At 59.1% G+C, this 272,863-nt stretch overlaps 10 protein-coding genes across 16 annotated transcripts; 5 read left to right on the top strand and 5 right to left on the bottom strand.

Moving 5' to 3' along the window:
* Positions 1–14,748: 14,748 nt before the first annotated feature.
* On the top strand, positions 14,749–23,550 carry PSMD9 (proteasome 26S subunit, non-ATPase 9). The gene is made up of 6 exons (XM_004611037.2): positions 14,749–14,970; positions 16,558–16,660; positions 19,874–20,085; positions 20,730–20,831; positions 23,005–23,093; positions 23,250–23,550. Exons 1-6 carry the CDS (start codon positions 14,833–14,835, stop codon positions 23,275–23,277), a joined length of 672 nt encoding a protein of 223 aa, XP_004611094.2. The 5' UTR covers positions 14,749–14,832; the 3' UTR covers positions 23,278–23,550.
* A 1,359-nt stretch (positions 23,551–24,909) lies between these two features.
* On the top strand, positions 24,910–55,155 carry CFAP251 (cilia and flagella associated protein 251). The gene is made up of 22 exons (XM_055147196.1): positions 24,910–24,976; positions 25,316–25,778; positions 26,749–27,045; positions 28,683–28,823; positions 30,140–30,249; positions 31,136–31,247; positions 31,624–31,704; positions 33,609–33,686; positions 36,564–36,614; positions 37,910–38,118; positions 40,814–41,008; positions 42,562–42,812; positions 42,957–43,108; positions 44,722–44,895; positions 46,332–46,516; positions 48,225–48,339; positions 49,070–49,233; positions 51,108–51,198; positions 51,271–51,414; positions 53,274–53,502; positions 54,401–54,514; positions 54,883–55,155. Exons 2-22 carry the CDS (start codon positions 25,329–25,331, stop codon positions 54,990–54,992), a joined length of 3,453 nt encoding a protein of 1,150 aa, XP_055003171.1. The 5' UTR covers positions 24,910–24,976; positions 25,316–25,328; the 3' UTR covers positions 54,993–55,155.
* Positions 55,156–66,895: 11,740 nt separating this feature from the next.
* BCL7A (BAF chromatin remodeling complex subunit BCL7A) lies at positions 66,896–81,888 on the top strand. Its single transcript, XM_055147338.1, has 6 exons — positions 66,896–67,219; positions 72,457–72,538; positions 74,372–74,468; positions 76,888–77,055; positions 79,873–79,991; positions 80,575–81,888. The coding sequence occupies exons 1-6, from the start codon at positions 67,128–67,130 to the stop codon at positions 80,644–80,646; spliced, it is 630 nt and encodes a 209-aa protein (XP_055003313.1). The 5' UTR covers positions 66,896–67,127; the 3' UTR covers positions 80,647–81,888.
* LOC129407114 (translation initiation factor IF-2-like) lies at positions 73,884–76,193 on the bottom strand. The gene is made up of 2 exons (XM_055147337.1): positions 74,929–76,193; positions 73,884–74,362 (listed from the first exon to the last, which is right to left on the bottom strand). The coding sequence occupies exons 1-2, from the start codon at positions 75,837–75,839 to the stop codon at positions 74,176–74,178; spliced, it is 1,098 nt and encodes a 365-aa protein (XP_055003312.1). The 5' UTR covers positions 75,840–76,193; the 3' UTR covers positions 73,884–74,175.
* An 11,522-nt stretch (positions 81,889–93,410) lies between the features above and the next one.
* Positions 93,411–120,836, top strand: MLXIP (MLX interacting protein). The gene is made up of 17 exons (XM_055147305.1): positions 93,411–93,780; positions 113,429–113,535; positions 114,023–114,108; positions 114,390–114,479; positions 114,794–114,835; positions 114,928–115,099; positions 115,210–115,299; positions 115,671–115,762; positions 115,984–116,572; positions 116,668–116,789; positions 116,873–117,017; positions 117,518–117,642; positions 117,762–117,863; positions 117,940–118,067; positions 118,156–118,279; positions 118,732–118,861; positions 119,279–120,836. Exons 1-17 carry the CDS (start codon positions 93,416–93,418, stop codon positions 119,398–119,400), a joined length of 2,631 nt encoding a protein of 876 aa, XP_055003280.1. The 5' UTR covers positions 93,411–93,415; the 3' UTR covers positions 119,401–120,836.
* Positions 120,837–131,837: 11,001 nt separating this feature from the next.
* LRRC43 (leucine rich repeat containing 43) lies at positions 131,838–141,117 on the top strand. Its single transcript, XM_012933296.2, has 13 exons — positions 131,838–131,930; positions 132,799–133,029; positions 133,424–133,534; positions 135,738–135,877; positions 136,631–136,869; positions 138,020–138,204; positions 138,714–138,949; positions 139,362–139,503; positions 139,589–139,747; positions 139,821–140,006; positions 140,173–140,206; positions 140,339–140,377; positions 140,973–141,117. Exons 1-13 carry the CDS (start codon positions 131,838–131,840, stop codon positions 141,101–141,103), a joined length of 1,926 nt encoding a protein of 641 aa, XP_012788750.2. The 3' UTR covers positions 141,104–141,117.
* Positions 141,118–142,556: 1,439 nt separating this feature from the next.
* DIABLO (diablo IAP-binding mitochondrial protein) lies at positions 142,557–151,605 on the bottom strand. 3 transcript variants are annotated; one of them, XM_055147026.1, is made up of 6 exons: positions 151,466–151,605; positions 151,271–151,394; positions 146,223–146,354; positions 145,684–145,794; positions 145,421–145,517; positions 142,557–143,286 (listed from the first exon to the last, which is right to left on the bottom strand). In XM_055147026.1, exons 1-6 carry the CDS (start codon positions 151,564–151,566, stop codon positions 143,090–143,092), a joined length of 762 nt encoding a protein of 253 aa, XP_055003001.1. In that variant the 5' UTR covers positions 151,567–151,605; the 3' UTR covers positions 142,557–143,089. The 3 variants fall into 3 exon arrangements, with proteins under 3 accessions (XP_055003001.1, XP_055003003.1, XP_055003002.1); XM_055147028.1 differs by lacking the exon at positions 151,271–151,394 and having other exon boundaries at positions 151,466–151,564; XM_055147027.1 differs by lacking the exon at positions 151,466–151,605 and having other exon boundaries at positions 151,187–151,322.
* A 170-nt stretch (positions 151,606–151,775) lies between these two features.
* LOC129406997 (uncharacterized) lies at positions 151,776–154,729 on the bottom strand. The gene is made up of 2 exons (XM_055147029.1): positions 152,356–154,729; positions 151,776–151,995 (listed from the first exon to the last, which is right to left on the bottom strand). Exon 2 carries the CDS (start codon positions 151,969–151,971, stop codon positions 151,840–151,842), a length of 132 nt encoding a protein of 43 aa, XP_055003004.1. The 5' UTR covers positions 151,972–151,995; positions 152,356–154,729; the 3' UTR covers positions 151,776–151,839.
* Positions 154,730–154,880: 151 nt separating this feature from the next.
* Positions 154,881–172,049, bottom strand: VPS33A (VPS33A core subunit of CORVET and HOPS complexes). The gene is made up of 13 exons (XM_055147024.1): positions 171,909–172,049; positions 170,972–171,037; positions 168,843–168,970; positions 167,690–167,876; positions 163,371–163,487; positions 162,666–162,840; positions 160,196–160,386; positions 159,307–159,433; positions 158,600–158,667; positions 157,887–158,024; positions 157,311–157,448; positions 155,986–156,154; positions 154,881–155,818 (listed from the first exon to the last, which is right to left on the bottom strand). Exons 1-13 carry the CDS (start codon positions 172,008–172,010, stop codon positions 155,637–155,639), a joined length of 1,788 nt encoding a protein of 595 aa, XP_055002999.1. The 5' UTR covers positions 172,011–172,049; the 3' UTR covers positions 154,881–155,636.
* Positions 172,050–175,667: 3,618 nt separating this feature from the next.
* Positions 175,668–257,607, bottom strand: CLIP1 (CAP-Gly domain containing linker protein 1). Of its 5 annotated transcripts, none has more exons than XM_055146736.1 (26): positions 257,493–257,607; positions 256,347–256,389; positions 233,595–233,776; positions 232,127–232,659; positions 227,300–227,424; positions 225,689–225,911; positions 222,409–222,606; positions 221,987–222,090; positions 221,038–221,098; positions 213,351–214,295; positions 210,510–210,626; positions 209,035–209,092; positions 208,131–208,214; positions 207,129–207,285; positions 204,800–204,965; positions 204,108–204,323; positions 199,946–202,213; positions 198,949–199,065; positions 196,734–196,840; positions 194,523–194,643; positions 190,164–190,216; positions 182,708–182,825; positions 182,380–182,530; positions 181,923–181,972; positions 177,316–177,440; positions 175,668–176,692 (listed from the first exon to the last, which is right to left on the bottom strand). In XM_055146736.1, exons 3-26 carry the CDS (start codon positions 233,677–233,679, stop codon positions 176,467–176,469), a joined length of 6,408 nt encoding a protein of 2,135 aa, XP_055002711.1. In that variant the 5' UTR covers positions 233,680–233,776; positions 256,347–256,389; positions 257,493–257,607; the 3' UTR covers positions 175,668–176,466. The 5 variants fall into 5 exon arrangements, with proteins under 5 accessions (XP_055002711.1, XP_055002707.1, XP_055002710.1 ...); XM_055146732.1 differs by lacking the exon at positions 199,946–202,213 and adding an exon at positions 216,906–217,010 and having other exon boundaries at positions 257,493–257,606; XM_055146735.1 differs by lacking the exon at positions 199,946–202,213 and having other exon boundaries at positions 257,493–257,606.
* Between the last annotated feature and the right edge of the window lie 15,256 nt (positions 257,608–272,863).

Here is a 272,863-nt window from a genome sequence, read left to right as displayed (position 1 = left end):
CACTGTCGGTGTGGCCTGGAATAAAACAAAACAAATGAAAGTGTATTCTCCACCAAACACTCTACTTCCTTCCTCTCTCCCTTCCTCCCTTCCTCCCTCCCTCCCTCCCTCACTCCCTCCCTCCCTCACTCCCTCCCTCCCTCCCTTCCTCCCTTCCTCCCTCCCCTTCCTCCCTTCCTTCCTCCCTCCCTTCCTTCCTTCCTTCCTTCCATCCTCCCTCCCTTCCTTCCTTCCTTCCTTCCATCCTTCCTTCCTTCCTTCCTCCCTTCCTCCCTTCCTCCCTCCCTCCCTTCCTCCCTTCCTCCCTTCCTCCCTTCCTCCCTTCTCCCTTCCTCCCTCCCTCCCTTCCTCCCTTCCTCCCTTCCTCCCTCCCTCCCTCCCTCCCTCCCTCCCTCCCTCTTTTCCTTCCTTCCTTCCTTCCTTCCTTCCTTCCTTCCTCCCCTCCTTCCTTTCTTCCTTCCTCCCCTCCCCTCCCCTTCCTTCCTTCCTTCCTTCCTTCCTTCCTTCCTTCCTTCCTTCCTTCCTTCCTTCCTTCCTTCCTTCCTTCCTTCCTTCCTTCCTTGTTCCTTCCTTCCTTCGTTCCTTCCTCCCTTCTTTCCTTCCTTCTTCCCTTCCTTCCAGCACCCCAGGGTGGCCCTGGCACCTTCATACCTGGCACTGTGGAGCATAAGCAGGACCATAGCCTCACCCAAGTGACCAAGGTGTTGAGAGTGGCCCTGGGACCCCCCAAAAAAGAGGGAAGAAAGGGAAAATGGGGCGCGAGGCGTGTGGAGGCACCGTCTAGGCGCTTTGCACCGCGTCTCGTGCTCTTTCCCTTTCCCAGAGCGCGAAGGCCCAGCCCCAGCCGCCCGAGGAGATGCAGCGAGGAGCCGGTTTCGCCTGGGCCGTTTGGATTCTTCCTGGCCTTGTGACCCGAGGTGACGGCGTTACTTCCTCCCCCCGGGTCTGTTTGCCTGTTTGCTTCCTGCTCTGCAGCAAACGGTATTCGCGGGGTTCCAGCACCATTTACACTCAGGAAACAGGGCACTGGCACGGGCCCGAGTGGCCGGGAGGTGGCCTGCTGGGCGCGATGAAGTAGCCGAGGGGGACATGGGGCTGTTTAGCTTTTCCTTCTTGGTTTTCTGTTTGTCCCAGTGCAGTTCGTGAAGTGACCCTGCGCTGCTGCCGTGGGGACCGTCCCTTGTGCTGCTCCTGGGAGGGGCGGCCAGAGCCTGCGGCACTTTGGTGTTGGGGGCCGCGCCGGGTGGTGCTCAGGGGCCCGGCCCGGCTCTGTGCTCAGGGGTTGTGCCTGGTGTTCAGGGGCCCATGCGGTGCTGTGGGGTGAACCTGGGCGGTGAGCCATGCAGAGCTGCATTCCAGAACCATCTGCTGGCCCTCGGGTCTTACTGACCAGAGGGGCTGCCCCACTCCTGGAGGCCGAGTCCTGGGGTGATGCTCAGAGTGGACGAGAAGCTCCTGTTTCAACTCCCCGCTTCAAAAGTTCAAAAATCCACAACCAGGGATTGCCACTGAGCGGGGGAATCGCCAGACGTTAGGGTTGATCTTGGCCAAAAGGCCGAGACTCGGGAGATCAGTTCTGCTCCCAAACCCCCTTTAGATGGAATGTGGAGATGGGCTGGTTCTCAGTAAAGCTTTCCTGGGGGTTAAGGTTGGGTTTAGGGTTAGCGTTAGCGTTAGGAGTAGGGTTAGGGGTAGAGTTAGGGATAGGGGTAGGGGTAGGTTTAGGGTTAGGGTTATGGGGTAGGGGTAGTGTTAGGGTTAGGGGTAAGGTTAGATTAGGGTTAGTGTTGGGGGTAGGGTTAAGGTTAGGGATAGGGGTAGGGTAGGGGTAGGGTTAGGGGTAGGGTTAGGGGTTAGGGTTAGGGGTTGTTTAGGGTTAGGGTTAGGGTTAGGGGTAGGGGTAGGGGTTAGGGTTAGGGGTTAGGGTTAGGGTTAGGGGGTAGGGGTTAGGGTTAGGGGTTAGGGTTAGGGTTAGGGGGTAGGGGTAAGTTTAGGGTTAGGGGTAGGGATAGGGGTAGGGGTTGGGTTAGGGGTAGGGGTAGGGGTAGGGGTTAGGGTTAGGGTTAGGGGGTAGGGGTAGGTTTAGGGTTAGGGGTAGGGATAGGGGTAGGGGTTGGGGTAGGGGTAGGGGTAGGGGTAGGGGTAGGGGTTAGGGTTAGGGTTGGGGTAGGGTTAGGGTTGGGGTAGGGTTAGGGTTGGGGGTAGGGTTAGGGTTAGGGTTTGGGGTTAGGGGTAGGGGCAGGGGTAGGGTTAGCGGTAGGGTTAGCGTTAGGGTTAGGGTTAGGGTTAGGGTTAGGGGTAGGGTTAGGGTTGGGGGTAGGGTTAGGGTTAGGGTTTGGGGTTAGGGGTAGGTGCAGGGGTAGGGTTAGGGTTAGGGTTTGGGGTTAGGGGTAGGGGCAGGGGTAGGGTTAGCGGTAGGGTTAGGGTTGGGGGTAGGGTTAGGGTTAGGGTTTGGGGTTAAGGGTAGGGGCAGGGGTAGGGTTAGCGGTAGGGTTAGCGTTAGGGGTAGGGTTAAGTGTAGGGTTGGGTAAGTGTAGGTTTGTTTTAGGGTTAGGGCTAGTGGTAGGTGTATGGGGTAGGGGTAGGTGTTGGCGTTGGGGTAGGGGTAAGGTTAGGTTAGGATTAAGATGTGCGCTGTGTGACTTTGCTCTCGTCAGCAGCGCTTCCTCTCGGTGCTCCAGGGTGCATTGGCAGTGCCGACACAGCTCCTCTTCGATGGCCAACAGCCCGTCTCTGACTCGCACCCCATCCCAGCTACCCCATTTCTGGGGGGGGGGTGTGGGCTCCGGGGCCAGGCGCCCTGGCTGCTGCTGTAATCGTCCGTCTATAATGGTTGGGTGGGGGAGGGGCATTCGGGTTTGTTCTTGGCCACTCGGGCTGACTCCTGGCTCTGTGCTCAGGGATCACTCCTGGCAGTGCTTGGGGGGCCCTATGGGGTGTCGGGCGTTCCCTGCTGTGCTCCCCGCAGCCCCCATTCACAAGTGCTCTGCTCCTTTCCCTGGGGTCCACCCCTCAGGTCCAGCACCGCTGGCTCCGATGGCGACTGTGTTTCAGCAGAGGAAACACAGCCTGATTCCTTTCTGTCCCCGAGCGTCTCTGCCACCTCCGCCCCACTGGCTGTCTGGTCCCTGTCACTCTGCGCCCTCGCTCCTAGCTGGCCGTCTCTGAAAAGGCAGCTCCATGTGGTTTGAGTTTGCATGTGCCTGATGACTAATGTTGGTTTTCAAGTGTTTATTTTCAGTTTGTATGCCTTTCGGGCAGAAGTGTCCACGCACAGCCCTGGAGTTTTGAAATCCCGGTGTGCGTGAGCTCCTTTTCCTGCTCTGCGGCCTCTCTTTGCCCGCTCCTCACGCTGTCCTCTGTGGCACAAACATTTCCGAGACAGAAGGCTGACGGGGGTGGGGGGTGCGGGCAGGGCCTCCCCAGTGGGGCTCAGGCATTTAGGCAAGGGCCCTGTGGCTCTGGGAACCAGCCAGATCATGCCAACCCTCCTCAAGGGCCACAATCAAGGTGCACACCTTCAGCCCCGTATTATCTCCCTGACCCCAAGAGGCTGATTTTTTTTTTTATTTTTAAAAATTGATGTGTGGTGGGTCTGGAGAGATAGTCCAGAGCAGAGGGTGTTTGCCTTGACACATGGCTGACCCGGGTTTGATCTCTGGCATCCCATAGGGTCCCCCGAGCACCACCAGGAGTAATTCCTAAGTGCAGAGCCACAAGCAACCTCTGAGCATCGCCGGGTGACTCAAAAAGAAAAAATAAAAAACAAATCTAACAAATATTAGTGGTTTTGGGGGGCACAAGCTGTGGTTACTCCTGGCTCTGCACTCAGGAAACACTCCTAGCAGGGCTCAGAGACCCAGACAGGGGTGCTGAGGATGGAACTCGGGTCGGCTGCATGCAAGGCAAGCGCCCTACCCCCTGGACTCACTCTCCGGTCCCCAAGGTTGACATTTTTTTGGTTTTTTAATTCAGGAGAAGAAGGTCCTGTGCGGATTAGAGAGCTTGGTGCCCAGGGGTCCAGGCTCTGCATGGCCAGGACAGGAGGGTGACGTCTGGCACCTGGCCCTGTCGATGGGTGCCCAGGCCTGGCACTGAGCTGTCCAGCCCAGTCTGCTGAGCACTGCCGGGACAGGACCCCGGGCCCCCTCAGCACTGCTAGTGGGGACTGCCACCCCCCAAAACTACAGAACTCTAGCCGGGAGTGAGCTCTGTCGCCAAGGGTCAGCCCTGGGAGTAGAGCAGAGCCTGGCAAAGCGCAAGTAACAGTCATGATGGCACAAGTGCCGTGGCTTGGGCTGTCTGCCGTGCTTGGCACAGCACGGGCTGGCCAGGCGGGGCTCGGGGGCCCCCCACTGCCCGGTGACGGCCAAGCGGGGACCCTGCTCACTGTCTTTGCTCACAGGGCCACTTTGCCGCCTCCGAGCCCATTTGCAAGTGGCTGGCAAGAAGGAGCAGTCGGCTAGCTCGACCCACTGAAGACCCACTGAAACCCTGGGCTCCTTTGTCGCATATCTGAGTGGGAAGGACGAGGAGGGGTGAGCAGGAGGAGGGACGGAGCTGGCATGCCAGGGGGCAAGGAGGGGGAGCTGTAAAGCTGCGTGTGGGCAAAGGTGGGTGCTCCTGGCTCCAACACTGGCTGAGCAGCTCCGGGCAAGCCTCTTCACCTCTTGGAGCTCAGTTTTCGCATCTGGCCAATGGGAATATTTTTCTTTTTGCTTTGGGGTTGCACCTAGTGGTGCTCAGGGCTTACTCCCCCTCTGTCCTCAGCAATCACCCCTAGTGGGTTTGGGGGACCATATGGGGTGCCAGGGATCAAACCCGGGTCAGTCTTGTGCAGGGCAAGCACCCTCCCTGCTGTGCTATGGCTCCGGCCCCCGTGGCCAATGGGAATTCTAACAACCCGAGCCCTGTTCGTTCTGAACACCTCAGGTCGAGCGCATGCGGGGTCTGGCCGCAGGACTGGCCTGAGGCAGGAGCCAGCTAACAGTCACACAGGAGAAGCCTGAGAGATAGGATGGAGGGGGGGGAGGTAAGGTGCTCGCCTTGCCTGGGGCCTGTCCCAGCTTGAACCCTGGCACTGCCAGGAGTGACCTCCAAGCATGAGCCAGGAGTCTCTCCTGAGCACTGCCGGGTGCCGCTCTCCCAAAAATTAGCACGGGGGGGGGGGGGGCGCTGGAGCGATAGCACAGCAGGTGGGGCGTTTGCCTTGCACGCGGCCAACCCGGGTTTGAATCCCAGCATCCCATATGGTCCCCTGAGCACTGCCAAGGGTAATTCCTGAGTGCAGAGCCAGGAGTGACCCCTGTGCATTGCCGGGTGTGACCCAAAAAGCAAAAAAAAAAAAAAAAAGCGCACAGTGATAGCACTTAGTACTGTCTGTTTTGTACCCCCTGGAATCTACAGAAGCCTCAGACACCCTTAAACAGCCAGGGCTGACGAGGGCTCAGAGGCAGAAGCCCCGGAGAGGATGTCTCACCCCCCTCCCCTCCCACCGGCAGACACACAGCCCCTCAGGACCGTCAGCCGCGGGAGGCATAGTGGGGTGGGCCGGCCTTATCGGAGAGGGGCAGCTGGGCGGGCCGGGGCAGGGCTGCCTTATCGGCCGGGGCTCAGCCCACACGCCCAGGCCGCCCCGCTTGCGTCCTCTCGGACCCGGAGATCTCACAGCCCCCGACGCGGGGCCGGCGAGGGGCGTCCTGCGTTGGTTCTGCTGCCCTCTCCGCAGTGGCCCCGACTTTCCCACTGTCCTCTGTCCCTGTGGTCGGGGAATGTGGGAGCCCGGAGTGGCCAGGGAGACCCCCGGACTGACTCAGTGGCCACTGCTGTCTGGGTTCGTCTGGGGACTGCTCTGGGCAGGTCTGTGAGCCTGGCTTGGCTGGCCACGCTCGCCCCGGCGCCCCGTAGGGGGAGTTGTCCCCGGGGCCCCCTGCCGTCACCTGTGCCGCTGCCCAGAGGTGCTGAGGGGGACCCCACACTTGGCCCCTCCTGCTTAAGTCAGTGTGAATCGGGGTTCCGGCTTCCCCCCGAAGGTGTGACTGTCCTCGGGCACCAACAGGCGCCTGTCATCTGCCCAGTGACTGGTGAGGACGTCTGTTCCATCTGCCGGTACGTGGCAATGACGGCGGCCAACTCCGCGGTTCCTCCCGATCCTTCCTTTTCTTCTAAGTCTGCGTGCTCTGGGCCAGGTCGCTGCCCCGACAGGCCCTGGGCTGCGGCTCTGTTATTGTCTCTACGCGTGCCTTGTGCTGGGAACAGCTGCCCTGCCTCCCTCCCGGAGGCCCTGCGGTTCCCCCTGCCCCGCCACTCTCCACCCCCGCCCCCAACCCCCACCCACCGCCACCTTTGGGGTATTTTAGCCGGTTTGACTTCAAGCTACCCATGGCATCCCTGAACTCAGGTTTGAGAACAGACAAAAAATAAGAGAAAGCGCCGAGCCCCAGGGCGCTGGGGCTTCTGAAAACTTAGCGAGGTGACGGGAAGCTGGAGACAGGAGCGTTGCTATGTTTATACTTCACACGGGGTTTTTTCAGTCACAAGTTTATATATAGTTTTGCTGCTTCCATATTTAATATGATTTCATTGAAGCCAATTTGGCGCTTAAAAGCAAACAAAACTTTCATGAGCTTCCCAAAGACCCCGTGGGGGCTTCCTGAGCCCGGAGGGGCTGGGGACTGAGGGGTGGGAGCCCCGGCAAAAGGGGGCCGGGAGGGGGCCGGTCTGGGGCCGGAGCCCGGCACATCAAAGGGGTCTTCTCTTTCCTCTCGGGCCAGCTGCCCTGGCGTCAGCTCTGCGTCACTGTGTAAGCTCGGGAGCAGTCACTCCAGATCGTCCGCTGACCCCGTGACGTGAGTCCAAGGTCGCCGTCAGGAGCCCATCCCCCGTGGTCAGGCACTATCCCTCCTCCTCCTCAGAGCTCGCCGGGGCCCTCGGGTGCCCAAGTGGACCTCAGTGCGAGGTCCAGCTTCTTGGAGCCTCCTTCCCACACTTCCAGGAATTGGGGGGACCTAGGAAGGTGCCTCGTTCCTGCCCCTGGCAGCCCCGAGGTTTCTCCCACTCCTCCCCGCTGAAGGTGGGCTTTCTGTCAGACCCATTTTACAGCTGAGGAAGTAGAGGCTGGCCCAAGTGAGCCAGCTTGGTGAAGGGGCCTCCCTCCCTCCCCACCCACCTTTCCCTTTCTTTCCTTTGGTCTTACTGGCCCGGAGGCCTGGGGGGTATTATTCTGGGGACCCAGAATCGGGACCAGCTGGCTCTGCCCAGGTGCTGTGTCCTCCCAGGGAGTGGCCACGGCAATGATTACCCTCCTGGAGCTGCCAGCTGCCCTGGGTCACAGGCCCCGTCCAGGCAGGGCTGGCTGGAGAAGCTGGACGCATGGAGTTCGGGGCTGACCCACTCCTCGAAGCCACACATGTTTTCACTCCTTGATAGGAAACGTCCAGAATAGGTAAAAGCACAGAGTGTGTGGGGGGGGGTGAGTGGGAGCTGCGGGGCGGGGGGGAGGGGGTGGTGTGGGCGGTGGAGGCCCCGCCGGCGCCCAGCTCGGAGCGTGCGCTTGTGCCTGCGTGCATGGTGACAATGTTCTGGAAGCAGAGGCCACAGTTACACAACATCGTGGATGTGCCACGCCACTGAAATGTCCCTTCCACACGGCTAGTTTTATGTCAGCTGCATCTCAAGTGACAATATATAGTATTCATTCTAATGTTTTTCTCTCTAGATTTGAAATGTTGATTTTATTGGTTGGTGGGCCACACCTGGTGGTGTCCAGGACTTCCTGCTGGCTTTGTGCTTCGGGGTCACTCCCGGAGGTGCTGAAGAGGCCCCCTGTGGTGCCGGGGATCAAACGTAGGTGGGCTGCATGCAGGCAAGTGCCTCCGCTGTTCTACGGTCTCTTCAACCAACTCAGCCCGCATTTCTTTTTTTTCAGATACACTGGCGATGCTCCTGGTTCTAAGCTCGGGCATTACTCCTGGCAGTGCTCAGAGGACCATATGGATGCGGGAATTGGTTGGCCCAGTGCAAGGCAAATGCCCGCCTCACCGGAAAACTGGTCTGGCCTCCCCGATAATACTTTTACCTTTAAGTCTGAGTTCTCTGATATTTTTTCTATTGAAAAAACAAACAAACCAGGAGCAGCAGTCGGTTGAGGCCAGAGAGACAGGCCAGAGGTCAGGGGCACAGACTGTCCCTGTGCTGGGAACCAGGTGTGGCCCTCGAGGCTCGGGTGCTCTACTGGGGTGATCTTGGTGGTCCCCAGCACTGCAGGCCGGGGGCAGCTCCAACCTCAGAGCCGAGCATTGAACCAGCTGGACCACGAGAACCAACCCTTGGACCCCCGGGCCCCTGAGCACTGCTGGGGAGAACACCCCCGAAACAAGTGTTTGTTAAGCTGAATTCTATTTTCATCACTAAAGCGAGTGGCAGAAACACCCCCAGTCAGACGCTGGAGAAGAAGCAGAGAAACACGCGGCGGCAGAGAACCCACCAGGTCCTTAAACATTTGCTTCACGGACAGTCATAGCGGGAGAGCGTATGGGCCCCGACAGGCTCAGCACGTGACCGAGTATGTGCTGGTCAGTGACTGATCAAGGACACCAGCATCGCCATCACCTTCAGGAATTTGTCCTTATGAACTCACTGGTCTCTCAATTTCGTATCAATAATTTTTCCCAGTTAAAATCTAAAGGGGGGAGGGGGCTGGAGCGATAGCACAGCGGGGAGGGCATTTGCCTTGCACGCGGCCGATCCGGGTTCGATTCCCAGCATCCCATAGGGTCCCCCAAGCACTGCCAGGAGTGATTCCTGAGTGCAGAGCCAGGAGTAACCCCTGTGCATCGCTGGGTGTGACCCAAAAAGCAAAAAAAAAAAAAAAAAAAAATCTAAAGGGGCGGTGGCGAAGCCATAGTCCGGGGAGGGCGCTTACCTTGCATGCGGCTGGCCCGGGTTTGACCCCTGGCATCCTGTCTGGTCCCCTGAGCACCGCCAGGAATGTCCCTGAGCACAGAGGCAGAAGCAATTCCTGAGCACAACCAGGTGTGGCCAATTTTTTTTTTTTTTTAATGTTTAAGGGGCTGGAGTAAGGCACGGTGGGTAAAGCATTTGCCTTGCATGCTGACCCAGATGGTCCCCGAGCCCACCAGCAGTGACCATTGAGCTCAGGTCAGGAGTCAGCCCTGAGCATTACTGGCTATGGCCCAAAAACAACAACAAAAAGTTTTTTTTTAATTAAAAAGTCTTTTGCAAGGACTTGGGGCCAGAATGATAGTTTAGGGGGTTAAGGTACCTGCTTTGCCCGTGCTGAAATCTGGTTTGATCCTTAGTACCACATATGGTTCCCTGAGCATTGCTAGAAGTGATCCCTGAGCACAGAGCCAGGAGTAAGCCCTGGCTCACCCGGATATGGCCCCGACAACCCTACCCCCCAACTGTCTTAAAAGGACCAAGCTGGGGACAAGGCTGAGCACGTGCTCAGCTTGGGACGGGCCCTGGCACAACTCTTGCCGGGGTGTGCGGGAAGGCGGGCCGTGGGCAGAGGCTGACTGTCCTCCTGGGGATCCCGGCTCTCTGCTTCCAACTCTCACTCTCCAGAGCTCTGGAGCCCCCTTGTATTCTGAAGTGATCGCGCAAGAAAGGGGCATTTGGAAAAGACGGGGTTGGCGTTCTCGACCTTGTTGGCTGCAGCAAAGGCCTGTCAGTGGCCTGCAGCCCCGTCGGGTCAGAGGGATCGGAACTGGCACGGAGATGAAAGACCCCCTCGGCTGTTCTCTCACCCGCTCGCCCTCGCACGGCTGAACACACACGTCAGCCCACAGCCGCCGGGGAGACGCGATTCCTGGAGGCTCAGCGTCAGGTCTGCGCAATTCTAGGCAAACGTTGTGGCCTCGGGGCAGGCCAGAGCACGCGTTCCCAGGGGCGGCGATGTTTGCCCTGGATCTGGAAGGAGGAACTGGAGTCGGAGTGGCCCAAACCGGTGCCCCAGGATGTAGGAACCATGCCCAGGGCCCCGGCGCCACCGCAGACTGGTCGGCCGTTGCACATGCCTCTCCGAATTCAGCTCGCGTGTTGACAGGCATGATGTGGACGGCGGCGGGAAGGCAGGCCCGCGGGCGAGGCCGGCAGCTTCCTTCCCAGGCCAGGTCGAGGTCCACACGTGCCTCCACAGGCCGGAGGACTTGCTTTTCCCTGTGGAAGCCCAGAACAGCACCGAAGCAACACAGGGGGTGACCCCAAAACTCAGCACGGGGCAGGCAGGAAATCCAAGGGTCTTGAGACAGGGACGGAAGTCAGGCATCCCGTATGTCAGGCGTCTCTGTCTCTCTGTCTCTGTCTCTCTCTCTCTCCAGCAGAGACACTGCCCTGGGTCGGGATGGCGGTGACAGGAGCAACTCGGACTGAGACCCACTCAGTCGTCGCTGGGTATGGGGACGAGGCAGAGGCTCGGGGCTGTGGGAGCGAGCGACGCGGGCAGCAGAAGGGCCAGGCCCGGGGTTTATTGCAACGGTGCCAGGAGAGGCGAACACCAGCGGCCCCGGCCCTGGTTACGGAGGGTGGGAAATACTCCCCGCACTTTTTTTTTTTTTTTTTTTTTTTGCTTTTTGGGTCACACCTGGCGATGCACAGGGGTTACTCCTGGCTCTGCACTCAGGAATCACTCCTGGCGGTGCTCAGGGGACCATATGGGAAGCTGGGAATCGAACCCGGGTCAGCTGCGTGCAAGGCAAACGCTCTACCCGCTGTGCTATCACTCCAGCCCCTCCCCACACCCTTTGTATCTGGACAAATTTGAAAGCTGGGCGTTGAAAGATTGTTTCCAAGAACATCCTTCCGCCTTTCAGCTAGAACCAGCCAATACACAAAGGCGCTTCCCTTTATGTGTTTATGTGTTTGTGTTTATGTGTCTGTGTCTGCGGGCGTGTTTTTCCCCAAAGCACTCGCAGTTCTTTGCTGAAATCACAACTATCTGCAGTTTCCAATAGCCACCTCCTTCTGGAAAGATCCTTTGGGTTATTGTTCTCTTTATCCTTTTCTTTTCTTCTTCCTTCCCTCCCCTCTTTTTTGAATAAGGAGATTCTTGTATCTAATCACAACACTATTTTTTTTCTTTTTTCTTTCTTTTTGGGTCACACCTGGCGATGCACAGGGGTTACTCCTGGCTCTGCACGCAGGAATCACTCCTGGCGGTGCTCAGGGGACCATATGGGATGCTGGGGATCAACCTGGGTTGGTTGCATGCAAGGCAAATGCCCTACATACTGTGCTATCGCTCCAGCCCCAAATCACAACACTACTATCTCACCAAAGAAATTTAACACCAGTATGATGTTAAATATCCTAAGAACTGTTCGATGTATTTAGATGTCACTGTTCTTTCAACCAGTGATAGAGCATTTAAAAGGGAACTAAAATAGGGGCTGGAGTGATAGCACAGTGGGTAGGGCGTTTGCCTTGCACGCGGCCGACCCAGGTTTGATTCCCAGCATCCCATATGGTCCCCTGAGCACCGCCATGAGTATTTCCTGAGTGCAGAACCAGGAGTAACCCCTGAGCATCGCCGGGTGTGACCCAAAAAAAGAAAAAAAAAAGGAACTAAAATAAACATATGAGGCCTAGTGTAATTGGTTCTACTCATTCCTGCATAAATATTATTTTTATAATTATTTATTTTGAAATGATGGCAAGTTTACAAAAAAGTTGCAAGGATATAACCCAAATAGTAATCCGTTTCACTCTGAGTCACCAGTTGGTTATACTGACAGATTCAGGGGATCTTTCTCATCTACAAATTTGTGTATTTTCTTAGAGAAATTTGAAAGTGTGTTGACTCTTCTCTCCTAAATGCTACCTGGGGAGTTTCTATTTTGTTTTGGTTGGGGGCACTGCCCAGGGCTACAGCCCCAATAAGTACAGAGGATCAGGGGACAATTTGCCCACCAGGACTGAACCCAGGCTCCTGAAAACTTTTGCTTCACCCCTTTGAGTCACTTCCCTAGACCAGCCTGGTTCCTTTTGGTAGCCCACCCCTTGTGGGGACTCTGGTGGACAGTACAAATCTGGCCTTCTATCATCTTTTAAAGCTTGTTTTCCAGAGCTGGAGAGTTAGGCAATGGGTAGAGCACTTGCCTTGCATGCAGCTGACCCAGGTTCGAGCCCCAACATCCCATATGGTCCCTTGAGCTGAGAACCAGGAGTGCGCCCTGAGCACAGCTGGGTGTGGCTACAAAAGAAAAAATTTAAAAAAGAGGGGCTGAAGCTATAGCACAGCAGGTAGGGCGTTTGCCTTGTATGCAGCCGACCCCGGTTCGATTCCCAGCATCCCATATGGTCCCCTGAGCACCGCCAGGAGTAATTCCTGAGTGCAGAGCCAGGAGTAACCCCTGTGCATTGCCGGGTGCGACCCAAAAAAAAGAAAAAAAATTAAAAAAAGAAGCTTGGGGCCGGAGTGATAGCACAGCGGGTAGGGCATTTGCCTTGCACGTGGCCGACCCAGGTTCGATCCCCGGCATGCCATATGGTCCCCCGAGCACCGCCAGGAGTAATTCCTGAGTGCAGAGCCAGGAGTAACCCCTGAGCATCGCCGGGTGTGACCCAAAAAGCAAAAAAAAAAAAAAAGAAGCTTGTCTCCTAGTTCTCTGAGCTACCTCCCCAGCCCTCAGGGTCAATTTATTTGGGGGGAGAGTTTGGTGACTCTCTGTGTTCAGGGCACTTTTTGCTCTATACTTAGGAATGAGTCCCCGTGGTGCTCAGGGGACCGAAGGTGGTACCTAGGATTGAACCAGGATCGTCCGCATACAAGGCAAGTAACCTTGTACAGTGCCTTAACACCTGTACTATCTCTGGCCTCCAGGGTGAAATTTTTTTTTTTTTTTTTTTGCTTTTTAGGTCACACTTGGCAATGCACAGGGGTTACTCCTGGCTCTGCACTCAGAAATTACTCCTGGCGGTGCTCGGGGACCACATGGGATGCTGGGAATTGAACCCGGGTCAGCCACATGCAAGGCAAACACCCTATTCGCTGCGCTATCGCCCCAACCCCCAGGGTGAAAATTTTAAGAACATTGTCTTTAATCTAATGGAAGACTGCCCAGTGTGTGTGTGTGTGTGTGTGTGTGTGTGTGTGTATTTCACAATAGTGGCCTTTTTGAAGAGTTCGGCTAGTTGTTTTGAAGAATGTGCCTCAATCTGGATTTCTGTTCTTTTCCATAGTTAGGCTCAAGGCAAACACGTCTGAATACTACAGAAGTGATGATGTGTCCTTCTCATTGCCAAATCTTGGCAGTCACATGTTTTGGTAAGTAAGCGGCACTGGTGACACTGGGTGGGCATTTTGGCTGCATAACTTGTTGGATTGGCGAGATGGTTATTGAGACAGTTTCATCAACTGTGAAATGAGGGTGATAATAATCCTCGTTTCATGACATTATTGAATTGATACTGTGGCACATTCAGAAGAGGATTTGACATATTATATATATTCAATAAATCATTATTACCATCACTACTATTTTTTTTTGCTTTTTTTTGGGGGGTCACACCCAGCGATGCTCAGGGGTTACTCCTGGCTTTGCACTCAGGAATTACTCCTGGCAGTGCTTGGGGGACCATATGGGATGCTGGGGATCGAACCCGGGTCGGCCGCGTGCAAGGCAAACGCCCTACCTGCTGTGCTATCACTCCAGCCCCACTACTATTTTTTTTAAACCAAATTTTCAAGAAACATTTGACAGGCACTGAACTAAACCAGTACCTCAGGTCTGCAAAGCAACCTCCCTACCACACGGCTGCCTCCCCAGCACCCTGAGTGCTCAATACTTAATACCCCCAGCACCTGGGACAATGAATGGGACATTAATACCCCCAGCACCTGGGACAATGGTGGCCATTGAGACAGTCTTCGATTGTGGTTAATACTGCGCCATTTCCAGATGACACCTCAGAGAAGTAGCTTACCTCAGGGGACATATTTTTGGGTAAGTGCCCCAAAATGTTTTATTATTTTTTTTGGGCCTTGCCATACTCAAGAACTGGCGGATGGGGTGGGTACTGCTGACGGTGCTTGACCAGTATGCCCAAACCACTGTGTGCTGTGGCCTTGGGGCCCAGAGGAGCCTGGGTGCCGTTGCCCAGGCTGGGACCCACTACTCTTATTAACGGGTTTGTAAGGTGGTGTGGGGGCGTGAAGGAGGCTGATGTGTCCTCTCGACCCTCGGGGCGGAGTACAGAAAGAGCTGATGCGGCCAGAGAGACTCATAGCAGGGCAAGGCGCTGACCTTGCACACGGCCCACCCGGGTTCCATCCCGGGTCTCACACATCCTCCCTGGAGCCCCGAAAGCGGTGTTCTTCCTGAGCACTGAGTCAAGAGTAAGCCCTGAGCACTACTGGGCTCTTGGTACGCTGGAGCACTGGGTGAGAGCAGAACTTTTCTCTCATCTCCCAGAGCCCCGGGAGATAGCTGGGACAGGAGGTAGAAACTGGAGCGCATGCGGGAGCTCCCATCTTCTCCCCCACACCGAGGCCCCATGCACCCCGGGGAATGGACCCCCCAAAGAAAGGCTTGAAAAGAAAGAGCAAGCGGGAACCCTACCGTGCCCCGGCAGGCCAGTACCAAGCCGAGGGGAGCGCGCAGCTCCGCAGCCCGGGGGTCACGTGCCCAGAGGGGCGGGCCCTATACAAAGTCCCGCCCCCTCATAGCCAAAGCCCCGCCCACCAGGAGCCCCGCCCCTCGCCGCCGCCGCGCTCGCGGGCGCGCGGCCGCGGAGTTTTGGCTCCGCCGCGCAGCCGTAGCCGCAGTCTTCTCGGGCGTCCGCCGCCGGGAGACCGGGCCGGGCTCGGCGATGTCGGGGAAGGAGGCGGGCGGGAGCGAGGACGGCGCGCGGGGCGGCCAGGTGACTGTGGCCGACGTGCAGGAACTGATCCGGCGCAAGGAGGAGCTGGAGGAGCAGATCCGCGCCAACTTCGCGGTGCTGGACGGCGTGAGTGGGCCGGGCGGGCGGCGGCGCCCGGGAGTCGCGACGTGGCGGAACCGGGCTGGGCCCGCGGCCGGGACGGCGGGACGGCGGGAGGGCGCCGGCCCGGGGCCCCCGAGCCCCGCCGGGAGTGATCCCCGAGGCACCCCGGGCGTCGCCGGGTGTGACGCCACAGACAAACGAAACACTCGGGGGCCAGGCGCCGGGGGTCCCGTGACGGCCCCTGTTCCCGGGCGTGCAGGGCCGCGCTCGGCGCTGCCGTGGGAGCGGGAAAGCCGGGCCCGAGGGAGCCCACGCCCGCCCGTCCGCGGTCCCGCGGGGCCGGCCCCGCCCCCCGCGACCCGGAAGCGTGAGTTTTCTTTTTCGGCTCCTGGAAAGCGCTCGCGGCCCGTTGGCGGGGGACGCGGGAGAGAGCCGGGGCTGGAGTGAGGCTGGCGCGGGCATGAGTTTCACGGCATCCAGCCCGGTGCTGGGGGACCCGATCGCCGAGCAGGGGGGCCCTCGCCCCTCTCCCCCAGAGCCAGGTGGGCTCGTGCGTGAGGCCTGAGAATCAGGTCTGTGCTGCGCTTTCCACTGGACTTTCCTACCGCAGGCAGGATGCCATCGGACTGGCTTCCTGTACTGTTGTGCCCCGAATACTTCTCGTCAGGGTACGGGGTCCCTGCACCCTAGGAGATGCCCACAGCCAGCGGCAGGGTGGCCGCACCCTAGTGACCGCACCCTAGTGACCAACGCCCCCGTGGGAGAGTGGAGAGAACTTGGATGAAACTCCCGGTTCAAAAAAAAAAAGCTTTTTAGTTGATGCTGTCTTGGGGTCAGACGCAGGGGGGCTCAAGGGTCACTTCCAGGTCAGTGCTCAGGGGCCCTCGTGATGGTGCTCAGGGGTCTACGGGGTGACAGGGAATGAATCGGGGCGCCTGCATGCAAAGCCTGTGCCCGCCTTCAGCTCTCTCTCCTGCCCCTTGGATCAGCAGTGCCTGCGCCGTGGCCCTCGCGTTCCTGGCCGTTTTTTGCGCCACGCTCTGCTCTGCGGGTCTCCGGGCAGCCTTGGAGGACCTCAGTACCGGGCGCAGAGCAGGGCTAGAGCAGCAGCTGCGCGGCTGGCAAGTGAGGCGCAGGGCGCAGGCGCGGCGGCCAAAGCAGCGGGGGTGGTGGGAATCACCAGATGTGGCCGGGGGCGCCAGGAGCTGCTGCAGACGACGCATGGGGCCAGCTGCAGGGCCTGGTCTGTGACAGCTGGAACATCAGTTTAGCCTCCAGAGTTTCAACCGCAGGAAGAAACAGGTTTGGACCTCAGCGATGGCACAGTGGGGAGGGCACCGCTCCTGCCTCGCTCCTGCCTTGCTTGCGGCTGGCCGGGGTTCAATCCCTGGCAACCCATAGGGGCCCCTGAGCACCACTGGGTATAGCGCCCCCTACCCCCAAAGCAGAAAAAAGAAAACAGGTTCCTGTGTGAGTTTGGCTCAAAGGCAGGGAAGGAGCAGCGTCAGCTCGGGGCTTGCTGCCCTAATCGTGGCTGCATGGGGCAGGGGCCCAGGGGTGCTCTGGGGACCCCAGGCCTGGCCGTCTTCTAACCAAGCCTCCTCCCTCCAGCAAAAGGGTGTTGGGATGAACGAGCCGCTGGTGGACTGTGAGGGCTACCCCCGCGCCGACGTGGACCTCTATCAAGTCCGAACCGCGAGGCACAACATCGTCTGTGAGTGGCCCTGACTGTGGGATGGGGGGGTGTGCCAGCGCAGCTCTGCACCCCCCGCTGCCCTCCTGCCCAGCCCTGCCCCTCGTGGCCCCGTGCTCTCTAGCTTCCCTTGCGTTTTTGTTTTTGTGCCACATCCAGCAGTGCTCAGGGGTTCCTTCTGGCTCTGCGCTCAGGAATGACTCCTGGCGGTGCTCAGGGGACCATATGGGGCGCAGGGGATTGAACCCCGGTTGGCTATGTGCAAGGCAGACGTATACTATCAATGTACTATCACTGTACTAGCACTCCAGCCCTCTCTTTTTTTCTTTTTCCTTTGTTTTTTGGGCCACACCTGGCTGTACTCAGGGGTTATCCCAGGGGTGCTCGGGAACCAGATGAGGTGCAGGGGATTGAACCCAGGTCGACTGCATGAAGGCAGTGCCCTATTTGTACTGTCGTCCAGCCCCTACCTTTCATGTTGTTCTGGAGGATTTTTCCTCCTTGTGGAGAACTGATTGTCACGACAGAGGGCCCCGTCCAGTGTGGATGGCCACGCGCTCAGCTGGACGTGGCGGAAGCCATATGCAGCAAGCGGACTGCATCCCCACAACACGGCGTGTTCCTCTCCTCAGTGATGGCAGCAGAGAGGCGCGACCTGCTGGCCACCAGGGGCTCGAGTCTGCTCGCCCTGCCGTGGGCTTCCGTACTTCTAAGGGCGGGGAGGTCAAGGTCCCAGGGGCCGCGATGCTGCCCGACAGTGTGAGGGTCTCCAGGTCACAGGACACACTCAGAGGCATTGCCTTTTTCTTTTCTTTTTTTTTTTAAAGATTTGGGAAAAAGAGGGCTGGAACAGTAGTACAGTGGGGAGGGCATTTGCCTTGCATGCAGCCGACCCGGGTTCGATCCTCGGCATCCCATATGGTCCCCCAAGCACCGCCAGGAGTAATTCCTGAGTGCAGAGCCAGGAGTCAGCCCTGAGCATCACTGGGTGTGACCCCCTAAAAAAAAAAATGATTTGGGAAAAAGAAGCCTGAGGTTTCTACCCAAAAATCCATTGTAGGTGGGAAACGGACACTGGTGGAGGGATGGGTGTGGGGTCATTGTGTGACTGAAACCCAACCCTGAAGAGCACATCATGTTAGACAGAGCAGGGGAAGCCGTGTCTGGATCGCCAGCCCTGTGGGAAATTGGGGGCTTTTGTCAAACCCTTAGATTTCCCAGGGACCCCCGATCCCTTGGTTTGGGGGAGTCTGAGAAGTTGTTCTTTCCGTGTTGCTAAGCGCCTCCCCTGCATTTCTGGATCGGAGAAGGCGTCACTCCGTTGACTGATGGATCCCTCTGGGGGGGATGGGGGTGCCCGGCTGTGCCAGCGCCAGGATGAACCCTGGGACCCCTCACGTGAAGCAGTCGTGACGCCGCCCTTAGAGCCTCCGCCAGGTTCTCGCTTTGTTCCGTGACTTAAGAGCCCGAGAGCCCCTTACTGGCTCCTGGAGAACCTTTCCCATAGGGTCAGTTATTTATTTATTATTTATTGCTTTTTGGGTCACACCCCAAAAGGGGGTTCCTCCTGGCTCTCCATTCGGGAATTACTCCTGGCGGTGCTCGGGGGACCCTATGGGATGCTGGGGATTGAACTCGGGCCAGCGCGTGCAAGGCAAACGCCCTCCCCGCTGTCCTATCGCTCTGGCCCCTCGTAGGGTTATTTTTATCATTCATTTTGGCCTTTGGGACTCCTCTGACTGCTCTGCGCTCAGGGAACTATGTGCCGAGCCCAGGATCGAATCCTGGGCCTCCTGCATGCATGACAAGTGGACTGTTCCCTCCGTGCCTTGTACTATTCCTGTCTGTCCCTAGACTTTAATTTTCAGAACAATTCAATTTTGGATTCATTAAACAATTGGGAAAATAATGGGTCCCAAATACTCTCTACCCAATTTCACTTATTATTAACATCTTACTTTGTTAAAATTTTTTAAGAATTTCTGGGTTTTGGGGGCTGGAGCGATAGCACAGCGGGTAGGGCGTTTGCCTTGCACGCAGCCAACCCGGGTTCGAGTCCCAGCATCCCATATGGTGCCCTGAGCACTGCCAGGAGTAATTCCTGAGTGCAGAGCCAGGAGTAACCCCTGTGCATCGCCAGGTGTGACCCCAAAAAGTGAAAAAAAAAAAAGAATTTCTGGGTTTTGAACCCCACCCGGCAGTGCTCAGGGCTTACTTCTGGCTCTGTGCTCAGGGGTCACTCCTCACGGGGTTCAAGGGACCCTGTGGGATGCCGGGGTCCAAACTCTGTTTGGCCATGTAGGGCAAGCTCCCTGCCCACTGAACTCTCCTCTCTGGCCCAGGGCAGGGTTGAGAGGGTTGTTTTTAACATGTCTTTGGAGGGCCGGAGCGATAGTACAGTGGGGAGCACGTGTTTGCCTTGCACACGGCCGACCTGGTTTGATCCCATATGGTCCCCCATGTACTGCCAGGAGCAATTCCTGTGTGCAGAGCTAAGAGTAATTCCTGAGCATCACTGGGTGTGACGCCAAAAAGCCAAAACCAATAAAATGCCTTTGGACCCATTTTCTCCTAGGAGAGGGGGCTGCTTTGTGGATTCTGATTAGATTTGTGACACATCACAAATTGGCTCCCTCACTTGATTGCCTGGCGGGCTTGGATTGCTTCCCTGCCTGACGGGTGTGCTGAAGGCTCTGGGGTCGTCAGTCTACTCTGGGGGTGTCTTCTGAGTCAGAGCGGCCGCGTCTGCCACGTAGACCCCCGTCCACACCTCCTGCACGCACCCGGCTCTCCACGTGCTCGAGTCTGTGGCCCCTGTGTGTGGAGCGCCCGTTTCCCCCAACGCTAGGCCCAAGCAGCTGTTCAGCCGGCAGTGCCCACGGGGGGAGCCCCATCAGGCCCGGCTCCGGAAAGGTGGGGCCCTCTGCAGCAGAGGGAGTTCCTTGGAGGTTGAATGGAAGTTTCCAGAATGCCAGCCCTCCCGCAGCCTGTCGAGGTGCTGTGTCCCAGGGCCTGGCGTCAGAGTTCAGCCTGCAGAGCCGCGAGCATTCACCTTGAGGGGAGCCTGGGCTGGGTTTCACCTCAGACCTTCTCGACCCCCCACCCCATGCTGCCCCCGCTCCCATCACGGACGCCAGCTGCATCCCGGGGGGCTTGTCACTCCCCAGCTGCGGGGGAAGAGAGGCCTGGCTGGAGTTGGGCAGAAAGGCCAGGGTCTGACGGCGCCTCCTGCAGGTCTGCAGAACGACCACCAGGCGGTGATGAAGCAGGTGGAGGAGGCCCTGCACCAGCTGCACGCGCGCGACAAGGAGAAGCAGGCGCGGGACCTGGCCGAGGCCCGGCAGGAGGCCGAGAGCGCCAGCCTGGCCCAGGGCCCGGGGCCCCACGCCCTGCAGGCCTTCGCCAAAGTGGGCAGCATCAGCGCGGGCTCCCCCGCCAGCAAAGCCGTAAGCCTGCGCCCTAACCCTGCTCGGTGGGCTGGGCGGGGGCCCCGGGGCCTTTGCTGTCCTCTTACGGGACACGGGTGGGAAGTGCCGCCGGGGAGGGCACTCGGCTTCCTGCGGGCACTGCATCAGCAGTCGCCACCCTGCGAGCCCCCGCTCTGCCCAGGTGGCCGCCTGATGGCCTTCCTGGCCTTGCTCAGGGGCCTGGGCCCCCTGGCTGTAGTGGGCCTGGCCCTCACTGGCCAGCTCCGCAGGCGCCCCCACCCCGCCAGCTGCACGGTCCTCCCGCTGTGGCTGATGAGGCCGCCTGTCCCCGCTGTGGGATGCACAGGCCCTCCCGTCCCTCCTTGCCTCTGCACCAGCTTCCTGCTTCCAGCCATCAGCAGCCGTGGCCGCTGTCCCCTCAGCTGACACAGGAGGAGGCAGCCTGTCCCCTTCCCACCAGCCTCCCACTTGCAGATGGGGGCAGCTCTCCAGCAGCGCGCTGGGGGCCGGGCTGCCTCAGGGGCCTGCCGGGGTGGGTCAGTACTCGGTGCAGTGGTGCTTGAGGCCACCTCCTGGCCCCAGAGAGCCGCTCTGAGCGGCTGCCGAGGGGGCAGTGGCCAGCGTCCCCTCAGCTGGCTTTGCTCCGTCTCTGCTCTGCGCAGGGCCTGCAGGTGGGTGACGAGATTGTGGAGTTTGGCTCCGTCAACACGCAGAATTTCCAGTCGCTGCAGAACATCGGGACGGTCGTGCAGCACAGCGAGGGGGTAAGTGGGGGCGCTGGAGTGTCCCTGGGCACGGCCTTCCTCGTCTGGACTGCTCTCCTCCCTCAGTCTGGACAGGTGGAGGTGTCTTGGGGAGGCCCCCCCTGCCCCCTGCTCTGTGCTCTCACTTCCTCTTCCTGCTTCACTTCACGGTGTCCTGGAGGAGTTCCATCGGGCATGGCCACATCTTTTACACTACCGCGTAGTACTCCTAGTGGGCAGGGTAGCCCATGGCCACCAACTGTCCAGGGGCAGTTCTGTTTCCAGTTTTATGTTTTGGGGCCGTACTCGGTGGTGTCCAGGGCTCCCTCCTGACTGCAGGGACTCAGGGAACCATACAGAGTGCTGAGGTGCGAACCCAGCCTGGCTGTGTGCGAGGCAAACACCCTCCCTGCTGTCTTCCCGCTCTGGGCCCTGGTCGCTTCAGCTTTGTGCCAGTGTGCCCCGTGCAGCGTATGTGGTGGGCACGGCGTCCAGTGCTTGGAGCCCGCCCCAGCTGCTCCGTGACATGCTTTTCCTCTGTCCATCTCAGCAGTGCTGGGGGCGGGGCTCTTTCTCTCACGGACCACTGGTTGAGGTCTGACTCCCTTGGCTTCACCTGTTTACAGTGTGGGACTCGGGGCTCAGTCCCTGCGTGGAGTCACGTGCCCACGGCTTTAGGACACCGCATCACCTCAGGAAGGGGCTCCGGGGCTAGAGATAGTGCAGTGGGTAGGGCACTTGTCTTGCATGCAGACGACCTGGGTTTGGTCCCCTGAACCGGTGGGTGACCCAAAAAAACAAACAAAAACCAAAAACAAAACTCATAGGCTGGAGAGAGGCCAGCAGGTGGGGCTCTTGCCTTGCATGTGGCCAACCTAGGTTTAATCCCTTGGCACCACATCGGTCCCTCGATCATGGCCAGGTGTGGCTCTAAAGCCAAAAAAAAAAAAAAAAAAAAAAAAAACGAGGGTTGGGGCTGGAGCAATAGTACAGCGGGTAGGGCGTTTGCCTTGCACACAGCCAACCTGGGTTCGATTCCCAGCATCCCATATGGTCCCTCAGCACCGCCAGGAGTAATTCCTGAGTACAGAGCCAGGAGATACCCCTGGGCATCGCCGGGTGTGACCCGAAAAGCAAAAAAAAAAAAAAAAAAAACTGAGGGTTCTCTGTTGAGTGGGTGGAGCCCCACTTTGTGTGTCCATGCCCAGTGAGGGCCACTGGAATATTTAGACTGCTTCCATTTTGGGTGATTAGTATAATAGTTTCTGGGTTTTAATCTACTTTTTTCTAATTAAATGTTTGAAAGACTATAGGTCTGTAAATTTTTTGATACAAAAGTAGTCACTCATTGTTTTTTTTTTTGTTTTGGGTTTGTTTTGCTTTGGGACCACACCCCGAGATGCTCAGGGGTTACTCCTGGCTCTGCACTCAGGAATTACTCCTGGCGGTGCTTGGGGGACCCCATGGGATGCTGGGGATCGAACCTGGGTTGGGCAAGGCTAGTGCCTTACCTGCTGTTCATTGCTTCAGCCCAGTTTTATTATTATTGTTTGTTTGTTGATTCTGTTTTGGGGCCACACACAGCAGTGCTCAGGCCTGAACCCAACTTGAAAATAAAGCAACACATGAATTGAGTCTTTCTAGATTCAAGCCGGCTTGTGTTCTGCTTTTTTTGGGTGGTTTTCAGTGAAACTGCTTCAAGTGCTGTAGTATATTTGACTGATATTCCCTGAAGATACTTGGCGTGTTTCAGCCTTGGACTTCAGTTCTGGGGTGGACGTTAATTCCCACAGACTGTGCCTTGTGTGCGCCTTTCAAAGATCTGCGCGGTGATGTTTTCCCAGGAATACGGTACCAATTGGTAGCTCCACTGGGCACCCCAAGAGTGTCCGATGCTCTGTCCCCAAACTTTAGTATTGTGCTTAAAATAAGTACCCTCGGGGCCAGAGAGACGGTCAGATAGTAAGGTCGTAAGGTGTTTGCCCTCATGAAGCCGACCTGGGTTCAGTTCCCAGCACCCCACACGTCCCCCTGTGTCCCGTCTGGTGTAATTACTGAGCATCGCCGTGTGTGGCCCAAAAACAAACACCAACAACAAAAATCGCCTTTACCAATGTGGGCGAGAACTACTGTGAGTGTTGTCGTCCGAAGCTCTTTGAGCCAAGCCGACCAAGGTCATTTTCTTCCCTTGCAGCGGCCCTTGAATGTGACGGTGCTTCGAGGCGGGCAGCGGCACCAGCTCAGACTCGTCCCAGAGCGCTGGGAAGGAAGGGGGCTGCTGGGGTAAGCCCCCTGCCCCTGGCTTCTCCCTGCGGTGACTGGGCTGGGGAAGGGTGTCTGCGGGGAGCCCTGGTGTGGAGAGTACAGTGAGGGCCGAAATACCGCCCCCTGGCGGTCGTGGATGGAGCCGCATGCTCATCCCTCTTGTTTTTCTTTCAGCTTCAACATCATCCCTTTGCAAAGGTGATTGTCCCCGGGACCCGAGGAAAAGCATCTTGCTCTGCTCTGGCTGGGGCCTAGCAGTGTTCCCGCCCTCTCTTCCCTCCCCGGAGCAGCGGGAAGCCTGCACTCCAGCCTTCTGCCGCAGCCTCTCGGGATAGAGGCGTCGTCCCAAACCTGGTTTGTGTTGGCGCAGTGTCCCAAGAAGCCTGGCCCGCGGCTGTGTGGGCAGGACTGACTCTGCTGGCGACAGCAGGACTGGATTCTCGCAGGATCCGCCAAATAAAAGTTTTCAAGTGCTGCTATGACCAGAATTTCTTAGAAACTTCTCAAGCCGAAGCCCCAGGCAGCTGGACGGAACCACAGCTGTGGGCCCCCGGGACTGCGGGCTCACGGGCGACTGTCGTGGGACGTGCAGACGCCTCTGGGTGCAGAAAGAGCTCGCTCGTGCAGAAAGGGCTCTTCAGCACGTGGCCTCCTGAGAGAAGGGGGGAAGCAGGAGGCGCCCCAGCCAGCGCCCTCCCGCACACCCTCCTCTCTTCTCTCCCCAGTTTCACTTGTTTTGTTTTGGGCCATACCCAGCGGTGCTCAGGGCTTACTCTTGGCTCTGCTCTCAGAGTTCACTCCTGGTAGGACTTGGGGACCTTGTGGGGTGCTGGGATCGAACCTGGGTTATCCAGTGCCAGGCAAATGCCCTGCCTGCCGTCCTTACTTCCCCAGCCCACACCAGCTCTGTTCTGTGCTTGGCATTGCCCTGGGCACGAGCACTGTGTGCAGAGCTGACCTCGGGCATGCTGATGCTTCCTACTGTGGGTCTCTGGGCCTGGGTGACTGACTCACTCCTGTCTCCCATCTTCGCTCCCACTGAGTTTGTGGGCCTTTGGCTCCAGGAGGTGATGGCAACAGCTGAGCTGCACACAGATCCACGCCTGCCCTGGAGGTGGGCTGCCCCATGTCCCCCCGCCCCAGTAGCCACACACCTGCTGTGTCTCCTGGTGCCCACTCTTTTAAGTCCTGTGCCCTAATTCCGAGGGTGTTTCAGAGTATAATAAACGCCGCGTGTACCGTTCAGTGTATCCCCTTCGTGGGGTGTGCCACATGCGTTTAAAATCACCGCTGGGACACTGGGGTGGTGACAGCCGAGGGCTGGGGGTATAGCTGAGCAGGGGAGCCGTCGCCGCGTGTGCGAGGGCCTGGATTTGATCACGGAATGGGTGGCCGCCAGGCAGCGTGGGCCCTGGGCCTCGGCGGGAGCTCCAAGGGTGCAGAGGCCGGAGGGCGCGGGCGGGGCTGACGCCAGTGGGGGAGCAGCCTGCGGGTGCTGGTACCCTAGGCAGGTGCTGAGCCCCAGCGAGCTGACTTTACCCCACGCGGCCAGGGAGAGATGCTGCGTTCCCGAAGCCGCACGTACAGTTTTCCCCTGTTGCTTTCCCCGAGGCCTGAGCGTGCACTGAGCGTGCAGAAAGCCCCAGAAAGCCCCGGGAACGCGGAGAGGAGCGTGGCCGTGCGGCTCCCCGGGGCGCCGGCAGGGGGCGTGCCAGTCCTGCCGGCCGCCTGGCCACGTGACCCGCCACCGGTCTCCTTTCCGGCCTGTCGCGGCTGGGTTATCATGGGGACAGGGTGCGTGGGTAGCAACCGTTGCTAGGGGGCCGGTGGAAGAGAAAGTGGCCGCCAGAGGCCCGGGAAAGTGGCCCAGGGGACCAGGCGACTAGGCGGCCCGGGCAGCTGTGAGTCGGGTCCCCGCTGGGCAGGCTGGTGCTGGCGGGGGTGTCCCGGGGAGACCTGAGCCAGCCCCAGGCCCCGACCCGCCTGTCCTGTCCTTGACGCCTGGTCCAGTGGGGGGCCGGGAAGGAAGCCCGAGGCTCCGCCACCTTGTCCAGCGCAGGCGGCGGCCGCTCTGTCGCTCCCTGGAACATGCCCGAGACGTGCCCGGGGTGCCCAGAGCGGTGGGGGTATCTCTGTTACTCCTGGGGTACCCGGCAGGCGCCACACTGCCCCCTCTCCCCGCCAAGGCCCACAGGGCCGCTCCAGGGCAGGCCCGCTGACCGCCCTGCTCGCGTCCCCAGCGCCGGCCACAGCATGTCCGAGGAAGAGGAAATCCCGCCCGCGGACTCGGAAGATGGAGAAACGGAAACGGAAGAAGAGGAAGCCCGAGAAGACCACAGCTCAGCCTGGAGAGAATCTGGGGAAGAGCGGGCGAGGGGGCAGCGAGGGGAGGAAGGGAAGAGGAAGGGAGTGAGATGGGAGGAAGAGGAAGGTGAGGAGGAAGAGGAAGGGAAGGGAGAGGAAGGAGTGAAGGAAGAAGGGAAGGAAGGGGAGGAGGTGGAAAGGGAAGAGGAAGAGGAAGAGGAGGTGGAAAGGGAGGAGGAAGAGGAAGAGGAGGAGGAAGAAGAGGAGGAAGAAGAGGAGGAAGAGGAAGGCGAGGAGGAAGGAGATGGGGAGGCAGAGGCTGCCCAGGAGGAAGAGGAGGAGGAGCCGGAAGTGGAGCCCGCCCGGGGGCAGACGGGGGCGGAGCCAGAGCCGCCCCTGGTGAGTGGCTCCCGAGGCTCGCTGGCCGAGTGCTCTCTGTGGGCCAGTCTGGGTGCTGGGGTGCGTGGGGGGATCGTGTGTGCAGAGGGTGTGCGGGGTCTTGAGGCCCCAGACCCGGAGGTGCTTGTCAGAGGAGTGTCACGTGACTGTTAGTGGGAACAAAGCCCAGAAGACAGCCGCAGGAGCCTGCGCGTGCACCCCACGGTCCCCAGCACCAGCGTGGCCCTGAGCAGAGTCACGTGCACCCCAAGACACACACAAAATGACTAAGCCCAGGGGCCAGAGAGAGCGGGCAGCGGGCGGGGCCACGGGCTCAGTCCCTGACCCGGGCTTCACCCCGGCACCCCATACAGTCCCCCAAAGCCTAGCGGGAGTGACCCTGAGCACAGAGCCAGAATAAGCCCTGAGCACTGAGCACTGCTGAGTGTGGCCCCCAAACAAATGGAAACACACTCGGTCCAGCAAGGAGGGTGGTCAGGAGAAGCTCCCCGGAGGCGGTGCCCTGTGGCAAACCAGAGGGAGCCCGTTCTCCAGGGTCCAGGAGTGACACCACTCAGCAGCTTGGTCACAGTCACAATCACAGTGGTGACCCCGGGAGGCCGGGCAGGATGCCCCCCCCACACTGACCGGGCCGCTGACCGGCAGAGTGCCCTGGGCTGGACAGAGAACGGCGTAGCTGAGCCCGGCTGGAGCACACACTGTTCGCTCCTTTGCTTTGCGGGCCTGGTGGTGCTCAGGGCTCTGTGCTCAGGGTCACTCCTGGCGGAGTCTGAGGGGACCACACGGGGTACCGGGTCGGCCACGTGCAAGGCAAGTGCCTGCCCTGCTGGCCCCTCGCCCCACCCCAGCCCTGCCTGGGACAGTCCCCGAGCAGCGCCGGGTCCTCTGGCCGCGGGGAGCTGCTGAGTGCAGTGGGGGGTTCGCTGGGCCGGCGGGGGGCTGCCAGCGCCCTCCTTGGTTTCCTTTCCAGAAAAGCCGCGGGCTGAGGCAGCTCCTAGAACCCGAGCACTTGGAGACGGGCGAGCTGCAGGAGGCCCAGAGGCCTGGGCTGCCCATCCTGGAGGAGCAGGGCCGGGGGGCAGTGGCCACGTCCCCTTCTGCCTCCACGTCCACCTCCTCCGCCTCCACTTCCGTCTCCACGTCCTCCTCTTCGGAGAGCAGCGAGGTCATGGCCGGGGTCACGGGGCTCTTGGACAGGTCGCAGGTGCTGGCCACGCACAGGGACCTGCTCCCGGAGAAGGACAGCCGGGCGCCTGTGACGCCCCTGGTGAGCACTGCGGGGCGGGGAGACCACCCGGAGGGCCCTTTCGGGGGGCGGCTCTGTGTGCAGGAGTGACCGCTGGCGGCGCCGGGCTGGACGTGGGGCTGGATGCGGTTTCGGTGCTCACGGCTCATGCAGGGACGCGCCCCCAGGCCGGGCAGCGGCCGCAGACAGCAGGGTCGGTGCTGCTGGCGTGGGGGGGACTCGAGTCCCCCATTCCCGGCTCCCAATCTCCTCGCCCCTCTGCCTCCTGCCGCCAGGCCCTCCCTCTCCACCCCTCTCCTCCACTTACCGACGAGCAGTGGCGAGCATCGGCGGGGCGGGAGGGCGAGCGCGCTGCCCACCAGAGGGCAGAGGGCAGAGGGCAGAGGGCTCTCCCCTCCCCTGGGGCTTCCTACCCAAGCACCCCGTGGATATCCTCTATGCGAGGTTTGGGAGCAGTTACGTCTGAGGGGGTCGGTGTGCCAGGGCAGGGAGGGCAGCCACAGCTAGGCTGGGATCTGGTGACGGTGGCCAGGACGACGCTGATGATGGGGACGGTGGCCTTGATAATGACGATGGCGGTGGCGGTGGCGGTGGGGAGGAAGGCTGGCCCACTCTCTGGGTCGCCGCAGTGCACGGGAATGATCAGAAGTCTGTTTGGGAGCCGCCGAACCAGTGGCAGGAGCCCGTGACAGGAGCCGGGGCGGCCCCGGGTCAGGGCCACCGTCTGGGCCCCCGCAGGGCCACCTGGCGCCTTCTTTCCCCCCACGGACCGCCTTCAGATGAACCAGGTGTAAGGGGAGACTGCAGCTGGGCCGACCCCCGCCCCTGCCTCCTGCACGCCCCCGTGTTGCTGGAGGGGGGTACAAGTGTCACCTCGGATCTCGGATCTCGACTCTGCCTCTTCGCGTGCGGGGCCCCCAGCACCTTTGCTCTGCGCTCTCCCTGCTGACGCGCTGCTGCGGGATGTGTTTCCGCTCTGATTTGTCGATTTGAAAAAAAAAAAAAACGCTTATTATTTTTTGTAGGTGAGGGTGGAGAGTTTGAAGCAGTGCTCAGGAGGGGCTGGGGGCCGTCCCTGGGACCCCCAGTCATCTGGACCCATGATTCAGTGCTCAGGGGGACCTGGGGGTCGTCCCAGGGACCCCCAGTCAGCTGGACATGGTGCTGGCCTTGGTCTGCTGCCCTGGCGCCTTCTGGGTGCCGCTGTCAAGTGGAGGGGAACCCCGTTTCCTTGGGGGACGTCTTTACTCTGGGTCCCCGTGTTATAGTGGAAGAAGGAGGATAGATTCATATTGAACTCGCCACAACAGGTGAACTGGATGTTGAGTGCCACTGGGCTCAGTCTTGGAGAGCTACCTGGAGGAGGAAGCCCACCAAGATAGGATTGGGCAAGAGTGGACCATCTGGAGACAGGACCTAGTTAGGAATTTCTCTTTCTTCTTTTTGGGTCACACACAATGGCCCTCAGGACTGACTCCTAGCGCTGTGCTCGGGGATCCCTCCTGATGGGATTCGGGGGACCATATAGGGATGCTGGGATGGAACCCAGGTTGCTTGTTTCGGTCGGGGGCCACCCCCGGCAGTGCTCGGGCTCCTGCCCCGGGCCGGGGAGCGCCAGGCGCCTCACGCACTCCTGCTGCCCATGCCTTGCCGCGCAGACCATGGACTGGGCATACGGCTGGAACAGCTCCCTCCCTGTCTTCTACATCCGCGACATGGTCCAGAGGATGCTGCTGTACGCCAGCGGCCACACTGCGGTCATCTACGACGTGGTCAGGGACAGGCAGTACCACCTGCAGGTACCGGCCAGGCTGGGGCTCCACGGGGCTGCTTTGGCTGCTGGAGTTTATTCCGGGGTGGCCTCGCCCAGCAGTGCTCGGGGCTGGCTCCTGGCCCTGAGCTCAGGGGTGGCTCCAGGGAAAGCCCCCAGGACCTGAGCTTGGCTTGGCGGCGTGCAGGGGGCCGAGCGCTCCCGCCCGCTCTTGCTCCCGTCCCGGGGCCCCCTGGAAGCCTGCAGCCGCCTGCTGCATCCCGGCCCCTCCCCGGCCCCTTTCTTCACAGCCAGCCTCCCCGCCTTCACAGCTGCCTGCCCGCGCCCAGGAGCACCCTGGCATTTGTACGCTTTTTGTGGCAGACGCCTTGTTTCCTTGGCGTCTGCCGGGCTGGGTCAGGCTGGGGGCCTGCACTGTTTCCTCGGGTGCCTGTTTAAGTCAGATCCCTCCTCTGTGGGTCCCCAAGCCAGATCCCCCCTCTGTGGATCCCCAAGCCAGATCCCCCCTCTGTGGACCCCCAAGTCAGATCCCCCCTCTGTAGATACCCAAGTCAGATCCCCCCTTTGTGGATCCCCAAGTCAGATTCCCCCCTCTGTGGATCCCCAAGTCAGATCCCTCTGTGGATCCCCAAGTCAGATCCCTCTGTGGATCCCCAAGTCAGATCCCCCTCTGTGGATCCCCAAGTCAGATCCCCCTCTGTGGATCCCCATGTCAGATCCCTCCTCTGTGGATCCCCAAGTCAGATCCCTCCTCTGTGGATCCCCAAGTCAGATCCCCCTCTGTGGATCCCCAAGTCAGATCCTACCCTCTGTGGATCCCCAAGTCAGATCCCCCTCTGTGGATCCCCAAGTCAGATCCCTCCTCTGTGGATCCCCAAGTCAGATCCCCCCTCTGTGGATCCCAAACACATCACCAAGCAGTTCCCGGGCTCAGGGAAGGCGCGGGGCTGGGCTCAGGCTGTGCGAGTAGGAGCCTGCTTCCGTCCCCAGCACTGCCGGCTGGGGCCCAGCAGGGACAGTTTGGGGGCAAGAGGGTCCCCAGGCCTGGTGGCTGTGCGATGAGGGACAGAGGGCTGAGCCACCTGGGGCCATCCTGGAAGATCCCTTTGGCTTGTGGGAGGGGCGGGAGGGGCGGGCAGAGGGGAGGCCTTGGGGGGTGTATCCCCCACCTCCGGTATCCCCGGGGAGACACTGTGCAGAGACTCGGCCGCTCCTGGCTCCTGCCCAAACCTGTGGAGCACGAACAGGGCGGGAGGGGACAGGGCCGGAGGGGACACGGGAGAGGGTCACTGCGGGAAGGGAAGGGGCCCGCCACGTCTCCGAGCTCTTCCTCTCCGCCCCCAGGGTCACCCCAACACCATCTCGTGCCTCTGTGTGAGCGAGGACCGGCGCTGGGTGGCCACGGCCGACAAGGGCCCCGAGTGCCTCATCATCGTCTGGGACTCCTACAGCGGGTAGGCGGCCGCGCGGGCTCCCTGCGGGGTCTGGGGTGCGGCGGCCCTGGCCAGCTCCAAGACCTAGAGGCCTCGGAGTCCCTGTGGGAGGTTGGGCCGGGCAACGGGGAGTTCTGTCTGGCCGAGCCGTTCCCGGAGACCGGCTCTCCCCTGCACGGCGGCTGCCCGGGCCCGCGGCTCTGGCTGCCAGGGGCTGTTGCTTCTCTGCCCTTTGCCGCCGCGGCTTGTGCCCACAGTGCGCGGAGAAACTCACTGTGTCACGGTGCCGGGGCCGGTCCTGGGGGTGGACCTTGCTGCCCGGCACCCTCAGGCGGCTGCCCTGCCTGGGAACCACAACCCGGCGGTACTCCCTGCGGTGCTCCCTGCCCGCACCCCTCGGCCTGTCCCTGGACACCAGCGGTGTCTCCTGGCGGCCGAGTGCGTGCGCCAAGCTGACGTGTTTCCTTCGCTGTGGGGGAGCATGGGCCCCTGCGCCTTTCACGCTGCAAAGTGTCAGAGACACAACGCTCTCCGGCTCCTCCCTGCGCCCTTGGGCGTCTGGCGGGCAGGTGCCACCCTCACCAGCTCGCGCTGTTTCCCCAGGAGTCTCTCGGGTCTAGCCGCAGAAGCAGGGCTGGTGTTCTAATCTGATTTACCACCCAAAGACGCCTCGGGTGGAAAACCACAGGTCCAGGGGCCAGAGGAGCGACACTGACCATCCAGCCGTGTCCAGTGTGTTCGCTCTCGCACCCATGCCCGAATGAAGCCCCTCACCCACGAAGCCGGCCCCTGCTCTGCAAGCCTGGCATTTCCCATGGCCCAGCCGTGGCCTCGGGCTCGGGGCTCTGGCTGCTGCCCAGTGCTGGGCTGGCCGTCGGGGTGGACGCAGGCACGCCCTGTCTTGCAGCATCCCCGTGCATACCATCTTCGACAGCTGCCCCCAGGGGAACGGCATCCGCTCCATCGCCATGTCCCACGACGCCAAGTTCCTGGCCACCATCTCAGACGATGAGATCCAGGTACTGGGCAAGGGGGTGGAGGGTGAGAGCGCCTCAGCCTCGGGCCCCGGGAAGTGCCCAAGGGCATGGCCGGGGCTCCCTGCTGTGGCTTGGCTCCGCCCACCCCGATTTCTGGGGTGTCTGCAAGAGCGAGGTACCTGAGCCCCCACAGGAACCTCGTCCTTGGGGCCGGAGCGATAGCACTGTGGGTAAGGCATTTGCCTTGCACACAGCCGACCCGGGTTCGATCCCCGGCATCCCATATGGTCCCCCAAGCACTGCCAGGTGTAATTCCTGAGTGCAAAGCCAGGAGTAACCCCTACCCCTGAGCATTGCTGGGTGTGACCCAAAAAGAAAAAAAAAAAAGAAACCTCGTCCTTGCCCGTGTTGCTTGCAGAAGGTTTGCATCTGGAGGTGGACGCTGGCCGTGGAGACGCCGGCCTGCTGCCTCTGCCTTCCGGCCGAGTACGGCCTCCAGGTGAGCTGTGGGCCCGGGAACAGACCTGCCCGAGGGACAGCCCGGGGGTAGGGCCCCTGCCTTGCACGTGGCCCACCAGGCTCAGCTCAGCACCCTGAACCCCACTAGGAGTGAACCCCAGCCCCCAGCCGAGAGTGGAAGGAGACCCCAGAGCACTTTCAGGCGTAGCCCCAAAACATTTTTTTGTTGTTGTTGTCCGGGAGCCCCACCCAGCGGTATTCAGAGGCTCCTCCTGGCTCTACACTCAGGAATCATTCCTGGTGGTGCTCCGGGGGCCGTATGGGATGCCGGAGATGGAACCCGGGTCAGCGGCATCCAGAACTCTCCAAATCCAACCCTTCCCACTGGCCCTTGCTCTGGCCTGGCCCCCAGAACAATCGACAATGCGCCTGCTTAGTGTGTGTGGCTCTGGGGTTCTCCCGGCACGCAAGGCTCTAGCCTCTTGCGTCATCTCCCCGGCTGGACAATGGCCGATTCTTCGAGTCTGCCAAGTTCCGTCCGTGCAGACGGGGACACAGTCCGTGCTGGCACACGGGGGGAGTGAGGTGAACGGGGGCCCAGAGTCGCCTGGCACCCAGGCCTGCTGGTTCTCAGCTGCCCGAGCACAGGCCACCGGGCCCAGGGCACCGGCTGCTGGCCGACAGGCCTGGGAGGTTTGCTCTGCTCTCCCGCACACCCTGTTCACTTTTGCACCCTCATTCATCAGGGATGAATTTTTAAAAATCTTGGGGGGTCACACCCGGCGATGCTCAGGGGTTCCTCCTGGCTCTGCACTCAGGAATCACCCCTGGCGGTGCTTGGGGGACCCTATGGGATGCCGGGAATCGAACCCGGGTTGGCTGTGTGCAAGGCAAATGCCCTCCTCACTGGACTATTGCTCCGGCCCTCTAAGAAAAGGGTTTTAAGCATTATTTTAGGCACTGTGGCTTATAGCACTGCTAATAGCAGGATTCCCTGCACCGGGCATTCCAGCATCACACCCTCCCTAGGGTGTCCACTCCCCTCTCCCGTGTCCCTCGTCCCAGAGCGGGGTGTGGGCGTCGTGCCCTCTCACCCCGCCCCGCCAGGGGCAAGCTTCCTACTGAAGCCCCGAGCTCAGTCTTATTTTATTACCTTTGGGTATTTGTATTTTCCCTCCAACTTTGTTTCCTTCTGTCCACATACGAGAGATCATTCTGTCCCTCTCCCTCAACTGACCGATCAAACTCTCCACATCCGTCCCGGTAGCAGCACATTGCATGATTTTATCTTTTCTTGGAGACGAGTAGCATTCCCCGTGTGTTTGTTCTGTGGTTTCTTTATCCAGTCTTTGACTGGGGGAGGGGCACCCTCGGGGGGCTCGGAGGACCCTGTGGGGTGTGGGGACTGCTCTTGAGTCAGCCTTCCCGGCTTCTGTACTAAGGAAGGAGCCCGGCCCGCGGGGACCCTGGGTCCTCCCCTCAGTTGCGTGTCCCCCGCAGCCCCTGCCCGGGTCACTGGCACTCCTGGCTGCTGTTCCGCCAACACCAGTATTTAAGGATACCTCAGGAGGGTGCCGCGGGGAGGGTGACCTGGACTCGTCTCTGTCACCACCGAGGGTTCCCTGAGCCCCACCAGGAGATTCCTGAGAGTAGGACAAGGAGTAAGCCCTGAGCCCCTCCAGGCGTGGCCCCCCAAACAAACTAAAGAACTGTTCCTGCTCTTTGCCAAAGGCTGTGCTTTTTACTCAGCTGTGTTACTGCGTTTTGGTTTGAGGGGCATGTGGCGGCACTCGGGGACCGTGTGGCACCGTGATTGGAACCCCGAGCTCCGGCCTGCTCGGCATCTCCCGCCCTCTGAGCATCTCTCTGAGTCTGGGCAGCTCAGCCAGAGAGAACCCAGAGTTTTCCAATTATGTCACGATTTCCATACTTGATGTATTTCAGAACTACATTACTTTCAATCCGAGAAATAACATGGAATTGGTGAGCAATAGTAAGACACGAGCAGTATATTACTTCTGGGTAAGTAGTAACACTTTTCCTTTAAAAATTGGAGTGTCTGTTTATTCTTTTTTTTTAAGCTTTTTTTTTTCTTGGCTTTTTGGGTCACACCCGGCGATGCACAGGGGTTCCTCCTGGCTCTGCACTCAGGAATTACTCCTGGCAGTGCTCAGGGGACCCTATGGGATGCTGGGAATCGAACCCGGGTCGACCGCGTGCAAGGCAAACGCCCTCCCCGCTGTGCTATCGCTCCGGCCCCTGTATGTTTATTCTTTTTCCTTTTCCCTCTTTCTTGGCTTGGGGACCCTGTGTGGCCGTACTCAGGGCTCACGCCTGCCTCTGCTCGGGAATCCCTCCTGGCGCGACTCGGGGGGCCAGAAGTGGTGCCGCGATGGAGCCTCACAGGCTGCAGACAAGTTGTTTTCCCACAGGCCTCCACTATCGAGTTTTTCAAGATCGTGGACTTTATTCCCATTTAGAAAGGAATTAGCAAACACCAGTGATATATGTACTGACACAGGCAAAATCACTGAAAAAAAAAAAACAACCTCAAAGCATGAAGTGGTGGTTGTGGGTTAGTTAAGCGTGTGCTAAGTTAAGCGAATGCTGACGTGCCTCAGTGGCCCTTGTCACATACCAGCGAGAGCTGAAAGAGCCTGTGAGCACAGACCTTCACAGGGGCGTTCGCAGGATGACCAGCGCTGTGGGCTCTGGCTGGAGGTAGAAGAAAACTCCAAATTCACCAACTGATGAACAAACGTGGCTGCCCGAACAGTGGGGTATGACTTAGCCACTGCACAGAGTGGAGTTGGGGCTGCAGAGGGCTGAGCCCACACCTTGAGTGCAGGGGGCCCGGGTTTGGTCCCCAAGCACTGCCGGGACTGAGCCCTGAGCACTGATCAGGGATAGCTCCAGAGCAACCTTGGGCATTGCCTACAAAGTATTTTGGAGAAAGGAATTCGGGGCCAGAGGGAGGGAGCTTGCCTGGCGCTCGGCCAACCTGGGTTTGAGCCTCGTTGGCCACATGATTCCCCAAACCCGCCGGGAGTAACCCCCCGGCACAGCCATGCGTGGCCCCAAAGCCCAAACAGAAGACAAACTAAGGAAAGAAATGAAATGGCGGGGCCGGAGCGATAGCACAGCGGGTAGGGCGTTTGCCTTGCACACGGCCGACCGGGGTTCAATCCCCGGCATCCCATATGGTCCCCCAAGCACTGCCAGGAGCAATTCCTGAGTGCAGAGGAGTAACTCCTGAGCATCGCTGGGTGTGACCCAAAAAGAAAAAAATAAAATAAATGAAATGGCCACCCCAGCTACCATATGGCCAAACCGTGGAAGCGAGATGCCCAGTGGAAGGAGGCACATGTGAGTGACCTCACTGGGCCAGCACGGAGTCGGCACCCTGCCGGGACCGAGCACTGAGTGCCAAGCTGTCGCAGTCTGGGGAGTATCTGGGGCCTCCTCTGGGAGGAAACTGGACCGGAACTAGCAGTGTTGGACCCCATCGGCCCTGATGAGCCCATTCAGAAGGCTGAGGGAGGGCCGGGTGGGTTGGGGAGTGTCCACGCCGGTGTGTGCAGGAGGCCCGCGTTCCAAACCCACACCACAGGGGCCCTCTGCCCCACCAGGAGCACTGAGCTGGGAGTAGCCCTCAGCATAGTCAGGTGTGGGCTCCACGCCGCAAACAAAATCAGAAAGGTAAAGGGTGACTTTTGTGCAATATGCATTTTCTTTTTTTTTTTTTGGATCACACTGGCGATGCTCAGGGGTTCCTCCTGGCTGAGCTCAGGAATTACTCCTGGCGGTGCTCAGGAGACCATGTGGGATGTTGGGGGTCTAACTGGGTCTGCCACGAGTAAGGCAAACACCCTGCCCGCTGTGCTATCGCTCCAGCCCCATAATATGTTTGTTTCTTTGTTTTGCTTTTTGGGTCACACCCAGTGATGCTCAAGGGTTACTCCTGGCTTTGCACTCAGGAATCACTCCTGGCGGTGCTCAGGGGACCATATGGGATGCTGGGATTTGAACCCTGGTTGGCCGCCTGCAAGGCAAACACCCTACCCGCTGTGCTATCGCTCCAGCCCCATAATATGTATTTTTTTTCTTTTTGGGGCACACCCAGCAACGTGCTCAGGGGTCACTCCTGGCTCTGCACTCAGGAATTACCCCTGGCCGTGCTCAGGGGACCATATGGGATACTGGGAATCGAACCCAGGTCAGCCGCGTGCAAGGCAAACGCCCTACCCACTGTGCTATCTCTCCAGCCCCCCATAATATGTATTTTATCTCAAAAAATGCAAAACAAAACAGACGGCCTGGTTTTCAGTGATAATCCCCACTCCTGTGACCTGGCGCTAAAGTCCGTCCAGGACATGGAGTGCTGGGCGCATTGACTCCTGCCTAGTCACAAGCGTCGGTGGGGTGTGGTCCCATCCTTGCTTTTCTCGGCAGCTGTTAGGAGCTTCTGCCCAGACCACTGAGTTTGTGGCCATTCTGTGTTTGTTTTTTGGGTCACACCTGGCAGTGCTCCGGCTGGCTCACATGTGGTGGTGGGGATGGAACCTTGGTCAGCTGCATACAACGGGAGTGCCCTCCCCGCTATACTGTCATTCCCCCCCTCGCCCCATGCTCCCGTGTCCACTCTGTGCCAGCGTTGTTCCCCTCTGAAAGCCCAATCTCTGTTTATTTATTGGATGGTTTTGGGGCCACGCGCGCGGTACTCTGGGCTTAGTCCTGGGTCAGCCTCAGGAATTATTCCGAGGCGCTCGGGGGAGCATCTGGGATGCTGGGTTGGACCCGGGCCGGCTGTGCGCCGAGCCAGCACCCTCCGCTCTGCAGTTGCTCGGCGCCCCGGAGCCGGGTCTCTCTGCGGCAGTGATTCCTTTCTGTCCTTGCCAGCAGGACGAGGGAGAGACGCTTCTTCACAGCGCCCCGCTGCTAACGGTGAAGGTGAGTGCGGCCAGCGCGGCTACTGGGAACGTCCCTCGAGTGTCCGAGTGTCCGAGTAGAGCTGGGGAGCCAGTGGGAGGCGCTCGCTGGGGCCCCTGGGCAAAGCCAGTCTTCAACAAAGCGAAGAACCGAAAGTAAAAAGTGACCGGCAGAGGGAGGGGGGCAGGGCCGGGTGGGCTACCCGGGCAGGCAGCAGCAGGAGAGGGTCCGGCCCCCCGATCATGTCTCCTCCCTCGGCCCTGCAGAGCGAGTTCGGGGGCGCCGGGCTATGCCGTGCAGGCACTGGCCCCGAGCTTCACCCCCCCCGTGTCCCCCCAGCACCGCCAGGCTGGCCGGGGCGGCCCCCCATCCTCAGGGCCTCAGGACCCGCTGGCTGAGAACTGCCGAGGGGCCCCCCAAAGGAGGGTTTGCCAGAAGGGGGTTGAAGAGGAGCTGGGTGGGCCTGGAAGCTCCGACTCTCACAGATCCGAGCCCCCCCACCCCCCGGGGCACCCGGGAGACCCTGACCTGAGGCCTGCAGCCGCCCCCGCCCCCAAGTTCCTGCTCAGGGGCCTCAGCACTGGGGCTCCGCTCGCAGTCACAGGCTCGCCCCGAGAGGCCCTGCCAGTGCCTTGTGGGGGCCCCAAATCACCCAATCAAGCACCCCTCGAGAGTGACCCCAGGGGCTCGCGTGGGCGGGAGGGGCGGAGCGTCGCCGGCTCCTTGGGACCTGGCTTGTTGGTTTTGTTCTTTGTATTTTTTTTCTTGTTGGCCTTGGGTCACTCCCGGCTGTGCCCAGGGCGACTCCTTGCCCCACTGCTGCTCCTGCCCAGCGCTGCCCTCAGAGGGGCGTGACTGACCCTCCAGGCCTTCAGGTCAGCAGAAGCCCTGGGGTCTCCGCTGCAGGAGTAGAGGGGTGGGACACGGAGGCGGCTGGACTGGAGAATGTCCAAGAAATGGCCCCACGGCCACAAGCGCCTTTCAGCCCCTCCCCCGCACCAACTTAGTGAGGAATCTAGGGGTCACTCCCTGGACAGCGTGGGAATCACGTGTGTGAGTGCGAATCATGTATGGCCTGTGGGGAAATGGTGTGGGGGTCCTTGATAAGGAGCTGCCTCGTGCCCAGTCACGGGGAGGAAGTGACCGAGGCATCGGTCCCTTGGTGGGGTGTTTTGGCCTGGCCACTGCGCATCCCTGTGCTCTGAGCACCGCGGCGCGGAGGGCCTGCCCTGCGTCCCTGGACCCGGGACTTTCCCCCAGAGCGCCCCAGGGGGTGCCCGAGGGCCCTGACGCCCTCCCTGTCTTCCCGAATGCAGACGTTCAACAAGCTGGTGGGGAAGTTCAGCCAGTCTGTGTTCCACCTGGCGGAGACGCAGGCCCTCTCGGCCACGCTCGAAGGGAAGCTGGTGGTCTGGGACATCTCCCGGCCCACGCCATCCGCCCCCGGGGCCGGCCCCACCCTCCGGCCCTGTAAGCTGGTTCACTTGCAGAAAGAGGGCATCACGGTGCTGACCACAGTGGACAGGTAATTTGTTTTTCCTTTGGTGTTTGGGCCACCCCCGGCGGTGCTCAGGGCTTCTCGCTGGTTCTGGCTCGGGGACCACTCCTGGCGGGCTCGGGGGACCCTGTGGGGTGTCAGGGTCGAACCTGGGTTGGGAAATGCCCCTGCCTGCTGCGCTGTTGCTTCAGCCCCATTTTTAAAGGTAATTTAACCTGATTTAAAAGCTGAGGGAGGGGGCTGGAGAGATAGCACAGCGGGGAGGGCGTTTGCCTTGCACATGGCTGACCCGGGTTCGATTCCCAGCATCCCATATGGTTTCCCCGAGCACCGCCAGGAGTAATTCCTGAGTGCAGAGCCAGGAGTAACCCCTGAGCATCGCCGGGTGTGACCCAAAAAGAAAAAAAAGGTTGAGAGACCTGGGCAGAATCACATCTTGGAACCTTTGAGCTGAGTGAACCGAGATTGGCTTCGGGGTCCCCTCACCTCCTGACACTCCCTCCCCCAAGCCTCCCCCCCACACACACGAAAGCAGGAGACTCTAAACATATTTAGAAACGCGTGTTTTGTGGGCACGCGAAATACTCCAGAGAGGAGGAGTTCAGAGGCGCAAGCCGGGGGCCAGGCAGGGCGTGCTTGCCTCTGTGGTCTCGTTTGGACCAGCCTCACCCGGCAGGAATTCCTTAACAACAACAACAATAAATAAATAAATAAATAAATAAATAAATAAATAAAGCAAGCAAACGGAAAAAAAGAAAAAAAGAAATATTTTGAAATAAAATTGGAGAGAGAAAAACAACAACAACAAATCTTCCTTGGTGTTGGTGAAATGAAAAGTAACTGATTTTTACCCCCCTCCACATAGTTAGCATTATTTTGCACTGTAAATTGTACATACCTCACGTTGAAGAAAAGAACATGGGGCCAGGGAAACGGCCCGAAAGACCTCTCACAGGCCTCGCGTGTGAAGGCCCCAGTGGGTCCCAGGCACCCCGGGATCCCCTCAGCACCCCCGAACAACAAACAAAGCCGGAGACAGAGCCCTGAGCACCTCCAGGTGGGGTCGGTCCAAAAAAGGACCAACATGCACACTTTTCTGATTATTTTTCAATTGGAAAATAACCCCCATTGAGAAAAGATAAACACAGCACAACTCTGAGGGGCTCGTGGCTCTGATTTTGAGGGGTTGTTTTAAAGGTCACTCAGAGGGGCTGGAGCGATAGTACAGCGGGTAGGGCGTTTGCCTTGCACGCAGCCGACCTGGGTTCAATTCCCAGCATCCCATATGGTCCCCTGAGCACCGCCAGGGGTGTTTCCTGAGTGCAGAGCCAGGAGTAACCCCTGTATATTGCCGGGTGTGACTCAAAAATAAATAAATAAGTAAGTAAATAAATAAATAAATAGTCACTCAGAGAACTGACACGTCCTGAGATGTCCAGGCTCTCCTCGGCTGGCCCCGTCCTCCCCGTCCGGGGGGTTGCTGAGGTGGGGCCTGGCCCGGGAGCGGGGCGGGGGTGGGGGGCAGCTCCTCAGATAACCGTCATGCTTGGTGTGCAAGGCGGGCGGTGGCCTCCCGGGGTCTGTCTGCCTGTCCCGTTTCTGTTGGTCCGGGCGACAGTCAGGGCCTGCCAGGGCTTTGCGGAGAGAAGCGAGTCGTCATCCTCGCGAGCAGGACTCCAGCTCTGCATCAGCGGGGGGTTAGGGCCGGTGAAGACCCCGCCTGGGTCCCCCCCTGCACCCGCCTCTCCCCAGCCCTCTCCTCAGAGCCCCCCAGGGAAGGGTCCGCGGGGACACGGGCCTGCTGTGCCCCTGCTGCCCAGCAGAGGGCGTGGTGGCATCCCTCGGCCCCTGCTGCTCTGCCTGGCCGCCTCACTTAGCTAATGGGAAACCAACAGCTGACCCAGCCACTTCGAGAGCAAATTCACTCCCCCCCGCCCCCCCGCTCCCAATTCACACCCCCCCCCCCGGCTCCCCCGGTGGGTGTAGATTATGGCAGAGTTCTTTCTCTTGCTAGGCTGTTTTCTGCGTAGCGTCGCCCCGCGAGGCCGTGCCTGGGCCCTGTGTCGTGCCCTCGGCCCAGCACCCAGGAGAGGGGCGGGAGCCTGGACACCCCCTGTGTCCCCTCAGGCCAGGCCCCCCACTCAGGAAGGCCCTCCTGGGTCTGTGCGTCCCACGCAACATCCCGGCAGACTTGCACTACGGTTTATCGGAAAGCCTTTTGTGTTGTTGTCTTTTTCTTTCGGGGGCTACATCCTGCAGTGCTCAGGAGTTCCTCTTGGCTCTGCACTCAGGAATTACTTCTGGTGGTGCTCAGGGGACCCTCGGGGGTGCCGGGGACGGAGCCCGGGTCAGCCATGTGCAAGGCAAGCGCCCTCCCCGCTGTGCTGTTTATCTGAGATTCTAACTTAACTGAGCGTTCTAGTTAAAGCTGAAAACCCCTAGGAAACTTCAATTTTTGTGGGGGTGAGGGGTCACACCCAGGGGTGCTCAGGGGCCCTTATGGTGCTGGGGGGGTGGAACCCAGAACTCCCGCACGACAGTCATGTCTCCAGCCCCCGCAGCAAGTGTCCAGGCTTCTTTCTCTCCTCCGGGCACGTGGGGATAGCAGTAGAATCAGCCGCGGTGGCAGCAAGTTCCAGGGGCCAGAACCCGAGTAGCGCCGGGGGGATCCGAGGGTCCCTCCCGCCAGGATTTCACCGAGGGCCGTTTCGCCCCATTTCAGCTACATCGTGACCGGGGACGTCAAGGGCAGCATCAAGTTCTACGACCGCTCGCTGTCCATTATTAACTGGTACAGCGGCTTCAAGCTGAGCCCCATCCGGGCTCTGTCCTTCGCCCGGACCCCCGCGGCGCCCCCGCCGCCCAAGTCTGACTACCCCGAAGACTGCACTTTGGCCGGCGACCGCTTTGTCGTGAGGTGAGTGGCCGGTGGAGCGACTCACCTGTGCTGCCGCCTGCAAAAGTCCATCCTTCGGGGCTGGAGCGACGGCACAGCGGGGAGGGCGTCTGTCTTGAACATGGCCAACCTGGGTTCCATCCGAGGCATCCCATGTGGTTCTCTGAGCACTGCCAGGAGTGATTCCTGAGTGCAGAGCCAGGAGGAAGCCCTGAGCATCGTCAGGTGTGATCCAAAAAGAAAAAAAAAAAAAGTCCATCCTTCCCGGACTGGACACCAGACAGCCCTGGCCCAGCCCCTGGCCTTCGAAGAGACCTCGTGGCAACCATTACCTGCTGAAGAGCCTTACTATTCCGGGGGTCAGTGTGATAGTAAGGCAGGGTGGGTGGGGTGCCTGCCTGGCACGCTGATAGGGGTTCGATCCCCGCACCCCCTATAGGCCCTCGAGCATCCCTGGCACTCCGTATGGTCCCCCAAGCACTGCCAGGAGTCACCCCTGAGGGTTGCTGGATGTGGCCCCAAAACAGAAACAAAGAACCTCACTGTTTTATTTTAATTCTTGTTTGAAAGCTTTCTTAGATGAGTCCGTTTGTTTGATTGGCTTTGGTATTTGCCACACCCCGCCGTGCTCAGGGTTTACTCCCGGGTTTGCCTTCGGAACACACTTCTGGCAGTGCTCACGAGACCATATGAGATGCCGGGGATCGAGCCAGGGTTGGCCACGAGTGAGACTGTACTGTCTCTCCTACCCTCAGAAGACTCTTAGAGGGGCTGGAGCAATAGCGCAGCGGGGAGGGTGCTTGCCTTGTACGTGGCCGACCCGGGTTCAATTCCCAGCATCCCATATGGTTCCCTGAGCACCACTGGGGGTAATTCCTGAGTGCAGAGCCAGGAGTGACCCCTGTGCGTCACAGAGTGTGACCCCCCCAAAAAATAGGAAGACTCTTAGAGTTGGAACCGGGGCCTGGGGAGGGTCCAGACAGCGGTCCTCGGCCCCGCATCGTGACTGAGGCCCGGAGCTGACCCCCCGGCACCGCATGACCTCCCTGACACCTCACTGGCTAGCCCTGCTGGTCACCCCAAAGAGAAAAACAAGCCGGGTGTGAAGGGCTGAGCCCCGGAGCTTCTGTCCCCGCACTGCAGTTGCTCCCGTCCCCGAGCCGGCTTTGTCCCTGCCACTGCAGATAAAGGCATTTGATAATTAATAGCCATAACATTTCGAGACGGAATTATCTGTGAAGCTGCTTAATTGCCCTTGCAGTATTTGCCTGCACATCTGTATGTGTGCGCCCAGCTCCGTATTTGCATACGCAAATGAATATTTGCATGCGCAGATTAGCTAATTGTGCCGGGGACAGTCCATCTGCATGCTTGAGGACTCCATTTGCATGTCGAAATGGGGCCTTTTTCACTTGCAAATGGAGGCAGTCGGGGGACCCGGGTGGATTTTTGGAGCCTTTGGGTTAATAATGTCAGTAAATTACAGCGACAGAGGCAGTTTGCGTGCAATTAGGAGCCCTTGCCGGTGCGGAGGCCCGGGTGGTTCCCACTCAGGCTCTCTGCTCGGCACACAGGAATCTTATCATCGGGACCTCTGACGCCACGATATACCACTTAACGACAGAAGGGACCAAGCTGGAGAAGCTGCTGTTCGAGCCCAGGGACGCCATTTGCGCTGTCTGCTGCCACCCCTACCAGCCCCTGGTCACCATCGGCAGCTTCTGCGGGATGATCAAGGTGTGGAATTACGAGAAGAAGAGTTACCTGTTCAGCAGGGTCTTCGAGAGAGGCCTCGGGGTCCAGAGTCTCAGCTACAACCCGGAAGGTGTGGGCCCCTGAGCGCCCCCCCACCCCGTGGGCCCCGCTTCCCCTCTGTGCCCAGGCCTGGGGGCCGAGGGCTACGTACCGCGCCCCCCCCTCCGCCCCCCACCTGGCTGCTGGCTCAGGCCGGCCCTCGCTCTGCTTGCAGGGGGCCTGCTGGGCGTGGGCTTCACGGACGGGACGGTGCACATCCTGGACTCCATGTCCCTGGAGAACGAGATCCCGCAGCCCTTCCACTACTCCAGGGCCAGCGTGACCCACATCAGCTTCTCCTACGACTCGCAGTACATGGCCACCGCGGTGTGTGCTCGCCCGGGGCTGCGGACCCCGACGGATGGGGAGGGGGGGCGCCTCTGTCCAGGAGTGGACACTAGCCTGACCCGGGGCGGGCCTGGGCTGGGTCCCCGCAGGCGTAGGGACACGCAGGCACCGACAAGGGTGATTCCCGAGCAGCGCTGGGCGAGGCCTCAAAACTGCACAGGAGGCCCTGGAGCGATAGCACAGCGGGGAGGGCGTTTGCCTTGCACATGGCCAACCCGGGTTCGATTCCCAGCATCCCATAGGGTCCCCTGAGCACCGCCAGGAGTGATTCCTGAGTGCAGAGCCAGGAGTAACCCCTGTGCATCGCCAGGTGTGACCCAAAAAGCAAAAAAAAAAAAAAAAAACCGCGCAGGAAACTAAGAGGGAAAATACTCTTCCACTGGAACCCGGGGGCGGGAGCCTCGGCTACCGTCAGCCCCGCTGAATCACAGCTGTGCATTTTTACAGGGCTGGGGGGTCCTTCCAGCAGTGCTCAGGGACACTCCCAGCATTCCTCGGCCTCTGCACCGTGCAGGTCGAGTGCTGGGCAGCAGGGTCTGGGACCACCAGGGTCAGCAGGGCGGTGCGTGAAAGCCATGTGCTGTTGGGGGTGAAATTAGGTCCCCGCCAGGCCAAGCCTGCTCCCCAGGCCCTCTGCTCTCGCTGGAGTCCTGGCATTGTAGTTTGTCTTTCTTTGCTGTTCTTTTGGGACCACACCTGGCAGTGCTCGGGGTTTGCTCCTAATGTGTGTTCAGGGAGCATATGGGGGGCCTGGAGCAGTAGCACAGCGGTAGGGCGTTTGCCTTGGAACACGGGAGAGCGGAGTGGACACCCTAGGGAGGGCGTGATGCTGGAATGCCCGATGCAGGAAACCCTGCTGTTAGCAGTGCTATAAGCCACGGTGCCTGAAATCATGCTTAAAACCCTTTTCTTAGAGGGCCGGAGCAATAGTCCAGTGAGGAGGGCATTTGCCTTGCACACGGTCAAGCTGGGTTCGATTCCCAGCATCCCATACGGTCTCCCGAGCACTGCCAGGAGTAATTCCTGAGTGCATGAGGCAGGAGTAAACCGCTGTGCATTGACGGGTGTGACCCAAAAAGAAAAAAAGAAACAGGGATCAAATGGGTCAAGCCAGGATGGAGCCTGACTTGGCCCTACCCACTGTGCTATCTCTCCAGTCCCCAGATTCTTTTTTTTAATTTTTAATTTTTTTGTTTTGTTTTTGAGCCACACCAGATGGTGCTCAGGGGTTCCTTCTGACTCTGCACTTGGGAATCACTCCTGGTGGGACTTGGGGAACCCCGTTGGATGTTGGGGATGGAACCCGGGCCAGCTGCACGCGAGGCAAACGCCCTCCCCGCTGGGCCGTCACTTTGGCCCCAAGTGTCATACATTTTCCAAGGTGTGAGTCCTGCTGTGTGGAGCTGGAAGGGTGGTGCAGCGGGCAGGCACTTGCCTCGTGCACAGATGGCGCAGGTTCGGCCTCTGGCACCCCACACGGTCCCCGAGCCCCACCCGGAGCGACCCATGAGCACAGAGCCAGGAGCAGGCCCTGAGCACTGCTGGGAACGGGCCCAAGGCTGGAACCAACCAGCAGCGCCGCCTGCCCCCAGGACGTGAGCTTCACCGTGGCCGTGTACAAGGTGGTGGTGAGCGGCGGCCTGAGGGTCTGGGAGTACCTGGCGCGGCTCCGCGCTCACCGCAAAAGCATCCGCACCGTCCTCTTCGGGATCCACCTGGACAACGGCGAGCCGCGCTTGCTGACCCTGGGAGTGGACCGCCTGCTGGTGAGCCGCGGGCCGCCCCGACTCGGCCGGAGGAATGATGGACACCGTCGGGCGCACACCCCCCCTCCCCCTCGAGCGACCCTGGGCTGTAACAAGGCAGTGACCCGGCTTGGGAGTGGGGGGACCGCAGGGGGGATGCGTGATGTCCAGGGTTATGGAAGGGACAGTGGCAAGGCGGGGAGCACAAAAGGGACCGTGGCCAAGACAGCAGGTCCGAATCAGGGGCCGGAGCTATGGCTGGCACTGTCTGGCCCAGGGTCCATCTCCAGCACCCCATGTGGTCCCCCAAACCCCACCAGGAGTGATCGCTGGGTGTGGCCCCCAAACCACAACCCAAACAGGAGGGTTCTGGATCTTTCGGATCTGAATTCCTTTAGACTGTCCATCCGGTCATTGGTCCTCGTCTTCCATCCATCACCCACCCATCACCCGTCCGTCCTCCCTCACCGCTGACCCGTCTGTCCACCCACCCATCACCCGTCCTTCCTCCCTCGCCACCAATCCACCCCTCCACCCGTCTCTCTGCCACATCATCCACCCACCAGCCACCCTGTCATTAACCCTCCGCCATCCCACCAGCCACTGCTCCTCCATTCTCTGTGCATTGCGCACTGCCCACCCACCCACCCGTCCCCTCTGCACCAGCCACCCGCCCACCTGCCTACCTGGCTGCCTGCCCGCCACGCACCCATCTCTGCACCCATCCATCCTTCCTGGTCCGGCAGGGCGAAATCCCGCAGGCTGTTGTGTTGACCTTCCACGGCTAAGATAACTTATTTTTGGGTTTGGGGCCACACCCAATGGTGCTCAGGACTTGCTCCTGGATCTGTACTTGGGGCTCACTCCTAGGTGCTTGGGGGACCAAGCGGGGTGGTGGGGATCAGACCTGGGTCTGCCACGCTCAAGGCAAGAGCCCCTCCCTTCTGTCCCCTCTTTCTGTCCTCAAGTGCTGAGATTTAGGTGGGAATTGGTTTCTACCCCAGGGGGTTTCCCAGACAGTGGAGAGTGAAAGGTGGAGCGTAAGAGTCCAGCGGGGGGCCTGGAGCCGTAGCACAGTGGGGAGGGCACCGGCTATGCATGGGGCCGACCCAGGTTCGATCCCCAACATCCCATGTGGTCCCATGGGGCACGGCCAGGAGTAATTTCTCGTGCTGAGCCAGGAGTGACCCCTGAGCATCACTGGGTGTGACCCACAACAAAACAGTTCAACTTGCTGTGCTGGGGCTGAGTGTCTGTCTCGTCTTGTCCCACCCCGTCTCTGGCCCGGCCCTCTGAACCCTCTGAACGTGGGTTTTCTCAGCGGCGGGCAGCCACGGGCTCAGCTCCTGCTCTGGCTCATGGGGACCACCCTGGGGCCTTTCGCTCAGGAGGCCTGACCCGTCCCAAGGGGCGTCTCCCTCGGCTCCGTCTTCACGCTGGCCCCCGGCTCCCCACAGATTGAGTACGACCTTCTCCGGAGCTACAAGGACCACCTGGAAGTGCTGGACGTGCACCGCATCGACCAGGGCCACGCGCCCACCTGCATGGTGTGGTACCCGCCGCTGGCCAAGGAGCTCTTCCTGCTCGTCTGCAACAGCGGCTACAAGATCCAGCTCTTCAACTCCACCACCAAAATGTGCCGGTCAGTGGTGGCTGGCCTGTCCCCTCCCCGCAGGGAGGAAGCTGAGGTGCCGTCACGGGCGGGTGGGGGCGAGGGGCAGCGGTGGACATGGCGTGCCGTGGGGACGCGGGAGATGCAGCTCGGGGTGGGGCTGGGCCGTGGGGCACAGCGAGGGGGGTGCGTGGGGTGGGGAGTGGGGACCCTGCGGAGTGGCCGTCCCCCACAGACGAGAGGAGGTTCCTGGAGGGGGGCAGGGTAGGGGCTGGCAAGGCCTCGAACCCGGAGCCCTGCGGCCTGGGGCGACAGCTTGTCTGGTCCCAGGGAACCTTGCTGGGGCCCCACCTGACACACTTTTTTTTTTTTTTTGCTTTTTTGGGTCACACCCGGTGATGCACAGGGGTTACTCTTGGCTCTGCACTCAGGAATCACTCCTGGCGGTGCTCAGGGGACCCTATGGGATGCTGGGATTCGAACCCGGGTTGGCCGCGCGCAAGGCAAACGCCCTACCCGCTGTGCTATCGCTCCAGCCCCACACTTCTTATTTTTAACTTAATTTTTATGATATTTTTATTTTATAAAGTTTCATCCAAATCATTTGTCACATTCAGTACTCCAACACGCCACTCCCGCCACCATCACACTCCCCACCGCCGCATTTCCAATGTTCCCACCCCGACCCCCAACGCCTGCCCCCAAAGCAGGACCTACATTTATTTTGTATCTCTTGTTATGAATAATCTGCTCAAAATTAGCCCAAAAAGTTTCCTCAGAGGAAAGTGTGTGGAGATTGTTGAGTCGCACGCCGGAGCCATTAAGCCCTGGCATAAGAGATTACTAATTGTTAAAGATTGAGGCCTGTGTGCTAATATTTATATTTATTAGCATTTTTTTTTTGCTTTTTGGGTCACACCCAGCAGTGCTCAGGGGTTACTCCTGGCTCTGCACTCAGGAATTACTCCGGAGAGTGCTCTGGGGACCATATGGGATGCCAGGGGTTGAACCCGGGTCGGCCGCGTGCAAGGCAAAGGCCCTCCCTGCTCTGCTATTGCTCTGGTTCCTTATTAGCACTTTTTAAAATCGATCAATTACTTTTCTTTTCGCCACACCTGGTGGTGCTCAGGGCTTCCCCTGCACTCAGGACTCCTTCCCCTTGTCTGGGAGGCGGGGGGTGGGGCGGGGGGGTGACTGTGTGTGATGCAGGGGTGGATTCGGTGTGGCCTTCCCCGCTGGGCTCTTGCCCTGAATGCACTGGGGTCAGGCGTCACTTGCCCGTGGCCCCAGCTCCGTCTCTGAGCCGGGGACTGAGAGCCACACACCTGCGGGTGGCCGTCGAAGTGAAGCTCCGTGACCTGAAAGTGACCCCTAAGTGACCAGTGAGGGACAGGGCAGCCCAGGATTGGCTCTGTAAGCGCACGGACGAGGGGACAGTGGGAGAGGCCCGGCTGGTCCCCGGGGCCACCCCCAGACAGCAGAGGGCCCAGAGGCCGGGGCTGGCCTGGGGGTCCCTGCTGCCTCCCGGTCTCCTGGCCGCTGGGGGGCGCGCTTCTTGCAGCTGCCCACCCTGGCGGTTACTAACTGGCGTCCTGTCCTTGTCCCTCAGCCCTGGGCCTGGGGTTCCCCCTGCCACCCGCGGGGAAGGGGAAAGCCTCGTGCAGGAGCAGCTCGGGGCAGACGACCCCGCACCCGGGCCGCGCGGCCTGAGGCTCCCCGCGTGTCTCTCCCGCCGCAGGAAGACGCTCCTCGGGCCGGTGTTCGGGTCCCCGGTGCAGCAGGTCCAGGTGGTGCCCGTGAAGGCCTTCGTGGAGCTGCAGCGGCGCTACCTGGTGTTCATTAACCGGGACAAGGTAGCCGTCCGCGCGGGCCCAGGCGACGGCGCCCCCCCACCCCTTGGGCCCACGTACACGAGCTGCCCCAGGTCCATCTTTCCCGCCCTCTTGGCTTTGGGCCCCCCCGAAGTCTGTGCTCGGAGGACTCAGAGGGCTGGGGAGAGAATCCGGGTGCTCGGTTGTCTGAGCGTCTCCCCAGCCTGGATGGTTCCTCCTAATTATTTTTGGTTTTGTTTTTCTTTGCTTTTTGGGTCCCACCCGGCGATGCTCAGGGGTTCCTCCTGGCTCTGCACTCAGGAATTACCCCTGGCGGTGTTCGGGGGACTAGGTGGAATGCTGGGAATCCAACCCCAGTCGGCTGCATGCAAGGCAAACGCCCTACCCTACCCGCTGTGCTATCGCTCCAGCCGCTCCTGATTTATTCATACACACACACACACACACACACACACACACACACACACACGCGCGCACACACACACACACACACGCACACACTCTCTTTAAATGCATGTGAACATTAGTTCCGGGCAGTTGCACACTTCACAAACAATCTACACTGGGAAGTATACAGTCACCACGGCCGGATTGTTCTGGAAAGCCTCAGACAGCGGCAGAGAGGGGGAAGAAAGCCCCTGCTCTGTCCTGCACCTCGTGGTCCCTTAGGGCCGGCCCTGCGGGGGCTGGTGTGTGAGCCCACCCTACCCCCAGACGCCCCCGGCTGAGGCGCCCCCTCCCTGCCCCCCAGGTGGGCATCCAGATCCTGCCGGTGGACGGCAACCCTCACAAGACCTGTGCCATGGTGTGCCACCCCAGCGGCGTGTCCAGCATGAGCCTCTCCTACGAAGGCCGCTACGTCTTCACGGCGGGTGGGCAGGACCGGTCCGTGGTGCAGTGGAGAATCAACCTCAGGTTCAGGGAGAGTGTGCGGGGGGGGGGGGGGGGGAGGGGGGGCGGAGGGTCCCGCCCTGTGCAGAAGCCACTGCGGCCCCGCCCACACTCTGCCCGAGCAGGCGGCAGCTCCTGGAGCCTGTGGGGAGCACTGAGAGGCCAGAGGCCAGACGGGGCGGGCAGAGCTGGGTCTTAGGCTTGGGCCCCCCTGCTGCCCGGTGTAGGTGCACACCGGCCTCAGCCTCAGGGGGCTGCCCGCGCTCTGCCCTGGGGGGCTCCTGGTCCCGGAGAGGAGGGGGGCGGCTGCCCTGAGCACGGAGACTGGGGGCCGAGATGGTGCCCACTGCTGCTTCTGTATCAGGCAGTCGCCCGCTCACCCCCCTCACACTCAGCTTAGAGCAAGCCCCGATCACCGGGTTCTCCTGACACCAGAACTGGACCCCCGCACCCTCCCACCCGCAGGGCTGCCCCAGGCCCCCACACCCCCCCACCCGCAGGGCCACTCCAGACCCCCCTGCAACCCCGCACCCCCCCACCCGAAGGGCCGCCCCTGACCCCTGCAACCCCCCACCCGAAGGGCCGCCCCTGACCCCCGCAACCCCCCAACCTCAGGGCCAACCCTGACCCCCGCACCCCCCCACCCACAGGGCCGCCCCTGACCCCCCCGCACCCCCCACCCGCAGGGCCACCCCAGACCCCCCAGCAACCCCCCCACCCGCAAGGCCACCCCAGACCCCCGCACCCTCCCACCTGCAGGGCCACCGGAACTTTCCCCGGAGAGTAGCCCGGGAGGAACTGGCTCCAGAGACTCCCCCCTTCCCAGGCCCCCTGTTCTCAGGCTGTTTGCAGCCCCCCTGCAGCACCCCCAGCCCAAGAGAGCCAAGCCGAGGGTTGGAAGCTGGACGGCCCCTGGGGCCCCTTCCTGGGCCCCCCTCGAGGATCCCACATCCCTCTCAGGGCTGGGGGTGCCCATGGCAGTAGGACAGCTTCCTTCTTGGGGGCGCTGGGTGCCCACTTTCCAGAGCCTTCCTGCTCCTGGCCAAGGTCCAGACTTCCCAGAATTCCCATCAGAGTGACTGTGGGGACAAAGGATCGTTATAAGCTAATCAGCACTTCATTGCGCTCCCGAGTCTAATACGCTGGTGCTTCCCTGATGGGATGGCGCCCCAACCTCCTTGGAGAGCACTGGGGGCTCCCTGCCGGAGGGGTGAGGAGGGGAGCCCCCAGGCCCTGACCCTCCTCCAGGGCTGACCCTGGCCCCAGGTCCCGCTTCTCAGCCTCTTCCCTGTTGGGGTCTGCACGGGCATGCGGCTAATGGCCTGACTTGGCAGCCTCGAATTGCTACGGCCCCCACCCCGTTAGCGCCGCACCAGGAAACTCGGTCTCCTTGGAAAGTAGGTTTTCTTACATGAAAGGGCCTATTTTCGGACACTCTGACCCCGCGTCAGAGAGCAGAGGGTTATTTTTATCTGCCTGGCGAGGTCCCCGGTGGTTTTGATGGGAGCAATTAGTGCTGCGCCCTGTCCCTGGTCAGCGGACAGGCACCAGCGTTTGTGTGCGTGTGTGCGTGTCTGTGTGTGTGTGTGTGCGCGTGTGTGCATGTCCACAGTGTGCGTGTCCGTGTGTGCATATGTGTGTGTGCGTGTGTGCATGTGTGCGTATGTGCATATGTGCATGTGTGTGTCCATGTGTGTGTGTGTCTGTGTGTGTGCATGTGTGTGTACGTGCGTGTGTGTGTGTGTGTGTGTGTGTGTGTGTATGGGGCGGGGACACCCTGGGCCCCAGCCCCACACCTGGGCTTGGCGTTTTCCCCTTCAGCTGTCCTGGGGCAGGGGCCTCCTCAACCAGGCTGCAGCGGTCAGAGCCCGCTGACCTCTCTCCTCCCGTCCCCGCAGTGTCCTGGATGCCGCCGTGTCCCTCGGGGGCAAGGACCTGGCTCCCTTCTATAGCCTGGTGTTTGGCGGCAGGGAAGGAAAGTTCTACAGGGTGAGTGTGGGCGGGGAGGCTAGTGTCGCGGGCAGGGTCCGAGTGCGCGGAGCCTGAGCGCTGCCCCCGCAGGAGCTGGAGGACTACTTCTACTACTCGCAGCTGCGCAGCCAGGGCATCGACACCACGGACACGCGGCAGGTGTCCGAGCACATCGCGCTCTCCGAGCTGCCCTTCGTCATGAGGGCCATCGGCTTCTACCCCTCGGAGGAGAAGGTGCGGCCAGGGGCCAGGGAGGGCGGCCCGGGGCGTGCGCCCCCCCACTGGCCACGTCAAGGTGGGGCCGGAACCTTCCGGGTTTGCTCTGTGTTCTGTCCGGGCTGTCTGCTGTTGTTTCCGGGGGAGGGGGCCCAGGTAGACAACTTAGCCCTAAAGTCAGTTCCGGGCCGGGTGCGATAGCACAGCGGGGAGGGCCTTTCCTTGCACACAGCCGACCGGGTTTATCCCCAGCATCCCTCTGGGCCCCTGAGCACTGCCAGGAGTAATTCCTGAGTGCAGAGCCAGGAGGAGCCCCTGTGCATCACTGGATATGACTCAAAAAGCAAAATAGGGGCTGGAGTGATAGCACAGTGGGTAGGGCGTTTGCCTTGCACGCGGCCGACCCGGGTTCGAATCCCAGCATCCCATATGGTCCCCTGAGCACCGCCAGGGGTTTTCCTGAGTGCATGAGCCAGGAGTGACCCCTGTGCATCGCCGGGTGTGACCCAAAAAGCAGAAAAAAAAAAAAAAAAAAAAAAAAAAAAAAAAAGCAAAATAAATAAATAAATAAATAAATAAATAAATTCTGCCCCGGAACCTGCTCCTCACCCTAAAAAAAGCAGCCTCAGGACCTTTGCACTCCCATCCTATCTGCTCCCCCTGCTTGGAACTTGTTTTTTTCTGAGTCTGGGTGCGTTGGTCGGAGCCGACGCCTGAATCGCCTTTGTTCCCGTTCAGGCGGAATAACGCCTGGTTCACTGGGGCCGAGGGACACGGTGGCCCCCACTCCCAGGGGTGCTCAGGTGTCTCCCCCTGAATAAGGCGGGTGAATATCCAGGCATCCGCAGCTGGACGGGGCATCTCACCTCAGAGCAGAGTGGCCGATGAAGGCCTGTGGCCTGTTTCCTGACTTGCCCTGAGTCCAGCTGGTGCCCTGGAGGCCGCCCGAGGCCGCTCTCGGAGACCCGAGTGACAGGGTGGGGACGGCTCTGCCGTGGCCGGGAGGCTGGTCTCAGTCGCCCCACGCTGACTGACCCCAGCGGCCGTGTCCCCTGAGTGTCCCATCCTGCAGGGTACATGGAGTCTCGTCACCCAGGTCGGCGCTCGGGGCTGCCCTGCCCGGTCACCTCTGCCCCTGCCCGGGTGACCACGAGACCGTCTCAGACGGGAGCAGGAGAGGCCTCGCCACCTGCCCGCCCCACACGGTGACGAAGTCCCGCCTCGGGTTTCTCCAGCCCCAGCTCAGCGGGGCCCCTCGCCAGGCACCACCCAGCTTGGCCCCCGCCGGGCTCACTCCTGAGCATGGGGCCAGGAATTGCTCCTAAGCATGCCTGGATGTGACCCTGCCACCCCCCAAAGTAGAAATAATTGTACAAGAATTTCTGTCTGGGGCTGGAGCCATAGCATGGCGGGTAGGGCGTTTGCCTTGCATGTGGCCGACCCGGGTTCGATTCCCAGCATCCCATATGGTCCCCTGAGCACCGCCAGGAGGGATCCCTGAGTGCAGAGCCAGGAGTGACCCCTGAGCATCGCCGGGTGTGACCTAAAAAAAAGAGAGAAAAAAAGAATTTCTGTCTATTTATCGTTTGGGGGCCACGCCTGGCGATGCCCAGGGGTTCCTCCTGGCTCTGCACTCAGGGATCCCTCCTGGCGGGGGTGGAGGAACCATGTGGGATGCCAGGGACTGAAGCCGGGGCGGCAGCGTGTAAGGCGAACGCCCTCCCCGCTGGACTGTTGCCTGGCCCCGCCCGTGGGTTTCTGACAGCCTGGAGTGGACATCCCAGAGTGGACATCCTGCCCTGCCCTGGCCGTGGGCCAGCTGTGCGGCTCGTGCCTTTTCTGTTTCCGTCACTCTGACTCCCGTGCCTCTTCCCCAGATTGAGAACATGTTCAATGAAATCCGCTTCAGTGAGTATGTGGAGACGGGGAAGCTCATCGACAGTATCAACCTGCCGGACTTCCTCAGGCTCTACGTGAACCACAGGCCCCCCTTTGGGAACACCTTCAGCGACATCCAGGCCAGCTTCGACACGCTGGGCTACACCAACGCCCAGGGCCAGAAGGCCATCCGCAGGGAGGACTTCCTGACGCTGCTGCTGACCAGAGGTGGGCCACGGGGGCCACGGGCACCTAGGAGCCGAGGGACCCCTGGGTTCATGTCCGCATGGCCCGCACGGAATGCCTTGGCATGTTCTTAACTCATGTCAATTGATTCTTATGTAGGAGCTCCTTCCCTTCCCTTCCCTTCCCTTCCCTTCCCTTCCCTTCCCTTCCCTTCCCTTCCCTTCCCTTCCCTTCCCTTCCCTTCCCTTCCCTTCCCTTCCCCTTTCCTTATCCTATCCTATTTTGTAATTAAGGCACGATGGTTTACAATGCTGGAAAGTCAAGTGTCACGGCACGGCACGGACCCCCAGCACAGGGCCGCTGCCCCCGGGACAGGCACTTTGTTGTTAAGTTTGGTGGCTGCAGCCTGGGGCTCCGCTTTCCGTGCCCCCCCCCCCCCCGCCCAGACAGACACCAGCCCAGCCCCGCCCTCGGGGCTCGCATCCGCCCGCTCCCGCCCAGTTCTGCAGTCCAGTGTCCCGCGATGAGTCCCCCCCTCCGGTGCCTGCCGCCCTGTAGACCCCAGGCCCATGAGGCTTCCCAACTCCCTTCTCCAAGCCCGTTCCCGCCGCATGATTTCACCGCTCCTCGCACGGCGTATCCGCCCTGCGCGGTCCACTGCCCTGTGCCTTTTCGGAAAAGTTCACTTTTATGATGCCTGGCGGTGCTGTAGGGGCAGAAACGAACAACGAAGCTCGCTTTTATGGTTTCCTTGCCGTGCTTTTTGCCCTGTTTTGCTTTTGGTTGGCGTGTTCTGACCCCTCCTTCCCACCGTGACGCGGCCGGGGGTGCCCGCGCGTGCCCTGCCAGCGGCCCCGAGAGCTCGGGAGGAGCGGGCATTGGGGGGCGCGGCCTCTGGGGTGGGAGCTTCTGGGCGCTGACCCCCCCACTCCGGGCGCAGGCGAGCACATGACCGAGGAGGAGCTCCGCGACTGTCTGACCACGCTCTGCGGCCTGAACCCCGAGGGCTGGAGGTCGGAGCCCGCCACGGCCTCGCTCAGAGGCTCTCCGGAAGGTGCCCGCAGGTGCCCCCGCCCGCGCGCCAAGCCCCTGTCCAGCCGGGTGGGGCCGGCCGGGAGGGGATGCAGTTCTGTGGTGTGGGGGGGCAGAGACTTGCCCAGAGACTGGGGCCCGGCTGCCTGAGGGTCTCCCCCAGCAGCCCCGGGTCCTGTGGACTCACCCTGTTTCTGAGGTGCTCAGCAGTGCTGCGGTGAGGGTGTCTGTGCCCCGCCCTGCTGGCCCCCCCTGCAGTTTCTGGACACCCCCCCACAAGCCAGACCAGGGCCAGCACTGCCCCCCTCATGCATTGCCACTGCTCTCCGTGCCGGGGTCAGAACCCGAGTCGCCTGCAAGACAGTTGTGTGTCTTTTCTTGCGGGGCCAGACGCAGAGTTCTCCTACGAGGACGAGCTTCCCGAGGAGATCACCGCCGAGATCTTCACCACCGAGATTCTTGGCCTGACCCTTCCCCAAGATGCCACTTCGCAGGAATGAAGTGGTCTGGAATGTTTGAGGCACAAAGGACTCTGTGTGTGTGTGTGTGTGTGTGTGTGCGTGCCTCCATGTGTGTGCGTGTGTTTGTACATGTGTGTGTGCGTGCGTGCATGGTGTGCCTCTCCCCCCAGAGGCGGTGCGTTCCTTGCACTGCCCTGCCCTAATCCTGTCGTCTCTAGCACATGTGGGCATTAAATGCAAATTTCTGTTGAGCAGCGGAATTCTCAGACTTGGACATTCCTGTTTCTGAAATAGCGAAGGGGGGTGGGGTGGGGCCAGAACCCCACGGCAGCTGCTGGGACGGCGCTGCTCCCGCCTGCCCTGGTGCCCCGTGGGGAGCAGCTGGGGGGGCGTGCATGGGGGGGCATCCAGTGGGGCCCCGAGGGCCTCTGCCAGCAGCGGGCCTCAGCCCCGCCCCCGCTGTGGCTTCTTATCCGCAGGCAGCTGTGAGCGGCTGGCCGTTGGGGCGGGTTTCCCTGCCCGCTGGAGCCCAGGGTCCCCCCCGCCGGCAGCCCCGTGGGGCCTGGTGAGCTGCACCTGGCCCGAGGCCCCCCGTGTACCCCCTTGGGGAGAGCTGTCTGGCTTCCGCAACCCGCCTCCCCACCGCACCTGCCACCCCCACCCCAGTGTGGGGGATTTGCCGCTTCACACTTCGCTGGCTTCAGAGCCTGCAGAGAACCCGGCCCGCTCACGGCTGGGACATTCCTGCCTCGCCGGCGCTGCTGGGGAGTTTTCCAGCTGAGGTTTCCTGTGACAGGCAATGGTACCCAGCCCAGCACCCTCCCTTACCCGGAGCCGAGCTCAGAGTCCCCAGGCCGGGGACTGGGGCCTTGGGCTGCGCCCGCAGTGTCCTACAATCCAGTTGGTGTTCTTTCGGAAACCAAGGAGTGAGGGGGCCGGGGCGACAGTGCAGTGGGTAGGGTGGTTAGCCCTGCACGCGGCCCGCCCGGTCCAATTCCCGTAAGGCCCCCTCCCGCCTCAGCCCTGCCAGCAATCCCTGAGTGCAGAGCCAGGAGGAACCCCTGAGCATCGCTGAGGGTCGCCCCCAAACAACAACAAAGGAAAACAAGGTTTAGGAATCAGATTCGTAACTTGGGCCCCAGGGGCTTAGGAGATGTGTCACCAAGTCAGTTGGAAAGTTTCTGGGGACATTTTAGGGCAGAGAAAACTCTCACGTGACTTGTTCTCTTAAAAGCACTCGTGGGGGGTTGGGGATGGAGCAATAGCACAGCGGGGAGGGCGTTTGCCTTGCACGTGGTCGACCCGGGTTCGATTCCCAGCATCCCATATGGTCCCCCAAGCACTGCCAGGGGTGATTCCTGAGTGCAGAGCCAGGAGTAACCCCTGAGCATTGCTGGGTGTGACCAAAAAAGCAAAAAAAAAAAAAAAAAAGTTAAAATAAAAGCAGTGGTGAGGGAGGCAGACATAAAGGGGGAACTCAAGGTCCTGCAGCACATGGACCCCGAGCACTGAGCTAGGAGCCCTGAGCACTGCACCAGCAACCACAGTCCCTGGATGCTGGATCAGTTCTGAGGTGGAGCACGGCCGGCCTCTGGGGGCTGCCCTGCTCCCACCAGCCCCACTGAGGCTCTTGCTGGCCGCAGCGTTGGAGAAACATACTCTGGGGGGCCGGGACAGGGGTCTGTGTGAGTCAATCCCCACTGTCATCCCTGACACTGTGTGTCCTATCGCTCAGTGAAAAACAATGTAGCACTGTAGCACTGTCCTCCCATTGCTCATCGATTTGCTCGAGCGAGCACCAGTAACGTCTCTGTTGTGAGACTTGTTGTTACTGTTTTTGACATATCAAATACGCCACGGGTAGTTTGCCAGGCTCTGCGTACAGGTGATATACTCTCGGTAGCTCGCCAGGCTCTCTAAGAGGGACCGAAGAATCGAACCCGGGTCAGCCGCGTGCAAGGCAAATGCCCTGTCCGCTGGGCTATCGCTCCAGTCCAGCGAAAAACAATAGTGGGAAAAAATAGAAGGGGCTGGGGAGAGGGAGCAGGGGCAGGGCTGGAGCACCCGGGATGAGCCACAGTGCCCAGGCACCACTTGGTCGGCCTGGCACGAGGCTGCAGCCCCGTGGCCCCTCCTCAAAGGAGAAGCAAACAGGCTGGGTTGATGCAACCTCCTCTGTGACGGTGCAACAGCCCGTGGGGAGGAGCTCGGGACGGCCACCAGCGGGGTCCCTGTGCTGCCCTCCCTGGGGCTGCCTGCTGCGGGCATCGTGCTGGCCCCCGTGCCACACATGGCTTGGAGTCAGTGGCTCTTCCCGTGGGCAAAGCCGGTTCCCCGGGAAGGGCAGCTCATGCTGTGCCCGCACCTGCACGCACTCAGCCCTGGGGAAACTTGGGTCTCTCCTTTCTTTATTGTTTCTTGTTTTGGGGTCACACCCTGCGGTGGTCAGGGCTTACTCCTGGCTCTGTGCTCAGGGACCACCCTGCAGGGCTCGGGGGACCATCTGGGGTGCTGGGGGTCAAACCTGGCTTGACCGTGGACAAGGCCAGCGTCCTCCCCGCTGTGCTGTCTCTCTCTGGCCCGCCTGCATCTCTCCCACCGTCTCTTACCCTGAATGCTGGGGTGCGCTCCTTGGGGGGAAAAGGGGTTTGGTTCCAAGCACATCATGTTTTTGCCTGTAACCCCCAGCCGCGTCCAGGCCTGGGCTGCCCAGTGGCTAGCAGGAGAGCTGTGAGCACTGCTGGCCGTGCCCCCCCGCCCCCCCCCCCACACACGGAGGAAAGAGACGATTTGAAGATTCGGGACCTGAGGACTAACCAAGAAGAAGCAAGAGCTGCAGGGCAGCCCCTGAGCTGGGAGTGGCCCCCGGGGGGCACAGCGCCGCCACCATCCTCACCTCTCCGCAACCCGCACGCCTGGGGTCAGTGAAAACCAAAGGTGCCGTGACACAGCCCCCGCCTGCTGCTAAAGTGAGACCAGCGGAAAATAAAAGAATAAAGTGAGGCCGCATGGGTGGGTGGAGGAGCGTCCCAGGCCCCATTGGTGGGCACCAGCAGCCCTGCTTTGTCACATCTGATCGTCTCTCCTCCCCGACTTCTGCATTTTAGTAGTGTCCAGCGGTTAGTCTTTGATTTTGCACTCTCCACTCTCCAGTTTTATTTTCTCAAATGTACACAGTATTACAGCCCCCCCAGTGCTTCTAGAGTTTTGTTTTGTTTTGTTTTGCTTTGTTTTTTGCTTTTTGGGTCACACCGGCGATGCTCAGGGGTTCCTCCTGGCTCTGCACTCAGGAATGACTCCTGGCGGTGCTCGGGAGACCATATGGGATGCTGGGGATCGAACTTGGGCCAGCCATGTGCAAGGCAAACGCCCTCCCCGCTGTGCTATCTCTCTGGCTCGGCCATTCTGACTCGCTTCATATCGTCATTCTCCCCAGCACCGTCCACTTTCACAGTCTGTGCCTCTCGAGGCTGACTAGAATTCCGTTGCACAAACTCCGCATCTCCTTTATCTGATTGTCTACCAGGGCGCCTCCTGGCTTCCAGGTTTCAGCTCTTACAAAACCGCACAACAGTTAACACTGGGGTGGGTATGACTCTGTCCTTATGTTTGTGTTTGTATCTCTCTCTCTGTGTCTCTCTCCTCCCCGTCTCTCTGTCTCTATCTCTGTCTCTCTCTTTCCCTCTCTCTCTTCCCTCCCTCTCTCTGCTCCTCTTTCTCCCTCTTTCTTTCTCTCTCTTCCCCCTCCCCCCTCTCCTCTCTCTCTCATTCCTTGGGGCCACTCCTGGATCAGTGCTGGGGTGCCCAGGAGACTGGGCGGTGCCCGAGACTGTCCCCCAGATGGCTCAGCCTGTCTCCATCGCTCTGGCCCTGCTCCTGTCATCTTCAGATAGGCCCCCCCCCCACAGCTGTCTTTAGCAGCTGCTGCTTTTTTTCTTCCGGTTTTGGTTTTGGTTCAGGGCCCACAGCTGGCAGTGCTGATACTCCGGGTACCCCGCAGTGCTGGGGCCTGGCCTGGGCCTCCCCTGTGCATGCACACGCTCCAGCCCTTTGGGCCATCCTGATGACTTGCTTGGGGTCACACCCCTTGTTGGTGTCCTAGAGAAACTCCCTAGGATTCCAACATGGTTGTGCCTGCAGACAAGAGTGTCCCTTCTCCCCCAAAGCCCCTGCGGCACGTGTGAACAAGAAAGTTTTGGTTTTTTATTTTATTTATTTATTTATTTATTTATTTGCTTTTTGGGTCACACCTGGCGATGCACAGGGGTTCCTCCTGGCTCTGCACTCAGGAATTACCCCTGGCCGTGCTCAGGGGACCATATGGGATGCTGGGATTTGAACCCGGGTCAGCCTCGTGCAAGGCAAACACCCTACCCGCTGTGCTATCTCTCCAGCCCCAAAGTTTTTTTTTTTAAAACAAACAAAAAAAGTCATTAGAAATTACACTGGGTTTGAATGAAATCTGCTTTATTTTGGTAGAGCGAGCTCTGTTGTTTCTTTGTTTGTGTTTTGGGGCCTCCCCAGAGGGTACTCGGGGGCTCTGCACTCAGGACTCACTCGTGGGGACTCAGGGACCACAAGGGATGCGGGGACCAGCCACGGGTAAGGCAGATGCGCTACGCTGTGCCACTGCTCAGCCCAGAGCAGACCTCTGAGTCCGTCAGTTTCCCCATCCGTGCTCATGGACCCTCTCCCCAGCTCTGCCGCGCTGTCTTCTATGTACTTTCACAGTTTTCATTATACAGGTCTTTCACCTCCTTTGTAAATTTATTCCTGGGTATTTAATGCTTTTGGATGCAATTGTGAATGGAATTGCTGTCTGAGTTCCTTCCTCTGGTTCCTTATTTGCATATAGAAATGCAACAGATTTTTGTTGATTGATGTTGTAACCAGTCATTTTGTTGAGCTCATTAATTGTCCCTAATAGCTTTTTAATGGAGTCTTTAGGGTGTTATGTATATATATATGTATATATATATCATATCTGCTAATAATTGTTTTGCTTTTTTCTCATCTAGGTTTCTTTGCTGTTGCTGTTGCTCTTGTCTAATAGCTTTGGCTTTGAAGAACAGTTTGGGTTCTTTGTTTTTTGGTGTTTGGGCCACAGCCAGCGGTGCTGACTCTGCTTAGGGATCCCTCCTGGTGGGCTCAGGGGGCATATGAGGATCTAGGGATCGAACCTGGGCTGTCCACAAGCAAAGCAAATGCCCTGTCCACTGTACTGTCTCCCTGGCCCCTGCAGAGAGCTTCGACCTCAGCTAGAAGCAAGAGAGATAGATGGGTGCGTCCACCTGCAGGGAAAGCGCCCGGTCACGGCACAGCGCCTGTATACAGGAAGGTTCCCAGCCGGAAGCAGCACGACGCTCGTGGAGGGTGCATGAGACTGGTCTATGCCCAGGACCAGATACTGCCCCTTAGACGGGAAAGGGGATGAAGTGTCCTCCCGTCCCTGCCACCCCTGTGCAGTGCCCAGTACAGCAGGGAACACGCGTGCCCCCTCTGTCCTCATGCACACGGTCCCCGAGGAAGTGTGAGTCCCTGCGGCACAGATGAACCTCACAGGCCCACGGGGACCCAGACCTCTAGGGCCCTCTCCAGTGAGATCACCAGAATGAGCAAATCCACCGGGCGGAGGGCGGGGGAGGGGGCAGGGTTTCTCCTTTTAAAAACAAAAATGTTCTGCAGCTGACGGTGGTAACGGTTCCACAGCTCTGTGAATGTACTAAAACCCACTTTCAAAGGGTGAGCCCATGGCCGGTTAGTTATGGTTCAATAAAGCTGATTTTGAAAATATCCGTGTGGCTACTCAGCTGCCCCCATCCCAGACCAAGCTGCCCGGAGGCGGGAGGGGGGGCGGGGAGGCCTCTACAATCTGGAGTGGGGTGCCCCCACCCCCAAGCCTCCCCAGAACTCAGAAGGGTATTCAGGCCAACCAAGGCAGCCAAAGGCCGGCCTGGGGGCGGGGGCTGAGGCGGGAGTGTGAGGAAGAGAGTTTCCGGCAGCCCTGGGGGGTCCGGGTTCCCACCCCACTCCGAGAGTTCCCAGCCCACAGCCCAGACCCCACGTGTCCAACCCTTCACAGGGGCCTGCGCCCACGGTCCGTCTCGGAGCACTGTATCGACTCCCTGTGGCACTCTGCCCGTCTGGGGGTCCCCCAGGAGAGCCCAGGGAGCCCAGGGGCCCCTTGTGGCAGTTCTCGGCCAGCTGGGATGCGGGTTCAGTGCCAGGGCAAGAGGGAGCTGCTCGGGCTCCGGGGTGCTGGGGACCCCCAGGCCACCCGCAGCGGGGAGCCAGGCATATGCCAAGAGCCCTGTGCGCTCTCTCGGGGCCGAGCACTCGTGCTGGAGGGCACAGAGAGGAGCGGAGGCAGCATTGGATTCATCCAAGTGTTGCTCAGCCTTCCCGGCTCCCTGAAACTCGGCCCACAGTGCTCAGGCGGGAGACGCCTGCCAGCCAGCGGCCCTGCGCGGGCCTGTTGTGTAGACGCTGCTGGTCCTGAGACAATGTCGGGGTTGTTGGGGGAGCCCTGGGCGGCCAGGCTCTGCTCACGGCATGGCACCCGCACTTCCGCGTCCTGCTCAGGAAAGGGAGAACGTTTCCTCCCCACGGCCCGGGAAGGGGCTCGCGACTGTCCCGGGTTGGCCCCTCACAGCGCGCCTCCTGCAGGGGTGCGTGGGTCTCGGGTGAGACCCCAACAGACAAAGCGAAGCGTCTCCTGCTAGCTCCTCCCCTGCTACCCCAGCGCCAAGCCCCAGTTCAGGGACCCAGCACCCTTCTGGGGGTCGCCCGCTGGGGCCCAGGCTGCCACTTCCTGACGGCAGGAAGCTGGGGTGTCTGGGTGTCGGGGTGTCCCTGCTTGCGCCCGGGAGGCGAGTAGGGAGGGGTTGGAGCTGCTGTCGGTGCTCGGGGGAGGTTGGTGGCGGGGCAGCTGCGGGCTTCGGGCAGGCCCTGAGACAGCCCTACTCTTGTGCTGGGCACTGAGCCTGTGTCTGCCATGAGGCCAGTCGGACGAACACAGTCCTTTCTCTTTGTTGTTGTTTTATTGTTTTTTGTTTTTTTCATGTAGAACTGGAGTGATAGCACAGCAGGTAGGGCGTTTGCCTTGCATGTGGCTGACCTGGGTTTGATTTCCCTGTCCCTCTCAGAGAGCCCGGCACGCTACTGAGAGTATCCCGCCCTGAGTGTGGCAGAGCCTGGCAAGCTACCTGTGGCGTATTCGATATGCCAAGAACAGTAACAACAAGTCTCACAATGGAGACGTTACTGATGCCTGCTCGAGCAAATCCATGAACAACAGGAAGACTGTTACAGTGCTTATTGTTGTGGGTTTTTTTTTCTTTTGCTTTTTGGGTCACACACAATGATGCACAGGGGTTACTTACTCCTGGCTTTGCATTTAGGAATTACTCCTGGCGGTGCTGGGGGGACCGTATGGGATGCTGGGGATTGAACCCGGTTGGCCGTGTGCAAGGCAAACACCCTACCTACTGCACTATCCCTCCACCCCTGCTTTCTTTGTTTCGGGGAATCATATGTGGTGCCGGGAATTGAACCTAGGTCAGAGGCACACAAAGCAAGCACCTTACCCGAACTTTCGCTCTGGCCCCCAGGTCCACTCTCCTAACAGCTTGGCGGCCTTCTGGTCACCACGTCCCCACCATTGAGAGGGTCTGAGCCAAGATCCAGCTCAGCGCTCACTGGAGGCTCGGCCCCAGCACAGTCCACATCCAGGAAAAGCGTCATTCAGGGGACGCATGACACCCAGGCTCTGTCAGTGCATTATTCACATCAACCGCCAGGCTGAAGGCAGCTAACATTGCTAGAAAAGGTCTTAGTCCATCCCCTTCCCTGTGCGGAGCTTGCAGTGGCCCGGGGTCCCCTATCTGGTGGCCAAGCCCAGAGAAGGGCACTTTCTTTTCTTTCATTCCCTCTCTCTCTCTCTCTCTCTCTCTCTCTCTCTCCCTCTCTCCCTCTCTCTCTCTCCCCCTCTCTCCCTCTCTCTCTCTCTCCCTCTCTCTCTCTTCCTCTCTCCCTCTCTCTCCCCCTCTCTCTCCCTCTCTCTCTCTCTCTCTCCCCTCTCTCTGTCTCTCTCTCTCCCTCTCTCTCTCTCTCTCTCCCTCTCTCTCCCTCTCTCCCTCTCTCTCTCCTCTCTCTCCCTCTCTCTCTCTCTGTTTTTGGCATACCTGGCAATACTCGGGTTACTCCTGGCTCTGCACTCAGGGATCACTCCTAGCAGTGCTCGGGGATTGAACCTGGGTCAGCTGCGTGCAGGGCAAATGCCCTCCCTGCTGTACTATCACTCCGGCCCCGTGAGAGAAGGACACAGGGTGTGTGCTTGACACAGGGGTCAGGACGAGGCTAAGTCATGACAGGCCCAAGGGGCAGCCTCCTGTCCTCCAGGCAGACCCTCTGACGAGGAGGGCCCCCCCCACAGTGAAAGACAAGCAGGCAGATCACAGGGGTGAGCTGGCCAAGACCGAGCCTCGGACCCTGCACATTTCAGAAGGACCAGACTCAGGCTATGTATGAGACAACTGCGCTTCCTGGAGAGAAATGTGAAAATATCCACAGGGGACAGGAAACTGTTAAGAGTGACATTCCAGATTCAAAAAAAAAAAGAACATTCGTGAAAAGTGCCACTATTTAACCGGAGGTTAAACCAATACCTTTGGGGGCCCTCTGGTGACACAAACGGGCAGCGTGGAGGGGGCCTGTGGCCCTGAGTCCACTTTACCTCGCTGCTGCTTCCGGTGAAGCTGAGTATCCGCGTTGATTTTGTGCAACACTGACCCTCACAGCCGGCTTTCTAGAGCTCCACTCAGAGACTTTGGCTCATTTGCTGTGTGGGGCGTCCAGCTTGGACATCACCCGCAAAAGAGACCCCAGCCCGCTAAGTCACTCTCCGACCCCCCGGCCCGGAGGCCTGGCTCAGCCGCAGCGACACCTTGCCTGTCTGCGCAATCCACACCCGTCTGCCATGGGTTTCCCTGGCAAGACGCTTGGGGCCTGTCCAGCTTGCGCCGAGTGATGGCGTGTTGTTGGTTTTTAGCGTTTGTTGTTACAGGGGCCACCCGCGGCCCTGCCAGGGCTGGGCTGTGATGGCAGGGGCCAGCTCAGGGCCTGTTCCATGTTCGGTGCACACGTGCTTGGCATGCACTTTAACAGTTGAGCCGTATCCTGGCCCCTTCGCTGCTTTTTTGGGCCTCTCCTGGCAGTGCTCAGAGACCACATGATGGAGACCATGAGGGGTGTGCGACTCTAGCCCTTTGAATCACCTCTTGGGTCTACCCCTCAATCATTCTTTCCTGTGTTTCGTTTGTGTTTGGACCATACCCGGTGGTGCGCAGGGCTTTCCCTGGCTCCGGGCTCAGGGATCACTCCTGGCGGGGCCCAGGGGACCTTATGGGGTGCTGGGGATTGAACCCTGGTCAACAAATGCAAGGCCAGCCCCTCTCCCCTGTACTATCTTTCCAGGCATGTACATGGATTCGTTCGTCAGCTGATACCTGGACATGGATTTATCTTCCTGGGTGGTTTTTGTTTGTTTTTGTTGTTGTTGTTTTTGTGAAGCAAGATTTTTTTTTTTTTTTGCTTTTTTGGGTCACACCCGGCGATGCACAGGGGTTCCTCCTGGATCTTTACTAAGGAATCACTCCTGGCGGTGCTCAGGGGACCATATGGGATGCTGGGATTCGAACCCGGGTCGGCCGCGTGCAAGGCAAACGCTCTACCCGCTGTGCTATCACTCCAGCCCCAAGATTTTTTTTTTTTTAACTAAAATTGACTTTGAAAGATATGAGGGTAGGGAAAGAGAGGAAGTATGTGTTTAAGAGAGAACAGAGGCAGGGCTGGAGTGATAGTCCAGCAGGGAGGGTGTTTGCATTGCACACGGGCAACAACCTAGGTTCCACCCCTGGCATCCCATATGGTTCCCCAAGCACCGCCAGGAGTAATTCCTGAGTGAAAAGCCAGGAGGAACCCCTGAGCATCTCTGGGTGTGACCGAAAGAAAAACAAAAAAAGAGAGGGAACAGAAGCTTCTTCAGAGCGGAATTGCAGCGATACATAGGGACAAGCAAGTGAGACTCGTGTTCATGGGGAACATGGGCCTGGTGGGAAAACTGTCTTCCTGTGTTAAATTCAAATATATTTTTGTTTTTTTTTAAATATTTGGGGCTGAAGCGATAGCACACGGGTAGTGCGTTTGCCTCGCATGTGGTTGACCCGGGTTCGATTCCCAGCATCCCATATGGTGCCCTGGGCACCGCCAGGAGTAATTCCTGAGTGCAGAGCCAGGAGTAACCCCTGTGCATCTCCGGGTGTGACCCAAAAAGCAAAAAAATTAATATTTAAATTTTAGTTTAGTTTTGGTTTTTGGATCACACAGTGGTGCTCAGGAGCTAGACCTGTCTGTGCTCAGGGATCATTCCTGGCAGAGGTGTGGGGATTATCGATGCCAGGATTTGAGCCTGGGTTGTAGTGACCACCATCCCATGCTAAGTGAGCACCTTAATCTTTGTGCTCTCCCTTCAGCCCCCTTTAATTTTTTTTTGCTTTTGTATATATATATTTGTATATATATGTATATGTATATATACACGTATATATATTTTGTATATATATATACATATATATATAATGCTGGGGATTGAGCCCAGAGGCCCTCACATGTAAGGTATGCATTCTACAGCTGACCTTCACCCTTGACCCCTCAATCTACAGATGCTCTGTATGTGTGTGAGAGTGTGTGTGTGTGTGTGCGTGTGTGTGTGCGTGTGTGTGTGAGTGTCTGTGTGTATTAATAAGCAGTGCTGGGGCTCGAACCTGGGGCAACCGCAGGCAATGATGCTCTGCAGGCCTTTGGACCTTCTCCCGCCCCGTCTCTGACTATGAGGCATCTCTATAGACGTATTTAAAGCTACATATGTGTGTAGACAGAGGTGACTTGGACTATGTGATCCCTGGCCCATATCTGTGGCCAGGTCCCTCAGAGGCTGCAGGCTGAGACTGTTTCAAGGGCCTTGTTACATGTTTTCCGGAGCACCAGCAGCTGATTTCAGCGAACTGGAGGCTGGGCCTGGGAAGGGGCCACTTCTCAGTTCCTGAATGACCCGGGAGGGGCTCAGATGGGAAGATGATGACCATGACCTTCAGCTTTCCGGGACGCAGTCTCTCCTGGGCTAGCTGATCCCCCAGACCCTGGGCAGGATAACACGACCACCTCCCTTCCCAGTGGCCGGAATCCACTTGGGGCACGTCGGCTTCGACTCAGCTGAACCCAGAAAAAGGGGCGCCCGGGTGGCCCTGATCCAGTGGCATCATCTGCCCGGGGCATGTGGTCCGAGCAGCACCTGGTGGACTGCGGCTTCCTCCGGCGGGAACGGCTTAAGTTGAAACCGCGGTTCCCGGAGCAGCCCCGCAACTATTTAGGCCACTGCCCGCGGGTGGACAGGACACGGTCAAGCTCGTCCTGCGGGAGAGCCGTTGGACGCGCAAGGTCAGCCTCGCCGCGGCCACTTCTCCAAAGGGCCGCAGGGACGCGCCGTGCGGACTTCGGATGTCGCGGGGGGCAGAGGGCCGGCCGCGCTCCGCGTGTCCCCGCGTGTCCCCGCGCGTGGCGAACCGCCGGCTCCAAGTTTGAGATCCTGGAGCCCCCCCCCACGGCCCGCAGCCCCGGCCACTCGCGCCCTCGCCCCCGCCCGGACCCGGGTCCCCGACGGCCGAGCTGGCGCCCACGGAAGGCGCCCCCGGCCGGGCCCGCGGCGCGGCCAGCCCGCGCCCCCGGCGGGACCCCCCGGCACCTGCGGCCCCCGAGTAAGTGTCCGCGCGCCCGGCGTCCCGGGTGGCCCCGGGCCTCGGGGGGGCGCGGGCCGGGGCGGGGCGGGGCGGGGGCGCCCCGGGGCCGCGCGGCTCCCCCTGCTCGCGGCAGCTGCCGCCCGGCGCTTGCGCACTGGGCCCGGGCGCGCGGCGGCTCGGGCTTTGTGTGTGTGTGTGTGTGTGAGTGTGTGTGTGAGTGTGAGTGTGAGTGTGTGAGTGTGTGCGCGCGCGTGTCTGTGTGTGTGAGTGCGTGTGTGCGCGCGTGTGCGTGTGAGTGTGTGCGCGAGTGAGTGAGCGGGCGCCGCGGAGCGAGCGGACCCGGCGGGCGCGCTCCCCAGCCTCTTTCTCCGCCAGAACCATGTCGGGCAGGTCGGTTCGAGCCGAGACCAGGAGCCGGGCCAAAGATGATATCAAGCGGGTCATGGCGGCGATCGAGAAAGTGCGCAAATGGTAAGCGGCGGCGCCCGCGCCGCGGCCCCCGAGCCCGGCGGGGCGCCGCGACCCCCGCCGCGGGCCGGTCACCTGCGCCCGCCGGGGCCGCGGCCGCTGCCCAGGTGCGCTCGCGCGGCCGCCCACCTGGCCGGGCGCCGGGAGGGGGCCCGGGGCCGGCCCCAGAAGCCATTTCGTTTTGTGCAAGTCACATGAAAGCGGCTTCCCGCGCCCGGGGCCGCGAGGCCGGCGGCGGGGAGCGCAGCGGCGGCTCCATTGTGCAGCCTCGGCGCGGGCCGCCGGCGGCCGGGCCCGGCGCCCTCGAGTCTGCCGAGTTTGCGGAGCGCGAGCCGTTCAAATTTAGCGCTTTGGGCTGCCTGGAGCGAGGGCTCTGGGCGAGGGAGGAGGACGGGGGCGAGCGCGGGGCGGACGCGGCGGCCGGGGGGCCCCCCGCGGCCCGCGCGCCCTCGCGCGCCCCGGCCCGGCCCCGCGCGCCCCGGCGCCGGGGGTGCCGGCGGGGCGGATCGCGGGGGGCAGCGGGCGGCCCCGAGCCCGGTCTTGCCCCCCGCCGGCAGCCGGGGGGGCCTTCCCGAGAGAGGCGTTTTTGTTCTCGGCCCCGGGTGGGGGGGTACGGCGCGGTTCGGCGCGGGCCGGGCCGTTTCCTCGGCCCCCGGTGCGTCCCGGCGCGCGGGGGCCTCGTGGTGAGTCTCTCGATTGAACGTGTGTGTGTGCGCGCGTGTGTGTGTGTGTGCCGTGTGTAGGTGTGTATGTGCGTGTGTGTGTGGCCTCTTTCGGGGTCCGCCGCGAGGTTAGGCCGGAGACGCCCGCCGCCGACCTCCGGGCTTGGGGCAGACTTGTTGAAAACTCCCGGCGCCCAGATTTCAACTTTTATTATTATTTTTTCCCACGGCTTGTGCGGGGTCGGGGAGGGAGAGGCGTAGCCCCCGCGTCCTGGGCGGAGTGTCCGTCCCCGGCCGGCGCGGCGCTGCTGCCGCCGCCGCCGCCGCCGCCGCCGCGGCCGCCCGGCTGGGAAGATGGCAAAGGAGGCGGCCCGGGCCGGGGGTGCCGAGCCCGGCGCGCCCCGGTCCCAAAGAGCCACCCACCGCCGTGTCACAAGTTAGCTGTCCTTCCTGAGTCAACCCGACAAGAAAGGCAGGAGGGGAATCAATAGAGTCCACGTGCTCCGGGCGTCCCCTGGAAAGGGCTGGAGGCAGATGGCCGGCCACATGCCCGCCCTGGGCTGGGTTTGGCTCCAGTGGGACAAAGAATTTTCAGAACCGTGAGAAGGGGAAGCCGTCCATAAGTTGAGACCCTTCGTGCTGGGCCGTGAGAGCTCCCCTGGCCAGTGGGGTGCCCGGGGGGGCCCCCCGCCTGGCCATTTAAAAATGGCAGGATCAGCTGCAAGGCCCAAGCACCCGACCTGCAAGCACTGGGCACCCCTGTCCTGCTCGCAGCCCGGGTGGGACGTGAGGCGGGAGTTGGGTGCCCGCGGTTCTGGGGGGGCCTGGTCCCATCCCTGCCAGCTGCTCCAGGAGGCTGGCCTTGCAGCTGCTCTGTGGGAGACAGATGGACAGACTCTCACCAGCTCTGCCCCGTCTGCTGCCGGGGCCTTTGATGCGAGGGGCTCTGTCACCCCCCCACCCCGCACCCCCGGCCGCCTGTGTTTGAGGGCGCGTGCCCCGGCCTCCCTGGCAGAGCACTCAACTTTCTCACTGTGACCTTGGCCACTTGAAACTTTTCCTGACCCTCTACTGCGTGGACTGCCCTGTGGGGGTTCTCCGAGGACCCCTGGGCGTGGGGGCACTTAACCGGTGCCCAAGAGTGCCCACTGGGCTCAGCCCATCACCAGGTGCAGCAACTTGAGTGTTTCCCCCTCACAGGAAAAAAGAAAAAGTCTTCCCCGGACCCGGGTTCCCCGGACCCCAGGAGCCATGTGGCCTCACCCCTGTGAGGTGGGGTTGGTCCCTGACCTGGGGCCACCAGCCCAACCCCCACTAGAGGGGACCTCCTCATCTTAGGGCCACCCGATTTAGCAAGTACGACGCGACAGCCAGTTGCATTTGAATTTCAAATCAGCGATGAAATGGGGTTTAAAAATACCTCGTAGTGCACCGACTCCTGCAGTGTTGGGGGCTTACTCTCGCTCCCCCCCCCCCGTGACACGCCGCACTGAGATTCTGATTGGGGGGAGGTTGGGGTGCCCAGGAAGCTGTTTTCCCGCTTTCCCTCTGCCTCACTGACCTCTGAGATCCATCCTGGGCCAGCCCTGCCGGCCCCTAACTCCTATCCCTGGAAAAAGCCACCGTGACCGAGACCCCCTGTCCTGTGAGGCTCTCATGGGGATCTGGGGGTTCGAAGCTGCCGGGGTGTACGGGCTGGTCGGTCAGGGGGTCCCCTCGATGGTGAAGACAAAGGCCTTTTCCCTGAAGAAGGCTTCAGTTCCACAGCTCTGGGCTCCCTGCCCGCCTGGGGGTGGGGCGGGTCCAGGCACCAGGCGGGCTCCACGGGGGCCGGGCCCAGCCCTGAGACATGGGCACCTGCGAAAGAATGCCTTGGTGATCGCCGGAAGGTATCGAGGCTCCAGGGTTAGCGGCAGAAACCAGCCTCGGGACGGGCAGGGGCGCAGGCTGGAGCACGGCCTACAGGGCCCCGCATGTCTCCATCTTCACGGTCCCCCAGCACAGCCAGGGATGGCAAAAACAAAATAAAACAAAGCAAAATGGTTGTTGTGGCCTGGGGGTTTCAGTTTTGTCGGAGCCTGTCTGGGGGGACCCGGGTGCTGCCCCTGACATCCTGCCTCCCCCAAAGCTGCTAAACCCGCTGCCTGCTCAGGGCACAGCCAGGCCACCGTGGTATGCAGGTTGGGGTTGTCGTGGTACACTGGGCCCCGGTCCCCACTGGTGGGAGGATCTGGGGCTTTCTTTTGGGGGTCACACCGGCGGTACTTAGGTCTTACTCCTGGCTCTGCACTCAGGAATTACTCCTGGTGGTGTTCTGGGGACCTTATGGGATGCTGGGGATCGAACCCAGGTTGGCCATGTGCAAGGCAAGCGCCCTGTCCATTATACTCTGTCTCCTGCTACCATGATTCAGTTTTCATCATCATCATCATCATCATCATCATCATCATCATCATCATCATCATCATCATCCTGTTGATTGTCGGTTTTCTCAAGGTGTCTCAGTAACTTCTCCATTCACCCTAGCCCTGAGATTTTAGCAGCCTCTCTTAACTTGTCCTTCCCAATGGTGCTGCATTAGAGGCTCTTTCAGGGTCAGGGGAATGAGACCCATCATTGTTACTGCTTTTGGCATATGAATACGCCATGGGGAGTTTGCCAGGTTTTCCCATGCGGCCAGGAAACTCGGTAGCTTGCCAGGTTGCCAGGTTCTCTGAGGCCATAAGAGGCCCAGTCCCAATCCGAGCAGGCTTGGAGATCTCAGCCCCGGGTCCCACACACCTGGGTTCCTCTGCTGGTTCCTTCATGCGTGAGGCTTGTCCGAACATGTGGAGAGGGGCCTTGAGCATGGATTCACAATTTTAATTAAAAAAATTAATTTTTAAGTTTTGTTTGTTTGTTGTCACACCCAGCGATGCTCAGGGGCTACTTTTGGCTCTGCACGCAAAAATTACTCCTGGTGGCACTCCGGGACCATGTGGGATGCCGGGGATGCAACCTGGGTCAGCCGTGTGCAAGTTAAATGCCCTCCCCACTGTGCTGTGTCTCCGGCCCCATCGATTCAAAATGTCTAAAGCACCCAGTGGGCCAGGGAAAACAGGGCTGTTGGCTGTGTATTTGACAGCCCGGTTAGGGTTTGGGGGCGCTCAGCTTCCCCCAGAGCCCCGTGTGTGCTCCGGTGCTGCTGGAGCCCTCGCCCCTGAAACCCCAAGCTTCCGTGTCACGTCCATGAAGTGCCATCCCACCTTGCTGGTCTCTCCCTGGGGTGGGGGTGGGGGTCGAGCCGGGCCTGTCTCTCTCCCCAGGCTGGGCTGAGGGCCCAGTCCCACGTAGGTGGTCAGCGCTTCCCCCTGCGTTGGTGGCCACAGCTAGAGAGACCCCTGGAGGGTGTGGCTTGGAGGAGCCGCGTGCTGACCCTCGCCTTATCAGACGGGGCCACTGACCGCACCATTGACTCTTGGCCACGTATGTGCGTTTCTGCCTGGCTCCGTGGGCTCAGAGCCGGTGTCCACTCCTGGTGCTGCTCTCGACCTGCCGTGTGGCCAGGCCCCGGGGGTCCTGCACCTCTGGGCTGCAGGAGCCCCCCCCTCCCGGGCCGTTGGCATCTTCAGGGGCCAGGCAGGTCAATAAAGTGCCTGGCACAGAGCCTGGCATGTGGCAGAGCCCTCGGCACCCCCCACCCAGAGCACCTGGTGCCTGTTTTGTCCCTGGCGCCACCCCAGGACATGTGGAGCCGGGCGGAGACCGCGCCTCCCTCCTGCCTATGGCAGGTTCCTGCCACTTGGCTCTGTTTGGGCTGGGGAGTCGCAGGCCCGTGTGCCCCCAAAGTGGCCTTCCCAAGCCTGGCACTTGCCCGATGCGGCAGGGACTAGCACCCCCATCAACGCAGTGGGGCGCTCAGAGCAAGTCCACACCACACCCACGGGAGGCCCGGGGGCGGCTGGTCAGAAGCCCCCGTGGGATGAAGGTGGCGGGGGAGGGGCAGAGGGGAGGACCCCGGGCTGGCGTGGGGGCAGCAGCCAGCTCACAGCAAAGGGGCGCTCATATAGCTGGGAGGGCACTTGCCTTGCTCCCTGGCACCCCCTGTGGTCCCCGCCGGGTGAAGCCCGAAACCAAACAAAAGCCCCCAAACAGTAGAGGTGCCCCCTCTGCCCTGCGGGGGGCCGAGGGCTCCTGTCCGGGTGCGTGGGGACTGGGCAGCGGTTCCTCCTCCTGCCCTTCACGAGTATCGACCGAGCCCCCCCACTCCCTACGTGGCAGAGCCGCTGTCCCCTGGGAGTGACAGTGGGGTGACTGTCCCCTCTGGCAGGGTGGCCTGGCCTCCCGCTTTCCCGAGCCCCCCCAGCCTCCTTATTTTGGGTGAGGCCATGGGCAGTCAGACAGGGGCGGGTGCTCACCTGAGAGCCAAGGAGTGGGGGGTCCGGGCTCCCCTCCCCCTCGAGGCCCCTGTGTTGACCCCCGCCCACGGGCCAGACGCAGGCCCTCCGGTTGGTGGGGGGGCTCTGTCTGTCTCTGCACCGTGTATGTCTGTGGGGGGCCCAGCCCGCAGCCCTGGTGATGGCCCTTCCTCATCCGCAGGGAGAAGAAGTGGGTGACCGTGGGTGACACGTCCCTGAGAATCTACAAGTGGGTCCCTGTGACGGAGCCCAAGGTTGACGATGTGAGTATGTGGGGGTGCTGCCCCCGGCCCGCTCCCCGTGACCCGCCCTCTCAGTCCCCCAAGTCAGCTGTTCAAGGCTGGGATGCCGGCGGCGCCCTCGGGGCCCGGTGCTGGGGGCAGCCCTCGGGGGGCAGAGCCTGGGCCAGTCCTGCCGGGGTGTCGCTTCCTCCCGGCCACTAGGGGGAGCCCCGGCTGCGCCGCCGCCCTGTCCAGGTGTCCTCCCTGCCGGCCACCGGCCAGCCGGGAGCAGCGCCTGTTCTGTGGGTGCCTGTCACCCCACGGGGCCCTGCCGCCCTGGGGCCTGCCCACAGCAGTGGCTCCCCGCGTCCACCCCCCTCTGTGCCCGGTCGAGACCGGGCTCCGGGGGGGCGTGGGAGGGCAGGGCCTGCACGGCCTTCGTGCCCCTGCGTGACCACAGACCTCTGCGTCAGGCTCTGCGGTGTCGTCCCTCTGCTTCCGGCTGCCCGGACCCCCGGAGGGTGCGGCGTGGGGCTGCCCCCCCCCGTCAACGCCTCGCCCAGCATTAGGTGTCGGGTGGGCGCGGGGAAACATGGTCCCTGCTCTCAAGGAATTTATAATCTCGTTGCGGGAAGATAATTATAGAATCGCATGAGACAGGCACATCAGGGACGTGCCAAGCGGATTGTGATGGGGGGGGGAGAATGGCATGTTGGGGAGGTGGGGGGGGCACCGCAGAGCTGGGCCAGGAGTACTGGGCTGGGAGTCGACCCTCCATCCCCCACTGACCCCGTCCGGCTGGCCGCAGCCTCCCTGGGCGAGCACAGCCCCGCGCCTGCGTGCATCAGCCCAGACGCGGCCGGGAACGTGCCGACTCCCCGTCAGCCGCAGCCCAGCGTGACGGCGGCTCTGCGCTCTGGGAGGGGCAGCCCTGGGGGAGCCCGGGCGCGGCTTGCAGGTTCCCAGGCCCGCCCCCTGCTGCTCCCCTGCGTGACCAGAGGGGGGACCTGCCTCCCCCAGCCACAATGCTGTGCTGCCTTTTGTCCTTCCAAACGCTTGACAATTCTGTTTTGTTTTGGTTTTTTGTGGGGTCATACCCGGTGGTGCTCAGGGCTGACTCCTGGCAGGGCTCAGGGGACCCTCTGGGGTACCGGGAATTGAGCCCAGGTCAGCCACATGCAAGGCCAGCGCCCGCCCCTCTGTGCTGTCACTCCAGGCCCTGTTTTTTTTTCTTTTTTTAATCAGTTCACATTTCCTTTTTCCTTCATCACTGATGGCTGTGCTCCCAGCATGCGCCCCCTACAGTGAAAGGCTAGAGGGCCCCGAGACTCCTGCAGGTTTGCCCCAGAAGGCTGCCCCCACCCCCCCCACACACACACATGTGCTCATCACTGCATGGTTCAAACCTGGACTCTCCCGGACACAGCTCACTTCCTGCCCGCTTCTGTCCCGTTGCAAAGATTGGGACCAACACACAAAGACCCTTTCACACCCTCCTCCCGGGACACCTGCCCCACCACCAGCTGAGTCCCTGAGCCCCCACCGTCGCTGGCCGCTCTGAGCCCGCCGTGGTCAGCTGAGTCCCTGAGCCCCCACCGTCGCTGGCCGCTCTGAGCCCGCCGTGGTCAGCTGAGTCCCTGAGTCCCCCACCGTCGCTGGCCGCTCTGAGCCCGCCGTGGTCAGCTGAGTCCCTGAGTCCCCACCGTCGCTGACCTCGGCCGAGGGGCTGCTGGCCCCGGGCTGGGAAAGTGCTGCCCGCTCCGAGGGTGGGCGGGGCGGGGGGAGCACAGCCGTCCAGGTGGGCTCCGAGGGGCCTGAGCGGGAGACAGGCTCACCCCGGCGCCCTTGCTGACTCCTGCTTTGTTTCTGCTCCAGAAAAACAAAAACAAGAAAAAGGGCAAAGATGAGAAGTGCGGCTCGGAGGTGACCACCCCGGAGAACAGCTCCTCGCCCGGCATGATGGACATGCACGGTGAGCGCGGGCCGGCCAGGGCTGCCCTGCCCGCGGCCTCCCTCCCCGCAAGCGTGACCGCAGCTCGCCCTGGCCTGCCCTGGCCTGGCCTGCCCCGGCTGCTCCGCCCCCAGTTCGGTGCCCCTGGTGTTGTCGATGCCAAGAGCCGGGATCTTTAGGACTAAGCAGCTCTAGAGCTTCGTGGGCTCACCCAGGCCCGCCCCCAAGAAGGACCCCCCAGTCCCTGCGCTCTGCCAGGCGGCCCTGGGGGTCTCTAGCACCGTGAGGTCAGAGTAACACCACCAGTGAGGGCTGTAGTGGCAGCAGACCATCTGCACGGAGGCAGGGCGTGGAGACCCCAGAAAGGGTGACCCTGTCCTCCTCACCCCTCCCTCCTTCCCCCTTCCCTCCTTCCTCCTTCCTCCCCTCTCCCTCCTCCCTTCCCTCCTGCTAACCGCCTTAGCGGCACTGAGTTGCTCACGTGTTCACGTCCCTCCTGAGTGGAAGGTCCTGGTGGCTGACTTCAGCCCTGTTCCCTGGGCAGAACAGGTCTTGTCCTTGTGTCACAGTGCTCAGCAGGTGGCGTGGGTGCTGGGGCTGGGCCCCAGAGCTCAGCTTCCCTCGGGGAGAGCCCGGACCCACACTCTTCTCTCCCGGGGTCACGGGCGCCCGAGTGGGGGCGCACGCTGGCAGGCAGAGGGTGGGCCCGGGAGCCTGGGAGGGGTTGGCGGGCCTGGAGGACTCCGTGCCGAGTCTCCGCGCCGCGGGCCGGGGACGAATGAGGCTGTGGTTTGGAAAGTGCCGCTGGGAGGGGGCTTCGGGCAGCAGGGAGGGCGCTGGCCCCCCGCGCCTCCACACCCCCGGGCCCCCGAGCGCCAGGAGGGATCCTGAGTGCAGCCTGGAGTAAGCCCGAGCTATGAGAACAAAGAGAAGGAAAAGGAAAGGCCCCAGGGAGCCCCAGTGATGTCCAGGACGAGGGCGCCTGCCCCGGGACCCCCAGCTCGGCCTCCGATTCCCCGTGGACATGAGCTTCCTTCGTTTCCCACTTAGGAGCACTGTCGGGAGACCCTCGCCCTGGGCTTGTGGGGTGACGGGGGATGAGGGCGTGGGGGTTCGTGGGGTCTCCCTGAGACTCCGCTCCCACAGGCAGACGGGGCGGGGAGGGACGCACACCCCGTCCTGCCTCCGCAGTCCCCCGCCGCCACCCGCTTCCCCCGGCCCTTTCAGAACGTCACCTACAGCTGTGCGTGTGTGGTGTGTATCAGTGTGTGTGTGTTTGGGTGTATCTGTGTCTGAGTGTGTGTGTGTGTGTATGGCTCTGTGTCTAATTGTGTGCGTCTCTGCATGTCTGTGTGTGTATTTCTTTGTGTCTGGGTGTGTGTGTGTCCGCATGTGTCGGGGTGGAACCCGGAGTCACGTGCTCTCCCACTGCCCCCCTCCCACCTTCTCTCAGCTCTTCCTGCTTCTCCTTCTGTCCTCTTGGCTCGGGCCTGCCGCATGTCCATGGGGTGATCACCCCGTGGGTCCCTAGTTTCTCTCCCTCCTTTGCTGTCTGGGTGCCGCTGCCCAGGGGCCATCTGGCCTTGGCACTGCTTCCTGGCCTGGAGCCTCTGGGCCCCTTGGGCACACCCAGTTCCAGAAGGCCCCAAAGGGGAAATGTCTGGGGGTCCCCAAACCCTCTGTGCCCGAGGCTGCCTCTCTCCCTCCGACGGTGCCCTGGGGGCCTCTGGGGGGCTGCGCTATGTATGTCTGAGTGTGTGTGTTTCCTGTCTGAGGCATTTCTTGCCTGGGTGTATGTACTTCCTGTCTGAATGTATTTCCTGTCTCAGTGTGTCTACTTCCTGTCCGAGTATGTGTATTTCCTGTCCGAGTGTGTGTTTCCTGTCTGAGTGTGTGGGCTTCCTGTCTATTGTGTTTCTTGCCTGGGTATACGTATTTCCTGTCCGAGTGTGGGTACTTCCTGTCCGGGTGTGTGTATTTCCTGTCCGAGTGTGTATACTTCCTGTCCGAGTGTGTACTTCCTGCCCGAGTGTGTGTACTTCCTGTCCGAGTGTGTGTATTTCCTGTCCGGGTGTGTGTACTTCCTGTCCGGGTGTGTGTCTTTCCTGTCCGAGTGTGTTTTTCCTGTCCGAGTGTGTATATTTCCTGTCCAAGTGTGTGTACTTCCTGTCCGAGTGTGTGTACTTCCTGTCCAAGTGTGTATATTTCCTGTCCAAGTGTGTGTACTTCCTGTCTGAGTGTGTGTGCTTCCTGTCCGAGTGTGTATATTTCCTGGCCGAGTGTGTGTGCTTCCTGTCCGAGTGTGTGTGCTTCCTGTCCGAGTGTGTGTACTTCCTGTCTGAGTGTGTACTTCCTGCCCGAGTGTGCACTTCCTGTCCGAGTGTGTGTACTTCCTGTCTGGGTGTATTTCCTCTGCGCCTCACGCCGCTTCTGCCCGCAGATGACAACAGCAACCAGAGCTCCATCGCCGACGCCTCCCCCGTCAAGCAGGAGAGCAGCAGGAACTCGAGCCCCGCACCCGAGCCCACCCCCGCCGCGCCCGGGGACGGCGCTGATGCCAAGGCGGACGAGGCGCAGGCCGAGGGCAAGGAGCTCCCCGGGGTGGAAGGTACGAGCTGTTGGCGGCGGTTGGGGCCGGTGGAGCACACGGTGGCCACTGGGGTGCGTCAGGCAGACCCAGGAGCTGCCCGCAGAGGAACCTGGGGACCAGGGCCCGGGCGGGGCGGGGGGCAGTCTCGGTGCTGGGGCTCTTGGGTGGGTGTCGTGGCCGCCGGCTGCTGGGACTGAAGACGGTGGCGCCGGGAACGGGCGGCCCCAAGCCCCTCCCTCAGTGTGGATTCATCCTGCACACTCGGCTGCGTGTGGCCGGGCCGGGAGGCGGCACCTGCTCTGGCATGGCCCGACCCTGCTGCCCCCGCAGCTCTGAGAGTGGCCCCGGGTGGGGCCAGAGGCGGGCAGCCCCACCCATGCCGCCCCGGCCCTTTGCACAGCCTGTGGGGTCTGCCCAGCCCCAGACAGGCGGGAGCTCGTCCTGTGCTCAGGGCTGGGAAGCACCCCAGCTCCCCTCCGCGAGGGCCCCTCAGAGCCCCAGGCACCACCCTAGAAGTGCCACCCCATTAGAGCCCTGGGGCATGCCCCCACCCCGTGGCCCGACCCCCAGAGCCTGCCAGGGCGGGGCTGGGGGGGGGACCGGTGTCCCCCGGGCGGGCTACAGTGCGGCCAGAGAAGCCATGCGCATGCCACGCCTGACACGAGCTGCCTTCTGGGTCCTTCCACGGGCGGGCACGTGGGGGTGGGTCCCACCTGGCTTCGCACCCGGCTGCAAGTGGGGAGAGCCGCAGAGCTCGGCTGGGGGACGGTGTCTGGGGTCCCCGTGTCTGTCACCCCCAGGCGTTGGTGGCTTCCCCCGATGCCAGCATCGCGTCCAGGGAACCGAGCGGCCCCCAGCGGCCCGCCCGCCGGCCGCACTGACCTTGTCCTGAACTTGTTTACTGCACGCGGCGGGCCGGGACTGGCTGACGTCAGGCCCAGCTCCCGGCGCTAAATTTAGGCCCCGGGAAACGATTTCCCAGCCGCTCGGCCCGGTGCTCCCGGGACTCAGCCGCCGTCCCTGTGCTGCCGCCAGCCCGGCAACCGGCCACCCTGGGGGCTTCCGAAGCTTCCCGGTCCCCGGGGGGCCGGCTGGGACTCGGCCAAGCTGCTGTGGGCAGAGCAGGGCCTGGCATGGTGGCACGTCCCTTCGCCAGCTGGCGGCGCGAGGAAGCTCGTTGGCGAGCCGTGAACGCTGCCACCGTCCAAGCGGGCTGATCTATTGGTGGGTGTGGGGGGCCCCCCGAGCAGTGCTTACGGGCCCCCAGAACCAGCCCCGGCGACACTCAGCCAACCGGGCTGGCGGTTCAGTGCGAGGGCCACTCGGCTCGGGAACACAGGCGACCGGGTGGTACCGAGTGAACCATCTCCCTGGCCTCAGCGATGGTTTCTCACGGGAGAAGTCGGGACTCCGCAAGAGCGCGGCCAGCGGGGCTGGATCCCAGCACCCCGTGCGGGCCCCGAACCCTGCCAGGAGACCCGCCAGCTCTGGCCCAAAAACAAAAACAAGAAAGGGCGGACAGCTCGGCGGTGTTAAGCTTATTCACAAGGCTAAGCAGCTGCCACCTCTGATTCTAGAACGTTCCCATCCTCCTGAAAGGCCCCTGTACCCGGGGCCTGGCTGTGCCTCTGCAGAGGGGTCGGCCCGTGTGCACGCAGCACTCTGCGACGCCCTGGCTGCGGGGGACGTGGTCAGGGCCCTCTGGGTGCGGCCCCTCCTCCCCCATCCTCCAGAACCCGCCTCTCCCCTTCCAGGCTGCCGTTTCTGCTGCTGTCTCCCGGGGTCTCTGGCGGCCGGTAACCACATGCCCGGCCTTCCCGGGACTCCATTAATGTGGGTCTTTTTGGGTCACACCCGGCGATGCTCCGGGGTGACTCCTGGCTCTGCACTCAGGAACCACTCCTGGCAGTGCTGGGGGACCCTATGGGATGCCGGGGATTGAACCCTGGTCAGCCGCGTGCAAGGCAAACGCCTCCCTACCGTATCACTCCAGCCCCCAATGTGGGTTTTCAAGGTGCAGTTGGGGCGAGGGAGACGGTTCAAAGCGCAGCAGGACCCCCCCCCCCCCGTCTTTAGTCCCTGACACTGCAGGAACGACACCCTCCCCTCCCATCCCCCCGCCCCCAAGAACTGCCAGGAGTAGCCAGCACTTAAAAATAAAGAGTGGCAGGGCCAGAGCGGTCGTACAACGGGGAGGGCATTTGCTTTGCACGTGGCCGACCCAGGTTCTATCCTCGGCATCCCGTAGGGGTCCCCTGAGCACTGCCAGGAGTATTCCCTGAGCATCGTGGGGCATAACCCAAAAAGCTAAATAAATAAAAAATAAAGAGTGGCAAGTAAAGGGGCCAGAGCGATAGTTCGGTGGGGAGGGTGCTTGCCTTGCACGTGACAGCCCCAGGTTCAAGCCCCGGCCCCATAGGGTCCCCTGAGCACCGCCAGGAGTGATCCTTGAGCAGAGTCAGGAGTCAGCCTTGAGCACTGCTGTGTGCCCTCCTCCCCCCAAAAGACTGGCAAGTGAATAATGAAATCTGAAAATGCCCAAGAAGGGTCAAGCTTCTAGGGGTCTGGCTGTAGGCACTCGAAGACCCCCTGGTTGGGCTCAGGGACCTCGCACCAGGCCAGCCAGACCCCTGGGCATTCCCCGTTCTTACGATCTCTGGTTTCCAACCCGACCTGTGCTCTGTGGGAGAGTTTAAGTGCCCTTAGTTAAGTGCTGCCTGGGCCGTCTCCCGGCCTTGTCCTGGCGTCCACCAGGGGGCGCCACGGCCACGCAGCCCACAAGCCAAGCCTCCCCTGCAGCCCCACGAGGCCCCTTTGCTGTGCTTTTGCCCGCAGATGCGGCGGACGAGCAGAACTCGCAGTCCTCCATGGAGCACTCCACCAGCTCCGAGAAGGTGGAACGGCAGCCGTCGGGGGACGCAGGACTGGCCGCAGAGACGCCAGCAATCGCTCAGGTGCCTCTGGCGGGCCCAGGCGGGCCGGGCCACCCACGTCTATGCTTTGGTCCCTGGGGGGGCCCGCAGCCTGAGTTCGGCCTGGGGCTGGGCTGGGTGACAGGCCCATAGGGTGCCTGGGGTGAGCCTTTGCATCCGGCTTCACACTCATGGTGGCCCCAGGCTCAGTGCTCACGGGGGGCTGGGAGGCGTTGAGCCCAGGACTCCCAGACGAAACCCCTGCGTGGTCTGTCCTGCCCTCGCCGGCCCTGGAACCTGCTTTTGAGCTTTGCGGGAATTTGCGGGGCTCGGCCCCCAGAATGACCTTCAGCAAATGCTGAGCCCAGGGCGGCCCTTAGGAGGGTCCCCGCGCTGCTCGCAGAGGCCAGTAGGGGGTCAGGAGATGGACGCTCGTTCCTGCCGGGGTGCGGAGCAGGGGGTGTGCGGGCACCGGGGGCTTCGAGGCAGCTGCGATGGCAGGGACATGGGGCCCTGGGGGTTGGGGCGCGGGGACGCTGGGAGGAGGGCTGCAGGGGGCACTCACGTGCCCGGGTACCTCCCGCCCGCTGCTCACCAGCTCTTCTGCCTCTCCCTCCTCGGCCAGGATCTGGAGGGGGTGCCGCCCTCTAAAAAGATGAAGCTGGAGTCTTCGCAGCCCAGCCCCGAGGAGATGTAGGCGCCCGGGCCCCCCGCCGAGCCCTCGGCCCGCCGCCAGCAGGCCACACTCTCGGACAGCGTCGCCCGGGCCAGCCTCAAAGGTGCGAACAGAACTGCTAACTTCCGCGTCGACCACATGCGAGGCCCGGGCCCCGCCGGCCGTCTCCGGCGCTGAGGAACTTCCTTCAGGAGGGCCGCGCGCCCGGGAAGCCAAGCCCCCCATTTGTGTTGCTGCTGTGTTTTATTTTCCACGTCTGTCGGACGGTAGAAGCTGTGGAGGGGGGGTGCCCGTCGGGGACCCCGCTTCCCCGGGGCTCCTTGCCGGCCCCTGTCCTTCCGCTTTCTTTTTTTGTGCCTTGTGCCCTTGAGGTGACCTCTGGCATGTTTTCCTGGTCCTTTTGCGTCTCCCTTTGCAAAGTGCCCACTGGGTCATGTTTCCGAGGGGAGCGGGGCTGGCCTGGAGGAGGGAAACCCCCCCCCGCAGGCTGCTGATCCCCCAGCTCGGGGTGAGGGGCTGAGGGGGCTCTGATGTCAGGACACTGCCCTTCCTGGGGGGTCTCAGGCTCGCCCCCCCAGACGAGCAGAGCCGGTAGAATGTTCTGGCCCTCCCACCCTTGACCCCTGCCGGATCAGTTTCTTCCACCGCGCCGGACACGCTGGCTTCTCAGGCTGCCTCGGGGCTGTCTCCTGAGGACGCCCGAAGGGCTGGGAGGCCACTGGCTGCCCCCCATGTCCCCCACACCTGCGGGCAGACCTCCAGGCCCCAGGGAGAGGCGAGGCTCCTGCCTGCCCCACTGCCCGCCACCCGGCTGTTGTCGCCGACCCGGAGGGGCCCCTTTGGACAGACGTCGCCCTGTTCGGTTCCGGGGTCTGCTTTGCTCTTAATTCCTCTGGATCCTCGGACCCTTCTCTCTGCACTGGAGCCCCCACTCCCCTGGAGTCAGCGGGGCGCGGGTTTGGTTTGTTAATTGGTGCATATTCAGGTACCACCTTGGAGTGTGACTCTAACGGCCACCATCACAGGAAGCGGCTGCCAGATCTGGTTTCCTAAGAGTTGCCAAGGGCACGGCTGTGATATTTTTTGGGTTTTTTTTTTTTTGAAGGGAGCCAGTCTAGTTCCTGCACTTCAAGAATAATCAAATTGTTCCTGAATTTCAAATACCTCATGCAAAAAAAAAAAAAAAAAGTCTCCTAAAATAAGGGAAAAAAAAAAAAACTTTGAGAATCTCGAGGTTGGCACGGCCGAAAGGTTTCTGTCTTTCCAAGACACAGCGGGCGAGGGCGCCTCACTCTGCATCCAGTTCGCAGGCGGCGGCGGGCGCCGCTTCCACCTCAGCCAAGTCGCTCCGGCGGCTTTACCTCCAGACCCTCAACTTCCAGAACTTTCTCCTCTGCAGCAAAACTCCACCAGGACACGACCGTGAATTTGGATGTCCAGGTCTTTTCAGGAAACAAGCGGTGACAAGACGGCCGAGGGACGCACGCACGCACGCACGCATGGCTCAGGCCCTTCGGCCGAGAGGGTCCCTGCACCTCCGTGTCTGTGGCAGCTCGAGAGACGGGGGGCGGGGGGCGGGCAGGTGACATCACGACGCTGGCATTCGACGTCCTCTGAAGTGCCTGGAGGCAGGGGTGCGCTGCGGGCGCCAGGGCCGCGGGCCTCCCACGCCTCCCGTGCAGTTCGAAGACTGCAAAATCCAGATGTGCTTCCACTTCCCGGAGCCGCCGGCCCCCTGCTCGCGCCCCCTCCCACCACGAATCTCAGAGCTTCCTGCCCCGGGCAGGGCGGGGCCCCGGGGTCAGTCTTCCCCTGGTGCGGGGCCCTGGACGCCTGGCTCCGCACCCAAGGGCTCGGGGGCAGCGCAGCCCCCCCCCCCCCGTGTGTGTTCTGGAGAGCGCGGCACCTACGCCCCCGAGGGCATGGGGCGCCCCCCACGAGTGACATCATGCTTTGGAATGTCCATTGCGGCCGAGGACCTGGTTAGAAAGACTTTTTTTTTTTTTTCAGTTTCCTAATTGTGATTTTTGTTTTCTCTCCTAGGATTTTTTTTTTTGGTGTGTTGTACAGCAGTATGATTTTTCACTTATTTATTCCATCAGTAGATATGGTTTGTACAATGTACAATGGTTCCATTTCAGAAAATAAAAAAAAAAAAATTCAAAGTCACGCCCCGCTCTCCCCGAAGCCCTGCGGGACCCTCCCGGCCCCTCCCACTGCGCTTCCTCGTGGACAGCTGCCTGCAGGGGGTGCCCCTGTCTGCACCAGCCGGATGTGACGGGTCCCCGTTTCTCAGACCCCCGAGTCCCATTCCTTCCTCTAACGTGCCGGTTCCAGCAGGATCCCTTCTGCCCGGCCACTTCTGTTTCGACGCGGGCAGTTCAGCCTGACGGGACACCAATGCGAGGGCCCTTGTTGGGTGCTGCCCGCACCTGCGTCCCCGAGCTCTCCCAGCCTCAGTCAGACCCTACTTTCTCTCGGCCCCCCTGACCTGCTCCCCGGGCCTCACCCCTGCGGGCTCAGTCATGCCCGAGAGCAGGGTGGGGAGGGAGTCAGGGGGCCCTATTACCTCCTGGGAGGCAGACAAAGGGGGAGTTTGGAGATGGAGCCGCAGTGAGGCTGTGGGGGAGGGGTCTGAGCCGTGTGGGTGGGCACAGGTGGGCGCAGGGCAGCAAGGAGCACCCACATGTCTGGGCTGGGGTGGGCACGGCCCCAGTGCTGTCTGAGAGTGAGTCAGCCCCTGGCGCTGCCCCCGGCGATCGGGCAGGGGAAGAACCCGGTTGCTTCATGCTGCTCGGGCCTCCTGGCCCTGACCGGGAAGGTCGGGAGATGGCGAGTGGGAGCCCCGGGCCCCCATCAGCCCGGAGCCCAGGAGGGTCCCTTGAGTCTCCCCAAGACCCTCCTTCCTCCAGGACACTGTCTCCCTGGGCAGCCACGCTGGGCGCGACTGGGACCCCAAGCTGCTGTCCTGCCCGCGCTCCCCTGGGGAAGGGACTGTGGCCTCGAGTCAGCAAACCCCACCCCCGTCGGGGGTTTCTGAAGCCCCCTCTGTCCCTGGGGCTGTGGCCCTTCGGAGCTGCGAGCTGAGGCAGGTGAGCATCTTCGCCCGTTCCTGCGAGTGTAAAATCAGGCATAATGTTGCTATCAGGTTGTTGGGGTTAAACATTAGAGCTCGGGCGGCTGTTGGGGTACAACAGGTCAGGGTTCGGGTTGTGTGAGTTCAAGCACGGGGGCGCTCGGTGGTTGAGAACCGTCCCCCTGGCTGGCCAACAGCGATGGACAAACTGGACAATGAAGGCACGGGCCACAGGCTGGTTGTCAGGTCTCACGGTGTGAGTCACGCAGAAGTCGTGGAGGGTGGGGTACACCTAGGGGCCACTGGACATTATCATAACAAACACGTGTAAAGCACCGCCGACAGGGGAACTTCTAGATTAACTCAAGGACAAAATCTCATGGGGGTTAGCACTCTAGATCAGCAGGAGATCCGCTCAAGGGCAGGATCCATCTAAGGGCACATTGCTTTCTCCTTCCTTACCTAGCAATCCATTTATTTCTAGTCATTTCGTCTAGGAAGAGATATCACTATATCACTGTCATCCCGTTGTTCATCGATTTGCTCGAGCGTGTGCCAGTAACGTCTCCATTCGTCCTAGCCCTGAGATTTTAGCAGCCTCTTTTTACTCATCCTTCCCAGTGGTTTTCTTCTCAAACAAGCATGTTAAATACTAATATTTCCAGTCATTTTGTAGGAACGCAGTAAGAGATTAAAAGGGTGGCTCTTCCATGACCGTCTCATGCTTACGGTGCTTAGCCTGTCCCATTTCGATGCCTGGGCAGCTTACTGCTTGCCCAGGGTCTGTCCAAGTCCCTCGCTGGGACCCTCCCTTTGGGGGTGTTAGGAAGTAAGGGCAACTGAGGCTTCAGTCAAGTAAATATGACAGACGCCCAGGAATAAATATTCGGAGTCAGTGAACTTCCATGTTACAAAGGCATAGCACCAACTGTCTTCCTGTGTCTATACAAAAAGGCCATGCTAAACCATGCAGAGGACATCAAGGAAAGAGAAAGGCAGTATAGGATTAGGAGTACCTGAAACAGAACTGGGTGTGCCTCGGGAGCACTGTGGTGGGAGTAGCTCAATAAACCTAAGCTCCCTGCGGGAGGAGCAGGGACAAACCAGTGTTATCCCACAGGGTTGCTGTTGCTGGGGTTCAAAGGGTCAGGGTTTGGGTGTGGGGGTTCAGTGGTGGCCAGGGCAGCGTGGCCGGCGTGGGTGTGGCTGACGATGGGGGCCCAGGGCTGCTGTGCCCACTGAGGTGGTTCCTCCTGGAGGCTGCTGGGCTCAGGGAGGGGCAGAGCCACGCGGCCCCCGCCCCTCCCCCACCAGCGCAGCCTGCCTGCGACTGAGGCTTGGCCGCGCGGCCCGAGTCCCCTTCCTTCCAGCACACCCCGCAGCGGCCAGTGCTTTGGGCAGCAGTGGACACTTCCCAGCAAACCGGCAGAGGGAGGCGTGCCAGGGAGGGCAGCCTTGGGCCCAAATGTCTGCCCTGGCCGCTCTGCCCAGCAACGCTGCACGGGTCCGAGTTTCCAGTGACCCGCACTGCCCTCCTGCTGCACTCCCCGCCTGAGGAGCGGGGCCTGGCCAGGCCACTGGGCCTGTGGGCAGTGGTGCCCAGAGTTCTGGGTAGCCGGGGTCAGTGGCTTTCCCTCCCAGGTCTTGGCAGCAATAACAAAGTCTGTTTTGCCTCAAACGCTCTCAAGAGACTTTTCAATCTGCTCTTTGTCCCTTGGGTGCCCTCCCTGTGAGCGCATCTGGCCTCCCTGAGCCCTGGGCGGTGTCTGTGCGCCCCGTGGTTGGCCAGAAAGGCGCAGGCCAGAGGAGGGCCTGGGCGGGTTCCAGGGGGCTCCGGGCAGGAGGGTCCTGGAAGAGGGTCCCCAGGTCCCGCGGCTGCCCTTGTAAATAAGGATTATTGGCAGGGGCTGGAGCGATAGCACAGCGGGTAGGGCGTTTGCCTTGCACGCCACCGCTGACCCGGGTTCGATTCCCAGCATCCCATATGGTCCCCTGAGCACCGCCAGGGGTAATTCCTGAGTGCAGAGTCAGGAGTGACCCCTGTGCATTGCCAAAAAGAAAAAAAAAAAAAGGATTATTGGCACAGCACACAGGGGCTGATGGATTGTCCTCGGTTGCTCCTGTGACACCACAGCAGAGCTGACAACTGTCATGAGTCATGTGACTTCAGGGGTTAAGCTAGAGGGACAGCACAGCGGGGAGGGCGCCTGCCTTGCATGCAGTTGACCTGGGATCGATCCCCGGCACCCCACATAGTCCCTGGAGCACCGTCAGGAATAATTCCTGAGTGCAGAGCCAGGAGGAACCCCTGAGCATCCCTGGGAATGACCAAAAAAAGAAGACAAGAAGCAGCATCCTGAGGTGATGTGGCCCTGGGGATGTCACCGAGTGTAACTGCACGCCTAAATCACCTCACATCTGGGCCACCCGCCCCACGGGCAACACACAAACACCCGTAACCGTAGTTAACTGTAGTTGCTACGGAGATGTCGACTCGGAAGTCAAAAATATTTACCATCTCTGCAGCTGCTATGGAGAGCAGCGAGGAAAGCCCTCACAAGCATAAAAATGCAGTGGCTGGAGCCAGGGCGTCTGCCTTGCACGCAGCTGACCCAGGTTCAACCCCCACCCCCTCAAGCACCGTCAGAAATAACTCTTTTTTTTTTTTTTTTTTTGCTTTTTGGGTCACACCTGGCAATGCACAGGGATTACTCCTGGCTCATGCACTCAGGAATCACCCCTGGCGGTGCTCAGGGGACCATATGGGATGCTGGGAATCGAACCCGGGTCGACCGCGTGCAAGGCAAACGCCCTACCCGCTGTGCTATCACTCCAGCCCCCAGGAATAACTCTTGAGTCAAGGGCCAGGAGTAACCCCTGAGCATCTCTGGGTGTGATTCTCTCCACCACCACAAAAATAAAAAAATTAAAATTAAAATTCTATACGATCCAGAGAATCCACTCCTGGACATTTACCCAAAGGACACAAAAACACTAACTTAAAAGGATACTGGCACCTTATGCTCACAGCAGCTGAGAATGGGGCACTCGCCCCCGGGTAGTGACAGGGGACTGGGTAAAGGGGCTTTGCATGCTCTGTGCCACGTTCTGTCGCTGACATAAGTGAACTGGTGCAATGAATGGGAACAAGTGATCATTCGAAGGGTATAATACAGAAAGGAAAGAGAATCATCACATCATTTCCCTTGTGGGTAGACTGGCCGGCGGGAGCAAACAAAGTGGTCAGAAACACCAAAAAAATAACTCTTAGACTCGGTGACAACCAGGCTGGGGGCTGGAGAGGGAAGAGCACCGAGGGAAGAGTTCTGTTCTCTGTGTCCTGCTGTGGAGTCAGCCCAGGGTGCGCTGACCGTTTGTGATCAGGCGTCTAGCTGGGCATCGTGGCTCTGTGCCCTCTGCCTGGCCCCGGGGAGAGCTTGCCTCCGGGGACTCCCCTGTGCCGGGACAGGCCCCCTCCCGGTGGTTCCCTCCTGATGGAGGTGCCGGGACCTCTCCAGGGCCGTGCAAAGCCCCCGCCACAGCTTGGGGGCCGCCCCATCTCGTCGCTCTCGTTTTTCGAAGAGCGAATCCTATGGGATTACAAATGCCCTTAAGGAAACAATCCAGAAAGTAAAAATCAAACCCCCAAACCCACCCTACCCACTCTCTCATATTTCTTTGTCCTCCCTGATGCCTCAGTTTCCCCCATCTACATAAAGGGAGATACGAGAGGGGGGCAGGGGTGCTGGAGGGGTGGTACTCTTCCAATTCTCAGGGCTGTTCAGCCGCACAACTCTATTAGCGTCCACCTGGACTCGATCCCCCCCCACCAATGGGGCCTCTCCTTGTGAGGGGGGGTCCCCCCAAGGGCCCCCTCTGAAGCAATCATGCTTGGCCATCTGTGCTCTGCCTCTGCAGGGAGCCACGCGTGGCGGATGCCCGGGGCCCCAACTGCGTGTCCGAGTGGTCCCCAGGGAGGCCCCGGCCTTTCAGTTTCTGGGCTTGTTTATTTTCAAAGGGATGTTGCCAGACCGCCAGCCTGCCCCGGCCTGCTGGTCAAGGTTTGTTTTATCCAGGGAACTTCTGGGAGAGAGAGAGAGAGAGAGATCGGGAAGGGGAAGAAGGGCCTCGAGCCAACTCAGCAAGAACAACGACTCCCCAGTCGAGGAGGCGTGAGGGGCATGCGTCCCTCTGCTGGCCCCTGCCACACTGAGCCCCATCCTGAACTGTCATCGCAGATATTTGACCCCTGAGGCTGGAGCACAGGGCGGCTTGTGCAAAAGGAGCAAACCTCCGCTCGAGCCACAGCTTCTGGAAAACTCCACCCAAAGGCCACTGAAAATGCTGCAAACTTCGCAGAAAGTCTTTGCCACGGGGGCTCTGCTCACTGTCTGGTCGCAGCAGGGGGAGGCGGCTTGCCTAGCACACAGCCGGTCCGGGTTCGATTCCCAACAGCCCAGGTGGTTGCCTGCTCCCCACGACGAGTGACCAACCCCTGAGCACAGAGCCAGGAGTAAGTCCTGAGCACCACCAGGCGTGGCCCCCAGACCAAGCACGAACTGGAAAACCAGAAAAAAAAAATTGGTAAACTGGACTTCCATAACACCAAAAAGAGAATGTAAAACTAAAAGCAAAAAAATGAAACAGCTACTTAGGTTAACGCCTGGCCTACATTTGTGAAAGAAAGAAAAAAAAAAAAGAGCAATAGTATAGCAAGTAGGGTGTTTGCAACCAGATCCCCGGCACCCCTTAGGGTCCCCCAAACACCACCGGGAGTGCTTCTTGGGTGCAGAACCAGGAGGAGCCCCTGAGCAATTGCTGGGTGTGGCCCCCAAACAAAAACAAACAAAAGACACTAATAAGGGAGCCATTTCCATTTTTTTCCTTTGTTTGTTTGTTTTTTTGGGGGGCCACACCCAAAAGTGCTCAGGGCTTACTCCTGGCTCTGCACTCAGGGATCACTCCTGGTGGTACTTGGAGGGCCGTATATGGTGTGGGGAGGGTCGGGGCTGAACCCCAGGTCGGCATGTGCAAGGCAAGAACCATGATCCCCGGGCTCCCTCTGGCCCGGCGTTTGTGTTTTCCCAGGAAATCTGGCCTTGGAGCCACTGGCGGGTGTGGTCGGCCCCCCTGTGGCGCTCTCAGCAATTCCAGCAGCGACTTTTTCCCACGCCTTGATTCTGCCTTCACAGTCTTTAGGAATTTATAGTGAGGATTAAGCAACACAGAATGTCGCCCAAGGGTGGCCGGATCATACCCTCTGCCTTAAAGGGTTCTCTCCTCCCAGCAATTGCTGTTTGCTCTTTTTTTAAATTAAAAACAAATGTATGTAAGTAACATTTTTTTTTTGAAACTAGAAAGCATAAGTAGGGGCTGGAGTGACGGCACAGCGGGGAGGGCGTTTGCCTTGCGTGCCACTGACCCGCATTCCCAGCATCCCATATGGTCCCTCGAGCACTGCCAGGAATAATTCGTGAGTGTATGAGCCAGGAGTGCAACACTGGGTGTGACCCAAAGAGAAAAAAAAAAGCAAGAAAGCATATGGAAACATAAAGGAGAAGATAAAAATCACTCCTTCACCTGAGATAACTAGTATTAACTTCATGACCATTTTTTGAAATACATACAAATATAGGAATCAATTATTTTTGTTAGGAGGCACAAACAGCAGTGCTCAGGGCGTACTCCTGGCTTGGTGCTCAGGGATCAGTCCCTGCAGGCGTGATGGACCATGTCGGGTGCTGGGGATCGAGTCTGGGTTTGCTGCCTGCCAGAAACACCCTATTCACTAGATTCTCTCTGCGACCCTCTTTTGATTTTTTAAAAATTTATTTGTTCAACTGAATCACAGTGATGTACACAGATACAAAGTTGTTGGTGACCAGATTTCAGTCCTACCATGTTCCAGCGCCCGTCCCTTCACCAGTGTGCTTTTCCCATCACCAATGTCCCCCCCGCACCCCGCCACCACCCGTCCCACCGCTCCCGCCTGCTACGATGGCAGCCACTTTTCTTCTCTCTGTCTCTGTCCTTTTGGACTTTATGGTTTGCAACACAGACCCTGGAAGGTTATCAGGTATATCTTTATCTACTTTCAACACTCGGTTCCAGGGGGCTGGAGCGATAGCACAGCGGGTAGGTAGGATGTTTTTGCCTTGCACGCAGCCGACCCAGGTTCAAATCCCAGCATCCCATATGGTCCCCTGAGCACCGCCAGGAGTGATTCCTGAGTGTAGAACCAGGAGTAACCCCTGTGCATCGCCAGGTGTGACCCAAAAAAAAAAAGCAAAAAATAAAAATAAAAATCAACACTCGGTTCCTGTCCAAAATGATCATTTCCAACTATTATTGTCAAGTTGGTTCCTTCTCCATCTTAACTGCCCTCCGCCCCCCGCACAGCCTGTGACAAGCTTACAACACTGAGCAGGCCTCCTGGCCCTGTTTATCCTGCCTTGGATATCAGTCTTACACTATCTATGTACATTGATATCCCCCAAGTGAATGCAGCCATTCTAAACCTGACTCTCTCCTTCTGACTCACTTCACTCAGTGTGATACTCCATGTCCAGTCCATCCATTTATAAGCAAATTTCATTACTTTATTCTTCCGAAAGGCTCAAGAGATTTTTTTAAAAAGTTGTTTTCCACTCAGCAACGTGTCACAGACATCTTTCCATCAAGCACTGACTCTGCACCAGGAACCTGGCTGTGCCCCTTTCTTTGGGCTATAAAATACAGTGAGTCCTCGCTGAACAAGCCGACAGGTTCTTGGAAACTTCACTTTATAGAAGTTTAAAGCGTTTAAAGCTGGGGCCAGAGTTATAGTCCGGCAGGAAGAGCATTTACCTTGCATGTGGCCACCCAGGTTCGATCCCTGGCTTCCCACATGGTCCCCAGAACAATGCAAGGAGTAATTTCTGAGTGTAGAGCCAGGAGGAACCCCTGAGCATTGCTGGGTGTCACCCAAAAAAAAAGCCTAAATAAATAAAGGAAATGGCAATGCCCTGTAAAATATAACAAAAGCAGGTCCTAAAAATAAAGTTATTTTTTATTCAAGGTTAGCCAGAATTTTTATTTTTATTTGAATTAATGATATAAGGAAATTAGAAACCAGGAAACACCTATGTGGAAGGACCTGCTTATATTTAAGGAATTCCATCTTATTCCTCAGGGAGTTTCCTGCTAATCTTCTTCTACGTGCACGGGTATCCTTTGGATAAAATTCTAAACGTAGAACTGGGGGCTATGGGACTGGAGCGATAGTACAGCAGGTAGGGCGTTTGCCTTGCACGTGGCTGACCCAGGTTCAATTCCCAGCATCCCATATGGTCCCCCAAGCACCGCCAGGAGTAATTCCTGAGTGCAGAGTCAGGAGTAACCCCTGAGCATCGCTGTGTGTGACCCAAAAAAGAAAAAAAAAGAAAAAAAATTGGGGGCCAAAGTGATAGTACAGCAGGTAGGCATTTGCCTTGCATTCAGCAGACCCGCGTTGATCACCAGCATCCCATGCAGTCCCCCAAACCCACCAGGAATGATTCCTGAGTGCAGATTTAGGACCAACCCGAGTACTGCTGGGTGTGGCCCCCAAAACAAAAATAACATAAAAGTAGAATTTCTATTTTTTTTCTTTTTTGCTTTTTGGGTCATACCAGCAATGCTCAAAGCCAGGGGTAACTCCTGGCTCTGCACTCAGGAATTACTCCTGGTGGTGCTCAGGGGACCATATGGGATGCTGGGAATCAAACCCGGGTCGGCCTCGTGCAAGGCAAACACCCTACCCGCTGTGCTATTACTCCGGCCAAAAAGTAGAATTTCTTGCCAAATATTTTAGGCCACTTAGGAGTAAAAACCAAGGATAAAAGTTCTCAGGCAAGCCTGGTGAGGCAGACTGCTTCGCCTGGGCGAGTGCCTGGTATGGAACGGTCCCTAAGCACAGCTGTGAGCAGCTCCGGCCACTGCTGGGTGTGCCTCAAAACAAAAAAAAAAATAGGACAGTCATTCAAAAGCTGGACTTCCTGCGGCCAGAGGTATAGTTCAGCTGGTAGGGCATTTGTCTTGCACACGACCAACCTGGGTTCTATCCCCAGTACTCCAAATGGTCCCCTGAACCCCACCAGCAGTGCTCCCTGAGTGCAGAGCCAGGAGTAAGTCCTGAACACCACTGGGGGGGAGGGGAAGTTGGATTTTTGGACAATTGCAACTGTCTGGGAGGGTTGGTTTGGGCAAGTGGGGAGACTCCCAAGGCAGGCAGCCCCTTTATCTGGCCTGCCTCTCCCTGACACAGCAAGGGAAGGGCCAGCCTGCTTCCAAGGCCTTTGTCCCTGTTGCTCTCCCGAGGCTCCTGAGGGACCCTGGATCAGGGAGTTCAGTCCTCCTCCAACTCGGGACAAAACTGGTTCCAGAGCAGCCCACAGATCAAGGAGGCTAAGAGGCCTGGCGCCAGGACCCCTGCCCTCCCAGGCCTACCCAGCCTGCCTCCCACAGGGCCCCCACCCAGGCAGGCTTTGAAGTCCCGGAACCTGCCTGATGTAAAATTAGACCATATGGAAAATTAGACCATATGGAACCACTGTTTCTGCAGGCTGAAAAGTGGTATTTCTAGATACTTCTGCTTTGGAAGGCTCAGTTCCGGCTGTGAGTAGCATGTGTGTGTGTGTGTGTGTGTGTGTGTAGCGTGTGTGTGTGTGTGTGTGTGTGTGTGTGTGAGGCTGTGAGTAGTGTGTGTGTGTGTGTGTGTGCGCGTTTTGCCCAGGATCAATCCAGTTATCATGCATGCAAGGCTGTGAATAGTGTGTGTGTGTGTGTGTGTGTGTATGCATGTGCTTTGCTCAGGATCAATCCAGGTGTCATGCATGCAAGGCATGTTGCTTTATGGCTGAGCCACATCCTCTGCCCTTTAGTCATGAAGCTGGAATTGTTCCCAGGTGATGGAGAAGAAACTTGGCTTCATTATTTCCTCTTTTGGAACCTTTTGGGGCTGTGTGCATCCGGGTTTACCCTTCAAACTCACGCCCGTCGTGGTTAACGACAGGACTCTGAGTGTGCTTGGAGGAGCTCCGGGGGATGAGCCCTGCGGAGCGGGGGTCCCACCGCCCACGTACCTGGCACGAGCGAGGACCTCCTTGAACTTATTCCCGCCCCACTAGAAAAAACCCCGCCGGGGCCAGTGACTCCGTGCTCTCAGCAAGAAGAAAGGGGCAGAATCCGTGAGGCCCACAGGGAGGGGCCCTCGCCACGCTGCTCCGGCCTCTGCGGGGCAAACGGGGTCCTGGGAGGGGTCGCGGCCGCCGCCCCCACCCCCACCCACCACGTGGAGCGCCCGCCGGCCGCAGCCAGGCCGCAGGGCCACTCCCGGGGCGCTGGGCGGGCGCCTCGCTTAGGCCACGACGACACGAGCCGGTGGCACCACCTGGTCACCGCGTCGCGCAGCCCCGCGGGACGGCCAGGAGGGGCGGGGCGCGGGGGGCGGGGCTTCTCCCCCTCCCCTTTTATTGTGCCTTTTTTTTTTTTTTTGTCCGCCCGGGTCTGGAAGCCGGGCCTGCGCCTTTAAGAGGCCGAGGCGGGCCTCCGATTGGCCGAGCCGCGCGGTGACGTCACGGCGGGGCGGGCGCTCGGCGGGCGGCTCGCGGCGCGCTGGCCGGGCCGGCGCCCCCTCAGCCTCGCCGGGCCGCGCGCGCGTCGCCCTCCGGGGGCCGCGCCCCTCGCGGCCGCCCCATGGCCGCCGACGTGTTCGCGTGCTCCCCGCGCCGGCCGCGCGGCCGCGCCCGGCCCGCGCCGCTCCGGCCGCCGCCGCCCGACGACGACGACTCGGAGCCGGACGAGGCGACGGGCCGGGCCCCCGCGAGCGACGCGCCGCCGCCGCCGCCGCCGCCGCCGCCGCGCCGCCAGCAGATCATCCACAGCGGCCACTTCATGGTGTCGTCGCCGCACCGCGAGCACCCGCCCAAGAAGGGCTACGACTTCGACACGGTCAACAAGCAGACGTGCCAGACCTACAGCTTCGGCAAGACCAGCTCCTGCCACCTGTCCATCGACGCCTCGCTCACCAAGCTCTTCGAGTGCATGACGCTGGCCTACAGGTGAGGCGCGCGGGGCTCCGGAAACGCGGCGGGGGAGGGGCCGCCCCCGCCCCCCGCCCCCCGCCCCGAGCCCCGAGCCCTGAGCCCCGAGAAACGCCGCCGCCGGGTGGAGAAGTCGCGCCCCTGGGCGGGTTTCCCCGCGCTGGAGCTAACGGGCCGGCCGGCTCGCTTCTTTGTTACCGCCCGGCCCGCCCGAGGGCTCCCGGGAGGCCGGTGCCCCCCGCCCCGCACCCGCGCGCCCCGGCTGACCCTGCCCTGCGTGGGAGCACGGTCCGCTTTGTTTGGACGAAGACACACGCAGACACACGCACGGACACGCACACGTAGACGCAGATACAGACACACACGGAGACACACACAGACATGCACACGTCGATGCAGTTACACAGAGACACGCACAGAGACACACAGAGACACGCACACGTAGACGCAGATACACAGAGACACCCACAGAGACACACAGAGACATGCACACGTAGACGCAGATACAGACACACAGACACACACAGTCACACACAGACATGCACACGTAGATGCAGATACAGACACAGACACACACAGACATGCACAGGTAGACGCAGATACAGACACGGAGACACACACAGACACGCACACATAGACACAGATACACAGAGACACGCACAGAGACACACAAGAGACATGCACACATAGACGCAGATACACAGAGAGACGCACAGAGACACACAGACATGCACAGGTAGACGCAGATACAGACACACACAGAGACACACACAGACACGCACACATAGACGCAGATACACAGAGACACGCACAGAGTCACACAGACATGCAGACACTCGGGCGCGGGGGATGGCGCCTGAGCATCTCCACCCGCCTGTTCAGGGTGCTGAAGTCGCCGGTGCCCGCTGTGTCGTGAGTGAGCCCGTGGGGCCACCCGGATGAGACGAGCAGGCACTTGGCGAGCCCTCTGGGGTCTGGGGAAAAGGGCTGGCGAGGGCTCCCCTAAACCCCACCAAGGAAAAGGGCACCCGCAGCCCCCTCCCCCCCGGGGGGGTAAGCTCAAGGCTAACTGGGAAATACCGCCAAAGAATGTGAACAAAGTCATTGTCTTTACCTCTTTCAAGTAAACATATAGGTGGGTTTCGGGTGGCACCCGCAGTGCTCAGGGCTCTCCCTGGCTCAGTGTTGAGGGGTCTTTCCTGGTGGAGTCTGGGGGCCCGTGTGACACCGGGGCTGGAACCGGGCCGCAGAGCCGTCTCCTGGCTCTCAGACTGCTGAGCTGTCTGCTGCGGAGGACGCCACGGGCTGGCTCCGAGGTGGCCTGGCTCAGCCCCTGGCTCACTCCGAACCCTTGAGTCAACACCAAGGCTGCACTTAGCTGCTGCCGGTCGTTTCCGGGGAGAGAGGCAGCGGCGGGGGGCGGGGGGCTGGACAGCTGAGTCAGTGGGCAGCATCTCCAGCCAGCCGTGTCACAGTCACCTGTGCTGTAGGGGAGAGGGAGCTGCTGCGGGGCTGTCCTATTCTGACCCTGCCTGAGCACTGCTTTCCTGGAGGAGAGAGGATGTACTTGGGGGGGGGCTGTCCTGCTGGAGCCCCCCCTTACTGCCGGGGCGGGGGGTGGTCTGCCTTTCTGGACGTGGCTGGAGCCCCCACTGGGCAGCGGAGGGGGAAGGCCAGCAGGCCACCTCCTCTGTGTGACCGTTTCTGGCCCGGGCTCTTTCTAGCTTCCACTTCCTGTCTGTCCCCCGCCTCTGGTTTCGGCTGCCTAACTCTCCCTGGGACACGCTGTGCCTTTTCTTCCCCCTTTCGGTTTGGCTTCCTGTTAGCTGCCTTCCAGCTGTTTCCAGATGAGGTCCGCAGCTCTGGGGAGGCACCAAGTGCAGGGGAAGCGGCGGTGATTTCTCACCAGCCTGTGGCGTGCCTGGGATTCCGAATGCCATCGCTTCCTGAGCCCCAGTCTGGAGCTCCAGGGGGTCTTCAGCAGGACTGGCTTTGGGGGTGAGGGGGCGGGGGTGGGGCCTGCGGGGTGATGGCAGATGGAGTCCAGCTTCCTCTTTCCTGGCCTCCTGACTTGCACAACATCTGCTCAGTCTGGGGCGCATGTCACAAAGGAAGATGTTTGCTTTTCCCGGGTGCAGTGTGGGTGCTGGCTGGTGGGGACCGAAGCCCCTTCCCCGAGTCATTGCGCGGAGGGCACGGAGTCACCGTCCTCCGCCGCCTTTCTCGCCTGTGACACGTACTCGGCCACCACCGGCCAGCTTGTCCCCCGGCTCACCAACGCCCACGTGCTCGGGAGCAGCTCTCGGCCTTTCCTCCACCGTGACCCCCTGACCCGCCGGCGAGCCCCCAGTCTCATGCCCTGCCCCCCACCCCAGCATGGTTTTCACCTGTGGCCCCTTGGAATGTTCTGGTGGGAGCACTGGTCCGGAACTCGGCTGCCGGCTCTTGCCCACGGCCCGCCGCCTGGCAGGAATGCACGGGCGTCTCCCACGCAGGTTGGAGGTGGTTTTGGTTTCACTTCCCCACGTTTCCCTCCTTGGGGTGCTGTGTGGGACCGTCCCGGGGGGCTCGAGGGGGGCTCACCCTGCACTTCCTGGCAGGCGAGCTTTCTCCTCACGTGGGTGTTGAGTCTGGCCCGGGGGTGGCTGTGGGTCTCAGCTTCCCGTTGGGCCCGAGGGGGTGCTGGTGGCCTCGGAGTTGGGGCAGGAACACTGGGCGGAGGGAGTCTGGAGCAGGACTGGACAGCTCAGGGGTCCAACGGGTTGGAGGTGGGGGCAGGGTTATGAGGAAGGTCCCCCCCACGCCTGAGGGTTGGCCCGGGCCCCGGCAGGCTCGTGGCTTCGTGGGCTGCTGCGGGGACGTCCAGCCCCTGACCTCTCCTCCCTCCGGGGCAGGGCCCGGGGCTCCAGGCCGCATTGGGAATGGTGTGTCTCTGTCCAGGCCCGGAGAGACTTGCAGGAGATGCTTCCCAACCCCATATGCAAATGTATTTGGGAGGAGACCACGGCGCGGGAAGGACCTTCTAGAACGCGGCAGTGTGGAGGGTGCATGAGGGCGTCTGGACTCTGGGGAAAGTCATTTCAGAGACTGGCTTCCTTGCCCCCGCCTCTTGAGTGTCCGTGAGAGCCGCAGACGGACGGGGCGGCAGGGCAGACGTGAGGCGGGGGGCCGCCTGTGCGGGATCTGGGGGCTCCGAGGCACGGCTGAGGGCGGGCGAGAGAGGAGGCCTGTCTCAGTGCTGGCCCTCCCGAAGCTCAGGCGGGGGTGGGAGGAGCCCCTCTCCATCTCCATCGGGCCCCTGGGCTGGAGTGCATGTGGGCACGCTTGGGGCCCTGGTGTGACCCCGGGCTCCACGTTGCTGCTAGCTGTGGCCCCCGCACCTGCAGGGAGCACGGTGGGAGGCCCCGTGCGGTTGGGAGGGCCGCCCCCCACTGGGAGCGAGTCCTCGCCTTTCAGAGAGCTCTCGGGGGTGAGTAAGAGTCCACGCTCGGTGGGGGTGTGGTTCAAGGTGTCTGCCACTTTATTTATCTACTTGGGTTTGAGCAGACCCAGCGGTGCTCAGGCCTTACTCCTGGCCCTGTGTCCAGGGGTCATTCTTGGGGGTGCTCAGGAGACCTAGGGGGTGTCAGGGACTGAGCTCGGGTCCCCTGCTGTACCGTTGCTCCAGCCCTCCTCCTGCCGTTTCAGAGGGCTGTTCAGCTGAGGGGCAGAGTCTTGAGTCATCTCTTTCAGCGCTCTCGTGCCTCGGCGCCAGGACGCTCAGCTCGGTCAGCTGTGGAGACTGGGTGTGGGTCAGAAACTCATCCAGGCCCATCCTCTCTGCACAGTGCTCTTCCAGAGGGCCGGGGCCAGTGCCACAGTCCAGCCTGCCCCCCACACGGAGTCCCGTTCCTACTTCAGACACAGATAATCCCTGAGCTTTTAATTTTTTTATTAGGGTATGAAAAGCTTTATTATTTTGGGGGTTTGTTTTGGAGACAGCATCTGGCTGTGCTCAGCGATCACTCCTGGTGGGGATCAGGGGACCATCGGGGTGCTCAGGATTGAATCCTGGTCCTGTGTATGCAAGGCCCGTGTCCTAGCGGCCGTGCTAGCCCGCTGGCCCCGGAGCTCTGTTATTTATATCATTAGACTTTCTGAGGACAGCAGGGCAGCCTCCCAGGGAAGTTCAGAACTGTTTAGGGTCGATCGGGAAAGAGTGTGGGTACTTCCTCTGTCCAGGTGCCATGGGCCCACCCGCCGTCTGCATCTCAGTGTGTGTCTGGCGTCCCCCCGGACGCCTGTACAGCTAGTCGCCCACACCTCCTCGGCTCTTAGGCACTGCATGGAAACGGACTCCTGCCCGGTGCTGCCTTTGTGTGTGAATTTTTTTCCCTGGATTACACTTAGCACCATGTTTTCCAGCTTTGTTATTCCAGCTTTGAAATACCAGCGTTTCTTCCTGAGTGGAACTCACCGTTACTAAGATGCTGCCTTTGTTTATCCTTTCAAGGACAGATCTGTTTTGCGTCCTGAGGGGTGCCTTTGTTCCCTGGGCCTCCTGTGTCAGCATTCTCTCACTGGTGGCCGAGACGGGGCCTGGGGCTCTCCTGGCTGTGCTCTGTCACTGAGGTGTGCTTTTGCGGGCGGTCAGGCCACACTCCGGGAGCCTCAGGAGCTGTTCCTGACTCTGGCGCAAGGGTCACCCCAGGCGGTCCTTGGGGAACCCTAGGTGGATTCGGAATCCAGCAAGGGTCTACTGAAGCGTCTGTGCGAGAGGCAAGTGTCCGCCACCATCCCCCACCCCCGTCGCCCCCTCTGCCACACCACCCTTTTCTGAACCCTTGAATCGGGGTCACCCAGAAGCCTCATCTCTGCCGGTTCTCCTCCCCCTTGGGCTGTTGTGGTTTGATCCCTGGCCCCTTCTTCCTGTTGCTCTCTTCATGACCCGGGGACACACACACACACACACACACACACACACACACACGGAGGCTCCCACACTTGGCCTTGGTGCTCGAATGCTTGCGCTGTGCTCACTGGTCGCACGCCTGGTTGAGGCACCAGGTTCTGCCTGTCCTGCTCGCCGGGTGGCATTCCTTTGGTGCGGTGCTCACCCACACTTGGCAGTGTGCAGCTGGGAGCTGCCTGCAGCATGGCCGCTGTACACAGCAGGCCGGCCTAGGTCATGCTCGGCCCCCGGGAGACCCCGGCAGAGTGGGTGCTCCGAGGCGTGCACTGTTCCTCTCCGTCCCTGGGCCATCCGTGTTTGGGAAATGCAGCCTTAGGAGTAAGTTGCACCCAGCAGTGCGAAAGAACAAACTGTCGATACATGCAACAGTAGAGGTGGATTCGGGGTGGAGTAAGTTGAACCTGGGTCAGCCACATTCAAGGCAAGCGTCCCACCCCTTGTTCTGTTTCTCTGGCCCTGAAAGTCATTTTGATAATATGGATCCCCAACAGAGTCTCCATATCATACCTGGAAAACCATTAGTTTTATACGTTAGGTGGGGGCCGGAGAGAGAGTACAGCAGGTGGGCTCGCCCCTGCGCACAGGTGCCCCGCTGCTGTACTCTCTCCTCTCCTGTGTTTTGTTCGGGGGCTGTACCTGCATTGCTCAGGGTTGACTCCTGCCAGTGCTCGGGGAGCAGATGGTCTGCGGGAATTGAACCTGGGTTGGCTATGCAAGGCAAGCGCCTTCCCATTGTGCTCACTCTTGACTTGTGTTTGGAAAATTTTGTGTTGTTAGGAGAATGAAGAAAATTGTATTTCTTTATTATCTTTTTTTATTACTTGGAGCTGGGCTGGAGCAATAGCATAGTGGGTAGGGCATTTACCTTGCATGCAGCTGACCTGGGTTCAATTCCTCCGCCCCTCTCGGAGAGCCCCACAAGCTACCGAGATTATCTCACCCTCACGGCAGAGCCTGGCAAGCTACCCGTGGCGTATTCAAAATGCCAAAAACAGTAACAACTCTCGCAGTGGAGATGTTACTGGTGCCCGCTCGAGCAAATCAATGAGCAATGGGATGACAGTGATTACTTGGAGCTGGAACTTGTGACCTCACACATAATACAAGGCAAGTGTTTACCACTGATCCACTCTGGCTAAGAAAATAGTACTGATGTCAATGAGACCTGGTTCCCCCAAAATACTTAATTCCAGGGGTTGGAGAGATAGCACAGCAGGTAGGGCTCTTGCCTTGCACCTGACCAGCCCAGGTTGTGTCCTCAGGGCCCCGTATGGTCCCAAAGGCCCTCCAGGGGTGATTTCTGCAGGCAGAGCCAGGAGTAAGCCCTGAGTACCACCCGGTGTAGCCCCCAAACAAAAACTGTATTTCGGGCAAAATGCATGTTTTGTTTTTGTTGGGGGCACAGACAGTGGCGCTGAAGGCTTCTTCTGGCTCTGTGCCGAGGCAGCTCCCAGCAGTGCTTGAGCCCGGTGTGGGAGTCTAGCCCAGGCCTCCTGCACACAGAGCCTGTGTCTAGCCCGCTGGAGCGCTAAGCCGTTCTCTGGCACGCTTGGGCCTGGGACCCGCCTGCCACCACGGAAGGTCTGGGGCCCTGAGGAGGCAGCTACTGCCAGAGAAAGTGGAGTGGGCCTGAGTCTGGGTTTAATATCTTGGGCCAGTTTGAAGCAGCAGTTGGTGTTTTGAGCTATAAGCCAATTCTGGACCTTTTGAATGAATCTGGGATGAAAGGCTGAGGGTGAAGCCTGGCACTTTTGGGGGTTCACCAGGCTTGATTGGAGGGGTTGATTTCCTTATTTCTGCTGGGGGTGCTGGGGGCGGTGGGGAGCCCCCAGGCAATGCCCAGAGGCCCTGTGGCTCCCTGCTGGGCCACCCTGTGCCTCAGGGCTTACCCTGCTGTACCCCCAGGCTGTGTGTGGGCCTCCTGGGAAACCCACGCCCAGAGATAACCACTTTCAATTCCCTCTTGTTTATCCTTCCAGACCTTGGGAGCACCGCCTGTGTTCATTTGCTTTGCTTTTGGCATGGAGTGTATCTGCGTGCCTCCCCGCCCTCTCCTAGATCCAGACGTCTGGCTGGCACCAGCGCTTTTGTCTGCAGTATCTCGTAGCGGCTGAATAGTGCTGCTCTGTGTGGGTGCTCTCGTAGCGCCCAGTTCTGGCTGTGCGGCCTACCCCACGCGAGATGCTCTTTTTTTTTTTTTTTTTTTTTTTGTATTTTTATTTTTGGGTCACACCTGACAGTGCTCAGGTATTACTCCTGGCTCTGTACTCAGAGACCACTTCTGGCAGGCTTGGGTGACCACGTGGGTGCTAGGATGGCACCCGTGTTGGCCGCGTGTGAGACCAGCGCGTCGCCTGGCACACTGGGGCTCCAGCCCCGCGGTACCCTTTGTATGATGTCCCTCCCATGCATTCCTGAAGTGCTTCTCGACGTGTTGCCATTGCAGACTGCCCCTTTCTTTCCTGCTTCAGCTGCTCCCCAGAGACCCTTTCGGCGGGCGTGCCTTTCCACCTGACAGGTGTGTCTGGGAATGGTGCCGGGTGCTGTCAGAAAGCTCCCCGTGTCCACCTGCATGCCCGCGTGTGTATGCTCATGTGCTTGTCCACACATGCATCTCCACCTGTGCATGTCTGCATGGTGCCCCGGAGCCTGCGGGGAGACGGGAGAGCGGGAGGTGTGCACGCTTGACCCTGGTCGTTCTGATCCTGGACGCAGGGCAGAGGTCAGGCTGCCAGCTGCTGCCCTCCTGCTCGGGCACCTCCCTAGCCGCAGAGTCTGGCCTGCACTCTCGTCTCCCGGGTGTGCTGCCCTGGGGCTTGGCAAGCAAGATTTCCTCCCTGGAGGAACCCGGGCTGCCTGTCTGTGGGATGGAGAAACTCGTTCCCCGCCAGCCCCTGAGAGCCTGCAGGCCGGACTGGGGCCTCTTCAGCCTCTCCTTGGCAGCCCAGCAGGCCCTGCTGTTGGCCGGGGCTGGCTAGGCCTGCGTCTCACCGCCTGCTGTGGCACTGATGCCTTTGCTTATCTGCTGCGCGATTGCTGGCCCCTTGGGACTGTGGGTGTGTTCGCGTGAGTGCGCCCAGGCTGCCGGGGTGGACCCCAGCATCGAGCAGGGCCGGGCTGATCCTGGAGTATCTATCACGTGACTGCTCTCTCCACCTATCCCCGTGCCGCATGGGTCGCCGGGCTGACCTGCCTTCTCTGGCGTCCCGTGGCTGGCTGAGGTTGGTCTGGGTGACTTTCCCCTCCTGTTAGCCTGACGTCGCGCAGCCAGCAGTCGAAGGAGGCGAGTGGCAGGTTTCTCATGCAGTTCCTGCTGGGCCCTCGTTCAGCCTCCGACACAGCTGCCCGGGTCAGAAGGAGGCTCCATGCTCGAGGGCGGCGTCGGGGGTGAGGTCATCACCCTGTCGCAGTTGTCTCTTGTTCATTCCCTTCTGCTCCTGCCCCTGCCCTGGACGGCCGCCACCGGCCTCTTGGTAAGCCCGGGAACACCGGCCTCCAGGAATTGGGCAGCTTGCTGTGCGATCCGCCTCACTTGGCACTCGCCTCTGCCGTCCAGGAGACCACCTGTCTGGCCAGCTTCTTCCCGCACCACTGCCCAGCGGGCTCCCTGCCAAGGTTGGCGTCTGTCACCATCAGGGACGACTTTGCTCAGGCCGCAGAGCTCCCAGGAGTGAAGATCAGGCCTGACATTCTCCTGTGTGAGTCGGTGACGCCATCTCAGCGTGACCTCTTCCCACCCTCCGTGAGCTCAGTGGTCCCGGGCAGGTGTCCCTCAGCTGCTGCCTTCGAGGGGCATTCGCCCACAACAGTGGCAGGCCGGGGGGCTGTTTCCTGGAGCCGGGCCTGGTACCTGCCTAAGCTGGTAGCAGGGTGGCTCACGCGGGAAGCACTCCAGAAAAATGCAGAGAAAAGCATGGTTTTTGATTGGAATTTGGGGCCACACAGTGCTCAGGGCTCACTCCTGGCTCTGTGCTCAGGACTGACTCCCTGGCTCTGTGCTCAGGACTGACTCGTATCTGTCTCAGGGCTGACTCCTGGCACTGTGCTCAGGGCTCACTCCTGGTGCTGTGCTCAGGGCTCACTCCTGGTGCTGTGCTCAGGGCTGACTCCTGGCGCTGTGCTCAGGGCTGACTCGGGGTTGGAGCACAGATGAGTCGGTGCAAGGCAAACTCCTTAACCTCTGGCTTCTCTCTCCCCTTGCCTCTAGCTTGGAAATACTGTACTGTTACAGTGTGTTTGCTTTTCTGTCGCGGCCCTGCCCAGCCCACGGCCTGGCGCCTGCTGCCCTGGTGCCATTGGTGCAGGAAGAGTGCTCGGCTCGGCGCAGCAGGATTTGGAGCCAGTCCTCAGAGCCAGTGCTCAGACTCCTGTCTGTCCAGAGTTATTTTTACTCTGTTTAGCTAAGCTCCACAGTAGTAAGACAATGCTGTGAGATGAAACTTTTTTGTTTGGGTTTTGGGCCACACCTGGTGGTGCTCAGGGCTCGTTCCTGGCTCTGTTCTCAGGAATCAGCCTGGAAGGGTTTGGGACCTCATGCCATGCTGTGATTATGCCATGCACATCGCCATGTGCAGTGCAAGCACCCTACCTGCTGTATTATCTCCTCCAACCTCCCATTTTCTGATTTTTTTGGGGGGTAAGTGTCCCTACTTGGCAGTGCTCAACTCCTGGCGGTGCTGGGGATTTGAACCAGGGTTGACGGGGTATAAGGCAAGTGCCTTAGCTGCCTTTTCTTCCTCTTAAAAAAGTTTTCAAGGGGCTGGAGTGATAGTACAGCTGCTTGGAAGGCACTTGCCATACATGTGGATGACCTGGATGCAACCCCCAGCACCCCATATACCCCCCACACACACACACACACACTGCCAGGTGTGGCCCAAAAACCAAAAAGAAGAAAAAACACTTTCAGAAAAGTTTTATTGGTGGGAAAGACAAACAGAACATGAATTTACTTCCTTATTTTTAATTTGATCGTTGTGGGGTTCCCCGGTGGTGTCAGGCTCCTTCCCATGGGCGCTGGCATTACCCTGAGGCTGCCTGGTGGCCCGGGTGGAAGCATCAGTGCGGTTAAGGCCCGCGCCTGCCGTGGGACTTCAGGGCTCGTTCTTCATGACCTTCATAATTTGTTGTTGCTTTTGGCTGCACCCAGCGATCGCTACTCAGGCATCACTCCTGGTGGGGCCGGGAACCTTGCCGAGAGTTTGTGTTTCCAGGCTGTCTCCCCACCTTCGCTGCTGACCTTTGTGTGTGTGCCGGGAGCATCGCTCCACCCTGAGCCCCATCCCTGCCTGGCCCGAACAGTCTTCAGTTATTCCCAGTTGGAATGCCGAAGTCTGTTAGCCACGTTAACTTGTATGTGAATGACAGAAATGATCTGCAAACATGTCAGGGGGCAAAGGTACCCAACGCTCGAGAATATCCAGGAAATTTGGCAAATGGAAAAAATGACTTTGCTTTCTGTTAATGATGAGGTAGACCGTCCACTTTCACCCTCTCAGCCTGGAAATTGTTTTGGGTGGCGGGGCCTCCCCTGCTAACCTCTTCTTCCGGACGCAGGTTGGCAGAGGTGGGTGCGGCTTTATGGGAGGAGAGTGCAGGCCTCGGGGGCTCATCCTCCGCTGTCCTGCTTGTGTGGGGCTGTGTCTTGTGGGGCTGAATGTGCCCGTGGTACCTTGGTTCCGAAGCCTTTGCCAGCCCGGCCTCTTGGAGACTTGCCCTGGCCTTTCCTCCTGGTTTCTGGTTTCCGCTCTTACCTTCATGCCCAGTCGTCTGGAGCTGACTTTCGCGTGTGGCTCGGGGTGAGGGCTGAGAGACGGACTAAACGGTGCACTGGCAAGCACTCACCGCACTTCAACTATTTTCTTTTTTTTTTTCTCTTTTTGGGTCACACCTGGCGATGCACAGGGGTTACTCCTGGCTCTGCACTCAGAAATTACCCCTGGCCGTGCTCAGGGGACCATATGGGATGCTGGGATTTGAACCCGGGTCGGCCGCGTGCAAGGCAAACGCCCTACCCGCTGTGCTATCGCTCCAGCCCCACTTCAACTATTTTTTTAAGCGAAATCTTCAAAGCCAAACTGAAGGATCATAGAGCAGGTGTTCACACTGGAATCATTCATGGATGTTGCCAGACTGGTTTTCAGAAATTAGAACAGATGGCTCCTCGAAAGAGGGGAGTCCGGCGGCTCCCTGACGAGGGCCGTGCATCGCGCGTGGATAGAGAGAAAAGACGCAGGGGCCAGTTAACACCTTCAGTGGACTGACTAGTCTTTTTGTGGTTACAGTGGGAGGTGTTTGGGGCTACACCTGGAGCCTGAGGGCTGCTCCTGACTCGGTGCTCAGTGCTCGGGCTTACCCCCCTGAGCCTGTCTGCAGCCTGAGGTGCTCGCCAGCCCCTTAGAGAGACCTGTTTGTTTTGTTTTGCTTTTGGGGCCACGCCTGGCTGTGCTCAGGGCCGACTCCTGGCTCTGCATTCAGGGATCGTCCAGTGGGTCGGGGGGACTCTGGGGTGCTGGGCTGGGGACCACCTGGAATGCGGGGGGTCGAACCTGGGTCAGATGTGTGATAAGGCCTTCCCTGCTGTGCTGTCACTTGAGTCCTTTCATCTCGAAGAGTCCATGTTTTCCTTTTGTGCTGATCTTTTATTTTGTATTTATTCATTAATTTGTTGTTACTGTTAGCCACTTCCAGTGACGCCGGGGATCCTGGTGGTGCCCGGGGTCCGTGTGTGCTGCTGGGGCAGAGCCCAGCCAACGCCTTACCCCCTGCGCCACTTCTTTGGCCTGTCTGCCTTCATCTCCGCCCCGCCTTTCGTCTCTCTTAGTTGTTTTACTTCAAAAGTCGAATGGCAAGCTAGCTCCCGGGTCTAGACTGTCATCTTCTTCATCCGTAGATGAGGAAAATGTCTCTCTCAGTGCTCCCTCTCCAGCACCGCAGGGCGCCTCATCCTCAGGCCTCACACTGGACCATTGCCTGATTGGCTGGGAATTGCTGAGGGGGTGCCCAGGCCCCTCAAGAGTTCACTTAAGGGCGCTGGAGCAGTAGCACAGCAGTTAGAGCATTTGCTTTGCAGGAGGCCGACCCGGGTTCGAATCCCAGAATCCCATATGATTCCCCTGAGCACCGCCGAGGGAAATTCCTGAGTGCAGAGCCAGGAGTAACCCCTGTGCATCGCCGGGTATGACCCAAAAAGAAAAAAAAAAAAAAGAGTTTAGTTAAATGGTGGCTTCGAGATGTATTCCCAAGAATGTCTCTTCCCTGGCCAGCCCCTCCCAAGGGAGCCCCGGGGACGGAGCTGGCGAAAATGCTGGTGTCCCTTTCTGCGCCTGGCGTCCTTCCTGCGCCTGGCGTGTCCTTGTGCCCAGATGCTATCACCTTATTTCTCTGTTTTCCGGGGAGGCCCTGAAGCAGGTGGAGGTGTCCGTGGGTTCGTGGAGCAGCCCGGGGTTTGCCCGGTGCCGGGCTCGAGGTGACAGTGCCCCCCAGCTTTGGTCGGGCCTTTCTCTCCTATGAGGGCAGTTCCTGAGGCTCATTCCTGGGCCTGTCCCGCCGCCCTCGCTGGAGAGAGCACGGCGAGCTGACGGCAGGGACCGGGAGCAGCCTCGCGCCGCGGCCCTGCCCCAACAAGACACAGCCACACGTTTTCGTGTTCCTTATTGTTCTGGGTTGGGGGCCGCCCCAGCGGTGCTCAGGGCTCACCCCCGCAGGCTCGGGGGACCAGTGGGGTGCCAGCCACATGCAAAACGTGTACCCTTCTACTATTCTGTTACTCCGACCCCCCCCCGAAACAAACGTTTGAGCAAAAAGGGGGGTCGCCTGAGTGGCAGGACAGGGCTCTGGTCCTCTGCCCTCCAGCCTGGCCCCAGGCAGTCGTTCCCACTCTTCCCCCTGAGCCCACCGAGCGCAGGGCCAGGTGGGTGGGAGAGGACAGGGCCTGGGCCAGGCCTGCTGCAGGACCCCGCGCTGGTGTGTCCACGCAGTGCTGGGCACGGGGTTGGCGCTTGTGACAGAGCAGAGGGCCTGGCGCCCTGTGAGGGAGGCCCCTCTCGGCACACGGGGTCCGGGGCGACTGCAGCCCTCTTGTCTCGGGGTCATGGCCACCTGCCCTCCCCTCCCCCGCCCCCTCTGTGGCCAGACCCCGGTGACTAGCTTGGTGACTAGCCGGCGAGTCTCCCTGGCAGCTCCCAGGAGTGGGGCTGGGCGGGCGATGGGTGAGTGGGTTCTTGTTGGCGGCCCTGTGTGGGGTGGTGGTGGTGGGGGGGTGCACAGACGCTGAGTTGAGGCTGAAGCCCTCCTTGGAGGCCCTGCCGGCTGCCGGCTACGGGGGAGCCCCTGGGATTGGGACCAAGGATCCCAGGCTGGGAAGCGGCAGCCCGCAGGAGGTCCCCCGAGGGAGGCCTGGACGGGCCAGCGTAGGAGAGAGGCTGGGTGCTGCAGGACATGGGCTCAGAGGGGCCGGAAGGGGTGATGGGACAGTGCCCTGGACGGACACCATTGTCCATCCTGTGTCCTTGTCTCAGGTCACCCTTCCTGACCCTGCTCAGGCACCCCTTCTCCTCGCCCAGTCAGCCCCTTCGCCCAGTGCCCCTCCCCAGCCCCCCTGTTCTCTGCTCCCTGCAGAGCCTGACCGTGCAGACGCGGCCCGTCTTCCTGGCACAGCAGCCAGGGCTGTCCGCTCCTCTCCCGACAGTGACGGCTTGGCGGGGGGTGGGGGGGTGGCGGACAGTGCCTGGCCCCTGACCAGCAGCCGCTTCTTTGTCCGGGCACCGTGCGCAGGCCACTGTGCCAGCAGAGCGGGCACAGGCCTCACCGGATGCACACTCGCTCCAGCTCCGCCACTCCAGGCCCCTCGCCAGGGTCACAGCTCGGTTTGGGGCTTCAGGTGCAATTCTGGTGGGTTTTCTTTAATCGCTAAAGAAAAAGGAACGTGTGCTCTGCTGCTGTTGATAGGTCGCAGCTGCCTGACGGGTGTTGGCTTTCCTCTGGGCACTTCCTGGCCAGGGGAAGGCTCTGGCCCCCAAACGCAGCCCCCACCCCGCCCCCGTGAGTTAAGGTGTATGAAAAAAGTCAAACTGTGGGAGACATTTCCACAGGTGCGGCAGGGAGGGCCTGCCATGCACTCAGCTGGCCCACATTCCATCTCCGGCCTCATACTGCCCCCTGTGCCCTGCCAAATAGGATCCCTGGACACAGAGCCTGGAGTTAGCCCTGAGCACAGCCAGGTGTGGGCCACCCCACCCCCCAAAAATAAAAACTACCCACAAATGCTATCCACGGAAGTAATAGGGCATTCAGGAAGAAGTCAAGGGTGAGGGCCTGAGTGACAGCACAGCGGGGAGGGCGTTTGCCTTGCACGCGCTAACCCGGGCTCCATCCTCGGCATTCAGCAGCGTCCCCTGAGCACCATCAGGAGTATTCCTGAGTGCAGAGCCAGGAGAAACCCCTGAACACTGCTGGGTATGATTCAAAGAGCAAAAAAAAAGTCAAGTGTGTATGTGGGAATGTGGGAGATACCCAGAGCGCTCGGTCGGGCAGGGAGAGTCGGGTGGCGGCGTAGGTGGTGACAGCCATCAGCTTCAGGGCAGTGTCAGCTGCACCAGCACCGGTTCCTCATGGAGCAGAGTGGGCAGTCAAGCTCTAGAAAGGATACCTGTTTATTTACAGCCTTTGGGGCCACACCCAGCAGTGTACTGGGCTTACTCCTGACACTGAGCTCAGGGATCGCTCCTGGTAGTGCTCGGAGGACCATGTGGGGTGCTGAGGCTTGAATCCTAGTCAGCCGTGTGCAAGCAAGCACCCTACCCACGGTACTATGATTCCTAAAAAGGGCTTTTCAATGGTGGCTACAGTAATGAAAAACTTCTGCTGCGGATAACAACAAAAAACAGTTTCGGTGAAAGAGTGAAGTTGGGAAACAGATGAGAGCTCGGCAGAACGCACAGGGAGCGCGGGGGCGGGGTGGGGTGGGCACATCCCTTCCCAGCCTGGGACGAGCTCTCGGCGACAGCGCTGGCAGGGAGACCCAGGGACTGGCCGCGGACAGGGACCCGCCGTGATCCTTGGCACTGCGTGGTCCCCCCCAGAATGCCCAGAGCGACCCCCAAGCTCTGAGCTGGCAGCGGCCCTGAGTGCTGCCGGGTGTGCTCCTAAACAAACAGACACAAAGACCCAGAGGCTAAAAACAGAAAGCCCTCAGTCCCCGGGGACGCCCCGCCGCCGGAACCAAAAACTAAATCTGCGCTTTCACATCGGAATGTTTATGCTTTTGTTTTGGGACCACATCTGACTGTGTCCAGTACTTTATTCTGACTCTGTGCTTAGGGATCACTCCTGGCAGTACTCGGGGGACAATGTGGGGTGCCAGGATGGAACCCAGGTTGGCTGTGTGCAAGGCAGACGCCCTCCCCTCTGTGCTTTTACTCCTCACGTTGGAAAATATTAATATGAGTCATGCATTGGGAAATCGGTATTATTCATTGTTGTTGGGAGAGGATATTTGCATAAACTTTTAATAAATCCTTGACAAAGTGACATGCACACGTGCCTCTGATTTGGCTTCCAGTGTGCAGACCTTCTCTTAAGAGCAGCTGTGGAAAGTGACTTTCTAGTCCTTGCCATGTGCTTGGCATGCCATCTGGGGACTCTGTTGGCTTTGTCCCGGGCACCGCATCTGGGCCCCCGAGCCCTGCCAGTGTGTCCCTCCCCTCCCCAATAATAATGCTAAAAAGCAGAAGTCTTGGGCCGGAGTGATAGTCCAGCGAGGAAGGCATTTGCCTTGCACGAGGCCAACCCAGATTTGATCCCCAGCATCCCATATGGTCCCCTGAGCACCACGAGGAATAATTCCTGAGTGCAGAGCCAGGAGTAACCCCAAAATTTTGTAATACTAGAAGCTTTTGTTTCTAGAAGAAGACCAAGTAATTCAGTGGTCATGAGTGTACGGTAGAATGTTCTGTTGCAGGCGGAAGGCTCAGAGGCTGGAGCACGTGCTGTCCTGCAGGGCCACGTGGACCCAAACACCAGGCCAGGAATAGCCCCTCTGAGCGCCACTGGGTGGGACTCAAAAACAAGAACACACACAGAAAGTGAAATTTTGAAAGACAGGGCAGATCCCACCTGTTGAGATTCTGCTTAAATAATCCCCCCAGCCTCTCTCTGCGCCGGGACTCCCTGGCACGCCCGAGAATCCCCCACCCATCTCTGGCTAAAGGCCACACTGTTTGGGTAAAGCTTTTTGTTGTTGTTGTTTAATGTAGGAGCACTGCTATTTATTCAGCCATTGATTAAGCGGATTGAATTGGGCGTGAACTCCACATTCACTTGTATCACTTGTCATCCTGTTCATCTATTTGCTCGAGTAGGCGCCAGTAACATCTCCATTTGTCCTTGTCGCATGCTAGTGTACCCAATGGCATTTGCTCCACATTACTTTTTTAAAAATTTTTATAAGTTAGTTCACAATGTTTGATTACATTCAATATTCAAACACCAATCCCACCACCATTACACCTTCCCACCACCAAATTCGGGATGTTTCCATCCCAAGCCCCAAGCCATCCCAAAACACAACTGAAATAGTATATTTTATATTGTCTGTTATGAAGAACTGCTGAACATGCTTACAAAAAAGCTTTCATATAGGAAACAGTGTGAAGATTGTTCTATTTTGGCAGGAGCCATTAAGACATCCTATAGAATATCACTAACATGTTGTTAAAGTTTGGGTGATGTGAGCTTTGGTATATATATCTGAAGATATGTATATATGGAGATATATATATATTTCCTATATATATTTCTCTATGATTTGTTGCCTACCATCTGAACCCCATGAAATGTGGTGTGGTAATTATGGAGAATGGGTAGGGAGTGTTTTATAATGTGTCGCGTGGCTGCAAAAGCAGCCGCGTGGTCCAGGAAAATGTTTACTCATATGTGAGGCTCAGCCGGAGCGCATGGGGAGCAGCCTTGAGCGTGGTGGCGGTTGGGCTGTGGGGGTTTTGGCTGCCAGGGCTGGGTCCCTTGGGGTGGGGAGGGCCCTCACTCTCCCCTCTGGGGCACCCATGTGAAACAGCCTGGCGCGGAGTCCCGTGGCATGGTTATGGGGGCCTCATGGTATGCTCCCTTTTGGGAGAAGCAGCCGTGTGATTGGACGGTTGCTGATGACGAGATTATCTGGTGCCAGCAGGAGGTGGCTTACGGGTGGGCGTGACCCCTGGGTCACCGGAGACTGGGGAAAGCGGGCAGAGGATCTCCGCTCCTGGTCCCGTTGAACACAGAGTCCAAGGTCACAAAGTTCCACACTGCCTGGGTTCCATAGGACTTCATTCATGTGTGAGTCTTGGCCCGAGCGCATGGGGAGTGGCCTTGAGCATGGCGGTGGTTGGACTGTGTGGGGCTTTTGGCTGCCGGAGCTGGGCCACTTAGGATGGGGAGGGCTCTCACCCGTCCCCCTCTGGGGCACCCCGTGTGAAACAGCCTGGCGTGGAGTCCAGTGGCCTGATTATGGGGGCCTCATGTTATGCTCCCTTTCAGGAGAAATAGCCGTGTGATCTGGATGGTGAACAATCTCCACATTACTTTTTCTTTTTTTTAATTCTATTCTGAATGTTAATTTTATTATTTTGTTATATTTCCCCCTTTTTTTGATTCATCATGAGATACAGTTACAAAGCTTTCATGTTTGAGCTTCAGTCATACGATCATCAAACACCCATCCCTTCACCAGTGCACATTTTCCACCACCAAAATCCCCAGTATTGAATCCCCAGTATTGTCGCCTCCCCCCCCCCCGCCCGTTTCAACCCATCCCCTGCCTGTGTTGAGCTTATATGGCTGAGCCAGAGGTGGTTACCTAACTTTTGGTTGTTTAATTCCTTTTTTTTTTGCTTTTTGGGTCACACCCAGTGATGCACAGGGGTTACTCCTGGCTCATGCACTCAGGAATTACTCCTGGCAGTGCTTGTGGGGATCATATGGGATGGGATGCTGGGAATTGAACCCAGGTTGGCTGTGTGCAAGGCAAACGCCCTCCCTGCTGTGCTACTGCTCCAGCCTCGGGTTGTTTAATTTCTTGGTAAACTTGGTCCCAAGTTGTTGGGGTCCGGCCAAAGGCACAGCGGCAATTTTGGGGTATCAGGAAGCCTGAAGGCACTATCAGGCTGCTGATGCACTCGCTCCACAGGTACAGGTTCACCTGATGGCAGCACCATACCCCCATAAAGTTCTTTTTTCATCCCACAATCTGGTTACCAAAATTTCAGCACTTCTGGGTGCCAGAAATTCTGGTCTCTGTGCTGTTCTTGGTGCCTTGAACTTCCTTATAGCAGGTGCCTGTAACATTTGAAAGTCAGCAAGCCCAGGGCCCGGAGCGACAGCACAGCAGGCAGGGAGCTTGCCTGGCACACCGCCGACCTGGGTTGGTGCCTGGCACCTCACGTGGTCCCCTGAGCACCGGCAGGAGTGGTCCCTGAGTGCAGAGCCAGGAGTAAGTCCTGAGCATTGCTGGGTGTTACCTAAAACCCAACTGCCTGCGCCCCCCGCAAAAATCAAGCTCAAAAAGTGGAAAAAGGGGCTGGTGCGATAACACAGCGGGTAGGGCGTTTGCCTTGCACGCGGCCCACCCAGGTTCGATTCCCAGCATCCCATATGGTCCCCTGAGCACCGTCAGGGGTAATTCCTGAGTGCAGAGCCAGGAGTAACCCCTGTGCATCATCGGGTGTGACCCAAAAAGAAAAAAAAAAGTGGAAAAAGAGTTGATCTGAAGCTAGTCTGGTTGGGGTAGGAGGGAGAGAGGCCGAGGCCACCAGAGGGCCTGGGAGGGGCTTGCCTGGGGGATGACTGTCCCCTGTGGGCAGGTGCCATGCACAGCAGCACATGTGGGGCTCCCAGAGCCCACCCGGGAAGCCTCAGAGCACCGAGCCTGAGCCAAAGCAGGAACCTTCTCCGTGATGCCAGGTTCCACGTGTCCCGCCCTCCTCGTGTGCACGCTGAGACCCTACACGTGTCCCACCCCACACGTGCACGCAGAGACCCTCACATGTGTCTCTCCTGCCTGAGCAGCAGCATCCTGGGTGTGGCCATTGGGAGGCTGCGCGGGAGGTGCTGCCCGAGTCTGCAGGGCGGGCAGGGTCCAGGGCTGTGTAGATGCAGCCTGGCCCGGGGAGTTCTGGGCGGAGTTGACCCGGGGAGTTCCAGGGCGGACGGTGTGACCCGGGGAGTTCCGGGCGGACCGTGTGATGTCTCATCCACACTGTAGGGAAACGGCAGAGCCCGTTTCACATGTGGCTGTGGGAAACTGTGAGGAAGGGACGGCATAGGGGCGTGAGGCCCACCCTCTGCCTCCCAGCAGTTCCCACCCATCGCCGGTCCTGCTTCCTCTCCCGGGCCACCCGCAGCCTCCCACAGCCCTGGGCCGTGTCATGGGTGACCAAAACATTTGGGCTCTGCAGTGATTGGGTGGTACTTGCTCATTCATTTTGTTTGGAGGGGGGGACTGGAGAGATGGTGCAGTGGGGAGGGTGTTCGCCTTGCACACAGCCGACCCCGCTTCCATCCCTGCCATCCCATATGGTCCCCTAAGCAGAGCCAAGAGTAAGCCCTGAGCGTAGAGCGCAGAGTAATCCCTGAGCATTGCCGGGTATGCCCCCAAAAGCAAAAACAAAACGTTTTTGTTTCAAGAGGCGTCTCTGAGTTCCTCTTCACTTTGCCTTTTAGTGGAAAGTTGGTGTCTCCAAAATGGAAGAATTTCAAGGGCCTGAAGCTCCAGTGGAGAGACAAAATCCGGCTCAACAACGCCATCTGGCGGGCGTGGTACATGCAGTGTGAGCGCCGGGCACCCGAGGCCTGGGGGGTGCTGGCTCCCCCGCTCTCACCTCTGAGTTTTACTCAGAAATGCCTCTGGGCAGCCTAGGGGGGAACCAGGTTACTGAGAGAGAAGGACCTGGGCACACAGCAGCCAGGAAGTGCAGGCCTGGGGGAGAGCCACTGCACAGGGCCCCCGGGAGTGGACAGGACAGCGGGCGGGTCCTCTCGGGTCCGGCAGGCGAGCGGGCTGCTGGACGTCCTCGTTCCTGCCTGTCAGAGGCACGGGCCAGGCTGGCCGGAGCTGGCCGACCCGGCTTTCTGCAGGCGAGGAGGCCCGTGGGGTACACTTGGTCCCGCAGCTGTTTGTCTTGAAGAGCCAGACTTGGGGGTTCAGGCCCCCTTCTCCTGTGCACCTCCTCTCTGGGGCCTCAGTTTCCCCGGGAAGATGCAAGGAAGGCCGGCGGAGAGGGGCCCTTCACTGGCGCTCTCCTCTCCGCCATGCAGATCTGGAGAAGCGCAAGAACCCCGTGTGCCACTTTGTCACCCCCCTCGATGGCTCTGTGGACGTGGACGAGCACCGACGGCCAGAGGTACCTACGCCAAGCGTCAGCCCGCGCCCGAGACACCTGAACAAGGGCTGGGACACGGGGCACGGGGACTCCTGGTAGACTGTCAGAAGGCGCGGGGGCCCTTCCCGCAGGGAGTTGTGCGAGCGGGTCTCACGGCCTCTCTGAGCAGCCAGGCTCCAGCCGGCCGGGCGCGGGGCGGGACCGTGCCCAAGAGGAGGAGCAGGTGGCTGAAGGGCACGCGAGGTGCTGGTGGCGTGCGTGGCCGAGGCCACACCTTTTTGTTCCGCCCCTGCCCGCCACAGGCCATCACCACGGAAGGGAAGTACTGGCGGAGCCGCATCGAGATTGTGATCAGGGAGTACCACAAGTGGAGGACCTACTTCAAGAAAAGGGTAGGGGCTGGAGTGATAGCACAGCGGGTAGGGCGTTTGCCTTGCACGCGGCCGACCCGGGTTCGATTCCCAGCATCCCATATGGTCCCCTGAGCACCGCCAGGGGTGATTCCTGAGTGCAGAGCCAGGAGTGACCCTTGTGCATCGCCAGGTGTGACCCAAAAAGCAAAAAAAAAAAAAAAAAAGGGTAGCTGGCGGCCCCGGAAGGGCATGGGGAGCGCGGGGAGGAGGCCGGGGCGCCCCCAGGGAGGAGAGGCTGGGGTCTCGTCCCTGCCGCCGCAGCCTTCGGTCACCCCGTCCTGCGTTCTCCGCAGCTGCAGCAGCACAAGGACGAGGACCTTTCGAGCCTGGCCCAGGTGAGGGAGCCCCTGCCCCCCACTCGCTGACCCTCCCCCCCCCCCGCTGCCCGCTGGGCTCCAGGCGACCTGGGCCTTCCCCTCTGTCGCAGGACGACGACATGCTCTGCTGGCCCAGGCACGGGGATGGCTGGAAGAGCCCCGTGCCCATGGAGGAGGACCCTCTGCTGGACACGGACATGCTCATGTCCGAGTTCAGCGACACGCTCTTCTCCACGCTCGCGTCTCACCAGCCCGTGGCCTGGCCCAACCCGCGGGAGATCGGTGAGCTGGGCGGCGCGGCGTGGACCGAGGGCTGGCCCACGGGCATGTCCGCAGCCTACCAGGCCCCGCCCAGGCCCGGGGGTCTGAGACGGCGCCTCCGGATCTTGCAGCACATCTGGGAAACGCGGACATGATCCAGCCGGGCCTCATCCCGCTGCAGCCCAACCTGGACTTCATGGACACCTTCGAGCCTTTCCAGGGTGAGCACCGGGTCCCAGTTCACGTGCCTGCCCTGTCACAAGGGGCCGGCTCCAGCCGGCTGGGGGAGGACTTGGAGTTGTTTCACGTTCACCTCCTTCTGCAAGGTGGGGAGTTTCTGGGGCCTTCTTCTCCCCCAGGAGGGTCCGGGCCCGCAGGCTGGCCCTGACTGGTGGCAGTGCTCCCTGCAGGCAGCAGAGGGCGCTGGTGACCGGCTCTGCCGCGCTCCCACTGTAAGCGCCGCCCGTTCTGACAGCCCACGGCCACTCAGCAGGCCGGCATGTGAGGTTCCAGCCAGGGGCCCCTGTGCCCACTCGCACAAGGGACATGTCCTCTGGCCGCAGCCGCCACAAGCGCCCCGTCTCTCTTGCAGATCTCTTCTCTTCCAGCCGCTCCATTTTTGGCTCCATGCTGCCCGCACCTGCCTCCACCCCCGTGCCAGACCCCAGCAGCCCACCTGCACAGGTAGAGGGCGCCCTGGCACTGTGCACCCGCGGGAGGGCGGGTAGAGAAGCCTGCAGAGGTGGGAGAGGCCCTGGGAGGCCCTCAGCCTCCTCCCTCAGACTAGCACCCACGCAGGACACACTGGCTTGGTCCCTGCGGTCCAGTGTTCCTGCTGAGTGCCAGCACAGGTCGTGGCCCGCGGGGCCGTGTCAGCGCTCGCCGTCCCGTCCTCCTCTTCTCAGGAGAGCGTCCTCCCGGCCGTGGGCCTCCCGGACAGTCTCATCGCAGCCCCCGCAGACGCCACGCTGGACCCGCCTGAGCGGCAGGGCTGTGGGCGCGCGCCCCCGCCCGAGGAGCCTTTTCTCCCGGCCCCAGACTTTGGCGCCCCTGTGGCGCCGCTGAGCGCACCCCCGTCCTTCATGCCCGTCTTCCCTTTGCCCCTGCTGCCACCCAGCCCCGCCCCCGCGCCCGCCGTGCCGCCCGCCTTCCTGCAGACACAGAAGTTTGCGGGCGTCAGCGCACCGCCCTCGGTCATCACCCACACGGCCTCGGCCACCCTCACCCACGACGCCTCTGCCACCAGCTTCAGCCAGAGGCCGGGCCTGGTCATCACCGCGCGCCAGGCCGCACCCTCCCCGGCCCCCTGCGCTCTGGCGCTGCCCCCTGCCACCCGCCCACCCACCGTGGGCCCTCCCCAGCCCCAGCTGACCTTTGTGCACCCCAAACCCGTGCCCTTAACCGGGGGGAGGCCCAAACAGCCCCCCAAAATAGTGCCTGCCCCCAAGCCGGAGCCCGTGTCCTTGGTCCTGAAGAGTGCCTGCCTTGCCCCGGGTGAGTGGCAGGAGCCTGGCGCCTGCTTTGAGGTGCGCCCCCCCAGGGCGGAGCGTCCGCCCGTGGCACTGGGCTGACTCCTTGCTCTCCTGCAGCTGCCTTCCCAGGACAGCCCCGCGCAGTGATCATGACCTCGGGTCCCCTGAAGCGAGAGGCCATGCTGGCTGCGCCTGTGTCCCAGCCCAGCGTCGTCCTCACGCCGGCCACCATCGCCAGGGTGAGCGTCAGCGCCCCCACACGGTCCCCCCCCACCCGGCACTGCCCCACCACCAGCTCAGCGCCTCCCCCGTGTCACCACAGGCCCCTGGAGTCGCGGAATTCCACGGCGGCATCCTGGTGACCGAGCTCAGCCCCGGCACGGGTGGGCCCCGGCTTTTCTCCCCGGGCACCGGCACAGTGCAGGACCCCCTGGTCAAGGGCGAGCAGGCCCCCGCGGCAGGCCCCAGTGAGTGTCACCGCCAGGCGGGGGGTGAAGGCTCCGCTGGAGAATGCAGGGGGGGTGGCAGTGCAGGGACCCCCACACGCCTTCCAGAGGCGCCTGACCCAGAGCAGACCCGAGTCCTTGTGTGGCCACGGCAGCCGCACGTGTTGACTGTGTGGCCACCCTGGGTGCCGGGCACGCCGTAAGGCGGGGCTGTTGTGGGTGCAGTGTGCAGGGGAGCACTGATTGGGTCCGGGGGCCAAGGAGCCTGGGACACCTGCCTGCCGTGCCCGAGGCCACCGCCTGCGAGCCCCCAGCTCCCCGTGCTCCAGAGGGCCCGAGAGTCCTGTGGGGAGGGGGACCCCGCCCCCGTGCCTTGTCGCCGGCCCAGAGGGAATTTGACGGGGACCTGTGCGGGGGGCCGAGGGCTGGTCACTCCCCTCCCAAGTTGGAGCGTTCTGGGAAGCAGACCCGCTGGTGCAGGAGGCGGGGGGCCCCTGTCCCTGAGAGCCTGTCCCTCCCAGGCCGTGACTGCGCTGGCCCCGGGCAGGCCTCGCCCTGCGCCCTGGAGCAGAGCCCCGGCCCTCAGTCCCCGCAGGGCAGTCGCGCGGGGAAGGCCGCCGAGCCCAAGAACGTGGCCGCTCTGAAGGTACCGGCGGGAGGAGGGAGGGGACCCCTCGGGGCTTCCTGCGCGCTGTCCCCTCCCGGGAGCCCCCCGCAGCCCCGCCCCTGCCGCAGACTCTGCCCTGCCCACCCGCGACTCCACAGAACCGGCAGATGAAGCACATCTCGGCCGAGCAGAAGAGGCGCTTCAACATCAAGATGGCCTTCGACACCCTCAACAGCCTCATGTCCAACCACTCCAAGCTGGTGCGTGGTGCGGCCGGGCGGGTGGCCGGGCAGGGCGGGCGGGCGCCGGTGTCGCCGCTGACACGCTGCCCCGCAGACCAGCAACCCCATCACGCTGCAGAAGACGGTGGAGCACATCACCAAGCTGCAGCAGGAGCGCAGCCAGCTGCAGGAGGAGGCGCGGCGGCTGCGCGAGGAGATTGAGGAGCTCAACGCCACCATCCTGTGAGCCGCCGCGCCCGCCCCCGCCCGCGCCCGCCCGCGCCCGCCCCTCCGCGCCCGCCCCACCCCCTGACTCATCCCTTGGTGCCAGCTCCTGCCAGCAGCAGCTCCCGGCCACGGGTGTCCCTGTCACCTGGCGCCAGTTTGACCACATGAAGGACATGTTCGACGAGTATGTGAAGAGCCGGACCCTGCAGAATTGGAAGTTCTGGATCGTATCCTTGGCTCCTGGCCCGCGAGCCGGGAGCAGGCAGGCACCGTGCCCCGGGCACTGGGAGGCCAGAGGGGCTGCAGTGGCCTCCAGGGGGGCGCTTGGGGCACTTGCTTTCCTCCCCAGAAGAGGCGGTTCCAGGGGCTGCAGTCATTCTCGGGGGGCACAGTAGGCAGGATAATTTGGGGGTCGTCTGGGCTCACCGGAAGGGCTGGTCTTGATCTGTGCCCCTGCCCTTGGGGCCCTGCTGGGGGTGCTGCGGGGGTCTCAGTCTGAGCTCGGCCCCGGCCCCAGCACTTGCCCAGGTGCCGCAGGCCCAGTGCTCGTCCTGGATCAGGGTCGATTCTAGGCCCAGAGACTGCCCCGCCGTGCCCCGCCACAGGGCGCCTTCGCAGGGTGCAGCCGAGCGCCCTGGGCTCCGCTCTCGTCCTCGGTGCTCTCCTTAGCCGCGCGCAGTTCAGCATCATCATCCAGCCGCTGTTCGAGTCCTTCAAGGGCAGCGTGTCTGGCAGCAGCCTGGAGGAGCTGCACCGCTCGGCGCTCAGCTGGCTGGAACAGCGCTGCTCCCTGCCCGTCCTCAGGCCCAGTGAGTGCCCCCCACACGCACGCGCACAACACACATGCACACATACATGCACACACCTTACGCACACACATACACGCACACACATACGCATGCGCACGCACACACACACACACACACACACACACATATACACACACACAGCCCAGCTGTATTCCCCCACACACACAGCCTGGCCATGTCCCCCTACACACAACGCGTGCGAGTGTGTGCACACACACACGCACACACACGCACACACACACACACACACACACACACACACACACACACGGCCGTGTATCCCCACCCCACCCAGGGAGCCTCTGGCCTCTGCCCGGCCCCTGGCCCCTCAGCGGAGGGCACGGGCTGGTGCACAGGTGCTCCGGGTGTGCAGGGGGCGGCCCGGCGCTGAGCCCCTGTGTCCTCTCCGCCCCGCAGCGGTGCTGAGCACCCTCCGGCACCTGAGCACCACCACCTCCATCCTCACGGAGCCCTCGCTGCTGCCCGAGCAGGCGGCCGAGGCCGTCACCAGAATCGGCCGGAAGTTGGGGGAGTCGTAGCCTCGCTCAGCCCCCGGAGCGTGAGGTGCCGTGGAGGCAGCGAGGCCCCGCCAGTCACTCACCGCCGCACCTGGGCCTGCCGGCGCCACTGTGTCCCCGGGCCAGCCGCCTGCGGGGTCAGCGTGTGGCAGGGGGCACGAGGCCGCTGACCCGCTCCAGCCCGCGGCTGGGCTGCCTGCAGCCGCGCCAGGACGATTCTCGGACCAAAGACCCTCCTCCCTGCCGGCCCAAGCGGGGCCCGGAGCAGCAGCGGGCGCGAGGGCGCGTGTGGCGGCGGCCGAGGGGGCCCAGGTGCTCTTGACACTCAGGAAGCCCAGAGGCCCCACGCCCCCGGCCTCCTGCTGGGCACGGGCGGGGGCGGCCAGCCGGGAACGGGCCTTCCGGACTCCCGGTGCCTCCTGGACACGTTTACAGGCCTCTTGGGCGGGATCCCACGGGACGGGGACAGGGCAGCAGGGCCACCGGGCCGGGGGCGCGCTTGGCTCCCCTCTCGCCGTGCCTTCTCTGTCTCGGGGTCTGCCCCAGGCCCCCACGGCCACAGCTTTCCCCCCCAGCCAGGGGCCCTCTGTTCACCTCTGTGGGGTGTGTCCGCGCCCGCCTACCTCTCCCACCCGAAACCGTGGTGCCGGGGCCCAGCTGGGGTTCCCCGCCCCGTGGCTCCCCCACACCACCGCCTCTGGTGACTCCTTCCCCTGGTGCTCACCTCGCTCTGCGGTCTGGCCACAAAACTGTGCCCCCCCCAGCCCTCCTGCCCGCCCTCTTCCCCCAGGCCAGGCGGGCGCAGATGGCCGCTCGCCTGCTTCTCACAGCCGGGGCCGTGGCACAGGCCAGCGGCGTTGCCGGAAACCCAGTTTCTTGCGGAATGGAGGGCAGAGAACCCACAGGAGCCTCTGGGGTGCAGCGGGCACTGGCTGCCTCTCGCCTGGCATCCTCCCCTCCGACACGAGCGCTTTGGTGGGGGGTCAGCTGCCCAGGAGGAGGAGTGCAGATGGGCAGAGTGGGAGGGGTGTGGGCGGGGGGCACCCACGCGGCAGCTTATCTCCAAGGCCCCCTGTCCCCGTGGCAGCTGGACAGGGCCCAGTGCCCTCCAGCCGCCCGCTCCCTGCCGGGCCTGCTCTCAGCTTTGGTCTGTCCTGGTGCGGCCGCTGGGCGCTGGGGGCTCCTGGCAGGGTTGGTGACGGGCCTGGTGCCCGTGGGCAGGAAGGTGCGGAGAAGTCTCAGGACCCTGCTGGCCTCCGACGCGGGCCCTGTGTGGAGGCGGGCGGGCGCTTGCGTGCGTGTGTCCCGCCCCAGCCCTGCTGTCCCTGTAGGTGCGGGCGGCTGCCCTCGGCCCCGGAGCTCCACTGTGACCCGCAGCCCAAGGTCTGCCCCGCCCCGCCACAGCTCCACAGTGCATTTCAGACTCACTCGGAGACAATAAATCCATGTTGTCAGGAGCCGCCTGTGCCCGTGTCTCTCACTGCTGCTCCCGCCTGGGCCAGGGACCCGTCGTGTCTCTGGGAAGAGAGGCCTGAGCGGCCCCTGGGTCCACACTGCGGCCTGAGCCGTGCCATTAGGTGTCTGAGTCCAGGCTCGCTGTCCACACTGGTGGGTGGGGGAGCCTTTCCCTGACTGGATACTCTGCTCTGAAGGGTGGGCGTCGGCACTGCCCACTGACACAGTGCCGGGGCCCTGACCTGCCATCTGGACCCTGGGTCCCGCTCCCGGGCTGTGCGCAGACAGGTGGCACAGCCGGGACCCGGGCGCTCATGCCCCCACACCTCCCTGGGAAGGGGCCGCTGAGCCAGACTTGGCCTCTAAGGCCAGGCGGGTGCTCGGGGTAGGCCTCCACTGTTGCATTTTGGGGCGCCCAGCTCTGCGCGAATGGGGTTCAGACAGGCTGCGGAGGGCCAGTGTGTGGGGTTCCTGCCCGCACGGCCAGCCTGGGGCTCTGATTGGTGCCTGGTGCAGGGAGGCTGTGGGCTCTGGGGCCGAGACGGGCTTTGGCCGTCCGCCACCCTGGGCTTGCCCCCTCCGTGAGCCCGACCCGCCGCTTCCTGTTATCAGACCCTCCCCTGACCCCACCATGAGGCTCCAGTCCAGACCCCCGGCAGCAGCCAGAGCTGGTGTGGGCGCCCACGCTCCGCCCGCCCTCTGGTCCTTCTGCCCTGTTCTTCCCGGCTGCCTTCCCATCACCTCGTCTCCGTCTTCCTTCAGGGCTCGTCTTATGGCACCAGGTTCCATGGGCCCAGTACAGCACGCCCAGGCCACTCAATGCCCGGCTGAACCCGCGCCCTGCCTCTCCCCGTGGCAGTGTGGCCTTGGCGCGGGTCAGCAGGTCTGGAGACTGCTGCCTCCTAAAAGAACTCAGGGGTCACTGGGGGGAGTGTTGAGGCCACACCCAGCAGTGCTCGGGGGCCATTGCAGCTCCAAGCTGAAGACTCTCAAAGAGCCTGGGGCACCGGGTAGAGCAGGGATCGAGCCGGGGTTGAGTACCTCCGTGGCGCCATGTTACATTTTACACTCTTAGTGGCCGAGGCTCGCCCTCATGTCATCTCTAAATGCCACCCAAGACGTTTCACCTCTGAAGACGTTTTGACTTTTTTTTTTTTTTTTCAAACTTCTGCGGTGCTGGGAAGTGAGCCCAGGGCCCCACATGCAAGGCAAGCGCGCTCCACAGAGCCACACTGCCAGCCCCACAGGCCTGATTCGGGAACATGACGTGGACCTTCTTTGGTGCCTGTTTTCTGTATCGAGGTCAGGGTGTCGAGTGCATGGGTAATGGAGTTGTAGCTGTTTCCGACTTTACTTGTGCTTTTTACCTTGTTATTTCAGAAAACCTCCAGTAGACCCAGAACTAGAGTATCACCCAGTGAACCCCCATGTGTCACGGCGGTTTGCGGGCTGTGACCCGCAAACTTTGACCAGAGCCAGCACTGCGCCAGTCCTCACAAACTTGTCATTTAGCAGCAGTTTCCGGGGACTCTGAGCTGCAAGGTCCAGGGTGGTGCAGCAGTGGGAAGCCGTGATTGAAGGGCTTCCTGCCCCCACCCTCCCCGCTGAGTCAGCGAAAAGTCTCAGATAAGCAGCTGCTTCCGGCCTGGGCTTGGTCTGGACTCAGCTCTGCCTCTGCCCGGGGAGGCAGCCCCGCGGGTGACAGGATGGGGAGGCCCAGCCCCCAGCTCCAGCGACTAATTTACTGGACTGTCCGCTTGCTTCTCCCTGTATTTCTAGTTTTTCTATAAGAAACTGATTCCAGGGGCTGGAGCAATAGCACAGCGGGTAGGGCATTTGCCTTGCACGCGGCCGACCCAGGTTTGATTCCCAGCATCCCATATGGTCCCCCAAGCACCGCCAAGAGTGATTCCTGAGTGCAGAGCCAGGAGTAACCCCTGTGCATTGCTGGGTGTAACCCCCCCCCCCAAACAAAAAAAAAAAACCTGATTCCAAATCCATTGAAAAAAATCATTCAGGAGGCAATTTTAGGGGCCGGAGCAATCTTACAGCAGGGAAGGAGTTAGCCTTGCACGCGGCCAACCCAGGTTCAATCCCCGGCATCCCATAGGGTCCCCCCAGCACCGCCAGGAGTAATTCCTGAGTGCAGAGTGAGCATCACTAGGTGCGGCCCGAAAAGCAAAATAAAGAAAGAGACCTGCACATCTGCTGTCGGGTTCTCCTAGGAGGGCAGGAGGCTCAGGAGAACAGTCTTGGCCAGGTACTCCTCAGCACCTGTGCGGGCACAGTGCCAAGGCACTGATGGGCAGAGCTCTGTCCAAAAGGAAGCCATCAGGAGTGCCCGATGGCCTGCAGAGCAGCGTGCCCAGGCTTGACCGTGACTCCCCATCTGTCAGGAGACAGGAGACAGGAAGCGGCAGGAAACAGAATGTGAGAGATCATTGTCAGCACTGACGGCGGGGGGCGGGGGGGGGGGCAGGCCTAGAGCCCCGCTGGGAAAACAACCGCCGCATTGCAACAGATTCCTCCGACCCTGTTCTCTGCTCTGCCCAGTGTCCTGGGATGATGCCAGTACCTTGAGTGGGGGCCTCCCATGGTGCCAGCGACGGCCTCCTCCTGGGAGGATGCAGTGGGACCTGCCCCTGGAATGAGGCTGCCAATGGGAGGCCACATGCAGTGACGCCTGGACCTCCAGTGAGGACACCCCCTGCCCGTCCCTTTCACAAGGTACAAAGCACAAGTAAAGGGGGCCGATCGCTCTAGCCACTTCCTGTCACTTGTTTGTCCCCGGGAGATAATGCTGCTGACTCTCCGTGTTCTCCAGCAGCCTGTCCCCCACCCCCACCCCAGCAGAGAGAGGGGGGTAGTTTTGGAGCTGGGTGGGGGGGTAAGTAAATGGAATAAAAAAAAAACAGCAATTTTCATTTGTATTGCAAAATGTGGAAATAAAATTGTCAACTCTTTTTTAAGTTGTCAACTCTTAGTTAAAAAAAAAAAAGAAACAAAGAAAATGTGCGTGTGTCACATGATGCTGCCCAGCAAAATGAACTGGGATGCTGGGATGGAACAAGGCTGGACAGCTCAGCCGGGGTCTCTGGCTCCACAGCCAGAGCCCCCCCTCCCCAAAAGGAATAAGCCCAGAGAAGGAGAACATGTTTGCAAACTACCTGCCAAGGGGCTGGATTCCAGCACACGACGCTCTCATCTCCACAGAAGACAAAGGCCCATTTTAGTGTCAACACAGGATTCAACTGAACCTGCCTCCAAAGGAGACATCGGCGTCACTCGTCTCAGGGGAAGGGCTTCAGCCCACAGCCTGCTCTGAGCCGTACGGCGAGAACCACGTCAGGACGACTCACAAAAGGCAGCGGGGACCAAGAAGTGCTGCTCGGTGTGAGGTGCCTGAAACTTCGTGCCCTGTGGGAATGAGACAGTCCAGGGGCTCCTGGGCCGGGACTTCCTCGTGGGTGTGTGTCCCCAGGCGTCCCAGAGGCAGGGCTGGACACTCGCACCATTACTCACGGGAGCCAGATGCAGAAGTGGCCCACAGGGCCTTTAAGCTAATGGGAGGGTTGAGAGAAATGTGGTCTGGGCTGGAGGGATGGTGAAGGGGTCAAGCGCTTGCCGTGCTGGCAGCTCACCCAGGCTCTTCCACAAGAGCCCCTAAACACAGAGCCAGGAGTACCCCTGAGCACTGAGCCAGGAGTGATCCCCGAGCACAGAGCCAAGAGTACCCCTGAGCACAGAGCCAGGAGTGATCCCTGAGCACTGCTGGGTCTTTGGCCCCCAAACAACCAAAATATAGATTCTTGGGCCCAGCCTGGACCTATTCTTTTTTTTTTTCTTTTTGGGTCACACCCGGCGATGCACAGGAGTTACTCCTGGCTCTGCACTCAGGAATTACTCCTGGTGGTGCTCAGGGGACCATATGGGATGCTGGGATTCGAACCTGGGTCGGCCGCATGCAAGGCAAACGCCCTTCCCGCTGTGCTATCGCTCCAGCCCCCAGCCTGGACCTATTCAACCAGAATAGATTAAAGCGAGCCTGGGGCTCTTGTCAGCGGGTACACAGGCCCCTGGAACGAGCCGTGCAGACCCAGATTTGGGGTGTGTTCCCCCAAAGACAGGCGGGTAGCTAGAGAGCAGAGGGAGTGTCACGGCAGCAGGAGCCCTGCACCCCGGAGCTGTTGGGCGGCTTTTGTCAGAGGCCCACGGTGGTGTCCCCAGCCAGAGGCTGAGTCATCCCCAGAGTTCTGGGCTTTTGGGGGGGTAACGGGGAAGAACCAGAAGCAGCCGAAGCTGCGGTCCCAGGTCAGCACAGCAGAACCAGGTCAGAGGCAGCCCTAAGCCCCAGGGGGAGGGGGGTGGGGTCAGGACTGGTGGCCCCCGCCTGTCCCCCAGTTGGGGCTCACTGCAAAGTGCTCCCCCTAGCAGTGTGCCCCCCACCCACAGCTCCCAAGTCACGAGCTCCCGCTCAAAGTCCGAGCAGGTTGACGGGCCGGAGAGAGCACTGTGGATGGGGCATTTGCACTGCTCGCAGCCCTCCAGGGCTTGATCCCTGCCTTCGTATGTGGTCCCCGAGCCCACCAGGAGTGATCCCTGAGCACGGAGCCAAAGGCAAGCCCTGAGCAATGCTGGGGGGGACCCCAAAACAAAACAACTAAATCTGGGGGCAGCCCCTTCCTTGATCCAGAGCAGAGGAGGCGCCACAGGGCTTGGACAGATGCCACCTGCCCGTCTCCGCTGGACAGGCCAGGCTGGCTGGCCTCTCTGTCCCCAGAGCACCATCTTGTCCCTCAGCTCCACCTCCCTGCCTCTCCCCCTCCCTCCACGAAACCCAAAACACATCAGGGAGAAAAAAATGCAGCAAGGCGGGGCAGCTCTGCTTAATAATTTAATAATTTATTAAATAAGATATCTCAACTTAATAACTTATTAAATAGGTTCCCAGGCCCCCTCCAGTAAATCTGGCCAATTAACCTGGCAGCCTGGGCGGCCGCGGCCGCGACTGGGAAGCCTTTGAAGACTTACTCTGCCGAGTCTGCACCTTCTTCTTTGTGTGAGGCTCCCGGGAAACGGCCCTCGGCCGGGGGTTGCCTTCCCACGGGTCAGGGATGTGCCCGCAGTCCCCTGTCCTCTCCCCCGTGGCCTTCACACACTCCACCAGCTGCATCAGCACCGACAGCACCAGCCACTTCTTCTCTATGGAGCTCATGGACGTGTTCACCGACTCGTCCTGGACTTCTCTGACCTGGAGCCGCTCCAGCACGTCGATGATCTCGTCCACGTCATGGTTACGCGGCAGGGACCTGAGCACGGTGGGCTTGATGTGCCGGACGAAGGGCAGGAAGCTGGCGGGCTCCACGCCGCCCGCGCCGGGCGCCACGCAGCCTGGCAGAGGGGGGCGGGTGCTGGGGCACCGCTGTGGGAAGTGTGGGACGGAGGACCGGAGGTTCTCCGCCCGGCTCTGTGGGGTACGAAGAGAAACAGGGAGTGTGAGGCCCACTGACCAGCAGGGAGCACCCCGGTGGCTGGGGTCTCCCTCTGCCCGGCCCGAGCTCCCCATGCAGGCGTGCCCCCAGGGGGCTGTGCTCGCCTTGCCCCCCAGGGTCAGTGCAGAGCAGAGCCCCCCCCACCCACTCAGGCAGTGCCTAGGGGCTCACCATGTCCCTGAGAGAACAGAGCAGGGTTGGAGCTCAGTCCCCGACAGAGGCCAAAGGTCAGCGGCCACCCCAGGGTCCACCCATACCCACCCGGCTCTCGCCGGGGACTGCGAGTTTCGGGGCTCACTGTGACTGTGCCAGCGCTGCCTGCTGACATGCAAGCGGAGTGGGGCTCCGGGGTGAGGCCAGCAGAGAAGAGGAGGCCTCCTCTCCCCTCTTGGGCTCGGGCGGTGCACCCCGAGAGCCTCCACCCCCGTCTCAGCCCCGGAAGCACACTCAGGAGCCCCACGGGATCCCCCAAAAGATCCCCACAGGGTCCCCAGGCTCACACGAAGACTCTCGAGCCCCACCTAGGCCGGACCCTGGTTTCAACAGGGGGCTGGGGTTGGCGTGCCGTGGCTGTGGGGGACCTCAGGGGCCCCGTGTCTGGAGGATGTGACAGGCAGGGGAGATTCATTCACCACTCGGTCTCTCCCAAAGTGGGCAATACCCCTGCTCGGGGGTGGGATGGGGGCTTCAGGTGCAGTGTGGGAAGCGAGGGGGGGGGGCTTTCTGCTTGCCTCCGGGAGGCAGGCTCGGACTAGGGGCCCATGCACAAAGGGCCGGAGAACTTTCTGTCATGCAGAAGTCCCGGGTTCGATCCTGACAGCCCAGAGACGCTCTGGAGCCTCTAACAGCAAAACCCACTGAGGAGCACCGAGCCTGGCCCTGGCCCCGGGACACAGCTGCCGGCTGCAGGGAGGGTGAGGGCGGGTCCCACGGGCACTCACGTAGTTGGCATAGAGCGTTGACGCCGAGTTCCACAGCCAGCAGAGCTGCTTCCGCTGGTGTTCCGGTGATGGGGGCTGCTGCACGGACGCCGCGAGGGCCGAGAGCAGGGTCCCCAGGAAGCAGAGCAGGATCAGGGCAGGGCCGGCGGTGGGGCCTGCAGAGGGACAGGCCGTGAGCCCACCGCCCAGCGCCGGCCTCAGGGCGGCCTCCCCTCGGCCCAGCGTCGCTGAGGGAGGAGGTGCAGGGGTACCTCTGCGGGGGGCCATGGAGAGCGTCGGGTCCGCCTGGCACCACTGATGCCCGTGAAGTACAGGCCATGGTGGCCGGAGCCTTATAAAGGGCCCCCGTGAGGAAGGAGGGTCGGTTGTACCGCCGTGGTGAAGTCACCACACAGCATTTCTCCAGAAAAACGTTTACAGATTTCTCCCACCCCGGGGGCCAGCAGGGGGAAACGGCTGGAAGGAAATGCTAAAACTCTGAGGTTACCCTCAGGCCGAGCAGGGCCTGACTCAGGGAGATGCGCAGAGATGCACTCAGGAAGGCAACACGTCTTCACCGCTTCTTCCTGGAAAGACCTTATTGATCTGACGACAAGAAATCTCGACGCCCAGCCTCACGGCACGGCCACCGACTGTGGGGGTCCGCGCCCCGCAGGGAATTTCTGGGGAGGGTCCCAGAGAAACGTGTGTGGGCGTGCAGCAGGCTTGAGGTTTGCAGAGTGCATTATCTCTGGAAAGTTCTGCAGCGCGTTCGTGTGAGGCACAGGGATGGTTCTGATAACCAGGGCGAGCTGGGTGAGTCAAGGGCCTTATCGCCGCCCCCTCGGGCCGAAGGCATCACTGGAGTCTCCAGCTGGGATCAGGAATGCCCGGCCCCCTGCGTCACCCTCCCTCCCTCCCCGCCCCTGCCCCAACCAACCAGGTTCCAGGGCTTCACAGGGACGGCAGGGGCACAGAGCAAGGGTCTCACATGTGAAGGCAGCTGATGCCACGGGGGTGACAAGCGAGTGCAGGGGGACAGTCGAGCTGGGACACGGTCCCGGAGAGGGAAGGTCTGGGCGCTGGAGCCAAGGAGGAGCCGAGGCCTTCCGGGGCCTTTGCCCCTGAGACTGGGCTGCGGGGACAAGTGTCTGAGGCATTTTCCAAAGGGACAGGGAGGTTGCTCAGAGAATGACCGTAGGAACCCAGCAAGGGACAGGCCCATCAGGTGGGGATGCGGCTGTCCTGGCGAGGGGAGAGAGGCTCGGGCGGCCCAGTGGGTGGCGACAGTGTCCACAGTGCTGGCTGCGATGGATGGATGCAAGAGTCCGTGAGAGCGGCTGGCCGAGCACAGGAGTCAGAGTGGGGGAGTGGAGGGTCCCAGTTTCTGGTGGAAGACAGGAGGGCAGGTGGCACCGTGGACAGAGGGTGACAGAGGTGATGAGGTTCGAACACAGCAGGCAGCTCTGGGGTGCAGGGGCACCGCAGGCCAAGGACACGGGACACGTCACTCAGAAGGCCACCTCAGTGGACACTGGGCGGCGTCTGTATTCTGGGGACTGCTGCACTGACGGTCAGGGGCCGCCCGGACTGGAGGAGGGCGAGAAGCGCCAGCAGACAAGCTGTCCTGGACCCAAAAGGAACGTGGATTTCCAGAGGGAGCCGGTGGCAGCGTGGCTGCGCAGGGGCACAGGCCGGAGAGACTCGGGTTTGTCAGCTGAGGCCACGGGGCCTCAAGCAGGGGTGTTTGATGCCACTGTCGGAGGAGGAGCAGAACGTGAAGGAGCAAGGGTGGGGGAGGCGGGGCAGAGCACAGTCTGGGGCGAGGGGCCCGTGCTGATTGATCCCTCACTACCACACAGTCCCCCAAGCACAGAACCTCAGAACTTGGCCTTGGGACCCGAGGGGCTGCGGACCCCGCTGATGCCCCTGCTTCTGGGTGCCAGGGAGCGAATGAGCTGGAATGGGTGTCTGGGCATCCTGCCCGTCACGTGATCCCAACAGGCCCGCCTGCGGCCACACCCCATAGTTCTGAGCAGCTACTCTAGGTGGGGTGCTCGGGGCTTGTTCTTGCTCGTGGCACCTGCGGGACCATGGCGGGTGGGACCCAGGGCTCTCGCACGGAGAGCGCATCTCGGCCCGCAGGCATTTCCCTGGCCCCGACAGGATTTCTGCCTTCTCCAGGCTGCCCCCCGCCCACCCCTGCTTAGCACCCAGCTAGCTGCACCATCCCAGCATCGTGCCAGATGCAGCTTATGGTGGTCTTTGTGGTTTTAATTTGGTGGGGGTGGGGGGAGATATCTCTGTGGACTCATAGATATTTATTTCATTCTTTAGAAAGAATTCTGTCTTGGGGCTGGAGCGATAGCACAGCGGGTAGGGCATTTGCCTTGCATGCGGCCGACCCTGGTTCTAATCCCAGCATCCCATATAGTCCCCTGAGCACCGCCAGGGGTAATTCCTGAGTGAAGAGCCAGGAGTAACCCCTGTGCATCGTCGGGTGTGACCCAAAAACCAAAAAAAAAAAAGAAAGAATTCTGTCTTATTCCCAGTCTTAGATAATTTTTCTAATAATTATAAAAGTCTTGGAATCAGAGAGAGTATGGCGAGGTAGGGTACTTGCCTAGCACGTGGCTGGTCCGGGTTCAATCCCCGGCATCCCATATGGTGAAAAAACACACCTAGACCGGGGGAAAGTGCCCCACAGATCTGACAGAGGACTCGTGAGCGCATTATAGAAAGTGATAAACTAAGCGTTCTGGACAAAGAAAGACTAAGTTTCATTGCACCAAAATGCCCAGCATTCTCTCCTTATCTCCTGAGGGTCTTATCTCCACTCCCTTGGCCTGACGGCAACACCAAGTCTCCAGTGAGGCTCCGGAACAGCCCATCTTGTCCCATGGAAAATGAAAAGACAGTTACTGGATGGGAGGAAATACTTGCCAATAATTCCTACACAGGACCAGAGTGATAGTACTTCGGGGAAAGCATGTGCTTTGCATGCAGATGACCTAGATCAGACCCCCAGCATCCCATATGGTCCCTGAGCACCACCAGGAGTAATTCCTCAGTCCCAAAGCCAGGAGTAACCCCTGAGCATCGCTGGGTGTGGCCCCAAAAAAGCCTAAGACAAGAGGCTAGCACCCACAGCATATAAAAGATTGCCATAACTCAGTAACTTAATCTGGCATCACTAAGAGTTTTGAGGACACATTTCTGCAAAGAAGACACTCAAATGACCAATAAGCACCCGAGAAACTTCTCAATAACCATAAATAAAAGAAAACCCAGTGTGTGAGTCTCTCCTGTTACTAAAATGGCTATTGATGTTTGTTTTGGGGCCACACCTGGTGGTGTGTACTCAGGGATCCCCGATGGATAGTGTTCATGGGGACATAGAGGGTGCCAGGGATGGGACCTGGCACTATATATATATTAAAAAATAATTAAAAAAAATACTAGGTGTAAAAATAAAATTAAAAAAAATACTAGGTGTTGGGGCTGGAGCAATAGCACAGCAGGTAGGGCGTTTGCCTTGCACGCGGCCAACCCGGGTTCGATTCCCAGCATCCCATATGGTCCCCTGAGCACCTTTAGAAGTGACTCCTGAGTGCATGAGCCAGGAATAACTAACCCCTGTGCATCGCCAGGTGTGACCCAAAAAGCAAAACAAACAAACAAAAAATACTAGGTGTTGGCAAGGATCTGAAAACACTGGAAGCCGTGGTGTGTCTGAGAGAATGAGAAATAATGGTGCATCTTTGTGAGGGTCTGAGTTTTTAAAACATTCCTCAGAGAGGCTGGTTGCTCTGGCATGTCCCATTCCCCCAGTGTCCCCAGGAGAAAGGAAAGCGCCCGCACTTAATGAGAGGGTCGTAGCAGCACCATTCTGGGTCTATTCCAGTGAACTTATGGCCCAGGACGTGGCGCGGCCACTGTGAAGGCTGTGTCCATGAAGCTCGAGGAAGCCGCGCCGTGCTGGGAAACGCTGCTGTGGGGAGGGCCGAGGCCCAGGGCACTGCTAGCTGGGCCCCACTTAGCAAACGGGGTGAGGGTGGGGTGCTCCGGAGGCTGCGCCCCGCGACACGGTGCCGAAGACGCTGCGGCCAGTCGCGCTATGAGTACAGCGGCTGTGAATGGGCGCAGCAGCCCACGACTCCGCCCTGCCAGCGGGTCGGTCGCACGGGCTGTGCAGCAGATGCAGCCGGCCGCGCGCCCCCTGGCCCCGACGCCCCCGGGTGCCCCCTCGGGGCTCCGGCGTGGGGCGTGCAGGACGCGGGCGAGGCCCACGAGGGAACGGCGCGTGCGGGCAGCTCTCAGAAGCCAGCCCCGACTCGGACCGGCCCTCGACGCGCGCACGCACGCACGCTCCCCTGCAGGGGTCTAACCCGGGCGCTCAGGGGGCGCCTGGACGAGGGACAGGGGCGAGCAGCACTGGGCACGCGGCGTGCACGCGCCACGGGGCCCGGCTCGCGCCCGCCCGGAAGTCGCGGGCCCAGTGCGCCTGCGCCGCTCCGCCCCCGCGCCCGCGCAGCCCCGCCCCCGCCTGCCGAGTTGCCCGGCAACCGGCCGGACGCGGCGCGCGCGCGCCATGGAGCGGCCGGGCTGCACCGTGAGCGAGGCGGTGCAGGAGCACCTCAAGCATCTGTGTCTGCACGACTTCCCCTGCGGCATAGGCAGCTGGGTGCGGAGACCCCGGGGCTGGCGGCCGGCGGGTGCTGACCGGGGGGCCCCGGGGCCGAGCTAGGGCGCGCCCGAGACGAGACGTGGAAGAGGCTGGTGGAGCCGAGCTCAGATTAGGACCCCGGGCCGAGGACGTGCACCGTGGACACTGCGGCGGCGGCCTGAGAGCTGACCCAGGGGCCTCCGTCCCCCGTGCACGGCCCCGTCCTGCGCTGCGCAGACACCAGGCTCCTTTTGGGGTGAAAAGCGCTTCTTGAGGCAGGAGCACGCCCCGCCCGAGCTGGCCCTGGACAGAAGCCTGAGGCGGGGGGCCCGGGAGCAGGGTCTGGCTTTCCTGCACGTCGGGCGCGCGGCCCAGCCCCTCTTCCCGCTCCGGTTTCACCCCGGCTCCATCCGAGGTGGTTCAGGAAAGCTGGAGAGCGGAGCTGGAGCGATAGCATAGCGGCGGGTAGGGCGTTTGCCTTGCACGAGGCCAACCCGGGTTCAAATCCCAGCATCCCATATGGTCCCACTCCCACGGCTGGGGGAACCGTGGGAGACCCCGCTGAGAGTCCCTGCAGCGAGGGAGGGGGTCAATTACTCCTGTGCATCGCCGGGTGTGACCCAAAAAGCAAAAAAAAAAAAAAAAAAAAAAAAAGGAAAGCTGGAGAGAAGCGTCTGTCCGCAGGGCACCGGGCAGCCAAAGGAAAGAAAACGTGGCCTCGGTATAGAGGGGCCCTCCTGGGGCAGGCCAGGTGTTGAGAGTGTTCTGGGTCTACCCGGCTGTGGCCCCACCGTCAGAAGGGTCCTTTCGCCCTTGCCCGGATGGCCTGCCCTGGCCTGCACAGGGTCTCTGTCCTGAGCCGAGAATTCTCTTCCTCCCCCCTCAGAACAGGTCTAGCTTCCTCCCTCGGATTGGGCAGTGGCAGCCCGGCCCCCAGGAGGAGCCGTTGCACGCCCTGCTGGACCTGGCCAGCAGCCCGCTCTCGCCCTGGGCCCTGCCCGAAGGCGCCCGCGCCGAGGACCGCTTCCTGAAGGAGCTGGCCATCCGGAACCCCAGGAAAATCAAGGACAGCTTTTTCTACTCCTACTTCACGTCCCTGCACATGGTGGACAAGAAGGCGAGAGCCGGCCGGGGGTCCCCGAGAGAGCCCGTGTCCCCGACGCCCGTCCCCTTAGAGTTTGGGGGCAGACACCGCGCGGGGCTGGCGAGTGTGGGGATGTCAGATCCATCTGTGGCCCTGGACTCCCACCTCCAACAGCTGACCGCTGGCCGCCCGGGGCTCTGTAAGAGATCTCGGCCCCATCTACTCCAGCTGACTTAACCCCGTTGAGCCCTTGGGGTTCCTGACAACTTTGGGGCGCCTCTGGCCCAGGAGCAACCAGCTGCCCTCGGCACCTCCCAGTGCACCGAGGGGCACAGGCCTGGTCCAGCACCCACAGAGCCCCGCAGTGCTGGTTCCCCGCGGGCAGCCCTGCTTCCCAGAGCGCCCAGCTGCCCTTCCTGCCCCTCAGGTGAGCCTGGTGGACAAAGGGCTCCTGAAATTCCTGAGGCTGGAGGAGCTGATCCTGAGTGCCAACCGGATCCAGGACCTGGACAGCGCACACCTGCCCCCGACGCTCAGGGTACGGAGGACCAACTGCCTAGGCACCGGGTCTCAGCGGGAGGGAGGCCCCGGGCCCGCAGTGACCGGCGGGGCAGGCCTGCCCCGGAGTCTCCCGGGAGCCAGAGCTCCTGTCGGGGTGGCGGAGGTTTCGGCAAGTGCACGGTGGTGATGGTGGCAGCGGTGGGTGTGTCATTGGGCCGTGGCACTGCGGTCCTGGAACACGGGGGCTGGGGGTCAGGCAGGGGTGAGGCCCTGCCAGACACAGGCATGAGCCCGAGCACAGCTGGCGAGAACCCCCCAAAAAGATGAGTTTGTATATAAAAGGTTATTTTAATCTTTTTTCTTCTTTGCTTTTTATGTTTTTTTTTTGTTTTTTGGGCCACACCTGGCAGTGCTCAGGGATCTTATGTGGTGCCGAGGATCAAACTTGGTCACTCATGTGTAGGGTCAATGCTCTACCCATTGTACTATCATTCTGGCCCCTCTTTTGTTTTTTAAGAAAATGTACAGTAAGTCTTTTTACTGTGAGAGGTTTATTCTCTATGTATAACTTTGACATAAAAATTTAAGACCATATTTCATAAAGCAGTAAGCACAAAACAGGTAAGATGTTGCTTCTTTTAGGCTTTCATTCCCCCACAAATATCAGTCTCAGAATTACAGCAAAGAGAACTTTAAATCCATTCCCTAGACAGTGATTCTGTGTTTTGGAAAGAGATAGTGCATATGCAGTCTTCATGTACGTTGAAGACTGTTATTGCTGCTGTTAAATAACTTAGAGTTTTACTAGTAAAAACTGATTGGAATATAAAACTTTTTAAAATAAATTTTACTGACCAGTTTTTTTTTTATAGTGATGGGTCAAGAAAGGCTACACATACTACATAATCCACTGTGAATGGAAACTAGTCATTTCAAGTAGATTTAAGTTATAACCCTTGTAATTATGATAGTACCATTTCTTTTTTGCTTATACACATTTTACTACATAAGAGATTCGGGGTATGGTGTCGCCAGCAGGTCAACCTGCACCTGTGGGGCGAGTGCATCAGCAGCCTGACTTCCAGATACCCCAAAATTGCTGCTGTGCCTTTGGCCAAACCCCAACAACTTAGGGCCAAGTTCACCAAGAAATTAAATGGCCAAAAGTTAGGTAAACACCCATAAACCACCTCTGGCTCAGCTATATAAGCTCAAAGCTTCCATCCCTCTTGGAGAGCCTGTCAAGCTACCGAGGATATCCCGCCCGTATGGCAGAGCCTGGCAAGCTACCCGTGACGTATTCGATATGCCAAAAGCAGTAACCACATCGTGCTCTTCATGTTCCTGGAGCGAGCAGATGCCATTGGGCTACATGAGCACGTGACAGGGATGAATGGAGATGTTACTGGCGCCCACTCCAGCAATTGATGAGCAACGGGATGGCAGTGACAGTGACATATACATATATATGTATACACGTACATATGTATATCACAATGAAATATACATTTTTTGTTGTTAATTTTTGCTTTTTGGGCTCACACCGGCAATATTCAGGTGTTACTTCTGGCTCTGCACTCAGGAATTACTCCTGGCAGTGCTCGGGTCCCCCTGGCATATGGGATGCGAGGGCTCGAACCCCAGTCGGCTGTTTGCAAGGCAAACACCTAACTCTCCGGCCCCAATGAAACCCTTTTTGAAAAAGACCAGGGCCGTGGCGATGGCCCGAGGGCTGGAGCACGTGCTTTGCATGCAGGAGCCCAGGTTCGACCCCCAGCAGCACGGGAACCCCCATGCCGATGTAGCCCCCTAGCGTGGCTGGCCGGGGCAGAACCGGCTTAATGATCAAAGTCCTACCAGGTGATCTCTCCACTGAGGGGTCCCCAGAGCGCCCCCCGTGGTGCTGGATGGAGCCCCAGCCTGTCCCCACCAGGCGCCCCCCCCGGGGAGTCGATTCTGATTTCCAGGAATTGACGGTCCCGGAGCTGGCGCAGGGCGTTGGGCAGAGGTGGGTTCCCGAGACCCCCACCATCCCCGGCAGTGCCCCACCCTCTGGCCCTGCCCGCCCCTCCCGCTCCAGATGTTTCACTTTGCTGCTTCGGTGCTGGGGATGGCACCTGCGATGCCAGCCAGGCGGTGCCAGGGACGAACTGCAGACCCCGCGCCCCCCCCCCCCGCAAGGCCCGTGTTCGAGTGTCCAGGAAAGGAGGGAGAAACCCCCGTCCACTCGGTGCCCGCAGGTGCTGGAGCTCTACGGGAACCAGCTGCGGAGCCTGGAGTGTCTGTGCGCGCACCCCCCGCCCCGCCTGCAGCACCTGGGCGCCGGCCACAACCGGCTGCTGGGCCCCCATGAGAGCCTCTTCCTCACCTCGGAGCACTGGTGACCTGGGCCCCGGGGAGGCGGGGGCGGGCTGGCGAGGGCCCCCACCCCAGAGGGGCGACCAGGCATGTCTGCCCAGTGCCGGGCAGGCTGGGGGGCTGTGGGAGACCCCGCTGAGGGGTCGATGTGGGACCCAGAGTCCCTGCAGCGAGGGAGGGGGCCAGGCCCCCCGAGAGGCACGGGTCACACTCCTGGCCCCGAGAGCCAGGCGCCCCGTGTCCTGGGACAGGCAGCAGCTGTGGCCCTGCCCGCTCTGAGCTTCCCCTCAGGGAAACCCCCAAACGCCGAGCCTGGTACCCCATGCCCAGGCCCTCGGACACCCACTCCCTACCCCACCCTCGGACCGTATCTTATGCTGAAGGCTGCGGCGAGGGGGGAGTTCTCAGAGCTGGGGGCACCCCGCCTGGTCTGCGCAGAGCAGAGGCCGGGGAACAGTTCTGAGCCCCAGGCCCCGGGTACCCCGCTGGTCCCCACTTTCACCCGCCTCTGCCCCCACACCCGCTGCCCCGCCCGCCAGTCTCCTCTTCCTGGTGAGGGACCACCTGGGTGCGCGGCTCAGCTGCTTGCGGGACGCTCGGGGTTTCCCCGGGAAGAACTGAGCTGTGGGGGGAAGTCAGGGGCAAAGGGCACCCCGAGGTCCCCACCCACCTCAGCAGCTGGCCACGGCGGTCCTGGCGCAGCCCTGGCGGCTGGACTGTCCTCCGTACCCTGATGGCTGGGCCGTCCCCCGGGCCCTCGGCCCCGCTCCCCCAGGCCCAGCCTCGTCTCCCTGGACTTGAGCTTCAACAACCTGACGGACCTGCAGGCCATGACGGCCGCGCTCCGCTCGCTCGGGCAGCTCCGGCTGCTGCTGCTGCTGGGCAACCCGCTGGCGCTGGTGGCGCATTACCGCGGCTTCACCATCGACAGCCTGGCGCCGCTCTGCGTGCTGGACGACCTCACCGTGACGGCCAGCGAGAAGCACCAGTTCCGGGGGCTCAGCCAGGAGGCGGGTGAGGCGGCTGGCGGCTGGCGGGGTGTCTGGCCCGGCCTGGCCCGGCCTGGGAGGCGGGAGCCCAGGGCCCTCGTGGCCCACGGGAACTGGGTGGAAATTTCTTTTTCTTTTTCTTAATTTAATTTTTATAAAGTCGTTTGCAATATTTTATTACCTTCAATATTCAAACACCCATCCCCCCTCCATTGCATCTTCCCACCACCATATTTCAGATGTGTCCATCCTGAATCCCAAACCCTGCTTCCAAAGCAGAACCGAAACAATTTATTTTGTGTTGCTTGTTATGAGTAATCTGCTAACAATGGTCCCACAAAAGGTTTCTTAGAGCAAAGTGTGTGAAGATTATTGTACTTCACCCAGGGGCTATTAAGCCCTTCTTTTTTTTTTTTAATTCTGTTTTTGTTTGTTTTGATTTTTGGGTCACTCCTGGCTCTGCACTCAGGAATCACTCCTGGCGGTGCTCAGGGGACCATATTGGATGCTGGGAATCGAACTCGGGTCAGCTGCATGCAAGGCAAACGCCCTACCTGCTGTGCTATCGCTCCAACCCCCACTAAACCTTTCTATGAGAGATTACTAATCTGCTAAAGGTTGAGGCATATGTGCATATATATATACATATATACACATATCTATTTGTATACGTATATATATTTGCCTCTAAGATTGGCTGCCTTCTACTCTAAACCCCGTCAAACGTGGTGTGCCACTCTTGGAATATCAGTGGTGTAAATACCAGGTGTCCAGGAATAGATTCACTCCTGGGTAAGGCCCGTCCGAGCGTGCGGAGAGCGGCCATGAGCCCGGCGGTGGTTGAGTTCTGGAGTTTTTGGCTGCCGGGGCTGGCCCCGTTGGGGCTGGTGGGGAACTCACCTGTGGGCGATGATTTCTTCACACCCACAGTGGCTTGTGGGTCTATGGAGTCCCCTTCTGGTCGGGTGTCGGAACACAGAGGACAATGGCCTCCCCACTGTGGGCCAGGCGGGCTCTGGCAGTCGTGCCAGGCCGCGACTCTGGTGCCTGAGAGACGGCAAGGAAAGGCGGGCGGTCGGCGGGTATGGGTCTTCCCACCGCCGGGCTGGGGACAGCCCACATCAGCCAGGGTCCCAGAGCCCTGGCCGGCTCCAGCGTCCTCCCCGCCCCCGCAGGCCTCCTGGAGAACAAGGCGCAGATCACGGTGACCATTGACAACTTGCGCGGCCTCGTGGACTCCTCCATCTGGGACCCGGAGCCTGGCCCCGACGGGCCCTTCATCGCCTACAGCTATTACGTCACCTACGACTTCGTGGAGGATGAAGAAAGCACGAAGGAGTATGAGGATGTGCTGGCCGAGGTGCGCCTGCAGGCTGCCTGGCCGTGGGGGTGTGGGGGCCCCTCAGCCCAGAGCTCCCTCCGCTGACCCCCTGCCAGTCACGCTCCTAACTCTCCCTCTACCTGTCCCTCTAGAAATGGGAGCAAGGGCAGGGCCGGAGCGATAGCACAGCGGGTAGGGTGTTTGCTTTGCATGCGGCCGACCTAGGTTCAATTCCCAGCATCTCATAGGGTCCCCTGAGCACCTTTAGGAGTGATTCCTGCGTGCAGAGCCAGGAGGAACCCCTGAGCATCATGGGATGTAGCCCAAAAAGCAGAAGAAGGAGGGAAAAAAAAAGAAATGGGAGCAAACGGCCTAGCAGGGGCCATCGGGGGGCTGCAGCCCTGCCTCCCCACCCCAGAGGGCACAGCCCGTGCAGAAGCTGGCACCTCTGCTTCACCTCGAGTTTGGCCGGAAGCAGACGTGGGCACCGTGGGCCCTTCTGCCCAGCCGCGAGACGGGGACCAGCGGGATCTTCCCTCCTCTGCCAGATCGTCAGGCCTCCTTCCATGGACCGCTTCAGCGAGGAGTTGGGTGGCGAGGAGGTCGAGGCTGGTGAGAGCCTGCAGGACGAAGAGCAGGCTTCCCAAGACACGGGCATGGAGGAATCCGACCTGTCCCGAGAGTCGTCTGGCAGGCAGAGCACCGTGAGGACTCGGAACTCGGAAGAGAACGAGCTGGCTAAGCTGCGGCCCCTGATGGATCTCCGGGTGGTCTCGTCGCCCGGGTGAGGAGGGGACCGAGCCTGAAGGGTGCGGCATGGTTCCACTTGGGCGGCGGCTGCTGTAAGGGGCAGCCCCGAGGGCTCAGTGCCTCGAGCAGGCTTGGGGCCCACCCAGCGCTCCTGCCAAGCACCGTGAGCACTGCTGGACGTGGCCCCCAAACCTCTCCCTGATGTTTTTTGCTTTTTTGGTCACACCCAGCGATGCACAAGGGTTACTCCTGGCTCTGCACTCAGGAATTACCCCTGGCGGTGCTCAGGGGGCCATATGGGATGCTGGGATTAGAACCCGGGTCGGCCGCGTGCACGGCAAATGCCCTACCCGCTGTGCTATCGCTCCAGCCCCTTGATGCCATTTTCTGATTTGCTCTCGGTGGGTCTCGCTGGTCCCTCGATGCTCACCGCCCTGCCTCCCCAGGACAGTGCTCTTCAGCACCACCCGCAAGCCCTACGGTGACGTCGTTTTCTACAGCTACCAGATGCAGCACAACATCAAGGGGCTGGCGCCTCTCAAGACCTTCCTGCTGTCGGGGACCACCATCACCGTCGTGGAGGAGAAGGTGAGCCCTCCGCGCGCGCAGCGTTCCCCGGACAGACGGGCCCGGCCGACTCCAGCGCGCTGCCACGCCATTGCTCTGCCCCTAGATTCTCTCCTGGAACGTGTCGCCGCCCTCCAGCCCCATGTCTTTAAAAAGAGGCAAAGGGGACAAGAGAGGAAGTAAGGACAAAAGCAAGAAGGAGAAGGAGAAAGACAAGAAGAAGGAGAAGGACAAGAAGGGCAAAGGGCACAGACAGTCGTTGAAGGTAGGGGGTGTCTGCCGATGGGGCGGCACTGCAGGCCACTGCCGGGCCTGGACCACATATCCCCCCCCCACAGGAACCGGCATCCAAGAAGACAAAGGTGGTTTCCAAGTTGCTCCGCCAGGACGCCCCCATCCTGAGGGTGCTGGGCAGAGCCCACATCCCCCTGGAGCCCCTGGTGGCCGGGGACTCCACCGTGTCCATGGTGGTCAACTTAGGGGTGATCCGCACGATGGAATCTGACAGACTGACCTTTATGAGGGTACAGTGGCCCCCGAGCCCGCCTCAGGCCCCACACGGGCAGCCCTGTAGCATGCAGGCAGATGGGGAGGGTGTGAGGTGTCTTGCCAGAGCCTGCCGGCCTTCCAGCAGAGGGGAGCCCCCCGAGCCACCCCCCACGCCAACAAGCGTGTCTCTGTGGTTCTCAGGCTTTCAAGTTGAAGACTAAGAAATCCCGGCGAGGTGAGAGCTGCTGACGGGGTGGGGCCGGGGGGCAGATGGGTGTGTGGTGGGCTCCCAACTGCCGTGGCGCTGGCTGCTGTTTGCCGAGTCGGGGATTGAGGCCAGGGTGGGCCTTTGTGTTCATCCCCCCAGCGCTGGATCAGGCCAAGTCCAGGTCCAGGCAACAGCTAGGTAAGTAGCCGGCCCCAGAGGCGGGGCTCAGGGCTCGCACAGGCAGTGGGATGGAAAGACCCCCTCTTCTCAGTGGCCCGGGGCAGGAGACGGGCAGGGTCCATGATGTGGGGTGCCCATTTGGGTGGCAAGACAGCTGGGACCAGGGCAGTGGGGAGAGGTCAGCGACAGGAGCGCCCGGGCACGTGGGGCGCTGGCGCTCTCGGTTAAGGTGAATTCCCTGCATTTTTATCTCAGTGAAAGAAATTTCACTGAAAACAGTACAGGGCAAGAAAACTGCAGCAGAGACGTTGTGGGAGGTCCTGGGGGGGGGGCGGTCCTGAAGGCAGCGGGCTGCCAGGAGGGTCTGCCTGGAGTGGGGGGCACAGGCCGGGGGCTGCTCTGGGAATAGCGGCCCCTCCACTCCTCTCCCCACAGCCCCGCCTGAATGGCCTGGTTGCGGTGGGGAAGGGGGTGATGGGTGGGGGTGGGGGTGCCCCTCGGTGATCCTGGTTGGCGGGCGCAGGGCTGGTGGTCCCACTCGGGGGGAGGCGTGTCCGGGACAGCCACCCGCGGGGCCTGAGCTGGTTCTGGGTGCCGCGTGTCCGCCTTTCAGAGAAGGGGAAGTTTGCAGCGACAGAGTTCGACGAGAGCTACCGGCCCGAGCCGCTCACGGTGGAGCTGCAGGTCCAGCTGAACCAGCACCGCTCTGCCGAGGAGGCGCTGCGTACCGTGGCCCGGGTGTAGGCGCAAAGAAAGACTCTTCCGGCCGCCCGGCGCGTGCTTGCTCTGTCGCGGGGTCTGCAGGGGGCGGGCGGGGGCGTGACCCACACGGGCCACGCCCACTTCCCCTCCCGGAGACGCGACCAGGTGGGCGCATCCGCGCTTTGGGTAGGCGGCGGCCGGCCCCGCCCCTGCCCCGGGAGAGGGGCCCAAGGTGGGTCCATCCTTGCCCTGCCACCCACCTGGGCTTCGGGAGTATGGGTGTCACCTGTAGGGCCCCGCTTCTCCGCCCCCGGGGGAGGGAACAGGGTTTGGGGGGAAGCGGTGACGGGAGCAGAGTAATTAGGCCAGGGAGCCCGCAGCCCGACCTCTTCAGTACTGGGCTCCGCCTGCCCAGCGCTTCCCTGCCCCTCGGTTATCCTGAGGGGTGCAGGGGCCACCCTGGCAAAAATGTCCATTGCTTGTTTTGGGGCCACGCCAGGCGGTGCGCAGGGAGCGCTGTGGCTCTGTGCCGGGGCTCTCTAGCTCTCAGCTCTGCTCGGCTCTCTCCGGCCCCCTGAATTTTGACCATCTGCTAAAACCTGCACCTGGACTCGTCCTCTGCCTTGGCAAGCCCTCTCCAGGCTCTCCCGCGCCTGCCCTTGACCCTGAGTTCTGTGCTCCAGCCATGCTCTGGCTCCATCATGAGCGCTGCCCCAGGCTCTCCTCTGCCTGGCACCCTGCCCCTGCTTTTGAGGTTTGACCCTTCACCTCATTCAGCTCTCCCGGTGACTTAAAGCACTCCAGTCAGTTACTAGCCCGGGTCAGGAGTGTGAGGACACCCTCCAGTGGCACTGCAGTGCTGGGTGGCGCTGCCTGTTTCCAGCCCGCCGCATGCAAAAGGGAGGGGACGAGTCTTTGTCTACACCCCCCCCTCGTCCCCCCCATGTGCCGCGATCCGGCCCAGGAGCTCCTGGTGGGAAGCATCATCCACGGGGCCCGCCCAAGAGGAGCCTGGAGATCACTCCTTCACCCCCTCTTCATGGTCACGGCCCCCCACTACTCCCCTATGCTGGGGTACTGGGCACCAGAACCACCGGTCTCACACTCCACAGCTGTGGAGGATGCGTCATTCTTGCCCACTGACGACCTGGCCATCTGCCCGATGAGTCTGGGGGTGCAGCCTCAGCCCCGAGTGGGCACTGACGTTGAGGTTTGAGGTGTGGGGGGAGCAGCTGCTCTGGAAAGGATTCAAGCACTGATTGTCGTGCGAGGGGCAGCTGAGGGCGTGGGGTCCTGGTGACGTGCTGTCACCTTTCCCAGGCTGCCGGTGGTGCGTAGGGGGAGCGCTGCTCCGCCTGCAGCCCCGCGATGGAACCTGGCTTCCGGTGTCAAACGGGAACCATGAAGACCACCACGGGAGCATTTTTTGAGCCCCTTGGGGTGCCGCCAGTCAGGACAGGCTAAGCAGAGCCCCATTAAGACACAGGCCAACACGTCTATTTTTCAAAAAACAATTATTCAGTTTCAACAGCTACTAGCAAGGAGAGAGAACGCGGTGCTGAGTAAGGCCTGTCGGGAGCACCAGGCCTGCTCTGCGGTCAGTGCTCAGACACTGCGGCCGCCGGGCGCCTGGATCTGAGCGGACTCACAGGCAGGAAAGGAAACAAACACTAAAAGAAACCTAAGAGGAAAGGTTCCCCCTTCCTCAAAAAATGCTTTTGGAGGGAGCAAACAGTAAGTCAGTGTGAGTCAGACTGGAAACTAAGGTTAGAACAGCCACCAAACTTTGGGACAGGGCTACCAAGAGCCCGCTCTGGCCCGCAGGGGAGAGGGCGGGAGGGCAGCTGTGCAGAGTTGGTGAACAAAGTGCGGTGCCCTCGGGCGAAGAACAGGTGCAGTACCAGCCTGAGATGTGGGGGAGGGGCCAGGCTGCCTGGGGCCTACAGCGCCTCTGCAGACAGCTGCCACCGCGGGGGAGATGGGGTCCACCGTGCTTCCCTCTCAGACACGGGGCGGCGGCTCCGGCCCTCAATCCTCTCGTAGGTAGGCGTCGTGCTCCGCCTCAGCCCTCTCGTCCCCTTCCTCCTGTGCTTTCTGACGGAGCTCCTCTGTCTGTGCTTCGGCCAACTTGGTCTCCGCCTTCTGGGAGAGCTGGCGGACCTCCTGCACCTGTGACTTCACCAGCTGGATGTGATTTCTGGCACTTATGGAGGCCTGATCCGCTCCTGCCAAAAGATGGGACAGTGAAGCTGAGCAGCTGCCCAGGGACGCAGCCCGAGTGGAGGACACGAGGCAGTGCTGGGACGAGTGGGCTCGGGAAGCCACTTTCCCACCCTCCCTTCTCAGCCTTCTTCCACACTCAGGTTTGCATCTCGCTCCTCACCCTTAAACCCCAGGACACCCCCCAGTCATCAGCAGCTGTCAAAGTCACTAAGTGCAATTCTATTGTGGTTTTTTGTTTTTTAGTTCCACAAAGAATTTAATAGAATTTTGGGTGGTTTTGGGGGTCCATGTCTAATAACCCTTTGATCGCATGCACGGCAAGTGCCTTACCTGCGGTACTACTCCTCAGGCCCCGGGTTAAGCATCTCAGCCCCTGCATTATCCCTCTGGCACTGTCTAAATATGCATTTTTACGGAGCTCAGAAAGGAACCAGGATGTCACACATGTATGATCAGCTCTCTATCACTGAGATGCATCTCAGGCCCTTTTATTTTTTAAATAACACAAGCAATATATATATATGTATATATATATATATATACACACACACACACATATAGCTCTTCTTTTGTTTTGGTGCCACACCCGGCAATGCTCAGGTGTTACACCTGGCTCTGTATTCAAGAATCACTCCTGGCGGGCTCAAGGGAACACCATATGGAATGTCGGAGGTCAAACTCAGATTGGCAGTGTGCAAGGCAAGTGCCCTACCCACTATACTCTCTCCAGCCACTAGAATGTTCTAGATTACTGATACAGCACCTTGCATATAAAGTTGCTGATGAAAGGACTGATGTCTGGCTAGAGAAACGGCATTAAGTGCCGAGCCCAAGTTTGGCCCAAACACCCACCCACCAAAAAAAATGATGTCTCAATGACTTTTTAGGTAAACCTGTATTTTAAAGTGTTTTAAATAACTGTGTTCTTTTCACAATTTAACTCTACAGTGAAGAATGGTACTATCTCTCCAACCCCAAGTATTTTACTGTTTTAGAGCCACAGCTGTGTAGTACCAGGGACTGAACCCAGGTCAGCCGTGTGCAGAGCCAAATTCGAGTGCTTTACGCACTGTGCTCCCTCTGACCGACACAGCTTGTATTTTAACATACTGATTTTCCAATAAAAGCCAAACTGTATTTGCTGTGAGTTCTTAGAGAGGATACCAGTACAGGCAAGCTGTTGCATGAGAGTTTTTCTCAAACACAGTACTTAAAACTGCAGTTCAAGTGCACCAGATGGAAACTGTTGCTTTTACACTGGTGCAGAGACTGGAGAGTGACCCACTGGGAGCAAGAGCTTTAGGACTTGAGCCAGGTGGCTGAACTCCAGCGTGGCTGCTTGCTGACTGGTACAGCCCCTGGGGTGAATCACTATAACCTCTCCCCCAGTTTCTTCACCTGCAAAGCGCAAATGTTAATAGCTTCTACATTAAAAGAATTCTCTCTAAGCTCGCCACCAAGCCTGAAATAACGGTAGCTCTAAGTGTCCTGGTTTTATCACTTCGTTCCCAGTCTCACTTTCCCCACTTGTACAAAGGTTCATATAGATTCTAAATCTCATCCTACCTGTCATTCCAAGACTAATTCTTCACAAGTTATTTGGAATTTTAAAGTAATGTTTAATTCAATTTTTCCAACTGTTGGGGCTGGAGAGATAGTACATAGCTGTTAAGGCACCTGCCTTGCACATGGCCAACCTGGGTTCAATCCCTGAGCACTGCAAGGTGTGCAGAAAAACGATATTTTCCAATGTTAAATTTTTTTCTCCATTTTCTTTTTTTTTTAAAATGTATGAGTACTGCTATTTATTCAGCCACTGATTAAGCTGATTGAACTGGGTATGAACTCCCCTTTTTTTTATTAATTGAATCACTGTGAGATATAGAAACAGCTTTTATGTTCAAGATTCAGCTGTACAACGATCATTTTTTTCTCCATTTTCTAAATAATACCAACAATTTAGCGTCTACTGGTCTGGTCTACAGGGGAATTTTTCATAACCTGCAAATACAATTCTGGTTAGAAATGACAACATACTCTCACAAAGTCAGAGCCAGAGTAGGGCTCTCGCCCCGAATCCAAAGCCTCATTCTACAGCCAAACCCCAAACAGCACCTCCATAATAAAAGTGTTCACCTGTCTGGTAGGCAGCTTCCGCGGCCATCTCTGAAAGACTCACAGCAGTCATCCAAGAGGTCTCTAGTTTCAAGTACTCTTGCTGCTTTGAAGTCATCTGTAAATTAACCAAAATGTTTTAAATAGCTTCTAGAGGTTAAGCTCATCTAAAGAAATTTACTCAACTAGATTAAGAGAACAGCTGCGTGTGGAGGGGCCTTAATAAAAGATCCGGCAATGCAGTAAGGCAACACTTAATACCGTTTGTTTTTTTTTTTGTTTACCTCAACTCTGGCTCCTATGATCACCTGCCACACTTCATCTTCTTCCTGTGAATTCATTTTCCCAAGTAAACTTGTATATTGCCGATAGAGAGAAATTAAGGTATAGACAGCCTGTAAATACAGAATAATTAAGTATGAGTAAACTACCTGAGGCATACTAGGATTGAGACACCTCAAAGAAATAAAAATCCCTTTACAGAAAACTGGTTCCTCCTCTTCCTCCCCTCACTGAAACTGAACTGTTGTGTATAGCAAAGGAATTGTTCTAGAACATCAGAATCTCTGCTTTTCAATGCGTCAACTTTCATGTCTTTAAAAGTTTGCTAGCAATTCAGACACAGAAAGAAAACACAACAGAGAGAAACTTGGGAGGGTAGGGAAAACAAGCTACTGGAAAACAGAAGTAAAAGAAATGAGATTTGTAACGGGCTTTGGGAACCCCTGTACTATTAAGTCATTTCAGTGGCTTTCAAACTGTATTAGTGGGCTGGAGAAACAGTACAGAGCTTCCCAAACCAGCCCAACCCAAGGACACTTACCTTAGTATAATCTGTGATGGCTTCGATCAGAGCATATGTGGTCTGAGAGAGAAATGTCGAGGTGCTATCTGTTACCAAGGACACTGCCCTCCTCATTAACGCGTCGTTACTGAGAGACTGAGGGTCTGATTTCTGAAAGACAAGAACATTTCGGCCTATTTGCTCACTTTTTAAGCCTGTGTTCTCTCTTGAACACATATTCCTCTTTTTCTCTCCTCACATCTCTCTAAATTTTTTTTTAAATGAATCACCGTGAGATAGCTACAGACTTACAAACTTTTGTGATTACATTTCAGTTACAATGAACGGGTATCCATCCCTCATCTCTCTAAATTTCTTTCAGAAAAGCTATCACTAGAAGGGAGAAAGAAACATGTTAGTACTTTTCCTTCTTCCAAAAAGTATTTGGGTCCTGTTATTTCTCTGTATTGTAAGTAGACAGGAAGAGGTGCCCTGGTAAGTACTTTTGGGAAATAATAAAACTTCAAGAGATTGCCTAGCCCTGAAGCAGCCCAAAGGCATGAAGACTACATCCCTTTGAAATACAAATCCTATTAGACTCTTTGGAGAGGAGAAATGGTGGCACCACCCAGATGCAGAAATCCAAGGCTTCCCTCAGAAAAGGAGAAGCTCAACAACCATCTGAGATTATGAAGGTCATAGCTAGTAAAGGCTTTGCTGTGACAAGGCCCAAATTAACTTGGATACAAATATAAGCAAGCAAACAAACAAAAGACCCAAGAGCAACCACTGCTGGTTGTGGGAGAAAGAAAATCATTCACGGGGCTGGAGCGATAGCACAGTGGGTAGGGCGTTTGCCTTGCATGCAGCTGACCTGGGTTCAATTCCCAGCATCCCATGTGGTCCCCTGAGCACCGCCAGGAGTAATTCCTCAGTGCATGAACCAGGAGTAACCCTTGTGCATTGCCGGGTATGACCCAAAAAGAAAAAAGAAAAAAAGAAACTTCACTGCTGAGGGAATGTTGGCCTTTTAGGAAAACAGTATTCCTAAAAATCTAGGGATTAAGCATCCATCTGACTCTGCAACCCAACTAGGATCCACACAAAATGGAGAAGACATTTGGACATACGTTCCTTGAAGCATTACTCACAGTAGCCCAAATCTGGAAATAACCCAAGTGTCTGAGAATAGATAACTGAATAAAGAAACTGGTACACGTACACAATGGAATATTACTCAGCCATAATAAAATATAAAAGTCATGCAGTTTGCTGTTACATGGAGGGACCTGTAAAGTAGCACGCTGAGTGAAATTAGTCAGAGGGAGAGAGACAGACATAGAATGATCTCTCTCATATATGGTTATAAGGAAACATAACAGGATAACAAATACCCAAAGACAGTGAGAACTGGTAGTCAGCAGGAAGCACCACTGGAGGGAGCCAGGAGGTAGGACAGGAATGGGACAAGGACTATAGTGGAGTCAAGATTAGCCAGGAGTCAAGATTAGCCGGATTTTAAAATACACTTAAAAAATGCATTTTAAAAAGTGCCCCTCACAGAGGTAGACTGGTGAGAGGCAAATGGGGTAAACTGGTGGAGGAAAGCAGACATTGGTGCTGAAATAATGTACGCCTGAAAGCCAAGTATGAGTAACTCTGTAATCTCAAAGTGACTAACAAAACTTGGATGTATGTAGAAAACTCCAGGGAAAATCCATTCCGAGTAGTTATATATAATATCTTCCTAAAAGTCACCTGGGGCTTTTTCCCCTCTGGAGAAGCCCATGTTCTCTCTCTCTCTTTTTTATTTTTGCTTTCTTTGGGTCACATCATCGATGCACAGAGGTTACTCCTGGCTCTGTACTCAGGAATCACTCCTGGTGATGCTCAGGGGACCATATGGGATGTTGGGAATCGAACCTGGGTCGGCCGTGTGCAAGGCAAATGCCCTACCCGCTGTGCTATCGCTCCAGCCCCCATGTTTTCTCTTGAACACATATTTCCTCTCCTTCCTGTCATATTTTTCAGTAAAATCTCTCTCTCTCTCTCTCTCTCTCTCTCTCTCTCACACACACACACACAGACACACACACACAAATGCTTTCATTCAAAAGGTAAAAATTAAAAACTTCTAAAGCTTCCACTTAATTCAGGTTTGCTCCTGGAGCCCATGTTCGCCCTTGGACACATACCTCGCTTGCTCATCTATGTTTTATTGCTTGCCTATTTCCATTCGGGAAAAGTCTGTGTTCTCAAATGTACTGATTTCTTCCTTTCTCTCTCCTCACATCTTTCTAGAGTTTCAATTAAAAACCTGCTCACTCCACCAAATAATAATAAATAAAATGAGGTTTCCATTCAATTCCACTGCTATGTTTAGAAACAAGCTTCAGCTGGTTTTAAGCTAAAAATTGCTACTTATTGTTAACTTTCTATTTTATTTAGGCCAGTTAAGGTAATACAAGGAAATAATTCCAGAGTATACTTTATATCTATTTTCATTCCTTATTCTCTTTTCCCAAAAGTTTATAGAAGGGGCCAGAAATTAAATCAGTAAGCTCCATGAAGTCACTGCTCGTTACTGCTGAACCTAGGCTTAAGAACATATGAACTGAAAAACAAGTCCAAAAATGATTTTGGGAGGTGTGGGCTGTGCTAACTGTGGCTGAGAATGACCGAGTACTCACACAAGGCTTTTAAGGATCACATTCATCAATAGACAGGCATGACAGGTGAAATGAGACACAGAAAGAATCTAAGATGGGGCTGGAGCGATAGCACAGCGGGTAGGGCGTTTGCCTTGCACGAGGCCGACCCGGGTTCGAATCCCAGCATCCCATATGGTCCCCTGAGCACCGCCAGGAGTAATTCCTGAGTGCATGAGCCAGGAATAACCCCTGTGCATTGCCGGGTGTGACCCAAAAAGCAGAAAAAAAAAAAAGGGGTTTGCTGCTTTCCTATTCAGCTCTTCCCACAAAGCATGTAACTAGTGATTCTACTGGACGTCTTTTCTAAAACTGAACGCTTGGGGATTACTCCCCCCAAAACCTTTATCCCTCAAAAGGTAATTACATTCTTTCAGTCTTTAATTTCTTTCTTTGGGGAGGAGGTGGTGGAGAGGAAGGTAAGACTGCAGGTAAGGCTTACTCCTGGCTCTGTGCTCAGGAGTCATTTGTGGCAGGGCCGAGGGGACCATATGGAGTGCTGGGGAATGTGGAAGGCACCTTACCCACTGCACAGCACTGAAGGTGACATCATCTAAATCCATCAGCTGCACCTAGGACCACATCTGGCCCACTCTCTCTCTCTCTCTCTCTCTCTTTTTTTTTTTTTTGCTTTCTGGGTCACACCCGGCGATGCACAGGGGTCACTCCTGGCTCTGCACTCAGGAATGACTCCTGGCAGTGCTGGGGGACCATATGGGATGCTGGGAATCGAACCCGGGTTGGCCACAGGCAAGGCAAACGCCCTACCCGCTGTGCTATCACTCCAGCCCCGGGCCCACTTCTCTTGACCTCTGCTGCCTGCTGCCCACCAGCTCAAGTGAGGAATCCAGCACGTCTCTGACTGGCCTTTGTAGCTCCACACAGCAACCTTAAAAATCCTCCTCCTGGGCCAGAGGGATAGTACCGCCAGGAGGGCACTTGCCTGGCATGTGATGGCCCCGCTCAACCCCCAGCACCCCATGGTTCCCTGAAGAGCGCTGTCCCCGAGCACAGCTGGGTACGGCCAAGCACTAAAATCCTTTGGGCCTTCTTTTTGTAAATAACACTCAGAAGCTTTACAACAGTTCACAAAGCACGAAACACAGTTGGACTTGGGCTACCTCGGCCTCACCAATTACTCTCTCTTTCCCTCGTTCTCTCCAGTCTGAATCTCTTGCGTCCCTTCTGCACAGCAGCACGGGCGTCGTTCCCCACCCCCCACCTCCCCTCCCTCCTTAAGGTGTCAAAGGAAACAGGCGGGAGCTGCCTGCTTAGGGAGATCAAAGCTGCTCGAAAATTTTCTCACTAGCAACTTCTCTTTGGCTCAAGAAATACAAGGGGTGGGGCTGGAGCGATAGCACAGCAGGGAGGGCGTTTGCCTTGCATGCGACCCACCCGGGTTGGATTCCCAGCATCCCATAGGGTCCCCCGAGCACTGCCAGGAGTAATTCCTGAGCACAGAGTCAGAAGTAACCCCTGAGCATTGCCGGGTGTGACCCAAAAGCAAAAAAAAAAAGCAAAAAAAAAATACAAGGGGAGCCCTGCCAGACACATGGAGATCCGTGAAGCAGGTGGCCAATGATTTCACTGTTGGTCGCGGCCTCCCCTCACTCCGTGTTCATGCTTCCGCACAGCACGCGTCACTGGGTGCTTTTACATCGACAATTTGGGGGGGCCCTGGGCTACATCCGGCAGTGCTCAGGGTCACTCCAGGCGGTGCTCAGGGTGACTCCTGACGTGATCAGGGGTCACTCCTGATGGCGCTCGGTAATCACTCCTGAGGGGGCTCGGGGGTCACGCCTGACGGAGCTCGGGGGTCACACCTGACGATGCTCAGGAATCAGTCCTCACGGGGCTCGGGGGTCACTCCTGATGACAGTCAGGGGTTACTCCTAATGATACTCAGCGGTCACTCCTGGCGGGGCTTGGGGTCACTCCTGATGATACTCAGAGGTCACTCCTGGGAGGGCTCAGGTCACTCCTGATGGGGCTCGGGGGTCACTTCTGACGGGGCTCGGGGGTCACTCCTGACGGGGCTCGGGGGTCACGCCTGACGGTGCTCAGGAATCAGTCCTCACGGGGCTCGGGGGTCACTCATGATATCACTCCTGAGGGGGATCAGGGGTCACTCCTAATGATACTCAGGGGTCACTCCTGGCGGGGCTCAGAGGTCACTCCTGACGGGGCACGGGGGTCACTCCTGGCGGTGCGCAGGGGGCCACAGGTGGTGCCGGGGATCGAACCCGGGTCGCCGCGTGAAGGCAAACGCCCTCCCCGCGTACCACCGCTGCGCACCCGTTACTCGGATTTCCTTCGCTCCGCTTCTTTGCTCCCGGGGACGGACGCTGTGGAACCCGGGTTCCTCCGGGCCGGCGTTACCTGCGCGATGGGCACCGCACACAGGGCCGCGCCGAGCCCCACGGCCGCCGGCCGGTGCCACGGCCTCAGCAACTCCGAGAGGCGGCGCCTCCTGCAGCTCGCCACGGCCGGCCCCGGTCGGCACCTGCGGAGACGAGGCCGTGAGCCCGCGCGCGGAGCCGGCGGCGACTCCCGCCCACACGGACCCGCGGGTACCTGAAGTAGGAGGCGACGCTCCGCCACAGCCAACGCCTCAGCGCCGCCATCCCGCGGCCCGCGGACGCAGCGCGCAGCCGCCGGAAGTGACGCCGCTTCATGGGCCGGGGGCGGGGCGCGGCCTCCTCGGGGCGGGGCCAGAGCTCCGGCCCCGCTCCGAGGTGCTGCAGGATTGGGCGGCCGGGAGGGGGCGGGGCTCAGGGCAACGGCCTGTCAACCGCCTCGCCCCGCGCCAACCGCCCGGGCTGCCCGCGCGGGTGACCCCGCGGCCCGGGCGCCGGGAGCGGCGCGGGGGGCGGGGGGGCGCCGGGCGGGGTCGTTCTCGGGCTCGCGGGGCGGGGGCGGCGCGCGGCGGGGCGCGGCCGGGGGCGCTGTCACTTCAGCACCAGGAAGTAGGTGGTCCAGCCGGCCAGCAGCAGCGCCCCGAGGAGCACCGTGTAGCTGAGGAGCACGAAGGCCAGCAGCTCCCGCAGCAGCTGCAGCACGTGGACGGTGGAGGCCGGCATCGCCCTGCGCTGGGGTCCCGGGAGCTGCGGGCCGGGGCGCCGGGAGGGCCCTGAGTCGCGGGGCCGGCCCTGCCCAGCCCTGCCCTGCCCTGCCCCGCCCTGCCCCGCCCCGCCCGCCGCCCGGACCCGTGCCGGCCGGGCTCCTGCTCAGCGGCGCCGGCGCCCGCTCCTCTCGCCCAACTCCTGCATTTTCGGTGCCGCGAGCGCAGCCGCCGAGGGCTGGAGCCGGAGGCTCTCCCACCCCGCCGGCCGGAGACCCCGCGCGAGGGCTCTGCTCGGCCAGAGACCCCGGTGGGCGCCCCGCCCCGCCCGCCCCGCGGCTGGCAGCGGGCGCCCCGCCCCGCCCGGCCCCCGGCGCCCACTCGGGAAAGTTTCCCCGCTCACCGCTCCGGCGTCTCCGCGGGCTGGACCCTCCGAGCGGCTGCCCTCCCTCCACAGCGAGGCGTCGGTCAGCGAGGGGCCGGCCACAGCCCGCACGCGGTCCCCGCGCTGCCCGCAGCCGCTCCCGGACGGACGGCCAGGGCGCCGGCAGCCCTGCCCAGGCGCCGCCCTCGCAGGGGCCGGGCCAGCGGCACCCGGGGGGCTACTTCGAGTCTGGTCTTGCTTTCCGGACGCCTGCCAGGGGCTCGCCCCACCGGGCTCACGTCATCGCGATCGACATCCCCACCGCGGCCGTCCCCTGACAGCAAACACTGCGGTGTCAGCGAGCGCGGCCGTCCGCGGGGCTGCCCAGGGCCCGGGCTGGCCGTCCAGCGGGGCAGGTGCCCTCTCCGGCCTCCCGCCCCTTCTGCCTGCCCGCTCCCAACTCGGACTCCTTCAAATGCGAGGCAGAAGGAGCCAGAAGGGGCCCGCGCGAGGGCCCTTCCCCACGTCACCACTCCGGGGTGCTCCTCGATAGTTCGCGTCCTGTCCTGTCGTCTGCCGGTAACCACTGGTTTCTGACCTTTCAGAAAGCAGGCAGAGGGGACAGCACCCCCTTTATCAGCATCATCATGCAGAAGCAAATGGCTCCTTAATTTGATCAGGCGCTCTTATTATCAAATCATCCCCCGGCCGCAGCCTGCCGAAGACAGGCGCAGAGCATTATCGAGCCGCGCAGGAAGCCAGTGGGTAGTAATTGCTCCCCCAGAGACAACTGGCCACGGGCAGGGCTTCTGGGTCCCAATAAGAGGCCGTGGCTGAGGTCTGGAGCCTCATCCTACAGCGAGAGGCCATTAACACAGGCTGGCTCCCACCCCTCCGCCCAGCCTCCACGGGGACGCGTCCCGGTAGCCGCTGGCCGCCACCCAGGCAGGTACTTTATTAGCCCCACAGTAAGTGAAGCTGAGAGACAGGATCTGAAGTTCACGTGTATTCACCAAAGCCAGAGATCTCAGACTTGTACATTATCTTTTTCTGTATTGACTGGCATATGTCACCAAACAACAGGAGCGAATATAACAAGATCTCATTGTCAACAACTGGCTTATGTGGTGTCCTCGTTCTAGGACCCACATTTTTCCTCATACTCCATCTCCTGGAATACTTTTTTCCTGCTCATCTTTTCAAAAGTTTTTAAAAAATTTTTAAACCTGGGTGTCCTCAATGCAAACACTTTCTCCTAGTGACAGTTCACTCAATCAGACAACAGAGAGGGAACAAAGATAGTTGAGAATATGATGATGAAATCATAATCCAATTTCACTGAGGGCTGAGCCAGAATGGGCCAGAGCTCACTGAGAAGCCCCTCCTTCCCAGCTCTGCCCAGGAGTGAAAGGAGCTGTTTTTCTTATCTTTTTTTTTTCCTTTGGTGGTGGTGGGGTGGGGGGCACACCTGGCTCTGCTCAGGATTTACTCCCGGCTGTGTGTCAGGGATCACTTTTGGCAGGGCTTCGGGGGACCGTATGTGGTACCAGGGATTGGCAATTGGGGTTGGCAGCGTGCAGAGAGCGCCCTATTCACCCTACTAGCTCTCCAGCCTACGGTGCTATTTTTGTTTGGGGGCTGCAGAGAGTTCTGCTCCATACCACTCGGGGGGGGGACTCAGGGTTCTGGGGATTTAACGAGGATGTGCAAGGCAAGCACTCTACCCACTGACTATCCCCCTCCCCATGGAGATACTTCTGACGTTCTCCCTCCTAGCTGTTCCTCTTCTGCCCCACATATGCAGTGCAGTTCAAATACTGATTTTTCTGATGCCTAAAATCCAAGCATATCTCAAGAAGCAAATGGCGTCTATGTAGAATGCTTCCTCTGTGGAATTCTGTTTGTTTGGGGTCACACCTAGCAGTGCTCAGGGCTTACTCCTGGCTCTGAGCTCAGAGATCACTCCTGGTGGGCTTAGGGGACCATATGGGAGGCTGGGGATTGAACCCAGGTTGGCCGGACACGAGTCAAGTGCCCTCCCCGCTGTACTATAGTTCCAGCCCCTTTGCTGTGGGAGCAGGTGTAGCAGAAGCGTCTACCCGCCCAGACAGAAGGCCAGACGTGCTGTAAACAATTTGCCTCTCCAGGAATCAGTGTCCCACGCACGGCCCTTGCTCAGGTGGGCACACTCCGAGACCAAATGCTGCTTCAAGGGAAAGTGAACACACACATGCTTCAGTGTGTGTTCTCTCTGCGTCCAAATGAAGTGACTTGGGTTGTGTGTCTCAAGCTGAGCATGTGAACACACGAGACACAAGCCCATCTGTCCTGACACAGGCCCCGATCCCAGGAGACCTGACTGGGCTTGAGTCACATCCCGAGGGCCACAAACACTGCGTGGTGAGGTGGGCCTCCTCCTCCAAGGCTGATGGCTGTTCTAGAGTAAACCAGCACTCTGGGGTAACAAGTACTTGAGAAAGGATTTTCTGAAATGGGAGCAGTTTTAGGACAAGCCCAAAGATTGGAAGTGGTCAGGGTCAAATCAAATCCACGGAAAGCAAATCTTCCACATATTACCTTCCCGACTTTAATCTTAAAAAAAAATTCAAAGCCGTACAATTTCTCCGGCCGCAGAGATATCAGACTCTGGGGACAAAGGCATTAAGTACGTGAACCAAACTCCGAAGTAAAAAGGAATCTCCAGGCAGGGGTAGGGCAAGGGGTGGGGAGTCCTGCGTGGATCCCAGGCCACAACTCGGGCCTCCAAGCCCACCGACTCCAGGCTGTGGCTACGGGCACTGCGGGCTTCTGGGGTGGGGTGGCTGCTCATCTTCATTCCCACCCTTCACTCCCCATGCTCCTATTTTTTTTTTTTTTTTGCTTTTTGGGTTACACCTGGCGATGCACAGGGGTTACTCCTGGCTCTGAACTCAGGAATCACTCCTGGCGGTGCTCAGGGGACCATATGGGATGCTGGGAATTGAACCCGGGTCGGCCGCATGCAAGGCAAACGCCCTACCCGCTCTGCTATCGCTCCAGCCCCCCCATGCTCCTATTTTAAGTTACCCCACTTGTGCCCCAAATCAATTATCCAACCCACCATCCACAGTGCGTGTTCAGAGACCGGCAATGAAAGTCCACAGCTTGAACAGTCAACAGCTGGTGCTTCCTTTACTCGGCGGGTTCTCAGTCTCCGCAGAGAGAGACACAGAGGCAGAAGCAGAAGCAGGGCTGAGAGACAGTCTGACCTCAGAGCCTGACTCCAGAGGAACTTCTGCGCCGAGTGCCGGGCTCCTCAGAGGCAGCTCCCTCCGCACGCCCTAGTAAAGCTTCTCCATGAGGGACTCGATCCAGGTGGAGCCGTTCATCAGCTTGGTGGTGGCGATCACGTACTCGGTGCCTCCGTCCTCCAGCTGGGAGAGGAAGCGCAGGGCGGCGATCTCGGCGAAGGTGACGCCCCCCAGGAAGAAGACCAGAGTCACTCGGTTTTCTCCTGGTTGACCTGCAGGGTAAACATTTCAGAATTACTTACCACGCTACATGGGCTTCTTGTGCTCAAGAGGCACTGACAGGGGCCGGGAGATGGCTGCAAGGGCTGGAGCTCAGGCAACCCGCAGGAGACGCAGGGCCGACCCGCAGCCACACACCCCCTCCCTGGCGTGAACCTACGTTTCTTCTGCAGGCCCGTGGGCAGCGGCTGCCGCTCCTCGAAGTGGGGGCCCGGGAGGATGCGCAGAACTTCCTCGATGCTGCGCCAGCCAGGCCGGGAGAGCAGCTGGGCCAGCCGCACGCTGAGTGGGGCATAGCCGCTGTACACGTACGAGATGTCCGTGGGGTTCTGTGGAGGATTGAGAGGGACACCTGGAGTCAGCCAACTCCTCTCTGCCTAACGGGCCATGGGAATTTTTTTTTTTTGGTGGATGCCACACCCTGTGGTGCTCAGGGCTCCCTCCTGGTGCTGCACTCAGGGATCACAACCTGGGTTGGCCACATTAAAGGCAAACGTCCTCCACGCTGCCGTCCTGGATTTGACTTTGGGAAGGAACACAGCGTGCTCCCGCTGCCCCGCTGAGCCCTGCCGTCTCTCCACCCTCTACCCAATTTCTTGCTCCCCGCTCCCCCATCTCTCCTCCCCTTCCCTCTCTCTTTCCCTCTCCCTCTTTCTCTCTCCCTGCCCCTTTAGCTTTATGGATCAGACCCAGTGGTGCAGGGCTGACGCATGGCTCTGCCCTCAGCTCTCCTGACCCTGAGTCCTTCTGTCTCAAGCCAATCTTGAAAGGCCGCCCAGTGTCCCTGTGTGCTGGAGGCGGCAATGCCCGGGAGTCCGTGCAGAGGACAGGCGCGTGGCCAAGCCCCGGCACCGCTGGGTCTCATCACTCAACTGTCTGCCGGGAAAGATTCCATCTGACACCCCAAAAGAAAAACTGTTAATCAATTTGGCAAGAAACTTCTCCTATGGAAACCTGGCCCCCTGGGGGAGGAAATGTGGCGCGCTGAGCCCAGCCAGGCTACTCTCAGGCATTCCTCCAGGGGTGCACGACCAAGCCCAAATCTCCCAAGGGTGACAGTGTGTGACAGCCCCCAGCATCACAGTGACCCCAGTCTGAAACCTCCATCTCTCACAGTAACCCTGAGTCCAGCAGCCCCGACTGCCAGTTGGGTTGGTCCCCAATCCTCTTGCGTGAGGCTGGCCTTGTCCCCGACCAGACACGTCCCTGGGTCCAGCTAGTTTCCCCTGCCCTGAGGCCTAAGTGGGCAAGGGCCCTGCCTCCCACCCTCCCCAGCCCCCATCTTTAAAGAGTATCCCTCAACAAGCCCCGCTTGCTCCTGGCCTCTGCAGGAGGGCAGTGCCTTCCCGCCAGGGGACACCACACCACTGGGGACACATGTGCGTGTGTCTATGTGTGTGTGTCTATTGTGCGTGTGTGTAAGACTCAACTTGCCTATCAGGTGGTGTGCATGCACATGCGTGTGAACATGAAGGTTCAGCTCACCTGCTCGTTCACATCATCCATCCAGAGGCGCAGGGTCTTGCGGATGGTGGGGTAGCTGTTCCTGCCCCCCAGCTGGGGCCGCAGCAGCCCGGCCTTCTCCAGGTTGTGTAACGTCAGGATGTGCTCGTAGCCGTATGTCTGCAAGTTGGGGAGCCCTGCTAGACCTCCCACTTTCCAAGAGGGAGCGAACATTTTCACTCTCGTTTTGATACTATTGTTTTTGAGTCAGACCCGGCAGGTGCAAGACAAGCACCTTACCCCTCTTCTAGCTCTCTGGACCCACATTTTCACTGTAAAGTCAGAATGCACGGGCCCAACGTGAGGAAGCATCAGACAGGTGACTGTACTGAAATAACTGAGTAATAAAAGGACACCAACCACACCTCCCGACGTGCTATTTTCCAGATGTCTCCTGTTTTGTTTCTGCCCCCCACTCCCGTGCTCAGGGATCAGTGCTGCTGGGGCTCAGGGGACCCATGTGGGTGCCGGGATCAAACCCCGGTGGGCCACGTGCGAGGCCAAGTGCCTTCTTAAAAAAGTTCTCCCTTGGCAAATTAGTCACTTAGAAACACTGACCTGGAGAATTTCTCGTTTGTAATAATCCAGAACCTTCTGCTTGAGACCACTGTTGCACACCGACTGCAGGCAAACGAGCCTGAGCACCTTGATGAGCGGATGCTTCTGGGCGATGCAGTCCTCGATGTAACTGTTGACCTACAGTCAGGCAGGTTCGTGCGTGAGCGCCGGGTCAGGGCTACAGGCCTGGGCGTCCCCAGGCCCCTCGGAGGCCCAGTCAATGGGAAGCTGGAGGTCGGCACTGAGGCTCACTCCCGCCCACACTCTCTGGACAACCCAAGCTTAAGGGGCTGCAGTGGGCATGACTGTCCCCCCTGCCAGTGACACTGAGCAGCATCAGTACAGTAGCAGGGACTGTGGGGAGTTGGGCGCTTGGCACAAGTGAGGAAAGTGAGGATGCGGGACTTACTGACAGGCAGACAGGAAAAGGGATTATATAACCCATTCTTTTAATTCATCTGTGATGGGTTTCAGGGCTGGGTCTCATTTCTCTGAGGACAGCAAACAGCAGTGACACACACACACACACACACACACACACACACACACAGTTAACAGAAACCTGTCCCTTGACAGAATCTCTCTCAGCGCATTTTGCACTGCTCCGAGAGGCATTTAGGGCAGACACGGGAATAGAAGCGATTCCTTTTCTACCTTGAGTTCTGTTTGCTAATCCCCTAACTATTGGCTACAACGTTTTAATGTTCACGTACCTTATCAGTGTCTATTCCAGACATAAACTCCTGCTCCACGGTTAATTTATCAAAGAAGTCTTCAGACGCTAAAACAGAATTAAACGCACGAGCAACTCAGAAGTGGGATAAATGCTCATTTCTCCCAGAGGCAGGCAAAGTAGCAAGCAAGCACCGAGTTAAGTCATCACCGGGAAGGCACCTTCTAGAACAGCGAGGCCGACAGTCTGTGCCCCGACGTGTGCCTAGACACAGAGCCCGGCCCCAGCAGCGTCCCCCCATACTCATTAAAGCAATTTCCCAGGGCATTTTACTTCGGTTTGTTTGGGGGCCACAACCGGTGGTGCTCAGGGATCACTTCCGGCAGGCCTGAGAGGCCATATGGGACGCCGGGATCTGACCGGGGCTGGCTGTGTGCCAGGCACTGCAGTACCGCTCCAGCCCACGCCCCTTTCAACACCAGACTGAAACCAACCTCACCGATTAATGCCAGGTCTGGCGAACCGGTGCTGGTGCCACCCAGAGCCCAGGAAAGCCCTGCTGTGGCGCGCACAGGCCAGGCACGGCCTCGACCCCACAAGACCCAACAGTCACACTCGGAACATTTCTGTGAGGACACACGCAGCTAGCACAGGGAACAATGCACACGTGAAACAGAGGCCTGGGGAACCCCGGAAGTAGCAGGGAGCCAGTGACACGCCCCGAGCCCGGGGAACGGACACACTCACTCGTCACGTCCTTGATGAGCTCGGCGATGGAGGTGTGGTTGGCCAGGGAGCCCCGCGCCGCCTGCATGTGGGGCAGCTGCGAGACGAACTGCTTGATCTCACCCACCGTCTTGGCGTTGTGTCTTTCCTGAGGGTGGGGAGAGGTCACGGCAGTGCTGGGGATAGCACCCAGGGCTGCGCGCGCGCCCCCCCCCACACACACACACACAGACACACAGACACACAAACACACACACGGGGCATGCCCCAGCCACAGCTGCTGAGAGCATTTTTAGGAGTTCGGGTCTTCGGGTTGCTCAGGGCATGTTTGAATCACATGCAAGACGGTGCTCCGGGCTTCCTCCTGACACAGACACAGGAGCGATCCCTCAGTGCCAGGCCAGGAGTAACCCTAAGCACCTCGGGGTGTGCCCAGCCCTAAAAAAAAACCCCGAAGAAATACAAACACTAATATAGTGACTATAACTCCTAAAAAAGATGAAATCGGGAAATCCATCCTCCATGGGAAAGTCATTTTAAAAAATTCACCCAAAGTTAAAGTATTGAGCTTCTATCATTTAACTGACTCAAGTTTCAAAAGTGAGTTGAGCCCAGAATCAAGGAGCAGCAGGAGGCGCGAGGTGCTAACGAAGCTTTGGGCGCCGGGGACTGTGCTCTCATTATCACCTGCCCCGGCCCGGCCTGCTCGGGCTAGACCCGGAGCTCCCCAGACGCAGGGGCCAGCGGAGACGCCGCCACCGTCAGCGGCTGGAGGGAAGGGGGGACGGGAGTGAGGACGGCGGACGGTGACTGGCGAAGGACCCAACGCCAGGAGAGGACCTGGCACCGCCTTTCCCCGGGCGCCCACAGCCCACCTGCCGCCCGGCCCCAGGCCCCAGGCCCCGGTCACCTCGAAGGCGGCCGAGATGACCTTGGCCTTCTTGCTGAGCACGGCGCCCACAGCGTTGAAGTTGCGGTCGCGGATCTCGGCGTACAGCTCCTCGGCCGAGTTCAGCGGCAGCTTCTTGGCCTCTGTGGGCAGGTCCTGCCCGTCACCCTGCCTCTTCGGGGCGAATTTCTCGGGGGGCAGCTTTACGTGACCTGCACGGGAGGGGACACCCCACGTGAGACTCCAGAGACTTCCTGTCACGGGGGAGCACTGGGCTTTGAGTCACCGGTGGCGCATGAGCCCAGGGACGCTCACGCTTTTCATGCGCGGCTTCCTTGGCCTGGCCACAGAGCGCCTCCTGGCACTGCCAACCTGGCCGAGCCAGACTCAGGACGGGGCCACCAGGGTGGCCACTGTCTGTCCTGCTGGTGTGACACCCGACATTTCAGCCAGCCAACAGGAGCCGGGAATCACCTCAGCATGGAAGCGAGCGTCAGGGCGGGAGACGGGGAGGGCGGGAGACAGCTCCGACGGCTTCTTTCCTTTCTTTCTCCTTTCTCTGAGTTTTGGGCCACACCTGTCAGTGCTCAAGGCTTATTCTTGGCTCTGTGCTCGGGGCTCATTCCTGGCAGTGATCGGGGGAACCATATGCGGTCCTGGGGGCCCCGCCCGGGCGGCCGTGTGCGCGGCAAGCACCCTAACTGCTGCACTGCCTCTCAGCTCCAGGTTGGTGCCTTTCAAAAAACGTCTCCTCCGGTCTCAGTACAAATCCCTACTGTCTACACACGCACTCTGGATCCTGAATCAACTCCACCGCTGTGGGTCCAGAGAAGCGGGTCAGCAGGGGCAGCGCACGCTGCATGTGGGAGCGTCAGGCTCAAGTGCAGCTGTCCGATCCCCTGAGCACTTGGGGTGGGTGCTGAGAATCATAAAGCAACAAGAACTCCTGCATCAGAGAATGTGGGGAGAGAAAGTGACGGATGGAAGAAAATGCTTTTCAGCTTCTCAAATCCTAAGCCCCTCCCAATAGCCCAGGAAGCAACATGCCACAGTGGCCGCAGGATCCGGGGCCTGAGCACATGCTGAGACATACGTGGTCGGCTAAGCCTCGATTATGCCAGCTCAAAGCAGAGGGGTGGCCTGCACGGAGCCCCTGCACGGGCCTGCCGGTAGCCCTCAGTCCTCGGGGCAGAGCTGGGGGCTATGGGGAAGCCCAATCTCCCCTTGTTTTTCAGATTCCCTTAGTTAACGCTTGACTCAGGAACAAGCATGTGCTGTGAAGAGACAGTTCCTGAAACTCCTTCCCCCGGAGACACCCCACGAGCCCCGTCTCTCACGCCTCCCCGCCCCCAAACCTCAGCACCTCTGACAGATCCCCCGAGGGACTCGCAGAAGCACCCCAGGTGGGCACCCCTCGCACGGGGTGCTCCTGTGCCAGTGAAAGCTCGGAGCAGGAGGGGGGGTTGCGTGTGTGGCATCGCCCCCAGCCACTGTCAGGCACAGCCCCAGTGGCCCCAGGGCCATGGACTGGCCCACAAAGCAGAGAATCACCAAGATCAGCCCCAGGGCCCCTGGGCACTGCTTATGACTGTCCCCAAACTCCCCAAAAGGAAACACCTTAAGATGTTACCCGGAACAACTGGTAACACACAAACAGGAAACCCCTCTGTAATCATTACAGAGCAGGAAAGTGCCCTGTCGTGTGGAAATGCCTCCACGTGTGATCGTGCTCTGCTTCCTGGGCCACCGCCACTGAGCCACGCACTCACCACTGCAGTGACACACACCAACCACTGCAATCCACTCTACAATAGCCAGCTCGGCACACGGACAGACAGCACTGCCCGACATGGCCAGCACCCAGCCGCAGGGCTCCGTGCTCCGGAGAGACCCCGTGCAGCCTGCTGTGTCCCGTCCTCCCTGCACAGGGCTCCGGCCCCAGGACTGTCTCCCCAGCTCCCTGCCCCCTGCCAGCGACTCTCCAAGGTGCTGGAGTTACCCCCTTGCGGCCTAGGGCTCCCTGTTCTGAAGAGAAGACATGAATCAGACTGAGGGAAATTTCTCAGACTGTGTCCCAACAGGAGCTACTCCCGGCCCAGTGCTCAGTGCACAAAGCAGGGACATGGACAGAACTGAGCACTCGCTGTACGCCTGGCACTAGCCCTGTGAGCTTTCCCAGCCCCACCCAGATCTGAAATGCTACAGAACCAAACAGCCGGGGCCAACACCCCTCCCCCCAACCTCAGACCCAGGCACCCCCCCAGCAACACTCTATTCCACGCCTGCTTGGGCAGCCCTCTGCACAAGGCCTTCTCCTCAGTTTCCCCGATAGCGTCCTGGCTCCCACTTGCTTTAACCTTGTGCCTAAAGTCTGTATCTGATATTTTCAAACATTCTGACTTACACACAAAGGACCCACCTTCGAAAACAGCCACTTTTGAGATTTACGTTAATCAGCTAATCTATTAGCAAGCGCTGTCACTTCACTTACTGTTCTGGATGCCATAAATTTCATCGATGAGTCCTTCGTATGTCAGCTGAGTAGCAAGGGGCGTTAATAAATCCACGTTTCGATCGAGCAACAAGAGGTTGTCAAACACAGGAAATATTGAGTTCTGGCTTCCTGTGAACTCTCTCTTCATCCTGATCATCATGTTGGCCACTTGCTGGGGACAAAGCACAGAATCAGGCGGAGCCTTTTAACAAGGGGCAGATTTTAAAACGAAGCTAAAAACAGCACGACAATCCAAAGTTTAAAAATAAGATGGAAAAAAATAAAAGAATAAAAGAAAACAAGACAGGCCTGAGACAGTCTAGCGGGTAGGACGCTTGCCTTGCAGCTGGCCAACCCAGGGTCAATTCCTGGCACCGCACATGATCCCTCCAACCCTGCCAGGGGTCAGCCCTGAGCGCTGCTGGGTACAGAGAAGGGCGGGAGGAGGGGAGAGGGCGAGGGGGGCGCACGGAAAAGAAAAGAATAAAGAACAGAAAAGAGAACAGGAAAGAGGGCCGGGAGATAGCAGAGGGGCCAGGGGTCACGCCTTGCATGCGGACAGGCTCAGTTTGGTGCCCCAAGCACAGAACCAGGAGCACTGCGAGGTGGAGCCCCAGCTCCCACCCCCAGGAGAGAGAGGAAGACCTCTCGGGGAAGGACCCCCACCAGGGAGAGGCGCCCCCGCTTCCCGCCCCGGCTCACCCTGGCGCACTCGCCCTTGCCGAAGATCTGGGGGATGGTCCCGTACAGGGCCTGCAGCGTCATCAGGCCCTTGGCCGCGTGGTACAGGCTCGTCTGGTCGCTGTCCAGGTAGCACTCCTGCGGGAGAGGCCGAGGGCGTGGGCATGAGCTGAGGGTCTTTAGCCGAGCAACAAGGCCCACAGGCGGCAACTCCGCTGGGGGCGAGCGTCGCCGGGTGGGCACCTGACCACAAGGGTGGTCTTGCAGAGGGCAGGCGGGCTCTCCCACATACAGCAGTGAGTGTCACCGAGGCAGGGGACACGAGGAGGGCAGCCACGGTCTCAGAGAAGGGCCAAAAGGTCCATTTAACACTCAGACAAAAAGAAACATTCTGGTCCAGAAAGAGCAAAGCGCACGCACGCACGCGCCCAGCCGGGTGGCTCAGCAGGCCGATGGGGCACACACGGTCCCCAGCAGGGCCCCAAGATCACTCCTGCGCCTCAATCCCTTCAGCAGAGGAGGGAAATCACGCAACGCGCTTCACCCGCACCCCACCCGAGAGCGCCCACTGCAGATGGCCCGACCCCGTCCAAGGCAGCAGCCACACACGTGCACCCCAAAGGCGCTGACTGGAGGCGGGGTGCAGAGGGAGGCCGCCCAGAGAGCCTGGCCCAGAGCGAGAACAGCATCCCCAAAGGTCCTGCAGGACGGCTCCGCAGGTCTGGGGGTGCAGCCTCACACCTGAGCCCAAGCGCCCCCCGGGTCGGGATGTCCAAAGAGTCCCCGGAAAAGGACCTGAAACTCCGCATCGGAGCAGAGCAGAGAGGAAAATTCAAGGGGAAGGAAAGCGCTAGGGGCGACTTTCAAACCGCTCAGCGGCCCAGGAGAGCAGAGCGGGTACCGTGCCCGCCCGCGGACAGCCAAGCCGGCTCCTGCCCAGCCCTGCCCAGCCCCGAGCACCCAAAGAAAACATTCATTTAAAACAGCGTATTGCTACAGCGACACCTCTAACCACTCCCACCCGGTGATGCTCAGGGGATACTCCTGGCTCTGCCCTCACGCATTATTCTGGTGGTGCTTCAGGGACCACATGGGATGCCGGGGATCGAACCTGGGTCAGCTGCGTGCCAGGGAAAATGCCCTCCCTGGTGTAAATCACCCCAGCCCTTGTAATTCCTCTTTAAAAGTCTCCAGGGCCATACCTGGTGGTGTGAGGGTCCCTCCTGTCCTGAACCCGGGGCTCCCAGGCTGTGTTAGGGCTCTAGCCCTCTGAGCTATCTCCCTGCCACCCATAATTCCATCTTAAATAAAAAAAAAATTTTTTTTTAAGTTAGCCATGGGGGGGGGGGTTGGAGCAATAGCACAGCAGGTAGGGCATTTGCCTTGCATGCGGCTGACCTGGGTTCGATTCCCAGCATCCCATATGGTCCCCCAAGCACTGCCAGGAGTAATTCCTGAGTGCATAAGCCAGAGGTAACCCCTGTGCAATGCCGGGTGTGACCCAAACAGAAAAAAATATTAAAAATAAAGTTAACCACAGGGGCCAGAGTGATAATAACCAATGTCAGGCTACTACAGTGCCAGGAGTAACCCCTGAGCATCGTCAGGTGTCACACACACACACACACACACACACACACACACACACACACGTTAACAACACAATTTTTGGAGCTGAAGCAATAGTATAGCGGGTAGGGCATTTGCCTTGCATGCGGCCGATCCAGATTCGATTCTCAGCATCCCAAATGGTCCCTAAGCACAACCAGGAGTAATTTCTGAGTGCAGAGCCAGGAGTAACCCCTGTGCATTGCCGGGTGTGACCCCCCACCAAAAACAACAACAACAACAAAAACCCCATGTCTGCCTTGTATGTCTTGCTCTGTTGTAACCGGCGGTGGTGAGCCTCTGTGGAACACCCAGCTCGACTCTGCTCAGTGGAATTCACAGGGCCGAGAGCCCCCCCGGCCACTAAACCCACTGATATTATACACACATATTTTCACTCGGTCCCCCCAGCCTGGGCAGTGCCATGCACAGTATTTTTCGAGCTTGTTTCATAAAGGAGCGGCCCTGGGTGTGACCGAGACAGTCCCTACCCTCAGCTGGGGTGACCAAGCCTGCTTCCTCAACGCTTTCAGTGCTGCTGACGGGGAAAGGAGGAGAGAGGGAGGTCTCTCCCACACCTGCAATGGCTTGCACGGGAGCCGAGCCCCGGGTCCTGTCACTGCACAGGGACGGGCAGGCCCGTTTCCTGTCACCACACAGGGGCATGCAAGCCCCTCCCTGTTCCATTACTGGGGTGGGGAGAGACTGTTGGGGGAGCCCAGGAAAGTTCTGGATTCCACAGGCTGAAGCCCAGGGATGTGAGCAAACCCGCAGGCTGACAGCAGCCCAGAGCCCAAGCAAGCCCCGGTTTCCTTCTCTTAAGGTGCTGCTGAGAGACCAACAGGCTGAAGTTTTGGAAAAGGGTCCGGGAACTCCGGTGACACACCTGCACTCTCAAAAGGTCATGTCCCGAGACGGCAGCCTCAGTCCCACAAATCAGGTCACAAGTCCAAGGAATGCAGGGAAACCCGCCCGCACAAGCTTCCAGAGGGCAGCGGGCGGGCGCACGGGACAAGCACAGGCCCGGGCTGACTCCCGGCTCGGCACTGGGGGTCACGCCTGGTGGGGCCTGGGGACCACACGGGCTGCCAGGGAGCAAACCCTGTCTTCTGGGGGCAAGGCAAGCGCCCGAGCCGCCTCACTATCTCTCGGGCCCTTGTATGCCGTTTTCAGAAGACATTATCAGGCTGACGTGTTTCCCCCCCTTGCATCTTTCCCTTCATCCTGGTATTTATTTTCCCTTTCCCTCCCTTTCTCGCTGAGGACCCAAGGGGCACACACTCTGGGTGGTGTTACTCACTGGGGGGTCCTACTTGGCCTGCCACAGCTCCAGTCATGCCCAGTTTTCTGTATTTCCAGAGAATATATCATAGGAAAAACATCTGGTTGAAAACTCACATAAATCGATGTTTTGGGGTTCAGAGATTCTCTAGAGGGACTAAGCATGGAGAAACCACACCGCACAGAAGGAAGAGCCAGAGTTCTGGCCCAGGCACCCCTGAGCCAAGCCAATGCTTGTAAAGAGAAATTTTTCAGAAGTGTTCTTTGACATAAAGATAGTGAACAAGGGGCTGGAGCGATAGCACAGCGGGTAGGGCATTTGCCTTGCATGCGGCCGACCCGGGTTCGAATCCCAGCATCCCATATGGTCCCCTGAGCACTGCCAGGAGTAATTCCTGAGTGCAGAACCAGGAGTAACCCCTGTGCATTGCCGGGTGTGACCCAAAAAGCAAAAAAAAAAAAAAAAAATAGTGAACAAAACAATATAAAATCATATCTGCAAGCAAAAACAACCTTTCAGAAATAGACATAAAAAAAAGTATGGGGGGGCCGGCTAGATAGTACAATGGGTAGGCGCTTGCCTGGCATCAAAGAGTCAAATAGGGACCCCTGAGAATCCCTAAGACTAATCCCTGAGCATCACCAGGTGAGGCCCCAAGACAAAAACCAAAACAAAGCAAACAAAGAAATGTAGGAAGCAGGCTGGGAGGGCGTGTGGGAGAAACACAGCCCTCTCCTGCACACCCGCACCTGATCCCGGCCCTGAGGTCACACTGCAGAACCTCAACAGCTTTAACGAAAAATGTAAGCAATTTTATTTCTAGAAAATGAAAATCTAAGATAAGAGTCTTCAGGTCTTGCCAAGGCCCAATCAAGGGGAAAGGCGGGTCATGGAAACAAAATCACTCACAAACCGCCAACTGGCAGAACGCAGTGACAGACTCGACTATTTCTGGCTGGAGCGCCCCTGCCTTCCACCCTCGAAGCTCCCTCCACCGCCACAGTCAAATCGGGGTGGGACGGGCACAAGGACAAACATCGACCAGCAGCAGAGAAACGCCAGAAATAAATGCATTTACGGACAATTGATTTTTGACAATTCAGTAAGGACAATAACAATTTTAAGGCCATTTGCTGAAACAGGGGGGTCTCCACAAGCAGGAGGAGGAGCGGCCCGAGAGACCGCACAGGGGAAGGCACTGGTCTTGCATGCAGCCGACCTGGGTTCTATCCCCGGCACCACATATGTTCCCCGAGCATGCCAGGAGTGATCCCTGAGCACAGAGCCGAGAGTAAACCCTGAGCACTGCTGGGTGTGGCCCAACTCCCCTCACTCCCCAAAAGGAAGAAACCGGAGGTGTCCAGGAATCACTGAAACGCCAGTGTCGGTATCACCATCACAAACGAGGCAGAAATGAGTCTCGCGTTCAAAGAGCAAACAACGAACTTACTCTGAAGGCGCCCTCCGACTCCATGGACAGAAGGTCCCCGTCGAAGGGAATGAGGTCCAGGCTGTACTCCTCCCTGTGTGTGAAGGAGCCCAGGACGCCCAGGTCCTTCAGCCGCTGCTCACACAGGAGGCTACGCCGGGGCACAAACAAAATGTGGAAATCTCTCGTGGGGCCACGTCTGTCTTCACTGCAAGAGAACGACCGTATGTTGGCCCGTGAGGCCCCAAGGCGAGCACTGTTCCTCAGGGCCTCACCCATGCCTGGCACACAGCGGGCTCTAAAGGGATGCTCATGAGCTAAACCCACACCACTGACTCGGCCCATGTTTCTAGTTATCTTGCTCTCTTGATTTTGACGCTTTTTTTGGAAACTGCTGACCTGTGCTCTGCAGAGGGGCAGTGTGGCTTTCTCTGGGGCCACTGATGGGATATGAAAACTCTCAGGGCTACTGCAATGGACATCTGTTTCTTACAGAAAACAAATGTTTTTATTTAACCAAGTGATGCACTGGCTTGTCTCTAGGAAAATGAAAGGTTGCTCCACACCGCGCCCGATCTTCCGCAAATAGCCCGCATGCTTTTAAGCCCTTAGGGGCCACATCGATCAAACGTAATGCGGACTGGGCTGGTGCACTTCCTCCATTGATGCTGCAGCATTAAATTTTAATCAGCTTCTCCTGACTTTGCTTATGAAATCTGAGCATATGGTATTCAGTACTTGAAAAATAACCATTAGCTGTTTTTCTTTTTATAAAGAAATTTGGGTCCCTCTACTGAGACAGGCCACAGCTTTCTGCTGTCCTGAGAGATGGGGTTTATGTGGTTAACCCTGCTCCTCCAACCCCCAATACACAAAGTTCCCCATTCTCTATCTACTTCCGGTTTTGGGGCCACATTTGATGGTGCTCAGGGCTAACTCCTGGCTATGTGCTCAGAAGTCACTGTTGGCGGGCTCAGGGGACCACACTGGGTCCTGAGGATCTAATCCTGGCCAACTGCACGGTCTCCTACTCCTGCCCCCCATTCTCCTGACACATTTTCACATCTGTCTAAAAATCCACTTCCTAAAGCACTGGTGGGCAAAAGTGTCCTGATGAGCACTAACACCACTAGAGGGATGACTCTGTATGGACCAAGCATCAGCTCTGAGATACCTAAGCACGTTTTCAGCAATTATATCCATCAGTTCTAGCCTGGGTCTGACGAAAAATATGATATTCTTGACATCAGCTGCTGGCAAACGGCTTCCCTTGAGTGTGAACATTTTCTCCACTTCATGTTCCTAGGAAAGAACACCTACACATGGTTAACAGAACCCCTAAAGTTTTGGTTTTTTTTTTAGCATTTGCTACAGTCTTCTTTTTCTTTTTTTTTTTTTTAATTTTTACAATTATTTATTTATTTATTTATTTTTTAATTTTTATCGAATCACCATGTGGAAAGTTACAAAGTTCTCAGGTTTATGTCTCAGTTATACAATATTCAAACACCCATCCCTTCATCAGTGCCCATATTCCACCACCAAAAACCCCCCGCCCCCGCCCCCCAACCCCCAACTGTATAACTGATGAATTTCACTTCAATTTCTCTTTACATTGATTACGTTCCATATTTCAACATGAAACTCACTATTGTTGTTGGAGTATCCCCCCAAGAAAGACAGCCCTACTACCACAGAAGCATCTGATAATTAGTTTTCCATTAAAAGATTGTATGTTTTCAGTTTTTAGAAAAGATCGCGCGGCTGCGTTAGCGGCTGCACGGTTTGGAGCTGTCCCAGTCCCGAATCCCAGAACCATGTTAGTTGCTGCTCAGTGTCGCCAGGGCTCCATCTGGAGAAGGGTGTGCTGGCGTGCTGGCTGTACCTCCTCCGTCTGGATCCCCGGTGTTGCTGGCCCGGTCTCGGAACCCCTAAAGTTTACCAAACTCAGGCATCACTGGAGGTAGCCAACCTGGGTTGGATTGCCGGGCTCCCATGTAGCCCCCAAACACCACCAAGAGTGATTCCTGAGTGCAGAGCGAGGGGTAAGCCTGAGCACTGCCAGGGGTGGCCCAAACAAAAAAGACCAAAAACAAAAACTCAGATGTTGAAACACTCCCACTCCAAAGCACAGTATACTTCAGTGCTGAGCTGGAGAATGCAGGGGTTGAGGTGCTTGCCTGAAACATGACTGCCCCCTCTGCTTCCCAGCACCACTAGGGTCTCGAGCATTGCCATGTGCATCCCTGGAGAGGCCACTGGGGTGGCCTGGGTGATCCCTGCCACCACAGGGCCAAGCAGCACTGAGCTGCTAAGAATCACCACCAGGAGGTGCCCTGGGGCAGTGGTTGGGAGTCCCGGGGCCAGGGAGAAAGTAGAGTGGGTAAGGTGCTTGCTTTGCATTCAGCTGACCTGGGGTTCTATCCCCAGCACCCCATACTGTCCACTGAACACTGCCAGAAGGTATCCTGAGTGGAGATCCAGGAATAAGTCCTGAGCCCTGCCTAGCGTGAGCCCCAAAATAAAACAAAAAATCACTTTAGTATAGAATTTTTTTTTTTTTTTTGCTTTTTGGGTCATACCTGGCGATGCACAGGGGTTACTCCTGGCTCTGCACTCAGGAATTACTCCTGGCGGTGCTCAGGGGACCATATGGGATGCTGGGAATCAAACCCGGGTTGGCCGCGTGCAAGGCAAACGCCCTACCCGCTGTGCTATCACTCCAGCCCCTAGTATAGAAATTTTGATTCCCCAAAGCCAGGTGTATAAATGCAGGCTTAAGTAACCAGTCCTGTGTCTGAAGAACTTTCAGCCACATTAAGTAAGAATCAGAAGATACCATGCTCCTGCAGGCAGAAGGGAGGGGCTCTCCCAGCCTTTAAAGGCCCACTGAAGGCGCATACGAGCCCGTGTGCTGCTCGTGCCCATGTAGTCGAGTACATGGGCACCTGCAGCTCCTCTCTTGAGATGTGGACTTTCATGCTTTCCTGTCTAATGCTAGAATGTGTGTAGGGGCTCTCTCCACCTTTGGAGAAGCCCACGGTCTCTCTTGAACACATTACTTTCTCTCCCTTCGTCCCCTTCCTAAAAGCTGCCAAATAAAATCTGTTTTTTGTTCAAATAAATAAATAAATAAAGGTCCACTGAAGATGAAACATGTATCACTCATAACAGTATCAGTGATTCTAAAGACCAGACAGCTCTGCACACCAATTACTCCAGAAGAAGTAGAACATCATATTACTCTTGCTAGAGTCCAGAATGACAGTCCCAGAAAAAAAAAAAAAACGCAAGCCCTTTTACCTTTAGAAGTGAGTACTGTGCAATCAAGCCAAACGGTCCTGTGAGATACTCATCCCAAACTATTGCCTGCGGAGGGAGAAGCATCCCGTTAATTTAGTAAAAGGGATTTCAATAGCAGCCAACAGCAAACAACGGTCATCTGCAAACTCTGAATGAACAAAACTTGCAGTTAGCACTAGCTGACCACACTCATATTTCATGCCCTGAAGAAAAACAGCATCAGGGCAAGGGGTGCTACTGCTGGTCACGGAAGCACAATCGCGGTCACCCGGAGAGGAGGGCGTGTACGCAGTGTCCTGGGGTCAGACTGGGGTCATGAGCCGTGGGCGAACTGCCAACGAAACCGTTCGAGCTAGTATGTAACAGGAGTCACATAATCCGGCGTCTATAAAATAAAAACGTCTCGCACAGGTATTACAACACTCAATTCCGACAGAGTACTTGGAAGGCTGGGACAGTGTAATGTGCCCCAGTCCCCAGCGGGCAAGCAGGACTTTGCAATGACCCTGAGAGAGTCGGGCTTCCAAGAGACCCCGCCTCTAATTGGGCAAGGATGGCGCTTCCTGGTGGTCACTGTGTGCCAGGGTCAAGGCCAAGCGGCCCTGTGGGCATTCGACTGTGCGACACCAGTGTCCCTTTCCTTTAGCTGGCGTATTTCATCGCGGTGACTGTGGAGTGCAGGCACTGGAAGCAGTGGTACCCAGGGGAGCGGCGGCCACACCCCGCACACCGGCCCGCCGGGGTGCCTGGAGGCGGGGCTGTGCGCGTCCACTCCGCCCCCCGGGGGCTCGTCCTGCTAAGGCTGACTCGAGTCGCCCCCGTTCTCGTTCCCAGCGCCGAGGCGCAGGGGAGGGAAGCGCACGCCCCCGCTCTCGGGGCGGCCGGCCCCGGGGGGGCGCGCCGGGCTCCAGAGGCCGCCGCCCGGCCCGGCCCTCACCTTGCTGCCCGCGCACTTGTCCAGGAACTCGCGCAGCTCGCGCCGCACCGCCTCGCGGAGAACGTTCAGGTTCACCCGCCCGTACGACAGGTGCGCGGCCATGGCGCCGCCCGGCCCCGCCGCCACGTGACGCGGCGGTCACGTGAGTCGCGTGACGTCACACCGGCACAGGAAACCGGAAGCCGGGAGCGGCCGGCAGCCCCGCGCCTCCTTCCGGTCTGGGCTCCCGCCTCTTGGTTCCGCCCAGCCCCGGGCCACCCCACCCCCCACGAGCCCCCCGGAGCCAAGAACTGACGTCAGAGACGGCAGGGGCGGTACTGAGGTCGGGGCGACCCCTGGCCGGGCAGCCCCTGAACACCGCCGGGTGGGGCGCAGAACATTGTTTTTTTTTTTTAAATAAAATAAAATAAAGAGGGGCTGGAGCAGTAGTACAGCGGGGAGGGCATTTGCCTTGCACGCGGCCGACCCGGTTTCGAATCCCAGCATCCCACATGGTCCCCTGAGCACCGCCAGGAGTAATTCCTGAGTGCATGAGCCAGGAGTAACCCCTGTGCACCGCCGGGTGTGACCCAAAAAGCAAAAATAAATAAATAAAAATAAAGAAAATAAAGAAAAGAGACTGAGCGATAGCACAGCCGGTAGGGCGTTTGCCTTGCACGCGGCCGACCTGGGTTCGATCCCCAGCATCCCATATGGTCCCCTGAGCACCGCCAGGGGTGATTCCTGAGTGCAGAGCCAGGAGTAACCCCTGTGTATCACCGGGTGTGACCCCAAAATTAAATAAATAAAATAAACTAAAGATAAAATTGGTTCTCGTCCTGCTTAAAGGTCTCAACTTTGGGGGCCGGAGGTAGTACAAGGATTAAGGCATTTGCCTTGCACGAGACCACCGCATATGGTCTTCAGCCCCAGTGTGCTCCCTGAGCACCGCCAGGTGTGCCCCCAAAGGAACACTGATGAGAAGGTTCCGTTGGGCCAGGGAGAGGGCGCCAAGCTTCTGGAGTGCAGGATCTGACCTTCCAGCCGCCAGCCGCCAGCCGCCAGGTGAGGTTCTGCTAACACGGCTAGTCAGCAAGGGCCGCTGCACTGCTGCCTGCCCAAAAGTTAAAGATTGGCTTAAATTTTTTTTTAATGGCATTTTTTTGTTATTTTTTTTTTAATCACAGATGCACGTTCATAAGTTTGTAACTGTACCTCATGGTGATTCACTACTGAAAAAAAATTTTTAAAAACGCATATAAAAGGAGAAAAGAAAAAAAGAATAATAAAAAAATGCATATAATACACATTTGGGGTTGGAAGGCGGCTCCACAGTAGAGCACCTGCCTCCTCCTCCCTGCGCTCTCGCTCTTGCTCTCTCCCCCTCTCCCCTCTCTCCCTCTTTCTCTCCCCTCTTGCCCTCTTTTTTCTTTCACACACACACACCTTTTGGGCGTTATGGTTTACAATACAGATATTGAAAGATTATGTACATCCCTTTACCTACTTTCAACACCCAGTTCCTGTCCAAAATGATAATTTCCAACCATTATTGCCATACTGGTCCCTTCTCTATGCTAATTACCCTCCGCCTCCAACACTTGTAGCTTCCAACGATTGACCAGTCCTCCTGGCCCCGGATATCAATATATCAATCTCTCTCTCTGTCTCTCTCTGTCTCTCTCTCTCTCTCTCTCTCTATATATATATATATATATATACATACATATAATATTCCACAAATGAGTGCTTATATTTGTGAAGGGAGTTGGGGACCACATCCAGCAGTGCCAAGGCTCCTCCTAACTGCTCAGGCATCACTCCTGGAGGGGGCACTGGGGACCATATGAAGTGCCAGGGAAAAGAACCTCGGGTTGCTGCGTGCTAGGCAAGAGCCTTGCCCCAGGGCTCCTCTCCAGTCTCGTGCTTGCTAATTTACAACCTAGTATTACAGACTAGTCACAGTGCAATGTGCTATTTGGATATCCTGCAAAGTAACCGTGATTCATGAGATCCTTTGAATTCCCTGCCATAGATTCTAAAGTCAAGGACTGCTGTTGGGTATTATGTAGGCTAAGATAATGTTATTGCTCAAGTTCTTGTCCCAGAAACATCAACCTGAGGACATTTGTGCTTCAAAAGTACAGGAGTTGGTGCTTATAAACATCTCTGATTTTGTTAATTTTGGGCTTAGTAATATAGCAACTTCCAGCTTCTTTCCCAGACTTCATGGATTGATGGTGTTTGTACTGCCTGGTGTCCCTTTATTTTCGTCTTGCGATATAGCTATGGAATCACTGAAGGTACTCATTTTAGGCTACATTGCTTAGGAAGCTTTGTAATAAAGCACTAAAGGTTTTGTCTGTTTTGGGTTTTTTGCTTTTAAACCTCACCCAGTGGTTCTTAGGGTTTACTCCTGCCTGTGTACTTAGAGAGTGCTCCAGCCAGGGCACAGGTATGGGATTCCTGGGATTGAACCCAGATCAGCCTCATGCAAGGTAAGTGCCCTACTCACTGTACTATCTCTCTTTAGCCCAAGATAAACGCTTTTTTTTTTTTTTTTTTTGCTTTTTGGGTCACACCTGGCGATGCACAGGGGTTACTCCTGGCTTTGCACTCAGGAATTACCCCTGGCTGTGCTCAGGGGACCATATGGGATGCTGGGATTTGAACCCGGGTCGGCCGCGTGCAAGGCAAATGCCCTACCCGCTGTGCTATCTCTCCAGCCCCCCAAGATAAACGCTTTTAAGAAATTGGTATACAGCCAGGGGTAATTCCTGAGTGCAGAGCCAGGAGTAACCCCTGTGCATCGCCAGGTGTGACCCAAAAAGCAAAAAAAAAAAAAAAAAAGAAATTGGTATACAGGCCCAGAGCAATAGTACAGCTGGTAGAGCTCTTGCAATCTGGGTTCAATGCCTGACATTCCATATAGTCTGCCCAAGAACTGTCAGGAATGATTCCTGAGTGCAGAGCTAGGAATAAGCCTTAAGACATCACCAGGTGTGGCACAAAAACAAAGAAAGAAACAAAAAGAAACTGGTGTATCAGAATTCCATGTAGAAACTCTTTGACGTGTTTGACTCCATAGTTCTTGCTTGCTAGCCAAAAATAGTTTATAAGTAAACCTGAGAATAATCAATTATCACTGGCAAAAAAGAATAACTTTATTAAAGTAGATGTTGAACACTTGTTTGCTCAAATTTTAATACTGCTTTACATGTGGTTTGTGGAACAATTCCAATCATGTTTATTACTAAGAATTTCAACTGATTACAGATCTTTCACGTGTCAAACACAGATGATAATCTTCAGAAGAAAATACATCAAAAGCATATATACAATTATAGAAGTTCTTATTATACATGTAGTCTGGAAGGTACATTATTTATCACTTTTTACATAACTAGAAAACATTCAAATGAAGATAAATAGATTCAAACTGGTTGATAAACTTCTGATGGTTGAGGTCCTTCATTTTATTTTTTTGTGATAAGAAAATCCAAAATTATTAATGTTGAATTTCTCATCATACATTCATCTAAAAGCACAGTAAAAAAAAAGTAAACTTTGTAAAGACTGTGGATTGGTTATTTTAGGCGTTTCACAAGTAGCTTATTACCTAATCCATCAACTGCTGGAGATTTCTAGTAGATAAGAAAACATTTTTTGGAGAAAACGCTGTTATTTGCATTTGATAAAGAAAAAGAAACAACTGAATAAAACTAGTTCCAGAGCCTTATGATACTATAATTTCTGGCCTCATCCCTTATGTCCTGATGGATATTTGAAGTGTTTCCTTTTTCATCAAGGTAAAAATGTCAAAAGAAAGACACATCGTGGGTTTTTTTTCAAAATATAGATTAAAAATATATATATACTATATAGTTAAAACTATGCAAAAACCCAGTCAGCCAGCACCCACAGTACGGTTCAGTGGGTGCAACGGCGAGATTAGAAAATGTTCCAGAGCAGCGGGGCCCCCTGCCCCCCCCCACTGTCCGGCTTCATGATTTCAACCAGAGTCACACCGAAGTGTATCAAGCCTGAAATAAAGGCACTACTGACACGGTAGTGCCAAGAGCTCAGATATTTCTTTGATTAAGAATAAAATACTTTAAATGAGTAGACAAAAATGCAAAATGGCACATTTGTTCCCCAACTCATTCCAGTGTCAAAGCGTAACCCAAACATCTAAATATACAAATGCAGCCTGGAAACATTTTTAGTGCAAATATGAAAAGGAACGGCATAATTTAAAGTTATTTAAATAAGGTATCGAGGGGTAAGGGTTGTTCCATGAGGTTCCCTTAGGGACAAATCAGCGTAACAGCCTCTGGGTGCGAATGTCTTATGAAAACTGATAAAAACCGGGAAGATGAGATTCGAGGCGTCAGTTCACCTACTTGGTATTTGTTACTCTGACCTGTGAGGGAAACTAGAAGGACGATTTGTTGAAGACCAAAATATTTCTTAGATTTGTCGATGGGGTTCAAAAATAAGGTAGGTTTCCCTGCAGCCTGCACTGATGCTGGTGGCTGTGCTCCGTGGGGGAGCGGCCGGGGGGGGGGGGGCGGGGGGCTCAGAAGGTCTCGTCGTCGTTGCAGTTGCTGGGCCAGTGTCCAAACACCTCGCAGATGTCGCAGTACGGCCGCTCCTCACCCCGGCTGCCGTGGTGTGTGGAGTGCGGGGGGTCCTCGGACACCTGTGTCTGCGTGGGGCAGTCTTCTGTGTCGTGGAGGTCGAAGCAGTCACAGATGTCACAGAAGAGCCGAGGCTTCTTCTTGGCCTGCTTCTCCTGGTCGTCACTGGGGGGCGGGGGTGGGGGGGGCACTGATCAGGACCACCCTGGAGGCCCTCTGCTTTTGTCTTTTTTTTCTTTTTGGGTCACATCTAGCGACGCACAGGGATTATTCCTGGCTCATACACTCAGGAATTACTCCTGGCGGTGCTCAGGGGACCATATGGGATGCTGGGAATCAAACCCGGGTCGGCCGCGTGCAAGGCAAACGCCCTACCCGCTGTGCTATCGCTCTAGCCCCTGTTTTTTTTTTTTTAATTTTGGTTTATGCTTTGTTTGGGGCCACACCTGGTGGTCCTCAGGGCTGACTCCTGGCTTTGCGCTCAGGGGACCAGACGGGATTCTGGGGGTGGAACCCAGGTCGGCCTGGCCGACGCCCTCCCCGCTCCCCTCCACAGAGGCTGTCTCACAGCTGCTCTGCAAGCCCGTGTCCTCCTCGTCCTCTCTGTCCTTCTCCCACTCTGCGGATGGTTCACCCCAGAACAGGCGTCTCTCTTCCTCCGCCCGCACAGCTCACCAAGGAAGTTCCCATCAAAACTACCTCGCTTCACATACACGCACAAAAAGAGGCTCTTTCCTTGGGAAGAATCAAAAATACAAGCAGGGCGCCGGCTGGGCGGGCCGAAATACCTGTCATAATTGTTGAGGTCTTCCCCGTCCCCGTTGAGAGCCGCCTCCGACATCATCTCCACCTTCATCTTGAGGTCTTGATTCTTCCTTTGGAGGTCCACAATCACGGAGTTCAGGAAATCAATCTGTGTTAAAGGAGAGTGCAGACCATGAGCCGTCTGCGGGAGCCGTTGGGCCCGTCGCAGAGGAGGCTGGCCCGGGGTTCCAGCCCCCGCCCAAGGGACTCTCCTTTCCCTTCCTGAGCAGAAGCTCCCAGGTGCCCCGTGGAAGCCCGCAGGAGGAGATGCGGGGCCCCCAGCGGTTCCTTGCAGAGCAGGGAGCCAAGAGGGGTTTTCCCTCTCCTGCAAAGACACTTCTCTAAAATCCATGAGGGAAAAAAAATCCCACTTTACAAAAGTAAGCATGATTGTAGGCACAGACATTCACGTTTCACTTAAAAACGGGCATGTTCAGGGGGCTGGAGCAATAGCACAGCGGGTAGGGCGTTTGCCTTGCACACAGCCGACCCAGGTTGGATTCCCAGCATCCCATATAGTCCCCTGAGCACGGCCAGGAGTGATTCCTGAGTGTAGAGTCGGGAGTAACCCCTGAGCATTGCCCTGTGTGACCCAAAAAAAAAAAAAACACAAAACCCTGGCATTTTCAGTCTGAGTGACAGCACAGCGGGTAGGGCATTTGCCTTGCACGCAGCCAACCCAGGTTCGATCCCCAGCATCCCATATGGGCCACTGGAGAGCAGCCAGGAGTGATTTCTGAGTGCAGAGCCAGGAGCAACCCCGGAGTATCGCCAGGTGTGGCCCCCAAAGAAAGCATAAAGAAAACCAGAAAAACAGACGATTCCTTTTCTCCCACAGGGAAAGTTGTGCCGACCAGTCTCTGAGAATGCCCTGGCCCTCCCACACGGGAGCCAAGAAACGAGTCTCACTTCCCTCCGAGACACTGTCCTGTGGGGAGCTGCCGTTCAGGAAGAGGGAAAAGCCGGAGCAAGGGTACAAATATAGGGGGGAAAGCCAGACATGCTGACACACGGACACACACATGCTCACACGTGCACACACACTCACAAATGAGGAAAACAACAAACCATTTGCTGATTAGGAGGAAAGTGTTGGCGGCGGCAGGAAACGCAAGCGGAAGCGGAGGCAAAGGAGAGAGAAAACAAGGTTAGCGGGTGTTTAAAGGAGAGAAAAAACAAGGTTAGCGGGTGCTTAAAGGAGAGAAAAAACGTGAGCGGGTGCTCCTTGGGCCGGAACAGAGAGAAGCCCCGGGCGGCTCAGGGCTCGCCGCCCCCACCAGGCAGAGCTAGAGTCCCAGGAGCCGCTGGGTGTCTGGGACCAGAAAATGAGGTGACCCTTCCACTCCGCATGGGAGAAATGAAGTCAAGGAGCCAAAATATAAAGGAAATTTTAGGTGGAGCAATTCTGTTTCTAGGGATTTATCCTAGATTAATTTCAAATTAGTGAATTCCAAATTAATTAAGGCTGAGATCTCCAAGTCTGCTCTGATCGGGACTAGGCCTCTTATGCCCAGATCCCCCATTTTCCAGTAGCTAGGCGGTCATACCCAGAAACTGCCCCTGGTGCTGTGTAATCCCATCAACAGCCAACACGCGGAGAGTATAAAACCAAGCTCCCGGAAGCACGTCTTATAGCCTAATTCTCCCTCTTGGAGAACCTGGCAAACAACCAAGAGTTTCCTGCCAACATGGGAGAGCCTGGCAAGCTCCCTGTAGCATATTCATATGCCAAAACCAGTAACAATGATGAGTCTCATTCCCCTGACCCTGAAAGAGCGTCCAATGCGGCACCGTTGGGAAGGATGAGTAAAGAGAGGCTTTACTCATCCTTCTAAAATCTCAGGGCTAGGACAAATGGAGATGTTACTGAGACTGCTCGAGAAAATCGATGATCAACTGGGTGATGATGATGATGATGATGAATTTCAAATTTGATGAAATTACAGCAATCCATATAATAGAATAGTAAGCAACTATAAGAGAGCTAAGCTCAGACCATTTCACGTAAACTGAAAATATATACATAAAAAAGAAAACATTTAGGGGCTGGAGAGATAGCACAGTGGGTAGGGTGTTTGCCTTGAACGCAGCCGACCCGGGTTCGATTTCCAGCATCCCTTATGTCCCCTGAGTACCGCCAGGAGTAATTCCTGAGGGCAAAGCCAGGAGTAATGCCTGTGCATCGCCGGGTGTGACCCAAAAAGCAAAAAAACAAAAACCAGAAAACAAAAACCGAACATTTAGGCTTGACTTACATATACTTAAAAACATATACATATACTTAATTTTTGGAAAAATAAAAAATGATGAAATAACTGATTACTTGTATTGGAGAGGGACATTCAGAGGGAGATTATATAACATACATATACTTACTATAATGACTGTTTTAAACGTTGAATGTATTACTTAGTCAAGAGGTAAAGCATCATTGAAAAACAAAGGCCACCCGTCTCCCCCACCCATTTGGGGTCCTGGCTGTCACGCCCACAATCTGCCTCCGGCCACCATCTCAGCGTACCAACAGCCTTGATCCAGAGACTCCCAAATGAATTTCAAAATGGATTAGCTCCCTACAGAGATGTCTCTGGACCTCAACCATTTACAATTTTAGAATTCCAGAAGACCTCTCATGATATTCATAATAAGACATAGAAAATAAATTATTGGGCTGGAGCGACAGCACAGTGGGTAGGGCGTTTGCCTTGCACGCGGCCGACCCGGGTTCGATTCCTAGCATCCCATATGGTCCCCTGAGCACCGCCAGGGGTAATTCCTGAGTGCATGAACCAGGAATGACCCCTGTGCATTGCCGGGTGTGACCCAAAAGGCAAAAAAAAAAAAAAAAAAATTATTTAGCATCTGCCCCTGGCAGGCAGGTTTGAATGGTGGTGGGAAAATTTGAAATAAGGAAGGTGGGAAGGTGTACTGGTGGTGAGATTGGTGTTGATATGTTGAATGTAATCAATTAATAATGTAAGCAACCTTATGAAACAGCAACAACAAACCCCAGCAAGGGCCAGAGTAATAGTGTAGGAATTCGCTTTGTACCCAGCTGATGGGGTTACATCCCTGGCACCACATATGGTTCCCTATTAAAAAAAAAAAATGGCACGGAAGGGGGTGCGATGTGTGAGTTGTGTTGTTCGCGAGCTCTCGGGATGGCTCTCTCTCTTTCTCTCTCTCTCTCTCTCTCTCTCTCTCTTTCTCCTTCTGTGTGTGTTGCTGTGCTCTCTTCTGTCTGTCTCTCTATCTCTGACTCTTTCTCTATCGTCTCTACTCTGATCTCTTCCGATCTCTCTTCTTCCGATCTCTCTCTCCTCTCTCTCCGGAGCCCTTCTGCTTCTCTCTCTGGAGCCCCACTCGCTCTCACTTCTGACTCTGACTCTGACTCTGATTCTCATTCGCTTTGTGCTCTTTCTTTCCTCTGCTTCTGGCTCTAATGATTCTCTTTCGCTCTGTGCTCTGCTTCTGTGTCTTCTCCCCACTTCTGTGTCTTCTCCCCTACTTCTCTTACAGTATTAGTTTACACAGCAATCACATAGGGCGGTGACACAAAGGTGGGTTGAACAAATCAACAAAGAGGGGTAAGACCACTCCTCCAGGAGATTAACAAAATCTCATCTAAAGGGATTACTCCAGATTACTAGGAGATTCGCTTAAGGGTGGGATCCCATCCGGGGTGTGTCACTTTCTTCTTTCCTTACCTAGTAATCCACTTATATTAGTTGTAGTAAATCTACTTCTTCTTTTTTTTTTTTTTTTTGCTTTTTGGGTCACACCCAGCAATGCTCAGGGGTTACTCCTGGCTTTGCACTCAGGAATTACTCCTGGCAGTGCTTGGGGGACCATATGGGATGCCGGGGATCGAACCCGGGTCGGCCGCGTGCAAGGCAAACGCCCTACCCGCTGTGCTATCGCTCCGGCCCCAGTAAATCTACTTCTAATGTTCCTAGCAATGTCATTCTGTATGAGCACAGACATTGAGACATATCAAACTTAAAGTTTGGTTCTTCCTGAGGACATTCACTATATATTCCAGACCACAGTCCTCAGACCAGGTTAGTCTTCCTAACCCCAGCAGGGTCCTAGTCTCATCGTTACTTTTGGATCATGAGAGCATTTGTCTATGACCATGCCCTCAACTTACAGTTGAGTATTGTGGTGCTTTGGCCTGGCCCATTTCATGCCAGGGTAGCTCACAGCTTGCCCTGGGTCCATTCCGTCCCTCGTCGGGACCCTGCTTTTGGGGTGATAGGAACTAAGGGCAACTGAGTCGAGAAAGAAGATGCCCCGGAGTAAATATTATTGGAGTCAATCAGCTCCCAAGTTACAAAGCATAATATTTACTGTCTTCCTGTGTCCATACAGAAAGGCCATTGCTTTAAGGTAAATTGAATTCCCTGTGGCAAGGCTGAAAGGACAAGCTGAAAGGACAAACCCCATGTTATCCTACAGTTCTCCATACCTGACCAGGAGAGATTCCTGAGTGCAGAGCCAGGGGTAAGCCCTGAGCATCACGGGATGTGGTCCCCAAACTAACAACCAAAATAAAACATAATAAGAAAGCAACACAGCAAAGAAATATTACCTGATTTTCCTGGGCCCTTTCATCCTCGTCTGCTTGGGAATCAGAATTACCTTTTAATTAAAAACAAAGAGTGAGTGTAGATCTTTGAAAATGTGCCTTTTTGGGGTAGCAACAGTTCAGCAGGTAGGGGGTTAGATCTCTGGTACCTTGAGTGGGCCCGACTACCGCCAGGGGAGCCAGCAGTAAACCCTCAGCACAGCCGGGTGTGACCCCAAAACCAAACCAACCCCTCCCCAAGTGTTTTTTTGCCTTATTTCGGTCTTATATTTTGGCGCCAGTGCTTGTGGACCCAGGGACGCCACCGCGAGCCCATTCTCCAGGTAGATGCCCATGCCCACCCTCCTGTGCGGCCGGCCACGCGGGGTGGGGGGGGAAGGGGGAGACCCCGGGGACAGGGTGGGTGGTGTCCCCGGGGGTGCGGGCGGAGAGTAGGCACCCTTCAGTGGTAGCATTTTACCTGCTGAGCTCTGGAGCTGCCTTTTGTTCTCTTTGAGCTGAAGCTCCAAGTTTTTGACCTTGAGCTCGAGCTTCACCTTGTCAGACTCCAGAGACTGAACAACTGAATGCAAGGACTTGGCAGAGGCGTTTTCTCCCCTGAGCACGGAGACCTGCAACACAGGGGCGTGGCTCAGGCCCGGGTGGGCGTGGCTGGGACCCCATGTGGGCATGGCCCAGGCTGAGATGGGAGTGGTTCAAGCACTGGTGGGCGTGGCTAGAGCCCGTGTGGGCGTGGCTCTGACCCAAGTGGGCGGGACCGGGCGCTGGGGGCAGGTCCGGGACTCTACCTCATTCCTTAGCTTCTCCAGCTCTGCGTCCTTCTCCGTGAGCAAGGCACTGGTAATACTGATGGATTTCTGCAGGGAAGCTTTCTCTTCATCGGAGTCTCTTATTAACTCGGATTCTCTAAAAGACCAAAGAGTTCAAAATGCCAGAAATCAACCCAGAGAGAGGTCAGTGCACAGCTGCCCTAGAACAGATGCTCAATGAACTTCAGCTAAAGTTAAGCGGAGGAAGGCTCCCAGGACAATTGCAGGGGAGGGGCCCACGCTATTATGCTTGGAAAATTTTAGTGAAATTTTACTTACTGTGAGGGAGAAAAAGTTTGCCTACGTGTACATGCCAGAACCTGCATATCATTGTGTCCATTTGAATTTAAAGAAACAAGTTAATAACTTTGGGAGATGGAGAACACAAAGAAAAAAGAAAAAAGGACTTGTTGCACCCCCCCACCCCACCGCCCCAAAAAAAGAATTCTCTTAAACACCTAATCCCAGGTTGAAGTGCTATTTCTTGAATAAATTATTACCAAGCAATAACAACAATTAAAACACACACACATGCAAAGCAATTATACGAATGTCATGCAGAGCGGCTTTATGCTGGGAGTATCCATTGGTTCTCACTAATTTCAGCAAGTTCGGAGAATGCGTTTTTGAGACCTTTATGAGCCAGAATAGGGGCAAAGATTGTCACTGCTGATCAAACGGAAGAATGATTTTCATCGACTCGGGGGAGGACAGTGAGTTGCTCTTAAAACAAAAAGGCAATTCGCAAAAGGCCAGAACAGAAAGATGAACATGGGTTTCCGGTGGAGGATGAGAGCTGGGGCAGCGGGCCCGCCAGGGAGCACACGCCAGGGAGCACACGGGGCGTGCGGTCTCATGTCCTCGGCCAGACTCGCCTCCGGGCTGGCTTTCAGAGGAGGAGGAGGAGGAGGACCACCTGGCCTGGGGGGAGAGGCGGCAAGACAGGGAAGGAGCGAAGACACAATAGATACAACCCAACGGGTGCGTGTGTGGCTGTACGTGTGTGTGAGCATTTACACCACAAAATGACTTGTGTGCGGGGGCACAGGGCAGGGACGGCCAGGCGAGACTGGGCAATGCCACGGCCTGGAAAGGACGCGAGGGGGACAGCGGCATGGCTCCTGGGATGCGTCTCTGGAGAGAGACAGAGGTGTGTGTGAAGTGGGGGAATCTCATTAAAGTCTGGGGTCCGGGACAGCTGTGGGTGTTCATGTCATCCTTGGTCAAATCTGTGTGCCTTGGGGACGGGAGGGAATGTGCAGCCATGGGGGAAGCCGGAGGGCCAATGGGAACTCCCTCCATGCTACCTTGCAGCACTGGGTCATGCATGTTTAAATCACATGCCCTGGGCCACAGCACCAGTGATGCGGGCAGGTGACTCCAGTGCACGAGGCGTAACTTACAGCAACAAGCCGAGTCTCCCCTGGCCCCCGGGTGAGTGGGTGAACGAGGAGCATGTTCCGAGGGAGACAGAGGCCCATGTTAGAAATGGCGGAATGTATGTCTGGTTAGTGAGACCCAAGATATCCGCACACACATTACAGAATTCTCATGGGTTTACGGCAAACTGCAATTCTCACAGAGATGAAAAGAGAAGTGTGTATTTATCCCCGTGTGTGGCTCACACTTACACCCCGGGTCATTAAGTAGTAAGAAAGGAATCTGAGACTTACAGAGATCTCTTGAATTCAACACCCAAGGGCTGGACATACAGCAGAAAGGGTGGACTTCAGTGCTGTTAAGCTATTACACGAGTAACACCTCGCTAGGAAATAGGATCTTGTTTGGGTGGAAATAAGAGGGTTTTAGTGGAAAGGAAATCTGATGTTACCCTGTGGGCCAGGAATCTTTCCTTAAATTCCTAAGGCACGTGTTTGGGGGCTGGGCCGGGGGCGGTGCTAAGGGAGCTGGGGTCTCCGCTTCACAGGCAGGAGAACGGGTTGGTCCCCAGCACTGCACGGCCTCTATGCTGGGAGTACCTGCAGAGCACTGTGTCCCCAAAGCAAAGCAAAACAAACTTAGTTGGTAACTGATCCCCTTGTAAGATTATTTGAAGAGTTCTTTGCTCTAGATCTAACACACACTTAGAAAATCTGATTTTAAGTGTTTATTCAAGGGGATGGGGTTTAAGGGTGTTAAGCAGATTCCAGTTTGTTTGGGAGGGGCCTTTGGGGTCACACCTGGCGATCTCAGGGGTCTCAGGGGTTCCTCCTGGCTCTGCACTCAGGAATGACTCCTGGTGGTGCTCAGGGGACCATAAGGGATGACGGGGATCGACCCAAGCTGCCGTGTGCAAGGCAAACGCCCTCCCTGCTGGCCTGTCGCTCGGGCCCCAGATTCTGATTCTTTGGTCAGGAACTGTCTAACTGGCCTGAGCCACGAGCTCTCAGGCCGGGGAGATGAGGGAGGAGGAGGGACACAGGGAAAGCTGCACCATGCCCCTGCCAGCCGGCTGCCCAGGGAGGCATGGGGAGGACAGGGCTGTGTGACGATCCCTACGTGGACATGGCCAAGCAGACCCCGGCAGCTGCTCCTGGTGACCAGTCCTCACTGGCCGGTTCTCAGCTCTGACTTCTACTGTGCAAGCCACAAGGGGCTAGAGGACATCGGGCCTCTTGACCGATGCCCGAGTCACAAATACGTGGGCCCCTTCATAGGCACGTGCTTGAGGCCTGGCGTCACGAGCAATGGCGGAGGGAGGAGGGCCTGAAGGGATCACGCTACCCAGATTCTTTCCTTACGACTTACTTAAGAGATAGATCTCAGTCATGATGCAAATACCTTAAAGTGTTACTGGGCAGGCTTTAAAAACGCAAAGAACAAGAACCAAATATTAGAAACAGGAAGAGAAATACAAATACAATCAGGAGAACTAAATTTGCACTGAAGTTCTTTGCTGTGGATTGATATAAAAGGGTGTGTATGTGTGTGTGTGTGTGTGTGCGTGTGTGTGAATGTGTGTTGTGTGTGTTGTTGAGAGTATTTTACGAAACAAAAGCAAGACACAGAGGGACGAAGGCAGCCAAAAAATATATATACAACAACTTGGTTTACTAAAAAATATATGAAATTTATTTATTATAACGTGGATAGACTTTCTTTAGTCTTACCATCAAAGACACACAGATAGAGCAAAGGAAGCAGGAGGAGGAGGGAAAAGAGAGGGTGAGGTGAGCGCGGGCAGAGTGAGCGCGGAGACAGCCAGACATCAGCACCCACAGTGAGCGGGACCGCGGCGACTCCGTCCCGCCCCGACAGAATTCCTGACCCCAAAGCCCCCTCCTGAGATCCTGGCTCTGGTACCTGTCCTTGGCCCCAGAGGGAAGTGGGGGACGCTGAGCAGGACCCCCCTCCACTCTGGGCTTTCGCAGTGGCCAGAGCAGGGCAGGGCTGGCCCTGTTGTGAACCTCGTCTGAAAGCCTAATGGGAGCCCAGCTCCCGAGAGAAACGCTGAGTTCGCCAAGTTCAGAGACGCCTTTGGCATACATTGCGTGCAGCTAAGCTGGAGATAACAACAGGCTGGGGAAAACCCGCAGCAAACCCAGGGGCTGGGTGGGTGTAAGCCGACTTCCTCGCCCAAGAGGCAGCAGTTCTGCGCCTCCTCGTGGGAGCCCACCACAGAGAGAGCCGACGCCGCCAGGACTGCAACGCACCGAAGCCCCCGTGGGCAGAGGGCGGTTTCTGCACGAGCCCAGAGAAAGTGGACCTAGACCCTTCCTCGGCTTTTAACCTGAGAGCAGAGCAAACTCCTTCTTTATCTACCATCACACTCAGACCTACGTCGGAACCCTTTGCAGACCCTACCCGGTGACCAGATTCTGGGACTAGCTACACTGGAGTTGTCTTCAGGTTTCTGAATCAGACACAACTTACCCTGATGTTTCATTAACAAGGAGAAACAGTTCAATATATATATATATATATATATTTTGCTTTTTGGGTCACACCCAGCAATGCACAGGGGTCACTCCTGACTCTGCACTCAGGAATCACTCCTGGCGGTGCTCAGGGGACCATATGGGATGCTGGGAATTGAACCCGGGTCAGCCGTGTGCAAGGCAAACGTCCTACCCGCTGTGCTATCGTTCCAGCCCCCAACAGTTCAATATTTGAGACCAGGTTTTGAAATTTTTTTACTCCCAGAAAAAAAGTCATCATTTGTTCCTTAGATTCACTGAAAGTTTCTTTCCTTTGGGGGTAGCAGTGGGGCAACCCTGGCCACGCTCGGGGTTTGCCCGGGCTCTGGGCTCAGGGCACCACCCGGGGTGCCTGGGATTGAACCCAGCTCCGTTGTGTAAAGGACAAGATTGTACCAGTTCTAGGGCCCCCAGCCCCTGAAAGAGTGACTTTCCACGGACGGCTGCATACACCTTCCCAGGACCTCGGGGGAGCAGAGGCGATGAGATGGCAGAGGGAAAAGGACAAGCAGCTAAATTGGTACTTTATTAATTTTTAAAAATTTTTATTTATTTTTTTGCTTTTGGGGTCACACTCGGTTATGCACAGGGTTTCCTCCTGGCTCTGCACTCAGGAATTACTCCTGGCGGTGCTCGGGGGGACGCTGTGGGATGCTGGGAATCGAACCTGGGTCAGCCGTGTGCTGGGAATCGAACCCGGGTCGCCCGCTGTGCTATCACTCCAGCCCTAACTTGGTGCTTTAATCCCTGTTGACAGTCACAGTGCCAAGCAAAGTGCCTTAAAAAACAGAACCAAAATGAAACACTGCTCCCCATTCTGACGGACTGCTGCCCCCCTGAGCCAGGGGCGCCGGCCTTGATTCTGGGGGGCTCTGCGCTGCGGGGAGCAGGCGGTGGGGGGAGGACTCTGGTGTCTGTGTGGCCCCAACTTGGGAGCTGTCTCCTGCAAATCGCCCCAGAGATGAAACGGCCATTTGGGACCAGCGCTGGGGGCTGTGAGGACGAGCCCATGGAGGGCGGCCACTGTGGACACGCAGCAGCCCCCAAAAGTCGCCGACTCAGAGGGGGGGGTGCGTGTGTCACAGGGAATCACAGCACAGTGGATTCCGTGGGAAAGTCGTTTCTTTCCTCGTTTCGTCCGGCTTACTCGGTGGCCTGGCAGTGGGCCGGCCTGGGGGACACTCCCGGCTCCTTGCCGGGGGCTGGGCGGGGGGAGGGAACTGCCTCCCACAGGTCGGTGCTCCCCGCCCCCCCACACTTCAGGGCAAGGCTCAGATGCGCTTTCGCTTATTCCAAGTAGTTGTGTTTTTCCTTCATGGAAGAAAACTAATTTTAAAAAGGCCCATTTGCCTCTTTGTTTTGTTTTGGGGCCACACCTGCTGATGCGAGGGGCTTCCTCCTGGCGGTGCGTGGGGGGGGACCCATGGGGTGCCGGGAATCGACCCCGGGTTGGCCTCAACCAAGGCAAGTGCCCAGCCCGCTGTGCTAGCCCGCAGGCCCCCTATTTGTCTTTTTCATTCTGACTTTTGTTTTGAATTTCTGCAGGAAGTTCAAGTCCTGGGCTTATTTGCTCCGCCTCAGTTCAAACTTTTTCCATCCTGTGGAACTATGTCTTTTCCTCCTGATATTCTGGTTTTCTATTCTGATATTCTGGAGAATAAAATTTTTGTTCTCCTTAGTCGTAACTCTAAATGCAGAAAACATATATATATATAACAAGATGGTGTTTTTGTTTTGGGGCACACTAGGCGGTGTGCAGGGCTTACTCCTGGCTGAGTGCTCAGAGAGCACTCCTGGCGGTGCTCCAGGGATCATACAGAGTGCGGGGATCAAACCCAGGTCGGACACAACGCAAAGCAAGAGCCCTCCTGCTGTGATATCACTCGGCCCCACATGACAGTCTTTTTACATGTAAGGGAATACGTAGTTTTTAATGAAAATAACACTAGCATGTCACTTATTTTTAATTTTATTTTATTTTTGGCTTTTTGGGTCACACCCAGCGATGCTCAGGGGTAACTCCTGGCTCTGCACTCAGGAATTACTCCTGGTGGTGCATGGGGGACCGTATGGGTTGCTGGGAATCGAATCTGCAAATGCCCTAGCCGTTGCACTATCATTCCAGCCCCTAGCACGTCATTTATAAAAAAATAAATAAATAAAAAGAAAAAAAAATCGTGTATGAAAAAGTGGTTATTTTCTTCCCCTTCCAGATTTGGTCGATGCAGAATTTTTGGTCGTCACTTTTTTTGTTGGTCGTACCGTCTTCTTACTGAAGTAACACTGCACGATTCCACTGAGGTCACTGGGTTCAAAAGTCTGTATTGCTAAATAATGTTTGATTTTTTTAAATGTTTTTTGTTTATGTTTTTGGGTCGCACCTGGCTGTGCTCAGGGTGTACTCCTGGCTCTGCACTCAGGAATTTCTCCTACTAGTGCCCAGGGAAAATACGGGATGCCGCGGACTGAGCCCAGGTCAGCCTCAGGCAAGGCCAGCGCCCTCCCCGTTGTGTGATGGGTTCTGCCCCACATGTTGAAGATTTTTATTTCTGTTTTAGACACCCGCTGTGCTGGCTCTCCTCTCCTCCCCTCTGCTCTTCCAGAGCAACCGCCCCAAGGCTTTGCTTGGCAGTGTTTTAGCACAGGGGCTGTTTCAAGATCAGATTAGTTTGTAGATCGCAATGCGAGATATCAAACCACGGGGGTTGGGGGGGGTTGTTGGTACTTACACCCCCACAGTGCATGTTCCCTGACCCCAAGGCGACAGGAGCAAACTCCTGGGTTTCTCACATGCTCCACACTGCTGCATACCAGAGGTTCTTTCCCAATAAGTAAAGCCCGTTTGTGTAAAACACATGTCCGGGGGTCGCCTCAGCAAAGCCAGCCGGGGCGAAGGGGCGAAGGCTGTCTCTGCAGCTCAGGTCCCGGGGGTGGGGGTGGAGAACTTTAAAGGAGTGAATCTGAGGCTGAGTTTGTTCTTTTTTTTTCAGGGCCAACTCCTGGGATGCTCCAGGCTTGCTCCTGGCTCTGCACTCAGGGGTCACTCCCGGCGATGCTCAGGGACCATACAGGGTGCCGGGATGGAACCCGGGCCGGCCGCGTGCGAGGCACACACTTGCCCCTGCACTGTACTATCGCTCCGGCCCCAAATTTGAGTGTTTCTTAACTTAAAAAGGAAAAGGGAGAAGGAAGCCCTGGCCTCCGAGCTTTGTGTCTTATGGCAAACAATCCCTAAGCAACCGAGTTTAACTTTAACGTCAAACCAGTCTTGGCTGGAGCAGCAGCTCGGGGGCAGACCCTGGGTTCGGGATTCAATCCCAGGTACCCCACACTGAAACACAGATCTAAACGTTGCCAGTGTTTACATAGCTTGTCAACGAACCAAACGTTCAGAGTTTAGTTTTCTGAATATATTTGCTTCCTACAAGTCATCGCACACATGCTAATGTTTTCCTTCCTAAACACACACGCACGCGCGCACACACACACTCACACACACTAAACACAAAAAGACCTACCTCTTTTTCATTTCTAACAACTGATTATTGAGCACAGATCTCTCTTCTTCCAGCTGGAAAAAAAACAAAAACAAAAACATGGAGACGTTCAGCTCATAACAAGCCCACGCAAGGCCCACTTCCGCAGCCCACACGCAAAGGTCACTAAAGCCCACATGCGTCCTCCAGAGCCACAGGCAGGAAGTGAGGGTGTGCGGGAACTCCTCAGGGCACTGGACCCAGGCGAGCCCCTTCCTGGAGTGGATTAAAACTATCAAGTGTCACATGCCCAGGTGGGATGGAAGGGGATGGGGAAGGAGAGGAGATGGGAGAGAGCGAGAGAGCGAGCGAGAGAGCAAGAGAGAGTGAGAGAGAGCGAGCAAGAGCAAGCAAGAGAGAGAGAGAGAGAGAGAGTGAGAAAGCGAGAGAAAACAAGAGCAAGAGTGAAAGTGAGAGCGAGAGAGAGAGAGCGAGCGAGAGAGAGAGAGACAGAGAGAAAGAGAGAGAGAGAGGGAGCATGAGAGTGAGAACGCACAGCCCTGGCAGCACGTCTGTCCTGGGCAGCACAGCTGGGCGAGCGCCAGGACAAGCACGCTTAGTGACCAGGGCCCCGCTGCAGCCCCTCCACCCCCACACTTCCTGCCCACAGAGAAAGGGGGTTCAAAGTGTTCCCAGCTGCCGAAGTGCACAGTGCAGTGACAGAAGGGAGACTCGCTCTCGCGTCCTGGGACACAGTGGACGGGCCTCTGGCCCCCCTTCGCCTGCACCCACTGGCCCACTCAGCACTGTCTGCGCACGCATCGGCCTGTGACCTCGGCTGATGTCACCTGAGACCCAGGCTCCTAGCTGGGCCCGGGCGGGGGTACCCAGTGCAAGGGGTACCCGGTGCAGTACCCAGGACACTGCTGGATCCTTATTGTTTTGGGCTTGGGCGGCCACTCCCGGCAGTGCTCAGGGCTTCCTCTGACTCTGTGCTCAGGGATCACTCCTGGCTGGACTCAGGACAGTATGGGGGCCAGGGACGGGACCTGGGCCGGCTGTGTGCCAGGCAAGCACCCTCCCCGCCTGGCTTTGCCGGGTTCTGGTAGGGAAGCGAGGCAGAGGCTCGGCCCAGGCAGTGCAGAGGGGCCCGGCGGCCCTTCAGGGAATGGCTCAGGGCACGCGTGGCCGGCCGGCCAGCCGGTCAGCACACAGACCGAGGGCATGGAGCTGCTCAGACACCCGCAGACGGTGTATCCCCTTCCCTGCCAGACCCATGCCAGGCCGGGGACAGTCAACGTCTCCCCAAGTGGAAGAGCGCCCCCTTTCTGAACTGGCGTCCGGGGAGCAAGCCTACTGGACAGGCGGCCAGGGTCACGGGTCAGTGCGGACAGTCACCTCAGGCCCAGGCAGGCACAGGTCAGAGAAGCGCCTTCTTGTCTGGCATCCAGGGAAGTGTGGCCGGACCCTCGTTTTGCCAAGAACATGTCGGGTGGGGTCAGCGCAGACCCCGGAGGGACATAGCTCGGCCTGGCTGCGGCCCTTCTGGGTGCCCGGGCTCTGCTCTGCCCAGTCCTGCGGTCACTTCAGCTTCTCTATGACAGAGACGGGGCGTGGCTCTGTTCCAGGTGCCAAGCTCTGCTGCCCCTTGGGGCCAGGGACGGGCACGAGCCTACGAGGGGGCACTGGGCGCCTCGTCTCACCTGTTCTGTGTTGGGACCTGATCACGCTAGGACCTACTCCTGGCTGGCCAGCGCCTGCCACGACCAGCCTTCGGCGGGCGACCTCAGCGCCCAGGGCTGTGGCTAGGGGACAGCAGGGGAGGCCACTGCGGGGTCAGCAGGCGGAGCCTGAGGGGGGCGGCTGGGCTCAGTGCAGGATGTCAAGGAGGCCCCGAGGCTGACGCCTGTGCGTGGGATGGATGGAAGGTGCGGGCACAGGAGTCTGGAGCAAAGGCGCGAGCCCCCCTCGGACCCCACCCAGCTGGCCCTCTCCCTCCCGCACGGTGCTCAGGAGGCGGAAGCTGAGCTGTCTCCCCTTGACAGGCGCATGAAGCAGGAAGGCGGCCCAGGGGGACCAGACTCCCCCCGGCTCTGCGCCCAGAGCATATGCAAAGGGCCGGGACAGCCAGGCTGGCGGGCGTTTCCATTTGCAACTGGACCTTTTTGGCGGGGAAGAGGCCCTCCAAAGTGGTGTTCCAGCTCGACTCTGGCAAAGAAGATTTACTTCTATTTTTTTTTTTTTTTTTTTTTTTGCTTTTTGGGTCACACTCGGCGATGCTCAGGGGTTACTCCTGGCTCTGCACTCAGGAATCACTCCTGGCGGTGCTCAGGGACCATATGAGATGCTGGGAATCGAACCCGGGTCGGCCACGTGCAAGGCAAACACCCTCCCTGCTGTGCTATGGCTCCAGCCCCAAATTCGCTAATTTCACAGGAGCCTGAAGCCCAGGTTCTGGGAGAGCAGCAGAGTAAGGGCGGGGAAGGGGCTGGCTTCTCAAGCTTACTGGAGGGCTGTGTCCTCATCCGTGGGGCCTTCCACTCCCTAAGCATCACCTCTCGTGCCCTGAGTGCACGGGGACGGGGTTCTGGCAGCTCCTGCCCGGCCCCTGGCTCTCACGGGCGCCAGGTGAGCCCAGCCCTTCCTCCTCAGTGTCCTTCTTTTTAGGCTTCTCTGTTATTTTAATTAATTAATTAATTAATTATTTTTTTTGGGGGGAGCATTTTGGGTCACACCTGGCAATGCTCTCAGGAGTGGCTCCTGGCTCTGTGCTCAGGAATTACTCTCGGCGGTGCTTCAGGAACCATATGGGATGCCGGGGATCGAACCTGAGTCAGCCGTGTACAAGGCAAACGCCCTCCCCTGCTGTATTATGGCTCCGGCCCCATTCTCGGATATTTTACATTTTTTCTCTCTTTTTTTTTTTTTTAATTTTTTTTAGGTCACACCCAGCGATGCACAGAGGTTACTCCTGGCTCTGCACTCAAGAATTACTCCTGGCAGTTGCTTGGGGGACCATATGGGATGCCGGGAATCGAACCCAGGTCAGCTGCATGCAAGGCAAACACCATCCCCGCTGTGGTATCACTCCGGCCCCAATTCTCAGATATTTTAAGCGGTAGATATTCCCCCACTCTTTTGAAGTATACAAGTGTATGTACATGTCTGTGTATGTATACATGTTTATCTATAATCTTTGTGGGTAGTCAATTTTGGTGCTTGGGGGCCACACCCGGTGGTGTGAGGGGCTCAGCCCTTGCTCTGTGCTCAGGGATCTCTCCTGGCAGGCACAACCCACAGCAGCCTGGGGCCGTCAGCAGCCACTGTGAGGTTAGGGGGCACGGCTCGCCTTCTCACGCCCATCAGGGAGTGCCGAGACGCTGTGTATGTCAACACACGTGGCTTCTCTTCCTGTCCCGGCCCGGGCTCCGGGCGAGCTAACTGGGGGGTCTGCTGGCCGGGCTCCCTGCTCCCCCGAGCAGCCTGGGAGCGGTCGGCTGCTCAGTGACCTCGCCAGGTCACCCCACGTCCCCCGAGTCCCATGTGGTCACTCCGCCCAGTAGCTCCTCAGGGGTCACTCGGAGTACACGCCTCCCTCCAGTTCCACTCGAGAACCAGGGACCACACAGCAAGGCTGTCTCTGAAGCACATTCTGAGCTGCTTCTCTGCGGTCAGAAGTGACCACAGGGGCTGGAGCGATAGCACAGCGGGTAGGGCAATTGCCTTGCACGCAGCCGACCCGGGTTTGATTCCCAGCATCCCATAGGGTCCCCCGAGCACCGTCAGAGGGTAACTCCTGAGCGCAGAGCCAGGAGTGACTCCTGTGCATCGCCGGGTGTGACTCAAAATGAGAAAAGAAAAAAAAAAAGAAAGAAAGAAGTGACCACAGTGTGGCACTTTGGTCGCACAGATGACAACCGAACAGGGGGGGACAGTCCCTCCTCAGCCCCCTGTTCGGAGTCTGGGAAACTCGCCAGGAGCTGACCGAAAGGCAGAAGCCAGTGAGTGGGGTTCCCCTACCGCTGCCTCTCGGGGGGCCGGCGGCCAGGCCCCGCCCCCACTTAGGAAGTCTGGGGTGCACTTTTGTCTCGGGGACACCCAGTTCCGTTTCAGAAGGCCGCTGCCAACCCGCCCAAATCCACGTGCTGGAGATCTCTTTCCTCACAGCCAGGGCTGCTGCGAGAGCAGACCAGCCTCACCCGGAGCAGGTGATCTGCAGAGTTCTAGGGGAAGGCGCCGAGACCACCGCAACGCCGCCCGGGCCCACGCTACCACGATACAGGGGGTTTTCCCACTTGCTTTAACGTCTCTTATTCTTTTAACGGCCCACCCCCTCGCCGGAAAACGCAGGTAACCCTGACGCCCTCGGGGACCCCGCCTCCCCCACGCCTGGTCCCTGACCTTCTGGTGGCTCATGACCTGGTCCCTGCTGCGGCCCAGCTCCTCGGCAAGTTTCACGTTCTCCTCCTGCAGGGCTGAGAGCTGCTGCGAGTTCTGGGCGGCCGCCTGCTTCAGGGTCTCTCTGCAAGGACAGCGCAGCCAGCGTTACCATGGGAACAGGCAGCCCGGCCAGCGGAAACCGATGCGGTCACGTGCCTGATAGGATCCATCATATCAGCAGGCGGGGCTGGGCTGCCGGGCCTCACGGCCCACGGAGTGCCGCCTATTTAAGCGAGCGACACGCCTCACTCACGCGCCCCGCCTCGAGAGCGTCCCCACTGCTCCAGGGGGGCCACATCGGGGGCTGGCGTGTCCAGGAGCGCCGTGCTCAGGAAGGCTCCGGGCTGAAAATGGGGATGTTCTGCACCCCTAAGGAGAATTTTTTATTTTTTGGCAAAAATAAAAAACTGTCTTATTTGCCAGTGTCTGTCCATGCCAGCCTGTGGCTGACTCAGGCGAGACGCCTGAAGGGAAGGCGGTCTGCTCATTCCCGAGCAGGTGTGTGCCAGGGTGGGGTCGGGAAACGCCCCTCCAGGGGGCCTGGGCCAGAGCACAGCGGGGACGGCACTGGCCTTGCACACAGCCGACCCGGGTTCGATCCCCGGCACCCCATAGGGTCCCCCAACCCACCAGGAGTGATCCCTGGGTACAGAGCCAAATAAGTCCTGAGCACAGCCAAGTGTGGGCCCCCCCCAAAAAAAAATCAAAAACAATGATATAAAAAGAGAGACCCTGCAAGGCCAAGACACGAATATCTGCAGATCCAATGTGAACAGGGTAAATAAATTCAAAGTTTCCCACTATCAGTTATTCCAAAGTAGACATCCCAAACTCTTGGGGGCAGGAGTGGCGTAGACACACACAGCTGTGCTGGGTGTCAGGCCCGGGGTGGCCGCGTGCAAGGCAAGTGCCTGACTCACTGTAGTGTCTCTTGGCCCCACACGCCCCAAACTACTGTTCGTACAAGGATGTTACAAATACTTCATCTGGTGGTTGCATTTCTGGCTTATGCCATAGAAGACTGTGGTGACGGTGAGACTGTGTTGGCTAACCCCCGAGCGAGCTGTCACGCTGACTGCGTGCCGATCCAGTCACCGAGGGCTGGATCCATCTGTCATGCCTGCACACAACTATTTTTAACCTGGAGTATCTAAGGGATGGTGGCGTTCGGCACCTTTCGTTTTCTTGATTTGTTAATCCCATCCCCCATACTTTGCACATGAGGATTTAGGGGGTCAGATCACATCAAAATGCTCTCAATGATTAAATGAGACATATTTCAGGGTGATTTATTTAGTGAGGGGGGGGAAGGTATCTCAGGCCTGAGCTAATTAGTCATTCAGAAGCTGGGAGAATTGATTTTAATTATGGATCAAAAATCTCCCTCCCGGGGCCGGAGCAACAGCACAGCGGTTAGGGCGTTGCCTTGCACGTGGCCGACCGGGGTTCGATTCACCAGCCAAACCTGGTTGCAGGCGGTGGCTGCCTCGGGGGAGAGTGCCTGGGCTCCCGTGGAAGCTACGTACAGAGTCCCGCTCCACTCGCAGTTCCAGAGGGACCTTTGAGTCACAAAGGCCCCCGGCCACCCACAGCCACGTTCGTGTCTCTGCTTGTCACGGAGCTCTGCTCCTGAACTCCCACGGGGAAGGCGGCCAGCGCCCACGCAGGTGTGGGGGCCGGGGAGTGTTCATTCCCCTTTATGAACCCCCCCATGTATTATTTTAAAAACCAGCCTGGGAGCTGGAGGGGCAGTACAGCGGGCAGGGTGCTTGCCTTACAGGCTGCAAACGCGGGTTTGATCCCTGGCACCCCATACGGTCCCCCGAGCCTGCCAGGAATGGTCCCTGAGCACTACTGGGTGTGTCCCCCCAAAATAAAACAAACAAACAAACGAAAAACCCAGCATTGCTTTCACTTTTGCTTCCTCAAGTAAAATGAAAGTTTTTGTTTGTTTGCTTTTTTTTTTGGGTCACACCCAGGGAAGCTCAGGGGTCACTCCTGGCTCTGCACTCAGGAATTACTCCTGGAGGTGCTCAGGGGACCCTATGGGATGCCGGAAATTGAACCTGGGTCAGCCGCCTGCAAGGCGAATGCCCTACCTGCTGTACTATGGCTCCGGCCCAAACTGAGGTGATTTAATTGAGCAATTTTTCTTAGAGGAGACGAACTTACATTTCTTTCTTGAATTCTTCCATCTTTTGATTCTCTACAGTCAGAAGTTCTTTCGATTTGTTCAGCTCTTCTACATTCTTCAAGTTGTTTTCTTTCAGCGTATCCAACTTAAAGACCAAGAGAAAAGAAACTTGGTGAAATGCTTCCATTTTCCAGGGGCATGGAAGGGGACAGGAGTCAGCCGTGGGGATGCACGTTCTAACAGCAAAGGGCCGGAGACACGCAGCTCGGCGGGTGTCCTGCAGTGCTCCCGTGCAGGAAGCCGTCCCTGGGCACGATTGGGGGTGGCCTAAAAGACCGGAAAGAAGGGACACAGAGGCCACGACATCGACAAGGAGGAGTGAGACAAGCCCTCCCCAGCTCTGCGTGTATCAGCTGTGTGACTCGGGGTATGGTTTCTTTCTTTTCTTTTTTTTTTTTTTTTTTGCTTTTTGGGTCACACCCAGCGATGCTCAGGGGTTACTCCTGGCTTTGCACTCAGGAATACTCCTGGCGGTGCTTGGGGGACCATATGGGATGCCGGGGATCGAACCCGGGTCAGCCGCATGCAAGGCAAACACCCTGTCCGCTATGCTATCGCTCCGGCCCCTGGTTTCTTTCTTTTATTTATTTTTTTTCTTTTTGGGTCACACCAGCAATGCTCTGGGGTTACTCCTGGCTCTGCACTCAGGAATTACTCCTGGCGGTGCTCGGGGGACCATATGGGATGCTGGGGACTGAACCCAGGTCGGCGTGTGCACGTCAAACACCCTCCCCGCTGTGCTAGCACTCTGGCCCCAGGATACAGTTTCTCTCAAGGCCGAGGCCACCCGACACAGCCCTGGTCACAACCCCCATCTGGACCAACGCCCCTGCAGACAGACCATCCCATCGTCACCGAGGTCGGCCTCTGAGGGCCGCAGTGACCAACCGGGACCGGGCTGGTCACCGGAGTCGGGCCGCTGGCTGTCGCTCCCTCTCGAGGCTCTCCCGTTCAGACTCACACAACAGGCCAGGCAGCCCCGGGAGACCCACACGCGACATGTCTGGCCACGAACAAGGCGCCAAAGTGGACATAATGCAAGTGCAGGACCGCCCGGCTCAAGCCTGTCTCGGGAGGGATTGGGAGCCGATTCCTTCCCTTTGTCGGGGGCGGCACACACAAGGCCTTGCTGGACGTCCCGGCTGGGTCCCTGCCCTGAGGTTTCTGTGTTTGTTTTCACTTTGTGGGCCACACTGGGCAGTTCCTGGGTGCTCCTCCCAGCAGTGCTCAGCTGCTGGGAGGAGCTGAGCACTGCTGGGAGCTTCCCACAGCTTCCCACAGCTGAAGCAGGCGCTGCGGCCCGGGGCGCTGTCCCCGGACCCTGAGATTTCCAGTAAAAGGCAAAAGCTTTATCTGATCTGGGGAGACCAAGTTCTGAGGGCTTAGCTCTCGGCTTCTCCTCGCAGTCAGTCTGACGTCTGGGCCCCTCCCTCGCTCTGGTTCCGGCACATCTGACTGACCCACCACTACAGGTTGCAGGTGTGAGTGTGTGTAAGTCCACGGCCCTATTTGGGGGTCCCGGGCCTCTGAGGGGTGAGCCAAACGCTTTCCAACGGCAGGTAGGAGGGGCCGGGTTTGGGGGAGGAGAGGCACCAAGGAGGTGCAGGACGGAGGTGTTACTTTGGGACAGAATCAAGGGCGCCCTGCTCCGGGGACGAGGCCTGGCCGCTGTCTGAACTTGGGGCGCGTCCCCGGCACCACAGACCTGCCCAAGACCCAGAAGTGACGAGTCAAGATGACACCCCAGGGCAACTGTAGCGTGTCTGGTGGAGAAACGGTCACTGCCAGACTGAGGGACCCGCCAGGGGGACGGTCAGCATCTCTCCCCCGGAGCCCGGCACTGGACAGTTCTGAAAAGGCACGTGGGGGGGGGGTTCTACTCGTTTTTAAAAGGCTGACCCTCAGGGCCGGAACGATGGCACAGTGGGTAGGGCCTTTGCCATGCACACGGTGACCCGGGTTCGATTCCCAGCATCTCCTATGATCCTCCGAGCAAAAAAAAAAGGGGGCTGATCCTCAATGTAACCAAGGACGTAGGACATCACAGGGTGGGGCGCCCATCTGGCCCGCCGACACCCTGCACACATACACCAGGCCACACTTGCCGAAAACAAGAAACCCCCCGAGTTAGTATCAGGCGGTCCACAAAGCGGACGTGCTGCTCTGTACGGGAACCCGTCCGGACCCACTCACCTCGTTCTGGAGCTTTTCGTTGGTGTGCCTGGTGTCCTCCAGGGAGGCCAGGGTCTCCGTCTTCTCTTTGGTCATCTGCTCCATGATCTGCATGGCGTCCTCCGCCGTCTGCGCGGCCTGGGGGGAGAAAGCTCGCTGAGCCACGCCGGGGGCCAGGGAGGGGCTGGCTGCAGCGGCAGAGCTCGGCGCAAAACGCCCCACAGACCACCCACACCTGCCCACGGCGGCTCCGGCTCCCGGCTGGCCGCCGCCCACCCCGCGGGGACTTGCGTCTGAGCCGCTCAGGCTGACTCCCTGACACAGCCCAGTGCTCCCGAGAGCCTCCATTTCTCACACAGAATAAAAAGGACCTGGGCAGACAGCTAAGCAGGCCTGAGCGGAAAGCGCAGGGGGGAAGGAAGGAGAGGAGGTGTGAGCCGGGAGCACGGGGTGAGTGGGAGAAAGCAAACCCTGAGCTGGAGAGAGAACAGGCCGCTGCCTGAAGATGGCAAAGGGCACCCCGAGAGATGGCACAGGGCACCCCGAGTCCAGGCTGCCCTGCACCAGGCGCCCTGAAGGTGGCACAGGGCACCCCGAGTCCAGGCTGCCCTGCACCAGGCGCCCTGAAGGTGGCACAGGGCACCCCGAGTCCCAAGTGAGCAGACTGAGGGGGGCTGCTAAAAGCCCCAGGAAGACACCGCCTTGCTTTATGACTTAGTGCCTCTTGCACTCCTTCCCTTACGCCTTTAAAAGCCACGGTGCAATCTTCCGTGAGAATTCCCCCGGAAACGAACATACTGTTCTTTTTTGGTTTTATTCACAGCTTACGCCTTGTCCTAGAGGCCACGTGGTGAGGGGCTGTCCCTGTGCCCGCAACAGGCAGCCCGAGACACACACACGCACACGACGGGTTCCGGTGGGGGGGTGCACCTCTCTTTGTGCCGACGAAGAACAATCCTCTTAACCGCTAAAATGGGGGTGCCCCGGGCGAGTGGGTGCGGGGCCTGCTCCCCTTTACCGTGAACGACTGCAGCGTCTCGAGCTCCCTGATCCTAAAGGCGAGCTTGCTCTTGTCCTTCCTCAGCACGCGGTTCTCCTTCTGCGCCTCCAGGAGGTTGGCCGAGACGTGGCTGTTGGTCTTGGCCAGCTGGCTGACCTCCTTCTGCAGGAGGAAGTAGCCGCCGGCCAGCCGCTCCTTCTCCTGCAGGAGCTCGTCCCGCTCCTGCCGCAGCTCCCGCTTCTCGGCCAGCAGGCTCTGGTTCTCCTGCCCGGCCTGGGCACACTCGGCCAGGGCCGCCTCGTGCTTCCGCCGTAGGTCGGCCAGGATCTCGGCGAGGCAGCTGTGCAGGCCCTGGAGCTCCAGCTTGGACTTGGACAGGGCCGCGAAGTCGCCCTTCAGAGCCTCGATGTTGGCGGCCAGCCGGGCGGCGTCGGCGCTCAGCAGCTCCTTCTCCCGCAGGATCTCGGCCACCTGCTGCTCCGACCGGGCCTTCTCCTGCAGCAGGTCCAGGCGCTCGGCCTGCAAGCCCTGCGCGCGCGCCCGCAGCTCCTCGGCCTCCTGCTCCAGGAGCCCCACGCGGCCCTGCAGCTGGCTGGCCTCGCGGGCGGCTGCCTCGCCCTCCTGGGCGCGGGCCTCCCGCTCCAGCGCCAGGGCCTGCTGCGCCGCGCGGCCATCCTCGGCCAGCCGCCGGCACTCCTCCTGCAGGCCCCGGCTGTCCCGCGCCAGGGAGCTCCGCTCGGCGCAGGCCGCCTGCAGCTCGGCGCCCAGCGCCTCCTTCTCCTGCAGCGCGCCCGCATGCATCTCCTCCAGGCTCCGGGCCGCGTCCCGGGCCTCCTGCAGCGCCGCGGCGAGCTCGCCCTGGCCGGCCGCCAGCCCCTGGTTCTCCTGGCGCTGCTCCTGGAGCTCCCGCTGCAGCACGTCCAGCTCCCCGAGCAGCGCCATCTTCTCGTGGACGGCCGCCCTGCGGCTGGCCGCCTCCTCCTCGTGCCGCTGCCTGAGGTCGCCCAGGGCCCGCCGGGACTCCTCCCGCTCGGCCAGCAGCTCGGCGCGCTGCGCCTCCAGCAGCGCCTTGTCCTTCAGCAGCCCGTCCAGCTGCTGCCGGAGCCTGGCGGCCTTCTGGTCCAGCAGCTCCTTCTCCGAGCCCAGGCTGCCCAGCTGCTCGCGGAGGGCCGCCTCCACGCGCGCCGCCTCCTCGGAGCACCGGCTCAGCTTCTCGGCCAAGAGGCCGTTCTCGCCCAGGAGCTGCTCCTTCTCGGCCGCCAGCCTCCGCTCGGCCAGGCTCAGGGTCTCCTTCTCGTGCAGGAGCTGGACGCACTCCGAGTCCGAGAGCTCCCGGCTGGCCTTGAGCTGCTCCAGCAGCTGCGCCAGGCTGGCGTTGGCCGCCTGCGTCTGCAGCGCCTCCAGCTCGGCCTTGCGCACGGCCTTCGTGGCCTCGTCCAGCTGCGCGCGGAGGCAGCCGGCCTCGGCGCCCAGCAGCTGCTTGACCTGCAGGGCCGCCTCCAGGCTGGCGCTCAGCTTCTCCTGCTCCTGCCGCAGCAGGTCCGTCTCCAGCTGCAGGTCCTTGTTGCTCTGGGCCAGGCCATCGCGCTCCAGCTTCAAGGCCATGCACAGGCTGTCGAGGCCCGACTGCTTCTCCAGGGCCGACTTCTTCTCGGCCGTGAGCTCCTCGATCTCCTGCACCAGGGTCTTCTGGTCCCGAGCCAGCTCCTCGTAGGAGCACTGCAGCTTCTGGATGATGTTGTCCTTGTCCTTGGTCAGGGACAGGTTCTCCAGAACCAGCTGCTTGACGTGCTCCTCCAGGTGGTCCCTCTCTTCCCGGCTCTTCTGGCACTCGGCCACCAGGCTGCCCTTGCTCAGCTGGAGCTCTTCGACCAGCGCCTGCAGGCCCACCTTGGCCACCTGCAGGGCGTCGTTCTCCTCGCTGACCCTCTGGAGCTCCCCCTGCGCCGCGCTGCCCTCCGCCAGCAGCTTCTCCTTCTCCGCCTCCAGAGCCTCCCGGCCGAGCCGCTCCTGCTGGCAGAGCTTCTCCGCGGCCCGCCTGGCCTCGAGGACCTTCTCCTTGTCTAAGCGGATCGCCTGGTTCATCAGCCAGAGCTTCTTCTGGTCTTCCTGCAGCTGGGAGTTCTTGGTCTCCGCCTCGACCAGCTTCGACAGGAGCGACCCCCGCTCTGACTTCAGAGAAAGCTTCTCGCGCGCGAACAGCTGCTGCTTGGACCTCAGGGCCCTGAGCTCCTCCGACATCAGCTCCATTTCCTTTTGGGCTGATGTTAACAAATAAGTTAGTGACTACAGAAACAAAAAGCGGGAAGAATGGAAACAGGAATGAGATCAAGCAAGCGAAAGCAAGCCAAGCACTTAATGTGGCCTAAGTAAGAGAAATGAAAACGTCAGAGGATTCTTACCTGTGCGTTCATGCGCATGTGCACCACACACACACACACACACACACACACACACACACACACACACACACACACACACACACACACACAATGGATGGAGAGCCTCAAACACAGCTTCACAGTGTCGACATACTTACCCGTCTATTTTGGGGGTGGAGGCCCCATACCTGGTAGTGTTCGGATCTCACTCTGGGTTCTGCGCCCCGGGACCACTCCTGGCAGGGCCCGAGGACCATATGGGATGCCGGGGATCAACCCCGGGTTGGCCGAATACAAGGCAGCACCCAACCCGCTGTGCTATCAGCCTATTTTATCTTTGAAATGCCGTCTGAAATTACTCCTGACAGCTCCCTGGAAGTTTAAAGTCCAGCTGGATCTTGACATTGGGGTGTAAGATTTCCCCCCACCTCTTCAATTGTTCTATTATAAAATCCATCACTCCATCATAGAAGGTGTGCATTAAAAAAACAAGTTTTGAATACAATTCAAAGAACTACAAAAAAGTGTTTTGTTTTTTAACTTCGTGCAGGAGGAGAAGGGAAAAGCAAGCACTGCTTGTCAAACTATTTTCTGAAGGACAATCAGAGGCAGGATATGGGTTTGGTCCAAAAGTTATACACTTTACAGAAAATCCAGACTAATCCACCAAACTTTGGTGACTGAAGCAAATGGTTTTTGCTTTTTATTTAATTTGGGAGGTGCCCAGGGGTCACCGGGGCTGGTGCTGGGCTCCGAGAGGAGTGGCAGCACGCGGCCAGCACCTCCCTCACCGTGCTCCCTCTGCCCGTCAGTGGCGGGTTGCACATTTCGTTTTTCAGTCTCAATCCATACCATAGTTTTACTGCCATGTACTTTCCAGAACTTTCTGCAGGAAGGGCTACCTTCTCCAGCCAGCTCAGCAGCCATGAGCAGGCTCCTGACGTGTGCTGGGCAGCTGAGCCACTGACGGTCAGGTTACTGGAATGTGACTGACCTACGGGGCTGCTGGCCATGGAACTGGGTCATACATGGCCCAGGGAGGAGATATAGCCCCGGCTGCGGTGTGTGGTGGAAAGAGGCCGGGCACCAGCACACACACGGGCCACGGCCACCACTCAGCAGACCTGATTTCCTCTGACATAAGCTCACGTCCGTTTTCTTTCCATTGACTTATAGGTATACACACACACACACACACACACACACATATATATGCACATATGTATACGCATATACATGTATGTATAAAATATATGGGTATAAAACATGTAAAACTACATGTGCCAAAATATGTATATGTGCTAAAATATATGTATTATATGTGTATAAAATAATGTACACATGTGTGTACACACGTACATATATGTACATGCATGTGTAATATATGTGTGCGTGTACACATTATTTTCCTTTTTGTTTTGGGGGGTCAAACCCGGCAGGGGTCACGGCTCCCTCCTGGGTGCTGGGGGACCAGCGGGGATGACGGGGATCCAACAGGTGGGTCAGGTGCATAGAAAGCGCCCTTCCCGATTCACTGTCGTTCCAGTCCCTCTATTTTCTCTCCGTTGAACTTCTAATCTTAACATTTCTCTGACACATTAAAAAATGCCTTTGAGCAACCAAGTGAAAACACGAAGGGCTAAACTCACTGAACAGGAAGTTAAAACAAACCAAAAAACCCAAACTGGGGTCCCTGGGCTTCTGCATGCTCCGCCCAGCGCCCTGGGAGCAGCCGAGCACGAGTCCCCCACCACAGAGCCCGGCTCAGAAACGGCCACCAGCGGCCCTGCACCACCCACCTTGGCCTTGTCGGCCTGCGTCTTCAGCTCGGCCACCTCCCGCAGGAGGTCCCCGTTCTCTGCCTGCGCCGCCTGCAGCCTCTCCTCCGCCTGCAGCAGCAGCTTCTGCAGGGCCTGCAGCGCCTCCTCGTGCTGCGCCTTGCTCTCGGCGCTCGCCTTGTCGTACTCGGCCTGCAGAGCCTGGCACTGGCTGCGGCTCGTGCCCACCTTCTCCTCCTGCGGGGAGCCAGGGCCACCGTCAGCCACCACCCCCTGCCCGCCACCAACATGCACACACACGCACACACACATGCACACATGCACACACGTACACACATGCACGCACACACATGCATGCATGCACACACACGCACACACATGCATGCACACACGCACATGCATGCATGCACACACGCACACATATGCACACACGCACGCATGTACACACATGTACACACATGCATGCATGCACACACATACGCACACATACGCACACACACATGCACACACACGACCCTTCTGCTCATCAGCAGACATGCAGGTGTGCACACACACACACGCACATGCACACATGCAGCCCCTCTGCTCTGCTCACCAACACACACACACACGCACACACACGCACACGCGGCCCCTCTGCTCTGCTCACCAACACACTCTCTCTCACACACACACACACACACACGCACACGCGGCCCCTCTGCTCTGCTCACCAGGTCCGACAGCCTCTTGTGCAGCTCCTTCTTCTCCTCCTCGTGTCTCTGGGCCGCCTCCTGCTGGCTCTGCTCTGCCCTGAGCGTGGCCTCCCCGATGCTCTTCTGCAGCAGACTCGCGTGCTCGTTGGCCTTGACGAGCTGCAGCTGTAACTCTTCCACGCATCTAGAACAAGTTCCCCCCAAAAAAGCTGTCAAGATTTTTCACAAGAATGCTTCAAACTGGCCCCGGGTGGGAAAGCGCGTTGTCCCTTCCGCCTTTTCCCCTCGGCGGCAGCATGGTGACCGCCATCCCATCTTTCAGAGCCTACTGGACAGAGAGGTACGAGCTTGCAGTGACAGACACAAGGGGCCGCTCGGGATGGGGGGTGGGACCGGCCCCTCTCTCCGCCCTGATAAGACCTGGAGCCTGCTCCGCTGGCTGCTGAACGGCCATGATCCCAGAGGCACACAAACCAATCTCGGAACCCAGCGGCTTTGGGCAGAAATTCCTCTGGACTTAATTACATCATACGCTCTTCACTGTCAGCAATAGAAAACAAATGATCTAATGATGCCTTTTTGGCAGGTCTGATTGTTGGGGGAAATTCCAAATAATAATGGTGGGTCTTCTGTCGAAAAATTGAATGTGATCAAAATGAAGAGAGAGTAAAGTGGAAATCATCTGCCACATAGGCGGGGGGGGGGGGGTAGGGGTGGGATGGGGGTATTCTGGGGTTCTTGGTGGTAGAAAATGTGCACTGATGAAGGGATGGGTATTTGATGCACAGGGGTTACTCCTGGCTCTGCACTCAGGAATTAACTCCTGGCGGTGCTCAGGGAACCATATGGGATGCTGGGATTCGAACCCGGGGCAGCCACGTGCAAGGCAAATGCCCTACCTGCTGTTCTATTGCTCCAGCCCCCAAAAGTAAAATAAATTTTAAAAATTAAAAAAAAAAAAAAAGAATGCTTAAAACTTCCAGCGCTTTTGTGCCTAAAAAGGGGCCACCAGTCAGTTCTGTCTTCATGACAGTGTCAGGGTTAACACCTGACATGGGGAGGCGAAAACCAATGAGTTCTGCAAACTAACAATCATGGTAGTTAGGCATAGTAACGCCCACTGGCAGCCTCAGAGTTTATCATCTCAGGATGATGAACCAGGAGGAGGCGGCCGGGGTGAGACTCGCGTGAGTGAGGCCCTAAATTCACTTCTTGGCAATAGTTTGATGGGCTGAGGACGCCATCTGCATTCAGGCGGCCTGGGTTTCCTCCCCAGCACAGTATGATTCCCTGAGCACAGCCAGGAGATGCGCGAGCACAGAGCAGGGAGCACTCCTTGGGTTCCTCTGGGCATCACCCCAAACCCCCTTCCCCCCAAAAAAACCCGAAAATGAGTTATAACATATGAGAGAAAGTGTTCACAGAACTTTGGGTACCAGCTGACCAGATGATCAAACCACATCTGTGCGGGAGAAGATGGAGCAGGACAGAGCCTGGGGTTGGGCTGACGCGGTCGGCTGTGGCCGGGGAGGGCGACTGAGGGGCCAGCAGGGTTCCACACCCGGGCAGCAAGCTCTGCCGGGGATCCCAGGATGGCCCCAGATACTGGCACTCTGCAAGGAGATTCCGATGCCGTGCCAGCAGGGGCGTCCGGCCCTCCTCGGCACTGACAGTGCCAGGAGTCAAAGCTGAGTGGTGGGGCTGGAGCGACAGCACAGCGGGGAGGGCGTTTGCTCTGCACGCAGCCGACCCGGGTTCGATTCCCAGCATCCCATATGGTCCCTCGAGCACTGCCAGGAGTAGCCCATGTGCATCGCCAGGTGTGGCCCTGCCGTGAGTGACTGACCTGGTTCCACCCCAGCACCCTATTATGGGCCCCCAGCTCTGCCAGGAGTGACCCCTGAGCACCCCCCGGGTGGCCGTGAAACAAAACAGACAAACTGGGGCTGGAGCGATAGCACAGCGGGGAGGGCGTTTGCCTTGCACGCGGTCGACCCGGGTTCGATTCCCAGCATCCCATATGGTCCCCCGAGCACCGCCAGGAGTAATTCCTGAGTGTAGAGCCAGGAGTAACCCCTGAGCATCGCTGGATGTGACCCAAAAAGCAAAAAAAAAAAAAAAAACAACAGACAAACTTCTCCCTGTGGGACACGGGTCAGCTGTCCTTCCTTGTAGTAACACGGATGGGAAATATTCCCGCGGCCTGGGACAGGCAGTGCCACGCGCAACCACCACTTTTCTTCCCAAATCACACAAGAAGTGGGTGACCGGCTGCACGAAGGGAGCCCCGAAAGGAAGGGGCAGCAGACACAGAACCCCGGAGGGTCTCCTCAGAGCACTCCCGCACCTTTCCTTCAGGCGTAGCTCGTCGTTCATTCGTGTCAGCTGCGACGAGTTGTCCCCGGACATTTTCATGATTTCCGCGATGTCGTCTTCCAACTTGGCCTTCGCCTTCATCAGCTGCTCTTCTCGAACATCTCTCTCTTTGAATTTGGCCTCCATATCTGAGGGGAGTGGAGGAGAGGGAGGCGGGGAGGGAGGGAGGGAGGGAAAAGGGAGCAAGGGAGAGAGAGAAGAAGAGAGGGAGGGAGGGAGGGAGGGAGGGACAGGGAGGGAGGGAGGGAGGAAGGGAAAAGGGAGCAAGGGAGAGAGAAGAGAGGGAGGGAAAAAGGGAGTGAGAGAGGGAGGGTTGAAGAGGGAGAGAGGGAGGGAGGGAGGGAGGGTTGGAGAGGGGGAGAGAGAGAGGAAGAGAGGGAGGGAGGGAGGGAAAGGGAGTGAGAGAGGGAGGGTTGGAGAGGGAGGGAGGGAGGGAAAGGGAGTGAGAGGGAGGGTTGGAGAGGGGGAGAGAGAGAGGAAGAGAGGGAGGGAGGGAGGGAAAGGGAGTGAGAGAGGGAGGGTTGGAGAGGGAGAGAGGGAGGAAGAGAGGTGGGGGAGAACAGCGTTGTAACCAACTGAGCATCCCGTGCTTGTCCCAGGCCTCGCTCCAAGGCCGTTTCGCTCTCTGGCCCCGTGGAAACTGCTCTAATGGAGCCGGCAGCCCTTGAAATGAAGGACAACTCCCAGGACGGGAAAGAGACGCAGGGCTGGGGGGTCCGACTGCACAAGGCGCCTCAGAGGCGGCCCTGAGGGGGGACCCCTGAGGGGGGACCTTGGCAGCGCCTGACAGACGTTCCGGGCCAAGGTGGAGGAAGTGTCACCACTTCCGCAGGGGCCCAGAGACTGACAGGCAGGCGGGCGGGCCCAGGAGGCCGCAGAGGGGGCGTGAGCGCGTGGAAGCGGGACCCTCTGCAGGGAGGCGCCTTGCGCGGTCCGTGTGCAAGGCAACGCCCACCCGGAGACCGTCTCTTACCTGCTAAATTTTCTCGCAACTTCTCCAGCTCAGAAGACAGCGCGTTAAACTGCTCCTCTTTTTGGCGTAACTTATCGACAGTTTCTGGTTGGGATAAAGTTAGAAGTTCAATGTATTTCACGCACCGTCGGGATTATTCGGAGTCTCCGACAGCCACGGCAAACCTCATGCGGGAGCCTGAGGTCCCAGGGGATGAAGCATCTCTACGGGAGAAGCCCCGGGCGGAGGGCGACACCAGGAGGTTTGGGCATGGAGGGACTCGGGCCTTAGCCGGGGAGAGCCACAGGCTCCTCCTGCCCGCCCGGCCGGCTTCCGGCCAGGCCACACAGCACTCTCCCAAGCACACCTGCACGTCACTACAAACAATCATGTGTGTGTGTGTGAGTGTGCGCGTGTGTGAGTGTGCGCGTGTGTGATTGTGTGAGTGTGTGTGTGAGTGTGCGCGTGTGTGATTGTGTGAGTGTGTGTGAGTGTGCGCGTGTGTGAGTGTGTGCGCGCATGTGTGAGTGTGTGCGCGCATGTGTGAGTGTGCGCGTGTGAGTGTGTGCGAGCATGTGTGAGTGTGCGCGTGTGTGAGTGTGTGTGTGTGAGTGTGTGTGTGAGTGTGTGCGTGTGTGTGAGTGTGTGTGTATGAGTGTGTGCGTGTGCACTACACCCAGGGCTTACTCCTGGCTCTACGCCCAGGGACCAGACTGCCCGGTGGTATCAGGGATGGAGCCTGGCTTGGCAGTGGGTGAGTGAGGCAAGCGCCTGCCCTGCTCGGGTCCCTGGGAACCATCTTTAAGCCAGAGAAGAAAGAGCCGAGGGAGTCAGCTGCCGGAAGTGAGTGGGCTCAGCCCTGAGCGTGGCCACGCCCGGGGGAGGGCAGAGCACCCCCCCCAGCCACCCGGCGGCCCGCACCCACCTTGCATGCTTCTCTGAACAGAGGCCGCCTCCTCTGAAGCCTCAGCGAACTTTTCTTTCTAGAGAAACAGAATCAGATATTCAGACCAGGGGATTTTAAATTAGCTTCCGATCAATGACACGGGCCACACTCTATTTTGTGACACTGGTCATGAAAGTGAACTTACACCTAAAACAGAGGCACTGGGCTGAAGGGCTGGCACAAGGGCCCAGGCGCCCGCGTGCGGCCGGCCGGTCAGACCCCGAGCCAGGAGTGGCAATGGGTGCGGGGAGGCCCCAATTAACAAGGTGATTATCGGGGGGCTGGGAGAGAGCACTGGGTAAGGCCACTCGGCCCTGGTTTGAATCCTGGCACTGTCAGGAATATCCCGAGCACAAAGCCAGGAGTCACCTCCAAGGACTGACAGGCATTGTGGGGGTGGGGGGGAACTTGTGACACACACCCCCAAAAAAATATGGCCCCAGGGCGAAGCAATAGTCCAGCGGGGAAAATAAATGTTTGTTTTGCACAAGGCTGACCCGAGTTCGATGCCCGGCGTCCCATAGGGTCCCCAAGCACCGCCAGGAGTAATTCCTGTGCACAGAGCCAGGAGTGACCCCTGTGCATCGCCAGGTGCGACTCAAAAAGCCAAAAAAAAAAAAAGAAAACAAAACCAAAACCCCCCAAGCCCCCAGATACTTTAGGTGTTTGCTCTGCATGTGTCCAACCCAGGTTCAATCCCAGCATCCCATGTGGTCCCCCGAGGGCTGCCAGGAATCCCTGAGCAGAGCCAAGGTAAGGCCTCAGCACAGCTGAATACAAAAAAAAAAAACCAAAAACCAAGACACAAATGAACAAACAAACACAAATAAAAAATACCCTGAAAAGAAATCAAGAAAATACACTTTGGGGCTGGAGTGATAGCACAGCGGGTAGGGCGCTTGCCTTGCATGCGGCCGACCCGGGTTCGAATCCCAGCATCCCATAGGGTCCCCTGAGCACCGCCAGGGGTAATTCCTGAGTGCATGAGCCAGGAGTGACCCTTGTGCATTGCTGGGTGTGACCCAAAAAAAAAGAAAGAAAAAAAGAAAATACACTTTGATCCAGCACTGGCCCAGAGTGGGCAGCAGGAAGGAGTCTGGAAGGTTCCAGAAAAGCGGCCTTAAACCAGCGCATGTCTCTCACTCCCCTCCCCTTGCTGTGAGCCCCCGAGCTCGGCTGCAGGGCAGACAGCAGGGCGGGCAGGGGGGAAGAGGAGCCTGAGGCGCGAGGGGGAGGCAAGAGCCTGGGCACTCCCGCAGCATCGTGGCCGGGCCGAGGTCAGGAGCGGAGGACGGCGGGGCGGGGACACGGCAGCACCTACCTTCACTGCCCCCTAAGGCGCAGCCCCTGGGCCTTCCCAGCCTCAGTGGCGCCGGGGCAGAGCTCGCCGGAGGAGGCTTCGCTTTACCTCAGCAGGGCCCAAAGGCAGCGTCCGACTCCCCTCCGGTACTCACCAGGCCCCGCAGCTCCTTCTCCAGAGCCTCCTTCACTCGGCCGGCTTCACGCAAGGTCTCCTGGAGGCCACTAAGCGCTAGCCCCTTCCCCCGCAGCTCCTCGGCCAGGCTCTCGGCCTAGCAGAGGGACAGGGATGGAGTGAATGAGCCAGGGGGACACACGGGAACGGGGAGGGGAAGACAAAACAGAAAACACGTATGAGAAGCCACGCCCCAACACAACCCAGAGGAGCAGGCGTGAGGGAGCACTGCCGCCCGGAGCCGGGGAGCCAAGGGCCGGCGCCGCCAGTTCTGGTGGAGACTGTCTAGTGGGTTTTTAAAACGGCCCGAACGGAGGCGTTTTTCTAGACCTAAATTTGGAGTGGCCAGAAAAAAAGAAAGCCTGTTAGCAAGATGGGCTTCCCAGGGCGGGAGACGGAGCAAAGGGCTGAGCACACGCCGCCGAGCCCGGCCGCCAGCACCACTGCGCGAGGCCAGCGTCCGTCCACACAGCCGGACAGGCCACCACTGCTGGGCGTGGGGACCCCAGAGCCCCGAGAACGGCCTGGGGAGGAAGAAAGGAAGGAAGCAGAGGAGGAGGGAGACTAGGGAAGGGAAGGAGGGAGGAAGGGAGGGAGGGAGGAAGGGAAGGAGAGAGGAAAGGAGGAAGGGAGAGAGGAAGGGAAAGAGGGAGGAAGGGAGGGAGGAAGGGAAGGAGGGAGGAAGGGAGGGAGAGAGGAAGGGAGGGAGAGAGGAAGGAAGCGAAGGAGGGGAGGGAAGGAGAGAAGGGAAGGAGGGAGGGAGGAAGGGAAGAAGGGAGGAAGGGAGGAAGGAAGGGAGGAAGGGAAAGACGGAGGCAGGGAGGGAGGAAGGGAAGGAGGGAGGGAGGGAGAGAGGAAGGGAGGGAGAGAGGAAGGAAGCGAAGGAGGGGAGGGAAGGAGAGAAGGGAAGGAGGGAGGGAGGAAGGGAAGAGAGGAAGGGAAGGAGGGAGGAAGGGAGGAAGGAAGGGAGGAAGGGAAAGACGAGGCAGGGAGGGAGGAAGGGAAGGAGGAAGGGAGGGAGAGAGGAAGGGAGGGAGAGAGGAAGGGAGGAAGAGAGGAAGGGAGGGAAGGAGGGGAGGGAAGGAGAGAAGGGAAAGAGGGAGGGAAGGAGGGAGGGAGAAAGGGAAGGAGAAAGGAAGGGAAGGAGGGAGGAAGGGAGGAAGGGAGGAAGGGAGGGAGGGAGGAAGGGAGGGAGGGAGGAAGGGAGGGAGGAAGAGAGGGAAGGAGGGAGGGAGGAAGGGAAGGAGAGAGGGAGGGAAGGAGGGAGGAAGGGAAGAAAGGGAAAGGGAGGGGAGGCAGGGAAAAAAAGGTCTATGTTCTTTTTTTTTTCCTTCTGGCCTTTTAGGTCAGACCCAGTGATGCTCGGGAATTTCTCCTCCTGGCAGTGACCCTGCAGGATGCCAGGGATCAAACCCGGGTGGGCCGCGTGCAAGGCAAATGCCCTCCCCACGGAACCAGCACTCCGGCCCCCAACATTTACTTTCTTGTGGTTTGTTTTCTGTGACTTTAGAAGTCTGAGGGGTTTTAACATTAAAATTAAAATGAAGAATCTCTAACCCACTAGACAGCCGTCACCAGAACGTGACGTTTGTTGCATCTTGATGCGGACAAGTGGGCCGACCGTCCTGCGTGGTCCCTGGGACCTGGTTCCGTTGGTTTCCGCTGGCGTTTCTGGAATGCCGGCGAAGGAGTGCTGAGTCCTGAGAGGAATTCCCTGGGGGTCTCTGGGCCCTTCTGTGCTGTCTGTCTGTCTGTCTGTCTGTCCTGACTACAAATCCCACAGCTCTTCCTGCTTGGCCAACAGAGGAGTTTCTCCAACAAAGGGCAGGGGTGGGGGCGGGCGGGGGAGTGTGTCTCCGCACCACAGTCCTTTAGGGGGAAAAGGGCATTTCTCGGGGCTCCTTGGCGAGAAACGCAGCCTCGCAGCTTCCTGGGCCTGGCCCAGGGGTCACTGTCCTGCCCTCCCCCGGGGTCAGGGCTCCCACGCGAGCCCACGCCCGTGGCCAGCAGGAGGCCATGCTGGAAGGCAGGCCTGGCCCAGGCTCCCCTGAGAGGCCGACAGGGCCGGGCGGGCTCGTGCAGCAGGTGGACACACGGAGGGGGAGCGGGCAGTGAGAAACACGTCACCCGCCCTGAGGGAGCGCAGAGGCATCCAAGCCCCAGCTGGAAACTGAGGCAGGCACCTCTGGGTGAGGAGGGCCAAGCCCATCCACACGAGCAGGTGGCCAGCGAGGTCAGGGGCAGACCCTCGCAGCCAACACAGGGCCCAGGGGTCCGCGCGGACCAGGCGAGCACGCGGGGGGCACACGGGGGAACAGGTTTGCCCTGGGGGGCACCTAGCTGCTCTCTCTCTCTCTCTCTCTTTTTTTTTTGCTTTTCGGGTCACACCCGGCGATGCACAGGGGTTACTCCTGGCTCTGCACTCAGGAATTACCCCTGGCAGTGCTCAGGGGACCATATGGGATGCTGGGATTTGAACCCGGGTCAGCCACATGCAAGGCAAACGCCCTACCAGCTATGCTATCACTCCAGCCCCATATCTGTTCTCTCTTGCGCTGTCTCTGTTCTAGAAAGATCCCAGACGGGCCCAGGTCGCCGAGGCCTCGCCTAGTACGGCACCCGGGTGCTGGGAAGCAGCGACGGCCCCAGAGTCGTGCCAACGACGCTCTCAGTCCTGTCAGACGGAACCGGACCGGACGTGACCGGGGGACTTGTCAGCACCAAGACGGAACAGGCGGGGGAGAGCAGCGGCGGGGGGGCCCAGACACACACGGCATGCATGAAGCGAGCGGTGGGCGGGCGCGGGGGCCTGGGTACCAACCTTGCCGCTCTCGGCCCGCTTTTCGCTCTCTAACTCCTGAATCTGCCGCTCGGCCGCCTGGAGCTGCTGCCTGAGCGCCTCCATTTCCAATTTACCTTCGGAACTGGCCTTCCGGAGCCCCTCGAGCTGCGCGAGCTTCTCCCGGGCGGCCTCCAGCTGCGCCGCGGAGTCGGCGAGGGCCTGGGCCTGCTGACTACACGTGGCCCGCAACCCCTCCAGGTCCTTTACCTTGGTCTCCGCCTCCTGCAGCTTGCCCAGGGCGTCCTCCATCTCCACCAGGTGCTGGTCCTCCGCCTGGTCCAGCCGGGCCCGCGCGGCCTCCAGGCCGCTCTCCTTCTCCTGCACGGCCTTGGCCAGCCTCGACCTGAGTGCCTCCAGCTCGGAGGCGTGCGCCGAGCGCTCGGCCGCCCGCTGCGCCTGCAGGCTCTCCGCCTCCCGCTGGGACTCCAGCCGCACCCTCTCGATCTGCGCCTTCAGCTCGGCCAGCTCGGCCGCCTCGGCGCCCATGCCCCGGCTCACGGACGCCTTCAGCTCGCCCATGGCCTGCTGGTGCGAGGCGATGGCCGTCTCCAGCTTGGACTTCCACAGGGCGATCACGTCCGCGTTCTCCTTGTTGGCGTGGTCCAGCTTGGACCTCAGCGACTCGTTCTCCTTGGACAGCTTCTCGGCGGCCGCCTGCAGGGCCTTCACCTCCTTCTGGTGGGCGTCGTCCCGGGCCCCGAAGTGCTCTTTGAGGCTGGCGACCTCCTTCTGGCGCTCGCTGTGGGCGGCGCCCAGCTTCTCCTGCAGGGCGCTGATCTCCTGCAGCAGGGACAGCGACGCGTCCGCCTCGCCGGGAGGCCTGCTGGCCTCCAGCCTCCGCCGCAGCTCGGCCGCCTCCTGCGCCCGCAGGGACAGCTCCCGCTCCAGCTCCATGATCCGGGACTTCTCCGACACGGTGGCCACCTAGGAGCGTTCGGAGAAGAGACAGGCCTCGTCAGCGACCGTCGGGGGGCCCCGGCCCGCTGGCGGCCACTGAGGAGAGGGCGGGGGCCCGGGAGCTCTCGTCCAGAGCCGTCCGCCTGGGCCAGCAGGCGCTAAACGGGGCCCCAGGCCGCGTTGACCCTGACTCGCTCCTTCTCCCTCTCGGCCGGGGCCGCGCCCTCACAGTGGCGACATGTGAATAACTCCGGCAGGACCCGCCGCTGTTCTGGGCCGCGCCAGCACCGCCTGCCCCGTCTGTCTCACGCAGGGGACGCGGTGCTTGGTCTCTCTGGCGGGAACGAGTCAGAGCCCCGTGCTGGGGGCCCTGGCAGCCGGGAACCCGGGGGCCACCGAGGCTGGACACGGGGAGCCTGAAGGGACAGGGGCAGGCAGCACCAAGCCCGTTCGGGTGCTGAAGACTCAGGGAGGGGGAATAAAAGTGCCTAAAATACCCTGTCGGCAGTGTGCGGACGATGGCGTGGCGAAACACTGGCACCTCACCCAGGCGGAGTCAAAGAAAATGTATGAATTTCCCCGGTGCTCTGGACTTACGCGACTGCGTTCACGCGGGTGCCTGAGCACTGAGGGTGGGGACGTGCCCGGGCACACGGACGTGGGGTGTCAGAGCACCTGCCCAGGGCCCCGAAACAGCGGGCCAGCTGCGGAGCAAAAGCTCAGCTGACTAATGAAAAACTAACTCACTTTTTTTTTTATTTTTAAAGGACAAAGAAAAAAATCGATTTCTTACCTGCGACTGATAGGCAAGAATCTGGAGAGGCTCCCCATTCACCCGAGCCCAGCCCGGGCAGCGCCACGTGGGTCTAGACCCCCGCCCCCGGGGCCTCCTGACACGGGCACAGGCCGCTCTCTCCCGGGCCCTTTCCTCTCCCTCTGCCCCCGGTCGGGCAGGACAGCGCACACGACGTGCGGCCAGTCAACTGCCTGGCCTGGCGAGCAGAGGGGAGCACGGCTGACCCCGGCACCATGAGCGCCAGGCTCGAGACCCTCCACAGCGGCCCGCTGGGGCAGACAGCAGCGCCCACAGTCCGGGGCACGCGGGACCCGTCAGAGCCGACAGCCCACAGCAGCCGCTGGCCTCGCTTTACTTGGGGGCGTTGATTCTTTTGGACCCCCCGCCCCCACCCAGCACTCGGCAGTGCCAGAAACCAAATACAGGAACCAAGAATAAAGGCCCGGGGGCGGCTGACCTCCTCAGCTCTGCGCTACGAGCGTCTCGGGCTGGCTCTGGCGCTCAGGAGGGACCAGGACACGGCACCAGCCACCGGCCAGGCCTTTCCCTCCCTCCCCCCCCGCACCCCGGGCCACCTCGAGTCGGGGCAAACAGACTATCTCCTCTCTCTTGAGATGAAGCCACAATTTCAACAAGAAAAATCCATGCTCCAGACGTAGCGATCAATGCCGAGAAGGTTCTGCCGACACACACGTGTCATCCTAAACGACACCACCAGGCTGCCCTACTGGGCCGGGGGAAAAACTCGGGCAGCTCCCAAGTCCCGGCTGACAAGGGCCGAGGCCGGCCTGGCTCCCTCACGTGTGCGCCGTTCCCTAAGGCTCCAACACGGCTCCGGGCAGAGCAGGGCTGAGGGCCCGCCAGCTCCGGCTTCACTGCTGGCTGTGTGACCTGAGCAAGGTAGCTGACCTCTCTGAGCTGTGTCTCGATGGCCAAGGGGAGCCTCCCGCTGAGACTCAGGGGTGGGGAGGGGACAGATAAACGATGGCGCAGAGCAGAGCCTGGCACGCAGCGAGCGCAAGCAGGGGCCCAGGCACGAGGGGCGAGGGGCCGGGCGGGGGGGAGCCCGTCTCGCCACCTCGCGTCCCTTCCCGGCCAGGGACAGCTCAGTGCCAGGGTCAGTGGGCCACGGTGACAGGAAGCAGGGAGAGGCGGAGAAACGAGGAAGCAGGAGTAAAAGGGGGGAGGGTCCTGGTGCTTCACTCGCGCCCACCCCAAGTCAGCGCGGGGCGGCCCTCGGGAACCAGGTTTGGTACCAGCACTGCTGGGTGCCCGCACGCTGGCCGGGAGCAAGCCCTGGGCACCCCCAGCTGTGGCCCCAAACACAAACCTCCTCACCCCAAAATGAAGCAAAGCCCTGGGCTCCCGCTCTCCTCCGGGCGCACGGGCCAGGGCGGGCTACGAGGGCCACAGAACCACCTGGAAAAGCCCAGGACCTGGGAAGAGCACCAGAGGGCGACGGACTCTGTGTGTGTGCGTGCGTGCGTGTGTGTGTGTGTGTGTGTGTGTGTGCATGTGTGTGCACATGCCTAGGTGTGCGTGTTGCATGTTGCGTGCACGCGTGCGTGTGTGTGGGGACAAACTCGGTCCAGGGGCCGCACGCCCGGAGCCTCCGTGCGCTGCTCCTGCCCGTGCGGGCGTCCGGCCTGGACTCTGCGTGGGTCACAAAGCAACGGGGCTTTCCCCGTGGCCCAGGATGTGCCCCTCGGCCCAGGGTGCCACTGCCCTGGGGCCTGAGCTCACGGCCACCCCAACAAGACCGAGACCAGACTCAGGCCGACCCCCGGGGGCCGGGTCACCGAGCGTGCGCCACGGGCACGTGGAAAAGTGAAAGCCATTACCCTAGTGTCTTCTAACTCCCTCTGGAGTTTGTCAGCTTTGGTCTTTTCAAAGAGCAGGCTCTGTTCAAGCTCCTTAATGCGGGCATGCTCCAGTCGCGTCTGCGTCTGTTAGTGGAGAGGAGAGGAAAGAGCACACAGGCGGCCTGAGGAGCCGGCACGCGAGAGAGCGGGCGAGAGGGCGGCAGGCAGCGGGCGGAGGCAGACACACGCGGCAGGATGGAGGGTCAGAGGCATGCGGCCACACACGGGGTCAGTGAAGGTCACGGCACAGAGAGACCCCGGCCCCGCCCACCCACGTCCCGCCGGCAACGACGGTCGCATCACGCGGGCGACTGACTCGGTACCGGACTTAGGCAAGAAAATCGGGTCACCCACCCCGGCGGCTGCCTATCTCCACTGCGCACCCCCCACGCGGGGTGAGAGGGGACGAGCCGAACCCCGTAAGGGACCGGGAAGCGCCAGCCCAACAGGGCCGGGCAGGAGGCGGCGAGGGCGGGGTCCTGAGGTCGGTGAGGAGCACTGACTGAGAGCAGTTCTCTCGAGTCCACCGGCCACCAGGGCAAATGCTGTGCCCGCGGCTCTGCCTTCCAGGCCGCTGAGGGACGCCACACAGAGCCGGAGCTTCCCTGACTGCTCCTGACGGGACTAGGGGCAGCGGAACCAGGATCGGCCCAAAGGCTCTGCCCGGGCTCAGGGGCGCTCAGCGGGTCGGGGGTACCCAGCTGGTCACTCGGGGCCTCTGGAGGCCTCTGGGTGCACGTGGTGAGAGGAGCCAGTCTGACGGCCCAGGGCGGAGGCCGGGATGGCCAGGCCGAAGCAGCAGGCAGGCCCGGAGCGGCTGTCTCCTGAGACAAACACCTTCGCTCAGACTCTACCGTGTCAACACTCCCGAGAGGCCTCTGTGCTTGTGAAACCCTCAGCGGCCACTGCGGATGCTTTAAAAGGTAATAAAAATACTTTCGCGCCTCCTTTGTCTGGGGCGGGAGTGACAGTGCGGTGGGCAGGTGTCTGCCTTGCAACAGCTCATCAGCACCACGAATGGTCTATTCCAGGAGTGATCCCTGAGCACAGAGCCGTGAGTCAGCCCTACGCACCACAAGATGTGGTCTACCACCCTCCACCCTCCACACACACACACACACACACACACACACACACACACACACACACACACACACCACCCACCAAAAAAAATTTCTTCATCTGTTGGAGGTTTTTCAAACTCACAAAATTAATGAAAAAAAAAAAAAAAGTCAAAACCTGACTGGATGTTCCTTGTACTTCTTACGTCTGAGTTTCCGGCTCCCACGGGAAAATCCAGCCCAGACCAGCATCCTCAGGGGGGCCCAGCCTTGCAAGTAAAGTCCCACACGGGAGAAAGCAAAAGTCACAAACAGGAGCTCTCTCCTCACCCACGGCCCCCAGGCGCCCGAGCGAGGGGTCGCTGCCCCAGGCAGAGTCTCGGCCAGCGCCCCCCAGGGGCCGTGCCAGAACACCGTCTGCCTGACGCTCAGTCACACTCCGCCTGACGCTGACCACGGTGCCGTCATCAAAAATAAACATGTAATGGGGGCGCAGGGCCGAGCCAGTGCCTGCCACCGAGCCAGCCCCCAGCGCCCCCTGCCCTGGGTCTCCCCGGCTACCACAGCTCTGGCTGCAAATCATCACCGCTTCCGGCCAGGACCGACAGGGAAAGGCCACGAGGACCGGGCGTCCCCGGCAGGCCTCCGTGGGGGGCATCACGGAGGGCCCTCGGGACACAGGCTCTGGAAAGGGGACCTGAGGGCCTGTTTCGACTGCGTTCCACTGACAAGCAGCCCTTTAGTAAGGGCTTCGCTGTTTGGTCTTACTGGGGAGGGAGGAAGGAGAGAAAGAAAAATAACTGCAATGCCTGAGAGTCCCAATTGGGTAGTAACGGCCTGAAACACAGCGTCCCCCTGAAGAACTCAAGCCAGCGGGGGGGGGGGGGGGGGGGGGGGGGGGGACAGCCAAGCTCCTGCACCAGCGCCGTGTCCGCCAGCAGAGGGCGACACCTCTGCTGCTTTCCCGGGAAGGCTGGAGCGTCACACTGGGCGCCTGGGTCACCCACACCAGGCTGACAAGCCCCTGAGAACCAGGAGGCGCCGGAAACTAATGGAAGGTCAGGGTTTCCCCACCCCCCACTCCGCCTTTTCTTTTGTTCTTGGCAAATTTCTTGAGAAACCCCGGCCTCTGCACTCGGCAAGCGATGTAAAGGGGCTTTAGTCAACACAAACAATTTCTCCAGGACCCGAAAGCCACATGCATAGAAAGGTGGGCCTCCGGGCACCGCTGCAGTTAGTATCTCAGTGTGCCAGGGAGCACTGCACCGGGAGCCGCCTGTGTTAGCAAGTGAGAACCACACAGCACACGCCCTCTTACACTCTCGGCAACTGCAGCAATCTCACTCTTGGGCTAATAGTAAAAAAATAATAATAATAATAATTAAAAATTAAACAGCAGCAAGAGAAACACACCTAAGGTGGGTGAGTCTTTACCCACTGCACTCACCCAATACATGGAAGGCTCCAAAATAACTAATAAATTTCAGGTACGTCTCCTGGACAGCCGCTACCGGGCTAGAGCTGCGGCCAATGTTTTCACTGCTCCCTCCCCAGAACACAACAGGCTACATTTCACATGAACCAGGTGATGACATGGAACGTCTAATGAGACTCGGGTGCTTTTAAATGAATGAGAACGACACGACAAACCAACTAAAGGAAAGTGACTGTGAAATGAGAGAGAGAGAGAGACACCTAATAAATTATTAATAATCCATTAAATTCTGGGTCTCATAAAACTAGAACCCAGAAGTGCTCCCCTTGCTTTTGTTGTTACACTTATTTCCAAAGAAATCACAGTTCCAGTTTGAAAGTTAAGCCTGGTCCAGGCAGACTCTGAAACTGTAAATGGCAGCAAATTCTATGCTGCGAGGACCGTGCAAACGAGTACGATTTAGGGCCGGAGGGCGAGTGCAGCTGGTAGGGCATTTGCCTTGCACGCAGCTGACAAAGTTCAATTCCCAAGTTCAATCCCCGCCCGGCATCCCATATGGTGCCCAAGGACCGCCAGGAGTAATTCCTGAGGGCAGAGCTGGGTGTGACCCAAAAAGAAAAAAAAATTAAAAAATTTTTAAAAAGTGCAATTTCTATTAAGACACTAGTCAATGAACCAAAAATATACAAGAATGGGAAAATTTAGGGGCTGGAGCAATAGCACAGTGGGTAGGACATTTGCCTTGCATGTGGCCGACCCGGGTTCGATTCTCAGCATCTCATATGGTCCCTGAGCACCTGAGCACCACCAGGAGTAATTCCTGAGTGCAGAGCCAACCCCTGAGCATCGCCGGGTGTGACCCAAAAAACAAACAAAAAAAAAACACACACAAAAAAAGAAAACAAAGAAAAACATTCCCAAAGAATGGGAAAATTTAGTAACTCACATTTGTTGTATATCTAGCAGTGGCTTCAAAATCATTAGAAACATTTAATTCTGGTGTTCAATTAAAAAAAACAAAGAAAATAGTTGTTCAATTAAAAAAAAAAGTGAACTGGGGCCAGAGCATTAGCCCAGAGGGTAGGGTGCTTGCCCTGAACGCGGCCAATTCAGGTTTATCCCCCAGCATCAACTATGGTGCCCCAAGCCCCGCCAGGAGTGAGCCCCGAGCAATGCCAGGCGGCCCCCCCGACATGCACTGCCAAATAACATGTGAGAAATACCGTGAATTTCCATGAACTTAAAACAGGAAGGAGAAGAAGCAGAAATATAAATTGTTCTTCTGCAAATTGTTCGTTTGCTTCTTCTTGTTTTAGGTAGTCCCTTCAAAAAACCGGGTTCTAAGGGAGCTGGACTTGTGCTGCTCAACTGGAAACCAAAGCGGAGGCAACAGAGCAGACCCGACTGCCAGGACGAGATGAAAACGCTCACGAGCGGCGGCCTCCGGCCCCGAGGAGCAGAGACGCCTCAGCCGGGCCCTGCCAGGCACACGGCCCCAAGTGTCCCGGCCTGATCCTGCGTCTCGGGCGGGAGAGGTGGTCCCGGAGGGGACGGCTGGGCCGCCCCGCGTCCTTGCCTGCACCCCGCAAGCCACCGGGACCGGCACGGGCTTTACCTCCAGGTCGCCTTTGGTGATGGACTCCTCCTCGACTCGGAACTGGAGGTCCTCCACCTTCCTGCGGGGGAGAGGGACAGCTGTGAGGGCCACCGTCCTGCAGATGCGCCTGACCCAGCCCCCAGCTCCACGCACAGGGCTGAGGAAGGGCGAGCCTCGGCTGCCCGACCTGCAGGCTGCAGGGGGGAGGCTCTGCGTTGACCCTTTCCGCCTTGCAGCTGACAGAGGGTGGTAAAAACTGACCCAGGAACACACACAAAAAAAAAATCTACATCTCGGGGCTGGAGCGATAGCACAGCGGGTAGGGCATTTGCCTTGCACGTGGCCGACCCGGGTTCGATTCCCAGCATCCCATACAGTCCCCTGAGCACCTCCAGGAGTAATTCCTGAGTGCATGAGCCAGGAGTAACCCCTGTGCATCGCCAGGTGTGACCCAAAAACCAAAAAAAAAAAAAAATCTACATCGCTCTGTCCAGCAGGCATGTCAGTCCCCCCTGGGCAGCCCCTGTCCAGCAGCGGGACAACGGAGCCCCCTGGGGGAGAAGCAGCCGAGGACTTGGCGGGGCAGGAGGGGCTCCTGGGGCGCGTGGGGGCTCGGCACATGGAGCCAAGGGGCTGAGCCAGGCACTGGCAGCGCCCCCGGGCACCACGTTGCCGGGAGCCCATCTGAGAAGGTGGCCTCGGCCGGCACCCAGCGTCCCTCTGTCTGCAGCCCGGCCTGCGCTCGTGTGTCTGCAGCCGTGCCCCACGGGTGCTGCGGGTTCCCGCCCGCCCGGGACTTCCCCAGGGGCCTACAGGACAGGACGGTTCCCTGCCACCTGGACACAGGCAGTGCCTGGTTCTGGCGGCCCTTGAGGGACAGGCGCGTCCATCCCGGGGAGCCCCAAGTTCCCGAGGCCCCGGCGGGTCTGTCCCGGGGAGCCCCGAGCTCCCGAGGCCGCGGCCTCACCTCTTCTCCTCCTCCAGCTGGTTCAGCAGCTCCACCTTCTCCCTGTCGGCCGCCTCCACCATCGTCCGCAGCTGGTCCATCTTGGCCTCCAGCTCCAGCACATGCTGTGGGAGGCAACGGGGCATGAGCGGCCTCGCCCGCCCCCGACAGCCCGGGCGCCCCTGCGGGCCGGCACCGCCACCTGCCACCGCGGCACACACCGGACGCGTCTCCCGCAGCGTTTCTGGAAGGCGGGGGGGGGGGGGAACCACACCACTGAAGCACCACCGGCGGGGCCTACTCGGCGCTTCTAGCCCCCACGGGGCGAGCAGAGGGCGCATGCGACTCAGACCACGGCGCGGGACGACGGGGACCCACGGCCGCTCCCTGCACCGCCTTCACCAAGCTCGCGCCCAGGCTCTGGCCGTCTGCACAGACGTCACCTGGTCGTGCCCGTCCCGGGCCAGGGCCAGCTCCTGCTCTATCTCCCCCACGTGGCTCGTGGCCTTGGCCACCTCCGCCCGCTCCAGGTCCCGCTCGGCCAGCAGCTGCTCTATGTGCTGCTGCTTCTCCTTCAGCGCCTCCTGGAGGGCGGTGGTGCCGGAGATCTTGCGGGCGTAGCGGGAGGAGGTTTCCGTCAGCTGCAAAGGAAAGGTAGAGACGTGAAGCGCGCGGCGGGCGGCGGGCGCGGGCATGCACGCGGCGGTCCTCGGCAAGGCAGCACGGAGCAGCGCCGCATCCACGGGGGACACGGGCCGGCGACTCGCAGCGGAAGCAGTCGTGGAACCTTCCGGAAGATCCTTGGACGGGACCTGGGCTCTGCTGACGGGCCGCGTGGGAATCCAGAGCATCTTCTGCAGCGCCCGAGGCCGCCTCCTCCACAGCCTGCTCTGGCCTGGGCTGCCTTCAGGCTGAGCCTTGGCGTGACTCCAGCACCTTCGGCCCGCGGGTCCCTGAGGGCCTGCCCAGGGCGGCCTGTCCCCTCTCTTCCTCTTCCTTCCAGCTCACCTCACTCACCCCTGCCCCGCCCCGAGGCCTGAAGAGCGGCGACCAGAGACTCTTGTCTCTGAGAACGGCCCCGTGCCCCTGCGGATCACTGAGTGTGACCCCATAAGAGACCCCTGTGCCATCTGCCTTCGGAAGTGGGGGGGCGAGAGGCTAGAATGATAGAGCAGCGGGGAGAAGGCGCTGGCCTTGCACGCGGCTGAGCCGAGTTGGTCCCCCACAGAGTCCCCTGAGCCCGCCGGGAGTGAATCCTGAGTGCAGAGCCCGGAATAAGCCCTGGGCATCGCCGGGCTGTGGCCCAAAGTCCGGGAGGAAAAAACAAAAGTGGAGGGTGAGGATGTGTGAGGTCGCCCACCCGCAAGCAGAGTCCCGGGGCAGCTGGGGGGGGCGGGGGGGAAGCAAGCACAAAGGGAAGGGGGCAAAGACAGCGAGGCGGGAGAGAGCATGCTGGAGGGCCATGGGGACAGGGGGTTGGGGGGACGCGTCCGCTCTGTCCTGGGCTCATGGTCGCTCTGCAGACCCAGTTCCCCCTCGGCATAGCGCCCCCCCTGCAGGCGGGGGACACAGCGGGCCAGGGTCTTCATTCTTCAGGGACACGGTGGCGGGGGCGGCCACGGGCGTCCACTCCTTCTGCTCGGCCACCCCTGCTGTGGTCCCGGCCTCGCTGGCCCGGGGGTTCTCCTGCACCTTCCTCGAATCACCTGAGCGGCTGCCAATCACCTGCTGACCGAGGGCCCAGCAGGCCCAGCCTGTCCACTGCTGCTTGCCTACGGTAGCGGGAGTTCTCAGCTCCCTGGTTCTGTCCGGGGAGCGGGTCCAGCCTCACCTCTGCAGAAGGGCCTGGCCATGATCTCCCGATACACACAGAGTGTATTTTGTCGGGTTAAATGTTCTCCCCGGGGCCGAAGAGTTTCTTTAGGAGGGGAAGGTGCTTGCCGAGGTTCAAGATCCAGCACCGTCGGGAGTGACCCCCCGAGCAGAGAGCCAGGAATAAGCCCTGAGCACCCTGGGTGTGGCCCCCAAACCAAATAATAAATAAATAAAATTTCCCCGAGCACACGAGCCCTCGGGCCCGGCCGTGTGCAGTGCTCCTGGGCACTGCAGTCAACTCGGATTTCAAGGGGTGGCTGGGAAGAGCTCTGTAGACTGGGGGTCTCGGACTAAGACCCGCACTCAAACCCCCTCCACCAGGAGCAGCCCTGCCTGGAGTCCCTGAGCACTGCCAGGTGAGTCCCATAGGAAAGGCGGGTGGGGGTGTTCCCTGAGCCTCCTGGCACTTCCTGGGCCCGAGACAGCTCCTCCGGGAAACTGGCACGGGAGCGAAGGGTTTCTCTCAGCCGACCACCAAGACGGCTGTAAGGCGCGGGCGCCCGAGCAGGAAAGCAGCACCTTGGCACGGGGGGAGGGGCGCTGAGGGGCAGGGAGAGGCCGGGGCCCCGGGATGAATGCTGGATGCTGATGATGTTGATACGGAAGCCTCGGACCTGCAAGGGGTGTATGAGGCCCCGGGCCCCACCCCCAGCAAGGCCAGCCCCACTGTGGGCGCCTCAACAACTCAGCTAACAAGAGAACCGGAGGCCTCCCTCAGGGCATGCGCGGACCTGTGTGCGTGCATGCATGTACCTGTGTGTGCTGTGTTTATGCATGTACATGCTTGTGTGTACATACCCATAAGCCTGGGTATACACGTGTGCACTATGTGTACATGTATGAGTGGCTGGTGTGTGCACGTAAGGAATTATGCTGTCGAGATATACTTCCACGAAGTCACACAGAATTATTCTATATTCCGGGCATGTGGGGGGCCCCGGCTCCACCCCAGCCCTGCAAACGGCCCCCCCGAAGCACGGCCAAGCGGGGCCCAAAGTCAAGCAAAAAACGAAACCAAACTCCACAAATGGGCGACTCGTGGGGGAGGGGAGCGGCTTCTGAGCCTGCTCTCCGCTGGACGGCGAGGCGAGAGGAAGGAGGGGCCGGACGTGAGGCCGGAGACGGGGCAGGGGGACAGAGCTAGACAGGAATGGCCCCGGGCCCAGGTGCCCACCACTGGGCTGTGCCCACGGCGCAGCCTCCTGGCTCCCGTCCCCCGTGTCGCCTGTCTTGTATCTCCCCTTGCACACTCCCTCCTCTCCCGCGAGTTGAGGGTCAGTGCACGGAGCAGAGGCGGCAGGAAGCGCAGCCCCCCCACCCCCCGCAAAGCCAGCGCCCCGCGGACACCCTCCCCGAGGGCCCGCTTCCGTGTGGACGGTATCTCGGGACACAGTTCCACGTTCGGACACACTAGTGTTTATCGCTCAGACAGACGTGAGGGGAGCAGCCACGAGGCCCCGGCCGAGACCTGCGGCCCCCCAGTGGACAGGAGCTGAGGACCCTCTGCATGTCAGGGGAGCGGAGGGGCAGGGGGGCGCGGGGAGAGACGGAGAGAGCAAACAAGCAACAGGAAATGCCAAGCTTCCCCAGAGTCCTCTGGACACGCTCTGGCCCCCGGGACGCCCCCTTCAGCCACTCGCTTCTACCCCACCGAGGCCTGAGGCCCGGAGACGAGCCCTGGGCGCCTGCGGCCGTCCCTGCTCCTGTCACCGGTGCCTTCATGGGTGCCGAGAAGCCACTCACCTGCCCCCCCAGAGCCGCTCAGCCCGCGGGGTCCCGCCCCCCTCCCACCCCGGGGCCGTGGGAGTCTGAGGGGGCCCGAGCACCGCGCGGGGGGTTGCTACTTACTAATCCCGTGCGGCTGGGCCGGCTGCTCACGGACGAGGCCACGGAGCTGACGGAGCTGAGCGAGGAGGCTGACGGGCTGCGCTTCAGGCTGGCGGGGGTGGTGGCCATCACGCGCCTCACGGCGGCCGCCTTGGCCTTGGCCGGCGTCGTGGAGGGGAAGCCGATCTTGGTGACTTTGTGGACAGGAGCAAACAGGCCATACTTGGGCTGGCACTGAAAGTACCTGGGGACAACGAGAAGGGGAGGGACAAAACACCTTCACCGTGAGAAACAGGCGCTGACCGAGAAGCTGCCTGACGCCCTGGGAGCTGTGATCCCACAGCCTCGCACCCCCAGACTAACACGCTCCCGAGCCCCACCCACACTCACACCCCAACAAACACCCCCATACCCCGACAGCCCCACACCCACACTCACACCCCAACACACTCCCACACCCCCACAGCCCCACACCCACACTCACACCCCAACACACTCCCACACCCCCATAGCCCCACACCCACACTCACACCCCAACACACACTCCCACACCCCCACAGCCCCACACCCACACTCACACCCCAACACACACTCTCACACCCCCACAGCCCCACACCCACACTCACACACACACCCTAACACACACTCATATACTCCCCAGCCCCACACTCACACTCACACCCCAACACACACCCCCACACCCCCACAGCCCCACACCCACACTCACACCCCAACACACACTCCCACACCCCCACAGCCCCACACCCACACTCACACACACACCCTAACACACACTCATACACTCCCCAGCCCCACACTCACACTCACACCCCAACACACACTCCCACACCCCCACAGCCCCACACCCACACTCACACCCCAACACACACTCCCACACCCCCACAGCCCCACACCCACACTCACACCCCAACACACACTCCCACACCCCCACAGCCCCACACCCACACTCACACCCCAACACACACTCCCACACCCCCACAGCCCCACACTCACACACTCACACCCCAACAAACACCCCCACACCCCCACAGCCCCACACCCACACACATTCATACACTCCCACAGCCCCACACTCACACTCACACACATACCCTAACACACACTCATACACTCCCCAGCCCCACACTCACACACTCACACCCCAACAAACACTCCCACACCCCAACAGCTCCACACTCACACACTCACACACCCTAACACACACTCATACACCCCCACACTCACACACTCACACACCCTAACACACTCATACACCCCCAAAGCCCCACAGCCCCACACTCACGCCCCCACCAACACTCACAGCCCCACCTCCCACGCTCATGTACACACACACTCACACACACATATTCACACACTGACGCACATACGCTCATACACCCACACTCGCTCGCCGCCCCCCACCGCCATCTGCAGGGGGACAGCAGGCCGGGGGTGCCCGGGGGCCGAGCACAGCTGCACGTGGGAGCCCCCGGCTCTCCCCGCATCCCTGCAGGGTCCCTGGGCGCCGACGGAAGTGCCCCCCGCAAAGGAACCAAGTAAGTGGCTGCAGTCCCCTCTGTGCCTCCTGGGCACCGCACTGCCGGGGGGGGGGCGCGGGGGGGCGGGACCCACCTCGTTCCTGCCACGGCGCCGTCATTCTTGCCCAGCGGCTCGTCCAGCTCCACGCCGCACCACTCCCCCTTGGCGAAGTCCGTCTCCCCGAGGAAGCGCACCACGCCGGCCTTCGTGCCGCCCACCTGCCGGGACACTCGCGTCAGGCCCCACCCCTGCGAAGGACCCTTCCAGCTTCAGACACGGATTGTCCAGAAGACAGCCCCAAGGTCAGGTGCAACCCCGCAGGGTGACCCAGCACTGCTGCCCAGGGTCCACGCAAGGCGGCGACGCCAGCGGCCTGGCTGACCACGTCCCCGTTTCTCTGACCAGGCTGGACACCTGGTGTGGCGAGAGGGTCGCTGCCCGGCGGGCGTGTGAGCGGCGCAGCGGCCACCCCACCGCTGCAGACCAAATTCAGCCAGAAATAAAGGAAACGGACTGTTCTCGTATCTTAGCGGAGTCGCATCTCCGGGTTCTCCTTCACTGGGCGGTGGCTTGCGTGTGGCCCCGGGACGGAGAGCGAGGCAGAATCACAGCGCTGCCCACTGACGGGAGCTCTGACAAACGGGGCCCGAGCACCACGGGAAGGGCTTGCTGTGTGTGCAGCCACCCTGGGTTCAATCCTCGGCACCCAAGACGGCCCCCCAAGTCCACCAAGAGTGATTCCTGAGTGCAGAGCCAGGAGTAACCCATGAGCACTGCCAGGAGTGGCCCCAAAACCAAAAAGCCAAAACAGAAAGGAGGGGGGGAGGAAGGAAGGAAGGAAGGAAGGAAGGAAGGAAGGAAGGAAGGAAGGAAGGAAGGAAGGAAGGAAGGAAGGAAGGAAGGAGAGAAGGAAGAAAAGGAGGGAGGGAGGGAGGGAGAGAGAGACGGAGAGAGGGAGGGAGGGAGGGAGGGAGGGAGGGAGGGAGGGAGGGAGGGAGGGAGGGAGGGAGGGAGGGAGGGAGAGAGATCTCAACAAATAATTCCAGAGAGCGCTGTTTTCTTGGGGTCTGGGGTGGGATTGGTGTGACAAAGAATAAAAGAACAAGAGGCAGGTGGCTGAGGTGGAGGCTGTGGGGTGAAAAGAGGCTGCAAAGTTCCTGTCTCACAGCTGGTCATCAGCGAAGAATTTGGCACAGAACATGCCGTCCCCGACCAGGAAACAGCCTCCTGGAACAGCACAGCTGGAAGCCAGTCAAGTCTCTCAAGACCCTGACATCATATCCTGGAAATATCATCTGCCCAAAACTGCAGCAAGCCTGTCTCCAGAACATTGTGTCAGAGCCCAGCTACGGAGAAGGGAAGTGATCTCCCAAGGTCAGGAGGACCGTCACACATCAGGCCGGAAAAGCTCTTCACAGCCAGTCTCTGAGACACCACAGGACTGACCAGAGTGATGTCCCGCTCTGAGACACCACAGGACTGACCAGAGTGATGTCCTGCTCTGAGACACCACAGGACTGACCAAACTGATGTCCCGCTCTGAGACACCACAGGACTGACTAGACTGACGTCCCATTTTGAGACACCACAGGACTGACTAGACTGATGTCCCGCTCTGGGACACCACAGGACTGACCAGAGTAACGTCCCACTCTGAGACACCACAGGACTGACCAAACTGACGTACCGCTCTGAGACACCACAAGACTGACTGACTAGACTGACATCCCGCTCTGAGACACCTCAGGACTGACTAGACTGACATCCCGCTCTGAGACACCACAGGACTGACTAGACTGATGTTCTGCTCTGAGACACCACAGGACTGACTAGACTGACGTCCCGCTCTGAGACACCACAGGACTGACTAGACTGATGTCCCGCTCTGAGACACCACAGGACTGACCAAACTGATGTCCTGCTGAGACACCACAGGACTGACCAGAGCGATGTCCCACTCTGAGACACCACAGGACTGACCAAACTGATGTCCTGCTCTGAGACACCACAGGACTGACCAAACTGATGTCCCGCTCTGAGACACCACAGGACTGAGCAGAGCGACGTCCCACTCTGAGACACCACAGGACTGACTAGACTGACGTCCCATTTTGAGACACCACAGGACTGACTAGACTGACGTCCCGCTCTGGGACACCACAGGACTGACCAGAGTAACGTCCCACTCTGAGACACCACAGGACTGACCAGAGTGACATCCCGCCCTGAGACACCACAAGACTGACTGACTAGACTGACATCCCGCTCTGAGACACCTCAGGACTGACCAGAGTGACATCCTGCTCTGAGACACCACAGGACTGACCAGAGCGATGTCCCGCCCTGAGATACCACAGGACTGACCAGAGTGACATCCCGCTCTGAGACACCACAGGACTGACCAGGGTGACATCCAGCTCTGAGATACCACAGGACTGACTAGACTGACGTCCCATTCTGAGACACCACAGGACTGACCAAACTGATGTCCCGCTCTGAGACACCACAGGACTGACCAGAGCGACGTTCCTCTCTGAGATCCCTGCCTACTTGTGAGGACAGATGGGACTTGAGGTCAGAGCTGGGCATTTCCAGGGACCCCACTGAGGGTCCTTGAGTCTCCAGAAAGAACCAAGTAACACAATCGCGGGGGCAGCCTGTCCACTGCCGGGATGGGAGTGCCGGGGCAGGGCACCGTCTTCCACTGGCCAGGAGGCTGAAACCGTCTCAGAGTCTCTGAAGGGATCCTTGGAGGTCAGTCACATAAACATGGGGCTGGGGCAGCAACTGGACTTCCTATGCCCAGGGAAGAACGGGGCAAAGGGCAGGAGGCCCTGGGGAGGCGGGCGGACTCCGGCCTCTGCACAGGAGACTAGTCCCCACTCGCCATGGCAGCCTTCGGCTGTGGAGAGCCAACGAAACCTTCCTTTCATAGGAAAAAGACCAAATCAAATGTCTGGGTTTTCCTTGTCCCCCTTCTTTCAGAAAACAGACCTTAAGCACTGCTTGTTATAGTCCCTCAAAAAACCCTCAAAAAAAAAATTTTTTTTAAGGCCTGCTCTAGGAGCTGGAGCGATAGCACAGCGGGGAGTGCATCTGCCTTGCATGTGGCCGACCCGGGTCTGATTCTCAGCATCCCATATGGTACCCTGAGCACCGCCAGGAGTAATTCCTGAGTGCAGAGCCAGGAGGAACCCCTAAGCATTGCTGGGTAGAACCCAAAAAGCAAATAATAATAATAATAATAATAATAATAATAACAGTAAAGGCGTGCTGTATGTGGGGCACGGAGTGATGCAATAGCACAGTGGGCTGGGCGTCAGCCTTGCACACACCTGCCCAGGTGTGGTCCCCGGCACCACACAGGGTCCCGAGCCCCGGGTGCGGACCCTGAGCACTACCACCAATAAATAAATAATTAATGAGGCGCTGGGAGCAGCGGTGCAGGGGCAGAGCCAGCGGCGGTGTCCCCCACATCCGTGTCCTGACGACGCTGGTGTCCCGTGTCCTGTTCGGACGGTTGTGAATGCAAGTTTAAAAAAATAACAAGTCTTTTTTCTGGGCTCTTTGGGTCACACCCAGCGGTGCTCAGGGGTTCCTCCTGGCTCTGCACTCAGGAATTACTCCTGGCGGTGCTCGGGGACCGTATGGGATCAGGGAACCCAGGTCGGCTGCGTGCAAGGGAAATGCCCTCCCCACTGTGCTATCGCTCCGGCCCCACAATCAGTCTTTAAACTCTGTGTGTGTGTGTGTGTGTGTGTGTGTGTGTGTGTGTGTGTGTGTGCGCGCTCCAGCTCCCTGGCCACAGACAAACCCCAACCGTGACCCCAGCAGGACCCTCCGAGGGCCTCTCTGCGCCTGCAGAGCCATGGTGCCGGGTCCCCTCACCGCTCTCCTCTCCCGCCTCCTCCCACTCGGACGTCCCTGTGGTCCCCGCGGAAGCCGCTGGCTCCGGGCCAGCCCCCGGCCGGATGGTCAGAGCCGCCCGCCGCAGACGTCCCCATGGGGACTCTTCCCGGCCACTTCCCACGGGTTCTGAGAGCGTATCGTGCGCTTCTGCCGGGCGGGGCGGGGGGGACACGACTGGGTACTGCCAAGCGCCTCCACCTCCGGGGACCTGCGCAGAGGAGCGGGCTTGGGGCAGGCTGAGGACGCACCTGCCGGGGACCTGGTGACCCCCACCAGAAACTCATCTCACGGGGACACCCGCCCCCGAAGGCCCTCCAGGAGCTGCCACAGGAGCACAAGAGCAGGAGCACCTGTCCAGAGTCCGCAGATGAGCGCCCGAGTCAGCAAAACCACACCCTTGAGAATGTTCTGGAAACGGCCCCGGGAACACGCTGGCCGACCTGGGGTCCATCCCTGACACCCCAGACGGCCCCCCGAGCCCTCCCAGGAGTGATCCCTGAGTGCAGCACCAGGAGGAAGCCCTGAGCACAGTCTGGTGTGGCCTGCACATGTCTGGAGAGACGGCTCGGGGCTGGCGCGCAGCCGGGCACGCGGGGCGGAGCCAGGCACGGAATGGCCCAAACAAACATCTCAAGCCAGAGGACGGAACTCCCATGGATACACCTAAGCTGACGTCCAGCTTTGTTGGTTTGTTTTTGAGTCACAGCCAGCAGTGCTCACGGCTTACTCCTGGCTCAGTGCTCAGGGATCACTCCGGGATGTGCTTGGGGGACCATACATGGGGCCAGGACTTGAACCCGGGTCGGCGGCGTGCAGGGCAAGTGGCATCCCCACGGCACGACCCTTCCAGCCTGTTTGGGCTCCTGGCCGCACGGGCAGCATGCCTGCAGGCCTCCTCTCCCGCCGGACACTGCAGGACCAGGCGTCCAGGCTGCTCGTGCTCCCACCTACACTGCGGGTCTGGACAGGCGAGGGGACCCCCCGCCCGCGCCCGCCGCGCTCAGCACTCACCAGCACGCGGTCCCCGAGCTTCAGCTCCCGCTCCCCTTTCTTGAGGGAGCCGGCCTCCGAGAGGTTGGAGATGGACTCGCTGGCCGTCTTGGTCAGGTTGCTGGCGTGAGGGGCGTCCTTCGCGGGGGGCTGCGGCGCCTTGTGGACGGTGGCCGGGGCGGGGGAGGCGGCCAGGGGAGGCGTGGCGCGGGCGGCGGGGGCGGGCTGCAGGCCGTTGGCCTCATCGTCGGCCTGCGGCATCCTGCTCAGCTTGGACGGCCGCGTGAAGATGCCCTTCAGCGGCTCGCACTGGAAGTAGCGCACGCCGGCCACCGAGCCGTCGTTCTTGCCGATGGGCTCGTCCAGGACGATCCCGGCCCACTGGCCGGGGGCGAACTGGGTCTCGCCGAGGAACTGGATGAACCCAGGCTTGTTACCGTTCACCCAGACTCGCTCCCCGACTCGGAAGTCGTCCACGAACTCCTCCTGCGTCTCCGAGGAGGGGGCGCTGGGGGCCTTCTCCCCCGGCACGGGCTTCTCCACGGGAGCAGCCGCTGGACGGGCAGCAAGGGTCAGAGGGTCAGAAGGTCAGAAGGGCCAGGAAGGGCCCGTCGAGTCCCAGCGTGGCTCAGGGGGCACACCCTGCAGTGCTCGGGGCCACGCGCAGGCCAGTGACGGGGGCCGCTCGTGGCGAGCCTGGCCCGGCCCGCCGTGCAGGGCACGTGCCCACCCTGTGCAGCGTCCCAGGCCGAGGTCATGCTCTGGGCAGCGGAGGGGAAATCTCTGGACACACCCCGTGATGCTGGGGACCAAGCCAGGCGAGAGCCCTCACCCAGTGTCCGCCCCATCTTTGTTTCTTGGAGGGGAGCACACCCAGCAGTGCTCAGGGCCTACTCCTGGCTCTGTGCTCAGGGCTCACTCGCGGTGAGGTCGGAGAGTCACCTGGGGTGCCGGGTGCCCTCCCCACTGCACTGTGGCTGCGGCCTGCAAGGAGGCCCTCTAGTCCAGACGAGCCCACCTCCCTCAGCCTGTCCCCAAGCCCGGGCGAGGGGGCTAGCAGTTAGAAGGGAGCGTCTTGGCCGCCTCAGCCGTCACCCGTCGTCGTGACACTAAAGTCACAGAACGTAAAAAAAAAAAAAAAGGGGGCTGGAGTGATAGCACAGCAGGGAGGGCGTTTGCCTTGCACGCGGCAGACCCGGGTTCGATTCCCAGCATCCCATATGGTCCCCTGAGCACCGCCAGGAGTAATTCCTGAGTGCAGAGCCAGGAGTAACCCCTGTGCATCGCCAGGTGTGACCCAAAAACAAACAAACAAACAAAAAATAAAGTCACAGAACGTGACACTCATGTGAGCACTGTCCCCAGAGCCTCGGGACGCGCCTACAGCACAGGGAGCCCTTTCCCGCGAGGATGTGGGCGGGGGCCCCCGGGCAGGAATGACTCTCCCCCCCAACCCCCCACCCCCGGCCCCGGGACGAGCCCGCCTTACCGGCCATGGGCGCCTTCAGGGCCGAGCTCCCGTGCTTGAGGATCTTGGTCGGGGCCTTGAGCCCGCTGGGCCTCAGCAGACTCATGGTCAGGGCGGTCAGACGCAGCTGCGGCCACTACCTCTCCCCGACCATCGAGCCCACTGCGGGGGCTTCTGGGGTGCGCTCGGTCTCTGGGCTGAATCTGCGACGAGGAGAGGAGAGTCGGGTCTCAGGTGAGGGACCCCAGCAGCGTCCGGAGCCCAGAGAGCTGCTGGCGCCGGACGGGGCGACGGCGTGGCAGGGAGACGCTTGCCTCGCACTCGCCACCCCGAGTGCGGCCCCCCACTCGGTCTCGAGCCCACCGAGTGTCATTCCTGAGTCGGGAGTCAGCCCCGAGCACCCTTGAACCAAAAGCTCAAACCCAAACCAACCACCAACCAACAACTGCAGATTCTCGGCTAGAGAGAGTCGAGGGGGAGGCACTTGCCCTGCGTGCAGCCCCCCTCACCCTCCCGGGCGTCACCCACGTCCCGAACACATTCAGGAGCCAGCAATCGTCCCTGAGCACTGCGAGTGTCACGGGCCACTGCCCCCTCTGGACGCAGACTAGCCGGGAGGCCACTCAGCAGTGAGGCACTGACCGTGTGTGTGTGTGTGTGCGTGTGCAGGCGTGTGTGTGTGTGTGTGTGTGTGTGCGCGTGTGTGCGGGCGTGGGTGTGTGTGAGGCCTAGGGTTACACACAGCAGCTAAGGCACACCTGTCGGCCAGCGGCTGAGAACCACGCAGGCCACGGAACAGGGCCCGGCAAGACTGCGCCACAGGGGAGCCAAGGAGTTTCCGGCGTTGCCTTCGTTCCCATGCCGCAGCCTAAGTTTGATAACTACAAGCCAATATTAACTCGATTCTGGTTTTTCCTTTTTTTTTTTTTGTGGGGCGGGATCACACCCAGTGATACTCAGGGGTTACTCCTGGCTCTGCACTCAGGAATTACTCCTGGTGGTGCTCAGGGGACCGTATGGGATGCTGGGAATCGAACCCAGGTCGGCCGTGTGCAAGGCAAACGCCCTCCCCGCTGTGCTATCGCTCCAGCCCCTTAACTCCATTTCTTAGCCCACAGAACTGAGGCAGGCGGGCGGGTGGGGGAGGGTCCCCGTGGCAATGGAACTCTGAGGGAGTCATCAAACAGCCTCAAGGCCAGAAAGGCCCACCTGAGGGCGGGGGACCCAAGGCCTGGTCAGAATTAGCCCGCGCCCAGGGGCCCAGAGCGGGCCAGACCGCGCTGACGGAACAGAACAAAGGGCAGGGAAGGGATTTCTAAGACGACCGTCGACCACTCTCAGCTCTACCCCCTTGGCAACCCCCCTAGCAACAGACTCTTACCTAGCTAGAAAGCCCCACTAGGGAAGCCTGGGAAAGACCCTGTAACAGCCACTTTGAACCAAGGCGGGGCGCGGGCACACGCGCGCGCCCACAAGGCCGGGCACGTCGGCCGCATCTCCCCTCCCGAGGTGTGGACCTCCCTACCTAACACGGGGGCATGCCGCGGCTCTCCGCACCTCTGGAGCACTGTCTCTCGAGCGCGTTACTCCCTCCCTCCTTCCCCTTCCCAAAAGCCTCCAAATAAAATGTTTCTGCTTCCTGCTCGGCTCCTCCTGAAATTCTTTCCTGCAAGAAGGACAAAGGCCCGGGGGCCCGGGGAGGCCGAGGACCGACTCCCTCTCCCTGCAGAGGGCAGCCCCTCGCTCCAGCCTGACCTGCTGCTGGCAGGGCTCATCGCCCGCGTTCCCAGTCCCAGCCCGAGCAGTGACATCTCTCCCCTCTGCCTCTCCTCAGCCCCCCGAGGGGGCCCCCAACTTCAGAACCGTCCCCCACCCCGTAGGATAGCCCGCAGGCGGCGGACAGACGGACAGCGGCCACTTGCCTTATATCCAGTTGACCGAGGCGCGATCTCCGTCACCACAGGTTCCCCCGAGCCAGGGGTGGCCCCTGAACCCGAGACAGGTATGGCCACCCCCCCCTCCCTACCCCCCGCCCCGCCCCAAATATATATATAACTAGTAAAAGAAAAAACTTAAAGTAACTAAGAACTATTATACACTAGAGAACTATGAGGAAAAAGCCGCCCGAGGGCAGGAAGCCCAGACACTCAGACACCCTCGCTGCACGCAGCTTCGAGGGCCGAGCTCTGAGCGAAGGGCACTTGCCAGTCTCCTGGAGAGAAAGACAATGGCAGTTGGTGTCTAGAATGTTCCAAGGTAGAACTAGAATTCAGCGAGGAGGAAGGCATCATGGGCCCTTCTTAAAGGGGCACGCGCCGCCCTTCGTGACGCCGGGGTCCGGCTGAGGCTCCGGCAAGGCTGCTCTGCCCACGACGGCACTAGCCGGCCAACGCGCCTCTAGTCCCTGCGGGGCCCGATTCCAGACCCCCGGGCCCTGGGAAAGGGGTTCCACCAGAAAACGTTTGGCAAATGCTTGTCAGTTACAGATCTCCACCCGAGGTCATCCGGCGTCCCCCGAGTGGGAGGGGACACAGGAAGCGTGCCCAGGGCCCTCCTCAGGAGCAGGGCCACAGGAGGCCAGGGCGGGGGGGGCGGTGCAGAGCGACGGGCCAGAGGCTGTGAGCGTGACACTCTGCGCTCTGTGACCCCAGTGCCGTGAGCAATGCCGGCCAAACCATGGCCAGGGACATGGCCCAGCCCACTAAGGTCGAGCACTGTAGGGAGGAGCGTGGCCTGCCTGCTCGGGACGGGAGCACAGCCGAGTGAGCGCGGGTCCCCACGAGGATGAGTGAACGGGAACAGGGGAGTGGACGGGAAGGTGGGAGAGGGCGGAGTGACCTAACCTGGGGGTTGAGGATGGGACACCTGGCGGTGCTCGGGCTGACTCTGGTCCCTGTGCTCAGGGCTCACCCTGGCAGGATCTCGGGGGGCCGTATGGGGCGCGGGGTGGAAGGGGGGTCGGCAGCAGGCAAGGCAGCCTCCTTGGCCCTGGCTGCCCTCCCGGGTATGGATACTTCCTTCCTTCCTTCCTTCCTTCCTTCCTTCCTTCCTTCCTTCCTTCCTTCCTTCCTTCCTTCCTTCCTTCCTTCCTTCCTTCCTTCCTTCCTTTCTTTCTTTCTGTCTTTTGGGACCCCCGGCCGTGCTCAGGGTTCCTCCTGGCTCTGCACTCGGGAATCACTCCTGGCAGTGCTCAGGGGACCTATGGCGTCAGCCATGCACCAGGCAAGCGCCAAGCCTTGATGTCAAGGTGACCCATAAGGGACTTTACAAAGAACTTCAGGGTCAGCGAATGCCATGTGGAAATCAACCAATTCTGAAAACACGCCAAAGAGGCCCGAGTGAGAGCACAGTGGGGAGGGCTTTTGCCCTGCTCACGGCCGACCACGGTTCCATCACTGTTATCCCATATGGCCCTAAGCACTGCCAGGAGTAATTCCTGAGCACCACTGAGTGTGACCCAAAATGCCAAAAAACAACAAAACACAAAACGCAAAAGAAAATGTGGAGGCTGGAGCGATAGCACAGCGGGTAGGGCGTTTGCCTTGCACTCGGCCAACCCAGGTTCGAATCCCAGCATTCCATATAGTCCCCTGAGCACCGCCAGGGATAATTCCTGAGTGCAGAGCCAGGAGTAACCCCTATACATTGCCGGGTGTGACCCAAAAAGCAAAAAAAAAAAAAGAAAATGTGGAGTTTACGCCTCACTGTTTCCAAGACCCCCCTAAGCGCTCAGTGCCGTGTGTGAGCCCAGTCGAGTCTGGGACCTGAAGAAGCCCCACCCCTCGCCCATGCTCCCGAGTACGGGGCCTGACCCAGAATCCTGTGATGGGACCACGTGTGTGCACAACACAGACGCTAGCAGGCTCACGCCTTCGACTGCCCCTGCTTCACACAGGCGTGACATGCGGGTCCTTGCTGGTAGCGGCCGGCAGTGATTCAGCAGGAAGCAGAGGTATGAGCCCAAGTGTGGGTCAGAGTCCGTCCTTCAGCCTGGAGGGGAGGAACAGCCGGGAGAGGGCCGAGCACTGCCTTGCAAGCATGAGGTCCTGAGTCCAAGCCCCTGGGGTCACACGTGCACCCGGCGCACACCCAGCGGCTCTGCTGTCCCGGCACCATGCAGGAAGAGGGGTGACCCTGGGTGGGGCCACAGAGAGATGAGGGGCGAGCACGGGGCAGGAGGCTGCAGGGCCGGGCGCATCCGGGCAGAGTGCAGCCCTGGGAGCGTGGGGCCAGGTAGGCGTCCCCTCGTCACCGTGGCCGCACGGGCCAGTGGCACAAGCCGTGTGCAGGCCCACGAGGCTGACGGGACGCCAGGGACCGGGCAACCCCAGCAGGATTTTTCTTTAGGTTTTTGGGCCATGGGGCCAGGGCTATAGCACAGTGTGTGTGGGGGGGCGTTTGCCCTGCACGCAACGGACCCGGGTTCGATCCTCGGCATCCCTGAGCATCGCCAGGAGTAATTCCTGAGTGCAGGGCCAGGAGGAGCCCCTGAGCATCACCGGGTGTGACCCCGAAACACAACAACAGCAGAGCAAGCGGAAAGGGCACGAAGCCCCAAGCCTGGGTGCAGGAAACGCCTCGGTTGGCGCCCACTCACCTCCCCGCTCCCCGCCAGGCGGGGCCGCCCGTGACCACGGTGCCTGGGCGTCTCCAGACAGGGATCTGCCTCGGCGGTTCAGTGCGTTATCTCGGCGTATCGCGCGATCTCGGGCCGGGATTGACTCTGGTTATCTCACTGGCCGGTTATCTTGGGCATCGCAGGGGCCAGCCGCCCGTCCCCGTCCTCCCACCTGGCCAGGGAAAGGTGGGGTGCCAGGGCGGGGTCAGGTGTCAGCAGCTGGGCCCTGAGCACCCCAACCTGCCCGTCAAAGCGCAACACGAGCACAAAGGCCAGGCCCGTCCCCAGCTCGTAGGTTACGACCAAGCAAGGGGCCCCAGGGAGCACTGGGCCTGGAGGACGGAGCCCAGAGAGCCCCGATCAGCTTTCCCTTATCAAGAGCCCGGCCCGACTCGGCCTGGCAATCTGCATCCGCCACTGGAACCCAGCGCCTCACTCCTGCCAGCCCAGGGTGCCCCTGCTGGCACCTCCGGCCCTCAAACTTCAAACCCTCTGCAAATCAACACCCCCCCCCCCCGAAATCTAGCCCCTCCATGCCACCAGCTGCAATCCAAGGGCCCGAGGGCCACTGTGAACCTGGAGAACAGCGTCCAGTGCTCCGGGGACTTTTTTTTTTTTTTTTTTTTTGCTTTTTGGGTCACACCCGGTGATGCCCAGGGGTCACTCCTGGCTCTGCACTCAGGAATTACTCCTGGTGGTGCTCGGGGAACCATATGGGATGCTGGGAATTGAATCTGGGTCGGCCGCGTGCAAGGCAAACGCTCTACCCGCTGTGCTATCGCTCCAGCCCCCGCTCCGGGGACTTCTGCTGGACGCAGTCGCTCTAGCAGGGGAGTTGGGCGCCAGGCCAGCCCTCGAGTGACGTCCCCCGGAACGGAACGGCCCAGGAATCCTGCTGCTTTGGCTCAAACTTCTTTGTCACACGTCTGGGCCTCACGCAGGCGGCCAGCCATGGGCCCTTCGAGACAGGTTTGTCCGAAAGCAAAGGGCAGCAGATTGGGGAGCTCGGCCTCGGGTGAACTCCCTGAGCCGGCGAGTCCCTGCCCAGGAGAATCGTCCCTTGTAAAGCCCAGAGTGGCCCTGGGGACTCTGCCCAGCGGCTCCTGGCTGAAGGGACCGCCTCCACTCTGCTTCCCGTCGGGGGGCAGGCGGCTCTCCCACACCAGCCCTGCAGTGTGCGGGGGTCCATGTGTGCCGCCGTTCCCGCCCAGCCCCAGGAGACCAGCACGGGCTCGGGGGCTTCTGCTTGTCAGGTTCACAATACAGCGACCATCTCAAACACCCCGTGGCTGGGGGCTCACGTCCGCAGGGCCGGGTCCGATGCCTGGGTGAGACCCCTGGGGCGCTGCAGTGTGGGACCCCCGCACCCCCAAGGGTGCCACTGCCGAGAGGCCCTCTAGGAGCACACGTGAGCCCCAGTCAGGGCAGCGACCGGAAGACAACGGTGCTGAAAACACCAGCGGCTGCTTCCAAAGCGAAACACAGAAAAAACACAGTGAATCTGAACCCCAAGCACACGCCTCCCCGAACGATCCGTTTCCCCCAACCAGAGGTAAAGCCGACACGCTATGGGTCACATCCTCCTGCCACCGACCCCCAGAACCCGACGCTCCCCCCTCACCCCAGGGACCAATGGCACGAATGCCGTCTTCCGGGTCACACCGTGCGTGAGACGTTTGTTCAGAACCTCAATAGCAGCCGCAAAGATGGGGAGCACTGCCCAGGGAGCACTGTGCAGGGGCGGCTCACAGCTTCCCTCTGCCTCTGGCCCCACCTGTCCTGGGGAAGATGCACAGACAAAGGGCCGGGGGCAGAGACCGGCTCTGCGCAGAGGAACCAAGCCTGGAGGAAGGGGGTGCTCGTGTTTTGCTTTCTCTGCATGGCCTCGAACTACGGTTCCTCTTAAGGGACAAAGAAGGCCGGAAATAAGCAAACACTCTGAAGGAGACCTCAGCTCTGACTGAACGCCACGATCTGCTCTAAATTAACTTTAGAAGGGCAAGACAGAGCTTGCAGGGAAGCAAATAACCTTAGGGGACTGTCTGCTCTGGTATTGAAAATGAAAAATTAAAAAAAAATAGTCCATTTTGTATTTCTGGTTTTTTTAAAATTTTTTTTCTTTTTGGGTCACACCCGGTGATGCACAGGGGTTACTCCTGGCTCTGCACTCAGGAATTACCCCTGGCGGTGCTCAGGGGACCATATGGGATGCTGGGAATCGAACCCGGGTCGGCCTCGTGCAAGGCAAACACCCTCCCCGCTGTGCTATTGCCCCAGCCCCCGCCCTGTATCTCTTGAGAACGTCAGCTTGACTCAAAGCCGGGGTTTCCGAGGCAGTTCTATCTTACTCTGCAGCACAAACGCTTCCTCCCTTCTAGCGCTTTGGCTCACGTCTGTCCAGCGTCTTCTGGACAGGGGAACACCAGCTCCGGGAGCTGTGGCGTGGTAGGACACAGGCACACGGGAAGCACCTCAATCTGGGTCATTTTTCCCCCCTTAGGACTCTGAGGACAGCCCCCACCCTCGGGCAGCACCGCGCACTGTCCTAACAGGAAGTTACATAAACTCAGTCTTCCGTCCTAAACAAAATTTCAGAAGCTGCAGACACGGTTCGAGACTATATATAGCCTGGAAGCCCAGGGCATATGCAAACGGCATCTACTCAGTCATCAGCGAGCCCTGTCGCCTGCCTCATGCTGGCGTTAAACTTCAAGGTACCCAGATGGAGGAAACTTTCACGTACAAGGGGGAAAAGTCAGAGTCAGCCAGAGCTCGAAGGGAAGAGCAAGCCAGAAAACATGACTCGAGAGAAGGGGCCGGCGAGGTGAGGCTGGTCTCTGACCTAACCCGGGCCCCAGCCCGAGCCGCCCCACACGCCACGGAACACCCACGGCCACCCACATGCCATGGAAGCCCCCGACGCCCACTGCCGCTCAGCTCTGACTCACACCCGCCCTTCCATGCAAAAGAGCTGAAGAAGGAACAGGGACCCCCAGGTCGAAGCTTCTAGTCCCCCACCTGAGGGCAGATGCTGAAAACACGGGAAAAATTTAACTGTTGCGGGGCTAGAGCGATAGCACAGCAGGGAGGGCATTTGCCTTGCATGCGGTCGACCCGGGTTCGATTCCCAGCATCCCATATGGTTCCTTGAGCACCGCCAGGAGTGATTCCTGAGTGCATGAGCCAGGAGTAACCCCTGTGCATTGCCAGGTGTGACCCAAAAAGAAAAAAAAAAAATTTAACTGTTGCAAGATAGCAACAGTGGATACGGCTCTTGCCTCGTGCACCTGACTCGGGTTCGAGCCCCGGCACCCCAGGAGTCAGCCCTGAGCACCGCGGGGTGTGGCCCAAACAGGTGTATCTGTTAACTTGACACCTGGTGTCTCCACGGCAAAATTCCCTTCAGATGAGCAGTGTCACCGCGAACAAACAGTCTGCACTCACCCGCCCGAGGGCCGTGTGAGGAGTCCTGGGCCGCGGCAGACTCGAGCAGCAGGGACTGGGCTGGGAGGAGAGAGGATGCTTCACCAGGGCGGGCTGGGGGCAGGGCAGCTCGATAGATAGCGCTCTGGCTCAGTCCCCGGCACCACATGGCCCCACCCTGCCAGGAGCGAGCCCTGAGCACTGCACCGGGAGTCCCAATAGTGACACTCCCAGAGAAGAGCGGCTCACTTCCCACAGTGGAACTGAGTCTGACGGGACAAGTCTGTGAGGGAGGAGCAGCAACAAAACTTTTTTAAAAAATTGTTGATGGGGGCCGGTGCAATAGTACAGCGGGTAGGGTGTTTGCCTTGCAACCTGGGTTCGACTCCCAGCATCCCATATGGTCCCCTGAGCACCGCCAGGGGTAATTCCTGAGTGCATGAGCCAGAGTAACCCCTGTGCATCACCGGGTGTGACGGTGTGACCCCCCCAAAAAAAAATTGTTGATGGGAAGAGAAAAGCTCTCAACCAGGCTCCCTGGAGCACTCTGATTTGCTGAGGTCAAAGCAAGGGCGACACGGACATCCCTACATGCTTGCACCCCGGGCACTGGAACACGAGACTTTGCGGGTGGGGGGGACCCGTGGTGCTCAGGGCTTGCTCTTGGCTCTGCACTCAAGGATCGCTCCTGGCGGTGCTCAGGGGACCATATGGGGCACCAGGGGTCAAACCCTGGCTCAGCTGCGTGCAAGGCGAGCGCCCCCCTCTCTGGCCCCAGAACCTGAGATGGTTTTGAGGGCCTGTTGGTTTAAAGGAGAATGAGCAGGCGCTACACGGGGTCAGGGTCCAGCTCCAGGGCAGAGCACTTGCCTTGCAGCACGTGAGGCGCTGGGTTCCATCACACAAGGGGAAAATACGGGAAAAAAAGCAAGTTGCATGTATTCAGCCCCACAGACTAGATTCTGCACATTCACACGAACTGACTCCTTTTCTTCCAGCCAAACCAGGTCAAAGGGTCGCACGTGCCCCCAGCACTGCCAGGTGTGGCTCCACACAGCAACCAGAGAGCCGTGTCTGCAGGGAACAGGGCAAGTAGCCGCTTACTCCAGAGCACGTCAACCCACCCGGCCACTGACCTCCGCGTCCAGCCCGGCTGCAGGCTCTGTGCCAAAGTCCCACCAGGGCTATTTCCAAAGATCAGTCTCTCATCATCAGAACTTTCCCAGGAAAACCCGGAGGCCTAATGCCAACGCCTTTGCTTTTTATGCCCGGGGCGGGGGGTGGGGTGGCAAAGTCAGCCTGGCACTGAGGCCGCCCAGTACCTCATGGTGCCTGCGCACGGGGCTCGGCCGCCGCTCCTACCAGGAGCTGGGTGAGCGCCGCAGGGGGCCGGCTGTGAGGTCACGAGGATGATCTCACAAACAGGGATTATGAGGGCCGGGCCTCTGGTCAGTGGCTAGCCGGCCCCTCACCGCCAGGAAGGAGCTTCCCAGCTCACGAGTTCCTGTTCCGGTGCCACAGCCCCTTGCAGGAACCGGGCTGAGTGTCGGCGTCCAGGCCTGCGTGAGAAGCGGCTCCCACACGCCCTCCCGCACAGCGCAGGGGGAGAGAACCTTGGGCTCCGTGAGGAAAAGCCACAAGTCCGGTGGGAGTGATAGTACGTGCTCGCCTCGCACGCAGCTGATCCGGGTTCGATCCCCAGCATCCCATAGGGTCCCCTGAGCACTACGCCAGGAGTGATCCCCGGGCACAAAACCAGAACTAACCCCTGACTGAGCACTGCTGGGTCTGACCCCAAACCCAAAAGGAACCAAAAGGAAAAACGGCCTGACTGCTGGATTGAAGGGGAGGGGCAGGGCTGAGTGTGGAGGTCGGATACCTCACAGTAAGAATTAGTGACATCTGGTTTCCGGGTGGATAAAAAGTCTCGGGGGGGACCAGAGAGATACTACAAGGGTCAATGCAGGGGCCTTGCCCGAGGATGACCCAGTTCCGCCCCCTGAGGACTGCCAGGGGTGAGCACACAGCCGGGAGCACCCTGAACACTGCCGGCTGATGCTCCCCCACCAAAAACAAACAAACAAACAAAAAACCCCTGAATTGCAGGAAACGCACTGAAGACTCCGAACAAGCAGCTTGGGGACGGGCCCCCGCGGGTTCAGATGTTCCGAGTTTCCTCCCAGAGCACAGGCAGGCAGGGGACACGCTGACACCTGGCCCTGCAACTCTGCCCCGGAGGCAGCTGGACGGAGCCACAGACCCCCAGAGTGTGGACTTACGACCCCAAGTCTGGGGGCCCAGACTCCCATATGCCTGTCCAAAGTCCAGTCCCTTACACCCTCCCCCAGGGCCAAAGAGAGAGCACAGTGGGCGGGGCACTTGTGAACCACCTGGGTTCAACCCCCAGGACCTCCTGTTGCCCCCCCAAGGCCACCAGAAGTGACCCTGGAGTACAGATCTGCAGGAAGCCCTGACACTGCCTGGGTGTCCCCCAGATCAAAACCAATCACTCTTGGGGGCTGGAGCACTGGCACAGCGGGGAGAGCACTTGCCTTGCACCCGCCGACCTAAGTTCGATTCCCGGCATCCCATATGGTCCCCTGGGCACCGCCAGGGGAGTAATTCCTGAGTGCAGAGCCAGGAGGAATCCCTGTGCATTGCTGAGTATGACCCCCCCAAAAAAAAAAAAGGGGGGGCTGGAGCAATAGCACAGCGGGTAGGGCGTTTGCCTTGCACGCGGCCAACCCGGGTTCGATTCCCAGCATCCCATATGGTCCCCTGAGCACCGCCAGGAGTGATTCCTGAGTGCATGAGCCAGGAGTAACCCCTGTGCATCGCCGGGTGTGACCCAAAAAGCGAAAAAAAAAAAAAAAAATCAATCTTTCCCTATTACCAAAGTCAATCAACCCCCCTCTTCACGGGGCCGGAAGCCGGGGGAGCTCAGGGCGGGAGCACGGGCGGGAGCCGAGCTGGCGGCAGCAGGGGGCCCTGTGGGGACAGTCCAGGAGCCCGGGTGGCGCTGGAGCTCCCGCTCGCCCTCAGGAACCCCAAGGTCGGGGGTGAGGGGTCCGCCAAGGGCTGGGCTGGACAGAGTCCGCTGAAGCTGGAGGCCGCGGTCACTCCGGGGGTCAGGGGCAGCTTCCTCATGTCCTGGAGGTCAGTTACATAAGTGGAAGTGCGGGTGTGCTGGCTGCTGCCCCACCCCCAGCTCCGGAGCAGCCTGTAACCTGAGCTCGGGCACTAATTACACAACCAGCTCCAGCCACCCGCCACCGGACCCCCCCTGCCCGCCACAGACACACCGAGAGGCCCCTGTGATAGCCAGAGAGCAAAAGGGGCCAGTGCCCCAGCCGCGGCCAGAGCTGGACTCAGCGCCTGAGGCCTGCGGGGGGCCCTGGAGCGGGGCCATCTGTCCGTCTGTCCGTCTGTCCATCCCTCAGCAGGGGCAGGCCCGGCCCCACTGCATGTTCCCGCCGGCACGGGCTGCCCGCCAGGCCCCCGCGACTCTCCCGGGCCGCGCGGGCCCCTGCCGCCCTGAGTCAGCCCGGCTGGCAGGGAGGGCGATGACTCAGGCCCTCGGGGTCAGGGGTGACATCTGTCTTGGCATCTAGGGCCCAGGCTGTCTGTGGGCCTGGGAAGAGCTCTGGGAAGGCGGGAACTGGCCACAGCAGGGGCCCCGGCCTCGGCAAGGCGGCCAGGGGGCAGCGGGAGGTGGTCCAGCACCACCTCAGCGGCCACTGCACCGGGAGACACCACCCCGCCCCCAGAGACGGTGAAAACGGGGGAGCCCACCGGGGCTGCACTCGCCCAGTAGATGACGACGATGTCCGACATGACCCCGGGCAGCACAGCTCGCCGGCCGCTCCTCACACCTCGGCCAGCTGAGGGACTCGGGCAGCCACCAGGAGCAGCACAGAGGGGAGGGCGTCTTCCCACCGCGGCCCGGGCATGCGACCCAGGCTCCATCCCCGGCGTCCCACAGTGCCCCCCGAGCACCACCAGGAGTGATCCCTGAGTGCAGAGCCAGGAGGAAACCCTGAGCATCGCTGGGTGTGGCCCAAAAAAACATTAAAAAATTTCAAAGAAAAAGCACCAGTCAATCAGACGCCGAGAATTCCTTCTGTCTTTGCCGCTTCTTACAACACACGAGAGGAACGTGTCAGAGGAACGCGGACCTGCAAGAAGCTGCACAGGGTGGCTGGTCTTTTTTTTTTTTTTTTTTTTTTTTGCCTTTTGGGTCACACCCGGCGATGCTCAGGGGTTACTCCTGGCTTTGCACTCAGGAATTACTCCTGGCAGTGCTTGGGGGACCATGTGGGATGCTGGGAATCGAACCCGGGTCGGCCATGTGCAAGGCAAACGCCCTCCCCGCTGTGCTATCGCTCCAGCCCCTACACCTGTATATTGTTATAATAATGTTCAACCCATCTATGTGTACCCCACCCTTCATGGTTTCTACTAACTACAAATCTACATAACTGTGCTGCGAGGAGAATAAACTGTGAGAATAAAAGGTCACTGATTACCGAGCAGCCTGTGGCCTGTTCCTTCACTCCCCGGTCAGCCAGCCAACGTGCACCCACGCTTTGAACTCACAGTCCCTCATTTAACGCGTTTGATATTTACCCCCTCAGCTGCCTTGACCGACGAAATCCCTGAGGAAACCCAGTGGCCACAATTTATTTTATTTTGGTTTTTCGGCCACACCCAGTGGTGCTCAGGGTCTTTCTCCCGGGCCCTATACTCAAGAATTACTCCTGGCAGTGCTCAGGGGACCACATGGGATGCTGGGGGTCAAACTTGGGTCAGGTCGAACCTGGGTCAGCTGCATGCAAGGCAAGTGTCCTACCCACATCTCTCCGGGCCCCCAGCCACAATGTTAAAGGGGCGTCCCAGGGAGGGAAAGCCTCACCCTGTCCCCGCTTAGAAGTGCTGAGTTCGGGACCACGGGTACTGGCGAGTACAGCAGCGATGCTGGCTCTGGCCTGCCCGGACACAGGACACTGAGGCCGTGATGTCCTCAGACTCTGTCCGGTGCTGGCAGGGCCCCTGCCGCAGACCAGCGAGAGGAGCACCAGGCAGCTGGTTCCAGGGCAGAGGCCCCAGGGCGAGCTTGGCGACCCCTCCTTTTCGGAAAAATATGCACACAGCACCCTGCTGGAAGTCGGTCTCCGAGCGACCACCAATGACACCCCCAGGCTGCTCCCACCTGCCTGCCCGTGCCCTCCCAGCACCCCCGCCACTCAGGGAAGTGCTGGACTCCAAGAGTACTGGACGCCACTCACACTTCTGGGCCTGCCTTTAGTGTTGCGGGGGAAGCCCACTGCCTGGGGGAGGGTTGCACCCCAGAAGTTGCCTCGACCACCCGTCTCACCGAGAGCAGCCCCAGGCGCCAATGAGGGCCAAAGGGATGGCTCAGGTGGGGAGACGCGTGCTGAGAGTAGACCAAGGGGGGCTGGAGCGATAGCACAGCGGGGAGGGCGTTTGCCTTGCACGCGGCCAACCCGGGTTCGATTCCCAGCGTCCCATAGGGTCCCCTGAGCACCGCCAGGAGTAATTCCTGAGTGAAGAGCCAGGAGTAACCCCTGAGCATTGCCGGGTGTGACCCAAAAAAGAAAAAAAAAAAGAAAGTAGACAAAGGACCAAACACGATGGCCTCTCAGGATCTGTGTTGCAAACCATAATGCCCCAGAGTAGAGAGACAGAGAGCAGGAAGGAAGGTGCCTGCCACAGAGGCAGAGGGCGGGGTGGGGCGGGGTGGCGGGAGGGATACCGGGGACACCGGTGGTGGGAAGTGGACATTGGTGCTGGGAAAGGTGACCCATCATTGTATGGCTGAAACTCAATCATGAAAGCTTGGTAACTGTATCTCACGGTGATTCAATTAGAAAGAAAAAGGAGTGGAGGGGGGCGGGGAGGTGGGAACAGGTGACAGCGGGAGGGTCGGGCTGTGGTTGCATTAATGCCACTGTCCACAGAAGCCCCTCACTGCAGCACCAGCTTCCAGGGGGGCCCACAGTGCTGGGCTGTGCAGAGCCTGGTCAGCATCTTCCAGAACCTACTCCCCGGGCCAGCAGGAGGCGGCCAAGGTGCTTGGTGAAGCCTCACAGACTCTGAGAGCCACAAGCGACGTCACAGTCCAGGTCAAGCCCCTCATTTCACGATGGAAGAAATGGATTCTCAAAGCGGTGCCCCGGGGACAAGTTTCCCTTGCACAGGCCCACTCCGAGTTCGAGCCCAGCATTCCGTTTGTTTCCCCGGGTACCCCCAGGAGTAGCTCCTGAGTGCAGAGCCAGGTATAAATACATAGATAAACAGCACTGTAGCACTGTCCTTCCGCTGTTCATTGATTTGCTCGAGCGGGCACCAGGAACGTCTCCATTGTGAGACTTGTTGTCACTGTTTTTGGCATATCGGATACACCACCGGTAGCCTGCCGGGCTCTCCGAGAGGGACGGAGGAATCGAACCTGGGTCAGCTGCATGCCAGGCAAACGCCCGACCCACCGTGCAACCACTTCAGTCCACATAGATAAATAAATAAATAAAATGGTGCCACCAAAATAAATAAAGTGATGCCACGTGGTTGAGGTCATGGGTAACTTAATATTCTGAGACTTGCGTGAGGCTCTAACTGTGCTGAAGAAGGAAAGTGTCCAATCCGTTAGCTCCAGCAGGGAACAAGCGGAGGAGGGGGTGCAGAGCAGCTGCACAGGGCCAGCCTGGGTTCGATTCCCAGCATTCCATCTGGTCCCCCAGGTCCGCCAGGAGCGAACCCTAAGCACAGTCAGGAGTCGGTCCTGTGCACCGCCAGGTGTGTCCGGAAAGCAAAACAAACAAAAAAAAAACCCACAAAACTTCCTCCCAGTCCCTCCCGCAGAACCCACACACACCCCCACCCGCAGGCTGCCAGGCCTCTCCAAGGAGCCGCCTTCCTCTGGACCTGCCCGCTTCACGGACGGCTACTTTCCGTTTGTCTGGGGCCCACGCCTGGAGGTCTCCTAAGGACTCCGGACTCTGTGGCCAGGTCACTGCACGGATGCTGGGGGCACCAAGCGATGCAGATGATCAAGCCAGGCTGGGTGTGTGCGCCTCGGGGCCCAGCCGCTGTTTGTTTCTCCGTAGGATGGGCACACTCAGACAGAGCTATCAGTTCCATCAGACTCTTGTTTGTTTGTTTGTGTTTTATGCTACACCCTGGGTGCCCAGGACTTCCTCCTGGCTCTGTGCTCAGGGGTCAGGCCCAGAAGTTGCTCCCTAGGTGGTTCCAAGAACCGGAGGACTGACACGGGGCTGGCTGCAAGCACGGACCTGCCTCCCCCTGCTGTCTCCCCGGTCTCAGGCCTCGGCGCCGACCCCACCTGTAATCAAGCTGGGGGGGGGGCAGCCGCCCAGAACGGGGCTGACATGTGACCGGCTGCCCGGCTGCTCCTCCCCGGGAAGAAATTACCAGCCCTCGGTGCCAAGTGCTCATTACGGTGCCTCGGTAATGGCACGGCCGCCCACTCACACCGACTTTGGAAAACAAGGCAGGAAGGAAGGTCTTGAACTTCCATCCCGGGAGAAGAGGGGGTCCCCCTGCCCTGCCGTGAAGAGAGGCGGGTGCTGAGTGCTGCATTCCCCGAGCGCCGGCCGCTGGGGGCGAGTGTGACATCCGAGGCCTCCCCAGCCCTTCATGCAGCGCCCACGCGCGGACACAGCTGAGCCGGGCTGGCGGCCACGGGGGGCCTGGCTGACAGGCAGGTGACTCAGATCTTGGTGGGTTTGTGTGTGTTTGCTTTGGGGCCACACCCAGCGCTCAGCGTCCCTCCCTGCCACGTCTGGGGTCAACCTGGGCTCAGGAGCACCTCTCTGGTCCTGATTCTGGCTCTGACCCACTAACGGCTCTCGGCTCCCCCGACGTGCCTGTGTGGATGCGGCTGCTGAAAGCAGGCACTCAGGGGATGCCGGCTGCGGGGGGTCTCGAAGGGCTGTAACGGGGCTTTGTGTGAGGGAGGCCAGGGCTCCATTGCTGGTACTGCGTGGCCAACCCCCCCAGAGTCCCCAGGAGTGACCCCTGAGCACAGAGCTGGGAGTACCTCGGAACAACACTAGTAACTGACCGGACCCCCGTTTTCTGGGTCACCACCTACAACCAGATATTCCTGGTCCAAGAGCAGGAAAAAGAGATTCGCTGAGAAGTCAACCGTTATGAAATGTTAAGGCCAGTGTGAGGGGCACAGCAGGACCACCCTGACCAGGGCAGGGGAAACCTTTCCTGGACCTGCTCTTGCTGTTGGAGGGACCCTCCAGCCATGGACCACTTCCGGGACCCGCCCGGACTCGCTCACACACACACACACACACACACACACACACACACACACACACACACACACACACACACGGCCACTGGGTGCCCTCACGCCTGTGCCTCCTTCCCCGGGTGACCCTGCGTCACCAGTGTTCCCCGTGGGGGACCTGCATCCCCGAGCACCCCCGGGTACTTTCCCTGTCCTGCTCACCTGTGACTAACGGGGCACCCGGGGTCAAGTCCCAGCACCAGGGGTTGGGAAAATGGCCAGGGGGCAGGGCGCCGCCTGACTAGCAGCCAACTGGTTTGGTCCCAGGCGGCCCCCGAGCGCTGCTGGCACAAAGCCAGGAGTGAGCCTGGCATAAGCACCTTCGCCTGTGAAGCCCAGACCCCCGCCCGGTGCCACAGTTAGCCAGAAGGAGCCCCCCAGGCCTCACCACGCGGGCCCCAGCCAGAGGAGACCGAAAGGGCTCCCAGACGGATTGACTCCCTCCCGCGCAGCCCAGCGTCCCGATGGGGCCAGGATGCACTCGGCGGGGACACGCAGGAGGGGGCGTCCTGCTTCCCACCAGCCGCGTCCCTGCCCTGCTGGTCTGAGCGTCGAGAGCTGGACCGACAGGCTAACTAGCAACCCGCACGAGTGGCGGCACTGCCGTGTCGCGACCGGGAAGGTGGGACTGAGTCTGAAAAATAACCCCACTGGAAAACACGGCCGGGAATCGGAATCCAACACACCGGTTCCCAGTCCCAGCAAGCCACGGGCGCCGAGAACTGCCAGCAGCAACCCGGCTTCACGCGTCTAGTCAGCCACGGTGGAGGTTTCACACCTTTATTTACCACAAAGTCCAGAAAAGAAGATCTAAGGAGGATCCTTCGAGCCTTAAGACCATGGGGAAGGAGATCTAGTGCGAGCGTTTGATCCTAGCACCACATGGTCCCCTGAGCACCGCTGGGAGCGACAGCTAAGCAGAGCCGGAATATCTGCCAGCCTGGAGTAGCCTCAGCTTGGAGTAGCCCCCAGCTTGGAGTAGCCTCCAGCTTGGAGTAGCCCCTATCTTGGAGTAGCCCCAGTTTGGAGTAACCCCCATCTTGGAGTAGCCCCCAGCTTGGAGTAGCCCCAGCTTGGAGTAGCCCCCAGCCTGGAGTAGCCCCAGCTTGGAGTAGCCCCCAGCCTGGAGTAGCCCCCATCTTGGAGTAGCCCCAGCTTGGAGTAGTCCCCAGGCTGGAGTAGCCCCCATCTTGGAGCAGCCCCAGCTTGGAGTAGCCCCCAGCTTGGAGCAGCCCCCAGCTTGGGGTAGGCCCGAGGTTGAGCTGGGTGAGAAGCAACACATAAAAAACATTTGAATATCACACCTCCTGTGAGAAAGCGTCCTGAGGCCCATTGCAAGGAAACACAAGTGTTGTAGCTGAGGCCTGGTGCAGCCTCAGCCCTCAGCCACACGTCCCAGAACTTGTCCCAGACCACACAGCCCCAAGCCAAAGCACAAACAGTCCTGGGGGTGGGGGGACAGGGAGCTGCATATCCGAAACCTCTGGGTTATTAGAATGCACGACATAGAGAGATAGAGATGCATCGTTCTTTACAGTTTGGTTTTGGAAAAACAAAAGGAAAAAAACCAACCATGCCAAGTATCTGTCTCCATGCGTGGGGACCTGCAGAACCAGAGCCCAGAAACCTCATCTCAGCTGCCCTCTCCTTACACAGAAGCTCCAAACCATGGGGGACCTGCACATCCTCAACACAGCTGGTTCTCCAGGCCCTCGGACTTCAGAGAAAATGCAGCAAATGAAAGGCTTGGCAATTATACATGTAAAAAACGGTCTGAGCTAAAACTGGGATCTACTCCAAGCTATACTTAGACATAAGCGAGCGAGAGAATGTAAGCATCAAAATACACAGACCAGCACCTGAGAGATAAGGGGAAAAAGACGTGTTCGTGGCCTCACTAGGGCTCCCCCGAAGGGCTTAAGAAATTCGGGGCTGCTGTCATAGGACTCCCTCCTGCCTCCTCTTTCCGCAGACTTCTCAGAGAAGGCCAGGGAGAGGGTTTGGAGAGACCCGCCCGCGGAGTGCGCCCTGGTGGAGTCTGTCCCGAGAGCGGCAGATGGAGACTCCAAAACAAAGCAGGCGCCGCCTCCCTGCATGGCCACGACTCCTTGGTACCGGTGCCAGGGCCAGGAAATGAACCCACATGTCCTTCCTGGGCAAATCCAAGGTTGTTCTTCTAGTCGGCCAACCTCTACCTCCTGCCACCCCAACCCGCCAGAAAAACTAGGAGAAGGCACCCCCTGTGCGGAGTGAAATCTGAAGAGGTCACTCTTACTGGCCGTTTCTGTATACCATTGTTAACATGCTTTCTCTTACGCATTTCCCCAGAGGGACGGGAAGATAGGACAGGAGGGTCCCTGCGTGCACAGGGCCAAGCCAGCTATTCTGCAGCATCACACGGGGTCCAGAGAGCCCAGCAGTACCGGCCCCGAGCACAGAGCCAGGAGAACGCCCAGAGCATCGCTGGATGTGGCCCAAACACCGAAAAAAAAAAAAAAGAAGTGCCCTGCAATGCAAATGCTGACTCAAAGCATTCAGACGCGGAGCTGTCTTGACATAGGAGCATCCACGGTGGGTACTGGAAGGAGGCAGGAGGCTTCTCGGCCCCCGAAGCGTTTGCCTACGCAGTTGCTGTCTGTGGAATGCTAACAGCTTCCTCACTGGTATTAAAGTGATCTGCAAGCACAGACTGTGAACCACGGGCCTGGCGCCACTGAAGAGGCAGGTTTGCTGCTCAGAGCAGCCCAAGGAAAGTAACTGCAAATGCCAGCGACGGACCCGGGCGGGAGAAGGGAAAAGGACACCCCCCCCTCACCCCATGGCAGGTCTGAGAGGCCACACTGGAACAACACAGGCCCGAGTCCAGTTTCCAGGTCCTCTCACTGCCCGTGGGCCCCTTCGGGAAACCCACCAGGTCTCGGGCCCCCGTCAGCTTCTCCAGAATCATTAAGGACAGGACACAAAGCTGTTCCGTGGCGCGTCACCACTGGTGGGTCGTTCCTGGTACTGCTCAAGGGGACCAAGTGCCGGGGTTGAACCCGGGTCTCCTGCGTTCCTGTCCTCCTTCATTATCCTAATGACAGTCCATGTGGGGTCAGAGGTCAGAGAGCACACAGGCCCAAAGTGCTGCCTTGCATGTACAAAACCCCGGTCTGATCCTGGCACCGCAGATGGTTCTCTGAGGGTCCCCAGCATGGCCCCATCCCCCTCCCCAAGTAAGCAAAATATTTTAGGCCTAGGGTTGGAGGCCTACAGGGCCTGTGCAAGGCAAGTGCCTACAGGGGGGAAGGCGCTTGCCTTGCACAGGGCTGACAGGCCCTGGATCCCCGGTGCCCCGTACGGTCCCCTGAGCCAGCCAGGAACAAGGCCTAGCACGGCCAGTATACTCCCCCGAACTAATAAAACGGTTGATGTATTTCAAGGACTAAACCAACGTGGCCCGACGCCTTCGAGCCCCTCCAGCCCCGCCCGGGGCCCCTGCTCCCCTCTGCCCCCCACCCCACCTCCACGGGGCTTCACCCCCACCCAGAGCCACGCGCCCAGTCTCTCCTCTGGCCATGCTCTGACACGGCTGTCACCCAAACCGCACTTCCCTGCCTGCATCCCTTCCAAACCCAGCAAGCGTGAGCCGGCCTCCGGCTGGGTCCATGCCCCCAAGGAGCCGGAATTCTGCCCGCTGCCCGGCTGCACGGCGGCACCTGGCCCCAGGGAAGTGGCCAGTGGGGACGTGCTGAGTGAATGTGACCGGCTTCCAAGAGGGCCCAACCACAGCAGCAGCACACAGTCAGTGCTCAGGGCCCCACGAGCTACATCTCGGGGGGGACTATCTCAACTCCGGCACCGCATGACCCACTGGGCACCCGAGGCAAGGCATGGCCCCGCACCAATACCAAACCCCAAATGCAGAACTGCACGGGTGCCGTGCCAAAGGCTCTGGCCTTCAACTCAGCTGATCCCGGGGCCTCTCTCGGTCCTCAGAGCACCAGGCCAAAACAGTCCCTGAGCTGCTTCAGGGTGGCCCCAGCCCCTCACGGCCCTGGAACCAGCATGGCCCTACAGACCTGCTCTCAGGCTCGGAAGGAGAAAGCTCGGCTCCACTCCGGGGCTGCCCGCGGCCCAGCCTGGGGGCACGATTCCTTCCTTCTTTGACTTTGTGGGGTTCCCTCCTCTCTCTTCTCTCCCTCCAGTTTCCCAAAGAAAACTATTTCACTCGGGGCGGGACGTAGCTTAGCACTGGAGTAACTGCCCTGCACGGTGACACCCTGGGTCCAACGCCTAGCACTGAAAATACAGCCCAGCACCGGACCGCCCTGTCTAGGCGCTGAGCTCAGCTCCTGCCACCGCCAGGAGTGACCCTGGTGACCCCTGGGAAGTGACTGGCCAACATTACAACTTCAAAAAAATACCTGACGGGGGCTGGAGCAATAGCACAGCGGGTAGGGCGTTTGCCTTGCACGTGGCCGACCCGGGTTCGATTCCCAGCATCCCATATGGTCCCCCGAGCGCTGCCAGGAGTAATTTCTGAGTGCAGAGCCAGGAGTAACCCCTGAGCATCACCAGGTGTGACCCAAAAAGTAAAACAAAACCAAACAAAAAATACCTGACGTCCCACCTAACGTGTAGAAGGAGAAGGACAAAGCTGTCAGACAAGAGTAGATTTATAGGTGGGGGGGGAGTCTCCCTTTGCTAACACAGTATAAACAAAGGCTCCTTTTAACTGCAAGAAATAGTAAGTCAACCTGTGTGACTTTCTTCCACTTCTTTAGCTCTGACTTCTGCGTCCCCTGGAGCCTCGAGGGCAGGTGATAAGACTCCACCGTAGGTCAGAGCCATAGTCAGCGGCAGGGCATTTGCCTTGCACCCAGGGTTCATCCCCGTTGGGTCCCCCAAGCACCGCCAGGAGTAATTCCTGAGTGCAGAGCCAGGAGGAACCCTCAGGACCGCCAGGTATGATCCAAAAAGGGGGAAAGAGAAAAAAACCCTGCATATGTGAGGCCCCAGGACGGATCCCTGGCACCAAACGGTGTTCAAGGAAATCTTGAAGCGTCAAGACCGCATATTGTCAATTAAATAAAACACACTGGGCGCCCGGAGAGCTAGTCTAGGGGGCAAGGTGCCTGCCTTGCACGCAGCTGACCCTGGGCCATCCCGGCTCTGCATCTGTCACCCTCCCCCCAGCACAGCCAGGAGCGACCCCTGAGCACAGAGTCTCGAGTAAACCCTGAGCGCCGCTGAGCTGGGTGTGGCCCCAAAGGTGCTCCCCTGGCCCCAGTAATAAATAACTAAACACCACTTGGGCCTGAGGCATGCCCGAGGGATGAACCTGCGTTCCACACGCATGAGGCCCATGACCGTAAGGTCCCCTGAGCACAGCCGGGGGGGCGGACTGCCAGTACACAGTCACCAAAGGGCCCCAGGATGGCCCCACAATGATAACAGACAGACAGACACTTATTTATGGGCACACGGGACTCGGCCGAGCGAAATACAGAGTGTGAAATACAAGATCCTCGTCACACACATTCCAGACAAAACTAACCTGCCCTGTACACAGACCCTGAGATGGAAAACACAGGCGCGGGTGACACACTCTCGCCTCTCGGCCTCGCCCGACGCCCCTTCCTGCGGGGGTGCGAGCCGCTGGCCCCCTCCCCGGGCTGAGAGTCCCAGCAGAAACGGCGCTTAGGAAGAGCAACAGGGTCGGAGAGAGGTTCCACGCCGAGCTCACCTCACGCGTGACAGGCCACAGGCCCGGGTTCCACCCCCACGCCCCGCAGCCCTCTGAGCACTGGACAGACAGAGACGAGGTAAAGGGGGACCGGGTGGGCGAGAGCCAGCGAGGCCTGCCCAGGGCAGAGCCAAGCCCACCTGCGGTTACGGGGACAGGGGACGCAGGAGACTCCGCACTAGCAGGACAGGGATCGGCCGGCTGCTGCTCAGGTAAACCAGGCCCCTCGGCTCCTCCGGGGCAGACCAGGCAGAGGCCGAAGCAGACGGAGGGACAGGCAGGGAGGGACAGGCAGGGAGGGACAGGCGCGATCTTATCTCCCAGCACCCCAACCTGGGAACAAGGCCTGCCCGTGTCCCCGCCCAGCAGCAGCCCTGAGCCCCGCGCCCACCCCTCCCATTGCACCCCCCCAGGGCCCCCCAGACCCGAGTGAGGAAGCCCAGGGCCCCTGGGGACACCCAGGCACCACCACCACCACCACCTAGCAGCAGAGGTGACCCTGGGCTCTGCCCACGGGCGCGGGGAGCAGCCTCCCCGGGTCAGGCTGATAAACCAGATGAAATACCTGAGGGCCTCGCCCGGGGCTGGCCACAGCAAGCTGCCAGTCCGGGTTAACTGCAGGATCTGCAGAATGAGCCGCCCCGCGGCCGCGGAGCCACGTACCTGAGGGTTCCTGCAGGACAGCCAGCAGCCAGGAGCCGGGAACCTGGAAGAGGAGGGGGAAGCCTCAGGCCCTGCCCTTCCAGGAGCTCCGGTGGGAGAGGAAGGAGCCCAGGCGGGTCTAAAAGGCGATTTAATTACAGAATTCCCCCCACCCTTCTTTCCGAGTGCCCTGACTGGCGTCCAAGTTTGGCTAAAAGCAGGTATCTAATCCGATCACTGCCTTAACGTGTAATTTCTTCACCCGGAGAGGCGGGGAGCCGAGGAGGGGACAGTGTTCAGCCCCACCACAAGGACTGGCCCCTAGGGGGGGGGAAGGGCCACCCGGGCCCCCACCCCACCGCGCAGGGACCTGCAGGCCCGGCAAGGGCGGGGGGTCTCTTGTCTGGGTGCCCCTGAACAAGTTGCAGCTGTCTCGGGGCCAGAGCCCAGGACAGACACAAGGTGAGCGCAGGGTGTCAGCAGATGCCCGTGGCCCCTCTGCCCCACCTCGCAGATCTGGGGGGGAGGACCCCCGGGGAGCAGCTGCCCAGGGCTCACGGGGCGTGCCAGGCCCAGCTGAGCGCGGGCCACAGGTCGGGGAGGAGGTGCCCGGGGAGGAGGTGCCCAGCGTGGAGGTGCCCGGGGAGCCGGCCGGGAGGAGGTGCCCAGCGTGGAGGTGGCCGGGGAAGCGGCCGGGAGGAGGTGCCCGGGGAGGAGGTGCCAGGGCGGAGGCGCCCGGAGAGCCGGCCGGGAGGAGGTGCCCAGGAGCCGGCCGGGAGGAGGTGCCGGGGCGGCGGTGCCCGGGGAGCCGGCCGGGTGGCGGCCGGGCGGCGGCGCGGGCGAGGACGCGGCGGGCGGGCCGAGGAGTCCCCAGCTCCATCTTGAGGCGGGAGCAAGGCCGGGCTCGGCGCCCTCAGGCCCGCCCGCCGCGCGCGCTCGGGGCCGCCCCCGGCCCGGGGACCTCCGCGCCCCCCACCCCGCCCGGACCCCCCGGCCCCGCGGACTCGCCCCGGCGCGGGAGCCGGTCCCGCGCGTCCGCCAGGCCCCGGCCCCGACCCCCGGCCCCGGCCTCGGCCCCGGCCCCGGCCCCGAGCGGGCGGCCAGGCGCGGGCCCCGCGGCGCGGAGGGGACGGGAGGGCGGGAGGGGACCGGCCGCGTCGCGCTCACCGTGGCCGGGGTCGCCGCCCGTCGCCGCCACCTGCCCCACTGCAGCAGCAGCAGCCGCGCGGCCGCCGCCTCCCGCCTCCCGGCTCGGCGGCTCGGGGCGGGGACAGCGTGACGCGCCGCCGCCGGGACGGGACCGGACAGGGCGCCGCCGCGGCTCCTCCCCGCGACGCGCCCGGCCCGAGCGCACCCCGGACCCGGGTCTGAGCGCGCCCTGGACCCCGGCCCGGCCCGAGCGCACCCCGGACCCGGGTCTGAGCGCGCCCTGGACCCCGGCCCGGCCCGAGCGCACCCCGGGCCCGGTCTGAGCGCGCCCCGGACCCCGGCCCGGCCCCAGCGCACCCCGGACCCGGGTTTGAGCGCACCCCGGACTCCGGCCCCGCCCCAGCGCAATCCGGACCCGGGTCTGAGCGCACCCCGGACCTCGACCCTAGCGCACCCCGAACCCCGGCCCGGCCCCAGCGCACCCCGGACCTCGGCCCGGCCTCAGCGCATCCCAGATCCCGGCCCAGCCCGAGCGCACCCCGGACCCCGGTCTGAGCGCACCCCGGACCCCGGCCTGACGCAGCCCCGCACTCCGGGCCACCCCGATCCAGGACGCCCAGAACCGCGCCCCCTGCCCGAAGTCGAGCCTCCGACCCAACCTCGCTGGGACCCGAGTCCCCGCCCGGAACGCGACCCCACACGGCGCAGGGGTTGGAGGGGAGACCCCGGCCTGACCCGGCCCCGGGCGGGACGCAGAGTCAAGCCCCCCACCCCCAGGCCGGGACCCGCGCTGTGACCGCCCCCGCAGCCGCCTCTTTGTCTACACGCGCGACTGGGGGGCGGGTGGGGGCGGGGGGCTACCCCCGGTGGCGGGGCGGTGTGAGGGGAAACCCCGGGGACCCGCGCCGGGGCGCGCAGTTCCGGCTTGAGAATGTGCAAGTCACCCCGCCGGCTCACGCGTCTACACCGCCGGCTGGCTGGGCGCGCGCCCGGCGGGGTCCAAAAACGCGCTCGGGAACACGTTGGGTGGGGGGGAACCTTTCCCCCCGAGCACCCCGGGGAGACAACCCCGCAGGGAGCCGCCCGGCGGGCCCAGGAAGGACCAAGGGTTAAAAATCCCTTGAAACCAGCCTCGCCCGCTCCGCCGGGCTGAGAAAAGCCTCTTTATCCCGCCCGGCGCTTGGCCGCCAGCCCTGGTGCCCGGCCCGACGCGCCGGCCTGAGAGCCACGGGCAGCTGGCGGCCGGGCACCGCCTGCTCGCCACCGGGCAGCAGAGGGCCGCCTGCAGGGCCGCCCGGGCCTTGGCTGCGGGTCCCCCGGAGGGCCGCGGCCCCCTCCTTCCTCCCCACGCGTCCCTCGCCGAGTGGCGCTCGTGGGGCTGTCCCGGCCCGCCGGAGCAGGTGGCCCGGGGCACGCACCGAGTTCTGGGCGAAGTGCGTTTCCCTGCGGGCCCCCCTCCGCGCCCGCCGAAGCGCAGTTCTGTTTTGCAGTCTGGCAGTGACCCCGTTTGCAGCCGTGAGGTCAGAGCCGAGGAGGCAGCCAGGAATCCGGGACTCCTTAGCGGCGGGGCACACCCCGGCCCGCCCCTCCACATTTCACCTCCAATAAACAGCCCGTGGGTGCCCCGGGGCGAGGCGCGGGGCTGGGCGCGGGGCTAGGAGAGCTGCGGAGCTCTAAACTCTAACTGGGAGGCCGGCGCCTCCAAGACTTCCCCAGTGGTGCCCCGTCGCCCCGCCTTGGGCCATTCCACCAAGTGGCAGGAGGGTCGATGAGGGCTTGGAGGTGCAGTGGCCCCCGAAGCGACACCCTCAGTGCCCAGGGGCCGCCAGGGCTCCAGCTGGTAGCTGCGGGTCAGCCACACACGGGGACATGCCTCAGGCCTGTGCCCTCTCTTTCCCCCTGTCTCGGCTTTCCTGAACGCGAGTGTTTTGTTCATCGTAGATTTAACGCACTAATTTTAATTGCCTTCAATATTGCAACTCAAATAGGACCGGAAACACAGTTCAGGGGTTAAGGCGTGGGCCTTGCATCCCGCAGAGCCAGCTCCAAGTCCCAGGCACCATATATGGGCCTCTCAGCCTGACGAGGGGTCACTCCCGGGCGTAGAGCCAGGAAGTGGCCCTGAGCACTTGGTGTGTGGCCCCCAAACAAATAGAATGTTAGTTCTTCTGACTACAAAGTTTCTATCCCTCGTTAGATGTTGTCACTGAGTGTCCCAACATGCTGTCCAGCCCTTGCTATGCCTGGCCCCACAGAGTGACCGGATAAGGAACGGCCCAGGGGCCAGAGAAATAGGACAGCAGGGAGGGCCTGGCCTTGCATCCGGCTGGCCCGGCTTTATCCCCCAGCATCACTCACGCTTCCCCACCCCCACTGCAGTGACCCCTGAGCACAGAGCCAGGAGGAAGCCTGAGCAGCCCAGGTGTGGCCCCAAAACCAAAAAACTGAAGTATGTGGCTCATTCCTTCTTTAATACAAAAACTTCTTATGTGGAGCCACTGTGCCTTTAAATCCGCATCACGGGGCCTGCAGAGACAGGACTGGGGGCGTAAAGGCTGGCGTGTGCCCGCCCCGTCCGGTACCCACCTCCTGTGATTCCCCAGGCCCTGCCGGGAGCGACCCCAGCACGAAGGCAAGTATAGCCCCGAGATCCACTAATTTTTTATTATTATAATTAGGTCACCGTGATTAGTTCAGCCATTCCTGGTAGTTTCAGGCGTACAAATTTCCAATACCACCACCAGTGTCAACTCCAAATATTTTGATTTGCTTGTTTTTGTTTTTGGGTCACACCTGGCCTGCTCGGGGGTTACCCCTGGCTCTGTACTCAGGATCACTCCCGGCAGTGTTCATGGGACCATATGGGGTGCTGAGGATCGAATCCTGGCGGGCTGCATGCAAGACCTACCTGCTGTACTATCACTCCGGCCCCATGTAGCAGTAGTTTTTTTTTTTTTTTTTCCTGGGAGTGGGAGATGTGTGTGTGGGGAGTGGGGCAGTGCTCAGGGCGCAGTGCTCAGGAGCTATTCCTGGCTCTGGGCTCAGGGGCCGCTAATACAATGCTCAAGTGCTGGAGATGGAACCAGTATCCTGCTGAAGGGATGTGCTCAGCCCAGGGGGTTTCTAGTGTAACTCAACAAGTATTTATTGAGTGAATGCAGAAGTGATCCGGTCTTCAACAAGTGCTAACACTGTGCAGACACATGTTCAGAGCAGCCCCGTTCACAATAGACGAACGGTAGAAACAAGCCCATCAACACATGGATATGCCGTGGCTGAGACAGCAGTGGAATCCCTGGTGAGGCGATACCAGGCCAGGAAGACAGTGCTGACGGTTGAGTAAAGGCCAGGCACACACAGCGCTGGGGTTTGACCCGGCACTGCCAGGGGTCGGCCCAGCAGCCCCTGGCACCACTGCCGAGTCCCAGAAGCCAAAACTGAATTCATAACAATAAAGAGAAAAGGGGGCTGGAGCGATAGCACAGCGGGGAGGGCGTTTGCCTTGCACGTGGCCGACCCGGGTTCGATCCCCAGCATCCCATATGGTCCCCTGAGCACCGCCAGGAGTAATTCCTGAGTGCAGAACCAGGAGTAACCCCTGAGCATCGCCAGGTGTGACCCAAAAAGGAAAAAAAAACAATAAAGAGAAAAGAGAAGTACTGACGTGCATCCAAATGGTGGCCTTGGCTCGACTCCCGATGCTCTGGCAGGGGTCGGGGGCGCAGGGCCTTGGGGTGAAGGCGCGCGTGTCCGCACCCGGGACCTCGCCCAGCGGGGCATGAACACCTGCGGGGCTGAGCTCGGCCGCCCGGGGCCCCCGGGTGGCATCAGTGCTAGAAAGCGCCTGAGTTTATCTCCCATCTCTGGTGCTCTAGGTCAGCCAAAGGCGCCCGAAAGGACGGAGCCCCAGGGACGGAGCGGGAGGGGAGCCAGGGAGCCAGCGAGCTTTCTCCAGGGGACTCCGAGGGTGGGAGGTGGGGGAAGAACGTGAGCACAGGGAGCTCCAGAGCCTGGCTGGGCCGGGGTGTGTGTGTGTGTGTGTGTGTGTGTGTGTGTGTGTGTGTGTGTGTGTCTGTGTGTGTGTCTGTGTCTGTGTGTGTCTGTGTGTGTGTGTCTGTGTGTGTGTCTGTGTGTGTCTGTGTGTGTCTGTGTGTCTGTGTGTCTGTGTGGGGGATGTGGGGGGCGCTGTCCATCCCTCCCCCAGGGCTCCCAGTGCCCCAGGCGCGCCCCATGGGTGAGCTTTGATTCTGGGTTGGGTTCCTCAGCCCAGGCAGCCAGCAGTGGGCAGTGTCCACTGTCCCTTCAAAAGTGCAAGTGCTGCCATCCAGAGCCGGCTGCACGGAGGGTCGGAGCCCTAGGACAGCGGGTTCAGCCATAAGACAGCCCCTTACATGGGGGCAATCCAGGTTCGATCCCTGGCATCCCATATGCCCCCCCCCCCCAGCACCGCCAGGAGTGATCCCTGAGTGCTGAGCCAGGAACGAGGCCTGAGCACCGCCGGGTGTGACCCAAAAGAGCCAAAGCGAAAACCAAACCCAAAGCCATCTCACGGCTCTGAGTTCAAGAAATATCACAGGGGCGAGCGTGATCGGGAAAGTTTGTCCTCCTTCCCAGATTTAGTTAAGGTGACAATTGCAAGAACCATATGTTCTCCCTCTCCCTCCCTCTCTCTCTCCCTCCCTCTCTCTCTCCCTCCCTCTCTCTCCCTCTCTCCCTCTCCCCGTCTTTCTCTCCTTCTCTCTTTCTCTCCCTCTCTCTCTCCCCTTCTCTCCCTCCGTTTCCCTTTTTCCCTCCCTCCCTCCCTCCCTCCCTCCCTCCCTCTCTCCCTCTCCCTCTCCCTCTTTCTCTCTCTCTCTCTCTCTCTCTCTCTCTCTCTCTCTCTCCTCCTCTCATTTTTCCCTAAGCAAGTTTCTCTAAAGGAAATTATTTCTCTGGACCAGAAAGGCAGTGCAGGGGTTAAGGCACTGGCCTGAGTCACTGACCCTCTCAATCCTCAGCACCACTGGGTGTGGCCCCCAGCCCCAAACCAAACACCCTGCTGACTTGGCTAGTCAGCACCTGGAAGCAGGGTTCTGTGCCTGGCGGTGAGCCCGGTCAGAGACACGGAATCAGCTGGGGTCTGGGGGAGGAGACTGAGGGATGAGCACAGGGGAGGGGGAGGTCACCACACTTTTGGGAAAAAATAAAAAGAAGAAACGACCTAGCTGTGGAGTGGCCTGAGGGCACGAGGACCACACCCCTTTGAGATGCAAATCCTGAGTGCTCTGAAGCTGGAGAGACTGAGGCACCACCCAGATGCAGGAATGAAGCAACACGCAGAGGATGGAGTGACCCCTCAGAAAAGAAGACTCTGAAGGTGATGATAATATGGTCCTCTGAGCACCGCCAGGGGTGATTCCTGAGTGCAGAGCCAGGAGTAACCCCTGTGCATTGCCAGGTGTGACCCAAAAAGCAAAAAAAAAAAAAAAAAAAAAAAAAGTGAAGGTGATGATAAGAATATGAAGGAGAGGGGCTGGAGTGATAGCACAGCGGGTAGGGCGTTTGCCTTGCACGAGGCCGACCCGGGTTCAATTCCCAGCATCCCATAGGGTCCCCTGAGCACCTCCAGGGGTGATTCCTGAGTGCAGAGCCAGGAGTAACCCCTGTGCATCACTGGGTGTGACCCAAAAAAAAAAAAAAAAAAGAATATGAAGGAGAGGGCCAAGGGATAGTACAGTGGGGAGGGCGCTTTCCTTCGGTGGGCCAGGCAACCCGGCTTCCATTCCCAGCATCCCATATGGTCCCCCGAGCACCGCCAGGAGTAATCCCTGAGCACAGAGCCAGGAGTAACCCCTGAGCATCACCGGATGTGACCGAAAAAGACAAATAAATAAATAGGAATATGAAGAGGGCCTGAGGGGTCATACAACCAGGAGGACAGTTACCGTGGATGCAGCCCACCAGGATTCAATCCCTGGCATCCTACATGGTCCCTGAAACACCAGGAGTAATTCCTGAGTTTCAAAGCCAGTAGTTACCCCTGAGCATCGCCAATATGGCCCAAAATGAACAAACCAAAAAAGTCCAAGACTTTCCCTGTAACTAACACAAGTTAATTTTTTTGTGTGTATGCAGAGACCCCAGGCCAAGCCAGTCTGGAGAATTGCACCCAAGCCCCTCCCAAAGCCCTCTTGGCGGGCCAGGAGAGGCGGGAGCGGAACTGCTTCTGGTTTTTCTTTCCAAACACAGAAAAGACGAGAGGCCCTGCCCACAGAACGGCCTTTGAGCCTGACACCTGATTTCCCCTAGGCCAAGGACGTTCCAAATGAGGACCCTATTTCCGGGACTCCTGTGTGGCTGCCAGGTGTGCTTATAGGGGCTCTGGCCGTGCTGACGTAGTGTTACACAACCCCCAGGAAGCGGGCAAACCCTGCTTGCTTTGCTGCTGCCTACTGACTGGAATGCAGGCGTGATGGCTGGCGCTGGAAGTCCCATGATGGCCCCAAGGGGAAAAGCACTTGTGACTAAGAATGACAGCAGAGAAGACTCCTGGTCCCCGACAGTGAAGGGGGGCGCCCTCAAGAGGCCCTGCTGACAGGCTGATTCCCTTCTCGGCAACAGCGATGGAGAGGCCCCCAGAACCCCATTTGGTTCCAGATATCACTGTGTTCGTAGGAGGCCGTCAGCATGTAACTGACCTGCTGTCACAGGTGTCCTAATAAAAAGGGGAAATGTGAACACAAGACACACGGGAAGGGAGCCCTGTGGGGTGATTCATCCTCCGGCAGGGGCCGGGAACAGGGAGAAGCTAGTGTCCCTGCTTCCTTTGCACCGACATGCCAAGGACGGTGTCCGCCCTCCTGAGCTTCTCCTTCCACCACCTACAGACCCGGGCCTGGACTCTGGGAGAGAGAAATCGACCTCTCGTTTCGCCCGTCTTCTCTGCTCATTTACTCTGTGGCGCTGGGGGTCAAACCCAGCCTCCGGCACGCAGGGCGCTTGCCCTGCCCTTTCCTGCCTCGAGCATGACTTCATCTTTTGTTTTTTGGAATTTACTCCTCAGTGTGCTCGGGGGACCCCATGGGATGCCGAGGATTGAACCTGAGTTAGCTGGGTGCAGGGCAAACGCCCTTGCTCTGTGCTCTTGCTCTCGTCCCGACCTCATCTTAACTGATGAGCAAAAGGGGATGGGTATTGGAGTGCAAGAATTCGGCGGGAGGGAAGGGAACACGCTACTCACCCCTGCGTGGTGGGTAATGCGGGATATCTTCCACTATCAGCCGGCCTGGGCCAGGACGTGAGGCTCAGAGCTAGGGGCTGCCCTTCAGGGATGAGCGGCCTCAAGTTCAATCCCGGGTTCTAGCCCACAAGCCGAGTGTGATCCCAGCACGGCTGCTTGGGATCCTGGTGCCACAGCCAGGTAGGAAAACAACACGGCCACGTGTGTGCAACGCTGCACGTCGGGACATCACAACGACAGCGTCCAAATGAAAGGAGCAAGCGGGAGAGGAAGCTCCTCATGAGAGGGGCCTGGACTCGCTCCCCAGCACCACCCGGTCCTCGAGCACTGCTGGGAGCAACCCCAACACAGAACAGCGCCCAGGCAGCTCAGAGTGTCCCCCCAGCCCCGCCAAAATGCAAAACTCATGTATTACATATATAAGTCAAACTGATTCTGGTCCCAGCTGTGTGGGTCCCTTCTTCAGCTATTGTACGAAAACTCAGCCCAGGGCCAGGGCGATAGCCCAGCGGGGAGGGCGCTGGCCTTGCACTTGGCTGACCCGGGTCCAATCCCTGTCCTGCCACCTGGCCCCCGGAACCTGCCAGGAGTAATTCCTGGGCGCAGAGCCAGATGGAGGTGCTGAGTACCGCTAGGTGGGACTCAAGCAAACCAACCAACCAGCCCAGTATTTGCCCCCTCACCTGGAGCTAAACACTAAAACTTTAAGAAGTTTAATCCTTGAAGTTCCTCTTGGGTTTCTGTTTGTCTCAAGCCAAATGGTCCTGACAAGACCAAGACGGGAGGTCCCAGCGTGCTACAGGTTCCGCCCCTCCCGTGATAACTACCCGTCAGCAGGTGTTGGTCCCGCTCAGCTTCCCAGCCTTCCTCACGCTCTTCCTCCTCCTCAGGCGCTCACAGGCTTGGGAACCGGTTTAGCTTGTGGGCAGAGCCAACACTCTGCTACCGTCTGTTTCTCATGTGGACAGATTCAATTCGTGTCCACTTTGAATGTTATTAAGCTAATGTCTATTTGTCCTCATAAATCACATGACATGAGAGTCTAAGCCGTTAAACTTGAGCGTGGTATTTTGGGCTAATCACAAGGCAAACACTTCCTTGGAAGCGCAGCTTGTTCTTGCAGGCCAGATGGGTAAGAGCCCAGTGCTCTGAAACGCGTGCTCTAAAATTAGTTTGGGTTGGTTAAGATTCCTGTGTGACATTGTTATCCTGACAGTTTCTGATTTTAAATACCGACTTATTTCCACTTAATTATTTTTCTTATTCTGGAGATTTAAGCTCATATATTTCCCAAATAAGTTTCAAAGCAGTTTTGAAACTTTTTACACATGGTGCATCATTGTACAGCCGGGAAGGCGTTTGCCTTGCAGGTGGCCAATCAAGGTTTGATCCCTGGCACCACCTCAGGTCACGGGTCACGCCAGACGTGACCCCCAAGTAGAGCCACGAGCAAGCCCCGAGCACCGCTAGGTGTGACCCCCAAAACAAAAACAAAAACAAAGATAGAGGTGCAAGGAACGTTTGAGTCATGTTTACCCTGGGCGCGAATCTGCTTCACCCAGGAGTCAGCCAATCTCCCCGAGACAATCAGAGACAAGCGGAACATGTCAACGTCAAATCTTGTCACGTAATCAGCGAGCAAATATGCTCGGCATGTTCTCCCCGAGTGCAGCCTCTGGCAGAAGGACCCCAGTCCTGAGGAGCTGCCGTCCCAGTGGGAGAAGACAGGCAGAGGGGAGGTGAGACGTGTTCGAGGGCAGATCGTCAGGGAGGGGGGAGCATGTGTGTATCTACGGCTCCGAGGGGTGCCGAGCACGCACAGCACATGCTCCCCCTGAGCCACTGTCTGGGTCAGGGGAGCCGGTGCTCTCCTCGGGAGAGTGGTACTTAACCACAGACTTAAAGAAGGTGAGGGGAGGGAGTCAGCCAGCTGACTAGAAAAAGAGGGGGCTGGAACGATAGCACAGCGGGTAGGGCGTTTGCCTTGCATGCGGCCGACCCGGGTTCGATCCTCGGCATCCCATATGGTCCCCCAAGCACTGCCAGGAGTAATTCCTAAGTGCAAAGCCAGGAGTAACCCTTGAGCATTGCTGGGTGTGACCCAAAAAGCAAAAAAAAAAAAAAAAAAAAAAAAGAGGCAAAGCAAATGCCCTGACCAAATATGAGAAAACATCTCCTCTGAGTGCTCTAATTTGTTTGTTTGTTTTTTTCTTGGGTGGGGGGACCCGGGTGGGGTGGTGCCAAGGGTGGGTTGAACTATATTCTGCTGTGCTCAGGGCTGACTCCAGGCTCTGTGCTCAGGAGACAATCTGGGGTGTCAGAAATCAAACCCAGGCCAACTGCATGCAAGGCAAGCACTTTGCCCCGTTAGAATATCACTCCGGCCGCATCTAATGTATTTTGTTGTTGTTGTTGTTGTTGCTTTTTGAGTCACACCCAGCGGTGCTCAGGGGTTCCTCCTGGTTCTGCACTCAGGAATTACTCCTGGTGGTGCTCAGGGGACCATATGGGATGCTGGGAATTGAACCCAGGTCAGCCGTGTGAGGCAAAAGCTCACCCCGCTGTGCTATCGCTCCGGCCCCAAGTGAGTTGTTCACGGAGAGGCTGTCCACTTTCCCAGATGAATTTGGGCTAATGTGACTTTTCTTTCTGTTCGGAATGAAGCCCCTTGTGTTCCGGCTCACACTGGCTGCTCCAGGCTTTGCCAATCACCCCCCTGCCCCACCCCAAGCCTGGCTCCAGGCTCCCTGTGTGTTGACAGCTTCAGGCTGGGGGCTGGGACAGAGCACGCAGTAGCGAGTGCTTCCCCAGACGCTGGCGTCCATGGCCGGCCCAGCACAGCCACCGGGAAGGGAAGTGGAGCAGCTCACGAGCGCTGGCCGGGCAGGCGGGGTGGGGAAGGGATAGGCCGCTGCCCTGGACAGCCCGTGGGAACCTGAGTGGGTCCCTCCCACTAGCTGCCCCACACCAGTTTCACTTGTCATTCTCACTCATGACTCACGAGCAGCCTCGGGGACGGAAACATCTGCAGCGCTGTGGGCTGAGGTCAGCCCTGCAGTCTGGGCTGCGGAGGCCCTGTGGCCTGCTCCTCGCCTTCTAGAACTTTCTGGAACCTCTAGTGACTGGTCTAGAAAGTGCTTTTTTCCTCTGTAGGATTTGATATACAGGATTCTCCATACTGCAGATACTAGGATAAGGGCAAAAGTTTCTTCTCCCAAGATGTTTCTTCCTTTGGTTAAAATTGTGTTTTGGGGGTGCCTAAGCGATAGTACAGTGGGTGGGTGGGTGGGTGCTTGCCTTCCATATGCCTGGGTTCAATCCCTGACACCCCATATGGTCCCCTGAGCCTGCCAGGAGTGATTCCTGAGCACGAAGCGCCAGTGTGGCACAAAAACCTATAAAAGGGGGGTGTCTTTGGGGGCTAGAGAGATACATTTCCCTTACAGGTGGATAACTAGGACTCGATCCCCACTGTCCCATAGTCCCCTAAGTCTACCAAGAATGATCTAGGGGGCTGGAGCGATAGCACAGCGGGGAGGGCGTTTGCCTTGCACGCGGCCAACCCGGGTTCGATTCCCAGCATCCCATATGGTCCCCTGAGCACCACCAGGGGTAATTCCTGAGTGCAGAGCCAGGAGTGACCCCTGTGCATCACCGGGTGTGACCCAAAAAGAAAAAAAAAAAAAGAATGATCTCTGGTGTGCAGAGCCAGGCGTACTGCTGGGTGTGGGACTGCCACCCCCAAAAAAACTACTCTAAAAATCAAATGGATATATTAAGTTGAAGAAAAACCAATTTTTCTAACATCTGTAGAAAAATCCAAGTTGATTTCTTTAAAAGATACACTGGATTTGTGGGAACAGAATCACATCTTACAAGTCATGTTGTTAAAAGTCCCCTTTTGGGGGGCTGGAGTGATAGCACAGCGGGGAGGGCATTTGCCTTGCACGCGGCCGACCCGGGTTCGATTCCCAGCATCCCATAGGGTCCCCTGAGCACTGCCAGGAGTAATCCCTGAGTGCATGAGCCAGGAGTAACCTCTGAGCATCGCCCGGTGTGACCCAAAAAGAAGAAATAATCTCCTATTGGGGGCCTGAGAGATGCCCCGAAGGTCGAGAGCACTTGCCTTGCAGAAGCAGGGGTGCGATTCCCAGATCTCATGCTGGCAGCCAGCCCCGGCCCGGTCGGTGCCGATCCCCAAGCACAAAGCCAGAAACTCTTGTTGGTCTTGCCTGCTCGTGAGGAGCACCAAGTTTGGGAGAGAAAGGGAGAGTGGTTCCGGCAGAGGAACTGAAGAATCAAGATCTTCTTTTGGACCGTTTAAAGAAACGCAGGCTGGGGCTGGAGCCATAGTACAGCGGGTAGGGCGTCTGCCTTGCACGCGGCCGACCCGGGTTCAAATCCCAGCATCCCATATGGTCCCCTGAGCACCGCCAGGGGTGATTCCTGAGTGCATGAGCCAGGAGTGACCCCTGTGCATTGCTGGGTGTGACCCAAAAAGCAAAAAAAAAATTAAAGAAACGCAGGCTTTTGGAAAATGAAATTGGACATTTGCTCATTTAGTAACACAAGGCTTTCTTTCCACTTACCTGCGCGAGACGACACAGCGCTGGTGTTGTTTTAGCAACGGGGGTTACAATTCACATTCCTTTTAACCTGGCGAAGCTGAGCGGCAGGACCCCACCCCTGCTCTGAGCCCAGGTAGGACAAGTGGTTGGCGGTGACCTCACCTCCCCACTCCTGGCCCAGTCACAGCGGGACAGGTTTGAACAATGCCTTGTTCCTCCACCCAGATCTTTCCTCAACACTCAGCTACTGTCAACAGAATCAATTTCAGAGATGAGACAACTTCCTCGGGCAAAATCGTCTCATTTCTCTTCTCTAAAACGTCTATTCTTTTTTTTTTTTTTTGCTTTTTGGGTCACACCCGGAGATGCACAGGGATCACTCCTGGCTATGCACTCAGGAATTACTCCTGGCGGTGCTCAGGAGACTATATGGGATGCTGGGAATCGAACCCAGGTTGGCTGCGTGCAAGGCAAACGCCCTCCCCGCTGTGCCATTGCTCCAGCCCCTCTTCTCTAAAATGTCTTATCTCTTCATTTTTTTTCAGGGTTTGGGAAGATAATTTAGGATTTCTCTTCCTAAGATACCTCTTGGACAAGGTCGCTCACTGCAAGGTTTTAGCAGATCTCTTTCTCCAGTAGCCAAGGTTTCTGTCAATGGACAAATCAACCTTTTACATTAGAACCTTTGATGTAATTTTTGGGGGGAGACCACACCTAGTGGAGCTCAGGGTTACTCCTGGCTCTGCACACAAGACGCATTCTGGGTGGTGCTCAGGGATCGAACCGAGTCAAGGCAAATACCCTACCTGTTGTAGTTTCTCTCTGGCCCTGATATAATTTGTTTTTTTGTTTTGTTTTTAGGCCACACCTGGTGCTGCTCGGGGATTACTCCTGGCATCCAGGTTTTTTAAACGCTTGCTATTTCCTGAAATTTCAATGCCTGTTTTGGTTGTGGAAATCCCATTACCTACCCTTTCAGAATACTTCAAGGCATTTCTCTTTCCAAAAGCCTTCGAATACCCTCCAAAGGAACACTTACCCTCGCCACCCTGGTCTGCTGCTCTACTGTCCCCAAATGACCCAAGTAACTTGTTCTCTTTGTGAACCTCCTCATTCAGAGAAAACTGCTCATTTCCCTTCCAAGCTTACGTGTAAACTCCTTCGAGTCACCTGTATTGTCATGTATTCCTTTAACTGCCCCAAAGCCCAGAGAAAACCTTAACACACATCACACATCACCTCAGTGGGTAACTGAACCAGCAAAGGCTTGAACCCCTTTCGAGAAAGCAGAGCTTTGCTACAACTGTCACAGGGAGGCAGTGCAGCAGGTGAGATCCGGGGTGTGGGGTGAGAGGCACCTGGCTCTAGACGCAGCAGGCCTGCCAGCACAGGTGTTCTAAGACACGGGTGGCCGGCGTGCCTCAGTGGCGGAGCCTATGCCTTGCATGCTAAGGCTCAGGTCTCGATCCCTGGCACGCAAAAGTAAACAAACAAAACGCCAAGTTAATACCTGCTCCATCGGGTGATTGTCAAAATGAGATAAAGCACAGAAATGTCGCAGCACGGAGCTTACGGCAGGCTAGAGGCAGCCGGGATCATCTCCGGTCCAGAAAAGATCGCGTAGCGCTAAAAGGCGCTTTCCAATTCTCTTATGACTGCGGGCCAGGCGAGCCTTGAGCCCGGCGTCCCAGGACTACTTCCCTGGGTTTTGTGTGAGTGCCGGGGATGGGACCTAGGGCCTCACACTCGCAGGGCAAGTGCCCTACCTGGTCCCATGACTAACTTTGGGCCTCACCTGCTGATGCTCAGGGATTTCTCCTGGCTCTGCACTCAGGAATTACCGCAGGTGGGACTTTGGGACCACATGGGATGCCAGGGATAGAACCTGGGTCAGCAGCATGTCAGGCAAATGCTCTACTTGCTGTACTATTGCTCCAGCCCCCTCTTAAATATTGGCAAGTCCCTTTAGCTTTTGTCACTGAAGCTTCTTTGCATTATATACCTAAAGTGATGATACTGTCACTGTCACTGTCATCCCGTTGCTCATCGATTGGTTCGAGCGGGCACCAGTAACGTCTCTCATCGAGAGACTTATTGTTACTGTTTTTGGCCAAAGTGATGACAGTAGACAAACAAATACACATACATGCATATATGTATATATTATATACATGTATATACACATATTACATGTCACATATTTAATACACATTATATATCCATATGCATATATATCCATATATAATATATATGTACATATACATACATACTTGTTTTGGGGCCACATCTGGTGATGCTCAGGGATCATTGCTGGCTCTGCACTCAGAAATTACTCCTGGCAGTGCTCTAGGGACCATTTATGGTATACTGGTACTAGGGATTGAACCTGGGTTGGTCGCATGCAAGGCCAGCACTCTACCCACTGTACTATCCCTCTGGCCCGGACAGAAACAAATATTAAATATTTAGATGATGTACATAAAAGCACTATGTAAACTGTTTATAAAGAGTTCTATTACTAGTACTATGCCTTTCAACTGAGAGCAAATCACCAGAAGTATTTAAGATTTTAGTTTCTGGGCTGGAGAGATGGTACAGCGGGTGGGGCACTTGCCTTGCACACAGTTGACCTGGGTCAATTCCTGGCATCCCATATGGTTCCCTGAGCACTGCTACGGGATCTGAGTGTAGAGCCAGGAGTAAGCCCTGAGTACCACAGAGTGTGGCCCGAAGACAACAAAAAGACTTATTCAGCTTCTGGCATGTCCTACACCATGAAAAGAAATTGCTCCATTTCGGGGCTGGAGAGATAGCACAGTGGGTAGGGCGTTTGCCTTGCACACGGCCAACCCGGGATCAAATCCCAGCATCCCATATGGTCCCTGAGCACAGCCAGTAGTAATTCCTGAGTGAAGAGCCAGGAGTAACCCCTGTGCATCGCCGGGTGTGACCCAAAAAGCCAAAAAAATAAATAAATAAAAAAAATAAAAAGAAAAAGAAATTGCTCCATTTCATAGTATTTTCCTTCCTTTTGTGGTAAGAATAGTAAATTTGGCTATTCAAGTTCTCAAAACCAAAAGTAGCTCTGGAATGGTTCTGTTTTGCTCCCTCTGCTGGCCGGAGGGCAGGATGACACCAGGGAGGCTGACCGCAAGCTGGCGGGCCAGGCCAGACAAGAAGAGCCTTACTGCCGCGTTTCCACACTGACAGCAAAAGCCAATGTCTAAAATTTCTGTCTACTGCTCATCGCTACCTTTTCCCCTAGGACTCAAATCTAGGAAACTACTTTTGTGCGGAGGGCAGCTCACTCCTTGTTTGGGGCAGGGGAGAGGGACTGGGCTCTCCCTGGCAGTGCTCAGAAGACTGTATGTGTGCTGGGGGTCTGAACCAGGGCCATGGCAGTATGCCAAGCAATTATTTCCTGTCCTGTCTCTCTGACCCCAGAACTTCATTTCTCAAACTTTCATTTTTGGGTCACACCTACAGATACTCAGGGCTTAATCCTGGCAGTGTGCTCAAGGTCACTGCCGGGGCTACTAGGGATGCAGGGAGCAAAGCCAGGATGACCACGCACAAGGCGAGGACCCTACCTGCTATATTTT

The sequence above is a fragment of the Sorex araneus genome, chromosome 9, assembly GCF_027595985.1.
Source record: "Sorex araneus isolate mSorAra2 chromosome 9, mSorAra2.pri, whole genome shotgun sequence".
NCBI classification, from domain to species: Eukaryota; Metazoa; Chordata; class Mammalia; order Eulipotyphla; family Soricidae; genus Sorex; species Sorex araneus.
Note: the sequence above shows the minus strand (reverse complement) of the source record. Positions and strands in the feature narration are given on the sequence as shown.

Coding starts and splice junctions, on each gene's coding strand:
- LOC129406997 (XM_055147029.1), bottom strand. CDS start 151,971: ATGCCGGCCTCCACCGTCCACGTGCTGCAGCTGCTGCGGGAGCTGCTG.
- CFAP251 (XM_055147196.1), top strand. CDS start 25,329: ATGTCCGAGGAAGAGGAAATCCCGCCCGCGGACTCGGAAGATGGAGAA. Junction 43,109..44,721: donor CGCAGTACATGGCCACCGCG/GTGTGTGCTCGC, acceptor GCCTGCCCCCAG/GACGTGAGCTTCACCGTGGC. Junction 51,199..51,270: donor GGGAAGGAAAGTTCTACAGG/GTGAGTGTGGGC, acceptor CTGCCCCCGCAG/GAGCTGGAGGACTACTTCTA.
- PSMD9 (XM_004611037.2), top strand. CDS start 14,833: ATGTCGGGGAAGGAGGCGGGCGGGAGCGAGGACGGCGCGCGGGGCGGC. Junction 20,832..23,004: donor TCGTGCAGCACAGCGAGGGG/GTAAGTGGGGGC, acceptor CTTCCCTTGCAG/CGGCCCTTGAATGTGACGGT. Junction 23,094..23,249: donor GAAGGAAGGGGGCTGCTGGG/GTAAGCCCCCTG, acceptor TTTTTCTTTCAG/CTTCAACATCATCCCTTTGC.
- BCL7A (XM_055147338.1), top strand. CDS start 67,128: ATGTCGGGCAGGTCGGTTCGAGCCGAGACCAGGAGCCGGGCCAAAGAT. Junction 67,220..72,456: donor ATCGAGAAAGTGCGCAAATG/GTAAGCGGCGGC, acceptor CCTCATCCGCAG/GGAGAAGAAGTGGGTGACCG. Junction 79,992..80,574: donor AGACGCCAGCAATCGCTCAG/GTGCCTCTGGCG, acceptor CTCCTCGGCCAG/GATCTGGAGGGGGTGCCGCC.
- DIABLO (XM_055147026.1), bottom strand. CDS start 151,566: ATGAAGCGGCGTCACTTCCGGCGGCTGCGCGCTGCGTCCGCGGGCCGC. Junction 146,355..151,270: donor GTGCGGTGCCCATCGCGCAG/GTAACGCCGGCC, acceptor CTTGTCTTTCAG/AAATCAGACCCTCAGTCTCT. Junction 145,795..146,222: donor CCATCACAGATTATACTAAG/GTAAGTGTCCTT, acceptor CTGTATTTACAG/GCTGTCTATACCTTAATTTC.
- VPS33A (XM_055147024.1), bottom strand. CDS start 172,010: ATGGCCGCGCACCTGTCGTACGGGCGGGTGAACCTGAACGTTCTCCGC. Junction 171,038..171,908: donor ACAAGTGCGCGGGCAGCAAG/GTGAGGGCCGGG, acceptor CTCCCTCCGCAG/GCAATAGTTTGGGATGAGTA. Junction 155,819..155,985: donor CACGGGCCTGCAGAAGAAAC/GTAGGTTCACGC, acceptor TTTACCCTGCAG/GTCAACCAGGAGAAAACCGA.
- MLXIP (XM_055147305.1), top strand. CDS start 93,416: ATGGCCGCCGACGTGTTCGCGTGCTCCCCGCGCCGGCCGCGCGGCCGC. Junction 115,300..115,670: donor CACCTTCGAGCCTTTCCAGG/GTGAGCACCGGG, acceptor TCTCTCTTGCAG/ATCTCTTCTCTTCCAGCCGC. Junction 118,068..118,155: donor GAGCTCAACGCCACCATCCT/GTGAGCCGCCGC, acceptor CCTTGGTGCCAG/CTCCTGCCAGCAGCAGCTCC.
- CLIP1 (XM_055146736.1), bottom strand. CDS start 233,679: ATGAGTCTGCTGAGGCCCAGCGGGCTCAAGGCCCCGACCAAGATCCTC. Junction 222,091..222,408: donor CCCGGGACGGGCACGACCAG/GTGACGTCTGTG, acceptor TGCCTCCCACAG/CATGTGCTGGAGCTGGAGGC. Junction 182,531..182,707: donor TGGAGAAGCTAAGGAATGAG/GTAGAGTCCCGG, acceptor CCTGTGTTGCAG/GTCTCCGTGCTCAGGGGAGA.
- LOC129407114 (XM_055147337.1), bottom strand. CDS start 75,839: ATGCGGACACACACACACCCAGACACAAAGAAATACACACACAGACAT. Junction 74,363..74,928: donor CTCAGGAGGGACGTGAACAC/GTGAGCAACTCA, acceptor TTTCTGGAGCAG/AAACAAAGCAGGAGTCAGCA.
- LRRC43 (XM_012933296.2), top strand. CDS start 131,838: ATGGAGCGGCCGGGCTGCACCGTGAGCGAGGCGGTGCAGGAGCACCTC. Junction 133,535..135,737: donor ACCTGCCCCCGACGCTCAGG/GTACGGAGGACC, acceptor CGGTGCCCGCAG/GTGCTGGAGCTCTACGGGAA. Junction 136,870..138,019: donor GGGGCTCAGCCAGGAGGCGG/GTGAGGCGGCTG, acceptor CCGCCCCCGCAG/GCCTCCTGGAGAACAAGGCG.